At 32.3% G+C, this 288,358-nt stretch overlaps 5 protein-coding genes across 5 annotated transcripts; 3 read left to right on the top strand and 2 right to left on the bottom strand.

Annotated features, from left to right (window-relative positions):
- Positions 1-50,220: 50,220 nt before the first annotated feature.
- Positions 50,221-53,026, bottom strand: LOC143918665 (uncharacterized). Its single transcript, XM_077440615.1, has 3 exons — positions 52,864-53,026; positions 52,345-52,379; positions 50,221-52,277 (listed from the first exon to the last, which is right to left on the bottom strand). The coding sequence occupies exons 1-3, from the start codon at positions 52,914-52,916 to the stop codon at positions 50,254-50,256; spliced, it is 2,112 nt and encodes a 703-aa protein (XP_077296741.1). The 5' UTR covers positions 52,917-53,026; the 3' UTR covers positions 50,221-50,253.
- Positions 53,027-65,512: 12,486 nt separating this feature from the next.
- Positions 65,513-71,461, top strand: LOC143918804 (uncharacterized). The gene is made up of 3 exons (XM_077440873.1): positions 65,513-65,853; positions 66,399-66,433; positions 66,506-71,461. Exons 1-3 carry the CDS (start codon positions 65,804-65,806, stop codon positions 70,930-70,932), a joined length of 4,512 nt encoding a protein of 1,503 aa, XP_077296999.1. The 5' UTR covers positions 65,513-65,803; the 3' UTR covers positions 70,933-71,461.
- Positions 71,462-84,352: 12,891 nt separating this feature from the next.
- LOC143919224 (uncharacterized) lies at positions 84,353-281,220 on the bottom strand. The gene is made up of 3 exons (XM_077441436.1): positions 280,703-281,220; positions 85,379-85,698; positions 84,353-85,110 (listed from the first exon to the last, which is right to left on the bottom strand). The coding sequence occupies exon 1, from the start codon at positions 281,218-281,220 to the stop codon at positions 280,756-280,758; it is 465 nt and encodes a 154-aa protein (XP_077297562.1). The 3' UTR covers positions 84,353-85,110; positions 85,379-85,698; positions 280,703-280,755.
- Positions 95,130-100,397, top strand: LOC143918632 (uncharacterized). Its single transcript, XM_077440573.1, has 3 exons — positions 95,130-95,272; positions 95,805-95,839; positions 95,920-100,397. The coding sequence occupies exons 1-3, from the start codon at positions 95,220-95,222 to the stop codon at positions 100,395-100,397; spliced, it is 4,566 nt and encodes a 1,521-aa protein (XP_077296699.1). The 5' UTR covers positions 95,130-95,219.
- Positions 104,782-281,566, top strand: LOC143918630 (uncharacterized). The gene is made up of 8 exons (XM_077440572.1): positions 104,782-104,944; positions 105,429-105,463; positions 105,531-107,097; positions 251,448-251,637; positions 270,056-270,266; positions 272,009-272,136; positions 275,688-275,860; positions 281,353-281,566. Exons 1-8 carry the CDS (start codon positions 104,892-104,894, stop codon positions 281,564-281,566), a joined length of 2,571 nt encoding a protein of 856 aa, XP_077296698.1. The 5' UTR covers positions 104,782-104,891.
- The last annotated feature ends 6,792 nt before the right edge of the window (positions 281,567-288,358 follow it).

Below are 288,358 nucleotides of genomic sequence, written 5' to 3'. Positions count from 1 at the left end.
CTGTGAACGTGAGTGCGTGGGTTTGTAAAATAAAAAAATAAGTAAGCATGTTTTAAAACGTGCCTAAGTTGCGTATACATTTTCAATAACTTTGAAGTTTTGTTATCAATTTGTTTGGTTTCATTTTATTTGATGTATTTAATTCAGATATAATATTTGGACATCTATTGATTTTTTCTAAATTATAACCAAGAAAAATAAACTCTTTAAATAAAACCATCCCTTTGATGTACCGAAGGTACATCAAAGGGAAATACACTAGTTCTTATATATAAGTACATATATATACTTATAATTAGTATATATGATATTATATAAGTATATATGAGCCGTTATATTTGGAAGTGGTGGTAGTTCAATTTTCAATTCCAAAAAACTATTTCTGTTTGACTTCACAAATTTTTATCACCTATTTTAATTAGATGCCCTGAATATTTGACAAGCAGAATTAACGTATTACAAACCACCAGTATATTTAAATATTTTTAAACGCAAATAATATATTTAAAGCTTCCTAGATATTTCACTAAATGTACAAAAGTGTATTTATGGCAATTTTAATTATAACGGCTCATATCTATAAATACGATAATAATTTCGTAAAATCTTATTTGAAGAAAAAAAATCTAATTTTTATACACTTTAACCATAACCTGACTGCTATAGACGTCATGCTCGACATATCTCTAGCGGATACTGTGATTCACTATTTAAAAATTACTTCAGGTGTCAATTATAAATATTACTCTAATTGTCAATTATAAATAGAAAGCTCTATTTAAAAATTCACCGAAAAAGTGCCGCGTAAGTTTGCGTGGGTAAAAGGAACTTAAGATTTTTTCGCCAACTATCAGACATTTATAGTAGATATAATTATTTAATTTAAAAGCATTTTAAGTATTTTTAAAACTCATTTATGAATTATATATGTATTATTCCAAGAAAATAAGTATTAAACAACCCTCTTAATGACTTGTAAATAAACGCGTCGCATAATTTCACTTGATTAATTTCACTTGATCCTTTCAATACTAATTCCCAAAAATATTTTTATCTGCAGCGCGTTTATCGTATGTTTAACGGAGAGCTGAATGAGGTTGATCTGTTTGGTATTTCCCTACATCAATTCAGGTCTAACATCAAGAGAATCTTGACCGATTGATTCATTTTTTCTCCTATTCTATTTTTTCAATATTTCCATTATTTTTATACTTTAGTTTAGTTATGTAATGTGCTATTTAATCATATTATAGCTTTCATTCTTTTCCTTTTCATTTGTTTATTTTGTATTTACCTTTTTCATTTGTTTTTTATATTTGTAAATTTCAATTTCTTCTTATATTCTATCTTATAACCTTTTCCAAATATTTTAATACTATAGTTTAATTATGCAATGTACTACATATTTTGTCATGCCTTTATTCTTTACTTTTTAATTTGTTTTCCTTATATTTATCTTTTTCATTTTTGTAAAAATCTATTATTGGACTCGGATGTTACATATATTATTTATTTACTTTTTGTTTTTTTTTTATACCTATCTCTGTACATCCTGTCTGTTGATTTTTCAATTAATAAAATAAAAATAAATAAAATAAATAAATAACAATAAGTAAACAAACGCGTCGAGGAAGATGCAGTGAGCGGCCTGCTTTTTATAAGCAGGTACTTGCTGTGAAGCGACTTTGGTCATTTATTTGGATCCTCCACCCACCCCTACGAAACAATATATATGTTAGTATGGTAATTAGAGATTCTGTCATAGAATCTACTGGTTAGTTTGTAAGAAATGTCTGTAAAAATGAAATAATAACATGACATATAAGTAAATATAATATTTTGGGAAATTGAAAATCTCTCTAATGTCCACATATAGTTGTAGGGTTGGAATTTAATGAAATACTGATGTATGGGCTATGGCTGAGAAAGAGTATGTTACGACTGATTGTGAGAAGGGGATGAAAAGGGGCAGAGATATAACGGTTAGTCGCAGTTGGACCTGTGCTCTTCACCTCAACCTTCTTCTTCTTCACCTCAACCGCCTCATCCTAACCGTGGTCCTGAACAGTGTCATCTGTCAGGATTCCCTACCACATAATTATAATGTAAAATTATAAAATAATTTCAAATTAAAATTTTGATGATTTAAGTTGGTTTTTGAAAATCAATTCGGAACATGTATGTATGTATGTACGTACATAAGCAATTTTCCCATATTAAATCTGTCACTTACAGTTACGGCAAAAATCCAAAATATTAAATCAACCTTTCATCACTCAAAATGAATACTATCAGTTGAAATTTCAATTATAACTGAAAATGATTTTTAATTAATAAAAAGTCAAATGTAAATAATCATATATTTTTTACGCATAAATTACAGACAAATCGACCCATAATTTGTTTCTGCGAATTTTTATTCGTTTCATAAATTTGTTTTACATAAAGTTGTCGCACTTTTGCGCTCAAACAAAAAGCGATTTATTTACAAGTGTATCCGCATTTATATGTGTGTGTATATTTTTAAAATCACAGCGAACCTAATAAGGCCTTTTCAGATTGATGGAAAGCCGTTGCGAAAGCTTACAGGGAAAACTTTTTTCATAAAGACGTCTGGAGATGTTTTTTCCTTCTTTTTCTGGAACACGGGATCCACTCGACGAAGGAACCGATCAATCCAGAATATATAATACACATACATATGTACATACACACGCATATTTGTATGTATTTGTATACGTACATATGTATTTACTTTTCACAGCCCGTCGAAAGATCGCGTCCTCAAACTTGGTAAAAACAAATTTCTTCAACTTACCGACTAACTTTGGAATTTAGATACATATGCATACATTCCTCTTTATTATATGGTCTCCATATCAAGTTCGTTGCTCTCTGATGTTGGAACGAGTTCAAAGGAAATTCTTCAAATTTTTATATCTGAAGACATTTGGATTTTATCCATATCTGTTCCCTAGTGCCTTTGTTTTGGGATCTTTGGAGTTTAACTCCTTGGCAAAGAGAATAGATTTATTTCTTGGGAAACATTTCGTAAATATATTAAGAGGAGAGATTCACAATTCCGCTATCCTGGAGAAGCTTAAACTTTTGACCCCGGAATATCATAGGGTTTTTTCTGAAAGCATAATATCTTGTTGCCAATTAGGGCTAAAATAAACGTGCTCATGAACTCCCCCCTCTCGTGAGCTGTTCGAATCCCCAACTTACTGGCACATTCCTTGGATCTCTTCAATGCCAGTTATGTTGAGTTGGTTGAACACATCCTACATAGCACGATATAATTATCTTTATTATTTACTAGTGTTTTTACCCGGCTTCACTCGATATTTTTAATATAAACAGTTTTTTAACTAGCCTCTTCATACTTTACTTTCGATTTTGTCGTCTGACGAAATTTGGGTTCTTTTCCACACTCTTCCAATCGTTTTCAAACTTCGCCATTTTGCTCGGTTTAGTCATCAATATACATATATGGAAATCAAGTCCGTTTGGTTTTATCTGTCATATATATTGATGATTGGCGTATATCACAATTCAATTCGCTTGTGAGAAGTAAGCTATAGTATAATGCGGTTGTGTGGAATCCGCATGAAGCAAATTACTCTCTGATGATTGAGAAAGTGCAAAAAGCATTTCTTCGTTTCTTATATAGGAAAGAATATGGGTATTACCCATATCTCTACCCTACTCCTTTACTTTTGGGCATGCTTGGGTATAATTCCCTTGAACTTCGGAGAAACCTCTCATTAATTCGTTTCGTTCTCCAGCTCCTACGTGGTAATGCGTCATGACCATTGTTGCTGAAGCAGTTGGGACTTTATGTTCCTAATAACTATGTACGTGGTAGACATCATCATTTGATGGCTTTACCTCCTGCCCGCACAGTTATTTTTCGAATGGCTCCTATTCCATGACTTCTTAATGAAACCGTTGCTGCCGAGACTGAATGTGATATTTTCCACCTTAGTGAGTGTAAATTATCGGATATTTCTCTAACCCATTTATCTGGTAGTCTGCGCTCATCATTGTTTTCATGATTGATTGTGATTTATGAGTGGAATTTTGATTAACTCTCTTCCATTTGGGCCTCGCAGGGATGTTTTGTATTTGCAGTTGGTTCTTATTTATTGGAACTGGCTGTAGGTGCAAGGCATTCCTTATGTTATATTTTATATTTGATATTTTTACGTATCTGCTATTATAATTGCTATTGTTTTTTACATACCTCCTTTACGTTTCACATGGCTTTCGTGTCAGTGGTCATTTTTATCTCTTATCCGATCGTTTTCATACTTTGCCATATTGTTCATTTTGGTCATCAATACACGTTAATGTATCGTCTGCCATTACGTTGGAGATAAAATATCGTATACAACGCGTTTTAAACACGTGGAAAGTAAATCTTCTTGACGTTTAATAATCGTTCGTCCCGTATCTTCCAACCTGTTCGCCTTGATATGGCGATATAAGATTTTAATATTTTAAACGCCTATAATTCACTCTATATTTTATGAAATTTGCTCTATTCGTTCTCGTTATCTCTAATATATAAATATTTAAAGTTTTAACTTTCATATGTATATATAAATTTCAAATTTGGCGTGTAGCTTCTTGTAGGGTAATACACGATATATTTTGATTTTTGGCCAAATATGTCATTTTATGATTATGTATAAATGTATTTGAGTCTGTGTATATATATGTGTATATTTTTATATTTATTTTTCTTTCTCTTTTTTCTTTTATAAGACATTTCCTTCTTTGTCGTTTTTTATAATTTGTAATTATTATTATTATTAGTTGTTTGTATATATATATATATATATATATATATATATATATATATATATATATATATATATATATATTTATTTATTTATTTTTATTTATTTTTTATTTTTTTATTTAATTTACACCAAGAAGGCCTAACAGGTAAACCCAATGCACCTTCCTGGCCAAAGACAATTATATAAACATATATATACACCATCCATATATACACAAATTCTTACACGTATACACAAATACACATACATACATTCATAAATATAAAAATACACATATATACATATACATACATACACACCTACACACATATATATATATATATATATATATATATATATATATATATATATATATATATATATATATATATATATATATATATATATATATATATATATATATATATATTATATATATATATATATATATATATATATATATATATATATATATATATATATATATATATATATATATATATACACATACACATACATTACATACATCCATAAACATACAAACATTATACATGCATATACACATAAATAAAGATAAATTACTCATATATATATATATATATATATATATATATATATATATATATATATATATATATATATATATATATATATATATATATCATCATCATCATCATCATTTACAGCCATTCGCCATCCACTGCTGGATGAAGGCCTCTCCAACACGCTTCCACTCGTCTCTGTTTTGCGCAACACTCATCCATCTCATTCCGCACATTTTCCTAATTTCGTTCACCCATCTTCCTTGCGGTCTTCCTTTTACTCTTTTGCCTTCTCTCGGGTACCATTCAAACACTTCTTTTGTCCACCTTTCGTCCATCCTCCTAGCTACGTGAACCGCCCATTGCCATTTCAATCTCTTCACTCTATCCACTATGTCCACTACCCTTGTCATATTTCTCACCCACGTGTTCCGCTTCCTGTCTTTCCTCGTTATGCCAAGCATACAGCGTTCCATACTTCTTTGAGTGCATTGGATTTTATTTTGCATCTTGGCGTTCAGTGTCCAAGTTTCACATCCATACGTCATCACTGGCAAAACGCATTGATCAAAGATCCTTTTCTTCAGGCAGAGTGGCATTTTTGATTTAAAAACAGCATTCATCCGTCCAAATGCACTCCACCCTAATTTCATACGTCTCTTTATCTCTTCATTTTTACTACCAGACATGTCAATTATTTGACCTAAATATAAATAATTATTTACTACTTCTACTTGTTTATTAACTAAGGGGATGCTATCAGGCATGCAATAACTATTGAACATTAGTTTAGTCTTATCTACGTTAATTTTTAATCCTACTTTTCTACTTTCCCTGTCCAGCTGTGTTAGTCTGATAAGTAGGTCAGCTGAATCACGAGCTACTAAAACTATATCGTCTGCGAACCGAAGGTGACTCAAAAAGCGACCATTGATGCTTACTCCGCCTGTATCCCAATCCAATTTCCTGAAAACTCCCTCAAGCACCGCATTGAATAACTTGGGCGAGATTGTATCTCCTTGTCTTACTCCTTTTCCTATGCTAAATCTATCTGTACCTGAAAAAATTTTAACCGAAGCTGTGGCATTCTTATATATTGCAGCTAACAGTCCCACATAGGGTTCCGGCACTCCCTGTGTTTTTAGAGCGTTAAGTACTGCATTATGACTAACTGTATCGAAGGCTTTCTCATAATCGACGAAACCTAGGCACAATGGCCGTTGATATTCGTTGGCGCGCTCGATTAGTTCGCCAACTACTTGGAGGTGGTCCATTGTGCTGAAATTTGCCCTAAACCCTGCCTGCTCTATAGGTTGGTTCTCGTCGAGGATATTTTTCAGCCTTTCTGTAATAACCTTCGTGAAGAGCTTGTAGACCGCTGAAAGTAGACTAATGGGTCGGTAGTTCTTGATATCGCTTTTGTCGCCTTTTTTGTGTATTAAAATGATAGTTGCGTTATTCCATCCTTCTGGTATAGCTTGGTTCTGGATGCATTTGCTGAAAAGCCTAGCTAAGATATTAATTAGGGGGGGGCCGCCACATTTTAATAAGTCAATGGGAATATTATCTTCCCCTGGGGTTTTACCGTTCTTTGCAGTTTTTAGCGCGGCCTCTACTTCGCTAGGCAATACTGCAGGAACCCTTTGGCCGTGTGTCGATTCCAGAGCGGGGAATTGGCCGTTGTCGTTCTCGTATAGTTTTGCATAGAACGTGTAAACTCTGTCTATGATTTCTTCTCTATTCCTAATTATTACTCCGCTCTCTGACCTGATTGCGATCATTTGGTTTTTGCCTAAGAAAAGAACCTGTTTGCACTTTTTCAGGCTACGGTTATTCTTAATGGTATTTTCTATTAGCTTGCTGTTAAAATCCCTGACATCCCTGACTATTCTCTTTTTAATTTCCTTATTTACTAGATTGTATTCTTGCTTATTATTATCCCTATCTAAATTCCTTTTATGCTTAATTAGGTTTTTTGTTTCCGCTGAAATTTTGCTTAATTTAATCTGTTTCCTGAATCCACCTAATTTCTTACCTGTTGAGGTTAGAACCGAACTAATTACAGTGTTCAATTCCTCGATGTCTGCTTCTGGGTTTAATTTCCCGTATCGATTTCCAAGTTCGAGTTCGAATTCCTTTTTCCTAGACCTTAGTTGAGTGAAATCTGGAGAGTTACTGCATCCTTTTATTAATTTCCTACGTTCGCAATTTATATTAATGGCCATCTTGGCACGGACTAATCTGTGATCGCTACCTATATCTACTTTACTTAAAACACTAACGTCTTTAACGGAGTGCAGGGCATTTGTTAGGATGAAATCGATCTCGTTTCTGTCTCCTTTAGGACTCTCCCAAGTCCACTTATTGTTGGTGTTTTTCCTGAAAAATGAATTAGTGATAAAGAGCCTGTTGTGTTCTGCGAATTCTATGAGGCGATCGCCTCTGTCGTTTCTTTGGCCGGTACCAAAATTGCCTACTGCTCTTTCTGTATTTGCCTTTTGTCCTATTTTTGCGTTAAAGTCGCCCATGATTATTTTAAAGTGGTGACGGCTATTATCGTATGCGTCCTGTATTTTTTCGTAGAAGTCTTCTATTTCCTCGTCTGGGTGGCTAGATGTGGGGGCGTACACTTGGAAGATTTGACAAGTGTACCTGCTCGAGATTCTTAATACTATATAGCATATACGTTCCGATATGTCGCTTATTTCTATAATTTTTCTTTCTATTCTCTTATTGATAAGAAACCCTACTCCTCCTATTCTACCATTTGGTAGCCCTCTCCAGTAGAGACAGTTACCACTTTTTAGGATTATTTGCTTTTGCTGTTTTCGTCTTACTTCACTAAGTCCTACTATATCCCATTTGATATTTTCTAATTCATTCTCTAATGCAAGCACACTTCCTTCACTCGATAACGTTCTTACATTGTACGTGGCTAAATACAGGTTTCTATTAGCTAAGCTATCATCCATCGTCACTCTTACCTTGTTGGAGGTTTGGATATTATTTTTCTCGCATTTATCCAAGATGTGTTGAGAAAAAGGCGGTACTTGAGAGAGATTTCCATTCAAGGAGTGAGTTCTTACCGCCATAGACTCTTCTCTGTGGTCAGCTTTGACAGATAGTCATCCTAGGTATCACTTGGATCACTTATGAGTTATTACATGCCATTTAACAGGGTTACTTTGTAAGTGAAAGTAGTTAGTTATGATAATAATAGATTAGCAATTGTTATACTACTTTTTTATAGATCTTTATCGTGAGACGCCTCTTTGGAGACAACGGATTTATATATGTGAGTGCGGTTTGCAATTTAATATTTTAATAATAACTTTAGTAAAGAATATAAAATTACACGAATTACTTTAATATAATTTAAATATGAAAAAGAACTGATAGACAGTTGGGAAACACCGTTTCTGTTTGCTATTATTCTATTAAGTAAAGTTCGTTAAAGATTTTTGGCTGGAAGCAATTATGTGGAAGATTTATTGCTTCTGTGGGACCGACTGAAGGACCCTTTTTTGTATTCAGGTAAGGAGATGTATCTCGTTCGTATATGCTTTTGCTCAGATTTGACACAAAAATTAGCACAAAATTTTTATATATATATATATATATATATATATATATATATATATATATATATATATATATATATATATATATATATATATATATATATATATATAAATAAAAAATAGCATACATATATAAATAAAGATAAAACCAACATACATACACATTATGCTATATAATAAAATTACAAAATGAAAACAACATGTGTAAATATGTATGTAGCTAGAAGTCATTTAAAATATGCTGCCTGACAGAACTGTATGATGAAGTAAAAACATCAAGGCTCCCAGACAGCAGGTTAAATAGTCGAATGGCTCTTGAAAGGGGTGAGTCATCAAGCACATTAGTTCTGGCCCGAATAGGCAGGAATAGAGTTCTGGAGCGAGATTCTCTCAGTTTCTCAGGTACAGTTTAAGATTACACAGAACTTCAGGAAGATGACATTCACCCCTTAGAATTTTTAGAAAAAGCTTACCAAGATGATTGTTTCTACGTGAAGCTAAGGAGTCAAAGCCCAAGCAGCCCATGACAAACTTACTGGGAAATAAGTAGGGATAGCGCCCAAACTCTCTCATGTAGAGATAGCGAAAAAATTTTCTTTGCACCCTCTCTAACATTAGCGTGTACCTTAAATGATTAGGACTCCATATGGCCGAACCAGATTCAAGCAAACTGCGCACCAATGTAGTATACAGTAAACGCGTCACTCTGGTGCTATTAAAGGCGCGTGAGTTTCTGATGACGAAGCCTAAAGTTTTTGTAGCCCTATTGCACACATCTTGGATATGAGAATTAAAATTCCAGATATTTGAAAAAGTAATTCCCAAATCCTTGATATGTGTGTGAAGGGCAAGAATAGAGCCATCAATATTGTAACCAAATTCAATTGATGATCGAGATCTGGAAAAAGAGACAATGTGACACTTGTCAACGCTTATCGGAAGACAATTTGAGTGTGACCAAATAACGAGTGAATCTAAATCGCTCTGTAGCAGTAGAGCATCGGAAGAAGATTCAACGCACCTAAGAAGTTTTAGATCATCTGCATATAATAAGAAGTTGCAGTTGTGGAATACTTCCCTAATATCATTAACAAATAAAATGAATAGTAAGGGGCCGAGATTAGAACCCTGTGGAACACCAGAGCAGGTTGGGTATTCAACAGAAGAATAAATTCCATATTTTACAAACTGAAGTAAAACATATATTTATATACATATATATATATATATATATATATATATATATATATATATATATATATATATATATATATATATATATATATATATATATATATATATATATATATATATATATATATATATATATATATATATATATATATATATATATATATATATATATATATATATATATATGAGTTCGGTCTTTCGTGTCATGCGGGGAAGACGTGCTTCTGCGTTCTTCCCGCTATTACTCGCTTAAACCCGGCTATTGCACGAAATTTAATCTAAAAATTTAACCATCTAATCACTTATTTTACTAATTGCATCCTAGTATAATTTAAGTGTAAAAATAAACAGACGATCGGCCGTTAACAGCGTTTTTAATATCAGTGATTGCGAAAAATTTTGTGTTAATTTTGTGTCAGTTACAAAAGCGTATACGAACGAGATACATCTCCCTACCTGAATACAAAAAAAATAAGGGTCGCCAGTCAAAATTCGGTCCTACAGAAGCAATAAATCTTCCACATAATTGCTTTCAGACAAAAATTTTTAACGAACTTTACTTAATAGAATAATAGCAAACAGAAACGGTGTTTCCCAACTGTCTAATAGTTCTTTTTCATATTTAATTTATATTAAAGTAATTCGTGTAATTTTATATTCTTTACTAAATTTATTATTAAAATATTAAATTGCAAACCGCACTCACATATATAAATCCGTTGTCTCCAAAGAGGCGTCTCACGATAAAGATCTGTAAAAAAGTAGTATAACAATTGCTAATCTATTATTATCATAACTAACTACTTTCACTTACAAAGTAACCCTGTTAAATGGCATGTAATAACTCATAAGTGATCCAAGTGATACCTAGGATGACTATCTGTCAAAGCTGACCACAGAGAAGAGTCTATGGCGGTAAGAACTCACTCCTTGAATGGAAATCTCTCTCAAGTACCGCCTTTTTCTCAACACATCTTGGATAAATGCGAGAAAAATAATATCCAAACCTCCAACAAGGTAAGAGTGACGATGGATGATAGCTTAGCTAATAGAAACCTGTATTTAGCCACGTACAATGTAAGAACGTTATCGAGTGAAGGAAGTGTGCTTGCATTAGAGAATGAATTAGAAAATATCAAATGGGATATAATAGGACTTAGTGAAGTAAGACGAAAACAGCAAAACCAAATAATCCTAAAAAGTGGTAACTGTCTCTACTGGAGAGGGCTACCAAATGGTAGAATAGGAGGAGTAGGGTTTCTTATCAATAAGAGAATAGAAAGAAAAATTATAGAAATAAGCGACATATCGGAACGTATATGCTATATAGTATTAAGAATCTCGAGCAGGTACACTTGTCAAATCTTCCAAGTGTACGCCCCCACATCTAGCCACCCAGACGAGGAAATAGAAGACTTCTACGAAAAAATACAGGACGCATACGATAATAGCCGTCACCACTTTAAAATAATCATGGGCGACTTTAACGCAAAAATAGGACAAAAGGCAAATACTGAAAGAGCAGTAGGCAATTTTGGTACCGGCCAAAGAAACGACAGAGGCGATCGCCTCATAGAATTCGCAGAACACAACAGGCTCTTTATCACTAATTCATTTTTCAGGAAAAACACCAACAATAATTGGACTTGGGAGAGTCCTAAAGGAGACAGAAACGAGATCGATTTCATCCTAACAAATGCCCTGCACTCCGCTAAAGACGTTAGTGTTTTAAGTAAAGTAGATATAGGTAGCGATCACAGATTAGTCCGTGCCAAGATGGCCAATAATATAAATTGCGAACGTAGGAAATTAATAAAAGGATGCAGTAACTCTCCAGATTTCGCTCAACTAAGGTCTAGGAAAAAGGAATTCGAACTCGAACTTGGAAATCGATACGGGAAATTAAACCCAGAAGCAGACATCGAGGAATTGAACACTGTAATTAGTTCGGTTCTAACCTCAACAGGTAAGAAATTAGGTGGATTCAGGAAACAGATTAAATTAAGCAAAATTTCAGCGGAAACAAAAAACCTAATTAAGCATAAAAGGAATTTAGATAGGGATAATAATAAGCAAGAATACAATCTAGTAAATAAGGAAATTAAAAAGAGAATAGTCAGGGATGTCAGGGATTTTAACAGCAAGCTAATAGAAAATACCATTAAGAATAACCGTAGCCTGAAAAAGTGCAAACAGGATCTTTTCTTAGGCAAAAACCAAATGATCGCAATCAGATCAGAGAGCGGAGTAATAATTAGGAATAGAGAAGAAATCATAGACAGAGTTTACACGTTCTATGCAAAACTATACGAGAACGACAACGGCCAATTCCCCGCTCTGGAATCGACACACGGCCAAAGGGTTCCTGCAGTATTGCCTAGCGAAGTAGAGGCCGCGCTAAAAACTGCAAAGAACGGTAAATCCCCAGGGGAAGATAATATTCCCATTGACTTACTAAAATGTGGCGGCCCCCCCCTAATTAATATCTTAGCTAGGCTTTTCAGCAAATGCATCCTGAACCAAGCTATACCAGAAGGATGGAATAACGCAACTATCATTTTAATACACAAAAAAGGCGACAAAAGCGATATCAAGAACTACCGACCCATTAGTCTACTTTCAGCGGTCTACAAGCTCTTCACGAAGGTTATTACAGAAAGGCTGAAGAATATCCTCGACGAGAACCAACCTGTAGAGCAGGCAGGGTTTAGGGCAAATTTCAGCACAATGGACCACCTCCAAGTAGTTGGCGAACTAATCGAGCGCGCCAACGAATATCAACGGCCATTGTGCCTAGGTTTCGTCGATTATGAGAAAGCCTTCGATACAGTTAGTCATAATGCAGTACTTAACGCTCTAAAAACACAGGGAGTGCCGGAAACCTATGTGGGACTGTTAGCTGCAATATATAAGAATGCCACAGCTTCGGTTAAAATTTTTTCAGGTACAGATAGATTTAGCATAGGAAAAGGAGTAAGACATGGAGATACAATCTCGCCCAAGTTATTCAATGCGGTGCTTGAGGGAGTTTTCAGGAAATTGGATTGGGATACAGCCGGAGTAAGCATCAATGGTCGCTTTTTGAGTCACCTTCGGTTCGCAGACGATATAGTTTTAGTAGCTCGTGATTCAGCTGACCTACTTATCAGACTAACACAGCTGGACAGGGAAAGTAGAAAAGTAGGATTAAAAATTAACGTAGATAAGACTAAACTAATGTTCAATAGTTATTGCATGCCTGATAGCATCCCCTTAGATGATAAACCAGTAGAAGTAGTAAATAATTATTTATATTTAGGTCAAATAATTGACATGTCTGGTAGTAAAAATGAAGAGATAAAGAGACGTATGAAATTAGGGTGGAGTGCATTTGGACGGATGAATGCTGTTTTTAAATCAAAAATGCCACTCTGCCTGAAGAAAAGGATCTTTGATCAATGCGTTTTGCCAGTGATGACGTATGGATGTGAAACTTGGACACTGAACGCCAAGATGCAAAATAAAATCCAATGCACTCAAAGAAGTATGGAACGCTGTATGCTTGGCATAACGAGGAAAGACAGGAAGCGGAACACGTGGGTGAGAAATATGACAAGGGTAGTGGACATAGTGGATAGAGTGAAGAGATTGAAATGGCAATGGGCGGGTCACGTAGCTAGGAGGATGGACGAAAGGTGGACAAAAGAAGTGCTTGAATGGTACCCGAGAGAAGGCAAAAGAGTAAAAGGAAGACCGCAAGGAAGATGGGTGAACGAAATTAGGAAAATGTGCGGAATGAGATGGATGAGTGTTGCGCAAAACAGAGACGAGTGGAAGCGTGTTGGAGAGGCCTTCATCCAGCAGTGGATGGCGAATGGCTGTAAATGATGATGATGATGATATATATATATATATATATATATAGTTATATATATATATATTTTTTTTTTTTTTTTTGTTATGTCTAATTTCTTAGTTATTATTTTTAATGTTTTGTTTTTGTTATGTCTAATTTCTTTAGTTATTATTTTGTTTATTTTCGTTTCTGTTATATCTTTGACCTTTGTGGCGCATTAGGAATTCCTGTAATGATACAATGGTCCAAACTTTAAATAAATAAATTAATAAATAATAATAAATAACCTCTTAATATTGTCTTATTGAAATTTGGCGGTTGACGTCTCTTCGAATGGGGGTGAGTTTTAAGTTGTAAATAACTACTGTGTGGCCTGTACCGATCGATAATTATTAAATTTATTTGAATCGAAAAAAAAAGATAAATTAATAATAATATTCAACCATCGTCATATGAACTTTGATTTGTTTTTTAAACTCCCAACCAAACCTTATAACCTTACAAAGTCTCTTTCGAAATTATATATTAGATTTATTTTTCACTATACATATATGCTTTTAATTTTTTAAATATTTTTTTTATTCTTGTTTCATGTATACTTATATTTGTATCGCACATCAGAAGTTTATTTAACGCAAATTTTCACATCTCTTTCAAACATTTGCTTTGCAACTTTAACAGACGTTAAACTATGTACATCCTTAACTTTCAACACTACCTACCATACTTGCATCTTATGTAACGGCAAATGTTCCTACAAGTAGTACTTTGATCGTTATGCGATTTCGTTCTATTATTACATATTTACGTACAACATAATATAAGTTGCAACTTGCTCGCTACACAAAGAGTTAACGGCAATGCATTGTGTGGAACTTAAACCACTTTTCAACTTTGATAACAGCTCGCTTCGAAACTTTCTTGATTGACGAAGCAACACTGTAGCTACAGTACACGTGTTCCAACAACGTGTGCCAACTCCATAAATAGATCTTTAAGCACTACGAATATATTTTATAAATTGTGAATTTTGACTAGCGTATATCGGAAAAAAGTGAAGAGATTTGTCACCATTTTTTTTTTAAATTTAATATAATATAAAATATTTTTTTTTAATCTCGGAAGCGTGTGTGTGGGTAATAAAGTAAATTTTTTCCTCGACAGTAAAAATTTAATCTCCCGCTCATCCGGTCCCGTGCTTGAACGGAAGAGTAAGTAATATTACTCCGGTGAAGGAAGTAACCATATATGCGTAACGATGAATTTAATCTAAAATCTCATATCCTTCTTTTCAAAAGGAAATTAGTCATAGAAGCTTCCACCCCAGTTCGTTGAGATTTTTCCTATTTTTTGCAGCTCCTCTCTGAAGTCTGAAAAATTTACTTTATAATTAAAATTTTCATTTTCTCTCCTTCTTCAGTTAAACGCTGCAAGAGTTACAGAGCCATTTCGCAGGATTTAATAACTATTCCATTAGCATACATATAAACTTCATTAGAATTCTCATTAAATGCTCGAAAAATATAGTGACTGTAAATTTCAGGTGTCCAGTCAACACCGCTCGGTAAATAAGCGCCCGGATATAATCGCCCTGAAATTACCGCGCGCCGACAAAACCGCGCCAGATTATATGAAAAAATTAAAGTATCTATTTCGACTTCGATTTGATTAATATGACTAAAGCATAAGGGAGAAATCACACAGCGCGGTATGTGGGACGTTTTTTTTTAGATAGTTTTAAACATACAGAAAAAATATGGTGTACGTGGTCACATTCGTGGTATCATGTGGTACCGTGCATGGTACCGTCTTTTCAAAACGAAAATTGGAGCTGTTTCGTTGATATTCTATACTAGTGTTTATCAATGCTTGACAGTGATATATACCAAAACAACTCATTGGACCATTTTCGGTACCATGTATGGTACCACATGATACCACGTATGTGACCACGTACACCATATTTTTTCTGTATTTTTAAAACTATCTAAAAAAAAACGACCCACATACCGCGCTGTGTGATTTCGCCCTAATCTATTAATGAATTCTCGCTTTCAATGTCAACAATAGGGTTGAATTCATTACGTATGCAAACACAAATATGATTTTGGTATGTATGTATCAGTGGCGTGCGGTGGAAATTTTTCTTTATCTGTCGGACAATTCGTAGGATACAAGAGCATTTTTGCTGGGGCAGTTTCTCGCGGTTTTGTTGGGGGAAAACCGCGCAACAAACTAACATTATACTTATACTACTTGTGCTCTTTATTAGGTCTTTTCACATTCCCTTTTTTCGTGGGGATTTCAATTTGGGAATGGACATTTAGCCAAACGGATATTAGGCTGAGGGACGTTTGGCTGAACAGGTACTTGGCCGATTGTGTATCGCGATTACTCAAAACTCACTAAAACAGAGACATTATTCCGAATTAATCTCGGCTTCCAATTAAAATTTGATATTTTTGATAAATTTAAACAATTAAAAATGTCCATCTGCCTAGTGTCCGTCCAACTCATCTTATGTATTTCTTATCCATGTATTTTGCTTTATGCCTCTGTTCATTACAGCGAGGATACAAATTAAAAAAAATCAGAGTACATACATTGAAATTCATGTAACATTTTAGTTTTGAACATCTAAGTTTTACATTGATCAAAGACTTTCTTTTGCAGACAATGAAAGCAGCAAATACGGAATTTATTCTTTAAAGTTTGGTAGAATGCATTTTCTTAACTGCATACGATTGAAACTGCTTTAACTGCTTTTGAGGTTGAATTCGTCTGACTGACGACATACATTTGTATTTCCGAATAGATTGAGTACATAAGATACTTTTATTGGAATAATATATTTATAATATTGCACAGCACATAGAGCTTAAAATTATACCGGAAAATATCAGGCTAAAGTGAGTTTTATTATTTTCCTCTTCAATATCCATTAGTTTCGTTTATCAATATGACTTTTACTATCGATGTAATTTTTATTTATTTCGTTAATGATTTACATATCTTCTCTAGTTTCATGTCGGAGAAGTTACATAGCTTACTTCAATGTATGCTAACTCTCATATGTTGGTAAAATATCAAAGTGACCTAAAGAGTGGAATTCGTTCAAAATCAGATCACAATTTTTGACGGGGGGGAATTTCATTGAACTTTTACTCGAGTGAAGCTAAAAAAATAGCACTTTTTACATACCTCTTTTGCATTTCACATGGATTTCGTGTTAGTGGTCATTTTTTATATCTCTTATCTCTTATCCGACCGTTTTCATACTTTGCCATATTGCTCATTTTGGTCATCAATATACGTTAATGTATCGTCTGCCACTACGTTGGAGATAAAATATCGTATACAACGCGTTTTAAAAACGGGGCCCGTAAACCTTCCTGACTAACTGTTCGCCATGATACCATATCAGATTTTAATTGTTTGAACGCCTATAATTCACTCTATATTTTATAAAATTTGCCCTATAGGTTCTCGTTATCTCTAATATATAAATATTTATAGTTTTAACTCTCATATGTATATATAAATTTCAAATTTGGCGTGTGGCTTCTTGTAAAGTAATACACGATATATATTGATTTTTGGCCAAATATGTCAGATATGACATTTCACGACTAAAAGTATATCTCTTCACTGGGTTTTATCTGCGAGATAAGTATTCAATAAGAAGTTATGTTGTACCTCATTGTTAATATGATTTACAATAAGCATAAATTTAGTTTTTTACAATAAGCTTATTCTAAAACACAGCCAAGAAAAATTTGATGCAGATATATCTATAGAACCACTGATCCCAACATTTTAGACGATAACCACTGCTTAAGCGTCAAATTTCGGCTGTATTGAATACTAGTGGTTTTACCCGGCTTCACTCGGTATTTGTAATATAAACCGCTTAAACATGACAAATCTAATAGTAAACATTTTATTAAATTTATTTGAATAGTTTTATTTTATATAACTTTATTTGAATACTCATTTGCTTTTTATTAGATTGACTGTGACCAACAAAAAAACATATATACGGTCTCTTTCAAAATTATATGTATACCAGAATCCGGCATCTGCGCCCCCGGAGCCTTCGCCCCCGACGCCTTCGCCCCCGACGCCTTCGCCCCCGACGCCTTCGCCCCCGATGCCTTTGCCCCCGGCGCCTTCGCCCCCAGTGCCTGCGCTATCGGCACCTGCGCCCTCGGCGCCTTCGTCCCCGGGGACCTCGAATCCTTTGAATCGAAAAAAATTGAATCGGTGCCTAAGAATCGAAAAAGTCTCTTTCGAAATTATATATTAGACAAGGGCTCCACCCTCGGCGTCTGCGCCCCCTAGGGCTTCGAACTCGGCGCTTACGCCCCCGGGTACTTTGAATCCTTTGAATCGGAAAAAAGCGAATTATTTGTTCGATGGCGTCACGGATTTCTACAAACGAAGGATACATACCAGCAGTTTGGCTTAGTGGTAGCGTATATATTTAGCACCACTGAGGTGAAAGGTTCGAGTCCTCGCCACTGTTGGTTAGATTTGGGGGTTTTGTGACTCCAAATTGATCGTTTCTCTATCAGAGTTTGCCAATTTTATCTGATCATTGCTGAAACGGTTCCTGAAAATTGGTATTAGATCTAATCGTGTTGTCACAAAATCTGCCTGTGTATAATTTGTAATAATTATACACTAATCTGAAATCTCTATAATTTCGTATTTATTATGTATAAAAATTGTATACAAAAAAAAATCTAAAAACAATCCATAGATGTATGATAATTATTTCTGATTAATTGTTATATGCTATATATTCTGATTGTATATGTATGTATTACTGTATTTCTGATTGTTTATGTATTCTGTATTTCGTTAACGTACACCCGTCGCATTGGAGCAAATCTGTAATGGCGAGTGTATATTGATTTGTAACAATAAAATAAAATAAAATAAAATACATACGTACATACATACATACATGCATACATACATACATACGTACATATGTATATACAAAGTCTCTTTCCAAAATATATATTAGATTAAGGCACATTTTCCTATATTCGTGTGAGTGTGTTAACTAGATCCGCTGATTCTGAATCTCGAGTTTGCGCTTTGAGAGTGAAATCAGGATGTGAGGTATTTTTTACGCGTATCAAACGAAGGAATCGTCGTAAAAAACAGTCGGTTTGTTTCGTCCTTCGACGAAGGGTTCATCAATCAACAGACGCGTGGGCGTTAAGTGGGGGGTGGGCCAAAAGGAAGGAAGGGTGGCAATGGGGTTTGGCAAAACCGGCAGTCTAAGGGTTGAAGGGTTAATGCCTGAGGGCTATTAGCCGGGACTAACGAGCGATTATGCGTCTGTTTGTCCCGACTTCCTTATTTGCCATTCATGCGGCTCGGCGCCATAATGATGTCATTAACGCAATCTCGGGAGGCGGGGTATGTTACGCTGTTACCCCCGCGGTATGGGACTCTTTCTTATCGTAACACACGCATGCGAGATAGATACGACGTGTCGTAAAAGCACACACGACGACCATTGTTCGCACGCTGCGGACGAAATGTGAATTTATCGATGAAAATTCGCTCAGAGGGCTGTGGCTGCTAAAGGCCGTAAGCGGCTTGGGAAACACTTCCAGTCCTATCGGAGAAAGATTCAAAAATATTTTACATACATACATATATACCAGGAAGTCTCAATGCGCCTTGGTCAATTGGAAACGCCCTCAAATTACCATTATTAACCTATGCTTCACCTGTATGGAATAAAGCCTCGAATACTAATCTATGTAAGCTCCAAATAATGCAAAATAAATCCCTAAAAATAATTTATAACACACCCATATATACTAACTTGAAAGAACTGCATGCCATAAACAATATTCTGTTTGTCACAGACATTACTAACAAACTAACCAGTAGATTCTATGACAGAATCACTAATAACCATACTAACACACTTGTGAAGAGTCTCGGTGATTACAACAAAATGTCTATACCCATCAGGTATAAACACAGATAACTTAAACACAATCTGCTTTAGGTCATCGACTTTAGAGAGTCTTTAATCAATATTATGTATTAGATGTATTATGAGCATTTATAAGAATTGTAAATAGGTTTTTGAGCTGTTTTTCCTATTATACTTTACATTAACATTATAATTATATAATACTATGATTACTAACAAGATTAAATTAAAATTGTAAAATAGAAAATGATCAGTAGATCAAAAGCTATTAAAATATATATATATAAGATGTATTGTGGACATAGTTTAGTAATAATAAAAAGCATTTAAAAATCAAAAAATACCGGTTGTGCATTTTTTATACAAATTGAGCGCAAATTTATGGAAAGACAGAAGTTATATATACTTCCGGTTGTCGGATTTTGTTAGAAATTTTTTCATTACTAAAGATCACTATCAGTATTATACACAATAAATATCAAGAAGATTAAAATAATTTAAAAGCTCAAAATATAATAATGAAATGTTCTTTTAAAAAACAATACTACTTCCGGTTTACGAAGTCTGACCAAAACCTTATCAGGTCTAAGTTAGTTCATAAAAAATGCAAATATAAATTTTCAGCTTGATACGTTTAGGGGTTATGTTCCAAAGTATGTTAGTACTGTCATGTTCCAAAACGCAGTTTATATATTTTTTAAATTACTTGGTTAAAAAACCAAGATTTCCTTATTATCATTACTTTTATGTTATTGTTAGATATGTATATTTGAAAACTACAGATTAAATTATGGAACGATGATGAATTAAAAATGAGATATGTAGAACTTTGTTGAACCAATTAGCTTTGGTTCACATTATTCTGCTGCTGTGCTGAACGTCACTTGCGAGGTCGATATTAATGACTACCACTCTCGGAGTCTCGATGGTGATGACTACCACTCTCGGAGTCGATGGTGATGACTATTTTATGTGATCGAATCGTGATCTATATAAATGATGTTTATCTTTTGGGTTGGCCAAAGTCCGGCATTCCTGTCTTATCGGAGTATCCCTTTACAGGAATTACAATGGACTTGTTACTCACGTATATGAATTTTAGAAAGTGAATTCGATTATTGTGGGAACTAAATTGATAAGCGCGGTACATAACATTACATATGACAAGAAACTTATTTTTAATTATATACAAATAATGAAAATTTTATTTTTTATAAGAGGAGATACGCTTTATATTTGTAATTGAAAATCATTAAATGGTTATTCGAGGCATAGTATACAATGTTTCAAACTCTGCAACACGAAGAGGAAATGCAAAGGGGCGCCGAATTCGACCTTGATCCTTTTAGGTTTCGCAAATAAACAGCGACAATGTCTTTAGAATGCAAATTAAAATAGAAACAATGCTCGAATCTTAAGATGGCTGGGGCATTTTCCGATTCTGAGAGGCTTTTCCTCGGCAATTCGACGTTCGAATGTTGCCAGTGATGGCGAATGTTCGCTGACCCGCGTTCGAGTCGCGTGAAAAAGCTCCCCTCGTTCCCCGGTAATGAGACTGATTCAAGCGAGCTTTCAAAGCACGACCCCTCCGCAAAACCCACCCTCTATCCCCCACCAGCTACGAAAAAACTGATCAGGCGGAAATAGTTTGCAAAGAGGCTTTTATTCGTCGCCGCATTGACGAGGAAAAAAGCCCGCACGGGAAGGGGGAAAAACTCGAGATGTGAATTCGCAGGAGGGGGAGGGTGTCTTTTCAGTGGACCGTTCCCGCTTAATTCGCCGGGAAAATCGTACAGAGGGGATAAATCTGAAATTAGCCCGTGAAAGTGAACTGATTCGAGTGAAAAGAATTAGGTAACTATTCACGAATGAGATTGCGGGTTAAATCAATAACAACAATGATGTTTTAACAACACTTTATCAGTATATTTTATGAGCTTTTATATGCGATTCTTTGAACTTATAGACTGTATAATTGGATTTTAATACTAAGTCACAAGCCTCGTAAATATAAATGAATTTTTTTTGGAAAAATTTAAAACTATGTATTTTTATTTGAAACTAGTGATATTTTCCACTTCAGTAGGTCATGGGAGATTATTTTAACTTATTTGTTTGTTAGTCTGCGTTCATCATCATCATTATGAATAGAATTTTGATGTTCTCTCTTCCATTTGGGCCTCGCAGGGGTGTTTTGTATTTGCGGCTGGTTCTTATATATTGGTGCTGGCCATAGGTGCTAGACATTCTCTACTTTGTATTTTATTATTTGATATTTTTACTTTATTTGCTATTATTATAATGCTATTGTTTTTTGATGATTATGTGTAAATGTTTTTTTAGTCTGTGTATAAATGTACATATGTATATATTTTTATTTTTCTCATCTCTGTGTTTTTTCGACCGTTGTGGAGCATTAGGGACTCCTGTAAAGCCACAATGATCCAAACTTTAACTTAAATAAATAAATACAAATGTAGAAATGAAAACTGTTATATGGCCTTTAATCTTAAATAATATATTTTTTTTATTTTTGTACAGAGATGGATTTAAATAATTATTAAATATCATAAAAAGTTTTAAAATATAATGAAATTTATAATATATGTACATATATTTCTTATATATTTATAAAATGGCTAAAGTAAATTAAGTAGGATAACGACTTGCGATATTAACTTGATCTATGTTTTTATCTTAGGGGGTATTTCATCTATAAATTTTATATATAAATTAAAATTTTCATGTTTTTATTTAATAGTTATATAAATATAAATATAAAGTAAAGGTACAGGTTTAAAATTTTGGTAAAAGTTATTAAGTTTACTTGATTTAACTATAATACGACACGTAATGCAAGGATTTGAATGAGTGGTTTAATTTTATTTAATAATGTTTATATAAATACATTTATACATTTCTACGTTCCAAAGCATAATTTAAAGGCGGTAGCTTTAAGTCATGTTTTTGACTGTTCACTTGCATATTCTTGTTGATCGATGAATCAATGCAAGAAAAAAGAGACAGCTATATGTTTGGCACGTGGTATTGAGTCATGCAGTCGCCTGTTGGCCTTACCTATGCATTTGCGTGTTGATGCTTGTCGTTTTTCTTATACAAAAATAGTCAAAAGCACACTATAGGACTTTTTTATGTTGATGTATAAAATGATTAATAAGATATATATTGAACCCATTTGTATTGAGGAAAGCTGTATTTTGATTGAAAAATACTGGGTTTTTACTCGACCCCGGTTCAGGACATTCCTTCGATCTCGACGCCCTGTCCTTCAAAGGTTAATTTAAATTTAATTATAAAGGTATAATAAAATATTTTAAGTATTGCGTGAAAAATTGTTACAATAATATCAATCGTTTTTGATTTTTGGAAAATCGAAAAAAATGATTTCATCCAGAAAAAGTTGATAAGAAATCAGACATTTCCAGAATATATGTAAAACACAGGTGATCTTGGAAAATTTGAGTGAATATTTGAATTGATTATAAGGAAAACCCTGAAGAATTTATATAAAAAGAAACTACTAATTCCAAATAGATGAATATACAATTAAATTAACTAAACAAAAAGAAACGGATTTTTCCAAATTTTTTGAATTCTATATCATTTCTTTTTCTAGCTAGAAAATTATAAATAGCGTGTTATATGTATAATTAAATTACCCCGAAGCTATACATTATAATAACTTCGAACTGTAATAAATAATACAAAAACAAAAAAAACCGCCCACTTACATTTTAATTTAAGTGAAACTTTATGTATTTAGGTCGGATATATAATAATATTCGGGCTAATATTAATAACGCGTCTATTTCCAAGTAGAACGATACGTTACTTTCGACCTCAACTGTAATTAATCGCTTCTAATCACGACACTTTAAAATTCGACAAAATTATCGTGTTTCCAAGTTGTTTTTTTTGCACACACGCCACTGAATTACGTGCATTCTGACAAATGTTTTTATTATATGGATTTTGTTTTATGCGTGTGTGTATTTTATTTCATTATTTGAGAGGCAATCACGCACTCCCCCTCGAAACATAAATACGTAATTGGTTCTCGGTTACCGTTTAAACCTACAGTTATTATGTCGATTTAATACGGGCAATAACAATTTAGAAAATTAATCATTTTATCCGTGACCGTTTTACGCGGCACTTAGCGTGAATGAAACTTCGATCGTAAAATTAAACAATTTGTCGAAGCCCCTATTAAAAGTTAATTCAATTTTTTGATTGCTCTCAAACCCTTTGCGAGATTTATTTATGAGAAAAATTAAAAAAAATTGAATAGATTTATGACAGGTGTAAGCTTCTTTAAGCAAGGTAGGAAAAGCAAATGAAAATGAAAATAAATGTATGCAGAATTGACAATGTGTTCTATATATTTCAAAAACCGCTTTAAAGGTCAAAGAATGAGGCCACACCCTAACGAATGCAGGCTATATATACATTATACATACATATGTACATATGTACGTATATTTATTTTTAAATACAGATATGTTTATTTATTTATTTATTTATTTTAATATAAAAGTATACCACAGTGTCTTTACGGGTCACCCCATATACTAGCCAGCAGTATGGCTTAATGGAAGCGTGTATGTTTAGCACCAAGTGATCGGTGGGTTCGATCCGCCATACTGCTGGTAAGATTTGGGGGTATTTGTGCCTCCAAATCTTATCAGAGTTCTTCTTCTTATCAGAGTTCAATTTTATCTGATCATTATTGAAACGGTTCCTTAAAATTTGAAAAAAAAACATCTTTCCTTATTTATTATGTGTAATATTATGTGTATAATTTGTAAAAATTATGTACAAAATCTACATCCATAGATGTCTCAATGGATTAGTTTTGTAATTTATTAATTAATTCAATGTTCTTTCGTGTTCTTCAGCTTCTGGAAATGCAGTGATTTATATAATAATAAAATGCTGCATTGTTTGTAATTAATTGTCTAGGAAGGTGCATTGGGGTATTCCTGGTATATATCTATGTAAAAATAAAATAAAATACCAGGAAGGCCTAACAGGTAGACCCCAATGAATGCGCTTTTCTGCCTAATTACATATGTACATTGCAGCATTTTTTATTACATAAATTCGAGATGCCGAAAAACTCTGAATGCTGAAATTAACTATTAATCAATCCGTAGAGACATCTATGGATTTAAACTTGTGCATTTTCTTTTTTTTATTTTATTTTACCAGGATGGCCTAACAGGTAGACCCCAATGCGCTTTCTTAGACAATTTATTAAAAACATTGCGGATTTTTTTTATTTCGAGAGGCTAAAGAATACGAAACTAACATTTAATTAATTAATTAAATAATCCATAGAGCCATCTATGGATTTAGACTTGTACATAATTTTTTACATATTGGACATAAATCAAATTCAATTTGTGACATAGCGAGAAGGATGATTTTTGCCAATTTGATGGAGGAACCGTTTCAACAATGAAATCAGATAAATTGGCAAACTCTTATAGGAAACGATGGACTTGGAGTCACAAATATCCAAGTAAGACCAGCGGCATTAAAGATTGACACGGAATTGAACCCGGCAACCTCTTGGTGCAAATAAATAAATGCAATCACCGAGCCACACTGCTGAATTCTGCAGAGAAGTTCACACTTCAAAATTTCATATATAATATTGTAATAATCTTGACCATGTGTTGAGAAGCACTGCTACAACCAATTGTCTGCACGTTTTGTTTATAATTTCTCGCTAAAATAAAAATATTGTTATACAAGTAGGCAACCGTCCCGAGAAAAATGAAGCAAAAAAAAAAAAATGGAGTCGTTTAGGGCGCGAGGCGCGCGCTCTGGGGCCTTTGCCTTGCCGACCATTTATCACGACAGACGGTACAGATTTTTTATGAATCTAATACACATCCCCTGCCATACATCATAGTCGAGCGTTTTGAATGGGGTTGAAAAAAATCTCGCATTGTATCGCGAAGCACCTGGAAAATTCGGAAAATGCGAATCGAATTCCCCGCTGAAAGTGTATCACGACTCACGTTTAGATAAACAGCAGTCTATCAACATTAACTTTTCGACATGTTTTATTATTAAATTCGATAAAATACGTCAAATTGTATCCTTTTACATCAAATTTCACTCATTTCAAATATAAAATTCAATCCTTACAGGAAAAGATGATTTACAAGCAAATTGGCAGACCGTCAAGTATAATACATAAAGATTTACGTACATATGTACTATTACTTTAATATGTATAACATATGTACTTTTAGAAGCCTGTCATACATTCAATGATTGATTCTCAAACATTTGACCATTTATATTTTGAATTTGAACCGTATATTATTTTATATATTAAATGTCAAAGTTAGGCAGGCAGGTTGTTGCATATTGAGTACCTAATCGTATTTCGCTACCATACGATATGACAAAATGGATAATTTGGCTACTCATTAATTGAAATTAGGCCCGTATCTCTGTTTAAACATTTCCCAGCATACGATAATTTGTATTTAATATTTAAAGACGACCGTTGTGTTTGACCATAAATTCGTGTAAATATTGAAAAGCTGTCGCTTCATCCCCTTCATCTTTAATTACGCAGAAGCCCCGTCAAGAATTGGTACGACGGAGGGGTGGGTCTTAGGGGACGAATTTCATACCTAAAACTCGGTCTTACATTCGTATTTGCACAATAGACCTAACATTTGCATTTGAGATGAATTAACGCGTTTAGCACGCATAATGGAGCGCGCTAGTCGTTAAATTGACACAAACTGAACGGTGCGAGGAAAAAAACATTTAAATATATGTAAGTATATGTATTAGTTACTTACATATGTACGTATGTAGTTTCAAGTTCTTAATATTTAATAAAAAAAATGAGAGGCAATGATTCTAGGAATGATTTTACACTAGCGTTCCAATTAGGACTCAAATTTTATGTAGCGTGTATGTTTAGCACCGAGTGATCAGTGGGTTCGATCCGCCATACTGCTGGTTAGATTCGGGGGTATTTGTGACTCCAAATCAATCGTTTCTTATCAGAGTTTGTCAATTTTATCTGATCAGTGTTGAAACGGTACCTCAAAATTGGCAAAAAATCATCTTTCCTGTTGTCACAAATCTTCTGTATTTATTGTGTGTATAATTTGTAAAAATTATGTACAAAATCTAAATCCATATATGTCTCAATGGATTAATTCTGTAATTTATTAATTAATTGTTTTTTCATGTTCTTCAGCTTCTGGAAATACAGTGATTTATGTAATAATAAAATGCTGCATTGTTTGTAATTAATTAATTGTCCAGAAAGGCACAATGGGGTCTTCCTGTCAAGCCTTCCTGGTATATATCTATGTAAAAATAAATAAAATAAATTATTATTAGTTTTTAGTTTCCAAAACCATCTGTCAATACATCAACTGGCAAGAGACCAGTATGTATATTTATATTAAATACAATTTTAATATCTGTCGACCGCATTCTAGAACGCACTGCGGGCTACAAACTCGACGAGTGCCTGTACCGGAAGTGCAAACCAGTTTCCGGATATTCGGTACTTGTATCACTCGAGAACACCTCCAGCTACACGAATTGGCTCTCAGCTCACTTACAAGCGAAGTACATTTATGATTCTCTGCTTGTAATTCGAGCTTAAAAGCCACTCGAAAGCTCGCGCTCGATCGCATCGAAATTAGCAACAACACTATCGAACACAAAATGATATATTTACATACACATATACTCAAATATCGGAATACGTGTCTATGTAATTCCGTATGTTTCTCGGAAGATTAGAGACGATCACGTTTTGTGCATTTTCCGTGCCGTATTGCAGGCAAGCCGTTGCACTATTGGGAATATGCACATTTCGCGAGCGCATGCACGAAATGCGATTTCAGTTGGCGAGTGCAATGTTTGTGCATCTCGAATCGCACGTATGTATGCACGAAGGACACGAATGGATGCATTGTATGTGTGTACGTTGAATATTGTTGTTTTTAATTTATACACGGTTTTGTGAGCTTAACAGTGCTGAATATACATACATATATGCAGTGGTTTTGAAATTTCAATTTCAATTTTGGTACGGGAAAAATAGAGCAAACGAAAAATTAATGGATGTTTTATTAATGCTGTTCAGTGGTTTTCCATTAACTTCTATAGATAGTGAAGGGTTCAGTATCCTTTTTTGGTATTTTGTGATATATGTACAGTTCTTTATATAAATGTAATATATACAGGCGAGGCAAAAACAGATAAATTTTAATTTTTTTCTAAGAATTTATGAGGTTTCAAATATTTCAACGCTATTTGAGAACTCTGTTTTTATACTGAACCCAGATTATAAGCTCGTTATATCTTTAAGCTTATTATAAAGAGCTATCCGACTTCTCAATGAAATCGTTGCTGCTAAGCCTGAATTTGTTATTTTCCACCTCAGTGAGCGTAGGTTTTTGGATATTATTTTAACCAATTTTTCTGGTAGTCTGCGCTCATCATTATTGTCAAAATTGAATGTGGAATTGTGTATGAGTGGAATTTTGATCTCTTATCTTCCATTTGGGCCTCGCAGGGATGTTTTATATTTACGGCTGGTTCTTATAAATGGTTGCTAGCTGTAGAAGACATTCCTTACTTTGTATTTTATTATTTGATATTCTTACTTTATCTGCTATTATTATAATGCCATTGTTTTTTTATCATATTTTTTGTCTGTTTATACATATGTACATATATGTAGGTATTTTTTCGAATATTGTGGCGCGTTAGGGAACTTGAACTTAAATAAATAAATAATTTATTACATTATAAATAATTTTATATTATACATGTACATATATACATATGTACATATGTATATTGGTTTTATTTATGTAAGTCTTTCTGAATGTCACGATATTTTTATTTTAAATTCTCTTTTTGTAAATATGAATCATATTTACATGGTTTAGAACTACTAGTCTCTTTTATATAGGAAAGTCGATTTTTTGTATATACGAGTGTTTTTTTGTGGATTTTATTTACATGTTTATTTATATCGACAAATATTATATGTACATACATATGTAGGTGAAATGAAATTAATAAATGCTCAGAGGATGTAGGTTTAGTTTTTTTTCATCTTTATATGATAGCTTTAATAAAAAAAAATAATAAATCGAAAACACTCATCTGAAAGGTCACGCTCAGACTTTATAAAGAAAAATCTAACAGAAAATAAGAGATCTATTTTTTTAAAATAAGTTAAGAATTGATTTAATCAAATAGTAGTTTCTTTAACCATTTTAAAAACAAACTTAATGGGTTCCCGAAATCAATGGTTTTTATAGTTCTTCCCATGTTATTTCATTTTTTATTCATTGCTATTCATATTATTTATTTGTTTTAAATTTCATTGCTTTAAGTTTTCATTTCGTGATTCTTCAAGGCAAATCACTTAGGCTTTGTTGAATTGACTATTCCATCTCTCAAAGTATAAATAAATATTTCTGAATTTTAATAAGGTTAAAATGTATGTACGTATGTAGAAACTCATATCTTGGATACTAGAATATTGCTAGATACATTTAAATAGTTGACAAAAAATCGAATTTTTTATTTATTTTATTAATTTGTATACGAGATGAGCTCGGGAGTACTTACCTTCGTTAACTTATTTTACAAATCTAATTAAATCTTTATAATCAATATATACAAAAAGTATTTAAAACTTCACATACAAAAATTCATTATATAGAAATCGGCAAAATAAATTACATAGATATCAACAGTACACAATTTAATTGTCAATAGTCACTCTATTGTTATAATATAACAATATAATGGAACAAAATCACACCCAATTGAGTCAGACCGCTGAAATTCAGGTCGACGTAATAGACACGAGAGAGTCACGTTCGTTCTGAAAACCTCTCACTTTGGCTAGAAATAAAAAAAGATGAAAAAAGGTAGAAAAGGCATCTCGTCGAAGAATTTACACAGCCGATTGAGTCGCGCGCTAAAGCAGTCGAAAGATTTATGCGTATCCTCGCAAAATAAGACGGGAATAAACGAAAGTAGGGGAGGGGGAGGGGGAGAGATAGAGCGATGGGACGGGCAGGAAAAGTGGGTTGCCAGGAGCGATATCCCCTTTTTTCTTTAATTAAGAAGCGAGGATTTCCCGAGTAGCGGCGCGGGGGTAACCACGCGATGCGGGAAATTTACATAAAAGTGTAATATGGCCCGCGGTGAGGATTTTTCGCGGAACATTAGGACACAGCGGGGGGTGTGCGACGGGCGGGCGGGGAAAGGGGGTGGTGTCGGAAAAGCGGCTCTCGTCATATAACAATTTGCTCCCCGACATCGAAATTTCCTCTCCCGCCCACAATTTCAGACCTTTCAATTATTCATACCTCTCGTTCCGACGCGGCGGATGGCGTTACATGTACAATCTAACGATATCTGCTCGAACACTGTGCGGCCCAAAAAAGAATATATTAATATATAAATAATTTACGACATACTCCCCAATGTATGCGAGCGATATACATATGTATGTCTTCCGTATTCGCATAATAATAATAATTGTAGACGAGCGCACGCTTTGTATCTGATTTTCCCTTCCGCTTTACAAAATATGAAAAAACTAGTGTGTTGCCCGTTTATTTCAACGGGTGGCTTGGGAAAGGAATTTTTATTTTATTTTATTTTATAAAACATCAAATAATCTAGCACACTCGTCTAACAGATTGCTCCAAAGCCACGAGTGTGCTAAAAAGATTAAGAAAGGGTATATTAAATACAAGTAAAACATGAAATACAAGTAAAATAAATAGAAGAAAAAAAAAGAAAAATAAACAAATATGACATAAAAATTCTAAACTGACCAACTCAACAGTTCTAATTGGTCGCGGCCTCCGTAGCTTAGGAAGTGGTGCAGAGAATGACGAGAGATGTGACAAATGTCAATGGCACCATCTAGTGAATTTAAGAAACGGAGGCCACGAGGAATGGGAGAACTGCTATAAGCCATAGTTCTATCATATCAAACTCTCCGGAGCATGAAGGCCTTACTCAGTCAGGATAGACGGACAGGAGATAAAACCTCTAAATATGGAAAACAAGAACATGATGAAGGCAACACTCTTCCTGTGTTCAATAGAAGTTTAGCCGACCATACCCATGACGAATTGTGAAGGAAATAAATATGGGTAAATCCCATATTGCTCCTTATAAAGCAGCCGAAGAAGGCGTATTTGGATAAGTTCAAGTTTGATAGATGGATATTTGGTTGAAGGACTCCAAATCATAGAGGCGTATTCCAAGAAACTCCTAACTCGAGCATTGTACAGCAGCCACAGAACAGTGAGATTATGGAAGTGTCGAGAATTACGAAAAACAAACCCAAGCATTCTTGAGGCAAAGCAACACACAGAGTCAATATGATCAGAGAACTTTAGGTCACTCTGAAATGCAACCCCAAGATCAACAGTAGAATACGAATTAAAATAATTTTATATGTACTATATATACTACTATTATATACGTATATACTACTGTTGTGTGGGGGTGGGTAGAGGATCCAAATAAAAGGCCAAAGTCACTACACAGCATTTATTGGGTGATTAAGGAGATCCACCCACAGCCAGTGCTCCGTCCAGAATGCCTTAATATGGCCTAAGTACCTGCTTATAAAGGGAAGGTCGCTCAATGCATGTTCCTCGACGCGTTTGTTTACCTATTGTTATAGTCACGTACCAGATATGCAGTCCCACGGTCTCGGCATGCAGTCCCACGCTTTCGTGCTGTCAGTTCTGAGAAATCTAGCGGGATGTGGCCGAATGCCGTTACCGACCACTGAGTCAATTCAGGGGTCTCCATTGCACTTAAGCCTGGAGACAATCAATTAAAACGGCGGCTCCTTTTACCATATGCTACACTACTATACCATACTAGTGTTCCCGATATTTTAAAAATCCTATTCTATAACAATCTTTCTGTCAGGCGATGACTCACTGATGCTACATTATTTTTTAAGCTCCTAAATGGTTTCTTTGATTGTTCCGATTTACTAAGTAAGGTTGGTTTCAGGATCGTATTACCCAGTTAGGTATTCTAGACACGTTGTACTCTTTTCACTTAATCCTTTTAAATCCAATTCCCTAAAATATTCCTATCTACAGCGTGTTTAAGATTTAACGAGTTTATTGCTAACTTAAAGATTTCCTAGTCCACGCTGCTGGTTATATGAATTGTTTCACAAATTTTTCACTTCATGATCCTTTTCTTTATAGTACGCCATACTTAGTTCAATAAACTCCATCAAAACTGCTTATTTTTTAAAATATTTCTATCTATGTACAGCGTGGATTAGTTACAATTTTTATACCTGCTTTCTATTGGATTTCTAAATAACTCTAGTTGGAAATGCTCGCGAAATTTTCAACGTGAGACAAGACGCCAGCACTCAAAGGGATAATTTAAAGTTAAATACATAAAAAATAGTCAAAATAAAAGAAAATGGTAAAGATAACATGTTTTGATAAGTGAAGTAAAATATATTATGCATATATTAAATTTAACATCTCCATAATTGAATATCATATTATATGATAATGATATTTAATGGCTTTGGATATTTAACGAGATAATAATATCTGTGTTATTATAATATACATATGTAGGTATATATTAGGTATATATAATGTCACAGGTTAAAATAATAATAAGCGCACGGTTATTGATCCAAAACAGAATACAGCCTCAAATGATTCCATTTCCATTTTTACGATATATTTTTCTTTTCTATTTTTGTCATACCGTTGCTTAGATACCCTTTTTCCTTTCTTCTTACCGTTTAATATACATATAACTGTTTTATCATTTGAATTATTCATGAAATTTAGTTTGGTTCAATATACATATGTCAATAATAACTAAATGATATAACTTTCATATTCATAATGCTAATTTAAGCCAATACAGTGGAAACTTTGTGAAAAATATTATTAATAGAACAATTTTATTACAATGTAAATATATGATCATAATCTGGATAGTATTGACAGAGATTGTATTGGAAATATTTGTGAAAAGTTTTTATATAATAAATAGATCCCCGGTTTTATATTTACGATTTTCATATTTGCTACATTGTAATTTTTACTTTATCTATGTGCGTAGTAAATATATTTATCAGGCGAAGTACCTAGCGATTGGTTACAATCCATATTTATCCCGTTGCCCAAAAAGAGTAACGCGAGGACGTGTAGCGACTTCAGAATAATTAGCCTAATGAGTCACACATTGAAGATCCTACTAAAGATAATACAGGGCAGAATTTACTCACGGTGTGAAGAGGCGATTAGCAGAGAGCAGTTTGGGTTCAGACAAGGCTTGGGTACCCGAGAGGCCCTTTTCTGTATGAAAACAGTACTCCAAAGATGCAGAGAAGTCCGTAAACCTGTGTACATCTGCTTTATAGACTTTGAAAAGGCCTTTGACCGTGTCCAACACGCTCGCCTGATGGAAACATTAAAAAATATTGGCCTGGATGACAGAGATGTCAGATTGCTACGAAATATTTATTGGAATCAGACTGCAGTAGTACGTGTCGATGATCAATTCACTGATGAGATTCCTATAGAACGGGGCGTCAGGCAAGGATGCATCCTATCACCTACTCTTTTTAACACCTACACCGAATCCATCTTCCACGATGCTCTCCAAGAGGCGGAGGGCATCAAGGTGGGCGGCGAGACGATCACCAATATAAGATATGCTGATGACACGGCACTAGTCGCTGAAAATTTAGCAGACCTGCAAAGATCTCTAGACCATGTACATCAAGAAAACAATCGAAGAGGTCTGCGCATAAATCTAAAGAAGACAAAATTTATGATAGTAGATAGAATGCAAACAGACACCGGGAGTCTAACCTTCGATGGAGAGGTGATAGAAAGAGTAAAAAGATTCAAATACCTGGGTACCTGGCTGAATGAAGAGATGGACCCAGATGAAGATTTAAGAATCCGCATCGAGATGGCTAGAACAACATTTGTAAAAATGAAGGCGGCGCTTACAAACAAGCATCTCAATCTTCATACGCGGTTGAGATTTGCGAAGAGCTACGTCTGGACAGTATTACTACACGGATGTGAGACGTGGACTCTGAAAACCAAGATGATCAGCCGCATTGAAGCTTTTGAGATGTGGGTCTATAGGCGTATGCTAAAGATTCCGTGGACCAAAAAGATATCAAACGAAGCTGTCCTCGGCATGATGGGGAGAGGCAGGGAACTTGTTTCTGTCATCAAGCGGAGAAAGATGGAGTACCTCGGACACATGATACGGGGTCTAAAATACGAATTACTCCGTTTGATAACCATGGGGAAAATAGAAGGAAAAAAATGGATTGGCAGGAAAAAGTTATCTTGGCTTCGAAACATGCGCATGTGGACCGATATGAGCGCCGAAGATCTGTTCCGAGCCGCTGAAGACCGATGCGGATATAATCAAATAATCGACGAGGTGGTCGCCAACGTCCGGATGCGGACAAGGCATTAACAAGAAGAAGATGTGCGTAGTAGCAGATGAAGTGTAGTGATCATGCAAAAATTCGAGCTCGAGATTTTGACTGATAGAATCTATCACTGATCACGTTTTCATGATCCAGAAAAAATGTGTGTCATTCTATGTATGTGTCTGTGTATTTTGGGGATTTAATTAAACATGCTCAAGTATAGTTCAAGCAAAATTCAAGCATAGTTCTTGAATCAATGTGATAAAAAAAAAAACCACCAAATTTGATAAACCGGAAGTGGGATTTTTCCTCTTAGAAACGTCAAAAATGTTGTAGCCAAGATTCTGTCCACACCTCTAAGCCTATCAAGCTAAAATTTTATATGATTTTAAGTAATAAAAAATTGAACAAAATCCGACAACCGGAAGTAGAACTTTTTCTTGTGCAAGTTCCGTACATGCTCAATTTGTATCGAAAATGCTGTCATAGCTATTAGTATTTCACTTTGTTTACCAGTAGAGCTTCAAATTTTTCTCCGAGATGGGTATTGAATTACATATTTTTATATAATTTTTGGGATTCAAGAATAAAATAACATGAAAGCGAACTGCCAAAGAAAATCTCGGTACAATAATGGATACTAATAAGATAGGTGTAATAGATCTGGTGAGCTTTTCCGGGAACATTTGCGCGCTCGGCCAAAGCTCACCGCCCCGAGGCAGGAGGCTGTATGTGGGATTAAATAAATCCTTATCTGCTCGAACACACGATTCGGGCATAATATCCTCCGGATTCGATTACCATTTTGAGAGGATAGGAAAGGGATGGGTATCCTCTTTAAAGACGCAGTATTGTTAGGTTTCGCTCGAGCTATCTACGATTACTCGTAACATGATATGTGGATTTCAAATTCGACTCATTATACTTTCAAATTTTCAAGACGGAGCAGTTCCGAATTTCCAATGCAAGAAATACCCAGAGTTTTCAAAGATTTTAATTTAATAAAATGTAAGAAATTCTCTACATGTAATTATCATTTTCAGCCATTCATATTCCGATAAACTTATACACTTCGCTGAAATACGTAATCGATTTTGAGTGACTTTATGATATACGTATACTTTTACTACTATTATGTATTAGTCGTTACTTTGCAGTATAACTATTATTGAAATACACATACTTTCATACTATAACGCTGGATCATCAATCCCTAAAAATAATTTATAATACACCCATATATACTAAAAAAACTGCATGCCATATACATATAATATTCCGTTTGTTACAGACATTACCAACAAACTAACCAGTAGATTCTATGACAGAATCACTAATAACCACACTAACACACTTGTCAAGAGTCTCGGTGATTACAACAAAATGTCTATACCCTTCAGGTATAAACACAGATTACCCAATCAAAATCTGCTTTAGATCGTCGACTTTAGAGAATATTTAATAAATATTATGTATGAGATGTATTATGAGAATTTATAAGAACTGTAAATAGGTTTTTGAGCTCTCTTTCCTATTATGCTGTACATTAACATTAGACTCATATAATACTATGATTACTAACAAAATTAAATTAAATTTGTAAAATAGAAAATGATCAGTAGATCAGTAGCTATTAAAATAGATATAAGATGTATTGTGAACATATATTCAGTAATAATAAAAAGCATATAAAAATCAATTAATATTATATTCCTCACATTTTGCTCTAAAATGCTCTTCAATTACAGTATAAAATGCTTGTCGCAAATAAGCCACCACTCTCAATAAAGGGGATGCTCTGCAAGGAGAAGAAATGGTAGTTTCTTATAATAAAAATTCAATTAGTCCTAGTATTTTCTATGCTGTGCATACAATGGTCCGCGTTTATCATACAAACAGGCAAGATAGGAAGGAAATCGGAGATTTCACCAGATGAAAATCATAATATAGTACCACAGTAGTTATTCAACGCGTGTCCCGATTATAATTTCGGTCTCCAATTAGCTTCCAGATATTTTCCCGATTTAATTACAAACTAACGGGACACAACAGTCGACCAAGGGCCGGGTGCTGTGGTTACTCCAACTGTGAGAACTTAATTAAATTTTCCACCGTCGGCCAACGTTTAATATCACTGTTCGACAAATGACAACTTTTAAAATGTTACGGAGACGAGATATGACTTTTCTTATAGATCTATGCCCAGTGAACACGAATCTGGTAATAAAAAGTGTTGATTGGCTCGAGATTCGGAGATATATGTGTTTTTTAAATCGCGCGATTTTTCTATATCTTGGTGTTGTTCGGTCTATTTCTCAAAATCTGTTAATTTCCTGTTAAAAATGAATATTGGAATCTACAGTCGGGTATTTTATCTTTCATTTGTAGTACTTTTCAGCTTTCAAATCTCTCTAAGTAGTCGTCCAGTTCAAATCAAAAGTCAAAATTACGTATTTTCACTTGGGATTTTTTCCCACTGTTAATACTATATTATATTGAGTATTTTCTATTGAAACATGTTTATTGGGATAGTGTTCTGCCCACACTATTTTTTGATTTCGTTTAAAAGGATTAATTGGATGTGTGGTGAATTTTAAACCGGTAAAACTGTGAGGAAAAATTTCGTATTAGTAGAGCACAAATTTGTGTTGTGTGCGCTGTATCATTGTTCGCTGTATGTGCGTCATTGACATTGTATACAACGATATAGTGGTCACAAACTTTTTTCAATGTGTTTTTAAATAATTTTGTAATGAAATAATTAGAAGGATTTGAATTTAATAATATATTTATTGAATACGAATATGTATAACGTAAAAATAAGTATCAGTACATTTTAAGCACCCTAATAAAAATAAAAATAGACATGGAAAATAAAAACAAAAATCAAAATGAAATTAAATACGAAGATAATGAACATTTCAAAGATAAATAATTGTGAAAAAATAAAAATATATCTATATTAAAATAAAATATTATGTTATATATGTTCTGATATTGAAATATCAGAACATATATAGGAATAAAAACAAAAACAAATTTTAATATCACACACTCAAACAGTTCAAACAAAAAAAAAAAAAATTTTTTACGTAAATATACGTTTAAAAAAATTAAGTCTATAACTTCGATCCGTAAAATTCTATGGTTTTATCAACACCTTTCGAACTGAAAGACCTCTCGAAGGGAACTGAAGTACAATACGAATGTATAAACACATAAAAAGAGGTAAAAAGATCGCGAGCATAGTGAGTCATCGACCATCGTATAGCTCGTGCAGCTTCACGCTTCACAAGCTACATATATGTACAGCGCACGCAACACAAATATGTTCTCTACTAATACGAAATTTTTGCTCGAAAATTAACCGGTTTAAAATTCACCACACATCCAATAACCCCTTTTAAACGAAATCAAAAAATAGTGTGGCCAGAACACTATCCTAATAAACATGTTTCAATAGAAAATACTCAATATAATATAGTATTAACAGTGGGAAAAAATCCCAAGTGAAAATACGTAATTTTGACTTTTGATTTGAACTGGACGACTACTTAGAGAGATTTGAAAGCTGAAAAGTACTACAAATGAAAGATAAAATACCCGACTGTAGATTCCAATATTCATTTTTAACAGGAAATTAACAGATTTTGAGAAATAGACCGAACAACACCAAGATATAGAAAAATCGCGCGATTTAAAAAACACATATATCTCCGAATCTCGAGCCAATCAACACTTTTTATTACCAGATTCGTGTTCACTGGGCATAGATCTATAAGAAAAGTCATATCTCGTCTCCGTAACATTTTTCGTGTCGAACAGTGTATTTATTCATTTCGTGGAGCTACACGACCCAAGGTATAATCGGTGCAAATCGATCAATTACGCAACATGACCGCCCCTGACGCAACTTCTCCGGGTCTTGCGTAACAAACGCTACCGCAAAACAAACGTAGTTCGGCTAATTACGCAAGTTTTTCCCCCTTTTCCTCATTCGGTGAAAAGAGGTCGGTAGTTCTTGCACAATATACATAAATAAATAACGGTGTGAGTGAGCTACAGTTTTTCCGGTTGCCATCAATTATTCGGTCACATTCTACATTATCCAGTACTTCACGTAAGAATAATATACATGTCTCTTGTTTCTATCATTAGATAATTTTGATGGATAATTTATTTTCTTCTCGAGAAGAAAATTATGTGTGTCAGTTTTTGTATATTGTATTTATGTACATATAATAACGTCAAGGTCACGAAAAATAAGAATAAGCTTATTGTAAAAAACTAAATGTATGTAAGCTTATTGTAAATCATATTAACAATTAGATACAACATAACTTCTTATTGAATACTTATCTCGCAGATAAAACCGACTGAGGAGATATACAGTGAAATGTCAGATTTGACATATTTGGCCAAAAATCAATATATATCGTGTATTACATTACATGAAGCTAGACGCCAAATTTGAAATTTATATATACATATGAGAGTTAAAACTATAAATATTTAAATATTAGAGATAACGAGAACCTATAGAGCAAATTTTATAAAATATAGAGTGAATTATAGGCGTTTAAACAATTAAAATCTGAAATAGCATATCAAGGCGAAAAGGTTAAAGATAGATTATGGTAGCCTTACGTACCGTCATAAACGTCACCGTATCCGATATTCTGGATATTTGATACGCATTGTATACGATATTTTATCTCCAACGTAATGTCAGACGATACATTAACGTATATTGATGACCAAAATGAGCAATATGGCAAAGTATGAAAACGATCTGATAAGAGATAAGAGGTAAGTAAAAAGCAACGTTAGTTACATCGTAAATTGATATCTGAGTAAAATTTTAATCCAATTATGATTGATATTGAAATTTTATCATCATACATATTGTTATTTATGCTATCTTAAGATGCGAGCATTGTTTCTATTTTAATTTGCATTCTAAAGACATTGTCGCTGTTTATTTGCGAAACCTAAAAGGATCAAGGTCGAATTCGGCGCCCCTTTGCGTTTCCTCTTCGTTATGCAGAGTTTAAAACATTGTGTACTATGCCTCGAATAACCATTTAATGATTTTCAATTACAAATATAAAGATTCAGTGTGTCTCCTCTTATAAAAAATAAAATTTTCATTATTTGTATATAATTAAAAATAAGTTTCTTGTCATATGTACTTTTATGTACCACGTTTATCAATGTGGTTCCCACAATAATCAAATTCCCTTTCTCACATTCATATAAATACATACGTGAGTAAAAAGTCCATTGAAATTCCTATAAAGGGATAGTCAGATAAGAGAGGAGTGCCGGACTTTACCCAACTCAGGAATGCCGGACTTTGCCCAAGCCAAAAGATAAAAATCATTTCTATAGATCACGATTCGATCACTTAAGATAGTCATCACCATCGAATCCGAGAGTGGTAGTCATCACCATCGAGACTCCGAGAGTGGTAGTCATTAATATCGACCCCGCAAGTGACGGTCAGCACAGCAGCAGAACAAAGTGAAACAAAGTTCTACGTATCTCATTTTAAATTCATCGTCGTTCCATAATTAAATATGTAGTTTTCGAATATATCTACCAATTACATGTTAATTGTAACGTTTTTATAATAATAAAGAAATCTTGGTTTGTTAACCAAGTAATTTAAAAATATATATAAACTGCGTTTTGGAACATGACAATATTTATAAACATAAGATGAGTGTTTAAATAATTTATAAAAGGTTTGCTTTTATTTGAAATATATATGTAAATACATTTAATATATCCTAAAACATATGAAGATATTTAAGAAATATGTACTAAATATCTGTATATGTATGTATGTATGTATGCTTAAAAAATTAAAAATTAATTTACTAATTGAATGTACAATTAAAAAGGTTGTGTTTTTAATGTCATAATGTCAATTCTTCGAATGACAATTCTTCGCACGTCAATTCGAAATAAAAACAGATTTATCAAACAGGCTATTTATTTTATAACAATATAAACTTTGATAACACTGGTCATAAAATAGATAAAACTAAAGATTAAGCAAAATATCATATGCATTTAATCAAATAAAAATACATTTTTAAGTGTTATTCTACATGTTTTTATTTCACGTATACATACAATGTACATATACAAATCATATAAAATTGAAATTTGTAAACGTTTCATTAATAATTTATTTAATAAAAAATATGGTACATAAATCAAATAGCTTCGATTTTTGAAGAGTTGATTTTAAACATTTGCATTCAATTAATTTTCCAGATACCCAATCATTTTATTTGATTTTTTTTTTAATTCAACCATTTTCCAACGTATATACATAATATTACCTTGAAAGTAAAACACATATTTAAAACTATATATATTTTTTTGCATTCTAAAGATATTGTCGATATTTTATTTTAATAAACATATACCATATGTCTTTCCAGACATCCCTAATATGACACTGTGGCCAGATTACACATAAATAATACATATTTTATATAAACATACATTTCATTTTATTTCATAAAAATTCACATGCTACCCAAAATATTTATCTTTGTATAGCATCTTCGCAGCCTTATTGAAATATGGTTAGCAAACTTCCACCTACTTTCAATTAATGTAATGCCAAGGTCATTTCTGGTTAGTGTTCTACACAATATAGTTCCACCAAGGTTTCACTGTTACAAGATGGGATTAGAATAACGTGAAAAAGATATAAAATGGCATTTACTAACACTAAAAGGTAAATAATCATCAGTCGCCCAGCTCCACAAAGAGTTCAAATTACTCTGAATGACCTCATTCAGAATTATTTCTAATTTTCATGAACACTTTAAGGTCATCCGCATATATTAACCTTCCAGCGGGCGCGGGGAGTTATTTCCTTTAAGCGGTCGCTTGTCGTAAATTTTACGTCATCAAGTTTTCTCCATGTAAATGGTGTTTTATTTATGTAAATGGTGATTTCTATATTTAAATGTTAAATAAATGTTGTAAGGTTATGAAAAATTATAAATGACAATACTTTAAAAAATATATATTTTACTTTCTAAACAAAAAACCAAAACAACACTCTAAATATGCTAACATTTCAAAACAAAATATTTTATCGACCTATTCGATCATTAGTCAGAATTATTAATCAGAATCAATATAACTTATTAGTCAGAATTGAGATTTTCATCCTTACAATTATTACAAGCTACCTCAACTGCAGAATGCTTCTTGCATGTAAAGGACTCAACGGAACGCTCAACGGAAATTCTCAAATATCGATGACTCACAAAAACTTCTAAGCACGACCGATTCGCCTGCAGTTTCGGGAAACACTGACCTTCGAATAGCTCGAAGCTCGATGCTTATCACTAAGTGGTAAAAGTAGGAGATGCGATAAAGCGCATTTGTCGTAAATTTTACGACAGCGCGCCCGCTAGAAGGTTAAAAAAAATAATCCGAAATTACCGTGCCAATATTATTTATAAAAATTAAAAATAGCATTGTTGCCAGATTAGAGCCTTGAGGCACACCAGAATATGTGAGGAACTCATCAGAGTAATGCTCAAAATAAAAAAAACTGATGACGATTACTTAAATAAGAATTTAAAAAATCGGTGAGATTATTTAATATACCAAAATGGGCCAATTTCTGAATGAAAAATTGAATGATTAACTTTGTAAGTCGATTTTAATAGAATGTTATTTGAAATAAAATTATCTATCCTGTATACATATAAACCTATATACATATAAACAGCCAGCAGTATGCCTCAATGGTAGCGTATATGTTTAGTACCAAGTGATCAGTGGGTTCGATCCGCTATACTGCTGGTTAGATTTGGGGGTATTTGTGACTCCAAATCGATCGTTTCTTATCCGAGTTTGCCAATTTTATCTGATCATTGTTGAAACGGTTCCTCAAAATTGACAAAAACTCATCTTTCCTGTTGTCACAAATCTTCTGTATTTATTGTGTGTATAATTTGTAAAAAATAAGTACAAAATCTAAATCCATAGATGTCTCCATGTATTAATTATTTAATTAATTAATTAATTCATTGTTATTTCGTGGGCTTCAGCTTATGGAAATACAGTGATTTATTTAATAATAAAATGCTGCATTGTTTGTAATTAATTGTCCAAGAAGGCGCATTGGGGTCTTCCTGTCAAGCCTTTCTGGTTTATTTTATTTTCTTTATATATATTTTAGCTATCAAGCTAATTCAAAAATACATCTTAATTATTATACTTAACTCTAAAATTTATAATTAACTTATATGTACTGTCCCTCACATAGGTGTCTCTTCGCACCTCGCAGGAATGCATCCATGTTTTTAGCAGACCTGATGCACTCAGGGAGGGCATTATACATGAGCACACCCCTGTGAAAAACACCCCCAGCCATCTTATTCTTTCTTACTCTACTTACAACTAGTTTGTCCTTATTTCTAGTATAAAAACTATGTTAATCTCTATTCCTTATTATATAATCATCAAAATACTTAGGTAATAACTTATGATCTAACTTATAAACAAAAGACAATGTACTAATATTTAGACTAATTCTAATACTCATCCATCCTAATTCATCTAACATACTTCCAATACTTTTAAATCTACTCACATTCAAAATACCTTTCATAGCTTTATTCTGTATTTTTTGCATTTTTTCTAAATCTTGGCCACTAAACAAATTAAGCACAGTGGCACAATAAACCACATGTGGCAAGACAATTGAATTAAACACTAAAATTTTACTTTTTTTACTTAAAATATTTCTTTATCTACATAATACACCAACTTTTCTAGCCATTTTTTTTATTATATAGTCAGCGTGCATTTTAAAATTTAGTCCCGAGTCTATGTATACACCTGCGTATTTTATATTTTCAACTTTTTCAATTAACTTATCATCAATTCTAATTTCATTCAATATATTTTTATTTTTACCATTCAACCAAATCATTTTTGTTTAATTCACATTCAACTTTAATTTATTTTCACACAACCAGTCATTCACATAATTTAATTCTATATTTATGTACCTATATGTAAAAATAAAATAAAATATCTGTTACTAAGTGGATTATTATTCTTAAAATAATATACAAGTAATGAATTACAAATATTCGATCGCGTACACGCCTCCTTACGATTCTCATGTTTTAAACAGCAATAAAAGTAATATTCGATACCGCGACATCGGAAATATCGACACGCAGATAAAACGTCAACATTTCTCAAAGATATAGAGGGTGATTCAATTTATTTTCGCGTACGTAAAAACCGTCTGCATGTTTTATTAGACAACTTAAAACGGCGGAGGGACGGCGACCGTGCAAAAGAAGGAGAGAAAAAAAAAAAAGAAAGAGCGATTTCAGATAGTCGCAGAAGTAGAAATTTATGGGTAGTCGGCTTCCTTCTGACGCTGGTTCGATCTAATGCTATCTGTCTTCCTTTTTATTTGAGGAGAATACGATCGTCCATTTGGGGAGTGTCAAACTGGTGGAACAGGCAATTTCCAGCTATCGCCGTCGATTTAAAACGAAAGAAATTCGAAACTTGGTCGCGAAAAAGACACCTGAATCTAACGGGTTGTTTACAGGCGACGAATTTGGATAAATTAAATTTATTTCCGTTCAAGTTTAAGGTCTGTATCACTATTTTAAACTAGTGTTGTGCCCGTTTAAATTTAAACGGGTGGTTTCGGAAACAAATTAATACATGATTTAAAATAATGTTACAATACTTAATACTCACAATTACTTTCGAGTAACAATTAATTTGAATCGGAACTAAAACAGAAATCGGGAATCGGAACTGAAACACGGATTGGTATCCGGAACTGAAAATGGAGTCCGTATCCGAAACAAAAAGGAATCCAGAACTGGAAATGAATTATATTGATAGCCAAAATGAGCAATATGGCAAAGTATGAAAACGATCGGATAAGAGGCAAAACTTTTTTGAATTGTGATCGTATGTGAAACATGAAATAGGTTTGTAAAAAGGAGTCAGGATCCAGAACTAATAAAGGAATCAAGATCCGGAACTGAAACAGTAATCGGGATCTGGAACGGAAACAGGAAACCAGATCCGGAATTGAAGCAAAAGTCGGTAACCGGAACTGAAACAGGAATCGGGATCCGGAACTGAAACAGTTATCGAAGCTGCCGTACCGTAGGGGCGCTCCACTGGCCCCACACCACCCCTCGGCCGAAATCAAAATCGAAATCAAAATGGAAATCGCATTCGAAATCGATTATCTAATTACCAAAATAAATAAATAAATAATATAATTTCGAAAGAGACTTTATATATATGTATGTATGTAAGCTTCGTTGGTTGGTTCGTAGACGACACATTCGATTTTGTTTTTTTCTATTCAAAGGATGCAAAGTCTCCGGGGGCGAAGCTTCAGGTGGCGAAAGCTCCGGGGGCGCAGGCGCCGGATTCTGGTATACATATAATTTCGAAAGAGACAGCATATACAATGTTTGTTTGTCCGTGATAGTCAATTTAATAAAAAAAAACAAATGAGTGAATAAATAAATATAAATTTATATAAAATAAAACTATTTAATCAAATGTTTACTATTGGATTAGTCATGTTTAAGCGGTTTATATTACAAATACCGAGCGAAGCCGGGTAAAACCACTAGTATAATAATTAATAATGCATCCTAGCATACTAAAATTTGTTTTTTCGAAATCGAAAAACCTTTGATACATATACATAGTTACATTAAACCTTAAAAGGCTTATTCCAAAATTGCATATATGTATATAAGAAAATTACAAAACCTCTTCTGGAATTGCAACTGGATATTAAATTTTATTATATTATCTCGACGTACAACATATGCAAGCTCATTGTATCATAAAATTTGTTTTTTCGAAATCCACGTTCTGCCATATACATATATTAAATTTATATGCATACAAATATACAATGTACAACAAATATACAATTCAATAATATATACATAAAAATATACAATTTATATACATATTTACATCGCGTCTCTTTTTATGTATGTAGGTATATTATATTTTGCTTAAAAATAAACACATTAGATTACGTTACTATACAAGTAGTTATCTTGGAACTTTTAAACATTTCGAATACATTAAACTCTTTAGTGAGAGAGAGAGGCTATGCATCACTATTCCAACTATGAACCTGCATACTTTAATTCTGCTTTCTGTTATTGAAAAATTTGAATGATTTTCAAGAGACAATCTGGTAAAAGAGTCGACTCTTCTATCGTATGAGTTATTGTTTTCAAATTCAGTTTTTTTAACCCTTTGAATGCTGACCAACGCCGATCGGCGTTTTGCCAATAAGTCGTTTAGACTTAAATACGACAATAGGCGTTCTTTTTTGAGTTTGTAAAAATATTACCCTCTAAGCCTTTACAGATAGCATTGAAAAAAAATGCGTTGAACATAGGTCGTGTAATCCGTGTCAATGTTTATAAAGACTGGAATTTATGAATTACATAATAACCACTTCAGAATTTCTCGATGGAAATCCATAATTGAGTATTTTAGATTTTGGCTTTGCATTTAGATTTTAATCATTACATTTTAACAACAATGAAGAGGATGTAACTAATTTTGGAAAAATGCATTCATTAATAGACTTGTCTTGTTTATTTTATATTGTTGCAAGATATATTAGAGAGTCTAAACACACCTTTACAAAACTCGAAATCCTCGGCGGTAGTGATCTAGAGTTTGTTTAGATTAGCTACAATTTTTTTATACCTGCTTTCTATTGGATTTCTAAATAATTCAAGTTGGAAATGTTGGCGAAATTTTCAGCGTGGCGGGCTTTCAACAGAAAAAACGTCAGCACTCAAAGGGTTAAGCTATTATGACACATAAGGTACGTAGGTATTAACTCCACTTAGATAAGCTTTCAAATATTATATTGTGTATGCTATAAATAATCTCATACTACTACTATCTTTTCATACATAATTACTATTTTTTCCATTGAAGTAATAAGGTATAATTTAATTTGATATAAAATATATTCACTACGTAGGTAATATTGTTTTCTAATTTCCTATACATATGTACATATTTTAAAAGTTGAATGTTGGATAAAATGAAACAGAATTCATGATGCGATACAATATGATGTACGATGTGGGGAGTGAAATATGATACAAGAGAAAACTGCCACTTCCGGTCGAGTGAATTTGATGAAATTTTATCGCGTTTTTACCACTGCAAGAAATATCCACTTTTTAAATAAATATTCGTAGATGCAACTATCCAACTTGAAAAATTCAGAAATACTACATTTATATGTGTGTATATTTGTATGTATATGTGTTATTTTATATACATATACTAAATGTTTTAGCCTCGCCACCTGCGTTGTTAGGATAAAATAAACAAACAATTGAATAATTTCAAATGTATTTACCTACGTTTTTCCGAAAAATTATCATTGCTTTAATTTAATTTGATTATAAGGTATTAATTTGAAACTTCTGCTAGTATAATATAAAAATAAATATTAAAAATTTAATTTTTACTTTATCTACATATTAGAGTTTGCAATTTACCGTCAAATTTCAATAACCGGTAAACGGTAAATAATTTTTCCCATTACCGGTTTACCGGTTATTTACCGGTAAATGAAAAACAAATAAATAATAAAATAATATAACAATGTATTGGTTTTGTTGAGTTTATTAAAAAATGTTAAGAAATGGCAATAATTCTTCTCGAAGATAGTGAGTCAAAGCCTAGCATACCTCGTAAAAAGGCAGTGGGAAATAAATAGGGGTAATATTTATATATATTTCTTCATATAAAGGGATCTAAGAAAATTTTCGAACTCTTTTTATCAAGAGAGAGAGAATTTAATTTCAGTGGGACCTCAAATTACAGACCCAAACTTCAATATGCTCCGGACAAGCGAACAATAAAGTAACACCATTATACTTGGATTTTGAAAGTAGTGAGAATTTCTTTTGATAATAATTTATTATTAACGTCGATTGATTTATTAATGATAGTATTGATAATATTTAACGTTGAATTATTTCATATTTAATATTGAGTGTTGAATGGTTTAATATTTTAATGTTGAATTATTTCATAATTGATTATTTAATATTGAGTGTGAATTGATTAATATTTAATGTTGATAATTTAATATTTGATATTGGATACTTGTACTCAACGTTAACGTTATTGTTTGGTACTAATTTCATAAATATTATGATTGTGAATAAACTGTCAATATATGTAAATATATCATAAATGGAAACACACGTCCGTCCGCACGGAGTAATTACTAAGCTCAGAGCAGAGCTCCATGCAACCGCTCAGGCCCCCAAGTTGCAAATAGGGGAACGACTCTTGTAGTCAACTGCCATGGCGACATGGTGGTCCTGGACAAGGAGCGCTGAGATAAGAGTGGTGATGAGTGAATCCGTGGTAAGTTTCACTCTATAAAATGTCACACAACACAATGACGGTCTCAGGTCAGCGTCGAGTTAGTGCCGCCGCTTAACAAAAGCACAACCCGGTTTTGAAAGGTACCGTAACACCTTTCATAGAGAAGGAAACTCCATAAAAAAATTCCCTGGCATTGGGCAGCAGCTCTGTCAGTACCATCTACGGCGGAAGTATATGCAATATACTAAAACGGCAAAAGATGGAAGATTCAAAGCGACGTGGCAGCCACTCAATCGGTTTGAATTCTGCGGAGCAGAAGGTTTGGGGAAAACTACTGTGCTCTCATATCCCTATGTGAGGGTTTTATTATTGCCACATTATTGCCACAGTGGAAAAAACTTCTGATTTGAGACGATTTTGAATGCAACAATTGTGTCGCGGCTACTTGCTATTGCTTACTTTAGATTATTACAATTTGTATTACTTTAGATTATTTAAATATTTCTATATAAGATAAAGTATAAAGAATAAACTAGCAATCATTTAAAATTTTAACAAGTCAATTATGATGATTTTTGACTAATCAATGCTGACTTAAAGGCAACTTAAAAAGTATGTACATATGTATACTGTTCGACCAGCAAAATTTACATTTTTCAAAATATAGGTGCAATTATAATTTTTGATGTTTTTATATATGTTGATATTTAATCATTATCTTGTCAAAGATTAACCGATACTGAAACTAAAACTGGCAAAATAAGGCATTGGGATCCAAAAAAGCAAACTCAGATTTTTTTATTCATTCATATATTATAAAAAATAAAATTTGCTTATTATATACATATAAAATACTTCAAATAATTTAAATAACACTTTTTTTTTTTATTACAGTTATGCTATAGTGGCATTATAGCTATACTCTAGGGCGTCAATATAGCTAGGAATATATGTATACATGAAAAAACAATTAAAAGATACAAAAATAAAAATAAAATATCAAAATGTAAGCAAAAATAAAACAGGAAAAGATTGTAAAGGAAAAGGCAAAAATTATAATGAAAAAAAAACAAAAATAAAATATTAAATTAAATTTGAACAAATAATTGTGAGGACAAATTAAAGATCTCAAACTTAACATTAGATTGAAGAAATCATGTATATACATTCATATTATATACATATATATATATACATATAATATATACATATATATATATACATATAATATATACATATATATATATATACATATAATATAAATTTGTCATCACGTTTAATTCATATTTCATTTAATATTTTTATTTTGCATTTTTGTTGTATTTTCATTATCATTTTTGACCTTCACATTCTATTCATGTTTTATTTTTGCTTACATTTTGATATTTTATTTTATATCTTTTAATTGTTTTTTCATGTATACATATACATATATATATATATATATATATATATATATATATATATATATATATATATATATATATATATATATATATATATATATATATATATATATATATATATATATATATATATATATATATATATATATATATATATATATATATATTAAAATTTAATGATCTCATACATATAATACTTGAAATATTACATATATATATATATATATATATATATATATATATATATATATATATATATATATATATATATATATATATATATATATATATATATATATATATATATATATATATATATATATATATATATATATATATATATATATATATATATATATATATAATATTTCAAGTATTATATGTATGAGATCATTAAATTTTAATATATATATATATATATATATATATTTATTAAAATTTAATGATCTCATACATATAATACTTGAAATATTACTTTAATAACCACCATATAAGGCTTATCATTCTAACAATTACATTACAATATTACAATTATATTACAATCTATTTACAATGTATATGTTCATATATAAAATAAAATCTATTTAAGATTCTAAAATCTAATAAAAAAAATAATAAACCTCTCAGAACTGGCTTAATAGAAAAGTTCATGGAATAGCATGATAAGTTAATAAATTTGATAAGTTAAACTAATGTAATTAAATATATAACTATGAAGTTTAGGCCATATATCAGTAATTAATTACAGTAATTTAAGCCGGTATCATAATTTTGATTGAAATCCCATTCATTGAAATCTTTTTGATTGAAATCCTAATCATGAAATCCCACACATTTTATATATTTATAGATTATATGGTCGTACGTTTGTTGTTGAAATATTTTTAATTTGCGTTTTTATTTTATTTTATTATTTATTAATTTTGTCTAATTTTTGTTTTATAATTATTTTTTTACTACAGATTTTTTTATTTTATAATTATTGATTTCAGACAACAGACTCTGCAGCACAAATTTTATTATCAATCAACTCCGACACTTTCTCATCAGGTATTGGATCCAAGTCAATCTTTTTCACACCGAGCCATTCCGATTGTGAAGATGTAATGATTACAAATGGTATATTCGCATCATTGGTTTGTTTCGGCATGAAAGGATCAATCTCTTTTTGATTAGTCGTTCCGTCAAATACAAATAAACATTTTTTACCGTGAAATTTTCTATAAACTTCTATTACAATATGGTTCATCTCTTTTTTCATATTATCAGAAGTAATTGCAGATATTCCTAACTCTTCGCTTAGTTTCAGGAATGAGTTTTCTATGGAGTCAAGCGATTTCCCGTCGATCCAAATAATTCTATTTTCAAATCTGCGACTATGTTTCTCGATATATTTGCGAACAAACTCCGTCTTTCCAATTCCAGAATTCCCGCAGATTACATACGTCTGAGAATTTACCGTCGTTCCTCTTTGGATTTTTTTATGCAAAGCTTCCATTTCTCTATCTCTTTCCAAAAATGGCTTCACAGGCTGTTTAACGTTGAACTTAACCTCCTTCCAATTATTTTCCAAAAATATCCTGCCATCTTTGTCAGTCATGTACGTTTCCTTTCCATCTTTGTTATTTTTATTCCTGTCCACTTCGACATCAGTCCATTTGAAGACTTTGTCATAACAGTATTCGAAAATTTCCTCCACATATCTATGAATGTCATCTTTACTATAGAACAAGTCACCGCCGTATTTTTTCTCTTGATCTTTCAAAATTATTCCTTTAATAATTTCCTTCAATTCAGTCACGTTCGGTTGATTGACAGCTAATACAAATACATTCATAAAATCCATGATTTCTTTTGACTGTATAACGTTGTTAAATTCACATTCTACTAAATCATCTACCGGCCATGTGGGATAGTCATTGATTCCACTCATCATTTCACTCAAATTCGTAATTTCTATTTTAGGTGCCTTATCCTCAATCTTTTTGTCATCTTCTTTATTGATTTCTTTGGTGGATTTATCATTTTTGCCTGTTTTTTGAGAATTCTTATTTTTAACGTCAATTTCCTTCTGTAATTTTTCCTTGAACAAATAAATTTCTTTTGTCACACTTTTATTGCCTGATTTTTTATTTTCTAGCAATAAAAAATTTTGAAAACTGCTGTGAAATTTCTTTTCCTGAATATTCAAAACATTTTCTATCAAAAACTTCCAGTACGGTTTCATTATGTGCTCCACTTCATTAAAATTCTTCTTACCCATTAACCAATCAATCAATCCTAGTGCCAACCTTTTGATATTATATTCATTAGCTTTAGACTTCCACAAATACACTGATTTTTCATTCAATTTAAAACGTATTGGCTCATCTGGCTTCTCGTTAACTGACTTATTTTTTGAATTTTCCGCTATTTTATCGGTGGATTCAAAACCTTGTGGTTCCACTTTATCTACGATTACTGATTTATCGTCCGGTTTGCAACGTTGTAGACTCTTCTTATCCACATCAAGAATATGATCTTCGTCTTTGATGATATCCAACAATTGGTCCAGATTTTTGAACATATCATTGGATTTCTCTGTTTCAAATGGTTTCCATGAATCTGTCATTTTCATTTTATTTCCTATAATGCTTGATACATTTAACTGATAATTTGTATAAACGATGAGATCTTCCAGCGTGATACCATCAAAATAATTATCACCTATTAAATCCTTGAACGAGAAAAAATACTTTATGATACTAAAATCAGCCTGTTCAAGCGTCAACAAGTTCATCGAGTCGATCTTCTTTTTTCCAAGCGTGTGTTTAGCTTGAAGACATATGCAAAAATTCCCAATTTCTTTTTCATACATGAACAAGAGATCGTCGAATTTCCGAGCATGTCCTATTTCGACGCCCACTTTAAAGTTTTTCTTTTCACAGATAGTAGCTTTCAAGATGAAATACATAGCAATAAGTCCTTCATATTCACGACTGTTTCTAAATTGGTTTGACTTCTTTAATCCACCTTAAGAAAATAAAAAAATACAATAAATCCCTAATTAAGCTAAATATTTTTAATTAAAAAATCTTACCGTCGGCAACACTTTTAGACTCCTTTTTTTTATTTCTGTAATAAAAAAAATTGAATTAAATTATTGATATTGCTTATTTATATATGTTTTTATAACCCAAAATCTGATTTTAACGTCTTTTTTGTAATAAATAAGATGAGAAAAGATAAAAAGTTTTCATTTCGAAAAATTACGAATCGTCTGAAATGATAAAATTTTGCTTTAAAATAAATCACTATATTATACACACCTACTAACTATAAATCGCACCTTTTTAGAGTTGAAATTAAATTTTAGATTTACGTTTACTTTACATCCATAAATGATAAAATTTTACTTAGAAATTTTAGGTTCTTATTAAGTTAGTAACACATCATCGTAGTACATATGATATGACATAATAAAATAAGTAAATGTTTGTAAATAATGTAATAATGCTAAATAATTATAATTTAATTGTAAAAACCAACAAAAAACTCACTCTAAAATGAAAAATTGGCACTTTGAATGAACCATTGACATTAATTCATAAAAACTTACATATCGAGTGTGGTAGATGCTTTTGGATCATCATTTTCATCTTTCAATCCCATTTTACAGAATTTTTAATATTCAACACACATGAAAACTGATGATAAACATGCCTCTTATTTGGCCACAATTCAACTGAATGTTTAACTTCATAATCTTCTGACGATAGTGCAATTTTCTTATCATTGTTATCTTTTTGTTGCCTATATGTATATGTGCATATATCTGATAAAAATTTCATAAAATGAAATCGATTCGAATACTGACTGACTTAGGGCGAAAACACACACCGATGAACGGCACATCGTGTGCATGGTTCCCCGCTGTGGGTGGTTTCCTACATTTCTTCAAATATTGAATACACCGATACACTGTCAAGCAAGGATAAATACAAGGATACAATTTCAACGAGAACACCACAGAAGGTCATTTTAGGGCGGGGCGTGCTACGCGTTCCATGAAAATTTGCAAGGCACGGCCCATTTTTTTCGCGAGTTTAAAAGTATCTAAAAAAACCACGTGCCACGTGCACCGTTGTATATTTTCACCCTTACTAATATTTGTGACGTACTTTCAGTCCACCATGTGAAAGCAACAACTTTTCGGTTTTGTTTTCGACATATGTACATGTGTAGATATAAACATACATGCTCCTTCGTAGTTTACTTTTGATAATACTTACCTATGTTTGCAACCGCATCTCCCAATTTCTCTCAAGTCTCGGCAATATTCACATCTTGTTTATTTCGGTCGTTGGATGTCAAAAATTTTTCGTTTTTTCCTTGAATGCTTTTGTGTTAACGTTATTTAAGTCATCTGCTCAATATACCATTTTAGCACACCAATCATCGTTCTGAAGACATTTAACAAAATCATTCATAACTTCATTTCGGAAAAAGATTAACAATTCATTCTTAAGATCTTAATCGGGATAAAACTCTACCTCTAGATCTAGATTCAGTGTCAACAAACATTCATACTGAGCTTCCATAGCAACGCAAAGTTTTTTAATAACAAAATCGACAGTTATAAAAAAATATTTGACGGAATCCCACTAATTAGAGGTCCTTTTGAGTTTGAATTTTTTTTAAATAGAACCTTTAATAAGGGCTTGTATTTTTTGGGTTAGAATTTTAATCCGTTTTTGGTCAGAATTTATATAACATTGATAAGAATTTATATTAAATTGGTAAGAATTTATATTACATTGGTCAGAATTTATATTAAACGGCCAGAATACTAGAACTAGAATACATATTAAATGGTCAGAATTTATATTAAATGGTCAGAATTTCTATTGAATGGTCAGAATTTAAACTGGATTGGTCATATTTTGTATAAATGGTCAGAATTACGTTGACAAATTGTCAGATTCATTTTTGTCAGTTGGCACTAGTATCATTACTAGCGCGTGCATCGTTGAAGTGGTCAAGAGTAAAGCGCGGACCCAGAGCGCGCCGTCTATTGTTCAATTATTGTAAATGCTTTGTAAAAAAGGTTCGGCAAACCTTTAACAATGAACAATGAACGGCGCGCTCTGGGTCCGCTCTTTAGTCAAAAGGACAACAGCCAAACGTCAATCGAGTATCATTCGCGAACGCCCGCATCTCGACATTGACATTTCGCACGCAGTACGCGCTCACGCACTATCTACAACCCTCTTCAACAAAACATCTATCAGACCTTAGTTACCACCCACCACCCACGATTATCCACGCTCTTTGACTGAACTCACTAATAGACACGACTTTAGGCATTCTCATTCCGGACAAGATTATTTTCATTAACAGAGGAAGAACTAATCACCATGAAAGACTATTGTCTATAAAGACTATTGTTATTAAAGATTATTGTCGATTAGAAAAAAAAGTGTAAGATATAATGATCGATAAATAAAAAAATATAATACTCTTTATGTTTTTTTTGTTTTTCTTTTTTTGGGTAATATCAATTAATAATAATAATTAATTACAATATTGTCTATAGAGTTTTATTTTCTGCTGACTGACTACTTGCTATTTTTAAATATTCTGACTATTTATTATTTTTCGACATTCCAACCATTTAATGACCATTTATCATTTTTTTCGACATTCTGACCATTTATTAATTTTCACATTCTGACCAATTATTACTTTTTTCTGACCATTTTTCATTTTTATTCTGACCATGTATCATTTTTATCCTGACCATATACCATTTTTATTCTAACCATTTATTATTTATACTGGTTATTAGACCGTGGTGTTATTAAAATTCTGAACGAAATTTTTATTCTGACCCAAAAATGATTTAAATTCTGACCGTTTCATTTGTTGCCTTTAATAAGTATATTGTTCATATTGTAGTATTCGTCGTAAGAAAGTTTTGCTTCACGCTTCGAGAGCCCTTCAAATTTTTGCGCCGTTGATAAATGTCCTGTTGCCAATGCCTTGGTACGTTTCTGGCTGTAAATATTATACAATAATGTTAAAAAATATATATACATACTATATATAAAAAAAATGTTTTTTAAAAACTAACCTCTTTTTTTATAAAATTAAGACATATTAAGAAATCACCAATTCTTTCCGTAAACTTTGATCATGAGTATGGCAAAGTGCTCAATTTGCCATAGTAAGAGGAAGGCGAAAAGGGAAAAAACGATCAGAACACTGTGGACAAATGGGACAGTGTGGACGATAGACGTTATCGTGAACGAAGATGAAGTATTTTCAAACGTGTCTATTACGATTATTTTTCACCACGGTAATGGTGGACGTCATTTCCACTTATATTGATGACCAAACCGAGCCAAATAGCAAAGTTTGAAAACGATCGGATAAGAACCCAAACTTCGTCACATGACAAAATCGATTCTGAACTAAGAAGAGGTTAGTAAATAAAGCGTTACTTTTACTTAATTCAATTATGTGAGAATTATTGCCATAGTGGAAAAAACTTCTGATTTAAGACGATTTTCAATGCAACAATTGTGTCGCGGCTACTTGCAATTACTTATTATTACTTTAGATTATTTAAATATTTCGAAACAAGATAAAGTATAAAGAATAAACAAGTAACCATTTAAAATCTAAAAAAGTCAAGTATGATGATTTTTGACTAATCAATGCGGCCTTAAAGTCATCTTAAAAATACTTATATGTATGTATAGCCTAATGAGTCACACATTGAAGATCCTACTAAAGATAATACAGGGCAGAATTTACTCACGGTGTGAAAAGGCGATTAGCAGAGAGCAGTTTGGGTTCAGACAAGGCTTGGGTACCCGAGAGGCCCTTTTAAAAAATATTGGCCTGGATGACAGAGATGTCAGATTGCTACGAAATATTTATTGGAATCAGACAGCAGTAGTACGTGTCGATGATCAATTCACTGATGAGATTCCTATAGAACGGGGCGTCAGGCAAGGATGCATCCTATCACCTACTCTTTTTAACACCTACACCGAATCCATCTTCCACGATGCTCTCCAAGAGGCGGAGGGCATCAAGGTGGGCGGCGAGACGATCACCAATATAAGATATGCTGATGACACGGCACTAGTCGCTGAAAATTTAGCAGACCTGCAAAGATCTCTAGACCGTGTACATCAAGAAAGCAATCGAAGAGGTCTGCGCATAAATCTAAAGAAGACAAAATTTATGATAGTAGATAGAATGCAAACAGACACCAGGAATCTAACCTTGGATGGAGAGGTGATAGAAAGAGTAAAAAGATTCAAATACCTGGGTACCTGGCTGAATGAAGAGATGGACCCAGATGAAGATTTAAGAATCCGCACGGTTGAGATTCGCGAAGAGCAACGTCTGGACAGTATTACTACACGGATGTGAGACGGGGACTCTGAAAACCAAGATGATCAGCCGCATCGAAGCTTTTGAGATGTGGGTCTATAGGCGTATGCTGAAGATTCCGTGGATCAAAAAGATATCAAACGAAGCTGTCCTCGGCATGATGGGGAGAGGCAGGGAACTTGTTTCTGTCATCAAGCGGAGAAAGATGGAGTACCTCGGACACATGATAGAAGGAAAAAATGAAGGAAAAAATGGATTGGCAGGAAAAAGTTATCTTGGCTTCGAAACATGCGCATGTGGACCGATATGAGCGCCGAAGAGCTATTCCGAGCCGCTGAAGACCGATGCGGATATATTCAAATAATCGACGAGGTGGTCGCCAACGTCCGGATGCGGACAAGGCATTAACAAGAAGAAGAAGAGAATTGCGCAAAACAAATCCAAGCGTTTTGGTAGCCCTACAGCCCATATCAGAAACATGATTCGAAAATTTTAAGTCACTCCTAAACAGTATACCAAGATCAACAGTTAGTCAGTTCGCGTTTACTGATAGTTCCGAAGGCTAAAAGCGAACTCAATAAGGGAAAGAGACCCTGAGAAGGAAATAACATGGCATTTAGTCAAGCTGAATGGTAAATTATTATTTAAAAACCATTTAGATAGTAATTCTAATTCATCCTGCAATCCCACACAGGAATGACAACCGTATACATCAATGCGTTATGAATTATGCAATATTATGTATGTTTACAGTGAATCAAAATGTCATTGACGTGATTTAAAAACTAGTTTATGGTATCAAGAGTATTGATCAATTTAACATATATAACATTTAAGTTGATAATTTATATCTATATATAAAATCATTCGTTTATCATTATTTACAACGTGTAGATACGTACGTTTTAAAAATAAACAGATATAAACACTTATAACCACATATATTTTCCTGTACTGTGTGTGTTTTGAAACAAATTGTGTTTGGCTTTTAGTATGTGTATCTATATATCGAATACCATTAGTCCTATCTTTTTGTTTCTTTGGTTTTTGAAATGTTAATCGATACCATATTATTTTTTAAATTTATAACTTGACCGGAAATGGTACCTGTCCTTATAGGCGTCCTCTTTCTTTACTAGCCTCTTCTTACTTCGCTTTTTACATACCTCTTCTTAATTCGTCTGACCAAATTTGGGTTCTCATCCGATCGTTTTCAAACTTTGCCATTTTGCTTGGTTTTGTCATCAATATACATACCTACATGGAAATCAGATCCACCATTACGATGGTGAAAAATAATCGTAATCAACACATCGTAATGGCGGACGTCATTTCCACATATATTGATGACCAAACCGAGCAAAAAGGCAAAGTTTGAAAACGATCGGATAAGAACCCAAATTTCTTCCGACTACAAATCTTAAGTGAAAGTAAGACTCAGAGGTTAGTAAAAATACAATGATTTTCAGAAAACTATTTTGTTGAAGTTGAGTTGCTAAATTAAACCTCTTTGTGATATTTTGATTTAAATTTTTTTCAATGCAAAATAAATCGTTTAAATCCCTTTTATTGGTTTTAAAAATTGTCATTGCGATTAAAAACTTCAAAGGTATATCTTTAGATTATTATAAGTAGAAATGCTTAATAATATTAATAAAATGATTATAATAATCTATATATGTATATATACCTTTGATCAACGATTATAATACATAAGTATAAATATTATAATACTAGTAATAAAATGATTACAATAATCTATTTATATACAGTTGACATTTTAAGCATTCATCTATGCTGCTCATTACAATATAAATCCGCTAAATTTCTAAACTATCTTGATTAGTTTTAAACAATGGTATTATGATAAAAATTGTCAATTGTATGTATATCAATAGATTATTATAATCCTTAGATGAAAATACGTACTTTTGACATTTGATTTGAACTGGACGACTACTAAGAGAGATTTGAAAACTGAAAAGTACTACAAACGAAAGATAAAACACCCGATTATAAATTCCAATATTCATTTTGAACAGAAAATGACAATGAATTTTGAGACATCGACTGAACAACACCAAGATATAGAAAAATCATGCCATTTAAAAAACACATATATCTCCAAATCTCGAGCCAATCAACATTTTTTATTACCAGATTCGTGTTTACTGGGCATAGATCTATAAGATAAGTCATATCTTGTCTCTGAACCATTGTTCGTGTCGGACAGTGTAATTAATAATTCTTTATCTGTATGGCACACTCGTCAAGTAGGAGACATCTTTTAGACAAGTGTGAAAATAATGACTCAGTGATTGTCAAATAGATATATAGGGTCTGGTTGACAGGAGACATAGGCGGTAAAGTGAAATGATACTCGTTGAGTGGCTTAAAACATTGTACACCCAGCGCAAAACGAAGCTTATCAGTCACAAATTTTACCGGAATGGCCCATTTTTCGCCCAATTGGGTCTCACTTTCTGGCAATTTTGTTTTTATACTTTTACAGTTGTTTTCAGCATACCTCAACGTATTGTTGCCACAAACTTTTAAAGCCAGTTTCACCCAGACTTTCAAGTAGTGCGTGTCTTTTTTTAGTGTTGTGAGCGTTGAGCGCAAAATATGAATTTTTGTCGATCGCCGAGAAATCAAAAATTGTCACTTTCTGGTTGGAAAATTATTCTTTTGTGGAAATTTATCGACGAACGGGAACGTATTCTACCTACAATAACTATATTTTTTAAGAAGTATAAAAAAACAATGGACATAACACCTGTCGAAAGAGGAAAAATGGCAAAAAACTGATTTCTCGAGACGAACGGATTTTATAGAGAATTTTACTTTAAAATAGTTTCAAAACTGCGTCAAAAATTAGGTCTGAGTTCATTGAAGTTGGAAAAAACAGTAAGCCTTAGAACAGTTCAATATAAACTAAATGAACTTGGTCTATTTTAACGGGCCGTGCAAAAAAAAAACCCTCCTCACGAAGAAAATGAAGGATACTCGTCTTTGGTGGGCCAAAGAGAAGAAAAATTGGACAGTTCAAGATTGGGAGACAATTACTTTTTCAGATGAATCCAAATTCAACCTGATTGGATCAGATGGGATGGCGCTAGTACGACGAAAATCAGGCGAACGCTATAAAGAATCGTGCTAAGCGCTGACTGTTTAACATTCGCCATGGTATGGTATTGGGGGCCATCATACGGTATAGTGTTCGGTCAATCATTAAACTAGATGGGATAGTCAACTCATAGGAGTATAAAAAAATCATCGACAAAAGCGTTATTCCTACATTAGAAGTCTTACCGGAAATGGTTAAGGATCTTGTCTTTCACGATGATTCAGCACCGGCGCATCGTTCAAAATTTTAGAGTATTCAAATTGTTTTCACAATTATTTTAATTATTTTTAATGCATTGGTATATCACCATTTAGTTTTTTTTTAAATATCGATCAAGATAAAGATAGTTTAGGTATAAACTCCATTGAATGGCCAGGAAACAGCTCGGATCTAAATATAATCGAAAATATTTGAAGCAAAATAGGCAAAAAAATCAGAGATAAGAAACCAAAAACGATAAAATAATTAAAATACATTATTTATGATGTATGCTACAATGAAATTAGTGATGAATTATTAAAAAAATAATATGAATCACTACTTAAACGAATAAAACTATTTATTAAAAACAAAGGGGGTCCCATTAAATATTTAAATAAAAAAACATTTTTATTTGTATTCCCTACTATTATTTGAAGTCCCCTTGATATGTTGAAAAGCTTGAAAAAGAAAAAAAAATCCGTTTTTATCGATTTTTTGATTTATGAAATCTACTCCAGGTATAAAAAAAATGATCATTTTTACTCCAAATTTACAATGATTCCCCTCATAATGTTATCTATTGACGAAATCGCTTTTTTTTGCTGCATATTGATGAAGAATAGTTGTAGAAAATAATACAAAAACTGTTATTTTAAATTCCTTTCCTAGTATTTAAAAATATATCGTTATTTGCATGTGAAGCAACTGATAGGCTTCGTTTTGAGCTGGGTGTATGTATATATGTAACTCGGCGAAGTGCCGCAACGGTCTGAACTGTTCCGACACATTACATGTTACCAACTTTACCATTCATTCTACTCATGAATGCCAACTTGATTATTAGTACACGCATTCTTCTCGGTTATAAAACTAAATCCCATACACATATGGTATTAAAATCTAATATGAAAAATTCTTAGATCTTATTAGAAATATTTATCATTACGAGTCGCACAAAAAAAAATGGGTCAGATTTGTTCGAGTGATGCTAAATTAATTATTTATTTCCCCGACTTGACCCACATGCTATTTAAGACCTGGCAGGAATATCCAAGAGAAAGAGTAATCAAAGAAAAACACCGCAGCGTATCCTTTTTGATCGAATTAGCAACGAATCGATGATCGAGCGTTGCAAAAAGCATTGAAATAAACAATATTAATTTTGTATATGGTAATTAATGCAAAATTCGCAACACAGCAAAGCTCGCATTTTAATAACACTAAAATATTATACGGCGGTTTAATAAGCCCACCGCACCAAACTCAACCTGCATTCTCGTTATTTACATATGCATTTGTGGATATAAGCTCTTTGTGCAAATGTTGCACATTTAATTGCAAGCGTGTGTAATTGTTGCGCACACACTGTTTAATATGCAATCGAGATCGTTTATCTGCCGGCTAATTAGACGGTGTGTTCGTGAAATATTTCGGATATCAGGTCGCTTTTAGAAAAGGCGTGTATGTGATTTTTACACGTCTTATATTCCTCAAATATATGTACATATACGCAAAATTAGACACGCTTTAGTGTTTTTTTTTTTACTTTATCTATGTCTACTTAGTAGCAATAGATGAAGTTTTGTAATCATGCGAAAATTCAAACACGAGATTTTGACTGATTCGAACTCAGAATCGATCACGTTTTTACAAACCTCCTTTACGTTTCACTTACGATTACAATTCAGGAAAAAATTTGCCTCTCATCCGATCGTTTTCATACTTTGTCATATTGCTCATTTTGGTCATCAATATAAGTAAATGGATCCTCCGCCATTACGATAGAGATAAAATATCGTATAAAACGCGTTTGAAGTTTGCAAATTTGAAATCTGGGCGACGTATATGTAGTCTTTAGTTTTATACATAGATGGCGGTAGTAAAAAAACATAGATGGCGGTAGTGAAATAAAATTATTGGTATTTTTATTCAAAATATTAATTATATATACAAATTATAGAAGAGGTATGTGTTTAAAAACTTTTTTTTACAATTTATGATTTTTTCTTCTTATCTTTTTCTTTGTAATCAACGGCTTCATTATGATCTAGAAAAATGTGTGTGTGGCTGTATGTGTGTATGTCTCAGAAACCTTTTGGTTTATTGAGTTTATTTGAGCTCTTTTTCCTATTATGCTGTACATTAATATTAGAATGATATAATACTATGATTACTAACAAGATTAAATTAAAATTGCAAAATAGAAAATTATGAGTTGATCAGTAGCTATTAAAATAGATACAAGATGTATTGTGAACATAATTTAGTAATAATAAAAAGCATTTAAAATTCAAAATCATGCATGTATCGAAAATGCCCTCATAACCAGTATGAGTAGTTACGTACATATGTTTCATTATGGAATTTTGTTTTATTTACTTTTTATATTCCTGAAATACATATTTAGATATGTAGATTCGTGGGTTGGTCTCGTCTGATTTTTTTGCAATGTGGGCACTATCGATATTGCCAAAATTAAATTTCGATACACCGAAAGGTCCACACAATCTCTGAAATGCGATTGTGTGTCATTTCGATAGCGTATTAGGATTATTTGAGTCCTTAAATTTGACCCGTTCTCAAAACGGTACCGAATTAAATTGCACGCATCGATATTTGCGCACGATCGAATTCCATTCGCGGTCACACTTATGCCTATATTCCTTTGATTTGATCGCAGTTTCCCTAACTTTGAACCGAAATTTTATATGCCATATTTTTATTGAAATAAATCCTTTTCAATTCTTCCAAAAAGTTACAAATTTTCCACTTTTTATAAGGTTTTCATTATCTACTATTAATATTAGATTTTAGAAAAATTTTAGAATGCCAGGAGTATATGTATGTTGTGCCTAAAGATATTTAATAAAATAAATACACGCGAACAATGCGCACAGCCAATCAGCGTGAAGTGGACCATGTGGACTAACAAGTTTGACCAATTATGTAGAGCAACGACGATACATTCTGACCAATGGGTGACCATTTTAAGTGAGTGACGACCGATCCTGTCGGACAAGCGGGGAAGCGGGGTAGTAGATAAGTGGGGGGGGGGTGGAGCGTCTGAAATGTGCTCCTGATATTGAGCACCTGACTTAGAACGGGTGACGTCAGCGTAAGATGCGCTGCAAGAATGCATGCACTTAACTTTTTACGATGCGCTCCTATAAAATACCTTACATTATATTTATATAAAATAAAAAATATATTTATATCAATTCCTTTCCGAAACTAATCGTTGAAATCGTCGAGAAAAACACCAATATCATATAATAAAAATCGAAAATGGAAGGAACATAAATATATATGTATGTACATACATATGTACGTATGTATGTATATTTTAACAATCTTCGAGGTGCGAAGAGACACCTCTGTGAGGGACAGTACATATAAGATAATTATAAATTTTAGAGTTAAGTATAATAATTAAGATGTATTTTTAAATTGGCTTGAGAGCTGAAATATATATAAATAAATAAATAAATAAATAAAATAATAAGTGAATTCACTGTTTGCATAAAGACACGTTTAAACCGTGATTGTTTCATACTTGGGAGCCCTAGTCATTGAAATTTATATAATTTTACTTATAGTTATAATTTTAGTAATTTAAAAGAACCGCTGGATAATTGGGAAAATTCAAAATATCACTTAGAAAATTTTTTGGCGATAATAAAATGACAAAAAAAAAATTATTTTTGCTTTGAATTACTTTATTAACAATATATGTATAAGTACATAATCATTGAAAGCGGGGATTGTAGTTTTTACATTCAGTGAATCTGCCACTTTCTTAGAGATAAGATTGAATTTGTGAACCACATATTTTCGAGAACTTGAGCTTGAGGAGAAGGATTGTGTAAAAAGATACGACAACGGTTGAAAAAACAAAAACAAAATCCTCTATGTGAGTATTTAATATGATTTATTTAAAATTAAAAAATACATATCTCGTATACATATTGAATTATACTTTGAGTTTATGAAATAAAATTTAACAATTCCCTTAAACAGTCCCTTCCAATAAGTTATAAAAACAATAAATTTAAAAAGAAAGACGACGATTATCTATAAACTTATTTTATGTGTATTGTATTTATCAACAATAAATAACAAATTGTTATCAATGCTTACACGTGCTCAAATTTTGACAAGTTATCTGTCATCAGTTATTTATTGCTTTCAATAAATAACTGATGACAGATAACTGTATTTATAGACTGCAAATAAAACAAGCTGATAATCATATTTATAATGGCTTTAGTCATATTGTAAATTATCTTTTGCGATTAAATAGTAGATATCAAATTGAAATAAAAATTATAACATATTTTAATTTTATTCTCAGGAATATAAAAAATTCGGATGTGACCAACCTATGACTTTATCTATGTATTGGAGGAATATAAGAAGGTCACAAAATAAAATTCGATAATTAAACATACATACATACACGTTCACACATACCGGTTATGGAGCATTTTCGATACAAATTAAGCGCAAATGTAGGGAAACTTACACAAGACAAAATTTATACTTCCGGTTGTCGGATTTTGTTCGATTTTTTTTATTACTTGAAATCACTATAATTATTATAAGAATTAAATATCAATAAAATAAAAATAATTTAAAAGGTCAAAATAAAGTAATGAAATGTTGTTTTAAAAAAATAGTACTTTTACTCAAATTGAAAATTATCTTTTGGGATTAAGTAATAGATATCAAATTGAAGAAAATTATTAGTTTATCTATATATAGTATATATACTTGAAATTTAGTGATATTTACTTTATCTACGTACGTAGTAAAAATAGATGAAATTTTGTGATCATGGTAAAATTTGAACTCGAGATTTTAACTGATTCGAACTCAGAATCGATCCGATCACTGATCACGTTTTTATGATCTAGAAAAAATGTGTGTCTGTGTATTTTGACCCTTTTAAAATGTATGCTCTTCACAAAAAAATTCACGTGGTGTTCTTGTATCAATATGATGAAAATAAAAAAAAATCACAAAATTTTATAAAACGGAAGTGGGATTTTTTCCTCTTACAAAGGTCATAAATGTTGTGACCACGATTCTGTCCACACCCCTGAACGTATCAAGTTGAAAATTTATATTTGAATTCTTTATGTACTAACTTAGAGCTAATTAGGTTTTGGTCAGCATTCGTAAGCCGGAAGTAGTATTTTGTTTAAAAACAATATTTCATTATTTTATTTTGACCTTTTAAATAATTTTTATTTTCTTGATATATTTTATTTGATAATACATAGTACATATTTTTATTTTATTTGAAAATATATAAAGTGTGTAATGTATTTTTTTTAATTTATGACTTTTTTATGTTTGTCTAAATAACAAGGCATGAAAATGCTACAATGTTTTTGCTGATACTTGGTGGATTGAAAGTATGAATACGTTACAAATAATAAAAAGTCAATCACGAATTGTTTTCGTTATATAAAATTTTTATCAAAATATAGATGCAATAAAAAGATAAAGATAAGTAAATTGCACTATCGTCAGAAGAGAAATGTTAAACATTCAGTTGAATTGTGGCCACATTAGAGGCACGTTTATATTTCGTCAAATTGCATCAGTTTTCGTTTATATTTCGTGTGTTGTGTATAAAATCTTTTGGAAGTGTTTATTTCAGATTGCTTGATTTTTGTTATGATATCAGTTAAATTATAATTATTTGGCATTTTACATTACGTACAAACATTTACTTATTTTATTATGTCATATCATATTACTATTATGTGTAACTAACTAAATAAGAACCTAAAATTATTTTAATAAAAAAATCTGTAAAATGGTATTGAAAGAAGAAAATAATGAAAAAGCAGCTACCACAGTCGATATGTAAGTTTTTATGAATTAATGTCAATGGTTCATTCAAAATGCCAAGTTTTCATCTCAGAATGAGTTTTACAATTAAATTATAATGATTTAGCATTATTACATTATTTACAAACATTTACTTATTTTATTATGTCATATCATATTATGTACTACTATCATGTGTCACTACATAATTTAATAAGAACTATTTCTAATAATTTCTAAGTACATATTTATCATTTATGGATTTAAGGTAAATATAAATTTAAAATTCGGGCTAAAACGGAGCGATTTATAGTGGAAGCTTAAATTAAATATTTCATACGATTCATAATTTGATTTATCGATTTGCAGTCTTTGGAGATATAATCTAAATTTAAACGTTTAATTAACAAAATTTAATAATGCCATAATTTAATACATATTATACCTATGTATAGTCGAAATGAAAACCTTTTATCTTCTCTGATCTTATTTATTACGAAAATGACGTTGAAATCTGATTTTGGGTTATAAAAACATATATAAGCAATATCAATAATTTAATTCAATTGTTTTTATTACAGAAATCAAAAAAAGGAGTGTAAAAATTTTGCCGATGGTACGATTTTTATTTATTTTTTAATTTAAAATATTTAGCTTAATTTGAATTTTATTGTATTTTTTTTTTTAGGTGGATTAAAGTATTTAAGCCAATGTGCAAGCGGTCGTGAATATGAGGGATTCATTGCTATGTTTTTCATCTTGAAAGCTACTTTCTGCGAAAAGAAAAACTTTAAAGTAGGCGTCGAAATAGGACAAGCTCAGAAATTCGACGATCTCTTGTTCATGTATAAAAAAGAAACTGGGAATTTTTGCAGATGTCTTCAAGCCAAACACACAATTAAGAAAAAGAAGATAGACGCGATGAACTTATTGACGCTTGAAGAGAGTAACTTTTGTATCATCAAATATTTTTTCTCGTTCAAGGCTTTAATACGTGATAATTATTTTGATGGTATCACACTGGAAGATCTCATCGTTTATACAAATTGTCAGTTGGATGTCAGGAGCCCCTTAGGAAATAAAATGAATAAGTCCAATGATGGGATCAAAAATGTGAAACAATTGTTCGATATCATCGAAGACAAAGACGATATTCTTGATGTGGATAACGAGAGTCTACTACGTTTCAAACCGGATGATAAATCAGTAATCATAAATAAAGTGAAACTACAATCTATTGAATCCACCGATAAATTGATAATACATAAGTCAAAACATACGTCAGTAAATGAGAAGCCAGATGAGCCATTACGTTTTAAATTGAATGAAAAATCAGTGAATATGTGGAAGTCTAAAGCTAATGAATATAATATCACAAGGTTGGCACTAGGATTGATTGATTGGTTAATGGGTAAGAAGAATTTTAATGAAGTGGAGCACATAATGAAACCGTATTGGAAGTTTTTGATACAAAATATTTTGAATATTGAGGAAAAGAAATTTCACAGCGGTTTTCAAAATTTTTTATTATCAATCAATAAAAATGTGACAGAAGAAATTAAGTTGTTTACGAAAACCTTAAACGAGGTAATCAAATCTAAAAATGGGAAGCTTACTCAAAAAACAGCCAAAAAAACCAAAAATGATAAATCCGTCAAAGAAATTGATAATAAAGATGACAAAAAGATAGAGGATAATGCACCTAAAATAGAAATTATGAATTTGAGCGAAATGATGAGTGGAATAAATGACTATCCCACATGGCCGGTAAATGATTTAGTAGAATGTGAATTTAACAACGTTATACAGTCAAAAGAAATCAAAGATTTTATGAATATATTTGTATTAGCCGTCAGTCAACCGAACGTGACTGAATTGAAGGAAATTATTAAAGGAATAATTTTGAAAGATCAAGAGAAAAAATACGGTGGTGACATGTTCTATAGTAAAAATGACATTCATAGATATGTGGAGGAAATCTTCGATTACTGTCATGACAAAGTCTTCAAATGGACTGATGTCGAAGTGGACAGGAATAAAAAGAACAAAGATGGAAAGGAAACGTACATGACTGACAAAGATGGCAAAACATTTTTAGAAAATAATTGGAAGGAGGTTAAGTTCAACGTTAAACAGCCTGTGAAGTCATTTTTGGAAAGGGATAAAGAAATGGAAGCTTTGCACAAAAAAATCCAAAGAGGAACGACGGTAAATTCTCAGACGTATGTAATCTGCGGGAATTCTGGAATTGGAAAGACGGAGTTTGTTCGCAAATATATCGAGAAACATAGTCGCAGATTTGAAAATAGAGTTATTTGGATCGATGGAAAATCGCTTGACTCCATAGAAAACTCATTCCTGAAACTAAGCGAAGAGTTGGGAATATCTACAATTACTTCTGATAATAAGCAAGATGAGATGAAGAAAATTGTAACAGAAGTTTATCGAAAATTTCACGGTAAAAAATGTTTATTTGTATTTGACGGAGCGACTAATCAAAAAGAGATTGAGCCTTTCATGCCGAAACAAACCATTGATGGGAATATACCATTTGTAATCATTACTTCTTCGCAATCGGAATGGCTTGGTGTGAAAAAGATTGAATTGAAACCAATACCTGATGACAAAGTATCGAAGTTGATTAATAATAAAATTTGTGCTACAGAGTCTGTTGAAATCAAAAATGCTGAACAACTCATTATTTTTTTGAAGTACATCCTGCCCGCTGTCCACCTGGGATCTGTCTATATCGCAAAGGAATTTATGAATGATTCTAGCTTCCGAATCGCAGAATGCATTGTTAGGTTTTCTGAAAATCAAAAACAAATGGAAGAATTCAATTTACCCACAGGCATCGGAACTCACGTTCAAGTAACTATGATGATTTATAAAAGTATTATCGATTCAATGACAAAATCTCCAGGAATAGGACTAAAGGCTTTAGAAATGCTTAATATTATGTCATTTATGGCTCCAAATAATATTAACATGACGTGGTTTCCAGAACAATCCATCCAAGACAAGGGGAAAATATTTCAGCTATTAGAAGATTACTCGATTGTTGATTTGAATCATGGAAAGATCAGCATTGACAACTCTATACAGACGATTACCAGATTTGAATTGAAGGAGCAAAATAAAGAAGAAGTTTATGTTGATAAAACATTAAAAATATTTACCGATGTATATCAAAAAGGTGGTAGTACATATGATATGTCGACTTTACGTGAAATAGCTCCTCATTTGGAAGCTTATTCATCACATTTGGACACAGTTTGCCAGTCGTGGTCTAAAGACGAACGAACTGATTATCTTGAGGAGTCATTATGGATGTTAAACGATTCATATCGGGAGTTGAAAGATTCTAAGAAAATGCTCAAAACCGTAAATCGGCTCAAACCAATAACGACGAAGAAATACGGAGAGGAAAGTATTGCAAGTGCAGTTATCAGTATGGATTTGGGAATCATAGCATCGGACGAGGGTAATTGGAACAAATCAAAGCAATATTTTGAAAAAGCATTGAATATATGTTCGACGAAATATGGTGATAAAAATGTATTCCTTGTCGATATTCAAATGAAATTGGGTGACACAGAAACAAACTTGGGCAATATTGAAAAGTCACAAATTTACTATGCTAATGCTTTAAATATATGCTTAGATAATTGCGACGACAAAGATGATTTAGAATCCGTAGATATCGAAGTCAAATTGGGAGAAACAAAAGCAAAGATGGGTAATTTAGATGAGTCCAAATTCCACTTTGAAAAGGCATTAGATCTTTGTTCGCGAAATTGTGATGAGGAAAACATCAAGGCTGCCTATATTGAAGCGAAGCTGGGAGACGTAAAAACAAACTTGGGTAGCTACAATGAATCAAAATCACACTATGAAACAGCGCTTAAGATATACAGAAATAATTACGAAGAAGAAAACATGGACACTGCCAATATTGAAATGAAGTTGGGTGATATAGAAACAAACATGGGCAACTTTGAAGACTCCAAATTGCACTACGACAAAGCCTTAGCGGTGTATATGAACAATTCTGACAAAAAAAAACTAAGTACTGCTGTTATCGAAGTAAAACTAGGAGATGTCAAATCAAATCTAAAAAACTACGTTGAGTCAAAGCTGCACTTTGAAAAGGCACTCAATGTTTATTTGGAGAATTATGGCGAGAAACATATAAACACTGCCAATACCCAAATCAAATTGGGAGACGTGAAAATAAATCTAGGAAATTACGAAGAATCAAAATTGCACTTTAAAAAAGCACTATCGGTGTATACGAGTCGTTATGGAGAGCAGAAACTAAACATTGCCAACATCCGAGTGAAATTGGGAGACATAGAAGAAAACTTAGGCAACTATGAAAAATCGAAACCTCACTTTAAAGAAGCATTAGATGTGTATTTAACGAAATATGGAGATAACAATGTAAACACTGCTAATACTCGAATCAAACTGGGAGATGTAGAAACGCATCTGAAAAACTATAGTGAATCCAAAGCATACTATAGTGAAGGCCTAAAAGTGTATATGGATCATTACGGTGACAGTCATTTAAATACTGCAAATACTCTATTTAAATTGGGATCTGTTGAAATTGATCTTGAACAGTACGATGATTCGAAACTTCATCTCGAAAAGGCTTTGAATGTATTCAAGACTAAGCATTCTGAAGAAAATCTAAGCATAGCCAACGTTCAAATGAAATTAGGAGATGTAGAAAGACATCTGAAAAACTATAGTGAATCCAAAGCATACTATAGTGAAGCTTTGGCTGAGTATTTGAAGCATTACGGCGACAAATCTGAAAAGATTGTCAGCGTTTGCATTAACTTAGGAAACACGGAATACTATGCGGGCGATTTTGAAAAATCGAAAAGTTATCATGAAAAAGCTCTAGTTATTCGACGGACCATTTATGGCGAACACGATATTAGAACAGCTGATTCATATGTTAACTTGGGAGTTATCGAGTTTAAGTTAAATAATATCGAAGCTGCAAAATCTTATTATAATAAAGCGCTTTCGATTTATTTGAAGAAAAAGGATCATGTCAAAATTAAAATGATTGAAAATAGCTTATTAAAAATAAAAGGGTGAAATGCTATTCCATGAACTTTTCTATTAAGCCAGTTAGTTCGGAGAGGTTTATTTTTTTTTTTATTTGCTTTTAAGAATCTTAAATAGATTATATTTTATATATAAACATATACATTGTAAGTACTTTATAGCTATATATGTTAGAATGATAAGTGATAAACCTTACATATATGGTGGTTATTTAAGTAATATTTCAAGTCTGTATGAGATCATTAAATTTTAATAAATAAATATGAATGTACATAAATGATTTCTTCAATCCAAAATCTGTTAAGTTTGAGATCGTAAATTTGTCCTCACATTTAATTGTTCATATTTTATTTAATATTTTTATTTTTGTTTTTTTTTTCATTGTCAATTTTGACGTTTATATTCTTTTCATGTTTTATTTTTGCTTACATTTTGATTTTTTATTTTTGTATCTTTTATTTGTTTTTTCATGTATACATATATGCCAAGCTATATTGACACCCTGGAATAGATTAATAATGCCACTTTAACTTAGCTGTAATAAATTAATTAATTACTTTATGTTAAAAAAAAATCTAAAAATAATTTCAAAAGTTGAATCATATTTTTAGTAACAATCTTTATCTAATGACCAAATAACAAGATAATAAATGCATTATATCATGTTTTATACATTAATATAATCATTTCATCTTATCTCTATACTTAATGTTAAGAAGTCAATAACCAATCATTCAATCAATCAATGAATCATTTTTATATAATAAAATGTATCATTTTTTAAATTTCAATTGCGAAAATGTTTTTGAAATTATTTGAAGCATTGTATATATAATAAGCAAATTTTATTTTTATATAATATATGAATGAAAAAAAATCTGAGTTTATTTTTTGGATCCCAAAAACTTTGTCATCTTTTGCGAGTTTCTTTTTTTCAGTACCAGTTAATCTTTGACAAGATATTAAATATTTACATATAAATATTTATGCAAACATCAAAAATTAAAATTGTATCTAAATTTTGACTTTACTGGATGAAAAGTATACGTATGTACATACAGGTATATTTAAGTTGACTTTAAGGCCTCGGTGATTAGTCAAAAGTCATCATAATTTACTTTTTTAAATTTTAAATAGATACTTGTTTATATATGTAAAAAAAGTAAAAGTGACGCTTTTTTACTAACCTCTTCTTAGTTCAGAATTGATTTTGTCGTGTGATGAAGTTTGAATTCTTATCCGATCGTTTTCAAACTTTGCTATTTTGCTTGGTTTGATTTTCTCTAAAACTAAAACGTATGAAATAAAAAAATAGTAAAAAAATGGTTTTTAAAACTAGCCTCTTCTTTATTTTGTTTATAAAATTTAGCCAATATATAAAAAAATAAATGTATATAAAAAAACCTAATGTACTAAAATAATTTTAAAATAAAATAAAAAGGCAATTTAAACAATATTTCAATAACAAATGTACGAAAATATAAACTAATAAATATACAAAATGTGTGGGATTTCATGATTAGGATTTCATTCAAAAAGATTTCAATGATTGGGATTTCAATCAAAATTATGATCCCGCCTTTAACTAACGTAATTAAATATACTACTAAGAGGTTCGGGCCGCATTTATATCATTACATACGTAGTTACGCGGCTGATAAAAGCGGTGGCTTTTAAAAATTATAATAAATATGTCTGCTGATTTACAAAAAGTCCGTAGTATTGCATCAAAGTTGTACAAAAAATGTATGAAACTTTGAAAAAATTAACACACGAAATCATCAAAATTCAAAAATACAAAACAATTCTGACATAAATGAAAGCCAGGTAAATTTTTCAAAAGTCAAATCAACACAATAATTGCTGACGATTCGAGCGAATCTTCAAACTTACACGACGTGTGTTTATAATTTAAACACCAGCCTTTCGCAAACTCGTCGTAGTCGTCGTGTCGAAATCAAACGAAACGTTTCGCGAAATATACACACATCAAACATTCAGAGAGAAAGCGGCGAAAGGGTTAATTAGCAATCAAAACATACACACACGTCTACAAATATATGTAAGTATAGGATAGACAGGGCTTTGGCTCTTTATCGCGCACAACCGGGCCGTTAGCACAACGTGCGCGAAAATCGCACCGATTCATTATTATTTAGCGGTTGAATGGCCTTTGTTCTTGCGGCCTCGTAAAGCCGAATGTTAAGGTTATCGAATTTCGTAAACATTCCGTTTATAACCCGGTAATATAATCCTTATGATCCCCCTCCCCTTCAGCCCAAATGTGAAGGACCGTCTTGGGTTATTTACTCGAGACGATACACCGTACGTTGGGTTTTAAACGTTAACCTTTTAGTTAATGATGTGTGGGTCGTTCGAAATGAACGGTTGCTGAAAGGAGTGTTTCAAATTTTATTGAATTTATTTAAATTATATAATTGATTACATAATTCCAATGTCACATTGAGTTTGGTTATATGTAGATTGAAATATTTGTACATTGAGTTTGGTTATAGATTGAAATATTGGTGAAAATTGGATATTTTTTAGTGTTTCTACGATTTTTATGGTAGGTTTTGATTGTATTTGGTAAAAAAAATCGGTGGAAATTTTCAAGATGAAATCAGTTTCATTTATGATTGTTTATCTTTAGTCAAATTTAAGCCGTCTTACGTAATGGATCCAGAAATTTTTTGCAGAAAATGGGAAACAACTTTTCACAGTATAGATATAGAATAAGAACAGGATGTTTTTTTGCAATGAATACGATCTAAGTTTGAATTTTGTAGACTTTTAATCTTACTTGGCTGGATGCAAAGCACAATAAACTGAAATATCACTTATCAAATTACAAAATTTAGGTTCACAAAATCTAGAACCATTTCATTAGAAATTTCAGGTCAAAAATGAGAAAAATAAAATGTTTTACATATGTATACCTACAATATTAGCTCGCTTTCTATTTTTTTTGTGTGAAGTATAAAGTCTCAAGTATGAAGTAAAATTTAACAGTAATAGTAAATGCTTTCGTTTATGAAACATGAATTTGCATTGTGATTTAGTCATAATGGTTAGATCTAATAAGCGAAATTAAGTAATTTTATAAACTAAACAAAAATGAATCAATTATATATGTATAGTAGATATATTAAGATACAGATAACATAGCAATTTTTATGAATGATCCTATTGAATATTTTGTATTGAATCATTTTAAAAATTGTATTTTTATACAAACAGTATTTTTATATCATTTTATTTCAATCGAACATATACACTCGCCTCTACAGATCGTTTCAAAGTGACGAGTTTACAACTATGTACATATACAAACAATTAATACAACCATTTTTACATATCTCTTATCTCTTATCCGATCGTTTTCATACTTTGCCATATTGCTCATTTTGGTCATCAATATACGTTAATGTATCGTCTGCCATTACGTTGGAGATAAAATATTGTATACAATGCGTATCAAATATCCACAATTTTGTGTACGGTGACGTCTATGACGGTGACGGCAAGCTACTATAATCAATCTTCAACCTTTTCGCCGTGATATGGCCATATCAGATTTTAATTGTTTAAACGCCTATAATTCACTCTATATTTTATAAAATTTGCTCTATAGGTTCTCGTTATCTCTAATATATAAATATTTATAGTTTTAACTCTCATATGTATATATATATATATATATATATATATATATATATATATATATATATATATATATATATATATATATATATATATATATATAAATTTCAAATTTGGCGTCTGGCTTCATGTAATATAATACACGATATATACATATATTGATTTTTGGCCAAATATGTCAGATCTGACATTTCACTGCTAAAAGTGTATCTCTTCACTGAATTTTATCTGCGAGATAAGTATTCAATAAGAAGTTATGTTGTATCTAATTGTTAATATGATTTACAATAAGCTTACTTACATTTAGTTTTTTACAATAAGCTTATTATACAATGCTAATTCATACAAACATCATCCACATTGACAACTATGGAGACATTCTTACAGCATTTTATTACAGAAACTGGCAAACCTCAAGACACTGAATGACTTGCAAGAGAGATTGGATAGGAAATGTCAATTTAAAGGAATTTCAATGAAAATCAGATGAATTTGAAAGTTCTGAAAGGAAACGATCACAAACCAAGATCTGACTAACAGCTTCTAGTGGGAATCGAACCGTGACCACTCCTCTCGGAAGCATACTATGTTAATCACTAATCCAAGCTGCTGGTTATATACTATGTGTACTTATAATTTGGTCTAGAATTATTTATATATTATAATTTTTGTATGAGATTAATGCATTTATTTTGCAATGTCTCAATAGATGCCAAATTGAACGTAAAATCGGTTGAAAAAAAAAACAATTGAAGAGATTCAGGTCAGAGACATGGAGGCTGCAGATTCAACGTATATTCTTTTCGACAATTTCCTGCGATTCTCAAACCGCACATTATCCGACCAGGGGGTTGTAATAAGCCCATCAGTTTCGCGCGCGTAAACGCCGCTCGCAAATCCGACCGCGCCTATCGGGCTTTTCTCATTTCCCGGGTGGCTTTTCCGAGCGGTACAAAGAAATGAAAAATTATACAAATAAAAATAAACCGCAGTCAAGTTCTGGATATAACTTTTGGCGGCTGTTGCCTCCGGGCGGCGACAGACCGGTTCCCTCGGGATCCTCGCGATTTATTACCGCTTTCCCGGTTTTATATATTTTTTTTAAACTTTTTTTCATCGCACGTTGTACACAAATGTACATCCAAACATGTGTGTGTGTTTTTTTCAACTGTTCAACAAGTTAAATAAAACTTTCACCTTGTTCATATCCGATTTAAAACTCTGTAAGTTCACTCGTTTAGGCAAATCTATGTGGTTATCGGTGTTTATATCTGTTTATTTTTTTAAACGTACATATCTACACATTGCAAATAATGATAAACGTACATATCTACACATTGCAAATAATGATAAACGAATGATTTTATATATAGTTATAAATTATCAACATAAATGTTATATAAATTGATCAATACTCTTGATACCACACACTTGTTTTTAATCACATCAATAAAACTTTGATTTACTGTAAACGTAATATTGCATAATTTATAACGCATCTCTGAGTCATTGATGTACATATATATACAAAAAAAATGCCAGATACGTCTATAGCGATTTTTCGGTCATTCTTTTTGAATAATGAACTGTTTTTCAACGATGAGCAACTTGTCTATAGTACAAAAGACGATCAGTCTAGTAATCCTATCTTTAATTTTTGCTGTCTTTCAAGAGCTCAAAATATTATTTAATATGCAATGACAATGTTCAGTGTCTTTTTGGAAAGATTTTTTTGTTTAAAATAAATAATCTACGCGAAAAGATTGAGAGATGTCTGTTGATCTAATGATCTGTGTTGCAAAATTTGTCGTAGTGTCTCTAATTGCGAAAAATTTCGTAGCTGAGACTCAACAAGAAACTTGTATATATGTAGAAAAGTCTACATAGAATACTTAGAGTTGGCAACTTAATCATCAATATGTGTACATATATGTACATACATATACTCTTGTTGACTGTCATTTAATTTATTAAGTTTTTTTATGTATGTGTATATTTATAGTAAATAATAATATAAATCCTGTGATTATTCATAAGAAACATAAATGTGATAAATAAGCATCGGATAATTTTAAATAACAATACACCTTTGTAACACTGTTCAAAGCAAGACACCAAAAAGCTTTAAAAACGTTTTTTTTTACGAAAAAAACAATAGCCAAATCCTCTTCCCCGATCCCTAGTTTATGTTTAGTGACAAATTACTATACATTTTAAACTAAACTTAGCTCATTTAATTTTAAATTAATTAACTGGCCCTCTTTTCTTACACATATCATTAGTCATATTAACTGGTTATTAATAATAGTAGAAAAAAAGCACATTCGCCGTAACATAAACGTGTATGTGAAGTTGCGAATGCTAAAAATGCTCAAGTAGTTTTATTAAGAAAAAATACGTTCATTTATACAATGTGATTTATCTGAACATATGTATATGAATTTATAATACGGTTCTACATACAAATTTACAATACACTGATTTTGGAAAATGCTCGAGACTTGTGTAACGCAATTCCGTTAGAAGTGCTTGAATCGTATAGCAGAGTATTAATTAAAGCGGATCAAATTCACTCTCGGATACTTAATGAATGAATTCTTTGTATAATTTGAATCCGATACACATAAATTAGTATATTGAATTAATTAATGTGTGTGGGCGTTCGATTGATTATGTTGTTTTATTTTATTTTATTGCATTCTAATTAAATGAAAAAGCGAAATTATCTCTGTATGCTTTTCTCATTTGGCAATATTAACACAATTTAGACGCTTTGGGCTTCCTTTTTGGCGATGTTTCGTTATCGAATTATAGTAGTCACCCCAGTTAGAGATAACTCAATTTCCTGGCTCTCCAAAGAGTTCTAGGTACACTTTGTTCAATAGATTGTACCCACAGTATAAATGTACTACTATTTTTTTTACCTATGTATTATAGATATAACTTAGAGGAAGGGCCCAACTAAAATTTTGATTAAATATTATAATTTAACGTCATCGAATGTGCATATATTTATAATTATTAAAAATTTCAAGAAAAAAAAAATCAATTATTTGAAACTAAGTCTGAAACTCACTACAAAATTCAATCGGGAGCCGGAAATTTTGTATTCTCAAAGGTAAATTTGTTCCATAAACCAAGGTCTGGCCAGCAGCAACCAGTGGGAAAGCAGAACCTGTGGCCCTATGTTCGAAAAGCATATATACTATAGTCGACTCGATATAGTGTGAGACTTACAAGAATCGAGCATGCTGTCGCATTCGTCTAATGTGTTGTAACATTGTAAGGACGTAAAATAATTTCTTTATTTTGATTTAATTATTTATTTTTTAACTCTATAATTTTATTTTATTTTTTAAGTAGATATATACCAGGAAGGCTTGACAGGAAGACCCCAATGCGCCTCCCTGGACAATTAATTACAATTAAAAGGACTATAAATGAAATATAAAGCCGTCATATCACATGTTGGATCGTAACATTATTTTGGCACCTACAAATATATTCAAAGTCTTCAGTAAGCCACCTGTCTTGTTGATATTAGATGGGATGATTTTATCCATGTCGATGTTATCCATGCTTCTAGTTGAATCTACTAATTGGTCATGTGAACATAATCTAATAATATAATGGCCCTATGACCGGAGTTGAACTTTTCAATCATCTGATAACTAATTATAACTAAAAATAAAACTATTTTCAGGGCAAAATAGTATTTAAATATTATGAAGACGTCGAAATAAACCTGTATGAAGTAATCTGATTAAGTAACATTGTTACATATAAGTAACTTACATATAACCTGATTAAGTAATTAAAATGTTCATCAATGTGCGCCAGTTGTAATAAAGTAGTTGAATTATGACAGCTCTGATATTTTTACGAATGCTTTAGAATTCAAAGGTATTACTAATAAAGTTAATGAGTTGGTCTCGTTGTTATTGCAAAAAGTTCAAAATAAAAACGTGACTTTCCAACTCAATTTACTAGTCAAGTGACGTTTATCGAAAGTCTAACCTGGAACTGTTCAAGTCAAGTGACGAAACGCTTGGGCATAAGAGCGATATCGATCGACAACGATATCGATAAACATTCATTTTTAACACTGAGTGAACTAAAAATATATATGAGAAATAATGAGAACCTATAAAGCAAATTTTATAAAATATAGAGTGAAAAAAGAAAAAAGTGTAGGCGTTTAAACTATTAAAATCTGACAAGGCCAGAAATACGAGCAAGTATTTTCAAACGTGTCTAAACCGATATGTTTTCACCATCGTAATGGCGGATGACACTTCCACTTATATTGATGACCAAAATGAGCAAAATGGCAAAGTATTAAGACGATCGGATAAGAGCCAAAATTTTTGCTTAATAGTGATCGCAAGTGAAAGTAGGAAGAGGTTAGTAAAAAAACAAATTACTATTTATTGTTAGATTCGCCATGTTTAAGCTGTTTATATTACAAATATTGAGCGAAGCCGGGTAAAGCAACTAGTATAATATAAATATAATATAATTCAATGCTAGGTCTTTAATATTACTACCTACTGTAAGTTTTGCTGTCCATAACATGACGTTGACTTTTATCGTCTAAAAAATATGAAATTTCATTAATAAGACACATACGTATTTCACAAATAAATTAATAATATCAATAACTTACGTATTTTATATTAAAATTTTATTTATGTAAATATTTCAAAACACGAAGTCAAAATTTACATAAAATAAAAGTCAAATTATACCGACCGCTATACGCACGGTTATTACAATTTATAAATAATTAAATAAAATTCTGTAATACTAAAAATTAATGTATATAAAAAACCTAATGTACTAAAATATAAAATATAATTATTAAATAAAATAAAAATGTAATTTAAATAATATTTCAACATCAAATGTACAACAATATAATCTATAAATATATAAAATGTGTGGTATTTATTGATAAGAATTTCAATCAAAAAGATTTCAATGATTGGGATTTCAATCAAAATTATGATCCCGGCTTAAGCTAATGTAATTAAATATATGACTAAGAGGTTTGGTAATGATTAGAGACAAGTATTTTTGTCAATTTTAGCATTTTAGCGTTTTAGAGCATTAAAAATGTTCAATTTTAGCATCTTTTTTTATGAAGAGTTTAATTTTAATCAAATTTATATTAATATATACAATTTAAAGACAACTAAACAATTAAAAAATAATAGAAAAATTCAAAAATGTTTTGGAATTAAAATTACGATGAAAAAAACACAATATAAAAATACAAAGACAAAAAATATGAATATAAAAATATAATACCAATTAAAATTTATTAAAACTCATCATGGAGCATACTTCTACAGATTCTTTTTTGAGATTCGTGCAACGATCGGTAACAATTATGTATGTATATTGTATTTACTAAAATACCTTTCAGCATCCACACTATTGACGGGACACCAAATAGATTTTAGAACTGCACAACCAAACTCTTCATATTTCGTTTTTGTTGCCATCAATAATAGCAATATATCTGCGTGGATTCACTTTTTATATTCTTTATTAATTATCCAAAAAAGTGCTGATATCCTTCCAAACACTGAGCCTCTGTTAAGAGGGTTGGACACCAGCGCCTTGTCCATACAAACGTATTACACTTCTCCCTTCCGCAATTATGGCACTAGAGAAATTATTTTTTAATATGCTATGGATATCCACCATTGGGATGTATCTATCGTTTCATTTTTTTGATTAGTTATTTTTTATAGGAGCTAGGAGCCGCCAAACGTCTATAAAATCGCCTCTTTTTTTACACCCACGAAAAGAGTCCAGCGTGCTTATTTAACGGTACAGAAAATATCTTTCTCATACCGATGATAAATGTTTTTTAAAAATTGATCTAGTTTTGGAGGAGAAAATAGGAGAATAGGAAACCTCGATTTTGTCAATTTAAAATACGTATTATCTGGTCGAAGCGCAACTGTCGCATTCACTTAATATATATATATATATATATATATATATATATATATATATATATATATATATATATATATATATATATATATATATATATATATATATATATATATATATATATATATATATATATATATATATATATATATATATATATATATATATATATATATATATATATATATATATATATATATATATATATATATATATATATATATATATATATATATGAGTTCGGTCTATCGTGTCATGCGGGGAAGACGTGCTTCTGCGTTCTCCCTGCTACTACTCGCTTAAACCCGGCTATTGCACGAAATTAAATCTAAAAACTTAACCATCCACTCACTTATTTTACTAATTGCATCCTAGTATAATTTAAGTGTAAAAATAATCAGCAGATCGGTCGTAAAGCGTATTTATATCAGTGAATTCGTAAAATTTTGTCATATTAGGTTTTTTTTTGTGTCTAAAATCTGTGCAAAGTCAATACGGCCGGGGTATATTCGTAATATCTCCCTACCTGAATACAAAAAAAAATAAGGTCCTTTCCCGTCAGTCAATAGTTTGTCCCACAGAAGCAATAAATCTTCCACATAATTGCTTCCAGCAAAATTTTTAACGAACTTTATTTAATAACAAGCAGAAACAGTGTTTCCCAACTGTCTATCAGTTCTTTTTCATATTTAAATTATATCAAAGTAATTCGTGTAATTTTATATTCTTTACTAAATTTATTATTAAAATATTAAATTGCAAACCGCACTCACACATATATAAATCCGTTGTCTCCAAAGAGGCGTCTCACGATAAAGATCTGTAAAAAAGTAGTATAACAATTGCTAATCTATTATTATCATAACTAACTACTTTCACTTACAAAGAAACCCTGTTAAATGGCATGTAATAACCCATAAGTGATCCAAGTGATACCTAGGATGACTATCTGTCAAAGCTGACCACAGAGAAGAGTCTATGGCGGTAAGAACTCACTCCTCGAATGGAAATCTCTCTCAAGTACCGCCTTTTTCTCAACACATCTTGGATAAATGCGAGAAAAATAATATCCAAACCTCCAACAAGGTAAGAGTGACGATGGATGATAGCTTAGCTAATAGAAACCTGTATTTAGCCACGTACAATTTAAGAACGTTATCGAGTGAAGGAAGTGTGCTTGCATTAGAGAATGAATTAGAAAGTATCAAATGGGATTTAGTAGGACTTAGCGAAGTAAGACGAAAACAGGAAAACCAAATAATCCTAAAAAGTGGTAACTGTCTCTACTGGAGAGGGCTACCAAATGGTAGAATAGGAGGAGTAGGGTTTCTTATCAATAAGAGAATAGAAAGAAATATTATAGAAATAAACGACATATCGGAACGTATATGCTATGTGGTATTAAGAATCTCGAGCAGGTACACTTGTCAAATCTTCCAAGTGTACGCCCCCACATCTAGCCACCCAGACGAGGAAATAGAAGACTTCTACGAAAAACTACAGGGCGCATACGATAATAGCCGCCACCACTTTAAAATAATCATGGGCGACTTTAACGCAAAAATAGGACAAAAGGCAAACACAGAAAGAGCAGTAGGCAATTTTGGTACCGGCCAAAGAAACGACAGAGGCGATCGCCTCATAGAATTCGCAGAACACAACAGGCTCTTTATCACTAATTCATTTTTCAGGAAAAACACCAACAATAAGTGGACTTGGGAGAGTCCTAAAGGAGACAGAAACGAAATCGATTTCATCCTAACAAATGCCCTGCACTCCGTTAAAGACGTTAGTGTTTTAAGTAAAGTAGATATAGGTAGCGATCACAGATTAGTCCGTGCCAGGATGGCCATTAATACAAATTGCGAACGTAGGAAATTAATAAAAGGATGCAGTAACTCTCCAGATTTCGCTCAACTAAGGTCTAGGAAAAAGGAATTCGAACTCGAACTTGGAAATCGATACGGGAAATTAAACCCAGAAGCAGACATCGAGGAATTGAACACTGTAATAAGTTCGGTTCTAGCCTCAACAGGTAAGAAATTAGTTGGACTCAGGAAACAGATTAAGCTAAGTAAAATTTCAGATGAAACCAAAAATCTAATTAAGCATAAAAGGAAGTTAGATAGGGATAATAATAAGCAAGAATACAATCTAGTAAATAAGGAAATTAAGAAGAGAATAGTCAGGGATGTCAGGGATTTTAACAGCAAGCTAATAGAAAATACCATTAAGAATAACCGTAGCCTGAAAAAGTGCAAACAAGATCTTTTCTTAGGCAAAAACCAAATGATCGCAATCAGATCAGAGAGCGGAGTAATAATTAGGAATAGAGAAGAGATCATAGACAAAGTTTATACGTTCTATGCAAAACTTTACGAGAACAACAACGGTCAATTTCCCGCTCCGGAATCGACACACGGCCAAAGGGTTCCTGCAGTATTGCCTAGCGAAGTAGAGGCCGCGCTAAAAACTGCAAAAAACGGTAAAACCCCAGGGGAAGATAATATTCCCATTGACTTACTAAAATGTGGCGGCCCCCCCCTAATTAATATCCTCGACGAGAACCAACCTATAGAGCAGGCAGGGTTTAGGGCAAATTTCAGCACAATGGACCACCTCCAAGTAGTTGGCGAACTAATCGAGCGCGCCAACGAATATCAACGGCCATTGTGCCTAGGTTTCGTCGATTATGAGAAAGCCTTCGATACAGTTAGTCATAATGCAGTACTTAACGCTCTACAAACACAGGGAGTGCCGGAACCCTATGTGGGACTGTTAGCTGCAATATATAAGAATGCCACAGCTTCGGTTAAAATTTTCTCAGGTACAGATAGATTTAGCATAGGAAAAGGAGTAAGACAAGGAGATACAATCTCGCCCAAGTTATTCAATGCGGTGCTTGAGGGAGTTTTCAGGAACTTGGATTGGGATACAGCCGGAGTAAGCATCAATGGTCGCTTTTTGAGTCACCTTCGGTTCGCAGACGATATAGTTTTAGTAGCTCGTGATTCAGCTGACTTACTTATCAGACTAACACAGCTGGACAAGGAGAGTAGAAAAGTAGGATTAAAAATTAACGTAGATAAGACTAAACTGATGTTCAATAGTTATTGCATGCCTGATAGCATCCCCTTAGATGATAAACCAGTAGAAGTAGTAAATAATTATTTATATTTAGGTCAAATAATTGACATGTCTGGTAGTAAAAATGAAGAGATAAAGAGACGTATGAAATTAGGATGGAGTGCATTTGGACGGATGAATGCTGTTTTTAAATCAAAAATGCCACTCTGCCTGAAGAAAAAGATCTTTGATCAATGCGTTTTGCCAGTGATGACGTATGGATGTGAAACTTGGACACTGAACGCCAAGATGCTAAATAAAATCCAATGCACTCAAAGAAGTATGGAACGCTGTATGCTTGGCATAACGAGGAAAGACAGAAAGCGGAACACGTGGGTGAGAAATATGACAAGGGTAGTGGACATAGTGGATAGAGTGAGATTGAAATGGCAATGGGCGGGTCACGTAGCTAGGAGGATGGACGAAAGGTGGACAAAAGAAGTGCTTGAATGGTACCCGAGAGAAGGCAAAAGAGTAAAAGGAAGACCGCAAGGAAGATGGGTGAACGAAATTAGGAAAATGTGCGGAATGAGATGGATGAGTGTTGCGCAAAACAGAGACGAGTGGAAGCGTGTTGGAGAGGCCTTCATCCAGCAGTGGATGGCGAATGGCTGTAAATGATGATGATGATATATATATATATATATATATATAGGATCCGGATGTGAAGGATTCCAAGTGAAACGCGCAGATTAAGTCAGAACTATTTATTGTACACGCTCTTCGGGCTTGTCCTCCAACAAGTGACCATAACAACACGCATCCGGTCTTTCCCAGGCATACCACACACACTCTATCTCGGCTTGTTTAAAAATCAATTCTACATTCGGTCATTCCTGACTGTCATTCGCCCTCGGATGACATTCTTCGTCTTTTATATTTTTACAGCATTTCATCTCACATTCTTTTACATTTCATCTTCTACTCTATACAATGTATCATCTTACATTCTTTTAAAACATTTCCTCTATCATCCTCAACAATGTTTCATCTCACATTCTTTTACATTTCATTTTCCACTCTATACAATGTATCATCTTACATTCTTTTAAAACATTTCCTCTATCATCCTCAACAATGTTTAATCTTCCATTCCATAAAATCATCTTATATTCTTCTAAACATGCTTTCAATTGTCACAATTACAATTTAAATCACAATTACAATCATCATCACAACTACATTTCAATACACTTATACATCAATCATTTTACAATTTACATAACAATTACAATTATAACAAATTAATCGTTACACATTTCACTACAAATCAATTTTTCATTTCAACAAAATTCAATCTTCAATAAAGTTACACATAAATCATCACAATTAAAGTTACACATAAATCATCACAATTACAATTTTAAATTATTTCAAGCAATACAAAACAGAAAGGAATCACAATTACAATTTAAAGTTATTACAAGCAATACAAAACATTAAAATCAATACCTTTATAATGACAAGTTAAATTTTTACCCCGGAAACAATCACATTTTAAAACATTACTAGAATTAGTAATAAAACATTTAAAATCAATACCTTTACAATGACAAGTTAAATCTTTACATCGGAAACAATCACATTTTAAAACATTACTAGAATTAGCAATAAAACATTAAAATCAATACCTTTACAATGACAGGTTAAATCTTTACATCGGAAACAATCACATTTTAAAACATTACTAGAATTAGCAATGAAACATTAAAATCAATACCTTTACAATGACAGGTTAAATCTTTACACCAGAAACAATCACATTTTAAAACATTACTAGAATTACATTTCAATACAGTTATCTTATATTCTTCTAAGCATGTAACCAAATTAAAACATGATTCAATATACAAAGCACTTCCCAAAAATACTAGAATAAGCAATAAAACAATTAAGGCTTAACTAAAAACCCCTCCGTGTATTCCACTTCTATAGTTCACTAACGCACACTTCACTTCCCTCGGTACAACTTAAAACATAATCTTAAATAACATAAAACATTCTTCGTATCTCGGCCATACTTCAACTTATCTTATATCTCTAAAACTTATCTCTATATAACAGCTTCGAATTACATTTCTTTCGACCACGGCTTCATGTACTCAGCACAAGAGGAGGTGAGTTGCGGTCCATTGAATGTACCGACCTTCCGGACTCCATATCGTTCATGTGCTTTAACCCGAGCGACCTCATATGGGCCTAGGTAGTTTCTATATAGCTTCAATCCCGTTCCAAACTGGGTACTCTTGATCGCCACCAAGTCACCAACGGCGTATGTCCGCGCCTGTTTCCGTGTTCTATTGTAGGTTCTCCGGTTTTCATCCTGCACATGCAGCAATTGTCTTCTACCAGCGTCCCTTAGATGGTCTCGATTTTGAACAAATTCTTCGATCGCTTCTTCTTCCAACAGTTCTCGCAATCTCAATTCTTCTTTAGACTTCATCTGGACTCCAGTCATCAACTCGAAAGGAGTCATCCCGATGCTGCGATGAAGTGTGGAATTTAAAACCCTTTGTGCGGCGTCGACATGTTTATACCAGGCTTTTGGTGCCTCAATACTAACCTTGGATAAAATGGAAATAACAGTGCGGTGAACCCTCTCCACCTGACCATTTCCTCTTGGAACTCCAGTGGTGATAAGTGTATGTTCGATCCCTTCTTCGGTACAATAATTTTCAAAATCCTTTGACGTAAAAGCCGTTCCTCGGTCACTGATAATGCGCGATGGATTCCCGAACGTTCTCTGCTGTATCATTAATTTATCCAACACTTCTTTTGTCGTTGTCGTCTTAGTTGGATACAGCCACGTGAATTTAGTAAAACCGTCGATGATTGCTAGTATGTAATTATAGCTCTTTGCTGTCGACGGTAATGGCCCCAGATGATCAATGTGATATGTTCCCAAGGGACTTTCTCCCTTAGATATCGGATGTAGTAATCCCTCCTGCTTTCCCAACTTCTTGTTGGCCAGTATACATGGAACGCAATTTTTTATACAAGTTTCGATCTTGTCTTTCAATTTCGGGATATAAAATTCCCTTTGTATGACATCCTCTACTTTCTTCACTGCGAAATGACCGACATTATGTGCGTTCTTAATAATCTCCTTCTGCATGACTTCTGGTACGCAAATTAATTCTTTGCCATCGGCGTATTTGTATATAATGTCGTTCCTAAGAAAGTAAGACTCATGCGGCACGTTGCTTTCTTTGAGTATTTCTCGAATGGTCACGAGGTGTTCGTCCTCCTGCTGCGCCACTTTCAAACGTGCGGTGACTCCGTTATTTGTGATGCACAATACCGGGAATCGGCTCAGAGCATCTACATGTTTCATACGCTCTCCCGGTCTATGTTCCATTTCATAATCGTATTCTCCCAGCGCCATTGCCCACCTGGTGATGCGGGCTGATAAATCTCTTTTCTCCATCGTCATGGTAAAAGCTGAACAGTCAGTGACAATTTTAAATTTCATGCCCAATAAATAAATCCTGAACTTTGCCACAGCTCCGATGACAGCCAATACTTCTAATTCGTAGCTACTGTACTTTTCTTCGGCGGGAGACGTTTTCTTACTCCAAAAGTATACAGGGTGCAATTTTCCATCTCCGTCAGACTCCTGCAGTAGTACCGCTCCATACCCGATTTGACTTGCATCCGTGTGGAGCTCGATTCTACACCCCTGTTTAAATAAACGAAGAACTGGTTCGTTAGTCAAATGTTCCTTCAATGTTTTAAAAGCTTCCTCTTCTTTCTCCTCGAATTTGAAAATTACTCCTGTACGTAGCAAGTCACTGATGGGTTTAGCAACAGTAGAGTATTTCGGGATAAATTTTCTAAAATAGCCAGTCAATCCTAAAAAGCTCTGCACTTGTTTAGCCGTTGTTGGTACCGGAAACCTCCTTACAGCTGAGGTTTTCTCTGGCGAGGGTTTTATGGTTCCGTTTGTTATAATATAGCCTAGAAATTGTACCCGTCGCATAAGGAACTGACATTTCTTCCAATTGATCTCTAGCCCATATCTCTTAGCAGTATCAATTACCATCTCGAGCCTCTGCATTCCTTCTTGTTCATCAGGAGCCGGAATAATGATATCGTCCATGTAAGTTAGAGCAATGCCCCGACAAGTTAGCGATCGGAATATGCGGTTAATAAAGCGCTGGAATACTGATGGTGAGTTACATAGTCCAAATGGTACCTTTGTAAATTCATATTGCCCCTCGTGCGTTACGAATGATGTGTATTTCCGGCTGTCTTCTTCGATATCCACATGGAAAAATCCATTCTTTAGATCTATCGTACTAAACACTCTCGCATTTTGAAGTTGATCGAGCTGATCCTCAATCAGGGGCAGTGGATATCTATCCTTTATGATTTCACGGTTGAGTCGTCGATAATCTATGCAAACTCGAGCCGTGTTGTCCTTCTTCCGCACTAGTACTACGGGACTCGCAAAGTCCGAGCAGCTTGGTCTGACTATTCCTTGCTGAATCCATTTGTTCACCTGTCCTTCTACTTCTGCCCTTTCAGCGAACGGAAGTCGTCTTGGATGTTGGTATATCGGTTTTTCCGATTGTAAAACAATCGTCATCTTGATGTTTGTGGTTTCTGTCTTCTCAGGTTTGTACGTCTTGATCAGGTGTTCGATCCTGTCCTTGGCATCTCTGTCGCTCACATGTGCCAGATCCACTTCTGAGGTTGCGGCTATTTGCAGGTTTCTAAAACAATTACTAAATCTACAACGGGTGGTGCTATCAGGGTTCGGTTTTTTGAAGAATTTTACTTTGTTGCCATCAATGCACATAAGGACGGATTCTGTGATGGGGCTACCCAACAGGACGGCTCCCGGGATACTTTTATCGTCCATCACGTGGAATTCCGCCATGAATTTGACGTCATCAGCAATGATTTCGGCAGCGAACCTCCCTTTCGTCGAAGCCTCACCCCCGATACCGCTCACTTTTATGGCTAGTGTTTTGTTTATTCGGACTCCGAGTCGTCGAGCTGTGGAATCAGTAATAACATTTATTTGGCTACCAGTATCTATAATTGCAGTTAAAGGGACTTTGTTAATACTGACTTCCTTTTCGACGCTCGGGTTCCTATCCTCCTTCATAGTCAATACGGTCTTTGTTTTGGTACCTTTGCATTGAGCTGATAAGTGCCCAAACTCGTTGCAATTGAAACAGCGGGTTCCTCTTTTCTTGAATCTGCAGTCGGCTGATAAGTGTCCACGTCCTCCGCAATTGTAACATTGTGGTCTCTCTCTTTCTCGGTTTTCACGGTTTCTTACGGGCCCCGCCACCTTGGGTTCGTCGTCCTCTCTAATTTTCTCGCACTGCGTAACTCGCGTCTTCAGCTCCTTGATTGTACCGGCCCCGCTCAGCGTCATTTTTTCATACTTATCAAACCCAAGTCCACCAATTATGTACGCGATAATCGCCTCTTCCTCAATAAAACTACACTTGGCTGCAATCCCCTTCATCCTGTAAATATAGCTTAAACTGTCTTCCGCTTTTCCCTTTTTCTCTAACCTCAGTTCTCTGTGCACGTCCGCACTATTCAACTGATGGCCAAACTCTCTGGTCAATCGTTCTTTAAGAATCGCCCACGTGATTATGCCCGTTTCCGAGTCCAAGAAGTCCTTGGCAGTTCCTTCACACAGCATCCGCCCATACACCAACTGTTGTGTCTCCGTCCAGCCGAGGGTTTGCGTTTGCTCTTCAAGGCGCTCAATCCACGATGCGATAGGGCTATTTCTGCCGTTATATTTCGGCAGACCGAAGCCAACCTCCAGATCTCGGAAATTTACGTGTGTTGCTTCTCTCGTCATCGTCGTCGTCTTGTTCGTCGTTGGCGTCGTCGTCTTGTTCGTCGTTGGCGTCGTTGTCTTGTTCGTCGTTGGCGTCGTTGTCTTGTTCGTCGTTGGCGTCGTTGTCTTGTTCGTCGTCGTTGGCGTCGTCGGCGTCGCTTGTCGTGGTCGTGACGTCGCCCAGTTTGTCGACCGCCGCGTCCGCGCTCTTGATGTCATAGCGTGTCCTAACCTCAACTGTCAAAACTCCGCGTCGTCGCCTGACCGCTCCTGGCTGTCACTCGAAATGTCTTCAGGTATCCCGGACGAGCCCCCAAATATAGGATCCGGATGTGAAGGATTCCAAGTGAAACGCGCAGATTAAGTCAGAACTATTTATTGTACACGCTCTTCGGGCTTGTCCTCCAACAAGTGACCATAACAACACGCATCCGGTCTTTCCCAGGCATACCACACACACTCTATCTCGGCTCGTTTAAAAATCAATTCTACATATATATATATATATATATATATATATATATATATATATATATATATATATATATATATATATATATATATATATTGATATATATTGTCGCATTCATTCAATATATACATTGAACGGCAACAAAATTAAGATTTCAGGTGTACAGCCCTCTTAATACATTAAACAATGGCAGGTTTCTAAAAAACAAAACTGTTTCTTTAACATTAATATTAGATTTTGTACCTGCCATAGATGGATTGAATAGTTTACTCAATCTTTGGAGGAATAAATTTGTCTCATTTAGTATCGAGTGCGATTCTAGTTTTAAGACGCTTTTTTGAGCAACCTTTTGGATACACAGCTCCAACTGTCTTCTTTTGTTTACATTAGTAGACAAAAGCAGTTGCTTTGTTTCAACAGGAAAAAAACCGTCTATGGTAAACTGCAAGCTCTGTTTTATCCCCTCAATTTCTTCACATAATAAATGGGCAAAGTGATAGAAAGATTGTCTTTTAATTTTATAAATTTTATGCAAAATTCACTTTTGTTTGTTATTTTAGCATCTATTCGCATATTTTACAAATTTAGCATCTATTAGCATCTATTCCGAATTTTAGCATCAATTAAGCATTAATCGCAAAGAGCTCAAAATATGTGTCTCTAGTAATGATATAAAGGCGGTAAAAAAATTTTAAAGGTTTTTTACCATCTTTTTTTATTTTACAATTATTTTTATATTTTAGAACATTAAATTTTTTATATACATTTATTTTTAGTGTTACTTTTAAATACAATTTTTTTTAATTGAATTTTATTTAATTCATTATATATTGTAAAAATTTTATATACAAACTAGCTATGCGTTGCAACGCCACAATAACGCATGTAATTCCCGTTCCCGTTCCCGTTTTCGGCTTTTGACTTTTGGCTTTTCGACTTTTAGCCACAAGAGCGATATCGATCGTTATTTCGGTCAACAACGATATCGATAACATTAATTTTTACTAACCTCTTATACGTTTCACACGGTTTTCGTGTAAGCGGTCATTTTTTATATCCCTTATCTCTTATCCGATCGTTTTCATTACATACCTCTTTACGTTTCACTTACGATTACAATTCAGGAAAAAGTTTGCCTCTTATCCGATCGTTTTCATACTTTGCCATATTGCTCATTTTGGTCATCAACATAAGTAAATGGATCTTCCGCCATTACGATGGTGCAAAAATATCGTGTAAGACGCGTTTGATATCTGCCCGGCGAGATATTCGTTGACGTTTATCCATCGTTTGTTTTTTAGTTTTAAACATAGATGGCGGTAGTAAAATAAAATTATTGTTTTTATTCAAAATAATAATTTTATATACAAATTAAAGAAGAGGTATGTTTTTAAAAAACTTTTTTTTTAGCACTTTGAGTGAACTAAAAATATATATGAGAGATAATGAGAACCTATAAAGCAAATTTTATAAAATATAGAATGAAAAAAAAGGGCGTTTAAGCAATTAAAATCTGACATAGCTAGATGATGGCGAAAACGGATATACAGCAAGAAGAAGCCAAAGCGATCGCAGTAGGCGAACAATGCGACCGAACATTTTGGGCGATTAACCTCAGGCAGTTCTTGTCTGTATCATCTTATCTCGTGAGTATTTTCAAACGTGTCTAATACGATTTTTTTCACCATCGTAATGGCGGATGACACCTTTATTTATATTGATGACCAAAATGAGCAATATGGCAAAGTATGAAAACTATCGGATAAGAGGCAAAATTTTTATTTAATATGTCCGGCCAATTTAGACATTCAAAGATACATAAATTCACAGCAAGCTGAAAGTCAGTAAAATTGTTCAAAACATAATTATAAATGATATGTCAAAACTGATGTTCTGATACATGGAAAAAAATTTACCTGTGGTCAAAGGTCAAAAATATGGGTTTTTCGTGATTTTCAGCAAAACGGTAAGTTTTATCATAAAATTACTTCATATAAAAATTGTAGATCATAGAATTATCTATAAAAAATATATGAATACTTTTTTTTCTAAGAGCCACCGTTTCTGAGATATAACGATTCAAGAAATTGTAATTGTCATAATATGTACACGTTTCCACGCCACCTCATAGGTAGTGTACTTAGCGCATTTTTTTAACGTGGTTTCCCCAGTAGGCCTATTCCACAGGTCTGTTGTGATTCTAATTAGTTTGAAACTATTGAATAATAACATATATTAGCAAGGGTTGGAAATGATGAAAGCGATGGAAATTAAAAAAAAGTAGAGAAATTTATTCATCTGATTCATAATCTTCAAATACTTCTTCTTGTTCTTCTTCCTGATCTTCTTCTTGATCTTCCTCTTCTTCTTCTTCTTCTTCTTCATTCTGGGTGTAAGTAAATTGCACAAAAAGTGATGTATCGCATGTCTCCTCGTTGATATCAAACGAATCCTCTACTGTTGGTGATTCAACTTTAGAACACGACCAGCCTTGACAATTTGTACTTGCGAGAGAACAAAACAGTCCAAGTTTTTTGCAACCACATTTAGCACTGCAACCCCAGTCTTTTGGGTCTAGCTGATAACCAAGCCACACTTGAACTTGGTAATATACCCGAAAAATATGTTGATGAGCAGCAGCTGAGGTTGGAGGAAGACAAGCTAATTGCACTTGTTTTTTATTTCGAATGTTTTTAACGAAACATCCATATCGATACTTATCTAAGCAGGTAGTTTTTTTAGGAGCTCCGTACATAGAAAGAAGAAAGCGAATTTCGTTGGTGATAACTTCTTGTGGAGTTGAATTACTGTTTTTAAAAACTTCAGCATATTGAACTAAATCTTGTTTTTCAAACATTTTAAAAACTGTTGTTTTACCTCTCCTGTATAATGCAGATGTCGTATTTGCAAAAGTAGATAAACTTTTCGATGAATATATTTCCGATTTATGTTGAGCTTTTCCAGGTTTTAAAAAGAAAATAGTTTTTTCAGTTGGAGTTCCAGCAGTGAGTAATACGAGTAAGTCTACATCTTCACCAACAACAATAGTTGTATTTGTCAAATTGAATTGCTCTATTGCTGTTTCAATAATCAGTACATCTGCATCATTATTAGCTTGTTTTACCAATATATTTTCAGCATTAAACTTTTCTTTCAACATTGAAATGAACCGAGACTTTTTGTGAGAGCGATATTGAGCTAAAATTAGATCATCGTTGATGTTTTGAATTACAACAATGTTTTGAATTATGACGATACGCATTTACAACCAGAGAGATATTATAATTTATCTGCTTACGAGCGAAAAATAATCTTGTTATTATTTCTTAAAAGTCGTGCTATGTATTCTTCCGTCGATGATTGAAATCAATCAACAAAAAAACCGACGTCGGTGATTTGTCAAAGGGTCTTTTCTTCTTTCGTCGAAATAAAATTAATAATCACACATTATCCGATAAATTTTACCTCTGAGCTGATTTATTTATTTGATTTATTTCGACGAGAGAAACAACACAACACACCGGGTTAGCGACGATCGTTGGATCACCCATACTAATACATGATATATTCTCAGTAACTGTGCATTACGGGGAAGTAAAAATAATAATTCTTTTTTTTTTTTCGATCTTAGTGCGTATCTTCGTAAGTCAAAACATCTTAAGTCGAGGATTACCTGTATGTGATTGTTGATGATCTAATTTTAGGTCAATCTCGAAAATTTATTTAAATTGTGCATGTTCTGTTTTAACTTTCAATATTTAATTTTAATTTTAATATAATGATTATAATTTTATTTTTATATTTGAATTTAATTTTAATATAATGATTATAATTTTATTTTTATATTTGAATTTAATTTTAATATAACAATAATTTATTTATTTATTTATTTAATAGTTTTGGACCATTGTGGCATTACAGGAAGAACCTAATGCGCTACAATGGCCTACATTTGAAAAAGATATAAAAACAAGTATACTGTAAATAAAGGAAAAAAGCAAAAGCAGAAAACATGGTAAAATAAAATAATAAAACAAAGTAACAAAAGGAAAATAATACCTCATTCAGAGAGAAAAAAAAAAATAACAAAAGTGTAAAAATTAAAAATAAAATCCATAAATCCCATTCTTTGTTTACACTGAGCAAAATTAAAATAGTATATAAAAATGTACAAAAGAGAAAGAAAAAATAAAATAAAATAAAACAAAATATGAATAAAAAATAAAATCACAGCGAGGTCCAAATGGAAGAGAGTAGATTAAGATTCCACTCATTCATCACATTCAAATTAAGAAAGTAATGATGAGCGCAGGTTACCAGATAAATATGTTAAGATAATATCCGACAATCTACGCTCCCCAAGGTGGAAAATATCACATTCAGAGACAGCAGCAACGATTTCATTGAGAAGTCGAATAGCTCTTGGAATAGGAGCCATTCGAAAAAGAACTGTGCGAGCAGCAGGTACAACCATTAAATGATGATGTCTACCACGCACATAATTATTAGGGACATAAAGTCCCAACTGTCCCAATAATAGTTTTAATTTCAATTTTTAAATTTAATTTTTATTTCGATATTTTGTACGTTACTGGTTTAAAAAGTTGGCCCGAGGATCGTTCGTTGGTTTGGTTCGTACGCACCATTATCGAAACTAAACTACGAAGGAGCATGTATGTTTAAATGTACACATGTATGTCTATGATACAAAACCGTAAAGTTGTTGCTTTCACATGGTGGACTGAAAGTACGTCACAAATATTAATAAGGGTGAAAACATACAGCGGTGCACGTGTCACGTGGTTTTTTTTTATACTTTCTTTACAGTATACTTGTTTTATTCTTTTTAAAAAAATGGGCCGGCACATTTTCATGGAACACCCAGTACGTCCCGCCCTAAAATGACCCTCTGGGTTATTCTTGGGAAAATTGTATCCTTGTATTTATCCTTGCTTGACGGTGTATCGGTGTATCCCATATTTGAAGAAATGTAGGAAACCACCCACAGCGGGGAACCATGCACGTGATGTGCCGTTCATCGGTGTGTGTTTTCACCCTAAGTCAGTCAGTATTCATATCGTTTTCATTTAATGAAATTTTTATCAGATATATGTACATACATAGAAAGGCAACAAAAAGATAGCAACGATAAGAAAATTGCACTATCGTCAGAAAATTATGTAGTTAAACATTCAGTTGAATTGTAGCCAAATTAGAGGCATGTTTTCGTGTGTGTTGTCATCAGTTTTCGTGTGTGTTGAATATTAAAAATTCTGTATAATGGTATTGAAAGAAGAAACTGGTGTTCCAAAAGCAGATACCACTGTCGATACGTAAGTTTTCATTTCAGAATGAGTTTTTTTTTGGTTTTTACAATTAAATTATTATTATTTAGAATAATTAAATTACGTACAAACATTTACTTATTTTAATATGTCATATCATATGTATTTCTATCATGTGTTACTAACTTACATAATAAGAACCTAAAATTTCAAAGTACAATTTTACCATTTATGGATGTAAAGTAAACGTAAATTAAAAATTTTATTTCAACTCTAAAAAGGTGCCATTTATAGTTAAAGCTTAAATATAAGGCGATTTGTTTTAGAGCAGAAGAATATTTAACGTAAAGATAATGGTGAAATTCGAACGACAGTAATCTATAATAGTAGATGTGTTTAATATAGTGATTTATTTTAAAGCAAAATTTAATCATTTCAGATGATTCGTAATATTTCGAAATGAAAACTTTTTATCTTCTCTCATCTTATTTATTACGAAAATGACGTTAAAATCTGATTTTGGGTTATAAAAACACATATAAGCAATATCAATAATTTAATTCGATTGTTTTTATTACAGAAATAAAAAACAGGAGTGTAAAAGTGTTGCCGACGGTAAGATTTTGATGTATTTTTTAATTAAAAATATTTAGCTTAATTAGGGATTTATTGTATTTTTTTTAATTTTTCTTAAGGTGGAATAAAAAAGTCAACGTTAAACCAATGTGCAAGCGGTCGTAAATATGAGGGATTCATTGCTATGTTTTTCATCTTGAAAGCTACTATCTGTAAAAAGAAAAACTTTAAAGTGGGCGTCGAAATTGGACAAGCTCAGAAATTCGACGATCTCTTGTTCATGTATGAAAAAGAAATTGGGAATTTTTGCAGATGTCTTCAAGCCAAACACACGACAACTCAGAAAAAGAAGATAGACTCGATGAACTTGTTGACGCTTGAACAGAGTGATTTTAGTATCATAAAGTATTTTTTCTCGTTCAAGGATTTAATAGGTGATAATTATTTTGATGGTATCACGCTGGAAGATCTCATCGTTTATACAAATTATCAGTTGAATGTATCAAGCATTATAGGAAATAAAATGAAAACGACAGATTCATGGAAACATTTTGAAACAGAGAAATCCAATGATATGTTCAAAAATCTGGACCAATTGTTGGATATCATCAAAGACGAAGATCATATTCTTGATGTGGATAAGAAGAGTCTACAACGTTGCAAACCGGACGATAAATCAGTAATCGTAGATAAAGTGGAACCACAAGGTTTTGAATCCACCGATAAAATAGCGGAAAATTCAAAAAATAAGTCAGTTAACGAGAAGCCAGATGAGCCAATACGTTTTAAATTGAATGAAAAATCAGTGTATTTGTGGAAGTCTAAAGCTAATGAATATAATATCAATAGGTTGGCACGAGGATTGATTGATTGGTTATTGGGTAAGAAGAATTTTAATGAAGTGGAGCACATAATGAAACCGTATTGGAAGTTTTTGATACAAAATGTTTTGAATATTGAGGAAAAGAAATTTCACAGCAGTTTTCAAAATGTTTTATTGCTAGATAATAAAAAATCAGGCAATAAAAGTGTGACAAAAGAAATTTATTTGTTTAAGGAAAAATTACAGAAGGAAATTGACGTTAAAAATAAGAATTCTCAAAAAACAGGCAAAAATGATAAATCCACCAAAGAAATCAATAAAGAAGATAACAAAAAGATTGAAGATAAGGCACCTAAAATAGAAATTACGAATTTGAGTGAAATGATGAGTGGAATCAATGACTATCCCACATGGCCGGTAGATGATTCAGTAGAATGTGAATTTAACAACGTTATACAGTCAAAAGAAATCGAAGATTTTATGAATCTATTTGTATTAGCTGTCAGTCAACCGAGTGTGACTGAATTGCCGGAAATTATTAAAGGATTAATTTTGAAAGATCAAGAGAAAAAATACGGCGGTGACTTGTTCTATAGTAAAGATGACATTCATAGATATGTGGAGGAAATCTTCGATTACTGTCATGACAAAGTCTTCAAATGGACTGATGTCGAAGTGGACAGGAATAAAAAGAACAAAGATGGAAAGGAAACGTACATGACTGACAAAGATGGCAAGACATTTTTAGAAAATAATTGGAAGGAGGTTAAGTTCAACGTTAAACAGCCTGTGAAGTCATTTTTGGAAAGGGATAAAGAAATTGAAGCTTTGCACAAAAAAATCCAAAGAGGAACGACGGTAAATTCTCAGACGTATGTAATCTGCGGAAATTCTGGAATTGGAAAGACGGAGTTTGTTCGCAAATATATCGAGAGACATAGTCGCAGATTTGAAAATAGAATTATTTGGATCGACGGGCAATCGCTTGACTCCATAGAGAACTCATTCCTGAAACTAAGCGAAGAGTTGGGAATATCTGCAATTACTTCTGATAATAAGAAAAAAGAGATGAACAATATTGTAATAGAAGTTTATCGAAAATTTCACGGTAAAAAATGTTTATTTGTATTTGACGGAGCGACTAAACAAAAAGAGATTGACCCTTTCATGCCGAAACAAACCAATGATGCGAATATACCATTTGTCATCATTACGTCATCGCAATCAGAATGGCTCGGTGTGAAAAAGATTGAATTGAAACCAATACCTGATGAGAAAGTGTCGAAGTTGATTGATAGTAAAATTTGTACTGCAGAGTTTGTGGAAATCAAAAATGCAGAACAACTCACTAATTTTTTGAAGTACATCCTGTTCGCTGTCCAGCTGGGATCTGTCTATATCGTAAAGGAATTTATGAATGATTCTAACTTCCGAATCGCAGAATGCATGGTTAGGTTTACTGAAAATCAAAAACAAATGGAAGAATTCAATTTACCTGCAAGCATCGGAACTCACGTTCAAGTAACAATGATGATTTATAAAAGTATTATCGATTCAATGACAAAATCTCGAGGAAAAGGACTAAAGGCTTTAGAAATCCTTCGTATTATGTCATTTATGGCTCCAGATAATATTAACTTGACGTGGTTTCCAGAACAATCCATCCAAGAGAAGGGGGAAATATTTCAGCTATTAGAAGATTACTCGATTGTTGATTTGAATCATGGAAAAATCAGTATTGACAACTCTATACAGACGATTACCAGATTTGAATTGAAGAAGCAGAATATAGAAGAAGTTTATATTGATAAAACATTAAAAATATTTACCGATGTATATCAAAAAGGAGGTAGTACGTATGATATTTCGACTTTACGTGAAATAACTCCTCATTTGGAAGCTTATTCATCACATTTGGACACAATTCGCCAGTCGTCGTCTAAAGAAGAACAAACTGATTATCTTGAGGAGTCATTATGGATGTTAAGCGAATCTTATCGAGAGTTGAAAGATTCTAAGAAAATGCTCAAAACCATAAACCGGCTCAAACCAATAACGTCGAAGAAATACGGAGAGGAAAGTATTGCAAGTGCAGTTATCAATATGGATTTGGGAATCATAGCATCGGACGAGGGTAAATGGAACGAATCAAAGCAATATTTTAAAAAAGCATTGAATATATGTTCGACGAAATGTGATGATAAAAATGTATTCCTTGTCGATATTCAAATGAAATTGGGAGACACAGAAACAAACTTGGGCAATATTGAAAAGTCACAAATTTACTATGCTAATGCTTTAAATATATGCTTAGATAATTGTGACGACAAAGCTGATTTAGTATTCGTAGATATCGAAGTAAAATTGGGAGAAACAAAAGCAAAGATGGGTAATTTAAATGAGTCTAAAGCCCACTTTGAAAAGGCATTAGATCTGTGTTTGCTAAATTGTGAGGAAGAAAACATCAAGGCCGCCTATATTGAAGTAAAGCTGGGAGACGTAAAAACAAACTTGGGTAACTACAATGAATCAAAATCACACTACGAAACGGCGTTAAAGATATACACAAATAATTACAAAGAAGAAAACATGGACACTGCCAATATTGAAATGAAGTTGGGAGATATAGAAGCAAACATGGGCAACTTTGAAAACTCCAATATACACTACAACAAAGCCTTAGCGGTGTATATGAACAATTCTGACGAAACAAAACTAAGTACTGCAGATATAGAAGTAAAACTAGGAGATGTTAAATCAAATCTAAAAAACTACGATGAGTCAAAGCTACACTTTGAAAAGGCACTCAATGTTTATTTAGAGAATTATGGTGAGAAACATATTGTAAACATTGCCAATACCGAAGTCAAATTGGGAGACGTGAAAATAAATCTGGGAAATTATGAAGATTCAAAATTGCACTTTGAAAATGCATTATCGGTGTATACGAATTGTTTTAGAGAGCAGAAACTAAACATTGCCAACATCCAAGTGAAATTGGGAGACGTAGAAGAAAACTTAGGCAACTATGAAAAATCGAAACCTCACTTTAAAGAAGCATTAGATGTGTATTTAACGAAATATGGAGATAACAATTTAAACACTGCTAATACTCAAATCAAACTGGGAGATTTAGAAACGCATCTGAAAAACTATTGTGAATCCAAAGCATACTATAGTGAAGGCCTAAAAGTGTATATGGATCATTACGGTGACAGTCATTTGAATACTGCAAATACTCTATTTAAATTGGGATCTGTTGAAATTGATCTTGAACAGTACGATGATTCGAAACTTCATCTCGAAAAGGCTTTGAATGTTTTCAAGACTTCTGAAAAGCATTCTGAAGAAAATCTAAGCATAGCCACCATCCAAATGAAATTGGGATATGTAGGAATACATCTGTTAAAGTATAATGAATCCAAAGCATACTATAGTGATGCTTTAGCTGAGTGTATAAAACATTACGGCGACAAATCTGAAGAGACTATCAGCGTTTGCATTTACTTAGGAAACGCGCAATACTATACGAGCGATTTTGAAAAATCGAAAACTTATCAAGAAAAAGCTCTAGTTATTCGACAGGCCATTTATGGTGAACACGATATTAGAACAGCTGATTCATATTTAAACTTGGGAGTTATCGAGTTTCAGTTAAATAATATCGAAGCTGCAAAATCGTATTATAATAAAGCGTTTTCGATTTATTTGAAGGAAAAGGATCATGTCAAAACTAAGATGATTGAAGATTACTTATCAAAAATAACAGAGTAACATGCTATTCCATGAACTTTTCTATTAAGCCAGTTCTGAAAAGTTTATTATTTTTTTATTAGCTTTTTAGAAACTTAAATAGATTGTATTTTATATATGAACATATACATTGTAAGTACTTTATAGCTATGTTAGAATGATAAATGATTAACCTTATATGGTGGTTATTAAAGTAATATTTCAAGTCTGTATGAGATCAGTATTTTAGTAAATAAATAAACAAATATGAATGTACATACATGATTTCTTCAATCTAAAATCTGTTAAGCTTGAGATCGTAAATTTGTCATCACATTTAATTGTTCATATTTCATTTAATATTTTTATATTTGTTTTTATTTTCATTGTAATTTTTGCTAACATTTTGTAATTTTATTTTTGTATCTTCTAATTGTTTTTTCATGTATACATATGTAATATATATGCCTGGCTATATTGACACCCTAGAGTATATTAATAATGCCATTTTAACTTAGCTGTAATAAATAAATTAATTACTTTATGTTAAAAGAAATTTCAAAAATTTAATTATATTTTTAATAACAATTTTTATCTAATGACCAAATAAGTTAATAAATTCATTATATCATATTTTATACATTAATATAATCATTTCATCTTATTTAACCAATCATATCTTCAATTAATCAATGAATCATTTTTAAAATTTCAATTGCGAAAATGTTAATGAAATTATTTGAAGCATTGTATTTATAATAAGAAAATTTTATTTTTATATAATATATGAATGAATAAAAAAAAATCTTGAGATTAAAAAAGTTTTAGATTGTAAATTTGTCATCACGTTTAATTCATATTTCATTTAATATTTTTATTTTTCATTTTTGTTCTATTTTCATTATCATTTTTGACCTTCACATTCTATTCATGTTTTATTTTTCTTACATTTTGATATTTTATTTTTATATCTTTTAATTGTTTTTTCATGTATACATATGTATATGCCTAGCTATGTTTATTGATGCCCTGGAGTATATTTATAATGCCACTATAATTTAGCTGAAATTAATAAATTAATAAAATGCTTAAAATAATTCATATTTTGTTGAAAAAAAAAAGTTGAATCATATATTTAATCACAATTTTTATCTAATGACCAAATAACAAGATAATAAATGCATTATATCATATTTTATATATTAATACAATCATTTCACCTTATCTCTAAACTGTTACAAAGTCAATAACCAATCATACATATATTCAATGTATATAATTAGCAAATTTTATTTTTGATAATATATGAATGAATAAAAAAAACTGATTTTGTTTTTTTGGATCCCAACACCTATCCCTTATTTTGCCAGTTTATTTTTTTCAGTATCGGTTAATCTTTGAACAGATAATGATTAAATATTAACATATATAAAAACATCAAAAACAAAAATTGTACATATGTTTGTACATACATATAAGTATTTTTAAGATGACTTTAAGGCCGCATTGATTAGTGAAAAATCATCATACTTGACTTTTTTAAATTTTAAATGGTTACTTGTTTATTCTTTATACTTTATCTTGTTTCGAAATATTTAAATAATCTAAAGTAATAATAAGTAATTGCAAGTAGCCGCGACACAATTGTTGCATTGAAAATCGTCTTAAATCAGAAGTTTTTTCCACTATGGCAATAATTCTCACATAATTGAATAAGGTAAAAGTAACGCTTTTTATTTACTAACCTCTTCTTAGTTCAGAATCGATTTTGTCATGTGACGAAGTTTGGGTTCTTATCCGATCGTTTTCAAACTTTGCTATTTTGCTCGTTTTGGTAATCAATATAAGTGGAAATGACGTCCACCATTACCATGGTGAAAAATAAACGTAATATACATCTTCGTTCACGATAACGTCTATCGTCCACACTGTCCCATTTGTCCACACTGTTCTGATCGTTTTTTCCCTTTTCGCCTTCCTCTCGCTATGGCAGATTGAGCACTTTGCCATACTCATGATCAAAGTTTACGGAAAGAATTGGTGATTTCTTAATAAGGTTTTTTATATATGTATTGTCTCAATTTTATAAAAAAAGAGGTTAGTTATTTATATATTTTAACATTATTGTATAATATTTACAGCCAGAACCTTACCAAGGCATTGGCAACAGGACATTTATCAACGGCGCAAAAATTTGAAGGGCTCTCGAAGCGTGAAGCAAAACTTTCTTACGACGAATACTACAATATGAACAATATACTTATTAAAGGCAACAAATGAAACGGTCAGAATTTAAATCATTTTTGGGTCAGAATAAAAATTTCGGTCAGAATTTTAATAACACCACGGTCATAATTATATCATTCAGGGCCAGTATAAATAATCAATGGTTACAATAAAAATGGTATATGGTCAAGATAAAAATGATACATGGTCAGAATAAAAATGAAAAATGGTCAGAAAAAAGTAATAATTGGTCAGAATGTGAAAATTAATAAATGGTCAGAATGTCGAAAAAAATGATAAATGGTCATTAAATGGTTGGAATGTCGAAAAATAATAAATAGTCAGAATATTTAAAAATAGCAAGTAGTCAGTCAGCAGAAAACAAAACTCTATAGACAATATTGTAATTAATTATTATTATTAATTGATATTAACCAAAAAAAGAAAAACAAAAAAAACATAAAGAGTATTATATTTTTTTATTTATCGATCATTATATCTTACACTTTTTTTTCTAATCGACAATAATCTTTAATAACAATTGTCTCTATAGACAATAGTCTTTCATGGTGATTAGTTCTTCCTCTGTTAATGAAAATAATCTTGTCCGGAATGAGAATGCCTAAAGTCGTGTCTATTAGTGAGTTCAGTCAAAGAGCGTGGATAATCGTGGGTGGTGGGTGGTAGCTAAGATCTGATAGATGTTTTGTTGAAGAGGGTTGTAGATAGTGCGTGAGCGCGTACTGCGTGCGAAATGTCAATGTCGAGATGCGGGCGTTCGCGAATGATACTCGATTGACGTTTGGCTGTTGTCCTTTTGACTAAAGAGCGGACCCAGAGCGCGCCGTTCATTGTTCATTGTTAAAGGTTTGCCGAACCTTTTTTACAAAGCATTTACAATAATTGAACAATAGACGGCGCGCTCTGGGTCCGCGCTTTACTCTTGACCACTTCAACGATGCACGCGCTAGTAATGATACTAGTGCCAACTGACAAAAATGAATCTGACAATTTGTCAACGTAATTCTGACCATTTATACAAAATATAACCAATCCAGTTTAAATTCTGACCATTCAATATAAATTCTGACCATTTAGTATAAATTCTGACCATTTAATATTTATGCTAGTTCTAGTATTCTGACCGTTTAATATAAATTCTGACCAATGTAATATAAATTCTTACCAATTTAATATAAATTCTTATCAATGTAATATAAATTCTGACCAAAAACGGATTAAAATTCTAACCCAAAAAATACAAGCCCTTATTAAAGGTTCTATTTAAAAAAAATTCAAACTCAAAAGGACCTCTAATTAGTGGGATTCCGTCAAATATTTTTTTATAACTGTCGATTTTGTTATTAAAAAACTTTGCGTTGCTATGGAAGCTCAGTATGAATGTTCGTTGACACTGAATCTAGATCTAGAGGTAGAGTTTTATCCCGATTAAGATCTTAAGAATGAATTGTTAATCTTTTTCCGAAATGATGTTATGGATGATTTTGTAAAATGTCTTCAGAACGATTATTGGTGTGCTAAAATGGTATATTGAGCAGATGACTTAAATAACGTTAACACAAAAGCATTCAAGGGAAAAACGAAAAATTTTTGACATCCAACGACCGAAATAAACAATATGTGAATATTGCCGAGACTTGAGAGAAATTGGGAGATGCGGTTGCAAACATAGGTAAGTATTATCAAAAGTAAACTACGAAGGAGCATGTATGTTTATATCTACACATGTATGTCGAAAACAAAACCGAAAAGTTGTTGCTTTCACATGGTGGACTGAAAGTACGTCACAAATATTAATAAGGGTGAAAATATACAACGGTGCACGTGGCACGTGGTTTTTTTTAGATACTTTTAAACTCGCGAAAAAAATGGGCCGTGCCTTGCACATTTTCATGGAACGCGTAGCACGCCCCGCCCTAAAATGACCTTCTGGGGTGTTCTCGTTGAAATTGTATACTTGTATTTATCCTTGCTTGACAGTGTATCGGTGTATTCCATATTTGAAGAAATGTAGGAAACCACCCACAGCGGGGAACCATGCACACGATGTGCCGTTCATCGGTGTGTGTTTTCGCCCTAAGTCAGTCAGTATTCGAATCGATTTCATTTTATGAAATTTTTATCAGATATATGCACATATACATATAGGCAACAAAAAGATAACAATGATAAGAAAATTGCACTATCGTCAGAAGATTATGAAGTTAAACATTCAGTTGAATTGTGGCCAAATAAGAGGCATGTTTATCATCAGTTTTCATGTGTGTTGAATATTAAAAATTCTGTAAAATGGGATTGAAAGATGAAAATGATGATCCAAAAGCATCTACCACACTCGATATGTAAGTTTTTATGAATTAATGTCAATGGTTCATTCAAAGTGCCAATTTTTCATTTTAGAGTGAGTTTTTTGTTGGTTTTTACAATTAAATTATAATTATTTAGCATTATTACATTATTTACAAACATTTACTTATTTTATTATGTCATATCATATGTACTACGATGATGTGTTACTAACTTAATAAGAACCTAAAATTTCTAAGTAAAATTTTATCATTTATGGATGTAAAGTAAACGTAAATCTAAAATTTAATTTCAACTCTAAAAAGGTGCGATTTATAGTTAGTAGGTGTGTATAATATAGTGATTTATTTTAAAGCAAAATTTTATCATTTCAGACGATTCGTAATTTTTCGAAATGAAAACTTTTTATCTTTTCTCATCTTATTTATTACAAAAAAGACGTTAAAATCAGATTTTGGGTTATAAAAACATATATAAATAAGCAATATCAATAATTTAATTCAATTTTTTTTATTACAGAAATAAAAAAAAGGAGTCTAAAAGTGTTGCCGACGGTAAGATTTTTTAATTAAAAATATTTAGCTTAATTAGGGATTTATTGTATTTTTTTATTTTCTTAAGGTGGATTAAAGAAGTCAAACCAATTTAGAAACAGTCGTGAATATGAAGGACTTATTGCTATGTATTTCATCTTGAAAGCTACTATCTGTGAAAAGAAAAACTTTAAAGTGGGCGTCGAAATAGGACATGCTCGGAAATTCGACGATCTCTTGTTCATGTATGAAAAAGAAATTGGGAATTTTTGCATATGTCTTCAAGCTAAACACACGCTTGGAAAAAAGAAGATCGACTCGATGAACTTGTTGACGCTTGAACAGGCTGATTTTAGTATCATAAAGTATTTTTTCTCGTTCAAGGATTTAATAGGTGATAATTATTTTGATGGTATCACGCTGGAAGATCTCATCGTTTATACAAATTATCAGTTAAATGTATCAAGCATTATAGGAAATAAAATGAAAATGACAGATTCATGGAAACCATTTGAAACAGAGAAATCCAATGATATGTTCAAAAATCTGGACCAATTGTTGGATATCATCAAAGACGAAGATCATATTCTTGATGTGGATAAGAAGAGTCTACAACGTTGCAAACCGGACGATAAATCAGTAATCGTAGATAAAGTGGAACCACAAGGTTTTGAATCCACCGATAAAATAGCGGAAAATTCAAAAAATAAGTCAGTTAACGAGAAGCCAGATGAGCCAATACGTTTTAAATTGAATGAAAAATCAGTGTATTTGTGGAAGTCTAAAGCTAATGAATATAATATCAAAAGGTTGGCACTAGGATTGATTGATTGGTTAATGGGTAAGAAGAATTTTAATGAAGTGGAGCACATAATGAAACCGTACTGGAAGTTTTTGATAGAAAATGTTTTGAATATTCAGGAAAAGAAATTTCACAGCAGTTTTCAAAATTTTTTATTGCTAGAAAATAAAAAATCAGGCAATAAAAGTGTGACAAAAGAAATTTATTTGTTCAAGGAAAAATTACAGAAGGAAATTGACGTTAAAAATAAGAATTCTCAAAAAACAGGCAAAAATGATAAATCCACCAAAGAAATCAATAAAGAAGATGACAAAAAGATTGAGGATAAGGCACCTAAAATAGAAATTACGAATTTGAGTGAAATGATGAGTGGAATCAATGACTATCCCACATGGCCGGTAGATGATTTAGTAGAATGTGAATTTAACAACGTTATACAGTCAAAAGAAATCATGGATTTTATGAATGTATTTGTATTAGCTGTCAATCAACCGAACGTGACTGAATTGAAGGAAATTATTAAAGGAATAATTTTGAAAGATCAAGAGAAAAAATACGGCGGTGACTTGTTCTATAGTAAAGATGACATTCATAGATATGTGGAGGAAATTTTCGAATACTGTTATGACAAAGTCTTCAAATGGACTGATGTCGAAGTGGACAGGAATAAAAATAACAAAGATGGAAAGGAAACGTACATGACTGACAAAGATGGCAGGATATTTTTGGAAAATAATTGGAAGGAGGTTAAGTTCAACGTTAAACAGCCTGTGAAGCCATTTTTGGAAAGAGATAGAGAAATGGAAGCTTTGCATAAAAAAATCCAAAGAGGAACGACGGTAAATGCTCAGACGTATGTAATCTGCGGGAATTCTGGAATTGGAAAGACGGAGTTTGTTCGCAAATATATCGAGAAACATAGTCGCAGATTTGAAAATAGAATTATTTGGATCGACGGGCAATCGCTTGACTCCATAGAGAACTCATTCCTGAAACTAAGCGAAGAGTTAGGAATATCTGCAATTACTTCTGATAATAAGAAAAAAGAGATGAACAATATTGTAATAGAAGTTTATCGAAAATTTCACGGTAAAAAATGTTTATTTGTATTTGACGGAGCGACTAAACAAAAAGAGATTGACCCTTTCATGCCGAAACAAACCAATGATGCGAATATACCATTTGTCATCATTACGTCATCGCAATCAGAATGGCTCGGTGTGAAAAAGATTGAATTGAAACCAATACCTGATGAGAAAGTGTCGAAGTTGATTGATAGTAAAATTTGTGCAGCAGAGTCTGTTGTCTGAAATCAATAATTATAAAATAAAAAAATCTGTAGTAAAAAAATAATTATAAAACAAAAATTAGATAAAATTAATAAATAATAAAATAAAATAAAAACGCAATTTAAAAATATTTCAACAACAAACGTACGAACATATAATCTATAAATATATAAAATGTGTGGGATTTCATGATTAGGATTTCAATCAAAAAGATTTCAATGAATGGGATTTCAATCAAAATTATGATACCGGCTTAAATTACTGTAATTAATTACTGATATATGGCCTAAACTTCATAGTAATATATTTAATTACATTAGTTTAACTTATCAAATTTATTTACTTATCAAAAATAAAAGGGGACATGCTATTCCATGAACTTTTCTATTAAGCCAGTTCTGAGAGGTTTATTATTTTTTTTATTAGATTTTAGAATCTTAAATAGATTATATTTTATATATGAACATAAACATTGTAAATAGCTATGTTAGAATGATAAGTGATAAGCCTTATATGGTGGTTATTAAAGTAATATTTCAAGTATTATATGTATGAGATCATTAAATAAAAAAAAAAAAAAAAAATATATATATATATATATATATATATATATATATATATATATATATATATATATATATATATATATATATATATATATATATATATGTATATAATATGAATGTAAACACATGATTTCTTCAATCTAATGTTAAGTTTGAGATCGTTAATTTGTCTTCACAATTAATTGTTCAAATTTAATTTAATATATATATATATTTTTTTTCATTATAATTTTTGCCTTTTCCTATACATTCTTTTCGTGTTTTATTTTTGCTTACATTTTGATATTTTATTTTTATTTTTGTATCTTTTAATTGTTTTTTCATGTATACATATATTCCTAGCTATATTGACGCCCTAGAGTATAGCTGTAATGCCACTATAGCTTAACTGTAATAAAAAAATAAATAAATTGCTTTATGACAAAAAAAAATCTAAAAATAATTCCAAAAGTTGAATCATATTTTTTTACATTATCTTATGGCCAAAAATCAAGATAAAATAATGCATTATTTAATAAATATAATCATTTCATCTTATCTTTATACTGTTAAGAAGTCAATAACCAATCATATTTTTTGTAATAAAACGTATCATTTTTTTAATTTTAATTGCGAAAGTTTTATTGAAATTATTTGAAGTATTTTTTATGTATATAATAAGCAAATTTTATTTTTTATAATATATGAATGAATAAAAAAATCTGAGTTTGCTTTTTTGGATCCCAATAACTCTGCCTTATTTTGCCAGTTTTAGTTTCATTATCGGTTAATCTTTGAAAAGATAATGATTAAATATCAACATATATAAAAACATCAAAAATTATAATTGTACCTATATTTTGAAAAATGTAAATTTTGCTAGTCGAACAGTATACATATGTACATACTTTTTAAGTTGCCTTTAAGTCAGCATTGATTAGTCAAAAATCATCATAATTGACTTGTTAAAATTTTAAATGATTGCTAGTTTATTCTTTATACTTTATCTTATATAGAAATATTTAAATAATCTAAAGTAATACAAATTGTAATAATCTAAATTAAGCAATTGCAAGTAGCCGCGACACAATTGTTACATTCAAAATCGTCTTAAATCAGAAGTTTTTACCACTGTGGCAATAATTCTCACATTATTGAATATTACTAATCTCTTCTTAGTTCGGAAATAATTTTGTCGTGTGACGAAGCTTTTCAAACTTGCCATTTTGCTCGGTTTGGTCATCAATATAAGTGGAAATGACGTCCGCCATTACGATGGTGAAAAATAATCGTAATAGACATGTTTGGAAATATTGCATTTGTCCACACTTTTCCGATCGTTTTTTCCCGTTTCACCCCCCTCTCGCTATGGCAGATTGAGCATACTTATGATCAAAGTTTACGGAGAGAATTGGTGATTTCTCAATTTAGAGAACACTTCGTATTAATCCAACCAATAACAAAAAAAATTAAATAATTTGCATATAATAATTACATAATAATGTATTTCAAAATAAAATTCTCTAAAACTGAAATGGTTGTATTCTTATCATCTTTTGTGGGATCAGAACCAATCCATATGGTAAAGCGATATGATCGTAAAATAAGACAAATAATAAATATTCCCTGCCTATTTTAAAAAATCCATGAAACATAACGAATGCATGATGATGCATATATGAATCATCCACTTTTTTAATTAAAATATAAAAAATTAAAACATGATTTTTTGTATTATTTTTCCCATAATCTTAATATGATATCACACTTACCTATATTTTTTATTTTTAAAAATAAAAAAAATTATGCACTGTAGGGTTAAAGACTAGCCCGGGATCGAACCCAATAAACTCTTGGTGCTAAACATTAACCCAACCACTGATCTATATAATGCTGGCTAATATAATTTTTTTTTTTTTGATTCAATTAAATTTAATAAAAAAACAAATTAATATTTACTATTAGATTCGCCATGTTTAAGCTGTTTATATTACAAATACTGAGCGAAGCCGGATAAAACAACTAGTATAATGTAAATATAATATATGTAATTCAATGCAAGGTCTTTAAATTTATTACTGTAAGTCTTGCTGTCCATAACATGACGTTGACAATTACTTTTATCGTCTAAAAAATAGATTTCATTAATAAAAAATACATACGTATTCCACAAATAAATTAATAATATCAATAGCTTGCGTATTTTATATTAAAATTTATTTATGTAAATATTTAAAGACACGAAACACGAAGTAAAAATTTACATAAAATAAAAGTCAAATTCTACCTATGTACTGCTATACGCACGAACAGTATTGTATTTCTTGACCAAAATGCAATGCGAAACTGAAACCAAATGTAATTGAACCAGCCGCGTGGTCTGGTGGTGAGTGTTGTATTCTTTTGTGCAAGGTGTTTCGGGTTCGATTCCCACTAGAGTTTCGTTAGTGTCGAGGTCGATCGTTTCTTATCAGAATTTGCCAATTTTTCTGATTTACATTGAAACGGTTCCTGTTAAATTGGTTTTTCCTATCCAACTTACTATTGCAAACCTTGAATTATTGTTATATCTCGGGTTTCGCCAGATTTCTTGCCATAGATGTCTCTGTGGATGATTTTTGAATGTAAAAATTCGTATTGTTACATGAAAAATGTTATTAATCGTATTTTTTAAGATGTTTGTAATATCTGACCATAGATGTCAGGTGTTATGTGTATGTATTTAATGTATGTAATATATAATTACTCGAGTCTTAATCTGTATAGCACACTCGCCGCTTTGGAGCAACCTGTTAGGCGAGTGTGCATGATTAATTGAAATAAAATAAAAATAAAAATAAAATTAAAATTGGCCATCGCGGGTCGAATGGGGGGGGGGGGTGAATGCGATGACAAGTAAATTTTACGTAAGTCTCTTAGTAAGTAAGATTATACTGACATTTTTCTCGTAAATTAAAAAAGAATAACAAACATATTTTTTTTATTTTTATTTTATTTTATTTTATTATTTTATTAATTGAAAAATCAACAGACAGGATGTACATATGTAAGGATATATGTAAGGTAAGTAAAAGGTTCTTGACCCACCACACAAACGGAAAAGTTTAGCTATACAAAACCACATCAAAAAGAATGTAGTTTGATTCAGAGTCGAAATTAAACGCGCCATTAGACTTTCATTATAATATATGTACGTATGTATATGCAAATCAGTGGCGTGCCGTCCTTAATGCTGTGGATGCTGCGCATCCCTTAAAATATACATCAAAAATAATTTCATACTGTTTGTTTTCAGAATTTCTTAGTTTTATTTCTCTTTCATTTATTTTTAATTTAGTGATATTGCATATACGATCTTTTGTCAGATCCAAAATTGTCGAAAGGCCGTAGCCGTCTGCGCGACCGATCCTTGTTTCACATCAAGTTCGTATCGTCTTGAATGCTGAAGTTCTCTACAAATATTTTGCGCATGCGCACAAGTGAGCTGTCACTTTTGCTTATGCGCATGAGTGAGACGACTTTACAGCCGTCTTGCTCGCGTGACACTTGCTTTGGAAGCAAAATCTCCTTTGCGTATATATAAGACTTGATTCGCGTTTTATGTATGGACTTTCGCTTGATTCGTTGATTGATATTTCGTACGTTACGTTCTAAGTTATTTACTTTAATTATTTTATTGTAATTTATTACGTCTTAAATTATTATTTATTATGGCCCTAAATATAGATAGCCAAAGTAACAATGAAAGTGGATTTATTGCCGCTGTAAGTAATAATTGCAATTGTTTAATTAAAAATGTACTAAAACGGACATTTGCTTCTCTACTATATAATGAATAAACTTATTGTAAAAAACTAAATGAATGTAAGCTTATTGTAAAAAACTAAATGTATGTAAGCTTATTGTAAATCATATTAACAATTAGATACAACATAACTTCTTATTGAATACTTATCTCGCAGATAAAACCGACTGAGGAGATATACAGTGAAATGTCAGATTTGACATATTTGGCCAAAAATCAATATATATCGTGTATTACATTACATGAAGCTAGACGCCAAATTTGAAATTTATATATACATATGAGAGTTAAAACTATAAATATTTAAATATTAGAGATAACGAGAACCTTTAGAGCAAATTTTATAAAATATAGAGTGAATTATAGGCGTTTAAACAATTAAAATCTGAAATAGCATATCAAGGCGAAAAGGTTGAAGATAGATTATGGTAGCCTTACGTACCTTCATAAACGTCACCGTATCCGAGATTCTGGATATTTGTTACGCGTTGTATACGATATTTTATCTCCAACGTAATGGCAGACGATACATTTACGTATATTGATGACCAAAATGAGCAATATGGCAAAGTATGAAAACTATCGGATAAGAGATAAAAATGACCACTGGCACGAAAGCCATGTGAAACGTAAAGGAGGTATGTAAAAAGAGATTATTGTTAAGAGCCCGAAATCCACATCAATATTGAATATTCATTCAAAAACGAAAACGTATCAAAGACATTTTAATAAATATAAATATGACAATGTTTGGAAGAATAAAATAAAATTTAAAAAAATAAACTGATCGTGTTTTTATTTGGTTGAAAAGTCATCGCAAGCCACTGATGCACATATGTACATATATTTCGGATCGATCGTCCTTTGTCGAATGCACCCGATGCAATTAATTCATCATGGAAAACGCGGCCAGTGGTGCAGTCGCCGCCAGACTTGGCAATTATGACCGGTCGAGTAATAGACGTTGAAAGCACACCAACACACCTGACAGTACATCTGCACACCTGCACATCGATGCAACCATATTACTAACTCGGTTGACCATTCATCCCAGAACATGTCGGTTAATTGTCGGTGGCTTTATGAGCCACGTCCATTGTCGTCGACGATGCTTCATAACTTCCGAACTGCCACACACAGCATCTCTGCAGATACGCTCCATGCCAAAAGTTACCATCCCCCCCCCCTCCTCCCCATCCAACCCCCGGTCGGTTTCATCCACGTCAAAGCAATTTGTTTAATTAAATTTCACTTCGAGCTCCAAGTCTGCAACTAAAACTATACCGTTCCATTGCATCGCCCCCACCTTGACTCGTCTGTGTTTTTAATTTATTTTACATGAGTAGATGTTATGAGTATATTTAATATATAATTTCGAAAGAGACTTTGTATGTAAATATTATTGGTTGGAAAATGGTTGGGAACTTTGAAAACAAGTCAAAATCTCCATGACGACATGGGGACTAAATCCGGGGGGGAAAGGTGCCGGGGAAGCCGCCGGATTCTGGTATAATATATAATTTCGAAAGAGACTTTGTAAGTTTGTAACTATATTTGGTTAGAAATCGAAAACAAGTCATTTCCTATGATGATTCGATTGGTTGAATATTTTTTTAACTTTATCTATATATGTACGTTGTCACAATAGATGAAGTTTTGTGATCATGCGAAAATTCGAACTCGAGATTTTGACTGATTCGAACTGAGAATCGATTATGTGTATACCAGAATCCGGCGCCTGCGCCTCCGTGGCTGCGCCCCCTAGGGCTCCGCTGCCTAGGACTTCGCCCCTGGCGGCTGCGTTCCCTAGCGCGAAGGCGGCTTCGCCCTCGGTGCCTTTGCCCCCAGGGACTTCAAATCCTTTGAATCGAAAAAAATAAAATTATTTTTTCACCGAACGAACGAAGGTTACATACATACAAAGTCTCTTTCTAGACAATTAATTACAAACATTGTAGCATTTTTATTAAATAAATCGCTGGATTTTGAGAGGCTGAAGAACACTAAATTAGCAATTAATTAATCCATAGAGACATCTAACGATTTGGATTTGTGCATAAATATTTACATATTGCACATAAATCAAATTCAGAAATTTGTGAAATAGCGATGTAACTATTACTACTTAAGGGGCTGTAGGAAGCTGCTTTTGTATAGCAAGCTGTCATCGCTTCGATCTGACATAAGATTCGGATGTAATTTTTGTAACTTATCTTCTCTATTTTCATGTCTGAGACGTTAGCTTACTTAAATTTATGCTAACCCTCATACGTCGGTGAAATTATTAAATGTAATATAAAAAAAATGTATAATATGAAAATGTATGTACATATATAAAATAAAATAAAAAGACAATTTAAACATTTTTAAAATCTTTACATTTACATACATCATCATCATCATCATCATTTACAGCCATTCGCCATCCACTGCTGGATGAAGGCCTCTCCAACACGCTTCCACTCGTCTCTGTTTTGCGCAACACTCATCCATCTCATTCCGCACATTTTCCTAATTTCGTTCACCCATCTTCCTTGCGGTCTTCCTTTTACTCTTTTGCCTTCTCTCGGGTACCATTCAAGCACTTCTTTTGTCCACCTGTCGTCCATCCTCCTAGCTACGTGACCCGCCCATTGCCATTTCAATCTCTTCACTCTATTCACTATGTCCACTACCCTTGTCATATTTCTCACCCACGTGTTCCGCTTCCTGTCTTTCCTCGTTATGCCAAGCATACAGCGTTCCATACTTCTTTGAGTGCATTGGATTTTATTTTGCATCTTGGCGTTCAGTGTCCAAGTTTCACATCCATACGTCATCACTGGCAAAACGCATTGATCAAAGATCCTTTTCTTCAGGCAGAGTGGCATTTTTGATTTAAAAACAGCATTCATCCGTCCAAATGCACTCCACCCTAATTTCATACGTCTCTTCATTTTTACTACCAGACATGTCAATTATTTGACCTAAATATAAATAACTATTTACTACTTCTACTGGTTTATCATCTAAGGGGATGCTATCAGGCATGCAATAACTATTGAACATTAGTTTAGTCTTATCTACGTTAATTTTTAATCCTACTTTTCTACTTTCCCTATCCAGCTGTGTTAGTCTGATAAGTAGGTCAGCTGAATCACGAGCTACTAAAACTATATCGTCTGCGAACCGAAGGTGACTCAAAAAGCGACCATTGATGCTTACTCCGGCTGTATCCCAATCCAATTTCCTGAAAACTCCCTCAAGCACCGCATTGAATAACTTGGGCGAGATTGTATCTCCTTGTCTTACTCCTTTTCCTATGCTAAATCTATCTGTACCTAAAGTAACCGAAGCTGTGGCATTCTTATATATTGCAGCTAACAGTCCCACATAGGGTTCCGGCACTCCCTGTGTTTTTAGAGCGTTAAGTACTGCATTATGACTAACTGTATCGAAGGCTTTCTCATAATCGACGAAACCTAGGCACAATGGCCGTTGATATTCGTTGGCGCGCTCGATTAGTTCGCCAACTACTTGGAGGTGGTCCATTGTGCTGAAATTTGCCCTAAACCCTGCCTGCTCTATAGGTTGGTTCTCGTCGAGGATATTCTTCAGCCTTTCTGTAATAACCTTCGTGAAGAGCTTGTAGACCGCTGAAAGTAGACTAATGGGTCGGTAGTTCTTGATATCGCTTTTGTCGCCTTTTTTGTGTATTAAAATGATAGTTGCGTTATTCCATCCTTCTGGTATAGCTTGGTTCTGGATGCATTTGCTGAAAAGCCTAGCTAAGATATTAATTAGGGGGGGGCCGCCACATTTTAGTAAGTCAATGGGAATATTATCTTCCCCTGGGGTTTTACCATTCTTTGCAGTTTTTAGCGCGGCCTCTACTTCGCTAGGCAATACTGCAGGAACCCTTTGGCCGTGTGTCGATTCCAGAGTGGGGAATTGGCCGTTGTCGTTCTCGTATAGTTTTGCATAGAACGTGTAAACTCTGTCTATGATTTCTTCTCTATTCCTAATTATTACTCCGCTCTCTGATCTGATTGCGATCATTTGGTTTTTGCCTAAGAAAAGATCCTGTTTGCACTTTTTCAGGCTACGGTTATTCTTAATGGTATTTTCTATTAGCTTGCTATTAAAATCCCTGACATCCCTGACTATTCTCTTCTTAATTTCCTTATTTACTAGATTGTATTCTTGCTTATTATTATCCCTATCTAAATTCCTTTTATGCTTAATTAGGTTTTTTGTTTCCGCTGAAATTTTGCTTAATTTAATCTGTTTCCTGAATCCACCTAATTTCTTACCTGTTGAGGTTAGAACCGAACTAATTACAGTGTTCAATTTCTCGATGTCTGCTTCTGGGTTTAATTTCCCGTATCGATTTCCAAGTTCGAGTTCGAATTCCTTTTTCCTAGACCTTAGTTGAGCGAAATCTGGAGAGTTACTGCATCCTTTTATTAATTTCCTACGTTCGCAATTTATATTAATGGCCATCTTGGCACGGACTAATCTGTGATCGCTACCTATATCTACTTTACTTAAAACACTAACGTCTTTAACGGAGTGCAGGGCATTTGTTAGGATGAAATCGATCTCGTTTCTGTCTCCTTTAGGACTCTCCCAAGTCCACTTATTGTTGGTGTTTTTCCTGAAAAATGAATTAGTGATGAAGAGCCTGTTGTGTTCTGCGAATTCTATGAGGCGATCGCCTCTGTCGTTTCTTTGGCCGGTACCAAAATTGCCTACTGCTCTTTCTGTGTTTGCCTTTTGTCCTATTTTTGCGTTAAAGTCGCCCATGATTATTTTAAAGTGGTGGCGGCTATTATCGTATGCGCCCTGTAGTTTTTCGTAGAAGTCTTCTATTTCCTCGTCTGGGTGGCTAGATGTGGGGGCGTACACTTGGAAGATTTGACAAGTGTACCTGCTCGAGATTCTTAATACTACATAGCATATACGTTCCGATATGTCGTTTATTTCTATAATATTTCTTTCTATTCTCTTATTGATAAGAAACCCTACTCCTCCTATTCTACCATTTGGTAGCCCTCTCCAGTAGAGACAGTTACCACTTTTTAGGATTATTTGGTTTTCCTGTTTTCGTCTTACTTCGCTAAGTCCTACTAAATCCCATTTGATACTTTCTAGTTCATTCTCTAATGCAAGCACACTTCCTTCACTCGATAACGTTCTTACATTGTACGTGGCTAAATACAGGTTTCTATTAGCTAAGCTATCATCCATCGTCACTCTTACCTTGTTGGAGGTTTGGATATTATTTTTCTCGCATTTATCCAAGATGTGTTGAGAAAAAGGCGGTACTTGAGAGAGATTTCCATTCAAGGAGTGAGTTCTTACCGCCATAGACTCTTCTCTGTGGTCAGCTTTGACAGATAGTCATCCTAGGTATCACTTGGATCACTTATGAGTTATTACATGCCATTTAACAGGGTTACTTTGTAAGTGAAAGTAGTTAGTTATGATAATAATAGATTAGCAATTGTTATACTACTTTTTTACAGATCTTTTTTACAGATCTTTATCGTGAGACGCCTCTTTGGAGACAACGGATTTATATATGTGAGTGCGGTTTGCAATTTAATATTTTAATAATAACTTTAGTAAAGAATATAAAATTACACGAATTACTTTAATATAATTTAAATATGAAAAAGAACTGATAGACAGTTGGGAAACACCGTTTCTGTTTGCTATTATTCTATTAAGTAAAGTTCGTTAAAGATTTTTGGCTGGAAGCAATTATGTGGAAGATTTATTGCTTCTGTGGGACCGACTTGACTGGCGAAGGACCCTTTTTTTGTATTCAGGTAGGGAGATGTATCTCGTTTGACACCGATTTGACACAAAAATTAGCACAAAATTTTTCGAAATAACTGATATAAAACCGCTTTTTACGACCGATTTGCTGTTTATTTTTACACTTAAATTATACTAGGATGCAATTAGTAAAATAAGTGATTAGATGGTTAAGTTAAATTTCGTGCAATAGCCGGGTTTAAGCGAGTAATAGCGGGAAGAACGCAGAAGCACGTCTTCCCCGCATGACACGAAAGACCGAACTCCTTTACATACATATTTTAGCCTAAATTGATTTTATATGAAAAATAGTCTCCGACACATTTTTTTGTAGAATTTTATTATTTATTTATTTGTGTTTATTTAGTATGTTTGTTTATTGGTCATCCATGTAAATCTACGGTTTACAATCAACCACAAAATTCGGTGTATTATGTTTATCAGGTCATTTTTTTGTAGATCGGTTTTGAAATGCATTAGAGCCATATAAGGGTTGATTTATTACATACCTCTTATTTCAACTTTAATCCACTTGACCTACGCTGGGAAATTAAGCTTGACTTTTTTATATTTTTTAGGAAATTAATTATTTGCACATTAAGTAAGAAAATATGTGAAAAAAATACTCAAAACAATAATATTATATTTAATTAAATCAAAATAAAGCTAATATTAACAAAACTCTGTCCAATTTCATTGGTTTCAAAATTTTCTGATAAAAATTTTATTTATTGTATTTAATTTTTAAGCCATCCTAAGCACTCTCAATAGATTAACTACATATAAAAGCATAAATTATTGCTAGCAACTGGTGTCACATCTGGCGCAACGTACGCCACTGAATTAATTACGATTATTTTGCTTACATACTTGTGCTCAATTCCTTTACGGATTACAAGTTTGGGAAGCCCCGTGAAGTAATAAATTTCCCGTGGATTAATTTAACCGAACCTTCGTTAGAAAAATCCTCTTGCTCCAGTTTAACTGAATCGAATTTATTGAACGTGCAACTATTTAATCTTTTCACTTAGAAGTCGAAAAGTCTGATTTAATATAAATGTATTCACTTACATTGACAAACACTCAAACTTTCTATTGATTAATTAATTATTATTGCTATTTAATATTTAATATTATTATTTTATGTACATACATTTGTTTTAATTACACTGTTCGACAAATGACGATTTTTAAAATGTTTCAGAGACGGGATATGACTTTTCTTATAGATCTATGCCCAGTGAACACGGATTTTTATCGAGGTAAGCCAGTTATCAATAGAATTTTTGTTATTAATCCACAAGAATAGTCGAAATATGATTTTCCTAAGTGTTTTAATTCGTGTAAATACGAGTAAACACTAGTACGAGCTTTTTGCTCGCAATTTTACCGATTTAAAGTTCAGCACACTTCCAGTTAACCCTTTTAAACGAAAACAAAAAATAGTGTAGTCAGAACACTATCCTAATAAACATTTTTCAATAGAAAATACTCAATATAATATAGTATTAACAGTGGGAAAAAATCCCAAGTGAAAATACGTAATTTTGACTTTTGATTTAAACTGGACGACTACTTAGAAAGATTTGAAAGCTGAAAAGTACTACAAATTAAAGATAAAATACCCGACTGTAGATCCCAATATTCATTTTTAAAAGAAAATTAACAGATTTTGAGAAATCTACCGAACAACACCAAGATATAGAAAAATCGCGCGATTTATAAAACACATATATCTCCGAATCTCGAGCCAATCAACACTTTTTATTACCAGATTCGTGTTAACTGGGCATAGATCTATAAGAAAAGTCATATTTCGTCTCTGAAACATTTTTCGTGTCGAACAGTCTTATCATTATATTTTGATTATTTATTTTATTATTCAGTTGTATTGCCTATATATTATTTATATGGACGATACGGATTGTATTATTATTATTATCCCTATCGTCTGGAATAAAAAAAATTATTACAATTGCATAAAAATTTTAGTTGAAATTTCCTACAATAGGTTTAAAACCATCAGCAGGAATTAGCAGCAGTTTCTTGGATAATTAAGTTCATATGAGATGAGAGTAAACTATATAAGGTTACTTACCATAAATCGTCACGATGGTCAAAATTGTAGTATTTATGGTGTATTTTGACGATTATTTTTCACCATCATATTGGCGGTATTTTTTTTTATTACATATACATACATATACCAGGAAGGCCTAACAGGTAAACCCCGCGTCCCCCCCCCGGCCAATTACAAACAATGCAGCATTTTTATTACACAAATCGCTTAATTATGAGACACTGAAAACTCGAAATTAACGATATATCTATGAATTGTACATAAATTTTATTGTACATTAATCATACTCAAACAGTGGTGACATATTAGGTAGGACGGTTTTTAGCCAATTTAATTGGGAACCATTTCAACAATGAAATCAGAAAATTGGCAAACTCTGATAGGAAACGATCGACCTGGAATCACAAAAATCTAAGTCTGACCAGCAGCACTACAGATATACTCAGAAAAATTCTTTTCAATCGATGTAAGCTCATAAGATCGAATCCGACGCCTCTCGGTGATAGGCAGTAGCTTAACGACCGAGCTATGCTGCTGGTTGATGCAAAATGGAAAAGTTTCAAAACAAAATGGCAATGTAGGATATAATATTGTTGCGTAGGGGTGGGTGGAGGATCCAAGTAAAAGGCCAAAGTCGCTTCACACCATTTATTGGAGATACACGCACCGCCAGTGCTCCGTCCAGAATGCCTTGATATCGCCTAAGTACCTGTTTATAAAGGACCGGTCACTCCCTGCATCTTCTACGTCTGGTTACTTCCCTATTGTTTAGGCACGTACCCGAATATGCATTCCCACGGCACTCAGTCCCACGCCATCGCTGTCAGTTCTGAGAACGGAGCACCCGGTTACTAAGTCAATTCGGTGGTCATTGTTTAGCCTACTTGCACTTAGCCTGGAGATAATCCTCGAAAACCAATTATAACGGCGGCTCCTTTTAGCATATGCTACAATATAATATGTTGTCAGACCAATGAGCGAAGTGAAATATAGAAGAGCCTTGCAAAACGCTTGCATCAAATTCGTTTACTTGGTTACCGTTTTTATTTGATCAATCTGAGTACTTCATGAAACACTCTCCTCACATTTCAGATACCAATCAGACAAAACATCTTTCGGGTTAATTTACGATCTCAATCAGAACATTCGCAAGCACAATGGACCATCCGACCGTTAGATCCCAGGCTCGTGAATAAAATATGATACGGAATAAATATGTGGGTAACAGGATAAAGTCGTTCCCTGTACAACGACGGGAAAACTCGCATAGGAGGAGGGACGGGGAGGAGGGTAAGATGGATATTCGAAAGGATCTGGAGTTGAATCCCAACACTGAATAATACATGCGTCCTGTTGACAGAGCACTCAGCCACAGGGCGCCGGACCAATCAATCAACCCGCACTCACTGTGATGAAAACTCAAAAAGGAGGACGACTTATTTTACAAAAAAAGAATAAAACGGAGACGAGTTTGAGAAGCTTCGACTGGAAACTGTCGTAAATTTGGCGCGTGCACTTTCTTGCTCACGTTAATTCTTAGAAAGACGCGAGCCGTGGATCAAGTTCCGTAACTTCAAACTCAACTTCCGGACGGGTGAACTTTTTTGTTCGTTTCGCATTTTAAAAAGTTAAAATCAAACATATGCTGTAAGTATTTAGAGCTTAAAATTAATTGAAACTTGGCTAAGTAACTAAGTAGCTTTACGAAGACGAAATATTTTGATCAGTTGCGAAAGTTTAATTCCAGAATGAATTGTAAGCTTAATTTATGCAAAGCAACATGGACAAATATATTGGAATAATAAAATCAAATTTTCTATGATGACGATAAGATATGAATGAATATTTTTTTTTTTTTTGGTTCAAATAAATTTAATAAAAAAACAAATGAATATTTACTATTAGATTCGCCGTGTTTAAGCTGTTTATATTACGGGTCTGGTTTATTTATTTATTCAAATAGCAAAACTGCTAATACATCTAATACATATAATACAAAATAACAACGAAAAATTATAAATCATCTTCCACAAAGGTATCCATTAACACCCTTCAAGAAAGCAGCAATGTTATTAGAACTTCTAATGCCTTCAGGAAGGGCATTATACATTTGAACACCTCTGTGAAAAACACCTCCTGCAGTTTTAGCTTTCTTTACTCTAGCTATAATTAATTTATTCCTATTTCTCGTTTTATAATTATGTATATCTCTATTCCTAACTATATGAGGTTTATGGCATCGAAAGTCAAAAGATCGAAAAGTAAATATCGGAAAGCTAAGATCAATAAAAAAAAGTTTTTTTAAAACATACCTCTTCTATAATTTGTATATAAAATTATTATTTTGAATAAAAACACCAATAATTTTTTTTAATACCGCCATCTATGTATAAAATTAATGACTACCAAACGTCACCGAGATTAAAAATTTTCGGACTTGAAAAGCTTCTTAAACGATCTTTTATCTCTATCGTAATGGCGGAGGATCCATTTACTTATATTGATGACCAAAATGAGCAGTATGGCAAAGTATGAAAGCGATCGGATAAGAGGCAAACTTTTTCCTGAATTGTAAACGTAAGTGAAACGTATATATATATATATATATATATATATATATATATATATATATATATATATATATATATATATATATATATATATATGTATATATATATATATATATATATATATATATATATATATATATATATATATATATATATATATATATATATATGTATATATATATATATATATATATATATATATATATATATATATATATATATATATATATATATATATATATATATATATATATATATATATATATATATATATATATATATATATATATATATATATATATATATATATATATATATATATATATATATATAATATACATATATCAGTGGCGTGCGGTGAAATTCTCTCTCTTTTTGTCGTACAGCCTTGCTCAATGTGCGCAGGCAGGATACGGGAGGAAAAACCTTTATTTATGTGTATTTATGTGTTTATGTGTATATGCATGTATAATGTTTGTATGTATATGTATATATATATATATATATGTATATGTATGTATATGTGAATATATTTATGTGTAGGTGTGTATGTATGTATATGTATATATGTGTATTTTTATATTTATGTATGTATGTATGTGTATACATACGTGTAAGTATTTGTGTATATATGGATGGTGTACATATATGTTTATATAATTGTCTTTGGCCAGGAAGGCGCATTGGGTTTACCTGTTAGGCCTTCTTGGTGTAAATTAAATAAAAAAATAAAAAATAAAAATTTGATTATTAAGTATTAATTTGAAACTTTAACATTCACTTATCGCAACGTATCGAGAAACGGGAATTTCATGGGTAATTGTACGAAGGAACGATGGAACTTTCAGGATTTATTTTATGCATGTCCGGAAAGCTTTCTGTGAAAAAAAAATCGACCAAAAACAGGAACGAAAACGGGAATTACGGGAATGAGTGGCATTACAACGCAATAATATCAAATGTTTTCGCGTTGCGACATGCGTTGTTAGGGTAAAATAAACAAATAATCGAATAATTTCAAATGCGTTCGCTGCCTGCGTTTTTCCTACAAATGGGAACGAGAACGAGAACGTGAACGGGAACGGAAAAGAGAACGGGAATGGGAACGGGAATTGCATGCGTTATTGTGGCATTGCAAAGCATGCCAGGTTCAGCTAGTATGTAATAAAAAATGCAGCAATGTTTGTAATTAATTGTCTAGGAAGGCGCATTGGGGTTTACCTGTTAAGTTTTCCTGGTATATATCTATGTAAAATAAAATATATGTAGACACATATGTACTTTGAATCTGTATATATTATGTGAACTAATTGATATCGGATCATACCTGTGCCTAGAAAAGGTGGGGGCCGCACAGTTTTTCCGCTATGATGTAGTGCGCAACTTTGGGTCACGGATTTTCCCCAGGCTTTGTCATGCCGGGAAAATATATATTGAAACTTGTCGATACTTCTAACGAGCTTCGGCGGCCAGCTTCCGGACTGGTCTTCAAAAATCCAGTGATTTATTGTATATTCGGGTCCGGTGTCCCGCGTTGAATACAAACGGCCCAACTTTCGGTAGTAGTCGTCTCGGGAAGCCGGTAGGTACACCTCTAGGGGCCAGTTCGTCTTCGAGTTTTCTCCCGATTTTCCACACAAACACTCGAACGTGTGAAAAAACCTCGTTTCGATAGGTCTATATGGTGTTTTGCTCGGTGGAAATACACCCTTGGTGATGGGACTTTCTACGGCGGTTCCCCTTCCGAAAATGGCGGTGAAATACAGTGCGACTTGGATTGGATTAAACAAATAAAAGTTGAGTCTAAAATTTATATCAAAACATTTTGACTATTCCACCAAAGGTACGTGGTTAAGTTTCTGATTGAAGTTTTGGGTCCATAGCGTATGCGTATATAATATTGTCTACGTGAGCAAACGATCGAAAAGCGCCAGACAGATTGAACCACAGATAACTGGATGGCTGCTTTAAACGCAATTCTCGACTTCACGAATGATAGATTGCACATCAGATGACGAGTAACCTTTCGATGTGCACAGATGAAATTATTAAAATGGTAATTATTAAAATTGAGTTGGATCTTTCTGGCGAGTTTTTAATAATTTAATAAGGAAAAATTCGGAACTAAAGTATCAGAAGCACAGAACGTATACAGGGTAGGTATTTCGGGACTTCAGGTAGATTTCGCTTAGTGTAAGTGCGAGCAGTGCGCACGCATAAGGTACACGTGTCGTTAATCTGTGGTTCAGTCTGTCCCGATACTTCGTAATTGATCCTGTTAATTCGTTTATGGTTTAATGATCTTAATTCACGACGGGCAACATTTTCTTAAACGTCAAAACTTAGCAAATAGTTGATCTTTGTCTTGAACAGTTTGTTAACCAAGTAATTTAAAATATATATAAACTGTGTTTTGGAACATGACAGTATGTATGTTAGTTCAGCACTTCATATATAGAGTGGTCCTTCTAAGCTAACGTTACCATTCACCATCAAATCCCAATATTTTACAATTGTTGATTAAATTGAAAATAAAAAAACTGAAAATTCCATCTTTAACTTCAAACCATTAAAAAATATATAAACTGTAGATTTTTTATTTGATTTTCAAACGGGTAAACATTGAATGAGAAAGTAGCTGGTAAGAGTAATCGGACTTCAAAGAAGTGCAAATCATTCCAAATGTAAATTCATTGAATTTCATTAGAAAAATTTGATTAAATTATATAATCAACATTAAACTTTCGATATACAAACACATTAACTACTTCAACACAATTTGTCTGCTTACAAATACAAACTCAAACTTAAACCAACTTGAAAGTTCATCCGTCAAACTTATGATATAAGACACGATCTTTGATGTTTGAAGACATGCATACATACATACATTATCAGAAATACGATAAATAATTCAATATATACCTTATAAATATATGTAATAACATATTGACAAGATAAAATGATACGTTGACCGTACAAGTTTTTCATTTAGTACATGTCGAATTTACGACCGCTTAAAAGGGGGACACGAGAGCACATGCTAGCTCATTAATAAGCACTTAAAAGCGGCAAGGGGTTAAACTAGGATATGTGAAAAGTTTCAGGCTTCGCCTATAAATTTAATAAATATGTATATATGTAATCGGGTATACGTAGCGAAGACGTTTTTGATTTGTTAGCTGTTTGTCGACTCCATCAAATTATTGTCTATTTTTAATGCATTAAACAAAGGGGGTGGTTAAAAGGGGCACAAAAAACAGAACGTACGACTCGAATACATGAATGTGAAATGAGTTCACGTCTCGTCTGGCAATAAATATGTTTTTAATCAACTTCGCACCGCACCCTGTGTATTCAAATTTCGAAAATTGGAAAATGGAAAAGCTCACACGCGCATCCTTATGAATGTAGAAAATAAACTGAGCGTTGTAATCGAGCTTGCGCCAAATTATGTCTGATGTAATTTTAAAAATGTAAAAGCCAATTTTTGATGGATCGTCAGTTCTGCCTTTTTGCTATTCAAATTTTTAATTATAATAGAATATTGAAGTTCAAGTTTCTTCTTTGTAATAACGACTATATATATGTACATATGTATAAATTCTATAGAATATTGAAGCCTAAAGGTAGGCATTGACCTAGTTAATACCCGGAAAAGTCTCTTGTATCTTGTATCACTGGTTACGAATTTTGTCGTATACTTAAATATAAAGAAAAATCTAGAGAAGATTTTATTCACTATGTACACAATATTCGTATCTAAAATAAAAAATCGTCAAATTATTAAATTTGTGATATCCTCAAAAGACAGCGATGAACAGACAATTGCATATTCTATTGCTAGAGACTTTTAAAGACTGAAAAATTGATAAAAATCCTGTCTGCAGAAAAATCCTTATGTCAATACCTAACTTTGGAATTGAAAAATACTAAAAAAGTTATGTGATGCTGAACTTTAAATATATTAAAGTTGACTCACTCATATGAAAGTTCGTGTTCTTGGGAGTGGAATTTTTGTTTGATAGGAGACACATTGGAATGAAAAATAGCAAGGAAACGAGAAGTTTTATAATTAAAAAGTCTATAATATAAAATAATAGGAATCGGATAACAAAATAATCATCTATAAGATGAGATACAGATCAATCAATTTATCATTTTATTTTACATAGATATATGTATATCAGGAAGGCTTGACAAGAAGACCCCAATGCGCCTTCCTGGACAATTAATTACGAACAAAGCAGCATTTTATTATTACATAAATCACTGTATTTCCAGAAGCTAAAGAACACTAAATAACAATTAATTAATTAATTAATTACATAATTAATCCATTGAGACATCTATGGATTTAGATTTTGTACATAGTTTTTACAAATTATACACACAATAAAAACAGAAGATTTGTGACAGCAGGAAAGATGATTTTTTGTCAATTTTGAGGAACCGTCTCAACAATGATCATATAAAATTGGCAAAATCTGATGAGAAACGATCGATTTGTAGTCACAAATACCCCCAAATCTAACCAGCAGTATGGCGGATCGAACCCACTGATCACTTGGTGCTAAACATAAACGCTACCATTAAGCCATACTGCTGGGTTAAATTTGACTGATTATGTCAGTTATAAGAATTATTAGGCGATAAAAAATGCTCAATTATACTTGCTGGGGCTCAAATTTAAACTTCATGAAGAAACGGAATCCCATTGTAGAATCAATTGGTAAAAGTAAAATAAGATAAATCTTCAGAGGGTGTTCAAAGAAACACATATGTAAATTGCACAATCATATACATATGTATGTACACAAATCCATCGAAATTGAAGCTGAGCATAAGCTGAAATCGAAAATATAACCCATATAACAGATGAAGACAATCCATACAAAGGTTATATTTTGGGAAATTTATTAAGACTCAATCTTGAATGAATAATGTGAAGGTCAAGTTGCGCGATAGTATGAAAATAGGCGGATACTTATTTGTATTAAAATTTTGTAAGCAACGGTTATATCTTGAAAAAGTTTAAGCCCAAAAGCAACAACAGACAGTATATAGTGTTGTTAATTTATTTATAGTGAAAGCTCCCCGAGCATTTATTATGCTATGGGCCGGTTTATGATTCAAATGGAAAACGCAAATCCTCGAAAGCAATTTATTCCGGCACAAAGAGGTTTTCGGTTGCTCGAGATTTAATTTATCCGCGATTGAGGCTTTTTATATTTACCTCGTTTCTTCCGTCATGCCCGAAGATGTTGCGTTGATGTGGAGACGCTCGCCCCCCACATCCCAACCCCCTATCTCGCCATTGTCCCTTTTTTATTACTCGTAAATTTACTTTATAAGTACTAGAGCGTATCTATTCACTCGTTCAGGACTTTATATCTTTATCCGCGAACGCTTAGATTAATTTTATCGCGAGATACGCCGTGTGACCGACTGTAAAGGGGAGAGAATTTTGCTGTTTAAAGTTGAAAGTAAATACCTGTACATACATACATACATAAAAATCAATTGAATTTATTTGTTAACTTTGCTTAAGAATGTATGCGTTTTCAATGTAATCGATTTGAATAGTTTCATACGTTTGTTTCGTTATTTATATATGTACATATTTCATGCCAATCTGCGAGCTATAAAACTATATAGCGCTTGTGACGAAAGATCAATTACTAAGATGTTATCATTTTCATGTTTCATGTTAGAGAATTGAATGTTGAATTTAAACTAGTTTTATTTAAATCAGGGCTGGCTCAACGTTGCAGCAGACTAGGCATGCGCCCAAGGCGCTACAGACAAGGGGCGCTGCGAGGCGCCCCTATTTTTATTTTTTTGATTGTTAAATTGAAAAAAAAATTATTTGAGTTTCTTTGAACTTATAATTTTATTTTATTTATTTTATTTATTTGGAAAATTTACAGTTTACAGTTTATTAGATTGATAGTAAAAAAAATATAATTATGTTAAGTAAACCATTAATAATTTTCACATATAGGTAAAAAAAGAAAAGCTCAAACATTTAAAATAAGAAACAAAAATGATAATAGAGTAAGATAGTTAAAGAAAACAAAAAAAGAAAAAAAATAGAAATAACAGTATAATAAAAATATCAGAATAATAAGAATAATAATATGATAAAAATTATGAAATAATATAAAAAATATAATATATAACAAAAAACAAAAAGACAAAATAAATACATCAAAATAAAAATTCATAATCATAATCATAAACTTTCATTAAAATTAATCATCGAAAAACAAATTTGCAATAATTACTCTAGCTTGTATAGCATTAATATTAAATAAGTCAAACATAGAAATTGTTAAGATTAGTGTGTTGACGGTGGAGCTTGCACGCCAGATGAATGAGCTTCTTCCATAATTAGAAAAAGTATTAGGTATGTAAAGGAGCTCATTACATCTAGTCATTCTATTTGGTACACGCAATGATAGTCTGCTCAATAATTGAGGACAGTCAATCGAGCCGTTAAGGATGTTCAAAATTGTTGAGATGTCAGCTATCTCCCTTCTTTTGACAAGAGGAAGTAGATGCTGACACCTACAAGCATCTTCATAGGAAGTATAGGTTAATCCAAAACGGCTACTGACGTACCTCAGGAATCTCTTCTGAATGCGCTCCAATCTGTCTCTTGCACCAGAGTAATCTGGGTTCCAAACTTGGGATGCAAACTCAACAATACTTCTTACGTATGCACAATATAGTATTTTGTATGATTTTATAGAAGTAAAGCATTTGGAGGACCGGATGACGAACCCGAGGGCCTTCGACGCTCGAGCTACAACATTGTCAATATGTTTACTAAAGGATAGATCAGAGTTTAAAAAGACTCCCAAATCCCTAATTTCCGATACCCTTGTGAGTCTATGTCCGTTAATTGAATAAGGAAAGTCAACTGGACATAGTTTTCTGGTGAAGGTTATGCAGGAGCATTTTGTTACATTAATTTCCAACTTATTTATGCTGCAATAAGCCTCTAGTCTGAACAAATCATCTTGTAGGGCCAAAGCATCATTTCGGTTGTCTATTCTCTTGAAAATCTTCATATCATCAGCAAATAATAGTACATTTGAATTCTGAAAACATTTTTCAATATCGAAGATGAAAATATTGAATAATAGAGGTCCCAAGAGGGAGCCTTGTGGAACACCAGAAGGAATATTCATCCATTTCGATATAAATCCATTTAATGAGACAGCCTGTGATCGACGCGTAATGTATGAGGTGAACCATCTATAGAGATCACCATGAATACCGATCTGTAAAAGTTTTTCAAGGAGAATATCGTGATCAATCTTGTCAAATGCCTTACTATAATCTGTATATATAGTATCAACCTGAGACCGATCGTTCATGGCATTAGTAACGAAATCATTAAATAGTAGTAAATTTGTTGTAACTGAGCGTCCTTTCTGAAAACCATGTTGTTGCATACTAAGAGATTGCGAGATAGCTGGAAAAAGTTGGTCGTACACTAATTTTTCTAATATCTTAGCAAATATACATAGCTTTGATATAGGCCTGTAATTGGAAATTTCGTTTTTTTTTCCTTTCTTATGTACAGGAGATATGAATGCTGATTTCCAGATACAAGGTACAAGGCCCTCACTAATAGATCTTTTATAGATAATGGTTAGTGGTAAAGTTAGGCTTTCAGCACATTTTGAGATAAAAATTGGAGAAATTAAATCTGGGCCTGCTGTTTTATGAATATCAGTTGATTTCAAAATATTTAATACTTTTTCACTTCGAATTTCAATTGATCCAATTTCAGAGGAAGATGTGACAGAACAGACGTTGGTTGGTAAGGGATAAGAGGAAGTCGATTGATTAGAGACCGGTTTAAGGAACGTCGAGTAAAAGAAGGAAGAAAACAAATTACAAATGTCCACCCCCGTATCAGCAGTAATGTCACCATGATACAGAATATGAGGTAGGACGTTGTTTTTGTTCCTTAATTTAATGTAGGACCAGAATGCTTTGGGATTCAAGGAAATGTCGTTTTCTACTAAAGTCATATAATTTTTGAAACATTCTTTCTCTAAAGTTTTTGCCCGATTGCGTAATAGTACAAAGGTATGATGGTCAGCCAGGTTGTTATAATTTTTGAATTTCTTAAAAAATTTGTACTTTTCCTTCAGGACTTTTTTTAGGGGTGCAGTATACCAAGCGGGAAATTTTCTACTTTGAACATGTTTCTGTGGGATATATTTATCCCTTAAATTATATATAAGATTATAAAATGAATTTACAGCATCATCAAGAGAAACAGTATGTAAATAAGACCAAGAAACAGAGTTTAATTCATTTTGAATCTCGTTATAGTTACCAAGATCAAAAAGGAATCTAGTATAAGGTTTAGATTTAAGTGATCGATAAAAAGTTAGATCAGCAGTAATTAACAGAGATTTATGATAAGGATCCTCAGGAACGAGAGGATCTAAACAGGCATCTACTACCAAATGTTCATTTGATAAAACTAGATCAAGAATACGGCCGAATAAGTTAAGTACTCCATTATATTGTTTAAAATTACAAAAATGTAATGCATCAATAAGAGTCATTTCGGTGCTTCTTAACGAATTGATAGGTATAAGTCCTCCTCTGGAGATATCCTGGGACCATTGGATGTTACTTAGATTGAAATCTCCAACAATTAAAAATCTATCATCCGGGTAGTTAGTTGAAATAGTAGACATGTTTTCAAGAAAATTAGTAAGTTGAGTATTAAAAGAATTACCTATGTTCTCAGAACATAAATACAATACACATATATGAAATTTGAGAAGGTTGCGATGATTAGTGGTGCTGCGTAAAGTGAGAGATATCCAGATATCCTCCGCAGAAGAGTGCCACTCTGGACGTGAAACAACTCCAAGTTCACGCTTAGTTGCCACAAGGCAACCACCACCACGTATTTGGTTTAAGCTAACATAATTACGATCTCTTCGCCACACTATATATCTTTCATCAAAGAGTTCCTGATCACTTATAGTGTCCATCAACCAAGTTTCAGTAAGCAAAATAATATCATAATTGGACATGTTTATATTTCGTAAAAAAATATCAGTTTTTGTACGGAGACCACGTACATTTTGATAATATAAATTAATAGAATCCATTAAGTGGTCTCAGAAAAATAATAAAAAGGTACTCACACACATATATATATGTGCATATACAAATGCATATAAACACATACACACATATGTACATACAATTATACACGAAAATACACATGTCAATATGTATGCAAACATAAAAATGAAACGTATTAATAGAGTAGGAAAATAAAGCACATGGAAATAAGGAACATGGAAAGTACACAGAATAAAATATAGCAATGTAATAAAAATAAGATAAATTGTAAAACGTAAATAGAATTGGCAATTGATGAGTACGTAGTGATAGACGTGTAGATATCTAGAAGCATAAATATCAGCAGTTATGTATATATGAATATAAATATACACATACATACTTGCATCCATAGAAGCGATACGGAATTACCGAGCAAACCATCACTCGTGATACCAATTGAGTTAAAATAAAATTAATAAAGCGAATTATATAGTTTTTTGGCAAGTATTTGTTCATAATATAATAATAAACAATGATTTAGATGACAATTGATGATAGAATTGAAAATAAAGTGCGTTCAGAAATATAAGAAAGAACCAATAATTAATAAAGAAAACAAAAACCATAATATATGGGTAGAATTGATAGAGTGCATAAAGATAGACGTATAAGCCTACATGCGTAGGTAAGCATAGACATATGTATACAAATGAGCATGCATCAATAATTATAAACAAAGATATAGAACTATTGTTCAAATAATAATCATTGATGGTAGTAAATGAATCTGAACATATATTAACAAAGTGAAAAATGGAATTAACCAGTTTATATTCTTTAACAATAATATTAATATTAAGACAATAATCAATAATAGAAGTGAAACTATAGTTATAAATAGAGCAAAAAGTATGGAAGAAATTACAGTAAAAAATGTAATTGCATGTACAAGTATATGTAATTATAAATGAAGATATAGAATCAATTATCAAACAACAATTATTGATGATAGCAATTGAATTGAAATAAGTATAAGCAAAATAAAATATGGAATTAGTTAGTGTATATTCTTTGATAATAATATTTATATTCAAATAATTATTATTAATAAAAGTGAAAATATAGTAAAAAATATGGTGGAAAATACAGTAAAAAATAAAGTAAGAAATGTAGATATAAAATATAGAGAAGAGAATAACAGGATCGGTAAATATAATTGTCACATAAAAGAGAAGGTAAGAAAAATATAAATAAAAAATTAGAATTGATTGCTTATTCATTGAAAAAATATTTATATAATCTTTTTTAGATCGTCCAAAGTCTTTATGTGTAGAATCTTTGAAGTGGAGTTTTTTCTTAAAAGTATGTTTGAATTTCTTACCCAGACGTATTGAAACCCCTTATCTTTAGCATAGGATTTTGTTTTGGTCAAAAGTTGCTTATTGGCAATGGTTAATTGATCATTTATGTAGATTTTGGTATTATCAACACCAACACCTATATCATTAACTGTGAGATTCTTGTGTTTACGGGTAGTCGCAACAAAGTCTTCTTTAATATATCTATTGATGAAGCTCACTATAAGTAGTTTATCCGAAGTGCGGGTGGGAACTCTAGTGATATAATTAATTTCTGATTTTGGAATATTGCAATTTACAGTTTTGGAGATCGAGTCAAAAATATTAAAGACGTTTTCATTATTTTTACAAGGGATTCCTTTTATTTCAACATTGTTGAGCCTTAATCTCTGTTCATTGCTTGCGATTTTATTTTGTAATACATCAACAATATTCTTAAGTGACTCGATGTCTTTAACTTTATCCTCTACTGCACTTATCCTATTTTCGGCCTCAATAATCTTTGAACTGTTAAATTCACAAGTAGCTTTGAGGTCGCTAATATCAGTTTTTATCGTTTTTATGTCCTCCGCAAGCGACGGCAGGCATGATATGTTGCGTTTGATATCCAGGATCTCCGTAAGTAGTGTACCCAATGACGGCGAAGGTGACTCGGTCAAAGACTGAGGACTTTGTGGATTACGGCATCGTGGACACTTCCATGTAGCCCTTTTAGTAGCTCCCAATTTATTGTAGCCGCCTTCAGTAATTTTGGCACAATTAAAATCGTAATGCCTCTTACAATTAGCACATTGAACTCCATTAGAAAATTGCGTTTCACAAGATGCACAACACTGCATGATTGCCAAATTGAATTGAACTAAAGGTTGACAATCTATGAAATTCACTCTGCGAACGAGAATATATGGACTACCCACTTGAAACTTGAATTTATATTTTTTGAAATTATTATGAATATATTTTATAAGTACGAATTAAAAATAGCACAACAGGAACAAACTTTGATTGACAGATCTTTTTATTTTTTTTATTTTTTTGTGTTTTTTAGACCGTTTAGGTACTTTAATTAAATATTATTTATGGAAGAGCTAATATCGGTGCGAATGCGTCATCGATCGACAACGAACGACGGCGAACTGATAATACATAATATATTCAAATTAATTTTTCTACTCCAAGTAAAAATACTGATTGTAAAATATTATAATTTACAAGGAACGCAGGTAGTTGACTGTCAAATATCAACGATTCACGAATAAAACAGCAAACTGTCGTTGGTAAAAATGGTAATTTGGGATTGTATTTTATATAAAATACCGCTGAAACATATACATATGTATATGTATATATATGTACATATGTATATTGTATCAGGGATGGATTTGCTTCACGAAATTAAATATATAAACCAATCATATTCGAAAGAAGAAATATCACTCTATAAAACTCTTCAATTCATTTTTGATTCTAAATTAATGTCCACATTACCGAATTTATTCAAACTTATTCGTATTTTATTTCATTTTATTAATTTTTATACATAAAACGTGCCTATTTTAAATAAAAAAATTTAATTTAATTTTTTGTTTTCAATACCACAAACACTTGAATGGTAGCCCCAAAGCGTCACTGTGGTTATAATACAAATATAAAATATATACATAAATCAAGAATAACAAAAATCATAAAAAATAATAAAAAAGCACGTAAGAAAATAAGTAAAGTAAAAAACAAATAAATAAGATTGAAAATTATATCGTGCTATGTAAGATGTGTTCGACCAATTCAACATAACTGGCATTGAAGAGGTCCAAGGAATGTGCCAGTAAGTTAAGGAGTCGAACATCTTTCGAGAGGTGGGAGTTAATGAGCACGTTTGTTTTAGCCCTAATTGGAAACAAGATATCATGCTTTCGCAACACCCTATGATTTTCCGGGGCCAAAAATTTAAGCTTCTCCAGGATAGTGGGATTGTGAATCTCTCCTCTTTTTACTACTATACGTAGTACTTTTACGAAATGTTTCCCAAGAAATGAATCTCTTCTCTTTGTCAGGGATTTGAAACCCAAAGATCCCAAGACAAAGGCACTAGGAAACAAATATGGATAAAATCCAAATGTCTTCCGATTCAAAAATCTAAGGAATTTTCTTTGGACTCGTTCCAAATATATTTTTCTTCAACATAAAATTTCAAGACCTTTTATTGTTTAAAAATATAAGGAGGGGGCGTTGAAACCCATCTTCCTAGGAGCGCCATATACCCTCGTACCAGGCCTCATTTAAACTACACTTAACCAAATTCAATGACAGATTCGATTCCAAAAACATTTAAAAATCGTAAAATAACAGCATAAACCCTAACTAATAAGAAATTGAATCGTCAATTTTTAATACATCCAATACCCACATATATGTATGTATATGTATGTTTACGACTTTGAACAAATACCCACTTCGGAAAAGCTGCACGGATCGTATAAATTTCCCAGTGGATGAAAAACAATATCTCGAGAGAACATACATACATATATGTATACATGCAGTCGTAGCAGGGTTGAGTATGTCGGTAAACATGACCGTCGTACGTTTTATAACCCCGGTCTGTGATTAATGCAGTGTGGCACGCTCCACTCTCGTATGCCACAAGTTGTCCTATTTAGTTTCTAATTGGCAGACGTCGTGTTGGGTCTAGCGCCCCTTTGATAGGGGCTGTTGTCCCTATTTGACTTTGGTGAGGTCAAAAACACGCAGCCTCCCATACGTATTCATGTGAAGCGTCGATAAATCGACAAATGTTCCGTATGAATATTCATAGTGGGTATTATTATAAATTTAATTTAACTTTGTACATACAAACAAACATATAAATGTTAAACCAAACTCACCAGTAAAACAAAATAAAAACATATATATTTGTCGAAATGTCATTTGATGCAGGAAGTGATAAAGGTCTACGTACCAGATGGAAAGATTCCATCTTCGGGAAGAAGATTCAATCGAACCAGATTGAAATCTTTCCAGTCAAGAGGGTGGTTTTGTTAGATACGCTGGCTTGCATCGTTTCGAGAATGGAGAATTTTACGAAGTGATTTTTTTTTATTATTACGAAATTATGTTCACAATACAACTTATATCTATTTTAATAGCAACTGATCTACTGATCATTTTCTATTTTGCAATTTTAATGTAATTTTGTTAGTAATCATAGTATTATATTATTCTAATGTTAATGTACAGCATAATAGGATAAATAGCTCAAAAACCTATTTACAATTCTTATAAATGCTCATAATACATCTAATACATACATACTATTAATTGAAGACTCTCTAAAGTCGATGACCTAAAGCAGATTGTGTTTAGGTAATCTGTGTTTATACCTGAAGGCTATAACCATTTTGTAATCACCTAGACTCTTCACAAGTGTGTATGTATGTATGGTTATTAGTGACTCTGTCATAGAATCTACTGGTTAGTTTGTTAGTAATGTCTGTAACAAACGGAATATTATATATGGCATGCAGTTTTTTCAAGTTAGTATATATATGGGTGTATTATAAATTATTTTTAGGGATTTATTTTGTATTACTTGGAGCTTGAAAAGTTTAGTATTCGAGGCGTTATTCCATTCAGGTGAAGCATAGGTTAATAATGGTAATATGAGCGCGCAATATAATTTTGTTTTATTTTGAGTTGATAAAGAACTATGGCGATTATTACATATTACATATAGATACATATTGTTATGTACATCGCTTATCAACGACAGGAGTGCCGGACTTTGCCCAACCCCGTGTTTTGTACATACATACCTCGCTTATCAATGTAGTTGACTAACCAGTAGGGATAAGACGCACCATTGATTTGTGACACACCTAAATTAATAAGTAGTACCATTGATTAGTGGCACACCTAATTTACCGACTAACCAAAATTGTACGACAAGTAGCTTCAACACTTTATTGTTTTGAAGAAGAGTATATAAACTCATTACTGTTGGAATTTAAGTCAGCCATTACCATCGACTCCGAGAGTGATAGTCATCACAATCGACCCCGCAAGTGACGGTCTCCACATCAGCAGCAGAACAAAGTTAAATAGTGAACCAAATTTAAATTCTCCGTTCCATAATTTAATCATTCTTTTTTTGAATATATTTAAATATAACGTAAATATAATGTAATAATAACGTTATAATTGATAAATATAACGTAATAATAATAATAAGGAAATCTTGGTTAGTTAAACAAGTATGTAGTTTTAAAAATTTATTAAAACTTGGTCAAAAACTTGGCTTCTAACTTTAAATGTTAAGAAATGCTCTGTTCTCCACCTAGGAAAAAATAACCCAAATCTTTCCTACAAAATAAACAGCCTTTTCCTCAATTGCGTCCAATACCAATTAGACCTAGGTATCATCACCACTTGCGACCTAAAATGGTCCGCACATATAAATCATATTGTCAACAAAACTTACTCATTTTTTGTATGTTATAAAGCGGGTATTCAATTTTCTAAATTTAACTATTTTAACAAAAATATATAAAACTTTCATCAGACCTAGACTTGAATACGCTTTTAACATATGGAATCCGCATTTTAAAAAGGATATTACATGTATTGAAAGTGTTCAAAGGAGAATTTCAAAGATTCCTTCTGAACTCAAATCACTTACTTATAATGAAAGATTGAAAATAATAAATCGAGAAGAGAAAGACGAGAAGAACTAGAGGTGACTTAATCGAAGTCTATAAAATTCTTAATAATCACTATAATTGTCATATGTCTAATGTTATTTCATTCAACACAAACACTCACCTCAGAGGTCACTCGCTTAGACTCCAAAAAGATAAATCTAATAAATTGATCAGAGATACATTCTTTTCTAACAGAGTGGTTTCAGTTTGGAATAGTCTTCCCAACGATTTAGTAACCTCTATTAATATTAATATTTTTAAGAATAAACTTGATACTTTTTTTTAAACCAAAGGATTTTTGTGATTCTTCTTTCCCGTAATCATATTTCTGTATTTTTATCTTTTTTGTTTATATATTTTTTTTCTTCTCTTATTTTATTTTATTTTAACATTGTTTTTTTTTTAATGTATTTTAATTTTTCTCATTTTTTTATTGCATATATGTATAATTTGTAAAATTTGTTTATTCAAACCCCTTGGGCCTATCGGCTTTGCCGCTTCCCTCAAGTATATTAAATAAATAAATAATCTTTCATTGAAACGCTGCAGTGGTAATTTTGGTGGCAGCGGTGGAATGAGTTAACTAAAATTTATTAATCTTTCATTGGAACGTGACAATATATGTATACAAAATATGTTGTGCCTAGAAATATTTAATAAAATATATACACGCGAACAAGGCGCACAATCAATCGGAGTGTAGTGGTTCACGTGGGCTAAAACCTTTGAACAATTAGAGGAACGTATCCTCATTCTGACCAATGGATGCATTTTGAGCATCCGCTATAGGGATGTGGCGTGCGATTGTGTCGAGGAGACGCGGGGAAGCGGGGTAGCGGGCAAGTGGGTCCTGAGCGTCTGACGTGTGCTCCTGATATTGAGCACCTGACTTGGAATGGGTGAGGTCACCAACAGATGCGCTGCGCGGGAGCGTACACACATACATACATCCAAGAAGACACACATCATGGAAATGTGTTCAAGGAAATGTGTAGTCAAGGAAATGTGTTCGTTGGCAACCACGTTACCAGTTGGTTTATGACGACACGGCGTTGAAGAGACGTTAGTTGAGTTAGTTAGCTCCAACCATCACTTGAAACGGGAACGGTAACGGGAACGCAACGGGAACGGGAATTGCATGCCTTATTCTGGCATTGCAACGCATGCCGAGTTCAGCTTTATTTAAAAAAAATTGCATTATAGGCTCTCTTTATCTTTCTTATATATTTTAACATCACTCGCAGGTTATTACTTAAGCCAGCGGTATGGCTTAATGGTAGCGTGTATGTTTAGCACCAAGTAATCAGTGGGTTTGATCCACCATACTGCTGGTTAGATTTGGAGGTATTTGTGACTCCAAATCAATCGTTTCTTATCAGAGTTTGTCAATATTATCTGATCATTGTTGAAACGGTTCCTTAAAATTGGCAAAAAATCATCTTTCCTGTTGTCACAAATCTTCTGTATTTATTGTGTGTATAATTTGTAAAAATTATGTAAAAATCAAAAATCCATAGATGTCTCAATAGATTAATTTTGTAATTTATTAATTGTTATTTCGTGTTATTCAGCTTCTGGAAATATAGTGATTATGTAATGATAAAATGCTGCATTGTTTGTAATTAATTGTCCAAGAAAGCAAATTGGGGACTTCCTGTCAAGGCTTCCTGGTATATATCTACATATGTAAAAAATAAAATTACATGCTCAAAATGGGTCTACGTGACGGGACAGAATGTTAAATTACAGAAAACACAAATATCGGAAGGCAAAGATCGAAAATCGAAAGATCTTAAGTCGAAAGATCAAAAAAAATGGTGCATGGTAAACGGTACGTACTCACGTACATACTCACTTAATTTGCGCGAACAGGATACAACAGGAACAAGAGGAACATTCTTTTTCTCCCGTATTCTGCGCGCGCACATTAATACGGGAGGAAAAGCCTGCTCCTCTTGTTTCTGTTGTATCCTGCTCGCGCAAATGAAGTGAGTATGTACCGTTTACCATGCACCATTTTTTTTTGATCTTTCGACTTAAGATCTTTCGATTTTCGGTCCATGCCTTCCAATATTTGCGTTTTCTGTCGTTTAACATTCTGTCTCGTCACGGAGACCGGCTCAAAATACAACGCCTATCGGCGTATTTCATGGCTCATGAACTTGTCGGCAAAACACCGATCGGCGTTGGTCAGCATTCAAAAGGTTAATATAACATACTGATGCTGTCTACCACGCACATATTTTAAAACTATACGTATGTACATATGCATGTTTTGTTAGTGCAGATGACGTAAGCAATTTTGGATTCGGTTTGGTTCGGTGGAGTGGTTTTCCGTTGACGGTTAGCAGCCGGCCAAAGTCCAAAGCCCGTAATGAAATTACCCCTTTAGCGTGGAACGGCACCGCGTGCTTCGCCATAAGCCCCTGGGTAATTAATTACTCACTCCGACGCTGCTGGCCGCGCGCTTTCCCTCCGGAAAGCTCGCTCAAAGCCGCGCCGCGCCGCGCCGACTTGGATTTCCGCGACGGAAACGCCGCGAAAAACGGGCCAAAACACTTTTAAACTGTCCAAATTTGCGGCACTTTTAAACACCAGCTTAATCACCCTCTTTTCACCAACCAAACCCCCCCCCTTATTTTGACTTTCTTACTTCCGGGAAATCCGGAATCATTTATTTAAAAATAAATCCGAGAGGATATCCACTGTCAGAACGTTTCAGAATCGGTGTTGAAAAATATCATTGTATTTTTATAAGCCTCTTCTATACTTCACTTCGCAATCGATTCAGTATATTTTCCTACAGTCTTCCGATCGTTTCGATATTTTTCCATTTTGTGTGGTCTGGTCAACGATGGAAATTTGAATCCTTTCTGATAGTTCGATGGTGAAAAATAATCGTAATAACCACGTCCAAATTAAAGAAAATTTTGATCACGGTGACGTTTCGTTTTGATTTTTAAATGCTTTTTATTATTACGAAATTATGTTCACAATACATCTTATATCTATTTTAATAGCTACTGATCTACTGATCATTTTCTATTTTACAATTTAATTTAATTTGGTTAGTTATCATAGTATTATATTATTCTAATGTTAATCTACAGCATAATAGGAAAAAGAGCTCAAAAACCTATTTACAATCCTTATAAATGTTCATAATACATCTAATACATAATATTAATTAAAGACTCTCTAAAGTCGATGATCTAAAGTAGATTGTGTTTAGGTTATCTGTATTTATACCTGAAGGGTATAGATATTTTGTTGTAATCACCGAGACTCTTCACAAGTGTGTTAGTATGGTATTTTATGTTCATATAGTATATGTACATACATGAGTATGACTTTGTTTGATGAGTACCAATAAGCAAAAGATACACGCATTGTATTCAATCAAACCGTTCGATTTACGATGCAGTATCGCATAGGCTTTTATTTTTTTCTGTGAAAAAAATAATATTTGAAAATAACTTATTTTGTGCTTTTGTGAGTGTTTACATTTATTTACTAAGTGTATTCTTCATATCATATTTTTTTCTAATTACTGTTTTATTATTTTTTTGATTTGATCATTATAGCACAATTAAGTTAAATACTAATCCACAACGGTCTTAGCTTATACAATACATAAATTAAATGCAAAGTTGTCGTGTATCAATTTTTTGATTTTTAAATGCTTTTTACTATTACTAAATTACATATGTTCACATTACATCTTATATCTATTTTAATAGCTACTGATCTACTGATCATTTTCAATTTTACAATTTTAATTTAATTTTGTTAGTAATCATAGTATCATATTATTCTATTGTTAATGTGCAGCATAATAGGAAAAAAGAGCTCAAAAACCTATTTACAATCCTTGTTCATAATACATCTAATACATAATATTAATTAAAGACTCTCTAAAGTCGATGACTAAAAGCAGATTGTGTTTAGGTAATCTGTGTTTATACCTGAAGGGTAAAGACATTTTGTTGTAATCACCGAGACTCTTCACAAGTGTGTTAGTATGGTTATTAGTGATTCTGTCATAGAATCTACTGGTTAGTTTGTTAGTAATGTCTGTAACAAACGGAATATTATATATGGCATGCAGTTTTTTCAAGTTAGTATATATGGGTGTATTATAAATTATTTTTAGGGATTTATTTTGAATTACTTGGAGCTTGGAACGATTAGCATTCGAGGCGTTATTCCATACAGGTGAAGCATAGGTTAATAATGGTAATATGAGCGCGCGATATAATTTTGTTTTATTTTGAGTTGATAAAGAACTATGGCGATTAAATATTGGATATATTGAGGATATACCCCGCATCGCTTTGCATTTCGCTGCCTCAATGTGAGGTGCCCATCTGATTCTTTTATCAAACGTTACTCCTTAATATTTTATTACTGTCTGCCATTTCAGACTTTCTCCAGAGGGGATTTTCAGATCTAAACTTGGCTTATGCTTTCTAACACTAAAGAATATGGCGTCTGTTTTGGTTTGATTAATTTGAATTTTCCACTTAGTGAAGTGTTCAGTCATTGTTGTAATTGCAAATTCAAGATTTTTAAGAATAGTGTCTGGTTTTTTGCTACTTGTGAAGCAAGCGGTATCATCTGCATGTATGTGACAGTTTTTTGGAATAGGTATGTCATACGGTGACGTTTAATAGGTAGTTGCCGTATAGGCTTTTCGCCTTTAACCCTTCCTCACCGGTGATGTAAACAAAGTCGTCATTTACCTGAAGTCACAAACTAAGGTTTGGCCAACAGCTACTAGTAGGAATCGAACCGTGACCACATTGATTGAAAACATAATATGCTAACCACTAGTACACGCTATTGGTTTATATATTTACCGGAAACTGTACGTATGTATCGTTATGTACCTCGCTTGTCAATTTAGTTCCCACAATAATCAAATTTACTTTCTCACATTCATATTGTACGTGAGTAACAAGTTCATTAAAAATCCTGTAAAGGGATAGTCACATAAGACAGGAGTGCCGGACTTTGCCCCACCCAAAAGATAAAAATCATTTATATAGATCACGATTCGATCACATAAGTTAGTCATCACCATCGAGACTCCTAGAGTGGTAGTCATTAATATAGAGCCCGCAAGTGACGGTCTGCACAACAGCAGAACAAAGTGAACCAAATATAATTAGTGAAAAAAAGTTCTACGTACAAATCTCATTTTAAATTCATCATCGTTCCATAATTAAATCTGCAGTTTTCGAATATATCTACCAATAATATAAATGTAACGTTATTATGATAATAAAGAAATCTTGATTTGTTAAGCAAGACTTTAGAGTGAAACATTCAACTGAAACCGCTATCCAATTGGTGGTTTCTGATTGGATGAAGGCGATGTATGAATCTAGCATGGTTAATGGAGCAGTTTTTCTAGATTTTAAACGAGCGTTTGAGACAGTAGATAGGAATATTTTATTACAAAAATTATATAAGTTAGGAATAAATGATATAGTATTAAAGTGGCTTCAATCATACTTAAATAATAGACGGCAAATGGTAAAAATTGATAAGGTGTTATCCTCTGAATTTGTAACACCTCATGGAGTGCCGCAAGGGTCCAAATTGGGACCCTTATTATTTATATTATTTATAAACGATATTGTTAAGGTAATTAAGAAGTGTAAAATACATTTTTTTGCAGATGATACATTGATATATATAATTGGAAAGAATGTTGATGTAATATCTGAGATTTTAAATATAGAATTAAATTATGTGAATGACTGGTTGTGTGAAAATAAATTAAAGCTGAATGTGAATAAAACAAAAATGATGTAGTTGAATGGTAAAAATAAAAATATATTGAATGAAATTAGAATTGATGATAAGTTAATTGAAAAAGTTGAAAATATAAAATACTTATAGTATACATAGACTCAGGACTAAGTTTAAAATGCACGCTGACTATATAATAAAAAAAATGGCTAGAAAAGTTGGTAAATTGTGTAGATTAAGAAATATTTTAAGTAAAAAAAGTAAAATTTTAGTGTTTAATTCAATTGTCTTGCCATATGTGGTTTATTGTGCCACTGTGCTTAATTTGCTTAGTGGCCAAGATTTAGAAAAAATGCAAAAAATACAGAATAAAGCTATGAGAGGTATTTTGAATGTGAGTAGATTTAAGAGTATTGGAATTATGTTTGATGAATTAGGATGGATGAGTATTAGAATTAGTCTAAATATTAGTACATTGTCTTTTGTTTATAAGTTAGATCATAAGTTATTACCTAAGTATTTTGATGATTATATAATAAGGAATAGAGATAAACATTTTATTTATTATAGAGATATAAATTTTTATACTAGAAATAAGGACAAACTAGTTGTCAGTAGAGTAAGAAAGAATAAGACGGCTGGGGGTGTTTTTCACAGGGGTGTGCTCATGTATAATGCCCTCCCTGGGTGCATCAGGTCTGCTAAAAACATGGATGCATTCCTGCGAGGTGCGTAGAGACACCTCTGTGAGGGATATAAGTTAATTATAAATTTTAGAGTTAAGTATAATAATTAAGATGTATGTTTAAATTAGCTTGATAGCTAAAATATATATAAATAAATAAAATAAGTAATTTAAAAAAGATATAAACTGTGTTTTGGAACATGACAGTATGTATGTACGATTCACAATGTTAGTTCAGCACTACATACCTATGTAGAGAGGTCCTTCAACTATGCAACCTATTAAAATTCAATATCAAAAATGAGCATTTGGCCAAAATTAAATTTCGCCCGCTTATTATAAAACTTCACAACCTTTGTTGTCGAACACTAGTGGCAATTTACCAAATCGCTTGCACCGACTGCTGGCAACCGATTTCGCTTTGAACGCACATCCCCTTCTCAGCTTCCCACACACCCCTACCCACCCTATTCCGACACTCTCCCTTCGTGTTTACCGTTAAACTTCCGCGATTTCCCTGTGTGCTGCGTCCGGTCGGGGGTCACTCTCAAGCCACCCTTTGATGTCCCTTTTGGCCGAAAACGTGCATTGTACCAAAATAGACCGAATTGAGCGTTGCGTGATAATCCGATGACCTGTGCAGTGACCAATCGGACGATGGACCTCAACCGGATGTTACAATTCAATGATCAGACGTTCAGCCAATGTGTGTGTGTGTGTATGTGTACGATAAAACTGTAACTTTTGAGTTGTAAACATAAATAAAATATAGAGTGAAAAATTAAAAGTAATAGGCGTTTAAACAATTAAAATCTGACATAGCGAGATGGCGGCGAAAAGGGATATATGTAAAGTAAGAAGAGGCTAAAACATTGATGTATAATACATTAGATGGGCCCTGACGTGTGATTTTGGTCGGAGATCTTGTCTTCACTAACTGAGGGGTGCGGGGGGTTTCACTAGCGGGGAAGTTGGGAAAAAAAAGGTTTTTTTCCCTACGACGCAGCGGTACCTACCTACCTACTGAGAGAAACTGTGCATGCGCCATGTATTTGGCATACGCCAAAAGGGAGACCAATATAAAGCGTGAGGGTGGATCTATGTGCATTATATATCTATGGGCTAAAACGAATAAACTGGACGAACAGTGTGAACGATCAATTCGGATGATATACGTCTAGAAGAAATATGATCGAGTATTTTCAAACGTGTCTATTACGATTTTTTATCGCCATCGTAATGGCGGACGTCATTTCCACTTATATTGATGACCAAACCGAGCAAAATGGCAAACTATGAAAACGATAGGATAAGAGCCCAATTTTTTTTGACTAGTGATTGTAAGTGAAAGTAAGAAGAGGTTTATAAAAATAGGTTTTGTATACATAGTGTTATTTATTATTATTATTTATTTTTTACATATATACCAGGAAGGCCTTACAGGTAACCTCAATGCTCCTTCCTGGCTAATCACAAACAATGCAGCATTTTTTTTATTATACAAGTCGCTGAATTACGAGACACTGAAAAACTCACAAATTAACAAGACATCTATGAATTTTACATAAATTTTATTGTACATTAATCAATCTCAAATAGTGGTGACATAGTAGGTAGGAAGGGTATTTAGCCAATTTTACCGGGAACTGTTTCAACAATGAAATCAGAAAAATTGGCAAACTCTGATAGAAAACGATCAACCTGGAGCCACAAATTTTTATTTTTATTTTATTTTATTTTAATTTTATTTTATTTTTATTTTATTTTATTTTTATTTTATTTTACAAAATCAATTTATCAAGCACACTCGTCTAACAGATTGCTCCAAAGCGACGAGTGTGCTAAAAAGATTAAGAAGTACAAAAGGAAAAAATACAAGTTAAATAAACAAATTATATATACAAATATGCAAATTAAATAAGGAAAGGATAACTAAATAAAACATGAAATCATAATTAAAAACACTAACTCAACCTATATAAATGGTCGTGACCTCTATAACTTAGGAAGTGGTGCAGAGAATGAAGAGAGACGTGACAAATGTCAATGGCACTATCCAGTGAATTTAAGAAACAGAGGCCGCGTGGAATGGGAGAATAACTAAATGCCACAGGAGGTGAAGGCCCAACTCTGCCAGGATAGACGGACAGGAGATACAGCCTCTAAATATGGAAAACAAGACTTGATGAGGGCAACACTCCTCCTGTGGTCAAGAGAAGTGAGGCTGACCATACCCATGACAAATTTTGAAGGAAATAAGTATGGGTAAATCCCATATTTCTCCTTATAAAGCAGTCTGAGAAATCGTCTTTGGACAAGTTCAAGCTTCACAGATACAGACTTAGTGTAAGGATTCCAGATCATAGAGGCGTATTCCAAGATACTCCTAACTACAGCATTGTACAACAATCTCAAAACAGCGGGATTATGGTAGTGTCGAGAATTATGAAAGATAAACCCAAGCATTCGTGAGGCAGAGCAACACACAGAGTCGATATGAACAGAGAAATTTAGGTCACTCTGGAATGCAACCCCAAGATCAACAGTTGAATCGATCCAGTTCAATAAAAAGTTACCAACAAGATATGGAAAGGTACGATCGGGGGTGGATCTGGATCTGGAGTAACACATAACCTTGCACTTGGAGACATTAAGAGGCAAACAGTTGGTTAACGACCAATCATGAAGAGCATTAAGATCATCTTGTAAAAGCTCACAAGAACGTTCAGAATCGAGACTCAAATAGAGCTTTGAATCATCAGCGTGTAGTGAGAAACGACAATTGACCAGTTTATTACTAATATCATTTACAAATAAATTGAATAACAAGGGTCAGGTCTGACCAGTAGCACTACAGATATAAATTATTTTCAATCGAAGTCAGCTCATGGGATCGAACCCGGCGCCTCTCGACGCTAAGCACAAGCTGAACGACCGAGCTATGCTGCTGGCTATGATAATCATGTGTTGTCATCCAATCTTTCACGCTTCACTTTCGGTTGAATTCCCTGCCGTCGGCAAAAAGGTTCATTAAAATTTTGAACATCGAAATGCATGTATTTTCGCGTGTGTGTTTGTGTGGGATATAAATAAATAAAAACGAACGAGCTCGTACGTGCTCGAGAGTAGAAAGCTAGCTCGGCATCGTACGTATATAAACCAGAATGAATTATAGAGAGTGTTTCTTATTTTTCTCTGCGTTTTATTTTTATTTAAAAAATACATAAATTTACCGGCCGAGAAAAATTATTTGTGTGAAAAAGATTGAGCGACTAAAGCCGTGCGCGCCGCAAAAAGAACGAAAAAATGAAAATATAAAAAAAATAACGGGAGACGCTCTAGCGTATGGGTGTTAACCCTGCTTCCAATACTCACAACTGGGGGTATTCTAGACCCAGGTGAGGGTTAAGTCCTACCGGATATTAGCCAATCCCCAAACTAGAAGTATACCAGGACGAAGACCGATTTTATCCAATAAAAATCTCATTATTTCTAAATTACTCCATTTTAAAGCATGACGGAATTGATTTATATTTAAATTTGAATAAATGTTTCAATGTGAATAGTCGTAATATCAAAAAAAACTGTTGCTGATTAAATAAGCTTGAATTTGATTATATACATAGGTAGTATATTGTAGACATGCACCCAAACTGAAATATATTGAGAGGTCAAATTCGTCGAAATAAATAAGTGTGCAATATATCTAAATACGTTCTAAATGTTGGTTCAAATGTGTAAATTAAAGAACAAATGTGTGCAATTGAATGAAAATTAAACTGAAATTCTGATTATTTTGTTTCAATTTGGTAAAATATCTGTAGACTGATGAAATGTAGTTGTATCGTTAACTAAAATAATTGCTCAAATAATATTTAACCTTTGAAGGACGGAGCGTCGAGATTGAACGAGTGTCCCGAATCAGGGTCGAGTAAGACCCCACAATTTTTTAATCAAAATACAGCTTTACTCAATACAAATGAGTTCAATATATATCATATTCATCATTTTATACATCAACATGAAAAATTTTTAGTCCTATAGCATGTTTTTGACTATTTTTGTATTAAAAAATAATAACAAGCATCGACATGCAAACGCATATAGGTAAGGCCAACAGGTGACTGCATGACTCAATAGCCACGTGCCAAAAGTGACGAAAACAATAGCTTACGAAAATATAGCTGTCTCTTTCTCTCGCATTGATTCATCGATCAACAAGAATATGCAAGCGAACAGTCAAAAACATGGCTAATCATACTTTGGAACGTAGAAATGTATAAATGTATTTTTTTACGATGTACCCCTTTTCTAAATCATACAAAATCTATTAAAATAAATTTTTATGGTTCATTCTAGGAATATAAGAAATATAGGGTGTATAGCTTTGAAAACCACATAGTTATTATGAAAAACGTAAAAATTGGGGCACTTGCATACCCCACTTCGGTGAGGGAGGGTTAATAAGTGATTCAGAAATAGCAGAAAAGGTCAACAAATATTGAAAAGAGACAATCGTTTCAATACGACAGTAACCATCGTCCATAACATCTATTTTACATTAGATATATGAGTCGTTATATTTGAAAGTGGCGGAAGTCCAATTTCCAGTTCCAAAAACACTCTGTTCTCTTTGACTAAAATCTCAAATAGTCATCACTTCTTTTAATTCGATATCCAGATTCTCGCAAAAGCAGAATAAAGATATTACAGGCCACCAGTATTTTTAAGTATTGTTAAATGCATAACATTATATTTAATATTTTGCGAAATATTTCTCGAAATGAAGAAAAATGGACTTTTACCAATTTAAAATACATACAACGGCTAATATTATAATATATGTCAAGTTATTTATAGCACATCTAATGATCGATGAATTTATAATACATGTTAACTATAAATAGTGTCCATTTTGAATAATTTTAGCTTGGGTTACGCCAGGATCCTTTTCAAATATGTGCTCAAAACATTCGATTGATATAATATACATATAATCAAAAGCCTAAAATACTCCATCCCTGGACAAACATACTAGCAAAACATTATGTTTATCAATTATGCAATAAAAACTGTTGGGTTATAATTGCGGGATGATATTTCCATTTAATACAAAACCATGTATATAAATTCAATTATTTGAAAATTAAATTATCATAATATTTTTTTATATTTATAATATTTGTATACAAACAGTTATTGAAAAGACTGCACAATGTGATGTTTGCTTAAAATCTTTCCAGGATCATGACGAATCTACATATGTATATAAATATGTCTGTATTATCAAGACTTAAAATGAATTTTATTTTATTTTATTTATTGAAAAATCAATAGACAACAAGATATATATATGTAACATCCGAGTCCAATTACAGATTTTTACAAAGATAATTAAATAAAAAGATAAATACAATATAAACAAATGAAAATGATAAACAAACAATTGCACTATAAATTTTATACAAAACAATTAAAATATAAATCCACAGCGTTGCTCGGGCAAGTTACGACCAGATAAATAAAGAGTAAGTTTAACTACTACTTTAGATAACCACTTTATACATGTAGTTTATAAACTCTTCATATTTAATTTTTGTTGCCATCAATAATAGCAATATATCCAGCGTGGATTCACTTTTTATATTCTCTATTAATTGTCTAAAAAAGTGCTGATATCCTTCCAAACATTGAGCCTCTGTTAATGCATTAAACAATGGCAGGTTTCTAAAAAACAAAACTGTTTCTTTAACATTAATATTAGATTTTGTACCTGCCACAGATGGATTGAATAGTTTACTCAATATTTGGAGGAATAGATTTGTCTCAGTTAGTCTTGAGTTTTTGGATACACAGCTCCAACTGTCTTCTTTTGTTTACAGTAGTAGACAAAAGCAGTTGCTTGGTTTCGACAGGAAAAACACCGTATGGTAAACTGCAAGCTCTGTTTTATCCCCTCGATTTCTTCACACAATAAATCGGCAAAAGGATAGAAAGACTATTCTAAATTATCTATGAATTGTATGCAAATTTCATTTTTGTTTGTTATTTTAGCATCTATTCGAATATTTTACGAATTTAGCATCTATTCCGAATTTTAGTTCAAGTTAAATGTCCAAAATACGTGTCTCTAATAATAATGAATCAAATTTTCTGATGATGTCTTAACTTGACAACTGAATTGACAGGAGTTACTCGTCTAAATTGGAGTTGAAAAAAAATAAGCTTGTTCAAAAATTTTTTAGTCAACCATCTTTGTACATAAGATAGAGAATAATGAGATCGGATACAAAATTTCGTGGTTTTGAGTTAAAAACTGTGGTTTTGCATAAATAATAAACAAATATTAAATTTTTTATACATGTAGTAAATGCATATATTATTTTTTTTGATTTTTAAATGCTTTTTATTATTACGAAATTATGTTCACAATACATCTTATATCTATTTTAATAGCTACTGATCTACTGATCATTTTCTATTTTACAATTTAATTTAATTTGGTAAGTAATCATAGTATTATATTATTCTAATGTTAATCTACAGCATAATAGGAAAAATAGTTCAAAAACCTATTTACAATCCTTATAAATGTTCATAATACATCTAATACATAATATTAATTAAAGACTCTCTAAAGTCGATGATCTAAAGCAGATTGTGTTTAGGTAATCTGTGTGTTATACCTGAAGGCTATAGACATTTTGTTGTAATCACCGAGACTCTTCACAAGTGTGTTAGTATGGTATTTTATGTACATATATTATATGTATGTACATACATGAGTATGACTTTGTTTGATGAGTACCAACAAGCAAAAGATACACGCATTGTATTCAATCAAACCGTTCGATTTACGATGCAGTATCGCATAGGCTTTTATTTTTTTCTGTGAAAAAAATGGCGTCAAAACGTTACAAAAGCCGGAAAAAAAACCGGCTAAAAATCCGCAACACATAAACGCGTGTGCATTGTGAACGGCCGGTTTTACGGTTTCGCCATAAACGTTCGTTCGGTCGACGTGAAAAATCCCAGTTTTAAGTGGCGAGAGGAGAGGCTGCGAACAACGCAGGGGTGCAAAACCATTAAACCCCGAGTGCCACTAGGCCTCGTCTAAGTAGTTTTCCGGGGAGGCAGTTAACACTCGGCCCTCTCGGCACCTAAACACACAAGAAACTCTCGACCGGAAGTCGGCCCACCCTCCCCTTTTCCCTCTGCACCCCCATTGATACCCCGCGGGAATTTTCCATCCCCGCCCCACCCCTTCCTTGCCTCGTCGGTGGCGTGCAAGATTGGAAAAGTTTTCCCAGGGCTCGAGTATGTTTAACGCCTCAAATAATCGTGTGACGTATGTCGACAGGCGCCCGATTAATTCTGACCGAAATTTGTCCGGTGAAAATGCGACCATTTTCCGGCCAAGGACGCACACGGAATCATAAACATGGTGAAAACTTTATTTTCAATATCATCAAGAACCAAATAAAGCGCAACTGATACATTTAAACTTTATATTATAATGGATTTTAGATAAAACTGTTTTTTAAAAAATTTCACCGCTATTTTGGTGATATTAAATATGCTTAAAAATATTAAAAATTATATGTCAATCTCAATCGTAAGAACCACTCTACTGAATTTCCATTTTTTATTTCACAGAAAATGAACACTCGCCTTTACAGATCACTCCAAAATGATGAGTGCACTTATACAGATACAATACAATCCATATACATTTTATACAATACGAATTCATACAAACATCTAAAGTGACATATTTAGCCAGCAGTTTGGCTTAATGGTAGCGTATATATTTAGCACCACTGAGATCGATGGTTCGACTCGTCAAACTGCTGGTTAGATTTGGGGATTTCGTGACTCCAAATCGATTGTTTCTCTACCAGAGTTTGCCAATTTTATCTGATCATTGTTGAAACGGTTCCTGAAAATTGGTAATAGATCATTTCCTGTTGTCACAAAAATCTGTGTGTATAATTTGTAGAAATTATGCATAGAAATCTGAAATCTATAGATGTCTCTATAATTTCGTGTTTATTATGTGTATAAAAATTGTAATAATAATTGTGCACAAAATCTTAAAATAATCCATAAAATGTCTTTATGATTATTATTTCTGTATTGTATTGTATTGTATTCGATGTTTATTAAACGTACTGTATTCGTAGTTTGACCGTTCTCGTACACTCGTCGCATTGGAGCGATCTGTAATGACGAGTGTACATTGATTGTAATAAAAATAATAAAAAAAAATACATGGAGAAATGCAGCATTTTATAATCAAATTGACCAGCCTCAAGACGCTGAATAACTTGAGTCTAGCAAGACAAATAGGAAAGGAGATGCCAATTTTACAGGAACCGGCAAAATCTCATAAGAAAAGATCAACACGGAGTCGCAAACCTAGATCTAGCCAGCAGCGGGACTCAAGTGGGCCTCGAACCCGTGAACACTCTGTTCGAATTCATAATATCTTTACTACAAGTCAACGCCACTTGTAAATAATATCCAACAATTTTATTTAAACCATCCAATTTGCAGGATTTTTCTAACGTTTATATACAAGACTGTTATTTACAGTTCACTTGTTTTTATATCATGTTTTTATATCTTTTTCAAATGTAGGCCATTGTGGCGCATTAGGTTCTTCCTGTAATGCCACAATGGTCCAAAACTATTAAATAAATAAATAAATAATATTTTGAAATATTTCGCAAGACACTAAATATAATATTTTGCGTTTAACCATATTTAAAAATACTGATCGCCTGTATATAATACGTTTATTCTGCTTTTTCGAGATTCTGGACAAATAGAATTAAAATAAGTGATAACTATTTATGAATAAGTCAAACCGAAACACTGAATTTTCCATCTAACAACTGAACTTCCATCACTTTCAAATGTATCGACTAGTCATACATTTGAATATTCAATAACTTGTTGAATAGTCATTATATGTAAATATGTACCAATATTATACATCATTTGATTTTGAAAAAAAAAATTTTTTACAAGGCATATTCTCAATTTACGGCGTGCTTTGTTCAAAAGAGTGATACATATAAAATGTTTTATAATATTCGTCTTTCGAACTTAACTAGAGTACCACGAGACACATAGTAGATAAAATTCAGTGTTTCTAAATTTAAAAGTGGATAATAGCATAGTGGAAAAGCAAACAAACATTAATCATTATACTTTAGTAGAGAGCTGAACGCCTAGTGTTGCTCGAGCGAATGAAAATAAGTAATAGATTTAAAAAATTGCAATCTCTGTTTTAAGCTAGAACACTATAATGATGTGTGCCTATTTTGGCAGATCGAAAAATTTGAAAAGAGGACAAAGAGCATTTATCCTCCCTTACATCTAATATATAATTTGGAAAGAGACTTTGTATGTATGTAACCTTCGTTCGATGGGTTGTAAATCCGTGACGTCTCGAACAAATAATTCGATTTTTTTCGATTCAAAGGATTCAAAGTCCTCCGGGGCAAAGGCGTTGAGGACGAAGCTGCCTTCACACTGGGGGCGAAGCCCTAGGGGGCGCAGATGCCGGGGGCGAAGCCCTAGGGTGCGCAGCCTCGGGAGCGAAGGCGCCGGATTCTGGTATACATATAATTTTTTATAATAGACTTACTATATATGTTTGTTTGTTCGTGACAGTCAATTTAATAAAAAAAACAAATGATTATTCAAATAAATTTAATAAAATGTTTACTATTAAATTAGTCATGCTTAAGCGGTTTATATTACAAATACCGAGCGAAGCCGGGTAATACAGCTAGTATACTTTATAATCATAAAAACTAAGAATTATTATTAATTAGATTTTATTGACACTTTTTTAACAATAAAAAATAACCAATATGGCGCGGAGTGGAAAAATATAACAATTTATTATTACGCATTTTTTGCCACCCGCCAGATGTTATCAATGCGAAAACTTTCACAAATAATTTCATTCGATATCTGCAACAAAAACCTTGCAATAAAAAACGCGGCTACTTACCAAATGAAAGTAAAAAAAACTGGCACATCTCAATAAAAAATACGCTTTCCATAAAGAATTTTCCATTTTGAAATTCAAATCAGCTGTAGCTATCCGTAATGGTATTTCAGAAGCTCTATCCATCTTACATATAATGTTGAAAGTTTGACGAAAAAAAAAAACTACGAACAAACCCGTCGAAAAACTATTTGCGATCGCTTAAATAGTACACGGAAAGATCTCGAGATATTCAACTGTGTGTGGAAAGTCGATACTAATATTCACTTTTACGCTTAACCATTCTTTCGTACACACAAATGAATCGATAACAGCAGAAGTACATTAAAAGTAGATCAACCGTTGGAAAATATCCAAGCGCACGGCTCGTTTCGGGAAAATGTAGTTGATTTTCCTCGTAGATTTCCACGCACGATAACAGAGACGTGGAACGGGGAATGTTTAATCTTATTTCTCGGTTTCCGAGCAACAAATCAACATCAATCGATGAGAATAAACGTCTTGGCGGACCAACAATGATTTAAATTCACCGGATTTCACCCCCCTCTATTCTTCCATCCCCCGTTTCGGCATTTATCGTGCCCTACGAAATGTGGGTTTATATTTTATTTCTATTTGTATAATATTATTTATACACGTCTCAGTACGATTTTTTTTATTCTCTGCAAATAATAAATTCCGAGAACACACTTTCTGGAAGTGTTTCTTTGAAATATACACGGCGATATTGTTTGCATAAAAATACTTGTAATTAATTTTTCCAACGTATTTCGTGATTAAATGTTTAATTAGAAAATCTGATTTACGTTTTTATTCTCATACATTTTAACTAGTAAATGGAATTGTTTTTATATTATTTTTATGTGCGTCATAAATTAATGGAGCACAATTTAAAACTTTATTTATATTCAGTCAACTAATTTTTATTGTATGAAACAAAATTTGTATATTAATAGTAACACGAAATGTTACAATTCATTATTTTTTTATATTAATCATTTTAAAGTTCTTTGTTATTATTTTATTTTGAATGCTTTTAAATGTTAATTTATTTAAACATCATGCTGATTACAAAAAAAAATAATTAATTTATACAGAATTTTTTTATACAATTTTTGTACATAAATTAAATTTTAAAAATAGAAATTATGAATTGAAAATCAATCTTTGTCCTACTCTATGAAAATTTTCATTCTTTGAAGTTTCACTGTAAATTTTTTTATTAATTTCTCACATTGAGAATTTCTTAATTAATTTTCCCGCTTTGTATGAATTGTAATTAAAATAATTTAATACAATAATAAAAATAATAATTTCTTGATAAGTATTAAATTGTTTCTATAACACGGCTTATAAAAATATATTAATCTATATTATTATATAACTAGTGTTAAACCCAATGAAATATCATCGCTTGGGTTCTGGTATATTGAGATATTTATTAAAAAAAAAATTAAAAGAAATGTGTCGGTCCTGTGTTCAATCCGCCGCGCTCATATTTATTTCAAATACCTTTTTAATACATTTAATTTAATATGAAAAAATAAATGGTAAAAATTACATATGAAAAATATAAAATACCAATAGAAAAATGAATTAATTAAATAAATTTTCAATAGATGCTCAGAGATAATTGCCTAGAGAATACATTGATAGCAAACAGTATATACATATATATGTATATAAAAGTTTTTTCTTTTGTTATTAAATTCGTATTATATTTGTACATTTTGTTGCTAGTGTTTTCGCTGTTACGTACATACCGTATGTCGAATCAAAACGACATTATTAAACGACGAGCGTTATCTTACACAGGCACACACGCAGACACACGGAATAGCGCTATTATATTGAAGTATATGCGAAAAGGAGCCGCCGTTTTAATTGGTTTTCGAGGATTATCTCCAGGCTTAAGTGCAGTCGGCTAACAATGGAGACCCCCGAATTGACTTAGTGGTCAGTAACGGCATTCAGTCACTTCCCACTAGAGTTCTCAGAACTGGGACTGTTTATCTGGTACGTGACTATAACAATAGGTAAATAAACGCGTCGAAGAAGATGAAGTGAGCGACCTGCCCTTTATAAGCAGGTACTTAGGCCATTTGAAGGCATTCTGGACGGAGCACTGGCCGTGCGTGGATCTCCTTTATCACCGAATAAATGCTGTGAAGCGAATTTGGCCTTTTATTTGGATCGTCCAACTACCCCTACGCAACAATATATATACTGTGGTTTTTTTTGAGAAAATTGTATTTCGAGCAATTGATGTTCTATCAATCAATTTTCGAATAATTTTAACAATTTTACAACTTCCAATTTTTACGCTGTTTGTTTTCCTACATTATCATTGCGTTTTATGTAGAGCTACATCTAATATACATGTTTTTGTATAATTCTAGTTCCCGTGAATCCATAGTCGAGACGTTAATGTTAATACGAAAATTTCACTGACAACAAATCGAATCAATTTGATGAAAATGCGATTCATTTGGTGTCGAATCCGGAGGGAAATCGTCGCCTAAGCAGAATCCCGTTACACAGTGGCGGCACCTCAGCCTTTTGTCAAACATAAAGGCCCTCAGGATTTAATAAAACACAAAGGGATCGTTCATATCGAGTCCCCGACAAACACGATTGATTCAGAGGCTGCCTTTGGCTCAATATTTATATTCTTTTTACGATTTCCCCCCCATTCGAGTGCGCCCTTTGCGCGGCCCTGGCGTGCGTGCCCGACATACGACCGTTGGGTTTAATATGTGCCGATCTAAAGTTGATTTCAACCCCGATCCAAAGTATTTAAGGTGGAAAAATATATACGTTCGCGAATATACCGATACTTCACGACGATCGTTTTGGGGTTGATTGAATGAGACACGGGGGGGGGGTTGGGTGTTGGGTGGAAAAAAAAGGTGTTCTCGAGTACAGCGCGTACATTTGTCGACAATCCGTAACACTTAAGCGAATGAAAGCGAAGCAGAGAAGGCCTTAAAATACTCGACATGATTGCATTAGACAAATTAAAAGAGGAGAAAGAGAGACAGGTTCAACAGTCCCCCGGTTGAAAGCGAGAGCGAACCGAAAGTAAATAAGAGGCTGTAAGAGGGGTCGAATGCTATATTTTAATGTCGTAAACTTGGCAAAATGAAACGCAATGTTTTAATCATAAGGAAACTTCGGTTATAAGGTCTCGTATTTAAGCGAATTTGTAGAAATGTGTAGGATAAATTTTACTGTTGAATTTTTTCAAGAAGAATTCAGTATTTTTGTTTATTTGTTTGAATATTTTAAAAACTAACATTAATTGCATGTACATCTAGTATATATCTAGTTCAATGCTATTTTGTTTGTTTATTTATTCGATAGAGGAATTTATAATTTTAAATACTGTAAGTATGTATGTAGAATCGTAGGCGATTTTTTAAAGCTCGGGACTAAGTCTCTATATAACTTCTAAAAATCTTTTTTCCCGAGAAACTCCAGGCTTTTTTTATAATTAAACACGGAAAGCTTGATACGTAAATATATATGTATTGTTATATTTATATTTATAACGATAAATATATATTAAAGCTAAAAATTAACAACTACTTCAATGTTACTTTTATAAAAGAGCTTCAACTAATCATAATAAATGGTAATTTTGATTCATCCATTCATATTGAAACGATCGTTATATGTACTGTACATCTTTTACGATTATTAATAATTTCTATTAGCTTTCAAATTGATATTACAGTTGAAGGCTTTCATATAATCAAAATAAAAAAAATGAGTTTAATTGAAAAACAGATTATATTCAAAATAACTTTTCTAATAATAATTTGTCAATTCAATTTGGCTCAATTTTTAATATAACATGTAGATGAAAACTGCCAAAAGAAAGTTCTCATCTACAACACACATTACTCATTACTTTTCTATATAAAGTAATAGAAGTCCTTTCAGAAAATTATAATAAATATAACTCTTCTCGTAGATTTGTACAAACTCATTGAGCGCTAGTTTAAATGAAAATGTATTATAAAAATGTGTTACATATAATGTATATAAGAATTTGATTGCATTCAGATATAATATTTGTATGAAAAATAATTTTAATTTTATCACTAAATTTAATCAAAACATTATATTTATACAAGAGTAAAAATACACTGTTTATCATCTATTGAAATGTGACAAATGTGAGTACTAACAAAAGCAGTGTGTTTTCAGTTAAATTAGGTATTTGGCTTTACCTGAAAATTCCTTAATATTTTCAGTTTGTTTTGTTGCTCTCATATATAAATATGTACATAGATATGTGAAAATGAAATTAAATTGATCATAATAAGAAAATTATTTATTTACCGATTACGTCGTAATAAAAGTTTATTTGTTTGAGAAGGATACAAAATTTCGCGTCGAAGTTTGCGAAAAAAATCGTAATCGGAAAAAGCGAACGGTCGCGAGAAAAACCAGCGTTCACTTCTACACACGAGCGCGGAAAAACTAGGGAAAACATCGGACGCGAAAGTCCGCGCCGTATTCCGCACACAAAAAGGGAAAACCGACAGTCGGGGGAGGGTTGAGAGAAAAAAACCCTAATTCGACCGGACGGACAGAGTGCAAAAGATCGTGTCTTTTTTTGCTCTACCAGACGAAAATTCGCAATGAAAGGACGTTTGACACGGTCGTTATATGAGCGTTGTTGTGAGCCCACGTTTTTCTTTTTCCACCACCCCCACCCTTTTCGAGTGTTAATTTTTTTCCCAGAGTGCGGGAATTTCCCGGCAAAAGTGTGTCAAATGAAAAGTTAGCGAAAGGGGGTCAATTTTTAGCATTGATCAAACATTTTCACCCTTTGAGGGTGGATGGGTGGGTCGGCCAATTAGGGGACTCCTTGGTTTGGCGACAAAATTTGCCTGCGGGGGTGCGAGATTAGGGGGTGGGAGGGTGGCAAATTAAATTGTAATATATTCATGCTTACACAGTTAATTGGCGTGTAAAAGGCAGGGACGATTACCCCGTTTAGAACGGGGTTGATAACGCGGGGGATGAATCGATTAAAACATTTTTGCTAACGGGCGCCAGTGTAATTTGTAAAACGCGTCCCAATACACCGAGCGGGTTAATACGTACGATAAATTATAAAAGAAAAATATAGGTGGTAATATAAATATATGACATATGAAAAAATTTAGAAATGAAACATGTTCTCATACATATATCAACTCATTTAGTGAAAATTTTAATGATACTACAATGAAAATCTGTTGAATTAGTGAAATAACTGAAGAAAAATCGATACACATACATATGTACATTTAGGTATTTATAAATATATGTATATGTATATATTTTTATTTCTAACTAAGACCGAGTTTTATATACCGAAAAATTACTATTTTTTTTTTTGATGAAAATGATTGTAAAATATTAGCTCGTTTTGTAATACATATAATAGGATAAAATGTATCATAAAAGCTGTCCTAAATTTAGAATTTGGTTAAAAAATTTCATAGTCTAATTTAACATAATGTAAACGCTTTTTGTTGTTAATCGAGTTGTCTTTTTAAAAGAAAAAGGATTAAAAAATGTTTTACTTATTTTTAAAGCTAATACTAATATTCTTTTCAGTATTTTAATTTTGTTTAAATAACTAATTTATAAAATTATTCTTGAGTAATAATGTTAATTTTTGGAGAAATATAAGTATGAAAGTTGTATAAATTTAAGAATAATTTTTGTTTTTAATATACAATTTTAAAATACGTATGTATGTATATTGTAAACTTTCAATTGAAAATAACGTTTCATTTATTCATAAGATGCTTACTAATTGAAGATAAGCAAGTTGGAAAATCATGGAACATACCAAGCTAAACTTGGACTATCTATTTTTGATATTATATATTGCCTTATTAATTAGATCAAAGATTGAGTAACCTTTTACATATGTACATATATACATATATATGTACATCATTCCAAAAATATATAAATTTGAATGTATTCGAATTTACATTACATGTTATTTCACTCGCATATCTACTGCTAATTTAGAAACAACATATTATAAAAAAATAAAGATAATAACCACACGAAATATATATTCACGATATTTTGAGTTCCCTTTCACGCAGAGCACAAAAAGGAAAATCAAGAGAAAACGTTGAACCGGCAACCTATTCAGATTGAGAATAGAATAAGGGAATGCTTATTTTGCATTATTCACATCCGTCTTACATTTTTTTTCATTCATTTTTCACACACACACACACATGAAAAACTTGCGACATGTTCCTAACAAAAATATGAAATTTAATTTGAAAAGACTCGAACGCGAACGCGAATAATTCAACGCCAAACCGACGAGAGATTAAACCGGTTAACCGCAAGACAATGAAGCGGTTAACAGCTAATATACGACACTTACACCACTATTAAATTCATAGCGTGGTTTCGCAGTGAGATTACGACGTTTGGCGTATCTTACGCTACGGGAAGATCAATCATAAAACGGCACAGATTGAGACCAAGTGTTGAACATAAATCTATAGTGCAGTGGTGCTCAAATCAAAATATCGTGATCATCGATTGTATTTTTGAAAGTGACCTACTTTTTCTTAAATAAAACATACACAAGACTATGTAGAATGACCTGCTGAATCGTATATCTATGCGCTCGAACGAGTTTCCCGAACCGGGGTCGAGTAAGACCCCAGTATTTTTTAATCAAAATACAGCTTTACTCAATACAATGGGTTCAATATATATCTTATTAATCATTTCATCCATCAACATAAAAAAGTTAAAGTCCTATAGTGTGCTTTTGACTATTTTTGTATAAAAAAAACGACAAGCATCAACACGCAAATGCATAGTTAAGGCCAACAGGCGACTGCATGACTCAATACCACGCGCCAAAAGTGATGAAAACAATAGCTTACGAAAATACAGCTGTCTCTTTCTCTCGCATTGATTCATCGATCAACAAGAATATGCAAGCGAACAGTCAAAAACATGACTTATCGCTGCCGCCTTTAAATTATACTTTGGAACGAAGAAATGTATAAATGTATTTTTATAAACATTATTAAATAAAATTAAACCACTCATACAAATCCTTGCATTACGTGTCGTATTATAGATAAATCAAGTAAACTTAATAACTTTTACCAAAATTTTAAGCCCGTACCTTTACTTTATATCTATATTTATACTACTGAACCCGGCATGCGCTGCAATACCACAATAACGCTTTTTAAAAAAGTTTTAGTCCTATAGCATGTTTTTGACTATTTTTGTATTAAAAAATAACGACAAGCATCAACTCGCAAACGCACATAGGTAAGGCCAACAGGCGACTGCATGATTCAATAGCCACGCGCCAAAAGCGACGAAAACAATAGCTTACGAAAATACAGCTGTCTCTTTCTCTCGCATTGATTCATCTATCAACAAGAATATGCAAGCGAACAGTCAATACATGACTTATCGCTACCGCCTTTAAATCATACTTTGGAACGTAGAAATGTAAAAATGTATTTTTTTACGATGTACCCCTTTTCTAAATCATACAAAATGTAATAAAATAAATTTCTTATAGTTAATTTTAGGAATACAAGAAATATAGGGTGTATAGTTTTGAAAACCACATAGTTATTACGAAAAACGTAAAAATTGGGGCACTTGCATACCCCACTTCGGTGAGGGAGGTAAACGGACGTTAAGTAAACGGACAAAAAATAGGTTGGTAAGCGCTGGTGTGGTGCATGCTAAATTTGGTCGGTAAATCGCATCGTAAATAGTGTATCTGACTAGTTTTTGTGTTTCGGTTAGAGGCGAATCGATCGTTTGGAGTCGACAGTGTCGTAAATCAACGACGATAAGGTAGCATATAAAATTCGAAGCTACGAGCTCTCTTTACGAGTGCGGTTGGCATTAAGCGAAATTATAATTTAAACCGGAAACGCTTGGATGGGACGGGGAATTTATTGTGCGCAAATTATGTCGAAATAAATGTCTGGCGTCGTAAAGCGGATTCGCAATTAAAAGTTGTCGAATTGTTGCGAAAGGATACCGCGCTGTGAACGGGGCCTAACGTTTCGTTCCGTATATGTATTTATATGTGTATGCAAAATGGTATTTTGCCCGTTGATATTTCAACGTGTCCTAGATTTCGAAAGGATTTAGACGCGTCTAAAACCATTGTTGCATACACGAGTCTCTAATGCGCCACAATGTTCGAAAAAATACAGAGAGATATTAAATATATATATATATATATATATATATATATATATATATATATATATATATATATATATATATATATATATATATATATATATATCAGGATTGTGTTAGGGATCCAATATGATGAAATGAAATGCTTGCTCATCTCTTCGTCTTACATTTATTTGTAATTTAAAAATACTGTTACGTATACTAAATAAAAAAGAGCCGCCGAGTAATTGAAAATGGATTAGGACAGGTAGCATCCCAGAGACTGTGCGATCGTGATAATTGGTTTCAAGGATTATATCTAGACTCTAAGTGCATGTAGGCTAAACAATGACCGTTATTAGTCCCTTCTCAGAACCGGTACCGTGAAACCGAATGTCATGGGAATACATATCCGAATACGTGACTATACCATAGGTAAACAGATTAGACGTCCTGAGAGATCTACCCCTTATAAGGCGGTACGTAGGCGATATCATGTCATTCTGGACTGAGCACTGCCAGTGGGTGTATCTCCTTAATCATCAATAAATGCTGTCAAACGACTTTGGCCTTTTACTTGGATCCTCCACCCACCCCTACGCAACAATACACTTTCCTTTGTTGCTCCATAAGGTGCGTGCCGACGACTGTTGTGCGTATGAGTGGGTCTCGAGTGACTACTTCCACGTGTCTATGCTTCCAAACTGCTCAGTGATGTGAATAGTTCGTCTAAGAGGAGTGTCTCGGTTGACCACCTCTACGTGTCTATGTTGATCACCTCCACGTGTCTGTCTGACTGTGCGTGAGCATTGCACCTTATAGAGCATTCGACTGAATGGAGGGGGGAAATGGGTCGTAACAGCTATGAGTGCAAGTCTGTCCAATATACATATGTACTGTTATGTATCTCGCTTATCAATGTAGTTTCCAAAATAAAAAAAATTCACTTTCTCACATTTATATTCATATGTACGTTAGTAACAAGTCCATTAAAATTACCGTAAAGGGAAAGTCAGATAAGATAGGAGTGACGGACTTGGCCCAACCCAAGAAATAAATAAATCATTTATATATATTGCGATTCGATCACATTAGTCAGTCAGTTACTATCCGACTCAACCTGTAAAAGGATAGTCACACAATATAGGAATGCTGGACTTTGCCCAACCCAAGAGATAAAGAAATCATTTATATAGATCATGATTCGATCAAATTAGGTAGTCATCACCATCGAGACTCCGAGAGTAGCAGTCAATAATCAGCAGAATAGACCTAAATAGTGCAAGTTAAAGTGAAACAGTTCTGCACGCCTCATATATGTATATTAAAGTTCACGTTCTATGATTTAATTTTCGATTATACACTGGCGGTCACATAAATTGTATCACTTTGAATTTTACGATTTTCGGGTCGTAAAAGCTCTACCCCATTCTGGGTTCGAACTTTTCTTTAGGATTTTATTTAAATAGACCCTCCTCGATATTTTGAACTCATTTTCAAGTGTGATTTCGAAGTGGAAGCAGCGTTGTTCTTAATCTACAAATAGTAGTGTCAAAACGCCATCAAACAACTTCGGAGAACAATGTGAAAATTTTAACTTTTTTCGAAATGTGGACTTTTAACAAGAGACTTTTCAAGTCAGTTGGGATATTCTTAATCAAAAATTTCAAAAATACTGAAGAAACAACAAGAAACTGGCAGTGGGACAGTGTGTAAAGGCACCGGACTGACTCGGAAGATAAATTCACGGGAAGATCGTTTGCTGACACGCCAATTTATTGAATATCTTTTCAAAACTGCTTTAAATTTAAGAAGATACATTTTAAAAGATTTTTCAATTAATATTAGTGTGGAAACTTTGCGGAGAAGACTGAGAGAAGGTGGCTTTTACGCTCGGAGACATGCAAAAAAGCCATTTCTCTCATTTAAATTGAAGGAGACACGTCTTCAATGGGTCAAAACTTATGAAAACTGGACATTTTTGTATTGACAGAAAGTGATACTCTCGGATGAGTCCAAGTTCAAGCTCTTCGGATCGGAAGGATTACAGTATGTTCGATGCAAAAGTGGAGAACGATACAACGAAAAGTATACTGTGAAAACAGTAAAGCACCCTCACAGCCAAATTGTTTGGGGGTATATTTCATACTACAGGATTGAAGAACTATGTTTTAATAATGGTTTTGTGAATAAAGAAATGATCAAATCAATATTGGAGGAAAGTTTTGTCCCATCGATGGAAGAACATGTTTCATAATGCGGTGAAGGAATATTCCAAGACGTATCCGCACCATGCAAGTGATCAAAAACGGTAAATAAATATGTTATTTTATGCTTATGTATGTTATTAATAAAATTTAATAATAAGAAATAAAAAAAATTATATGTTTTTTTATAGGTAAAAAAAAATATACAGAAAATGGGAGTTACGACGTTACCATGGCCTGGAAAAAGCCCCGATATGAACCCGATAGAATATTTGTGGATGATTATAAAACGCCGATTAAGTAAAGTGAACATCTACACTGCATAAAAATTAAAAAATTAAATTTATAATGAGTGGTACAATGAAATGCCGCGATGCATTATAGAAGAACTGATAAATTCCATGCCTGCTAAGATTAAGGAAGTCATAAACGAAAAAGGAGGGTCCACTAAATATTAAGTTTTATTTTTAAATGTGTAAAATATGATTGAAAATGACATAAAAATGAAAAAGTACGAAAAACAAATAAATTATTGTTTCAATTATCTCATGTATGACGATCCTTATCCCTCATAAAACCATGCATTTTAAAATTGGGTCCCAAAAAATTTTAACATCTTTTTTTTTGTTTAACTGTTATGGTAGGGTTTCACAGGGATATATATGATCCACCTTCTAAATCGATTTGAGTGGGAATTATAAACATTTTTATTTTTTTTTGGTGCCATCTTATCGATTTCCGATAAATCATCACTAGCGATATCGTTGCTCTTCAGATCATGTACGGGCACTACGGAATTATAAACATAAGGAGCCCGAAATGCGAAAAAAACACGTTTTTTCAAAGTGATGCAATTTATGTGACCGCCAGTGTATAAATCACAAGATGAACAAGTGTCACATTTAAAGTTTAAATAAAGAAATCTTGGTTGATAGTTGTCGAAATCGTCATCCTCCTAATCAAGTAGTTTCTAAAAAGAAAATCTTTCATTGGAACGTGACAGTACATATACATATATGTATACACAGAAAAAAATACATATGTTACATAATCATAAAAAAACAATAGCATTATAATAATAGCAGATTAAGCAAAAATATCAAATAATAAAATACACAGTATGGAATGTCTTGTATCTATAGCCAGCATCAATATATAAGAACCAGCCGCAAATACAAAACATCCCTACAAGGCTCAAATGGAAGAGAGAAGATCAAAATTCCACTCACATATCACATTGAATTACGAAAATAATGATAAGCATATGCTACCAGACAAATATATACATACATAGGTTAAAATATTCTCCGATTACCTACTCTCACCGAGGTGGAAAATATCACATTCAGGCTTAGCAGCAACGATTTCATTGAGAAGTCGGATAGCTCTTGGAATAGAAATAGAATAGAATTACAAAAATATGTACATATGTATATATGTATGTATGTACGTACAATCGAGGCGAACGACCCGGCATTACTCGAGAGAGTTTGCCACAAAATAAAAATAAAATTGGCAAAAAAAGATATAATTGAAATTATTTTAGATAGCTTGTTAGTCTACGTACATATGTATGTACATAGAATGGGCTCGTTACTGAATACCGGACTGTTTCTATCTAAAATGAAAACTGTAGCTTTGCATCGTGGACAAACAAACAAATCCATATTTCCAGGAAAAGTCTAATTTAAGTCGAAGTAAAGTTAATCTGAAAAGTGTTAAGGCTAAGGATAAATTGTATATGTTTACTATATATATAAAAATAATATTACATCATAAATGGTTGAATAGATATGTTCTATATACGTTTTAATGCGTGAAATTTAAGCTCAAAAATGAAGAACAATGCTTAGAAAATTAAACGCAAAGGTCGTTTCAAAAAGTCTTTTTGTTAGAATAGCCTTTAAAGTTTGTTTCAATAATTGTTTAATCCTTTATTCGAGATTAAATTTGTAATATGAAAAACCGAAATTCTATTGTAGAACGGCCTCTATTGTTCAAGTAAAAAAGGAAATAATACAATGAAATCAAACACAAAAATACTACACGGAAATTTTAATTTATTATTAAATGATTAATAATATTACATTGGTAATCTTTGAGACACAAAAAAATTGAGAAATACATAAATCATATGTACATTCGTGAGCATAGAAAATTTTAAAATTTTACTTTTTTAGAAAATGAGTGTTTTATTTATTTTTTTAGATTATTCGAGACCATTACTTATATTTTGGCCAACGAATAATCGTATCTTGTATTAAGGTCTCTTTTTTTTAACCAAAATTTCAAACGTATGTGAAATGTTTTTATCACACATGTATCGAGAATGTTCTCAGGGCACAACAGTACATATTTGCATGTTTTTAGCCAAACTGAGCGATTAATAAAATGACATAAATCATATTTTCGTGAGCTGATCATGTTTTAATACTTTTTTTGGGAAATTAGTGTTTAATTTGTTTGTTTTTTAATTAATCGAGACCATTACTCATATTTTGGTCAACGAGAAATCGTATTTTGGCTTTAGGTCTCTTCTTTTGAACGAAAATTGCAAAGTATGTGAAAATTTTTTATCACACATTTATCGAGAATGTTCTCAGAGTCACTACAGTATATACATATGTACATACATACATGTGTGTTATTAAGAAAATTGAGCTATTAATACTAATATAGATTGCTGCCAACTTATAATGACTGACTTTCTTTTTTCAAGATCGCTAGTTTGTTTCATCGCAGAAGGGTTTCTGATTTGTTACTATTATACAAGATTGCTAATGGTATCCTTGACACATCTGTTTTGCTCGAAATTAATTTTAACGTGAATGCCCGATTCACCAGATGTAGACATCTGTTCTATACACCAATTTGTCATAACAACGCTTCATTTAATAATATAATATATATCATCTTTACGAAAGTATGGATGATTGCTCCGACCTTTCTGCTGACTCTTTCAGCGTTTTTAAGGCTAACGTGAAGAAGCAAATCAATTAAACACAATCTGCTTTAGGTCATCGACTTTAGAGAGTCTTTAATTAATATTATGTATGAGATGTATTATGAACATTTATAAGGATTGTAAATAGGTTTTTGAGCTCTTTTTCCTATAATGCTGTAGATTAACATTAGAATAATATAATACTGTGATTACTAACCAAATTAAATTAAATTGTAAAATAGAAAATGATCAGTAGTTCAGTAGCTATTAAAATAGATATAAGATGTATTGTGAACATAATTCCGTAATAATAAAAAGCATTTAAAAAAAAAAAATCAATCTGTGGTTGATTTGCTTCTTCACCTTCATTGTCATTCATTTTTTTAATATGTTTTTGTAAGTTTTCTTTTTTGTTTGCTTTATATTACCATGTGTTGCTCAATGTACATAAATAGTTGCTCAATGTACATAATATTTTCATTTTTATTTATTCTTTTATTATTTTTATTTTTTACATAGATATATACCAGGAAGGCTTGACAGGAAGACCCCAAAACGCCTTCCTGGACAATTAATTACAAACAATGCAGCATTTTATTATTACATAAATCACTGTATTTCCAGAAGCTGAAGAACACGAAATAACAATTAATTACAGAATTAATCCATTGAGACATCTTATGGATTTAGATTTTGTACATAATTTTTACAAATTATACACACAATAAATATAGAAGATTTTTGACAACAGGAAAGATGATTTTTTGCAAATTTTGAGGAACCGTTTCAACAATGATCAGATAAAATTGGCAAACTCCGATAAGAAACGATCGATTTGGAGTCACAAATACCCCCAAATCTAACCAGCAGTATGGCGGATCGAACCTACTGATCACTTGGTGCTAAACAGACACACTACCATTAAGCCATACTGCTGGCTTTATTTGTATATACTAAGTCACACTGTACTGCTTCTTTTTTTTGTACGCTATTCTGTATGTGTGCCGATTTAAATAAAATAATATGAAGCCATGGATATTTTTCTCCGCATAGTAATGATGTGGAGTTTTATCCTTGAACTATTCTTTCGATCCTTTTTCCTAATATATGAATCCAGTCAAATTTCGGGCTTTCCAATTCTCGAAATTTTCCGCACCATGGACGGCCAAAGGAAAACCTTATGGGAAATTATAATATTACGACGTGTTGTGTTGTGATGGAGACCGCACGTGGTCCACGGATATGGCCAGGGGGGGCGCTCGTGAGAGGGGTTTGCGGAGTCGCCGGGGGCGCAGGGGCGCCGGCGCGGTCTCCTCCCCTCCCCCCGCACGGCGCCCCCCCCGCCGCCCCCTCACCAGTGTGCTTCCGGCCGTCGGAGCCGGCAGATGTTTTCCGAGCGGGGCTTCGCGGTCGAAACGCCCCTTCGAGACGTGCCCCCATCGCAAAAACCAACTTTTCCGACTCTTTAAAAAACACAACCGATTAAAAATTCAATAAAGAGAGCAAAAAAATAAAAATAATTAAATAAAACGCGCCGTGTCGTTGTTCGTGTGCCGGAAAAGTGTCGCGAAAGAACCACTGTGACGTTTTTGATTTGTATGCTTTATTCTGTTCGACGCTGATGCGTGTGCAAAGTTTCGTACGACGGCGGAAATATTTTTGAATGTGATTTTCAAGGTAAATATGTTGAACAATTGTCGTGTTTTTTTTATTGGTACAGCATGTTAAACGTACGTAGATTTTAGCAAAATTATGCCGCGTTGATCGAACGGATGAAAGTTGAAAAAAATATATAAATAGAAAAATCTACGATCTATGTAAGTAAGACTACCATACTACCATAGTGTTCTACATATTGTGTTACTCAATTGAAAAATGTAGTTATTCATAGCAAAAAAACAAATAATCATTTATAAATAGTAGTAAGCCGTATTTGATGGCATTGTTAGGTTAAAATAAAATCAAAGATAAAGTAAAATAAAATAGCAGTTTTCAGAAAATTTAACAATGTCTACCCTCTACTTATGTTAGTTAGATTACCGTTTGATAGCGGACTAAAAAGAAAACTATAGATTTACATATCGAACAGTTAAAAAAGTAAAAAAGTGTAACTTTTTACAGAAAATTTAAATTTTAGTTTATAAAATAGTATACTAAATCATCTCATTCTTAAATTAAAATTGAAGAATTTCTTATTCATATACATATTAGTTATTATAATTGTCGTTAGCGTTGCCGATGGTGTTACTGTGATGTTTTAAAAATAAAAATGAATGTTACTTTTCAGAAAATTTCATCGTCTTCGATTTTATTTAGAACATTATAAAACTGTACATTTATTTACACAGCGAAGGAACAGAACAAATATGGCTCTTACGTTTTTACAAATAAAAAGTCGAATTAAGCATCTTCGATGACTCACATTTAATACATGTAAATTTCACCACTATGATGTCATCTAAAACATATTAAAATGATTGTATCATTACATAAAAAACATCTAATCGATTTCCAACATTAATATGCATGAATTTTTTGCTGCCAACCTTCGAGAACTTTTCCCCAAACTTTCCCTTGATTATTCAAAGAATTTTACAACACCATAATAAACCCAAATGCGAAACATTTCGTCCGCATTCTTCAAGTATATTTTTTACCGATCATCAATTACTTACGCGCCGTAAGTACACACATACAAATATAATCAGATCAACGTCAAAAACACACTCTCCAATACAAATCACGATGATAAATAGCAACGACAGAATAAGACGGATGAAAAAGTCCACTCGAATCGATTCATCAAATAAACAAAGAGTGATTTTCAGTACGAGCACTACACAATGGAAGCGCATTCGTTTGATAGGAAATTAAATTTCCAGGTGTATTATTTCAAAATTAAACACGAGATTTCATTCAAATGCATGCCGGGATGCTGTTAATTGTTCACGAAGTGCATTTCCGGGTATGCGACACAATTTGCAATTTCCGGGTTGCTTAATTCAGTGAAAAACACTTGCACGGGCGCCAATTATTGCAATTGCAATAGACAGATTAATTTTCAACATGAATCTATGTATCTGAAAATGCATCGCGTGCTTTATTTCAAATCCCGAGAATTAAATCATCTATTATTATCCTACTTTGGTTTCGGAACATTCACATTTAAAAATGTAATCCCATCAAAACGCCTTTGATATATTTAACAATGGACAACCATATTTTATTATAATCAAACTTTTTCACAGCAAAAACATTGAGATTTTAAATAATGGAATGCTAATATGCAGACATTGATATTTAACATATCAATGTAGACATTAATGGGTTTCAAGTTATAACTCAATTGGGCCTAAATTGGTCTTTGAAATTAAATTGCAGACATTATATGATACGCGAAATGGTATTCGCTTTGTCCCTCAACACTGTTATTATAATTAAATTGATATATTATATAACAATGATCTAATATAATTTAGTTAATCGTATTATATTTGATTCTATTTGTCGAATAGCTTCACGTACTTGATTCATATAAAATTATATTTACATATTCAATGTCATTTTTAAATTTGCACTATTTTATAATAAGAAAAACGAAATAAATAAAGCTTTTAAAGCATTTGTTCTGTAAATGGAAATCGGATTTTCTTTCAAGTGCAATGAATTTTTCAACGTCCGTGCGCTTTAAGCGTTTTCCTTTTTTTTCAGCAGCAAAAAATCTACAATGAGTTTATATTACATTCTGCAAATTTGACGAATGCTTTTGACGGCAACACTATTTAACTCATTCCTAAAACGCTAACTTTCTTTGTTTTAAATTTTTCGATTTAATCAGTGTCAAAACTGAAAATTAAGGAGAAGAAAGAAAATTGCGTCAGTAAATATTCAACTTTATGTTACACATGAATTTTCCATACTTAATATAATATAAAATTATATGGAGATGACGGGGAAAAAACAGGGAAAACTCGGTAAAATTTTAATGGACTATCAACCGGTTATTACGTTGAAATGCCGCCATGAAAACCGGAAAGGAAATTTTTTCGCACAAAACGGCGACGTTTTGCTAAATTGACAGCGAGAAGAGTCATCAATAATTCTATCCATCTTAATTTACGGTCTCCAGGGAGTATAAAAAAGCGTCTTCATGCAAAGTTCAAGTGTCGCCAAAAGCTCTATTCCAACTTATACCAACGTGATCCTAATTAACCCAACTTTAAACCGTTTATTATAGTCGGTTTCATTGTGTATAAGTTTGATACGAGTACCAGAGACTAACACTATTCCGTACCAACTTGGATTTTACCACTTAAGTCGGTTTCATTGAAAGCCGAAACAAAAACATATAATTAAATTTCATTCCTTGTATGTATTATATATCCTTAATTACTTTAAGTTGATATTTACACTACAAATCAAGAGTAAAGTTCATATCAATTTTATATACACGGGTACATCAATACAATCGAATATCAAACAGTATAACAATTTAAACACGCATATTTATGGATTATTTTTTTGAGGTATTTATCTTTTCAAATCTACCTAATACAAACTTTATCAAATTATTTCTCATTTAAGCAATATATGTACATACCTTTATATACTAATATTTTTATATAACCATAGTTAATTCCTCAATGAGATAAGTGCGAGTTTATTTCTTGACTAATTTATTGGTTTAATATATTATATAACATATTGGCATATTATATTTACATATAGAGATGCAAAAACATTGTCATAAGTATAAATTATTAAAGTCATAATAGTCGGTTCAATTGAAAATGAAATGGAACCGGTTAAATTAATAACGTACAAATTGATTGAATCATTATAAGTGACTCACAGCTCTAGCTGGATTTAAAATTTATTAATTATTAATTAAAGATATGACAGTACATACTTAATATCATCATTATTATCATAATTCATTATTGAATTGCTATGAGCTGAAGAAGTTTATTTATGAACAGATTTTTATCCCGAAAATAATTAGGCAAATTGGATTAAATTTCATTATAATATAGCTATATACATACGTATAACGATTGGATTGAATTTCAAACTATTGAAAGAATTATTAAATCGTTCATTTGGATCTTATGGCGAATAAAAGTCGAGAGGGTTCAAATTCAAACTTGAAAATATATTGCTAATGCGATTTGCATAATTTAAATGATAACAAACATTTAGATTAGACGTCTCCTGTCAATATTTCATTTGACTTGATACCAGAAAGAGAATAATTCAAATACATACCAAACGAAAATTGAAACTGAAACCTCAAACTCTATCTATATACTATATTAAAAACCTTAATAGTTTTAGCTTTTTTTCTAGATCTTAAGGTACTATGAATTTTTAGTATTCATTTATCAACTACCATAGCCTATTCTTTGTCATGTGGTTCAAATTATATCATCATTCACTAGACAAATTTTTATTATCGTTGATATTTATGTATTATGAATCACCGAGACACCGAGAGGCACCGGGTTCGATCCCATGAGCTGACCTCGATTAAAAAATAATTTTTGTGAGTATATTTGTAGTGCTGCTGGGGAGATCTGGGTATTTGTGAGTCCGGGTCGATAATTTCCTATCAGAGTTTGCCAATTTTCTCTGATTTCATTGTTGAAACGGTTCCCGATTAAAAATGGCTAAAATCCTTCCTATCTACTATGTCACCACTATGTGAGTATGATTAATTTACAATAAAATTTATGTACAATTCATAGATGTCTCGTTTATTTGCGAGTTTTCAATGTCTCGTAATTCAGCGACTTGTATAATAAAAATGCTGTATTGTTTGTAATTGGGCAAGAAGGCGCATTGGGGTTTACCTTTAATGCCTTCCTGGTATATAAATGTAATAAAATAACATAAATATAAATCTTTATATTCCCATTAATTCCTTCAATCATTATAAATCAACATTTTGGTTTAATTTTTTTTAATTGTGATAAGAAGATGCTGGAAATAAAACCCGCCTCACGGATAGCCCTCTTCGGTCACGTACTTAAGATCCCATTGGAAAGTTTGCCCGATTCCCCGACAAAACGAGGCAATATAACAGATATCAAACTGCGGCACATTTAAATTGTTCCGAAATAGTTTCGCGGACAATTTTGAAGCGATTAACGACCCGTCGCTTAAATGCGCGCTTATTTGCGGGACATTAATTCGGCCGCCCCGCGTTTTATCCCCGCCGGTGATTAATGCTGGAAAAGCGACCGTCGAGGAAAAATAACTTTTCAGTTTTTCCCCGAGAATGTTTCGTTTCGTTTTGTACACGTTTCGGCCCGCGGGACGAAAACGACTGGATTTAACGGCGTCCGCGTCGGCCCAAACCAGACTACGGGTTATTTACGGTCTTGCAGATGCTGAAAAGGATCCCCCCCCTCCCATATCCTCCTCCCCGATTTTCCACACTCCGGGGCTTTTCCGACCCCGCTTTTCCACCATCCACCCTTAAACAAACAGAACAACACCGCGACGCAGGGCTTGTATGGGGTTTTGCATCCTTTACTCGTGACGTGTTTGCTTTTGTGGACACGATGTCTTCTCTATCACAATGTCTACATATACATACATACATACACAAATACATATAAACGTATGTATATAAAACTATAATTTAATAAATGTGGTTATGAATTTATAAAGCAAACTATTCTGAAACGTAACGTTCCCAAGTATAATGTGAAAAGTGGGTGAACAAACTCGTTCGTTTCACTTAACGTGTAAGTACATACATATATCCATATATTTATGTATTATATAGGTACATAAAATGTATAATAGAACAAATCTACTTATACGGTAAATAATGCTATAATATATTAAATTATGTATTATTTTTCAAATATTATATACAATTGGCAGTTTACCGTTGTTATTTTCACATGAATAGTTTAGTTGAAAAATAACTATTTTATTGAAAATGTTTGTCAAAGAATACCTATAAAAATTGAAATAATGTTAAAATGACAAGGAAAACTTAATAATTAACATTATATTTTTTCTGGCATCTTCCTTTATAAATTTTAAAGTCTCATAAATACTTTAAGCTAATGAAAAAAAATTCCCCATTTGATTTTGGGATTGCAATTTACCGTCGAATTTCATAAACCGGTAGAAGGTTAATGATTTTTCCTACTACCGGTATACCGGTATTAGCCGATAATTAAAAAAAAAATCGTGTACAAGATAACTGTATGTGATTACTTTTCCTAAGAACGATACCCCAGTTGAATCGTAAACAATTTAAAATAAATCATAATAATCAGGTGAATAATGTCATATATATTTTTTTGATATTTAAATTCTTTTTATCATTACTAAATTATGTTCAAAATACATTTTATATCTATTTTAATAGCTTCTGATCTACTGATCGTTTTCTATTTTACAATTTTAATTTAATTTTGATAGTATTATATTATTCTAATGTTAATGTTCAGCATAATAGGAAAAAGAGCTCAAAAACCTATTTACAATTCTTATTAATGTCATATAAATACATACATTAAAGTAAATTCGAATAATAAATACATTTAATTTTTTATTTTTAACCAATTACATTTATTTTTTTAAACTGTGTACCATTTACAAATTTGAATCATAATTGAAACAACCATCTAATTGCATTTATTTCTATTTGGTTGATCTGCAGTGTTACCAGTGAATTGATCAATTTGAAATTACCTTATTTAATACTGAAAATAAACAAATTCCAGAAACCTAATCCACATTATTCAATAATATGTCTGTATATGTACTTAAATTCGCGATAAACTAATAACCTGTAAATTTAAAAAATTACGTATTTCAATCCCTTATTGGAATGCTCTGTAATGTCATTTACATGGCATACATATGTAAAATCTGTAGTTAATTTGATAAAATTTAATTTCACATGTACATATGTATATCTATTTCATATATTATTTAATATAATTTTATTTTGAATTAAATGAATGGCTTTCATTACATACTAAACGTAATTCAGAATAATATTATTTAAAAATTTAATGAATAAGCTTTTGCTTCGTCAAACAACAAAAATCTGAATATGAATTCATGGAATTCTATTTAAAACTAGATAATTAAAATTTACTTGAAAGTTATCCATTTCCATTTGATTTTCACAACAAATAACGTCTTCTATGTAAATAGATAGCAGTAGTCGTAAATCATTCTGTGCTCAGGAATAGTTTCACAAAGTATTTCAAACCAAACTAGAATCGTTTCAATCAACTCTAAGTACGTTTAGTTAATACATTAACTTAAGCAATTAATTTAAGACATAATTTTTATTACGAAAATGTTGAATAAACCTATTCAGATAATTATTTTTGACTAATTACTTGAAATTTAGGCTTACATACGATGTTTTTGCTATAGGATTTGTGTATCTAAAAGTACATATGTGTACGTGTGTATGAATTTTGGTATAAAACAATTAAATCGCTTCGTAAAAGGGTTTTCGAAAGGCCCGAAAACCCTGACTCATTGTTTACCCGTCGATAATATATACGAGGAAATTGGATGAATTTCTATATGGGATTTTCACCCCTATAAATATTTGTTTTCTCGAAAATGAATTTCACATATCATCCAAAAACTCGTATAAAATGTATTATATCATAATATGCGTACACATTTTTCTCCATAAAAGCCGTTTAAATTTATCCACATTATTTTTATAGGCCTTATAAAATTTCAAGCGAAATTCAAACTCACTCTTATTTGTACAGATATCACAAACAAAACTTGATCGTATATATTTTTAATTCTGTTGTATATTTTATTACTGCTATTTAAAGATAACTGAAATACAATTTGTTTGTTTAATCATAAAGTAATGGAAGCGATAAACTGACTTCAACATCAACATTTAACAAGTAATGTGGAGCATATCAGCTTTGATGATTCTACTTTGATATTTAAAACTGTAGGTTTCATCAATTTGTTCTACCAATATATACGTACATACATATTTATGTACGTTCTACATATTGCGTTGACAAATACCCAACGAAATTTAATATGAAGATATTATAAATACCAATAAAACCCTGACATGTATTAAATGAGGAAATTTCAAAGAACATGTAGGTTAATATACATATTATATATGACGTGATTGTTTCAACTTGATAGACAAAATTCCGATGAGAACCAATTATGACATCATACCAGGTGTATTTACAAAGACAACACAAAGGTCAAACTATTTCAACGCGATCACAATACTTCGCCTTATTTAGAATATAATAACAAGACAAAGGAGAAATCTCCAACAATACGCCTTTCGTAATAAGTTTTTCGTGAAAGTTACACGAGATAACGTTAACCGTGCGAGACGTGTAAAGAAAAACACATACACACACGTTCAATATATGTATCTATGTTTTCCTCATTTTCCAAGTCGCACACACTGTGTTTCAGAGTTTCCAGAGTTTCTCAACCGGAGTGGCGTATATTTTAAAACAGTCTTACAGTTTTACAGCTATAAAAATGATTAAAAAAGCAATTAGTAAATGAATATGAAAATATGACCACTGTTATTAGCAATGAAGTATAAAATAACGCATTTCCGTCTATATTGAGTATTTAAAGCTGATTCTTTAACCTATGATTTACCTGTATGGAATAACACCTCAAATACTAACCTTTCCAAGCTCAAAATAATACAAAATAAATCCCTGAAAATAATTTATAATACAACCATATATACTAACTTGAAAAAACTGCATGCCATAAATAATATTCCGTTTGTTATAGACATTACTAACAAAATAACCAGTAGATTCTATGACAAAATCACTTATAACTATACTAAAACACTTGTGAAGAGTCTCGGTGATTACAACAAAATTTCTATACCCTTCAGGTATAAACACAGATTACCTAAACACAATCTGCTTTAAGTCATCGACTTTAGCCAGTCTTGAATTGATATTATGTATTAGATGTATTACGAGCATTTATAAGAATTGTAAATAGGTTTTTGAGCTCTATTTCCTATTATGCTGTACATTAGCATTAGAAAAATATAATACTACGATTACTAACAAAATTAAATTAAAATTGTAAAATAGAAAATAATCAGTACATAGATCAGTAGCTATTAAAATAGACATAAGATGTACTGTGAACATAATTTAGTAATAACAAAAAGTATTTAAAAATAAAAAAAACGTATTCATGAGAATTTGTAAGCTGCATATTAACCGTTATATTTGAAAGTCCAATTTTCAGTTCCAAAAACACTATTTCTGTTTGATTTTTAATTTACAAATTGTTATCACTTCTTTTAATTCGATACGCCCCGAATCTAGGAAGTGCAGAATAATCATATTACAGGCCACCAGTATTTTTAAATATTGTTATATAATACGCAAAACATTATATTTAATGTTTCGCGAGATATGTCTCGAAATCAGGAATAGTGGACTTATGCCACTTTGAATTATAATGACTAAAATGTAGAATTGGTATTGTTATTAATACTCAAGTTATATTTCGGCTCTCAGCTGTTTACAATAGGGATAAAATTACTCGGTTTCTATTGATCAGGTATAATGTTTCAATATTGCTCAGGTGCACACTTTCATATACATAACTATTTAATGCTCAAATATTTCATGTATCAGATTCATAGTTACATACTGGTGGCCGAATTTTTATAATAAACGTATAGTATATGGTATAATACGACGGGACAGCCTCATCCACCTTAAAGGAGTAAGTTACCTATTAATAATACATACGCATTGAAGATTAATAATACTTTAAATTCAGTAACAGTGCAATATCTGTGCAGTGTCGGTTTGAATCCTTAGTTATAATACTTATAATTATTGTATTAAAAAATAACGACAAGCATCATAAGCAAACGCACATAGGTAAGGCCAACAGGCGACTACATGACTCAATAGCCACGCGCCCAAAATATAAATGTCTCTTTCTATCGAATTGATTCATCAATCAACAAGAATATGCAAGCGAACAGTATAGTTTGAACAATCATAGTTTGGAACGTAGAAATGTATAAATATATTTTTTTACGATGTACCCCTTTTCTAAATCATACAAAATCTATTGAAATAAGGTTATTGTACATAAATACATATCGATTAACCTTTGAAGGACGGAGCGTCAAGATCAAACGAGTGTCCCAAACCGGGGTCGAGTAAGACCCCACTATTTTTTAATCAAAATACAGCTTTTCTCAACTATGCAATATATATCTTATTAATCATTTTATACATCAACATGAAAAAGTTTTAGTCCTATAGCATGTTTTTGACTATTTTTGTATTAAAAAATAACGGAAGGAACAACATGCAAACGCGCATAGGTAAGGCCAACAGGCGACTGCATGACTCAATAGCCACGCACCAAAAGCAACGAAAACAATAGCTTAAGAAAATATAGCTGTCTGTTTCTCTCGCATTGATTTATCGATCAACAAAAATATGTTAGTGAACCGTCAAAAACATGACTTATCGCTACTGCCTTTAAATCATACTTTGGAACGTAGAAATGTATTTTTTCCGATGTATTTCTTTTCTAAATCATAAAAAAATTATTGAAATAAAGTTATTGTAGTTCATTCTAGTAATACAAGAAATATAGGGTGTATAGCTTTGAAAACCACATAGTTATTACGAAAAACGAAAAAATTGGGCCACTTGTATACCTCACTTCGGTGAGGGAGGGTTAATTTCAATAAAAGTATCTACCGACCAGGCTGTTAAAATAACTGTCTGGTCGGTAGATACTTCTAAATAGTCGGTAGATACGGTAGATACTTCTGTTAAAATAACCAAATTCATTTTGAGTTACTGATAATTTGGTTTAAAAGTTAATGAACAACCGACTAAAAATAAAAGTTTCCCGTGGAAAATCTGTTATTTGTTGATATATAATATTCAAAAGAGGACCGAATTCAAGAAAAGTTGAAAGCCTACATCCTACACAGCCTTGTCAAATGCTTAGAGGAAAATTGGAAGCGATTTTTCCCACCCTTGTAGGCGAATAGCAGAATCAACGCGGATTTGGTCGATATCAATAGCCCAAAGTAAACTCGGGCCGTATTGTGTATATTTTTCTAATTGTCCCTCTTTCACTCGTTCGTGTTTGTTCGGACTTTTTCCCCTCCTGTGGGATGAGACGGGATCCCTTTTATTTTACACTCTGCTTTGTGTCCCTTTCGCGGTTCCGATTCCGGCACTGCACAAACGTCTGTCCTTTATGGTTCTCGTTCCCGCGACGAGAAAAGGTAAATGGTGGCGTATTTTTTTTATACTCTCCTCTTTTTTTTTTTTGCAAATTTACGCCTGTAAAACAATGGTGTTTTTCTTTGTACAACACAAAAGAACAAAAGATTCAATTAAATGTAATTTAACGTGAGCTTAACCCTGGTGCGCGCAGACGTTCTTTGTTCCCGGGAAATATTCTTTAACGAATTTCATCGTGCGAATTTTTCACAACACAGTCAAAACTAATCATCGGAAAAATAATACATACCCAAATTTAGCATCGACATGACGTAAATCTAATTTGTTCTTTGTATCGGCCGAAAATTGGGATGCTGTTTGCACTGCAATGAAAATTTTCCAACGAATCTATCGTTTGTATAAAGTAATCATCCCGGAAATATTTACCACGTATTTTTGATTGAATCGAAAGCAATAAACCTATCCACATATTGACGGTGATTGATGTTTAATTATTCACGATATTATGTAGCTTTAAATCGGTCATGCAAATAATGCATGTATGAAAACAAATGTTCATAATTTTTGTGAAAAATATACAGTGAAAGTTCAACAATTTATTTTCATTTTTCGCTCATTGAACAAACCATATTATGTGTAATCGTCATTAACTATAAACACAGTTAATACAATACAAATTTTGTATTGCATAAAAGAATCTTCTATATGTACAAAATATACGGTCAAAGTTAGATTACCATAACATTAAATTTTGAATACCAAATTTGTTAAATTGAAATTGAAAGCTGTGAGTTTTCATACAAATCAAAATAACAAACTTTATGTACAAATTGTAAATTGCTAGTTGTTGCAAGGGCAAGTGAAAGTTGGAAAAGTACAGAAAAAATAGAATTTAGATCAAGGTTTGTTTATTCAATTTGGTGTATATTTATTTTAAACTGTAGATTTGCATAAAGAACCAAAAAAACATCAATGAAAAACATACATATTTATATAAAATAATAATAAATTCGTTTATAATATATAAATAGGTATTTGGAGACCTTTTTATTTAGCATATTTTTCTATTAGACATAATTTATAAAATAAAGCTGAATTTTGATACTGAAATACATTTAATTTACAGCTTATATTATATTAGTGTTTTACCCGGCTTCGCTCGGTATTTGTAATGTAAACCGCTTAAACATGGCCAATCTAAAAGTAAAAATTTTATTAAATTTATTTGAATAGTCTTATTTTATTTAAATTTCTTTAAATATTCATTTGTTCGATGAGGTCACGGATTTACGAACCAACATTACATAATTACAACGTCTCTTTCAAAATTATATATTAGATAATAAATAGAAAACATAATTAAATAGTAATGACAAGAAACAGTGATGTAAGAAAATATGCTACGAAATGAAAAAAAAACCACAAATTAGCTCATTATATATTGTGAATGTTGCAAAATGCTTAAAATATGTATCTCTACGTAAGTATTGCTATTCAAAGTCAAAGTTTTTAAAATATTTGTCGTTTACTAAAATGAACAAGTTTTTACTTGAAAATATTTTTTTGCAAAATTTTGAAAATTTAATGAAGTCTTCTTCAGCATGTGAACACTTTCAGTGAGGAAGGAATTTTCACGAGGCAAAACAAGGCACATTTTCTAAATTCTGAAACACGACAATTTTCCATATCTTTCACACGAAACAACTTTCGCAACAGATTTTTCCGACCGCCTCGTGGAATTCTAATTTTTCCGAGTACCTTTTTCCACCGGGACTGTGTTCTTTTTACTGTGAAAGAAAAAACAACGTGATATAAGCATAGATTTTTGCTTCACAATCACAACAGAAAAAAAAAGTATCATACACTCGCTGTTAAAATTCAAAATACATATGTACTTACATACATTCTGACAAAGAATACAACAGCGTGTATGTACTTAAATTTTTACTTTATTATTAAACAACGAAAAAGCTTGTAGCGCCTACAAAAAAATCATGTTTTTAAATGTTCTTACATTAATATATACATTTATTAAAAAATACCAACGAAATATATTAATATAAAAACTGTAATTTGCTTTTTTATTTAAAAAAAAATATGTCTGGAACATTCCAATTATTTTAATAATAATAATGAAATTTGTTTGTTGAAAATCTGAAAAATGTATTTCACATCCAACTAACTATTCACCGTTTCTTTGTTTCGTATTCAAATAATATGCGATACATTTAATGCTAAAATGAACGCAAAAATTGGCCTTATTTAGGAAAACAATTTGTGAAATTTTCTACAAGCTTGAAAATTGAAAACTCAATTAACAGCAAGCGTTATAAAATATTTTAAATTTCGAAAATATTCTCCCTCTTTCGTTTATTCAAATCGTAACGGGATTGTGATTACATATAATTTTTTTACAAGATTGACTTCACTGAGACTTAATTTAACCTTTGACCTCTACAATTGCCTTCGCAGTTATGAAATTTTGCAAGCAGCATATTAGCAAGTCTAATTGTGAGAATTTTTGCATTTATATTTAAATAATAAGAGGCACACATATCTATATGGTTAAAATTTTCTAGGAAATTTCTAACATACGTACATATTTTCGACTTCAAATAATAAGAAGTGATAATTAGCATTAAATTAATATTATAAATTTAAACGCTTTTCATGTTATGTATATGTGGATGTATGTATGTACTTTGACTTGCCCAGAAAATCAGAGATATTTTCAAAACATTCATAAATTATACAAAATTAATATAATATAAACCTGGTTTTTAAAAAACGAAATCAAAACATCTTAGAGCATCTTGCTTTGTACAAAATTGCTTTGCCTTTGGTGATATATTATAGATGAATCTAAGGAAGTTATTTTGTTAAGATATGATACGATATAAAAACGACCAATATGATATTAAATCAGAAAGAGAAACGTGAAACTACAATCGCGCATCTTGGCCAAAGAAAAAAAAGAACAAACACAAAAACAAAGAACAAACACAAACAAAACTAATAGGCTATATATTATACATTATATAACCTATTAGTGAAGTTTAAATTTATCGATGCGGTGCAAACGATTGACAAGCGCCAGACAGACTGAACCACAGATTAACGACACGTGTACCTTATGCGTGCGCACTGCTCGCACTTACACTAAGCGAAATCTACCCAAAGTCCCGACATACACCTACTCTGTATACGTTCTGTGCTTCTGATACTTTAGTTCCGAATTTTGCCTTATTAAACTTGCCAGAAAGATCCAACTCAATTTTAATAATTACCATTTTAATAATTGCATCTGTGCACATTGAAAGGTTACTCGTCATCTGATGTCCAATCTATCATTCGTGAAGTCGAGAATTGCGTTTAAAGCAGCCATCCAGTTAATCTGTGGATCAGTCTGTCTGGTGCTTGTCGATCGTTTGCACCAAACCCTAAATTTATATGTGAGACAATGAGAGCCTATAATGCAACTTTTATAAGGTTATAGTGTTAAAAAGTTATAGTTATAGGCTTTTTAACAATGAAAGTCTGACAAAATGAGTGGGGAATATTTTAAGACTGATTGGCAAAGTGGACCTAATACAAACCATGTAAAAACCTGTAAATAAAACTAAAACACTGTGGTTGTATATTATTTTTTCTTCGATTCAAATAAATATATACTATTAGATTCGCCATGTTTAAGCTATTTATAATACAAATACTGAGCGAAACCGGGTAAAACAACTATTATATTGTATAATAGCTAAACTTCTGTATGCATTAAATTAAAAATTGGAATACAGCGGCTTTACAGTTGTCTTCGACCTAAAACATTAATTATTCGGCGAAGTTTTGAACCATTTTCATTTCCATATTTTAAAGGAATTTGAAAAAAATTACAACGACGATAGAAAAAAATGAACACATTTCTCGACTGTGCTCGATCGTTTCCGGTTCCAGATTCATGTTGCATTTCCGCATCTCGATTACGATTTCACTTCTGAATTTTCATTCCTTTTTCAGTTATGGTTCCGGATTCCTATTTCAATTCCGATCCCCGATACCATTTTCCGATTTCGATTTCAGTTCCGGTTTCCGATTTTGATTTGTATTCCGGCTACTTTTAACCAATTAATCACCACGCGTTTGTAGAAACCGATTCGATTATTTTACTATGTGCTTAGTGCCAACCTTTGACACTACCTCTCGTATATATCACAAACTAACGAAAATATTGACTTTTTTCAATTTCATTAGTACCACAGAATATTTTTAGATGTCACTGTGAAGAAACCAAAAGTAATTTCGAGTCATAGCCTTAAATACGAAGGAGCGAGCACCGGTGCGCTTATATGGCGATGAAGTGGTTAATATTATTTTTTACAAACCTCCTTTACGTTTCACTTACGATTACAATTCAGTAAAAAATTTGCCTCTTATCCGATCGTTTTCATACTTTGCCATATTGCTCATTTTGGTCATCAATATAAGTAAATGGATCCTCCGCCATTACGAAAGAGATAAAATATCGTTTAAGATGCGTTTGAAGTTTCCAAATTAGAAATCTGGGCGACGTCTATGTAGTCTTTAGTTTTATACATAGATGGCGGTAGTAAAATAAAATTATTATTGAATAATTTTATATGCCATAATAATTTTACGCACATGCGATGATATTCCATCGGACTAATCACTAGTATATTATGAGAGCAAACGAATTGGAACAAATATTTCAAAAGGAAGAACGAGCAAATATTTTTAAAAAATTCTTCCACTCGAGTACGAAAATAAATAGAAAAAAACGAGAAAAAATTTTACCTTCCGCCAAGGTTACGGATAATTTATGCTCGCTTTGCGAAAAACACGGGAAATTGTTTCCCTTTCGAACGAACGTATTTCCCTCACCTCGCCTCCCCCCCCTCACCCACACCCCATCGACTTTTCCGATTTTTCGTCGTCTCGAAAGCAGGCATTCGCTTCTTATTACAGGGCCTTCTCGCGACCGGCCGTTTTAACAAATCACTTCATTAAAAGTTGAGCCAAGAACATGAATAATGTATTTGATAAAGCGTCCACTTCTGCGTACATCCTCCATTTCCATCCCCGATCTCTGCACCCCTCTTGCACACCTCTACTTGCCACCCCCCACCCCCTCCCCTTCCGTTCAGTGAGAGTATTTCGTTAAATTTTCAACAGATAATCTGCAGCACGAATTTAATTACTTTTTTTAATGGAACACCCATGAACGACCGTTCCCATCGCGTCGCGCTATCAAAACCGGGAAATATTGCTACGCTAAAGTTCGTGATTGTCAATTCGGCAGATACCACTCGACCTGACTGGGAAATGGCTTATCTCCAAACGAATGTGACCCGTTAAAATAGCCCCGATCAAACCATATAGAATAGCCCCATATTAAAAAAGTAAATACTAACCGAAAAGGTGACGTCATGTCATATGCCATTTTTTCTGGGCTTTTTTATTCTCTTCTGACCACTAGATTTTTTACGGCTGTTTAAATTCTAAAGGAGCTATTCAGAAGGAAATTTTTGTGTTTTTCGAAACTGTTTTTTGGGGCTATTTTAATTGCGCTTTTTTGTGACACTAATTTTTGTTTCGGGCTATTTTACGTTCTAATTACGTCTAAAAGATATTTTAGTGGAAATTATTTCGTGTTGTGTGCCGGTATATTTTACGAAGTTATCTTATTTGGGGCTATTTTATGTACGGATTCTTTTGATGGGACTGTTGAATCAGAACTCGTCAGTATTATTCTCTTGATTTTATACGAAGTTTTTTTTTTTTTGGGCTATTTATGTGTTTGTCAATAGTCTTTGCTGTAATCGTAAACGCTTCATATTGATTACTATTAGTCAAAAAAATGTTGTCATGAACGTTTAATTTATTCATTTACATATTTTTGCCACAATGACATAACAGAATACTCTATACATATAAGCATAATACAAATACAATATATAAAAAATAGCGAGACATCTATGTTATAGATAATACATTTTCGAAATCATATTCAAATAGTGGTAGGAAGTTTGTTGCCAATTTGATGAAGGAACCGCTTTAACGACAGAATCAGATAAATTGGCAAACTCTGATAGGACACGATTGACTTGGAGTCACAAATATCCAAGTCTGATCAGCAGCATTAAAGATTATACTCTTATTCTAAAATTATTTTCAATCGAGGTCAGCTGACGGGATCGAACCCAGTGACATATATACTGGTTTAAAATATATGAACTTTGAAATACGCTATTCTTTAGCAGTCTGAACATCTTAGCTGAGCAATATAAATCGCGCATATTCTTTCTTTGTATATTTCATTCTGCAAATAACCATGAAATGAGTTATAATTATACATGTATGTAGGTGTATATATATGTACATACAACTGTTCACGAAATACTCTTTTTGTCTAACTAGCATTTTACTCAATGACATTCAACAGGCGTTTTAGAAAAGATCAATCGATTATAAACCACCACAATAGTTTTGACCGCAAATATTACTACACAATCAACTGTTTCACTAATTGAAATGTTCACTTTCGACACAATCACACTCGAATGCATTCCCAAAACCAGGTATACGTCGCTAGGGTAGGAGGGGGGGTGATTAAAATAAGCAATTTTCACTTATATGCTTAATATAATCCAGCAAACGGCAATGTTGTAATAATAACTGGCGAAAATTTATTCAGAAGCGCGCGCGTTGGGTTTATGTGCATGCGGCTTGCGTTACATATTCATTTGTCGGTCTCGTGTTTATTTGTCCCTTAACGGGTTTGAGGGGAGGGTTTTAAGGGGAGGGGGGCAGGAACTGAAAGTCCTTCTACACGAGTGCCCTTATTTATTTATTAGGTCTCAGCAATCGAGGGGCCTCTTTATGGAGATTTGCATTATCATCTTTTTGACTTTTGGACGGGAGCAGTTTTCGCGAGTGGAGGTGGGCCAAAAATAATCACCTGATTTGGAAATGGTTTCAATTTTTGTTTATTAATTTTTTTAAATATTTTTTAATTCAACATATACATATACACATACAAATTTATTATGGTATAAATAAAAATGCACATAGTACTAAAAATTTATATTTTTACTATAATTTTGTAAATGTGTTGTATATTATATTTAAATTTGTATCTTTGTATATAATGATTAAATTTTTACCCGTAGTAAAATGTACTTATGTACTTACAATACTATACCAATAGCATATACAATGTCAATGATCATAGGAAAAATTTTATCTTAGGTAAATAAATATCCAAACCAATTTTTTTTTTTACTTATTACGAATATTGTGTTCTTGGGAAATGTTGTCACTATTTGTATCCAGTATCTTTTGATTTAATTTCTCCGTATACGTGAATGAAAAATTACATGTTGAAGACAACTAAATACAGTACATGTGGAAAAGTACCATGAAAAATATTTACAAGAAAAACGATATGCAATAAAATATAGAAATACTGCTCAAGAGAACGTACGAGGAAGTTATGACAAAAATGCACCGCACTGGAAAAAAAATGAAAAACGCTTGGTATTCAAAGTATTTACACGCGGGTAGGTAAAAGCCTCACAATGATTCATAAATATATACATACATAGCTAGGATATTCAAATAATAATAAGAAGTCCAAAGCCACACTTTCGACTTGCATATGTGATTGTTCCGTGTTTGTTTTATTTTATTCCTTGCTATGACAAAAAACTCGATTAATATTATTTATTTATATAAAAATATGTACACAAAAAGAAAATAAAGAGGGATTATGAATTCTACCCATCCAAATCGTTAAAGGGGATGTTTCAACAGAAATGAGCATATTTAAAAGAAACGAGAGTGTTGAATCCCAATGAACCTAATACAAAAACATTTAGGATATAAATACGGGAAGTATCCATGCTCTCTTAAGTACAAGTTAATTTCAAAATGGTGCTTTGTATTTACTGTAATAGCAATGGCAATTGGAAGATTATGCGCTTCTTTTATCGAAGGCTTTTAACTGATCACTTTATATAATATGTATGTAAGTACATATTTGGAAGTCAGGTTTTCAGCATCGATAAAAAGATATCCTAGATAGAAAAATAGAAGAAAAAAGTCACATTCGAATTTGAACAATTGCGCATCCCAATGAAAAGTAATTCATTGGTAAATAGGAAATCAAATTCAAGTTTCAGACTAAAATTCTAGAAATTGATCCACTTTATATATGTATTGATGCATGTCAAAATATATGTAAAACGACTGTCGAAAATGATTTCGACTCCTCAGTACTGGAACTTTATGTTGTAACCGAAGATAAACAGAATAGACTAGTGGTTATCATATAATGCTTTGAACAGAGTTGTCACGGGTTCAAATCCCACTGGTTTCTGCAGGTCAGACCTTGGATTTGTGACCCAGATCGATCGTTTCCTATCAAAGTTTGCTAATTCATCAGATTTTCATTGAAATGGTTCCAACAGATTGGCAACCTTACCCATTTTCTCGCAAAATCTCGAGTTTTCAGCAATCTCGAATTTTGCTGACTTGTATAAAATGCTGCAAATTTACGAATTTGACCATAGATGTGTCGGTGGATACTTATTCTCCCTCACCGAAGTGGGGTATGCAAGTGTCCCAATTTTTACGCTATTCGTAATAACTATGTGGTTTTCAAAGCTATACACCCTATATTTCTTGTATTCTTAGAATGAACTACATTAAATTTATTTAAATAGATTTTTTATGATTTAGAAAAGAAATACATCGAAAAAAAATACATTAATACATTTCTACGTTCCAAAGTATGATTTAAAGGCAGCAGCGATAAGTCATGTTTTTGACTGTTCGCTTGCACATTCTTGTTGATCAATAAATTAATGCGAGAGAAACAGACAGCTTTATTTTCGTTAGCTATTATTTTCGTCGCTTTTGGCGCGTGGCTATCGAGTCATGCAGTCGCCTGTTGGCCTTACCTATGTGCGTTTGCATGTTGATGCTTGTCGTTATTATTTAATACAAAAATAGTCAAAAACATGCTATAGGACTAAAACTTTTTCATGTTGATGTATAAAATGATTAATAATATATATATTGAACCCATTTGTATTGAGTAAAGCTGAATTTTGATTAAAAAATACTGGGGTCTTACTCGACCCCGGTTTGGGACACTCGTTTGATCTTGACGCTCCATCCTTCAAAGGTTAATCGATATATATTTATGTACTTTGTATAATACTAATAATATTTGTTTCAAATGTATAATATTTCTGGCCAGGAAGGCGCATTGGTTCGCCCTTCCTGGTATAAATTATAAGATAAAATAAATAAATATATATATACGATCTGAAAGAATCTGATAAGGTCATATCTAATATTAAACAAAGTGATTGAAGAAGCATAGGGTGAATATATATTTAACATAATAGATAAGATTGTGGTTTATTAAATATAATCCATTCTAGAAGCATATGGAAATGACGTTTCAAAAGTATTATACAAAGAGACTTATTTCAGCGTACCAAATACGACAACACACTTTGTATTATTAATCAGTGGAGCCAAAAGCACACCGAATGTGTGTGTATATTCTCGTATTGAAACCATACACGTTCAACAAGGCATCCTCAGCTGATATCCTAAAACCAGTCGAAACTTCCCCGAAACACAACATACATACATGTAATATATACATAACGTATATAAAACAATACATGCACACATTCGACGGCGATAACATCCAAACTCCGGGACACCCGTTTTCGGGATCCGAGGACAAAGTTCCAATTAAGTATTATCTCCGCAACCACCGCTCCGAGTGTAACGCAATTAAATAACGATATAATCGTTCGACCCATTTATCTCGAACGCAACGATAACTTTGTTTTCCCGCACCCCCGAGGAAAAGCGATGGTGAAATTCGCTCGTGAAAAGCCTCTTCCTCTCCCCCCCCCCTAATAAGGTAAACTCATAAATTGCACCGCCACCCCCCGCGACCCCGCTTCCCCCAGCCCTTCTCGCCTCTTCGTAAAGGGATGTTGGCAGCTAGATAATGAGGATGCTGCGAAGAATGGAACAAATTGGTTGTTGCAAGGGATGGTAGGCGCGATTTAATGGTCGGTGACACTTTTAGCACGCGGAAAATATAGGCGCTTTTAAAAAAAGTCCCAGAGGCGGATTGTATTGGAAAATGTATACAGTAGATTTTTGTTTATTTTGTATATTTAAACAGAGATTTAGATGATTGCGTAGTGCATTTCCTAACGAAAAATAATCTACCTACTCAATATACATAGCCATAAACGCAGCAAGTTGATTATTCATAAATATTCCAAATACATTTATTGGTTATATTTTGTGTGGTATTAAACATGGTTAACCAAAAAATGCGTTGAAAAATACAATATGTAACAATATTGGGAATTACGCCATGGCGTTTTAAACATTATTAACATCTGGCGATATTGGTTGAAAATACGACATATATAAATCTATTCCACCAATTGTTGATGACCAAAAATTAGGTCAGATGCCAAAGTTATTGGTATAATAAAAAAGGTATTGTTCTAGTTTTAATCTTAATAACGCTTTATATACATACATATACATATGTAAGTTTAATTGACTTGCACGTAGCTGATAATAAGTAACACAACATGAGCTAAATTTGGCTTTGAAAATAGTACAAATTGAAAACGTGGGAACATACATATATATCTTTTCACAAACCAAAATTAAGATCACTTTTATGATCAAAACAAAACAGAGCGAAACGGACCATTCTTTCAATTATATAATTACGTCACTGAAGTTGGTCATTTTTGTGATACTTTATGGTAATTACAGTGTTCAATTTTTGGAAGGTAATGTTATGTTTGGAGTAGATTAATTTATTTTCGCTAATTAGGTTTGTGTAATTTCCGTGTAAAAAAATAAATTGCATCAAAATTGCTCAAACACAAATAATGCAACGAAGTAAAAAAAAAATAGATCGTAGCTTAGATGTTATATTAATGGATCGATGATTCGAGAAAATAATATATGTATGTACATGCATATATTAAAATCATTTTTCAAAATTGCATGATTTTGCAACTTTAAATGCACTTATTTTACATACTGCCCGCATTCAAATTACAATGTAATTATTAATTGTGTGAACATTTCAGAAGATAAATTAAAAAAAAATATTACATCATATGTTAACTATCATTTAGATAATTTGAATAATAATAAGATGTAAGTAAAAAAATCAAACAAAATGTAAATAGAAATTAAAGCGTTGTATCTTAGAAGACTTTCGAATTTTTTCAAAGCATTTATCTTATATGTATATGTATACATATATTCACAAATGAGCCTATTTACATACATGTGTTGTTTAAAAACAAAATAAAGTTTCACCGAAACTTATCATTTTAAAATATATAAAGTACATTTTAAGCTATGTACATGAACGTATTATTCATAATCAAGTTGGTCCATTGCTAACAACTACGGTTCTCTAAGCACACTTTTCGAAAAAATATATTCCGTAGCGAAAGTTTTTCCGCGATTAAAAAAGTCTATCGGCACTCAGGCCAAATTTTCCCTGTAGTCAACATTTCCAGCGACGCTTTCAACATTAATATAATGAAGTTTCGCCCCCTGTGATTTTTCTAAGTTGGTCATTTCATGTAAAGGTTCCCACCGTCCACTGGCAGCACTTTAAAGCTCGACGAATCAAGCTGAATAGCGATTTTGGACTAAATGTTCCGCGTCCGGCTGAAAGCTGGCCAATAAAAAGGGCAACACGTCAGTCGAATCCCATTCGATTCGAGACTTAAGTTCGACTCGAAAATAAATACGATAAAATCCAAAATCTCCCTCGATTCATTCGCTGAAAGCTCACTCAAAGAAGTATCGAACCGAGGGGAGGGGGGAGGGGATGAAACGAATGGGATGTTGAGGGGGTAGGAGGGGAGCTTTCGAAGAGAATGGCCGTACGGAAAACGAACGACAGACCGATTCAATTAGTGAGAGCCTAACTTGAAAATCAAAGAAATCCCCGCGAGCGAAAATCTCAAAAGAAAACCATTTTCCGGAAAATAATATATAAACATGTCAACATCTGAAAGCAACTCATTATCTTAAGAAATAATTTCGGTCCCACTCCCCATCCCACCGCCACTCAGTCGAAGTCAAAAAGCTTTCCGCTTTGTGAAAGCTCAAAAGGTTCGATACACATTTTTCTCCCGCTCTCCTCTCCTGAATCGCTTTCTATATTCTTTTTCATATAAAATAACTCCGCCTGTCAGCGAAGCATTGTATAATGCTTATTATTTCTTACAGATTGTCTGCATATTCGACATCTTTTTTTTTTTTGATTATTTTAATTTAACTTCAAAAACTCAACACAAAATATCTTCATAATTAAAATCTTATTTATATTCTTATTAAAACGAAAAATGTTTAGAAATTTAATTAAATCAATGCTTTTTGTTCATATTACAAAAGTAAAATAAAGTATCAAGCCACTTGTCAAATTACACAACCGTTGCTCGTAAATAAAAAATAAACGTTTTCAAACTCTTCTTTTGCTTTAGGTCATCGACTTTAGAGAGTCTTTAATTAATATTATGTATTAGATGTATTATGAGCATTTATAAGAATTGTAAATAGGTTTTTGATCTCTTTTTCCTATTATGCTGTACATTAACATTTAAATAATATAATACTCTAGCTGAACTTTGCAGGCGTTGCAATGCCACAATAACGCATGCAATTCCCGTTCCCGTTCTCGTTCTCGTTCCCGTTCCCTTCCCCGTTCTCGTTCCCGTTCCCGTTCCCGTTCCCAATTTTCGGAACAACGCATACAGCGAACACCCTGGTTGCGACGCGAAAACATTTGAAATTATAGCGAATGACACTCATTTTCACTCAGCGTTTTTCCCGTTTCCGTTCCCGTTTTTTCCCGTTTTTTTTTCACAGTAATCTTCCCGAACATGCATACAACAAATCCTGAAAGTTCCATCGTAATCGCTTTAGTGGCTTAGGAGCCTATTCGAGACACACACACAGACATTCATTTTTTATATATATATAGATGATTACCAACAAAATTAAATTAAAATTGTAAAAGAGAAAATGATCAGTAGATCAGTAGCTATTAAAATATATATAAAATTAATCGTGAACATAATTTAGTAATAATAAAAAGCATTTAAAAATCAAGAAAACTCTTCTTCAAACCATATTTGATCTAATTATATATAGGTAATAACAAAAGATCGTACCGAATTTGGTTATTCTCTATTGAAAATTGTATTGTTTGAATAACGGACTAAATTTGCAAACAAACATTATTTTTTCCTACTATATAAGTAGATAAGAGTAGGAAAAATATACTGCCATCAAGTTTTAAAAGTAAAAAAATTTAAGAATGTCTAAAAACTATTAATAATGATAAGGTTTATTATGTGAAATTTCATTCAATTAAATCTGTGTTCGAATCGTCTTTTAAAGCTTGACCGTTCGTTGATGTCTCTCACTTTTTTTGTTTGAACTCTGGATGCAAACAATTATAGATTTTCGTTCGTCTATTATGATTAAAATAATAAATAATAATTAATCAAATGAATTTGTAAGTACGCATTTTAAGGAATTAGCCGATTACATTTCAAAATCGCAACGTTTTAAAATTTCAGTTCCTTTTTTTTGTATCATCGCATTAAACACCCATAATTGTAAATACACTTTATGCAAATTCGGTGGAAGCTACAGACAGTTATAAAATGAACTCCATGGTATAAAATATTCAAAAATAATGGCAAAAATATTACATACATTCTTTCTTTTTTCACAATCGGATTGGATTTCCAGCTCTTACGCTGTAGTAGTCTCCTCCGGGAGAACTTGAAATGCTCTTGAATATCAATAAAGAGATCTTCAACTTTTCCTCGGTCTTAATCAAATTTTTCTTTAAACCTTTCACTTGTCCTAATACACCATTTGAAAATACACAGTTGTATATTCAAAACAAATGAATATTACTAACGAAAATGGTTTCCGTACTATTCAAAGAGAAAATTGACTTTAGAACTAAATCGTGCACATATTATAAGTAACTTTTTATATGTTTCACTTCACAAATCACTGCCAAATACTAAATTGATGATCTAAATGAAAAAACACGAATATTTTTAGTTTTATCACTGAATTTAATACGATCAAATACGACAATTATACAATAGAGAACCACTTGTTTGGACGTTGCTAAACAACTGAAGTACACGTTTTATTTATTTAAAATATAATGTTGCCAGTGAATATAATCAAAAATACATGTACATATATATACATACATAGATATGTGATTAATATATTAAAAATATGAAGCATAAAATTTACATATATACATATGTATGTATTAAAGCGAATTAGCGTATTTTTTTATAAACATATAATATGTATGTACATATTATATGTAACGAATATAGTAACGAATTTTGTTTTACAAATATTTATTTACTTATTTATTCAATCGATCATGTATAGAGTGTATTAAAACAGATCAAAAAACACTAAATTATATATAAATTCATAATTATTATTATATATGTATATTTTTACATTAGATACGATACCTAACATTGCAAAGTAGCATTGCAAGCAGGACGACCAATAAAAGCATTTAAAAAATACGAATTTTATACGAACATCATCCGCAGAGACATCCATGGATACATTTTTGCGGGATTTTATTATTCAAACCGGCGAACCTCAAGACGCTGAATAACTTGAGATTTGCAATAGAGATACCAATTTTGCAGGAACCGTTTCAACAAAAATCAGAAAAATTGGCGAATTCTGATAGGAAACGATCAACCTAGAGTCATAAACCAATGTCTGGCCAGCAGCCACCAGTGGGACTCAAACCCGTGACCACTCTGCTCGAAAGCATTGTTTATTTTGACGCTGCTGGTTTATTTTAATGTCTTTACATTTGCTTTGATTTAAATATTGGCACTAAACAAGCTTTAGTCATTTCAATTCATTTGCAAGACTTAACATAAAATTGCATACATTTTGACTGTTAATCTGTAGAAAGATTTTCACGCATTTATTTAGAAAGGGTTATTTTTATTTATTTTTAATTTATACAAGGAAGGCCTTACATTGTACACTTGATACAAGTATTATTAAATATTTATGAATTAACACACACAGAGACATCTACATATGGTGAAATTTTTAAATTTGCAGTCTTTTTTTAAACAATTCATCGAAATTCAGTAAATACATATCAATTAAAATCCACAAACACATTTTATGGACAAAGTATGATTAATCCAATTTACATTTTTATTACAGAACTTCATACATATATGTATATTATAGATCAATTTTTTTATATCGATTACTACAATCACCGTGAATTTATCGAGTTCTTGCATAACTTTGATCTAATACTAGTTAGGAATAGAGATATACATAATCATAAAACTAGAAATAGGAATAAATTAATTACATATAGATAGAGTTAAAAAAGCAAAAACTGCAAGAGGTGTTTTCAACAGTGGTGTTCAAATATAAAATGCCCTTCCTGAGAGCATTAGAAATGCTTTAGAGTTAACATTCGTGCTTTCTTGAGGGGTGTTAATGGATACCTCTGTGGAAGATGACATAATTATATATGTAAGTTTAATAAAATGCTATGTTTGGAATTATATTATATTATTTTAGGATTACTAATTATATTTTTGTTAATTTTGTTAACTATGCTATTTAATTGTGTATTAATTCATTAGCAATTTGCTATTTAATAATAATTAAATAAATGAATACTAATACAAATCGAATGTACATACATGAGTCACCTACTATTTTGTTTGCAAATGAAGTAGTATTTTGACAAAATTAGAATAAGTAATCTAATTGTTGTTGTATTTGATACAATTTTGAACGTGCGTATATTTTTCACACTACGAATTTCCCTCACACACACACACACAAACACCTGAAAACTCGCGCTTGAAAAGCGAAAAGAAAATGTTCGCTCGTTTACTTTCTCCTCGAGTTGAGATCGAACCGGTAAAGGTAAAATGTGTATCATCCGTCGTCGGATTCTGGCAAGATATTGAATTAGAGTTAGAGCCCGTCGGCTAAAAAGGGACCGGGACGAAGGGAATGGGCAGAATACGCCCCCTCGATAACGCAATCATCACAGGCGCCTTATATACACACACATATATATGTATATATATACATATATACACATACAACCTTTGTGGAAAATCCTTCCACGAAGAGGAGGGTCGTCTTCGGGAAGGATTCGCTTTGTTGCTCACGGTGATCCAATCAATCATGTTCGTACGAGCCGATGGATGCCAAAACAAACTCGAACACCTAAAATGCCAATATTTCAAGCATATAGATACGCATCAATAATATAAGATAATTGATACTAAGACTGCCAATCTGTATATAAAAGAAAGCTTTTAATATTTTTTGATATGAATAACGCCTCGAATACTTACCTTTCCAAGCTCCAAATAATACAAAATAAATCCTTAAAAATAATTTATTATACACCCATATATACTAACTTGAAAAAACTGCATGCTATACATAATATTCCGTTTTTTACAGACATTACTAACAAACTAACCAGTAGATTGTATGACAGAATCACTAATAACCATACAAACACAATTGTGAAGAGTCTCGGTGATTACAACAATATGTCTATACCCTTCAGATATAAACACAGATTACCTAAACAAAATCTGCATTAGGTTATCGACTTTAGAGAGTCTTTAATTAATATTATGTATTAGATGTATTATGAGCATTTATAATAATTGTAAATAGGTTTTTGAGCTTTTTTCCGATTATGCTGTAGATAACATTATAATAATATAATACTATGATTACTAACAAACTTAAATTAAAATTGTAAAATAGAAAATTATCAGTAGATTAGTAGCTATTAAAATATATATGAGATGTAAATAATAAAAAGCATTTAAAAATCAAAAATCAAATATTTTTTTATTTAGAGCTATTACACATACATATATACATTCCATTACTGTCTATTCTTTGTTATGTACATACAAATATACATAAATGTATATATACGTATACGTATGCTATTTTATATTTGTATAAAGTTCAGTAATGAGTGAATGAAACCATTCTTATTCTAAACTTATGTGACGCAAACATACAATATTTATTTATTTATTTATAAAGGTAAAAACCCATTTAAGCAAATTAAATAATAAAAACATATAATGAAATCATATGTTTTTATATAAAATTATAATATAATATAAAATTAACAATAAAAGAAAATCAGAAAAGATAGTAAAAAAATACACAAATTTTTTCTAGATCATGAAAACGTGATCAGTAATCGATTCTGAGTTTGAATCAGTCAAAATCTCGAGTTCGAATTTTCGCATGGTCACAAAACTTCATCTATTGTTATTACGTACATAGATAAAGTAAAAATTAAGGAAACACAATATTCTGAATGGATCCTATAAAACGACCAAAAGTAATACTAAATATGTCAATGTCCGTCTGATCAGCTAAATGGTTAAAAAGCCCTTTGGGTGTGCATATATGTAGGAGTATTTAGAAGAATGTTAGTTTTCGCTATAATTGGCGAAAACAGAACACTTTTGCGTATTCTAAAATAGTGCATAGAAAGTGAATTCGCTAAGAATTGGTGGATTATAAATATTTCCAGGAAGAACAAGGAACATGTGTCGTAATAATAAAATACGACGACGAGCTTCAAGACTAACTAAGCCCGACATCCAAATTATATGTAATATATGATAGTAGTGATATAAATTAATCAATTAAATTAATAAAGTATTTTTATTTTTGCAAGAAAGCTTAAATTACGTTGTACGTACATAGTTTTTTGTAGAAATATAGCGATCTTTGGTCTCAGAATTATTATTTACTAATTAATACTCGAATATTTTGAGAAGGGTATGTTATGTATACGAATAACTGATTTGAAATTAAATCTCGTCAGTTTTAGACTTGAATTTAAACCCTATTCATTTGCTTTGCCTTTGCTGACACCGAAAAATAGATCTACTGTGTAATTGGACTCGTAGCATAAATGGAATACAACCAATTGATAGTTGATATATAAGTTAATAACTCGTAAGTCTTATTAAATAAAGTGATTGTTTTAAGCCTGGAAATAATAAACTGGTCCAAATATTGTAAATGGAATTCTTTACTCGGGGAATTTTCATAGATTCAATTCAAACTTTCATATAAAAAACCGAGATCGTAGTAGCAATTTTACAATAAAAAATTGAAATAGGTTTATAGTTACATTTATTTGCTTTTGTTAGATAAAATTGTATTTTATATTAAGAAATTTTTTCGGAGGCAAATAACATCAACAACTTAAATCGATAAGGGTTCTTTTGAAGGTCTATTCTCATGGGAAATACTGTACAAGTTGGAAAATTTTCCTAGAACGTTTCCAAACCTTAAATCCCCCATAAAAAAAACATGAAATGAAAGTGTTCAATATATAAATTGTTTGCATTTAAAAAAAACAATAATTTGCCCATAAAATTATAAGATACAGTTCACATTGTTGTTGAGTTTTATATTGTACTTCAAATTAAAATAATTAATTAATATTTATCATATTGGAGGCAAGAACTTGTACGGGAAAATTTTGAAGGTTTTTCGAGTTTCGAATTTTCCCAGTACCGGTCGATTGCCTTGAAGCTTGATCCTCTTCGTCTATTTTTGATCTCCATTAATATCTCGTCTAAGCGTTAAGCATTACCACGAACGCCAACCCCTCGCCTTTGTTAGAGATTTTCTTCGGAAAATTCATCTCAAATATAGTCTCGTTTTCTCTCCCTCCCCATCCCTTCGCCTTCGTCTTCCCCCATTGACAAACGCTCCAGAGATAAGCCCAAGGCCTCCGTGTCTCGGATTATTATCTTTTGGTTATTGCGAGGACTGTCACAGTTTAACTGCTCGAAAAGTGCTGCATTGTCACAGTTGTGACATCAAAGACTCGGGGTAATAAACGGTGTAGGGAGGTGCTATTTACTGTTATTTCCCCCACCCTACCCATCATAATATCCCATTTAAAGATTGTCGGGGATGCAACGATCGTTTTAAACTTTTTTGACTTCATACACACTCAAGAAGGTATAATTTCTTTTATTATTATCAAGTCTTTCTTCTTAATTAAGCGGCACACTTAATTTTGAGGGTTTCCTTTTCACTTTCTTAGTAGACATAATATTAATATCTTAGAAGAGTGTGATTCCATCAAATACTCTTAATTATAGATAAAATTGTATTGAAAATCCAAGTGCCAATGAATTATTTACTCACTCTATTTAAACTTTCATTTCTTTGAATTATTTAATACATCCAATAGCTTTGAGGCTTTGCTTTGCTTTTTTTGAAATCTTTAAGCATATTCATGTTGTTAGTAGTTGGTGTTTTATTAAAACTATCATTGATTTATTACAAACCTATTTATTCAATGGTTTACTTCGCAAAAAAATGATCTAAAACTCCTACAGACTTCAAATCGTTTTGAAACTTTGCCATTTTTGCAAGCCTCATATCAGGTTGCTTTCGATTTTTCGTCTGACGAAATTTGGGTGTTTATTCACACACTTCCGATCGTTTTCAAACTTTGCCATTTTGCTCGGTTTGGTTATCAATATATGTGGAAATTACGACACGTTTAAAAAAATACACAATTTCGATATTATTGTCGTCTAATGGTAAGTTGGCGTATGTTTCTATGTCACCTATGACCTTTCGTTATGTCAGGTTTTAATTGTTTAAACGGCTATAACTTTTTATTTTTCACTCTTTATTTTTAATATTGATAACTACAATTTATAAAAAAAATAGTACATATATAAGTAATTATGATAAATGTAACATTTTGGCGGACTGAAGATCAATCAAAAAATTTGTATTTACATATATAGACAAAATATATTAAAAAGTAATTTACGAAATTTCCTATAACCTTTTTCCATGGATCAGGCATTTTGCAAACGTTTATAAAATCCGAAACCAACTAATAGACTTAAAAAAACTTTAATGTTTCTTTAAAATTGGTATGGCTATGAAAGATGGTTATAAAAAAATAATGGAAAATACTTTTTAAAGCAAATCATAAAATTTTTTGGCATACATAAGAAATTTTTGATTACTTTCAAGCCCACTGAAATGATTAAATGTCTTAGACTATTGTCATTATGACGTACCGATATTATGCAAATAAGTGGCTATTAAATCCAAAATTACAGTCTCTTCAAGGCAAATTGAAAACTTATTGAATTATTCTTTTAACTTTCATAGCGCTTTTATATACTCTTAGCAGTAACGGTTTGAAAACTATTACACAAAAATGGAAATTAAATAGTTCTATAATATACATATGTATAGGTAATATAAAAATTCAATATGACTAAATTGTACGACCTCATACTGTATATTGCGCTACAGTGCTCAATCTATTTAGTGGATTGTGCATTGATAAACTGCAGAATGTGCAGAATAGAGCAATGCGTGCAATTTTGATTGTGAGGAAACGTAAGAATATTAGAAGTATGTATGTTAGATGAATTGAAATGGTTGGATATTAGAAATAGTCTTAAATCAAGCACTTTAAATTTTGTATATAAGCTAGATAAGAATCTATTACCCAAATATTTTAATAATCATATAGTTAGGAATAGATTTATACATAATTATAAAACTAGAAATAGGGATAAATTAATTATAGCTAGAGTTAAGAAAGCAAAAACTGCAAGAGGTGTTTTCCACAGAGGTGTTCAAATATACAATGCCCTTCTTGAGGGCATTAGAGAAGCTTTAGAGGTAGCATTAGTGCTTTCTTGAGGGGTATTAATGGATACCTCTGTGGAAGATGACGTAATTATATGTATATGTAAGTTTAATAAAATGTTTGGAATTATATTATATTATTTTAGGGTTACTAATTATATTTTTGTTACTTTTGTTAATTATGTTATATTATTGTTGTTAGTTTTAGTTTGAAACTGTTTATTGTGAAATAATTCATTAGCAATTTGCTATTTAATAATATTAAATAAATAAAACTAGAATTATGAGGCATTAAAGTCCAACGTCAATAGCATATTTTTTTATTATTATCGTATAATATTTTGCTTCTTTGTTATATTTCACGTATAAATTTATAATATATTCGACACGCATTATACGCCCCGGTTAAGTGAAGTGGTTCGTTCGGTTCAGCAAACATATCGGAAGTAAATCGAGTGATTTATGCGGCACCACTGAAAACACTGGATAAAGTTGACCTATCCTTAAGTGTAACAAAGCCTACGTTTTATCTCGATATATGTACTTGCAAAGAAAGAGAAAACGTACACTTGCGCACATATGTATAATATAACATAATCGGGTTTACGAGAACGTGTCCGAACGGGGAGTATACAATACGTTCCAATAAATAGCGTCAGTCTAATCCGTACCGGGTGTATGTACATATATGGTGGGTATAGTCGGTTCGAGGAGAGTTGGCATTTCGTTTTTGTACCTTCACTTTGAATAACCATTTCGTGCAATTGTATAATTTCGCAAGTTTGGCACACAATCTGCCGTTCTGGACGGCGTATCCTGCCCATTACCGCTTCTGAACCATTACTCTCTTTATGACATCGTTGACTTTGACGACGAAAGCTTTCAGTTTTAGTTTCAGATTTGCGTCTTTATTATATGCCATTTGCTTGAGTGATTTCTTAAGTTTTCGTTTGATTTTAAACGGAATTAATAATTTAAAATTTAAAATTTATATGAATTTTTCACCACATATTACATAACTTTTTCTAACCACTATACTATGAAGAAGGCGATGTGATATGAATTTCATATTAAATGATTATTAATAAGCAGACGAATTTCGTTAGCAATTTCATATATAGATATATTCATATTTGAATTTCAATTTGTAATTTAAAATAAAATAATGTTCAAAAGTAATCAAATGGAAACTATTAATATTTGAAACGAACTTTTAATGAGTCTGTCCTGCGTTTGTTATAATTATAATTAAAAATTGTAATATCGCAAAGCTAAAACCCGTCTGGAACATGGATTATATAAAAAGTGTGATTATTACTTTTTGAAATAATTTCAATATGTATATTTTAACGATAATTCAGATTTATTAATTTTGAAAATCATTTCTGTGAAGAGTTTTTATTTAAAAAGTATAGAATATATCTTCAGAATTAATTACTATTATGATTTAAATACAAAAAATGTATAAACTTATTAATTAATTAATCCAAATATTACTATGTTCAAACTTTCTCAAAACATTGATTTTTGACTTAAAGCTTTTTGCCAGTATACCAGCAATCTATTGTAATATTAAAATATAAAATCGCCTTGTTTTTACATAAATTTATATCCAATAGTACAAAGTTAAATAAAAAAAACATAATTCATTGTGATATTAAGTTACTTTATGATATTTTTTAATACCCAAAGATTCTATCTTTTGTATAAAAGTGCTATTTAACAACAAGAATCTTCTCTCTATTATTATATTACATTTAATCAAATAAAATACACGTGCCGTTCAATTGTAAATGTAAAATTAAATAAAAAATATATTATTATTATTTATATGTATATAAATAGATGTGATTCATCAAAATGTATAATTAGATTTGTCACTTTTAAAAAAGTGTAAATGTAAATCAATCAAATAGGAATTGTTAATCCGATCAAAGTATATACAAAAAGTAGTAGCAGTAAATTGAACTCGTCTGATGGAGTGATTAAATTCAATTTTGATTCAATTTAAATGAAGCTTCTCTTAAAATATAGGCGATGAAAGTTTCGATGATTTCGTCGGAAAATTTCCATAGATTTTCCGCAGCCTTCGACAATACATCAACGTCTTTCACGGATTGCAGCGGCTTCGTATCAATCACGACCAGTCAATATGAATTGGTGGATAACTTTGATTAAACATCGTCGACCGAAGTTGTGAAAGCCGTAAAAAATGAATCTTGCGAGTCCCAATAAAAATAACGGGTCAAGGCCCATCGAATTTTGATGCTTTTTGAGGCTCAATCAATCTTCTTCCGAATACGCGCGTCGGCATCTTGACGTACTAAATTATGCACAAAACAAAAAGAAAATAAGTTTCTACGGCGAGACTCCATTTTCTATAGAGTTATTTTATTTATTTAACATGTTGGAAAAACATTTTCGAGAAATATAATTTCAAAATAAATATAAAAAAGCAATAAGACGAAAAAAAAAACAAACAAAATCCATATAAAAAGTTAATTGACTTTCAGAGTATGCGTTTTCCTATACGCAAGTGTTTCTACCCTTGCAGAGTTAATTCGGCAATAGTAAGTCGAGCCGCGTTCAGAGATTGGATACTTACGCTTTATTTCCCGGGGTCCCGAGATCAAATTCGCATTGTAAAAACGGTCGTTTAGGGTTAGGGGATGGGGACAATGGTGGGAGTGTTGTTTCCCAGTTTCGCATTTAAAGGGTTATCATTGCGAAGTTTCCGGACCGCGCGAATGTATGGAAAGCTTCAGACCCGGGGAAAATCACCGGGAAATGTACCGGGTGTACTTAAACGATGAAAATGAACCATCCCATACTTTTCCCCCATCCTTCTGAAAATCTCCCAACTTTCTTAAAGTTTTCCTTACATTTTTAACGCGAACGGGCGTTAGGTGTCGTTTTGACTCTATTGTGTGATCGGTATGAATATTTTAAACATTTTATTTATATACTACGGAAAATTTATGTATGCTGTCAAACTGATATATTATTGTATATTGCGGGTGAAATTCTTTAGGGGTATTTAATTTTCCACAAGACAGTTACGAAAAGTACCCTTTCAGCCCTCTTGGACTACAACCTCTTTATTTCCCATACCTTTAATATCCTATTATTTTATAAATTTGAATTCAACTCATGGATAACCGTCTTGTTCTCTGATCAAAGTTAATTTCAGACTGTGTTCAGTGTGAAAGAGGGGTGGCCTCATGTTGAGGGTTTTTTACGTTGACTTAATTGACATTAAAAACGACTTGAATAATAACTGATTTGATCTTCCATGATTTTTTTTTAATTCAATCGAAAATGTGCGACGTGTGTTCTAATACAGATACAATACAATAATACAATTAATACAAGAATTTTTATACAATGCGAATTCATACAAAAATCATCCACAGTGACATCTATGGAGAAATTTTCGCAGCATTTTACTATAGAAATTGGCGAACCTTAAGACACTGAATAACTTGCAAGAGACATTTGAAAATAAATGCTAATTTACAATAACCGTTTCAATGAAATGAGAAAAATTGGAAAACTCTGTAAGGAAACGATTGACCTGGAGTCACAAACCAAGGTCTGGCCAACAGCTACTAGTGGGAATAGAACTGTGACCACATTGAATACTTATCTCGCAGATAAAACTCCGTGAAGAGATATACTTTTAGCCGTGAAATGTCAGATCTGACATATTTGGCCAAAAATCAATATATATCGTGTATTACATTACATGAAGCTAGACGCCAAATTTGAAATTTATATATACATATGAGAGTTAAAACTATAAATATTTAAATATTAAAGATAACGAGAACCTATAGAGCAAATTTTATAAAATATAGAGTGAATTATAGGCGTTTAAACAATTAAAATCTGAAATGGCCATATCAAGGCGAAAAGGTTGAAGATAGATTATGGTAGCTTGCCGTACCGTCATAGACGTCACCGTACCCGAGATTCTGGATATTTGATACGCATTGTATACGATATTTTATCTCCAACGTAATGGCAGACGATACATTAACGTATATTGATGACCAAAATGAGCAATATGGCAAAGTATGAAAACGATCGGATAAGAGATAAGAGATATAAAAAATGACCACTAACACGAAAACCATGTGAACTTAATAAGAGGTAAGTAATAAAAAGAGGTCAAAAACCTATATCTAACCTATTTCCTCAAGTTTGTAATTACGATTATTTTTCACCATGGTATTAGCGGTAGCAATTTAAATTTCAATCGGTAACCAAACCGCGCAAAATGGCAAAGTTTCAAACCGATCAGAAGAATGTAGGAAATAGTATCAGGCCAATAGGAAAGAAGTAAAAAATAAAAAAGCTTTGTACAAATTTAAAGATTTGGGTTCAAATTTGAACCAACGACAATAAAGCAGACCATTTTAAAGTAGCACATTTTCTTACACAACATTAGTCACTTTTATTTCGTTTATATTATTTAAAATAAAAATACGGATACAGCTTGTAGGTTTTATTGCGTGCCTTCAAATTTATTAACCCGCATAAATTCCAATATTAATACGCATTAATAATGGGACGAGAAAAAAAAAGAAAACAAAAGCGACCAATAAAAACGCATCATAAACGTAATATGAGACACCGGAAAATGGAAAAATCGATACGACACACAGATTCTACAGTATACAATATATATATATAATACTCACCCACTCGCTCCTTGTCGCACACTCTGACGGGGAGTGAGTGAGTCAGAGGGAGAAGAGCGATTCTTTTCGCGCATATTTAATATTCAGCACACGCGTAAAGGGAAAGTTGAGTGTTATATATCACACATCGTATGAAATACACGAGTCGTAACATTAAGTTTATTTATCGGCGGGTCGTTATGCCATCTGCAACGTGGCGTTTTATCGCCTAGAATTGTTTTCTCCGACTAATTGAATATATACAAGTGGCGCAGTTCGAGTGTTCGCATTGCGAAACGACTTACTTGCTCTCTGAAAGGGGAGTGGAAAAAAATGTTCTGACTTCTAGTTGAAAATAATATATGATGCAGTTCTGTGTAGCAATATTTTCTTTGTGTATTTATTACATCTTGGCTGAGGAGTCGGTTAAAAATTTACCGACTCCGACTCCAAATCTGCCCCCGTTTAAATGCTCTGACTCCGACTCCACAGCCCTGAATTATTTATTATTTTTTTTATTCAATCAATCATGCACATTCGTCTAACATATTGCTTCAACGTGAAAATGTGGTATACAGCTACAGAATAGTGTAATTATTAATTACACTGTTCGACAAATGACGACTTTTTTTTTGGTTCAGAGACAAGATATGATTTTTCTTATAGATATATACCCAGTAAACACGAATCTTGTAATAAAAAATGTTGATTGGCTCGAGATTTGGAGATATACATATGTGTTATTTAAAACGTGCAATTTTTCTATATCTTGGTGTTGTTCGGTCGATGTCTTAAAATCTGTCAATTTTCTGTTCAATATGAATATTGGAATCTATAGTCGGGTATTTTATCTTCCATTTGTAGTACTTTTCGGCTTTCAAATCTCTCTAAGTAGTCATCCAGTTCAAATCAAAAGTCAAAAGTACATATTTTCACTTGGGATTTTTTCCCACTGTTAATACTATTTTATATTGAGTTTTTTTTTATTGAAACATGTTTATTGAGATAGTGTTCTGACCACACTATTTTTTGTTTTCGTTTAAAAGGGTTAATTGGAAGTGTACTGGACTTTAAATCGGTAAAATTGCGAGCAAAAAGGTCGTACTAGTGTTTACTCGTATTTATACGAATCTGAATTGAATTAATAGGGATAATATATTAAATTATCTTTATATGAGAATTAAATAAAATTCAACTTAGAAAAATCATATTTCGACTATTCTTGTGGATCTATATAACAAAAATTCTATTAAAAACTGGCTTACCTCGACAAAATAAACGAATTAAATTAAATATATTTAAAAAAAAATTGACCACGTGCGGATCAAACACAAGACCGACACATTTCTTTTATTTTTTTTTAATTTAATAACTCAATATGCCAACACCCATGTGATCATATTTCATCGGGTACAACACTAGAGTATAATATTTGTCAAGGATTTGAAGCTGGGATAAAATCGATCTAGCTATTTGTAAGTTATATTTACGGCTTCATGACCTCAAATAAGAGAAATTGCGGTTCATATATGTACATATGTATGTACAATGTGCTTCATACTTTGTTCAAAATATTTATTATTCACTAGAGAACCTCCCAAAGGCCATTAAATGATACCATTTTTGAGACCATTGTCGAGATAAATTATAGTGCGCAGTCTCCTTAACGAGTGTGCAATTTAATAAACATCAAAATACAATTATAACACGCGTGTCGAGAATTCGGAACGGGAATTCGTTTAACGTATCGCTCTCATCAATAACGAGAGCGGAGGGTCGACCCAATAGTTCTTCTTTCGACGACAAATACACATGTGTACTTATCGGTTTTTGGAATGTGACAGTTTGAATGTAATAAAGGTGGAGTTTGACTCGTGTATCGATCCCTATCCGCTTTTGCACTATCGCTCTCGACATTCGCACTCATCACTTTCGGAGTCAATGGAGTCAATCACGCGTCAGTGCGATTGTGGCGCCCCCATGGGCGTTGTCGATGTGAGCAAAGCAGACTTTCGCAGATCAAACATAATTGTTTGCCTCGCAACAATGGTCTGTTTGATGTCAATGTTTGCGCAGAAATTTCCAGAATAATGGACATCCAAACTCCCCCCCCCCCACCCTGTCCCTCATCGTCGATTTTCCACAAACTTCCCTCTCTTCTCTGTTCTCGGTGAGAAAAGGCGATAATATTGAGCAGTGATTTTTAACCCGTGCTCGCCAAGTATTTATAACAGATGTTCTTATACGAAAAAGGTCACACACGATAGATTCACACACATACCTGTTCCCGATATTTTAAAAATCCTATCCTTTAACAATCTTTCTGTCAGGCGACCACTCACTGGTGCTACATTTTTGTTAAGCTCCTAAATGGTTTCCTTGATTGTTCCGATCTACTGAGTAAGGTTGGTTTCAGGATCCCAGTTAGGTATTCTAGACACGTTGCACTCTTTTCACTTATGCCGTTCAAAACCAATTCCCTTAAATATTTATTATCTTATGCTTAACGGGGAGCTGAATGAGGTTGATCTATTTGGAATTTTCTTACATCAATTCAGGACTGCCGTCATGGAAGTCTTGATTGATTGATCCATTTCTATTTCTGATAGGAAACGATCGACCTGTAGTCACAAATCCAAGGTCTGGCCAACAGAAACCAGTGGGATTTAAACCCGTGACCACTCTGTTAAAAGCATTACATGCTAACCACTAGTCAATTCTGCTGGTTCATTCCATTACTCCATTTTGTAACTCCGTTTCGTTACTTTATTTCACTAATCAACATATCGTTACTCCATTTTGCTACTCCATTTCGCTATTTCATCGTTACTTCATTTCATTCCATTCTGCTGGTTCATTTCGTTACTCCATTTTGTTATTGCGTCTCATTACTCTTTTCATTACTCCACTTCGTTACTTCATTTCATTGCTTCATTTCCTTACTTCATTTTGTTATTCCATTTCGTTACTTTATTCCGTTACTCCATTTCGTTATTCCGTTTCATTACTCCTTTCGTGACCTTACTTCATTACTTCACTTCGTTACTTCATTTCGTTGCTCCATTTCCTTGCTCCATTTTGTTACTTCATTTCGTTACTCTATTTCATAAATCCTTTCACGACTACAAATTGTAACACTATTTCTTAACTTTGTAACACCGCTTCCGTAGCACAGCTTCCGTAACACAACTATCGTAAAATCACCTACTCGTCGTTATAAAAAAGTATACACTTCAAAAATATTGGATGTGCATAAAGCCATGTACGATAAAAATGAAACTACGATAGTAAAAGGTGCCGAGGAGGGAGGGGGGGGGGGGTGAAACCACAAAATTTGGTTGAAATTTTGAGTAGATATCGGTAGTTGGGCTAGGGTGGGGTTTGGTTGTTGATACGAGGTGAGATTGGGGGTGTGCGCCTTAAATCCGTAAAAAAATACTTTGAACTCTGTTCTTCGAATGTTCCGGAAATATTTCATATTAAAATATGCTCGCAAAAAGGTTCAGAGCCACTGAATGTTGAGTTTGAGATGAAAGTGAGGGAGGCAAACCGGTGAGATTTTCAATTAAAATAAATATTGGTTTTGAACGAACTCGGTTACGGCGAGTTAACGGCCGCCTTTAGTAACGAATTTCAAAATTAAAATTACTCGGACGCCACTGACGGGCGGAAAAATGAGAGTATTCGACTTAATTTTCAGCGAGAGATCGAGTTTTCATATTACATAACGCTTTCGTGCGAAATTGTGTGATTTTATTCTATGGCGTTGGTTTTAATATGCAAATAATGCTTTTTTGCATTGCCCTTTTTCATATATTTATTATAAACACATTTTCAAAGATTAATTGGAACACATTGATATTATTTAGTAACCCGTCATGCTTTTTTTCAATTGCATATATGTACATATATGTAATTTCACTTATATTATAATTAATTGAAACACCTGGTTATATTGTATTATATAAAAGAAGGTTAAATATATTTTTATTCTTTATCATCGAAACAAAAGTATTTGTGATATTAAACAATTTACAATATATGTATGTATTATATACGCAAAATATTTTATGTATGATGATAATTATAACGATTTATTTAATATTGTTATCGTTAGTTCTCAATTAGTATAAATAATCATTTGAACCGGAAAATTAATTTACATTTTAAATGTAAACATAATCGCAAAAATTTGCATAAAACAGATTTGTAAAAAAATATGAACGTTATTAAGAATGAATTTATGAATCTATCTCTGTAATAATTAATGAATAAAAATGTGAACATTCGTCTAATATACTTTTATATTTATTACACAGTAAAATGTAACTGAATTCAGTAAATAAAATAAAATTTTTAATGAAATATAAACCGGAGTTGTAAAAGGCTTTTATGCGGTCGAGGAATAAAATTCACCGCTGCATAAATAAAATGGTTGTTTAAGGAATATTTAGATACGTTATGTAATGTAAATAATAAAGCAATTTTGCTTGTATTAAAATAAAAATAAAAAATATCAAAATGGAAAAATTTATATTTACATAAGATATTATGTTTATATAAAAAAAATAATTGAACTCATTAATGAACTCGTATGTAAAATATAATATTTCAGTATCATAATGAACTCTATTATAAATTTAAACATACTTCATTCGCGAACTTAAATAAAAACGATGAGAAAATATTTGAAGAGCTACTAGAATAGACAAAACAAAATTGATATTGTTGATCAAATATTGGCACGATCTTCCAGTCTCGAATCCACTTTGTAATATCAAAAACTATCACGCGAAATTTTCCCGTGGAAAATTCGAACTCTCGTCCCGGAAAATCATTACGTGCAGCTAAACGCTCGTAAAAATCCATTAGTCCGGATTTTAATTTAAGTTTTATGAAAGCTGTCTACCACAGACGTCTCTCAGATTTTCATTTGCAAAATGCATCAAAAGCCATTCAGTTTTAGCAATCAATTGAACTTCTTTCAATTAGCTTTAGTATACATAAATATATAAAGGAAACCTTTATTGTTGAGTTCATTTTTGTGCGGTGCTTTGTTTGTCATATATGTATTTACATTGATTAAAGTTTCATGTTTTATATTCAAAAGTGAATAATTACTTGTTCTTTTAAATGAAACCCCAATTTTTTACCTTAAACTGCTGTCAAAACCGCAATCAAAATATAATAAATTTAATTAATTTTCATATTAAAAATGAACAATTTGAGAGATGATTTGAATTCCAAACAGTGTTACAAATGGACTGGGTATCTAATGTTACCCAATTGAGACAATAGACGGGTTTGAGAAAGGTTGAAGATATTTTACGGATTTTTTTCTAACTTATATCCTCCTAAGGAACGGTGGACTTTAAATGAATTTAAATGAGATACGTAGAACTATTTGCTTCACTATTTAAATTTGCTCTGCAGCTAATGTGTTGACTGCTACTCTCGGAGTCTCGATGGTATCGACTACCACTCTCGGAGTCTTGATGGTGATGACTATCACTCTCTGAGACGATGGTGATAACTAACTTAAATTCTAACAGTAATGGTTTTATATACTCTTCTTTAAAACAATGAAGAGTTGAAGACACTTGTCGTACAATTTTGGTTAGTCGGTGTTTAAGGTGTGATATAAATCAATGGTGCTACTTATTAAATTAGGTGTGCCACAAATCAATAGTGCTACTTATTAAATTAGGTGTGCCACAAATCAATAGTGCTACTTATTAAATTAGGTTTGCCACAAATCAATAGTGCTACTTATTAAATTAGGTGTGCCACAAATCAATAGTGCTACTTATTAAATTAGGTTTGCCACAAATCAATAGTGCTACTTATTAAATTAGGTGTGCCACAAATCAATAGTGCTACTTATTATATTAGGTGTGCCACAAATCAATAGTGCTACTTATTAAATTAGGTGTGCTTAAAATCAATGGTGTATTTTATTCCTACTGGCTAGTTGACTTCATTGATAAGCGAGGTACGTAATAGTACGTAGTAACAATAGAGGAAGGTTTTTTCAATACAATTTTCAACTGTGGTATTCCTATACATACTGTGTCGCCGCACTCTAATATAGACTCTAAATGGGCTTTGAAAGGCTTGGCGCTCAGAATAGAAGGGCTCTCATGCAAAAAATGCTTGGAAAAGTATATTTCACCGATATGCAATTCCACACATTTCAATATAAAACGAAATGTTTCTTTTTTATATACAGTTGAAAATTTCTTTATTTTGACGGCCATTCAAATCTACAGTTGGTTGTTTATAATCATCAAATTTGTGTACCATCTCTCGATATTCACGATTTCAATCTATAAACTGTGGACCGGTTATAAAAGGTTGAAGCCCTTTGAATGTTTTTTCCAACTTTCACTCGCCCGGCTAAAGCCGTGTAAATTCCCGAATTTTTTTTCCGGGCAACACCAGCTAGTGATATAAGGTATAAAATCTGAAAAAAATGAGTACTGTATAGAATACTGTTTGGCTTTCGTTGGTCGATTTTTCCACGAACATCATTCGCTTTGTATATTATGCAATAAAGCGACAGCGTTACGCGTGCGTGCTATGAGAAAATTCGACCAGGTTTTCCCGGATTTTCCGAGCGTCTCCGCGGAACATCTGCCTGCGAATTTTATTCTCCCTCACCTCGACTGAGCGCTACAGATAAATTCGCTTTATATTTTATAGCGTCAAAACACGTAAGTAATAAAAAGCGGCAGTAAAATTTCGTCTTTCCTGCACACACACACTCACACACACTTTGAACGTTATTTTTTATGTCAAAGATATTTCCTTTTGCATATTATTTATTTTTTTGGTCGTTGTCTGTTGCAGATACGTGCCTAATGGATTGACGTGCCGCCACTCTCTGAATTGTCGCAGTCTCCGTTCACGTCCTCGTGTCGTTTTTATTTAATCATATATAAATATATAAACTGCATCGGTGCATTCGGATATTGAGATGCAAATGTGATGGTACCAGAGGGTCTGCAGTTGGTCGTAGCGGCCCTGGCGCTGCTCTTCTGTGCCTGTGGTGAGTACATATTTTAATTTTCATGTTTTTTCGTGTTTATTTATAAAAAACCTTCTTTATGCACGGTTGAGTAATTCGTATGTGTTACAAAACGTTGCACCCCCATTGCTGTACACCGTTGAGTTGGGGTGGATATACTAAGAAGGCACCATCCCCTTTTTCCTTTCTTCACAATAATCTTATATATGTACATACATGTATAATTTCGAAACAGACTTTGTAACAGTGACGGTTTGGAGTTTTCGTTCGTACTTATTTCGTTCGTAAATTCTTGATGAAATCGAAAGAATCCAATTTTCCATGTCGACGATATTTTCTATGACAACGAAAATATTGTCGATTCGATTTGATTTTTATAATACGTACATATTTTTCACATACATATATACAAATATACCAGGAAGGCTTAACAGGTAAACCCCAAATGCGCCTTCCTGGTCCACATAATTATTACATAGATACATGTAAATCTAAATATCTGACATCTATGGTTAGTATACATATATTACAAACATCGTATTAATACGATAAATAACGATGAATAACTTTCATGTAACAATACGAATTTTATATTCGATAAACAACCACAGAGACATCTATGGTGAGCAATATGGCGAAACCTAAGATATAACAATAACTTAAGGTTCGCAACAGAAAATTGGGAAGGAAACGCCAATTTTACAGGAATCGTTTCAATGAAAATCAGAAAAATTGGCAAATTCTGATAAGAAACGATCGACCTAGACAAATCAAGGTCTGGGCAACAGCGAGACTTAGCGGTGAATCGAACTCGTAACATCAAGTACGAAATGATTCAACATTCACCACTAGACCACGCTGCTGGTTAAATTTTAAATTTTTTAAATTCCGATTCCCGGTTTGGATTTTATTTCCAGTTTCCAGTTCAAATTCAGTTCCGATTCCCAATTACGATTTCAATTCCGATTCCCGATTCCGTTTTCCAGTTCCAATTGCTGTTCCAATCCCAGATTCTGATTTTAGTTCCGATTCCGGTTTCGATTCTAATTTCGATTTCTATTTCAGTTACAATTTACAATTCCTAATTTATTTCAAATTCCCGATTCCCATGTTAGTTCCAATTCCCGATTCTTATTTCAGTTCCGGTTCCAATTCCAAATTCATATTCTAGTTGCGGTTCCAATTCCGATCCCCATTTTAGTTCCAATTCCCGATTCCTATTACAGTTCCAGTTCCGATTCCGATTCTTATTTTGGTTCCGAGATCCGATAGCAACGTCGGTTCCGATTTTAGTTACGATTAGAAATACGAGTAAAAATATCAACGGGCACAACACTTACCGAAATTTAATCAAATATTCAACCCCTTCATAAATTCCAATTTATTAATCTTATTATAACTTAAACATGAAAATGCCAAATTAAATTTTAATAGCCAAATATTTCATTGTTTTATTTAATTAATTACACAATTGTAATAATTTATAAGTTAACAATTATAAAAAATCGGATTTCAATTATTTAAATACGATTATATAAAAATGATTCGGAATTGATTAAAGCTGTCGTGAATTGTAATCTGTTGAAGATTAATTTTATTATTTAATTAATTAATCGTCCTATTCCTCATTTAAATTTCCGAAATGAATTTGAATTTAATTCGTTATAATATAGGGTTATCTCTGGCCATTTGTAAAGCTCAACCTACTGTAAAAAAAATCGTGAAACCTTTGAAGAATTCAATTTTCATAAAGGTTACGCACAAAAAGCTTCGATCAGTTAAAATTTAGGTTTCGCTCCCAACTCCGATCCAAAGATCCCACGAACAGATATTGTAATGTGACTGCGGAAAATCCTTTGTAGGTCTTCCCGTAAATTTTCCCGCAATAGTTCGTTGGGAAAGCCGTCTCCACACCTACTACCTTTATACATATGTAGCATGTGGATTGTAATTCAATCCAAAAAACTAGGAAGTATGCAGAAAAATACGCAATTACTAATAGTTGGAAATACTCAAACCTGCATATAATAGAACTCATACATGGATACTCAAAAAATAAATATAAGCTCATTGAAAATTATGGACAATGCAATTATGTACAATGAGTATCGCACACAATCAAAAATAACTTTAGATATTCCTTTAACCAGTATAGATTTGGTATTTTTCCACCTATTGCCTTGTTATATTGAATAAATCATAAGTATAAGTATAGTGCGATATTGTTTCACATGTCGGTTTTCGGGCTGCGTGCGTTCGTAATCACAGGTACGGCAATTTTCCGGTTGGAAAATGAAAAAATAATAATACCGGTGTGACTCGGCGTAATAACCCCGTTCATCCGGAACGCTATTAAGCCTCGGTCGCAGAAAATTATTCGCGATCTAAATTGAAACGAATTTTCCGACGGTTAGTTGTTCCGTTCGACTACTGTGTACTTACGGCGGATTTAATTGTAAAAATCTATGTAAATAAAGGGCGCGAAATGAGGGGGGGTGAGCGTGAGAGCTGCATAATTTGTGCGAAACCCGAAAACAGAATTAATGAAGGGTCGAATGAATAAATTTCGGCGTGTAAAATGTGACCGTTCAGAATGAAACGCGATGTTCAATTTGTACAAAGGTTATATTGCAAATTGAACATGGGGAAAAATTAATACGATTTAGTATTCATGACAGGGAAATGGGCATCTTTGCTTTGTAATATTTCATATTGTCTGTCACGTGATTGGTTTTCAAGTATTTAAAATCAAATGCAATTTCGTATAATTTGCCAGAGAGTTTTCAATTTGAACTTTATCTATGTACATGTGTAGTAACAATAGATGAAGTTTTGTGAGCATGTGAAAATTTGAACTATAGATTTTGACTGTTTCGAACTCGAAAGAGAATCGATCACTGATCACATTATCATGATCTAGAAAATATGTCTGTGGGTCTTTGTATTTTGTGGATTTTTAAACACTGTTAGTTCGACAGAACTGAAACTTAGTATCGGATACTGAAATTTCTATGCAGACGATGTAAATTTTTCTCAAATTTTTAAGTCGACCAAAATTGTACTTCCCCTTATATGTACATATGTACATAGTAGTCCCCTTTTTTAAGTTTTTGAATTAAATTATCTCCCAAACCGCTAACTGAATCGGACTGAAATTTGTTACATAATAATATACATTATAATTGTTATAACCTAATATTTTTTTAATTTTGAACCGGAAGTAGTACTTATTCTCAAGATAATCGAGGTTTCTTATGTTTTTAGTTTATTGAATTGAAATTTCATATCTAGAAGTTTAACCTTAATACCTAGTTATATATAAAATTTGGAGAGCATCCTTCAACCGAAAGTTACAGTTTATTCTTATTCCATTTTTCTTCCACTATTTTTTTCGACCCCTTAAACAATTGTGCTCTTCACGACAAAATTCAAGTATAATTATTGTATCAATGTGATGAAAATAAAAAAAATATTACTAAATTTAATAAACTGTAAATGTCATAAATGTGGTGACCACACGATTTTTTCCGCACCCCTGGATGTATCAAACTGAAAATTTATATTTATATTCTCTATGTACTAACTTTCTTTATGTACTAACTATGTTTTTCAACTCTTTAAATATGTGAGCTCATCACGAGAAAATTAAAGTCCTTGTATTTATGTGATGAAAATAAAAACAAATCATGAAATTTAATAAATCGGATTCATCATGTACTAACTTAGAATTAATTAGGTTTTGATTAGAATTCTTAAACCGGAAGAAGTAATTTTTTTTAAAACAATATTTCATTAATTCATTTTAAGCTTTTAAATTATTTCTATCTTCTTGATATTTTATGTGTATAATAAATGTAGTGATTTTAAGTAACAAAAAAAATTGAACAATATCCGACAGCCGGAAGTAGAGCAGTCTTGTTTAAGTTCCCAACAGTAGATTAGTCTAGTATATGTAAGTTTCTCTACATTTGCACTCAATTTATATCGAAAATGTTCTCATAGCCAGTATGTGTAAACGTGTACGTATATTTCATTAACGAATTTTGGATTTTACCTCTATTATGTTCCCCAAATACATAGATAAAGTCGTAGGTAGGTCACATCCGAATTTTTTTATGCATGCCTGACATGAAATTTTGGTCTTCATAATATATATATATTTTTAAAAGGAAACCGAGAGATAAAACAGAGCCAATATTTGAAACGTCTCTTGAATCAACTCTAAAGATTCTCAATATCCGAAGTGACCCAGCAAAATTGCATCGCATTTTATATCAGCAATTTGAATTCGAATGTACTGCCATTTCATTTCGACATTCTCTATTCGTCCTATTGATGACAGGCGTATGTTACACTAAACAAACGCCATAAATTGTTCGAAGGTACATGCATCTGACCCACATACTACACACACACACACATCGGTGCATCCAAACTGCACTTTGAGAGAGAGATAAGAGCGATGAAATGCATCAACTTGACGGCCGCCATGCTGATAAACGTTACCCATTTCGCACAGAGCACCGCTTTATCGGAGGATAGTGCAATTTCCTGTCGGCTGGGAAAAAGTGTGTGCTTTTGATACGAAGGCCTTTTGCAGGAAACTTCCAATTAGAGGCTTTTGTCGGCCCGGCAGAAAGCTTTCCGGACTTTGGATTTCCCGGGATGGTAACGCGATACTTTTCCACGAGCGTGTACTCTGTCTGTGTTATGTTGTGACGAAGGTTTCGCTCATCCGGGGCGACGCTCTCGATTTTTCCTTTTCCACTATTTTTTTCCCTATCTATCCGTACCCCTACATTTTCCTTCTATCCGTTTTGAATGAAAACAACGTCAATACCAATATGAACGGTGACGAGAAGCGCGCGCGGAGAAAACAAACGAAATGGATACGTAATCCAATCGACGAGATGAAGAATCCTTGTGTTGGGAAAGCGTAAAAAGTGGAAAGAGAGAAAACTGTCGATTTCGTTTTATGCAGATGATCCTTTCCTTTTGCTCCGATCGATACGAGTTCACGTCCAATTATGGGCTTTGTAATAATTTTCCGAGCTACGTACTGCTACGTATTCTTGTTGGTATAAAGCGCTTCGATTTTATTTTGAAGAAATACAAGAATCGTATGCATATATTATATTGTATTCTATTCTACATAGATATATATACCAGGAAGGCTATACAGGAAGACCCCAATACACCTTCCATTTAATCATTACATAAATCACTGTATTTCAAAGAAGCTGAAGAACACGAAATAACAATTAATTAATTAATTAAATAATTAATCCATTGAGACATCTATGGATTTAGATTTGTACATAATTTTTACAAATTATACACACAATAAATACAGAAGATTTGTGACAACAGGAAAGATGATTTTTTACCAATTTTGAGGAACCGTTTCAACAATGATCAGATAAAATTGGAAAGCTCTGATAAGAAACGATCGATTTGGAGTCACAAATACCCCCAAATCTAAGCAGTAGTATACCGGATCGAACCCACTGATCACTTGGTGCTAAACATACACGCTTCCATTGAGCCATACTGCTGGCTGATATAGAAATAAAATATATATATATATATATATATATATATATATATATATATATATATATATATATATATATATATATATATACATATATAAACGATAAGTTAAACTAATCGCTATAAGACAAACATTGACATCATCAGATTCGCTATACAAACCGTACCTGGAGTACGAGAGTCAGTCATAACATCCGATTGAACGAGTCAATACATCGATTTAATCAGCATCAATATGAGGTCTAAATAGTCAGTACAGTACAAGCGAAAGCTCTTAATAAAAAGTCCTACGCTTCTCTCAAGTTCATCGTTCCAATATTAAGTTCGACTTTCAAGATCATGCTCAAAATGCTTTTCGAATATACCAGAGATGGTAAAAGTGTGCTTTGTAAAAAATAAAGCATTTGAAAGAATATCTTTCGTTATAACTTGTATGAGGATTTAATTAAATAAAAAAAAATTACAAATATTGATTAAGATGTTGACTGATTCGTCATAGTCTAAATAAACTTTTAAAAAACTTTAACAACCGCTGAAACGTGACAATACATACATATGTACATTCCACAAAGATTATACGTAGTTACACATGTATATACATTCAAATAAATGCATAATGATTTAGTATTTTTTTTATGTATATATTTGCAATGTACATATATGTGTATGCAATCAACAATAAAAGTTTATATTCATCAAATCTTCGCGGTGAATATTTTATATTCACCGCGAAGATTTGATAAATATAAATTATTCGGATGTGACAAACTCATTACTTTATCTGTATTTGAGCAATTTAAGAAGTATAAAAAATTAGATTTGATAATGAAATATACGTACATATATACACACTCGCACATACCGGCTATGAGAACGCTTTCGATACAATGAGCGCAAATGTAGGGAAACTCACACAAGATAAAAGTTCTAATTGCGACTGTCGGATTTCATTCAAAATTTTTTTGTTACTTAAGATTATTATATAAATTATAAGCATGAAATATCAAGAAGATGAAAATAGTTTAAAAGCTCAAAATAAAATAATGAAATATTGTTTTAAAAAAAAATACTACTTCCGGCTTACGAATTCTAAACAAAACCTTATCAGCTTTAAGTTAGTATATAAAGAATCCAATTATAAATTTTCAATATCATTTTTCTTTTCTAAGAGGAAAAAAATCCCACTTCTGGTTTATTAAATTTCATCATTTGTTTTTATTTTCATCACATAAATACAAGGACTTTACTTTAATTTTCTCGTGAAGAGCACACATATTTAAATAGTTGAAAAACATAGTGGAAGAAAAATTGAACAAGAGTAAACTGCTACTTCCGGTTGATGAAAGTTCATTAATTTTTATATATAACTTGGTACAATGCTAAAACTTCTAGACATAAAATTTTAGTCCAATATCATAAAAAATTTCGGATAAAAACATAAAAAACCTCGATTCCCTGGAGTAAAAGTACTTCTTCCGGTTGAGGTGAAAATATTTAAAAAGTAATAATGTCTGAAATTAATAATTTCTAGTACATGCAAAAAAATATCATTCTGATCCATTGAGCAAGTTGGAAGATAGTTGAATTCAAAAACATTAAAAAAGAAGACACATATAATATAAAAGGGTATCATTTCCAACTTTAAAATTTGAAAAAAAATTACATCATATTGCTAAGCATTTTAGAAACCAATATTAAGTTTCAGTTTGATGATCACAAAATTTCATCTATTGTTACTACGTAAGCAGATTTAGATAAATTTAAGTAAAAATGAGTTTTAATTCAAAGTAAATTGTATGAAACGATTTAAAATAAACAAGAAATCAAATGTGAAAGCTAATATAATTCATTGGCTATATGTTATCATTTTCACTGAATAATTTCACATTTAATTAGCAACGACAACAAAGTCAAACGTTCAACTTTAGACTCGGCCAACTTTTATAGAAAATTGTGCACCCGTGTGTAAAAATCCTTATTTTTATTTTTAAAATGCACAACAAAGCTTTGTGGTGATTTGTGTCGGGAAGCTTTATTTCAATGGAGGCACGTGCGCTACTGCAGTTCTTGTGTTGCATAATAATTGCAACGTTCCCACGCCCACGGGAAATAACTTTTGAGAAGCAGCGAAGCCTTTTTTTACGACCACACAGTTGGGGGGGGGGAGGGGTATGCTGGAGGCACAAAATGCACAACAATTTTTATGGAGCATAAAAATCGTCCGGTTCATCCCGGTAATCCCTTTTTTCCAATGAATACTGTGAAAATGCGAAAGCCTTTGGATAATGTAGGATATATTCAAAATTTTACGTCGCTTTACTATGTTTCGGGAACTTATTTATGGCGTTGAACTTTTCATATACCATAACTTCAAATGTGACGCTTTGGATATACCAAGACTTGAATATTGTATCTAGGTCACTAAATATTCAATATTTTTATAGTCTATATATAGCCATTTGATAAGTTCATACATTACATATATTTAAAAAAAATAAAAATGACATTCAAAATAAAAAGATTTTTATATTAATTTCGTATATTAAAAAGTAGAAAAGTTAATTCAACAAGATCAGTTTTATGAATATATAAGAGGAGTTGAATATATAATTAGTTTTTAAACGAAACTTCTTTACGGACGGTGGTGAATAGCTTTGATGGTGACGTCATCATCATTTTATTTTCAATTAATCATGCACACTCGCCTAACAGATTGCACCAAAGTGGCGAGTGTGCTAAATAGATTAAGACTCGAGAAATTATATATCACATATATTAAATACATAATTATTACATACATGTACATGTAAATCAAAACAATACCTGACATCTATGGTCAGATATTACAAACATCGTATACAATACGATCAATAACATTTACATTCGTAACAATACGAATTTTTACATTCAATAAACATCCACAGAGACATCTATGGAGAGAGAAATCTGGCGAAACCTGAAATATAACAATAAATCAAGGTTTTGCAATAGAAAATTGGAGAGGAAAAGCCAATTTTACAGGAACCGTTTCAATGAAAATCAGAAAAATTGGCCAATTCTGATAAGAAACCATTTACCTCGACAAACCAAGATTTGGCCAACAACGAGACACTAGTGGGAATCGAATTCGTGACACAACGAATACAACACTCACCACTAGACCACGCTGCTAGTCATTGAAACATTGCACGAAACTTACATGCCTCTCCCCATGTTCTTAGCAAATAGATATGCAGACTATACATATATTCTCTAATATTAAATGAGCTTATCTTGTATAATTATATGTATGTTTTATTTTATTTCAATCGAACATGTACATTCGCCCTTATAAATCACTACAAAGCGACCAGTGTACTAATACGGATACAATACGATCAATACAATGCGAATTCATACAAACATCATCCAAAGTGACATTTATGGAGAAAATTTTGCAGAATTTTATTATAGAAATTGGCAAACCCCAAGACGCTTAATAAATTGATATTTCCAATTGGAAAGTAAATGCCAATTTACAGGAACCGTTTCAATGAAAATCAGAAAAATTGGCAAAATCTAAAAGGAAACGATCGACCTGGAGACATAAACCAAGGTCTGACCAACAGCTACCATGTAGTTAGAATCGAACCGTGAACACTCCAGTTGAAAGCATAATATCCTAACCACAAGTCCACGTTACTGGTTATATACGAGTACATATAAATGTACATATAAATGATCCTATGCCCAAAAGGAACTGCGATCATCCCTGAGGACCTATATCATGATGCATTACAAATTGAGCTTCTGTTTTTGTCTTCTGTGAGACCTGTTTCAGCTTGTTCATCTGTTGGGATTCCTTCATCACGGTGGAATTTTGCTCGCGTTGATTCTGAATTGGTTTATAATGAGGTTCGTACTATGGACTGGCGCCAAATGTACCTCATGAATACTGGTGATGCTGTTGAATTTTTGTATAACACACTATATAATATTTTTGACAGTTATGTTCCTCGGTTCATCAGTTATCCTAATTTAGAACTACATCGTCGGGTTTTTCCACCGTGGTTTGGGTCCAAACTTATAACTGATGTTCGTGCAAAATGGTTGTCTCATAGAAGTTGGAAACGTAGCCAATCATTTCGTGACTATGAGAAATTTCGGATTCTTAGGAAGATCGTGAAACGTGGTGTGAGTGAGCGTTATACCCTCTATCTCAAAGAGATGGAGAGTGCTATCGCTAGTAATCCTCACCACTTTTTCAGATTTATTAAGAGTAAGCATATTTCACATGGCCTTGAGCATTCGTTCTCATTTAATAATAAAAGTTGTGTCGGTCCTGAGATCGCTAAAGCTTTTGCTAGTTTTTTTAGCTCTGTATTTGATCAGAGATCACCATCCCTTGATGCTAATTTGGCTTCCCAAATTGGTACTGAAGGTGTTATTATAGACATTCCGCGGGTCTCGCTTGGAGATGTTAGGATAGCAATTTTGAAGCTGAAAGGGTCTGTTGGGCCTGACGGTGTGCCCCCTGACGTATTAAAGGCATGCTGTAATTCGTTCTTAGAGCCTCTTCAGTTTATTTTTAACCTTATTCTGGATTCTGGTAATTATCCTGAAAAATGGAAATTATCTAGAGTCATTCCCATTCATAAAAGTGGCTCTAAAAATGAGGTTGAAAATTACAGACCTATTGCTATCATCTCGGCTATTCCCAAAATTTTCGATAATATCCTTCACCGTTTGATTCTTTTGCAGTTCAAAAGATTGTTGTGTGATGAGCAGCATGGTTTTTCACCATGTCGTTCCACTACCACTAATCTTGCCTGCTTTTCATATTATACCATGTCTAAAGTTGACCGTGGACAACAAGTTGATGTAGCCTACTTTGACTTTCGAAAAGCATTTGATCTTGTCAACAATGACGCTCTTATGATCAGATTAGCTGAAGTGGGCTTTTCTCCACGTCTTCTTAAACTCTTTGCTTCTTATCTTAGTGATAGGAAGCAATTTGTTAGATATGGTATTTATGAATCTCCTTCATTTTTTACGCGATCTGGTGTAACTCAGGGGTCCACCTTAGGCCCTTTACTATTTACAATAGTCATTAATAACCTCCCAAAAGTACTACGCAATGCTTCATGTCTCTTGTTTGCTGACGACGTTAAACTATTCTTTGCTGTTAAGGATGAGAGGCAAGCCTCTCTCCTTCAAGCTGATATTAACGCTGTTTTAGAGTTCAGTTCCAGTTTAGGGCTTGAACTGAATACTAGTAAATGTGCTATTATGAGTTATGGACGTGCGAATTCGCTCTATTGTCACGGATATTCCATTGGATCCGTATTGTTGAAGCGCGTGGAATCAATGGTCGACTTGGGTATCACTTTTGATCCTCAATTCACCTTTCACAACCACATCAAGACAATCGCTGACGTTTCCTTTCGTCGACTTGGATTTGTCTTGAGATATGCTAGATTATTCTCCAACCCCTTGTCTTCTCGCTTGCTTTTCAACTCGCTTGTTAGAAGTAAGCTAGAGTATAATGCAATTGTGTGGAATCCGCACGAAGCAAACTACTCTCTTATTATAGAAAAAGTGCAAAAAGCATTTCTTCGTTTTCTTTATAAGAAAGAGTATGGGTACTACCCATATCTCTATCCTACTCCTTTCCTTTTGGGCATGCTTGGGTATAATTCCCTTGAACTTCGGAGAAACTTCTCGTTAATTCGTTTCGTTCTCCAGCTATTGCGTGGTAATACGTCATGCCCGTTGTTGCTGGAACAGTTGGGACTTTATGTCCCTAATAATTATGTGCGTGGTAGACATCATCATTTAATGGTTGTACCTGCTGCTCGCACAGTTCTTTTTCGAATGGCTCCTATTCCAAGAGCTATTCGACTTCTCAATGAAATCGTTGCTGCTGTCCCTGAATGTGATATTTTCCACCTTGGGGAGCGTAGATTGTCGGATATTATCTTAACATATTTATCTGGTAACCTGCGCTCATCATTACTTTCTTAATTTGAATGTGATGAATGAGTGGAATCTTAATCTACTCTCTTCCATTTGGGCCTCGCTGTGATTTTATTTTTTATTCATATTTTGTTTTATTTTATTTTATTTTTTCTTTCTCTTTTGTACATTTTTATATACTATTTTAATTTTGATCAGTGTAAACAAAGAATGGGATTTATGGATTTTATTTTTAATTTTTACACTTTTGTTATTTTTTTTTTCTCTCTGAATGATGTATTATTTTCCTTTTGTTACTTTTTTTTGTAATTTTATTTTACCATGTTTTCTGCTTTTGCTTTTTTCCTTTATTTACAGTTTACTTGTTTTTATATCATGTTTTTATATATTTTTCAAATGTAGGCCATTGTGGCGCATTAGGTTCTTCCTGTAATGCCACAATGGTCCAAAACTATTAAATAAATAAATAAATAAATAAATAAATAATTATGCTTTCGAGCTAAGTGTCATGGGTTCAATTCCCACTAGAGTCCTGCTACACACCAGACCTTGGTTTGTGACTCCAGGTTGATCGTTTCTTACCAGAGTTTGCGAATTTTTATAATTTTCATTGAAACGGTTCCTGTAAAATCCTTTCCTATCTCTCTTACTAATCTCAAGCTATTGAGCGTCTTGAGGTTCCCCAATTTGATTATAAAATGCGGCAAAAATGTATCCATATATGTATGTCACTTTGGATGTTTGTATAAATTCATAGTGTATAAAACTCTTATACATACATATATTGTATTGATTGATTGATGTATTTATCTGTTTAAAGTGTAAACGGCGTAAACTATCTGTAAAAGGTGAATGTTCATGTTCTATGAAATAAAATAAAATATGTGCATACATATATATTTTTTCTTATATACAAGGTTTGTTTTTAAAATAAAAAAAAAATAAATTTAATTTTGCATAAATAACCTATTATATCTAAAGACTTTCAATCTTTGTAAATTCCCCATTTCTGGTCTAAGAATCCCAATAAAATGAGTATTGACTTTGGGAAGACAGAAATGGGTCTTCTAAATACCTAAATGGGTCTTCTTCAAAATCTAAAAGGCAACGATCGAGTCACAAACCAACGTCTGTCCAGCAGCTACTAGTTAGACTAGAACTCCGCTCGAAAGCATAATATGCTAACGACTAGGCCACGCTGCTGGTTATATACATAGATACATATAATTTTTTTTCTCAAAAGACTTTCAATCTTTGAAAATCTCCCAATTTTGTTCTAAAAATCCCTATAAAATTTGTAACTGGTTTAATTTCTATATTTTGCATCATGCTTGCACATACGCAGGTGAATCGTTACAGTATCATATTATAACATTCGGACAAGTAGACAGGTCTAGACGTGTCGAAAATTATCCGGACGTTTCGAGATAATAGTAATGCAATTGTTATTTTTCGCCCACTCTAAAAAGTATATATATTGCAAATAAGCCATCCTGTCCACTGCACTGCTTTTACGTACCTCACATGGCTTTCGTGTTAGTGGTCATTTTTATCTCTTATCCGATCGTTTTCATACTTTGCCATATTGCTCATTTTGGTCATCAATATAAGTAAATGGAGCCTCCGCCATTACGATGGTGCAAATATATCGTTTCGGACGCGTTTGTAATTTGCCCGCCGACATTCTATTTGACGTTTACGGTTGACGTTTGTTTGTTAGTTTTAAACATAGATGGCGATAGTTAAAAATAATTATTGGTGTTTTTATTCAAAATAATAATTTTATATACAAAATATTTTGTTAATTTCATTTGCATGATGTGGGTGTAGCATATAAATAACAATGTTTCATAGATACTGATATTAAACGATTCGAATTTCCCACGCTATTTTTCCTGTATCCGAATCGACACAAAAACACATTAATATCTTTCACAAATTTCTCATGCAAATATGTTTGCACTAAAGCCAACTATTACCCCAAGTTTACGACCTAACAAAACTGAGCTATTATCCGACGTGAGGCAATTACTTTTAAGTGGTCTTTATCGCGCGACCTGCATATTTCACACGCCCATAATATTGTTATATCCTGATTCCTTCGTTTAATAATCTTTTAATATTAAAATTAATGTTCGTACGCTTATATGTATATGTATGTATGTATGCTCTATATGCAAATTCAAAGTTATCAATTTAGAACTATCAAATTAGGCACCAAAACTGGAGGTTAAGCGGATTTCTTAGGGGTGGATGTCTTTTTAAATGGTTTTTTCTAGATTTTCACGTTCATTACCGGGCAACGCCAAGCAAGTATGAAATGACCAATCGTGCTTTAAAGATTTCGACTCTATTGAAGGTTTTTGAAGTAAAACTTCTTATGGACGGTATAAATAATTGCTTTGATGGTGATGTCAGCATCACGAAACATTGCAATGCAGAAACGATTGTATATATGAAATCAAAATGAGATGAAGAAAAACCCACCTTAAACCTCCCTTCTCCTTCCTTCTATTCTATCCCTTCTCCTTTTCCTTCTTGAGGTTCAAGTTAACAGCATCTCAAATTTGCTGATTCATAAATTGCTGCAAATTTGTCCATATATGGCTCTATGATTGTTAATCGATGTTTGTAATTGACCTTGAATAATACTTACAATTTTAATTTTATTTTATTTCAATCAAACATGTACAGTTGCCTTTACAAATCGTTCCAAAAGCGACGAGTGTACTAATACAGATGCAATACGATCGAAACAATCAATACAAGCATTTATGCATTGCGAATTCATACAAACATCATCTAAAGTGACATATATTGATAAAATTTTGCAGCATTTCATTATACCAATCGGCGAACCTCAAGAAGTTGAATAACTTGAGATTTGCACGAGAGATTGGAAAGAAAATGCCAATTTACAGGAACCATTTTAATGACAATCAGAAAAATTGGCAAACTCTGATAGGAAACGAACGACCTGGAGTCATAAAGGAATCGAACCGTGACCATTCTGCTTATAAGCATAATTTTATTTTATTATATTTATAGGCCTGACAGGTAGACCCCAATGCGCCTTCCTAGAAAATTAATTACAAACATTACAGCGTTTTTATTGCATAAATCACGGTATTTCGAGAGGCTGGAGAACATGAAACTAACAATTAATTAATCCATTGAGACATCTATGGATTTAGACTTGTACATAATTTTTTACATATTGTACATTAATCAAATTCAGATATTTGTAACAGCAGGTAGGATAATTTTTACCAATTTGAAGGAATGTTTCAACAATGAAAATCAGATAAATTAGCAAACTATGATAAGAAACGATCGACTTGGAGTCACAAATATCCAAGTCTAACCAGCAGTTTTAAAGATTAGCGCAGGATCGAACCCAGTAATCTCTCGGTGCTTAACATAAACGCAACCACAACTAGTCCACGCTTCTGGTCGTACAATGTTTGACCATAGATGTTGGGTAAAATAAAATAAAAAAAAGCTTGTTTAAATAAATAAATAAATATGTAAGTCAGATTTAAGTACTGATAATTGTAATATTTATTTTTTTAAATCACCACTCTTTTTTTATTTCAACACAAAAACATACAAGGGTAGGTAAGATTTCCAGGTTTTAAGTGCATCCCTTATAACAGTGTCCATCGCCTTAGGGGGGTTTTGGGTGAGATTTAAGCTCCACGTTGCGGTATCTTTGCACGGTATCTCCCGAAATGGATGCGGGCGATAAGTCCGCTGCACTATGCAAATTGCATTGCGGTCTTGAACACCTTTCAACGCGATAATGTGCATCTCCCACCCCAACACCCCCCCGCCAGGCGAAGGGACAGAAAAAGGGTGGCAGTGAGGATAATGGAGCGTGCATCAGCACATTATATCCGAGCTTCCTACCTCGTTATGCATGACTCCTTGTGAAATATGCTCACCTAGATAACGGATCGTTGTACATTCACTTGTAGCCACTTCGCTATAAGACTGGATAAGTACGGGTGACGATATACACAGCAAATACTCTTATCAAAAAAAACTTGTAGTGTACATATTATATTAACTTGAAATCATTTTCGCACACTCCAAGATTTAATATTTCATTGGATCCGTCTTGTTGAAGAGTGTGAATCTATGGTCAATTTGGGAATCACTTTTGATCCTCAACTCACCTTTCACAATCACATTAAGACAGTCGCTGACGTTTCTTTTTGTTGACTCGGATTTTTGTCTTGAGTTATGCTAGGCTATTTTCAAACATACATATATTTGCCGAAATGACATAACAGATTAGATCCTTATGTACTTAAATTACTTTATTTTTCCTTTGTAAGGTCTCTGGTCACCTTTTTATTTATCTATTATCCAATTATCTGGTCACCTTTTTATTTATCCCATATTAATTGTATTGAGAAAGTTCAACTTAAATTTATTAAATCCTTACGTTACCTTTTTCCTACCTATACACCCATTCTACTGTTTCCGACATTTTAAAAATCCTTTCTTTTAACAATCTTTCTGTCAGGCGACGACATACTGATGCTATATTCTTCTTTAAGCTCATAAATGGTTTCCTTGATTGTTCTGATTTACTGAATAAGGTTAATTTCAGAATCCCAGTTCGGTACTTTAGACGCGTTGCACTCTTTTCACTTGATCCTTTCAATACTAATTCCCAAAAATATTTTTATCTGCAGCGCGTTTATCGTATGTTTAACGGAGAGCTGAATGAGGTTGATCTATTTGGTATTTCCCTACATCAATTCAGGTCTAACATCAAGAGAATCTTGACCGATTGATTAATTTCTTCTCCTATTCTATTTTATAACCTTTTTCCAATATTTTTATACTTTAGTTTAGTTATGTAATGTGCTATTTAATCATATTATAGCTTTCATTATTTTCCTTTTCATTTGTTTATTTTGTATTTACGTTTTTCATTTGTTTTATATTTGTAAATTTCAATTTCTTCTTATATTCTATTTTATAACCTTTTTCCAATATTTTAATACTATAGTTTAATTATGCAATGTTCTACATATTTTGTCATGTAATAGCCTTTATTCTTTTCTTTTTTATTTGTTTTCCTTATATTTATCTTTTTCATTTTTTTTTATAATTTTTGTAAAAATCTGTAATTGACTCGGATGTTACATATATTATATATTTACTATTTGTTTTTTTATACATATCTATGTACATCCCGTTGTCTGTTGATTTTTCTATAAATAAAATAAAATAAAATAAATTAACAGAATACTTTTAACGCGTCATTGTGACCAGACATATGTATAAGCATAATGTAAACACTATATATAAGAATACAGACATATAAGCATAATTGTATATTCTATTTATTTACCTAATTTTTTATTGAAAAATCAACAGGCCTCAGATGTAGAACTTCATAAAAACAAAGAATAAATATAACAAAATAACATCTGAGCCCAATTATAGATTTTCACAAAATACATAATAAACAATCTAGTACATATAGACAAACAAATGAAAAAGAAAAGAATAAAAACTAACAGATGACTAAATAGAACAATGCATAATTAAACATAAGGTGATATAGTATAATTGGATAAACATAAAGTGAGAATACAAATACTATGTATAAGAATTAGGGAGACATTTATGTTATAAATATAAATGAAATAAATTTTTGAAATCATATTCAAATAGTGGTGACATAGTGGGTAGGATGGTTTTTGACAATTTGATGGAGGAACCGCTTCAAGAATTAAATCAGATAAATTGAAATGAGATAAATTGGAAATGATCGATTTAGAGTCACAAATATCCAAATCTGACCAGCAGCATTTAAGATTACTCAGAATTAATTCATTGTTCTTATATTGATTGGGTGATGTTACATAATAACTAGACATATGTATATACGATGATATATGCCGCATTATAAATTCGAAATAATATTGTAGTTAAATAAAATAATAATTGTCCTGGTGTTTAATTTCTGAATATATATTTTTTATTTTCGCACACAATTAAGCATTGTTACATATTTTTGGTTAATGCGAAGCACGACGTCTTTCCACAGTTTCTTAGTCTTGTAACGTTGTTTTAAAGCAATTCGTTTCAGCTACTTGATCCTTAAAGTGTCGTCCGATAAGGCTTATTATCGCCTGCCTGCCGTTTCGAATACATAAATGAAACTATGACTTTTATTACGGTCGTTACACTGTTCAGATTAATATTTTGCATTGTACGTTACAAATACGTCTCGAGCATTAAAACTACAATTGAATACAAAAGCTTATGTACTTGAATACGGTCGTTTTCTGGATCTTGATATGAATTTGCACCGAGCGACTTTTGGGTTTTTTGAATTTTAAATCACCAATTTTGTTATACAATCTCTTAACATATCGTAGACTATTTTGGTGGCTTTTCTTTCCAACGTCGGGCAATTCGTTTATTGCGAAATAAAACAGATAAGCCGGAAGTGGAAACTCCATTGCTAAATACGTAGTATGATAGCATTTTACCTTAACATATCGCTTTGGTGTTAATTTAACGGAATTAATCACTCTTAGTCAGAGCGATAGGTGAGGCGTCGGATAAAAAAGCGTTTGCGGTCACTTTAGTCGAGATATGTATAGGTATATAGGTATATATATAGACTTGGCCGTAATGTCCGGCTCTGGATTAAATACCGATAAGGGCGGATTAAGACTTACGAGGTTAAACGTCCGACAATCACCACCCTTAATGGTGATATACGTCCGGCAATATAGCCCCTGAGAGATCGGATCGCCTCGAAAAAAAAAATACCCAGACAAGAATAAAACTATAAGTTATTCACGAGGGGTCAAAATGGAAGTCGTATCGGAGAGTGGGAAATTAGCGCGGAAAAGCCGCATTGGAAGAAAAAAGTGGAAGAAAAGTTTTCGGGCCTCTTCTTTTCCGCGTGCAAAGTTCGAAAAAATATTGTATTATAACGTCGTTAGCCCGAAGAAATATTATTATCTCGGACGGAGTTTAAAAAGGAATAAAAGTTAAGCTTTCGCATTTTGAGAAGGACCGTTTTGTTATTATTTCCCAATTGCAAGTGACAGGCAATCACAAACTTTTATCGTCGGTGATTTGTTTTTCTTTGATTCTGAAACAAAAATAAAATTTAAAATCATACTATTTTTGATCTTCGTATATATGCACATACATACATATATTTTTTCAAATTTACATTGAATTATTAGCTAGAGGAACAATGCAATTATTTAAATGTGATTAATTTGTTTTACAATCTTAGAAAGCTACGTATGTATGTATATCTTTTTTTGATTTGATTTTTAAATGCTTTTTATCATTACTAAATTATATTCAAAATACATTTTATATCTATTTTAATAGCTAATGATCTACTGATCGTTTTCTATTTAACAATTTTAATTTAATTTAGTTAGAAATCATAGTATTATATTATTCTAATGTTAATGTACAGCATAATAGGAAAAAGAGCTCAAAAACTTATTTAAAATTCTTTATACATCTAATACATAAAATTAATTAAAGATTCTGTAAATTAGATGATCTAAAGCAGATTGTGTTTAGGTAATCTGTGTTTATACCTGAAGGGTATAGACATTTTGTTGTAATCACAATATTGTATGTCTTTAAGTTGTGTCATTTTGATTAAAAAATTTTTTTAAACCATATCATGATATTTTTATATACATATGTTGATACATATAAAACCACCAATCTAGTTTGGTGTTTCCATTCAAGCCCTGGGTTGAAGAGAATTCATTCGGAATACTTCTGCAGTGCTGCTGTTCAGACTTGGATATTTGAAAAGAGCTTGTCAATTTACGAAACTGTTCCTCATCAAATTGGAAAAACCATCCCACCTACTATTTTCCACCACTATTTGAATATGATATAAAGTTTATATTTAATAAATTTATATATTTAATAGCTTAGTACCATAAGTATCGCTCAGGGATAAGACCTGTAATGGCATAATGATGAAACATAAATTTAATAAAACCAATTGAAAAAAACGTATAACCCTTTATTTTTTGGCTTCGTTAAAAAGGCAATTATTTTTAATAGCTTCATTTGTTTATAAGATGGGGTTCGACCTTTAGCGAATTGATTTTTAACCACTTTTACGAATTCCTTGATTTTGATTTTTAAATGCTTTTTATTTTTACTAGCCTCTTCTTAATTGATTACTTAATTATGTACACAATACATCTTATATATATATATTTTAACAGCTACTGATCTACAGATCATTTTCTATTTTGCACATTAATTTTTATATTAGTAATTATATGCATGTAGTATTATATTATTTTAATGTTAATGTACAGCATAATTAGGAACAAGAGCTCAAAAGCCTATTTACAATTCTTATAAATGCCCACAATACATTTTATACCTATGTACATAATATTAACTAAAGACTTTCTAAAGTCGACGATCTCAAGCAGATTGTGTTTAGGTAATCTGTTTTTATACCTGAAGGGTACATACATTTTGTTGTAATCACCGAGACTATTCACCAATGTATTAGTATGTTTATAAGTGATTCTGTCGTAGAATATACTGGTTAGTTTGTTATTAATATTAATTTCAACATCTTGGATATTTTACCGACTTACGAGAGCTTACAATCAATAAAATTAGCAAATATCCCTGACATGACGCTATAGGAATTTATTCATTAAAAAATACCTCGGAATCATCTGTCAGATCAACATGATGACAGCTCGCTAATCTGTTGGCAGGTAGTTTAACAGTTATAACTAGACATTGGATAGGATTGGTAAAGGGTTTTGCTATTTTCAACTTCGCAGAAAAACCATTATTTAATCTCTTGCTTTGAACTATTTTGAAGCAGCTTACTTTTTTCACACTCATATAAACGTCACATTACAAGCCGTAACATTTTCTCATATAAATTTTCACTTAACTTTCTCATATTCATTTTCGCTAATTTTCTCTCAAATAGAAATTCATTATCAAAACAGATCTTTATTTTTATATGGTGATGAAATGACGTTGGAGTTGTTTTATTACACACGTTCGTTTTATATTACAATTTCCTTGTATTTTTGCACATTTTCTATGTGAAATATTTTTACTAAGAGATCATCTCAGACTAGATTGATTTTAAAGTCGACACACTTTGATTTTGCAACTTCCCGCTAATATATTCGTTCACAAATAGATGTAGCTCTACGTCAAATAAAAAATAATTCATTTTAATACATTCAACCACGGGTAAATGAACTTCTAAGGCCACGTCTCTCCAATCGGAAAAAGTTCCCAGATCGAATCTCTTATCCGTCACTCGGGTCGGAATCACGCTTTTTACTAATCCGTCACGACCCAGAAGTCGACTGTGATAAAACACGTCACCGACGAATGTACATGCTCCAAAACCTAACCCCTTTGGAGTCAAATCCCAACCCCCTAGATTCGGTAATCCCACCAATGCCTTAATTGAGTTTCACCGTCGAAATTTGGCTCGAGACGCCTCGATTAGTTTTGAGGAAAATCTTTCATTAAAACTTGTAATCGTGGCAATTAGGCGAGCAGGAAAAAAGGTCCGCCTCCCCTGGCCTAAGAAGGACACAATAAAGTTTTAATTACAGTGACGGACTCAGGTGCAATTAGTGCCGGGACTAACGACTTTCGCGCCACGTGAAATAAGACGGAGAGCAGGGACGTTATTAGGCTGCCTGGAGCGAATTTTTCCGCAGGAAATGACCTCAAAAGCCTCCCAGAAGGTGCCGTCCTACTTTCTAGATTAGTTTATTTTCACTGTGCCAAAGTTTACGGCGGATTTTCACGGTAATTCGCAACGTTGCCGGTGTACTTATCGGGGGTTGGCGATTGTTCAAAGTCGAATTAGAGCAAGTCGGCGCACTGGGTATATTGAAAGTTGATTGTTTCCGACTGTTTTAACTTCAACAGTGGTGATTTGAATGTATTAACGAGAATATGTTTCGTAGAAAAAATTAAAATAACCATTGTTCTATTGAAAAAAAATCGATATTGAATCGTACAAAAACATTCACACATACCGGCAGCATTATGAAATACTAATAGCCATGACAGCATTTTCGATACAAATTGAGCGCAAATGTATGGAACTTGCACAAGACAAAAGTTCTACTTCCGGTTTTTGGATTTTGTTCAAATATCAAGAAAATAAAAATAATTTAAAAGGTCAAAATAAAATAATGAAATATTGTTTTAAAAAAAAATACTAGTTCCGGCTTACAAATTCTGACCAAAACCTTATCAGCTCTAGGTTAGTATATAAAGAATACAAATATAAATTTTCAGCTTGATGCGTGGTATGGACAGAACAGTGGCCACAATATTTTTTACCTTTCTAAGAGAAAAAAATCCACCTTCCGGTTTATTAAATTTAGTTTTTTTTTTATTTTCATCACATTGATACAAGAATTATACTTGAATTTTTTTGTGAAGAGCACACATGTTAAGCTGCCACTTCCAGTTGAGTAAACTGAGTAAACTGCCACTTCCAGTTGACGGATACTTACCAAATTTTGTACATAACTTGGTATTAAGCTTTTAGATATGAAATTTCAGTTCAATAAACTAAAAGGTTTCTGAGAAAAACCTCAATTCTCTAGAGTAAATGTACTACTTCCGGTTCACATAAAAATATTCAAAAACTATTAAGTAATAAAATTTACAATATCTATTGCATGTAAAAATATCAGTCTGATTAGTTTAGCGGTTTGGGAGATAATTGAATTAAAAAAATTTCCATTTTCGGTTAACTTAAAAATTTCAAACAAATTTACATTGTGTCGATAAGAATTTCAGTAACCGATACTAAGTTTCAGTTCGATAAGACTAACGGTGTTCAAAAAATCCCCAATATACACAGACATACACACATTTTTTCTATGTAGATCATGAAAACGTGATCAGTAATCGATTCCGAGTTAGAATCAGTCAGAATCTCGAGTTTGAATTTTCGCACGATCACAAAACTTCATCTATTGTTACTACGTATATATGTATGTATATAGATAAAGTAAAAAGCACTGTTCATATATACTTATCACATGTACATATGTACATATGACGAGTTCTAAATATCATTTCACATAAATATATATTTGAATTGACCTATGACATTTCATATATTTGAATTGAACTATGACATTTCAATATTGAACATTTCATTATATTAATTTCTACCGAACGTGAACACAATGAAAATAAGAGCGTATTTAAAATATACACGCGATATTCTTATAACGAAACGGGACTTGCGTCATGCGCGTCCCGGGTGCGATTTCTCGTCTAATTTGATAAAATAATATTCCAGCATCGGGTTAATAATGAGATAGTACACGCCTCGAGGGCCTTCGTCGAGCTTATATTACAAATATGGTCCCTGTGGGCAGCAAGAAGGTTAAATAATATCCGCTTCTTAGCGACGACGACGACGGACCAAAATATGCGTACATCCGGAACGGGACGAGTGCGTCTACCGATTTCTCGGAACCTCTTCACTTTGGAATTACTTAATCAACTGTGGGTCGCGTCAAGGGTTATTAGGATCTGAAGATGGGAAGGGAGGTTTTTGGTTATCAAATCCGAGTCAAAGATAACACATTTTAATCTTCACCCTTTTGTCTATACTGTATTCATTGAGCCCAATGATGATGGGTCGATTATATGTACATAATTGTTCGGGGAAGCGTTTTAACTATTGAATTATATTTGGTTCAAAAATCCTCTTTATCTGTAAACTTTGAGGTTGTGTACATACATCAACTCTGAAGAAACAAATTCTATGATTATAACTAAAAAAAAACCGGACTGTCTTAAAAAACCATCGTATTTGATGATATTGTTGCCTAGGGGTGGGTGAAGGATCCAAAGAAAAGGCCAAAGCCACTTCACAGAATTTATTAGGTGATTTTAAAAACAGACGCAATGTATTTGTGTGGGTATGTAGGTGGGTATATGGCGGACGTGTTAAAAAAAACAAATTTTATAATACTGTTGCGTAGGGGTGGGTGGAGGATCCAAATAAAAGGCGCTTCGCAGCATTTATTGGATGATTAAGGAGATCCATGCACTGCCAGTGCTCCGTCCAGAATGCCTTTATATGGCCTAAGTACCTGCTTATAAAGGGCAGGTACTTAGCGTTTGTTTACCTATTGTTATAGTCATGTACCAGATACGCAGTTCCACGCTTTCACGCTGTCAGTTCTGAGAACTCTAGCGGGAAGCGACCAAATGCCGTTACCGACTACTGAGTCAATTAGGGGGTCTCCATTGTTAGCCGACTGCACTTAATCTTGGAGATAATCCTCAAAAACCAATTAAAACGGTGGCTCCTATTAGCATATGCTACAATACCAAGAGTATACGTTATGAATAGGGATTTAGCGTGCAATCCCATGCTTTCGCGCTGTCAGTTCTGAGAAGTCTAGCGGGAAGTGACCGAATGCCGTTACCGATCACTAAGTCTATTCGGGGGTCTCCATTGTAAGCTGACAGCACTTAAGCCTAGAGATAATCCTTGAAAAACAATTATAACGGCGGCTCCTTTTAGCATATGCTACAATATGTAATTTAGTATGACTATATGTACCAAACTCTGATAGGAAAGGATCTAATTGGAATCACAAATATCCAAGTCTATATGTAAAGTATGCCAAAAAAGGCACGAAAAGTAATCAATATGCTCTCTTAAAATACGAAAACAGGAACAAAACTATACTTTGATCGATTTTATGTTTGTATTATAGTTTGTTTTTGAGGTGGATTAAGTTTATATTTTTACTATAAATACATATATTAAAATATACACAAGTTTAAATAAACAAAAAAAATATATGCATACGTATATAAATGTTTTTTTTTTAATATTATTATATTATATTACAAACTGCTAAGAAAATTAATGTCATGAATTTAATGTCAGAGGTCAGGTCCTGAATTTAATTATTTTTTTATCCATTCTTATGTATACTTCAGAATAAAATTTACATCATAATTCAAATTCATCACAAATACCCATATTAAATATGATAATGCCTCTTTTATACGAAACCATACAATTACATTATATTGTTAACAAACTAACTATTTACATTGTACATACGTAAATATATATATTAAACTATATTTCATTAGAATAATTAATTAAATGAAGTACAGAATCCAATTTTGTTAATTAATTTATTCACATGCTGACGTAGCACAAGTATGTGTATGTATTCAAACATAGTAACCTCTCATACCACTTATTAAGTACTGTTCAAATCCATAATTTACATTTTATAATTGTATTCGTTTCATTGAAAAGAATGTTTGTTTATTTATCAATTATCTTTCAATACATTTCAAGATTTCAAACGGAATCAATTCAAAGAAAATGTACGTATGTATCTCTACCAGCGACCCAGATGTATAAAATGCAAATATAAATTATTTATTTTTAATTTTCAATACAAATTTTAAAGCTTTGGTTCTCGGGCTTTATATATCATATTATATATTATATATGTATATAATATCGCTATTATGTGTGTCTGTTTGTGTGCGTGTTTATTTAATATAACGCTCGCCGAACTATAATAGACGTTTTGATTCAACATACATATGTACATATGTACATATGTATGTACGTCACAGATAAAACACTTGCAACATAACGTACGAATATAATAACAGATCAACAAAAAACTTCTAAATATACAGTTTGCTACTAATGTTTCCTCTAAGCAAATTAGTCTCTAAGCATTTAGCGCCATCTATTGAAAATGTATTTAATTAATTAATTAATATTTCTATTGGTGTTTTATATTGTTTATATGTAGGCAGGTAGGTATTTTTTTTACCTTTTTTTCATATCAAACAAAATATAAATATAAAATTAAATATATTTAAAATATATTTGAAAAAAATACGACCACATGCGGATCGAACACAGCACCGACACATTTCTTTTAATTTTTTTTTATTTAGTAACGTAATATGCCATAACCCATGCGATGATAATTCATCGAGAACAGCACTAGTAAACTAATAACAATGCTAAAAGTCATATGTAGTGGGAGAAATCGGTTTATCTGAAAATGGTACAGATTTCAGCTAAGTATTTCAATATTTTCTGATAATTTAAGTTCAACGTTCATATTTTATGCACTACAACACGAATCACTTCAACCCAAGATGGCGGGGACCTACACTTTTCGACAAAAGATCAAAATAAAACATTTGGAACGTAATAACAATAAAATAAATCATATAATGTGATATCAGGACATTTCTTCCAGATGCTAATTGATTTTGATTTTTAAATGCTTTTTATTATTACTTAATTATGTTCACAAGACATCTTATATCTATTTTAATAGCTACTGATCTACTGATCATTTTCTATTTTACAATTTTTATTTTATTTTATTAGTAATCATAGTATTATATTATCCTAATGCTAATGTATAGCATAATAGGAAAAAGAGCTCAAAAACATATTTACAATTCTTATAAATGCTCATAATACATCTAATACATTATATTAATTAAAGACTCTCTAAAGTCGACGACATAAAGCAGATTGTGTTTAGGTAATCTGTGTTTATACTTGAAGGGTATAGGCATTTTGTTGTAATCACCGAGATTCTTCACCAGTGTGTTAGTATGGTTATTAGTGATTCTGTCATAGAATCTACTGGTTAGTTTGTTAGTAATGATTGTAATAAACGGAATATTATTTATGGCATGCAGTTTTTCAAGTTAGTATACATATATGGGTGTATTATAAATTATTTTTAGGAATTTATTTTGTATTATTTGGAGCTTGGAAAGGTTAGTATTTGAGGCGTTATTCCATGCAGGTGAAGCATAGGTTAATAATGGTAATATAAGCGCGCGATATAATTTTATTTTATTTTGAGTTGATAAAGAACTATGGCGATTAAATATTGGGTATATTGAGGATATACCCCGCATCGCCTTGCACTTCGCTCCCTCAATGTGAGGTGCCCATCTCATTCTTTTATCGAACTTTAATCCTAAATATTTTATTACTGACTGCCATTTCAGACTTTCTCCAGAGGGGATTTTCAGATCTGAATTTGGCTTATGCTTTCTAACACTAAAGAATATATTTTGGTTTGATTAAATTGAATTTTCTACTTAATTACAATAAAATAAATTATAATATATGATAGCACGACATTTCGTCCAGATGCTAATTAAAAATTTAATATTGCTAGAAAATCTTCTGAATAAATTATATTTGATATTCGCCTGCAAAATTTTCCAAGACCTACTGTAGGAGACTGGTATAGTTGCCTAAGCTCATTTTCAGCAGGCTTCATTTGTATGAAACACATTCAAATTAAAATGTGTTACACTTCCTGTATTCCAGAGCCAATTTGGAATTACACCTTTCGACACGGTCTGAATTTGTATAATTTTAATTGTAAAACCGCACACCCGTCTGGTTACGTATAACACGTCGTCACACCTGACATCCGTCATACGCGACGTTCGCTTTTAATTAACGACGCGACAATTTTAATTGGATACTCGGCGAGAAAATAATTAAGAGTGAAAATATATATATATATATATATATTTATATTTTAAATATACACATGTGTAATAATCCGGCGTTCGAGTGCGGGTTCGTTCCGCGGTGTCCCCCGAGAGAGGGACCTTAAAGGGGTCCCAGACTAAGGGTCCCCACACACGCTCGCGTGTATCTCGGGACAATATGGGAAAAGGGGATGCTGTGGTGCGTGGTCTGGAAGGGCCCCATGATTTACGAGCGAGCCTGTACCCCCCGAATCCCGGGGCCTTGGTGGCTTTCTACGGCGCCTCTACGGCTTATGTTAAGCGGTTTACTCTAACATGTTTTTCCATTATTCCTTTTAGCGTTTTGTGGATGGCCACACACTCCTGCACCTGATTACGATGTATTTTTTACGTCTATATATTCCAATTGTATGTGATTCGCGGGATTTTATATAATATACAAGGACGAGGCAGTTTTCATATGTATGTATATGCCATAGCTCCATGACAGGTGACTCTAAATAAACACTATGGCAAACTATCCAAACACATTATGCAGTGTAAGCATACAAATACTGATTACAAACCACAAGTATATACACTGCTTGCATCAATCAACATATTAGAGAGAGGGAGGGGAATAGATGACCCAGAAGACGCCTCACCCACTTGTCACGTTGCCCAGTTGTCGCGTCGTCCATTACCCACCAGACCTGATTTTTTCTAAAGCATCACAATCATTGAGATATTTTTATATTTAATCGTTGTTCATATTTTTCGTGTTGTTGATTATTTTATTTTATTTATTTTTACATAGATATATATCAGGAAGGCTTGACAGGAAGACCCCAATGCGTCTTCCTGGACAATTAATTACATACAATGCAGCATTTTGTTATTATAAAAATCACTGTATTTCCAGAAGCTGAAGAACACGAAATAATAATTAATTACAGAATTAATCCATTGAGACATCTATGGAATTAGATTTTATACATAATTTTTACAAATTGTACATAAAATAAATACAGAAGATTTGTGACAACAGGAAATATGTTTTGCCAGTTTTGAGGAACTGTTTCAACAATGATCAGATAAAATTGGCAAAGTCTGATAAGCAACGATCGATTTGGAGTCACAAACACCCCCAAATCTAACCAGCAGTATAGCGGATCGAACCCACTGATCACTTGGTGCTAAATATACTCGCTACCATTAAGCCACACTGCTGGATTTTTTTATTAATACAACTAACAAAAAAAATCATATAATCATACGATTATTGTCTTTTGAATTCAAAAACTCAAAAAAGAGGACATCTATAAGGGAAGGTACCAATCTCAGTAACCGATTCTAAGTTTCAGTTCGATAGGACTAACGGTGATTAAAAAATCCCCAAAATACACAGAAACACATACATTTTTTCTAGATCATGAAAACGTGATCAGTGATCGATTCTAAGTTTGAATCAGTCAAAAACTTGAGTTTGAATTTTTGCATGATATACAAAACTTCACCTATTGCTACTACGTACATAGATACAGTAATAATCATACGATTATTGTCTTTTTATTTTTTATTTATACGAAACACTTGTCATTAAACAAAATTTTCATATTGGAAATTGAAAATTCTGTGGTGAATATGTAATTAATAATAATCAGCATAATAATGAACAGCAGTGGTATATAGAATGACACCAGTTAATTTTATGTAAATAAATCACAATAAAATGTCCAACATCGCCATTTCGGCACAATTAAAATAATTACGAAAAAGTCACACTTGAAAGCATACGCGAAAATTTGTCAAGTCACCCTAATAAAAATGTGAGTTTGCATAAAATTCGTGTTATTCGTTAATTTCTCTCGGTAAACGGAGTACAATATACATCTGTATTATTTAGTTAAACGAAATATAGCGTGATGATATGTCGAGCGAGCCGGCGAATAGATTCTATCGCCAACATTTCTAAAAAACCATTTCAGAGTGGAATAGTTACGAATACAGAGCTGAAAACGAACCAAAAAAAAAAATAAACAGAAACGGTACAAATAATTGTACAAATACAAAGAACGACTTTTATGCATCGGAAACATGCGACCGTTTTAGATGATTTGATGATTCATATCGTTTGGTAGAATTTCACCTCTCATTGTCGGCGAGCGTGTCCTCTTGTATCTAATAAGATACAATTTCGTCGGGAAAATTGTTTGGAAACGTCGCAAAATTACATTTACATATTGTAATTATGTTCTCGTATACGGCAACCTCGACATTCATCAAACGCATATTCAGAAACTTAATTCGATCTCGGAAAATCAACTTTTCTTTTTATAAACGCGACATTGTTCTTTGCAAATTTACAGCATTGTTTTATTTTCCGTTGGATTATATCATAAAAAATGCTATTTTGTATCACAAACATACATTATTTACTTTATATAATAGTATGTATGTACATGTACATTAAATAAGCCTGTTGTTATTTGGTCAGTAAATATAGTTAGATGATCATTAAGATTAGTGGGTGCTTAACTATTGTTCGTTTATCAAAAAATACTAAAAACAATAAGCGACTAACTGATCGTTCGTTTATATAGTTCACTTTTATCCAACTTACTCACCAATCGTTGAAAAAAACTGACAATTTAAATTGTTGGCCTCAATAAATATTTCTCCTAACTTACCTACATGACTTATGTAATATGATTATTGTGACATATATATTATGTAACTGTGACATTGATAAGTCAACTTGAGATATGGAAAATAAACAGTCAAAAGTTTAAATCAAAAGACATCAACAATTTTGGTCAAACATTACATAAACATACATTGATTAGTAATTTTTAAATAAACAGTGATTTCATTTATTTTAAAATTAATAAAATAGTAAAATAGAATACTAAAAACACCACTTGTGTTTTCGATTTCAAAGAATCAATTCATTATACATAAAATACAAACATACAAGATATGAACCAACTGTCGAAGTAAAATAGATTTAAATTTGAATTCTTGACTGAAATTAAAATTATTTAAAATAAATTATAATTATTAATCACTCCGTCTATAGCCCCGTATGAAAAACCATCTGTTACATTTACTGACCGTTTATCAAAATAATTTTAGTCAAGTTATTGACCAATTGAACACAAACATTTGAAAAATATTATTCGACAAATTCATTATTATATGTAGATATGTAATATATAAAGATTATGTTTGAAATAGTAAAATATCAAACAATAGGTCTCGCTTTCATATTTTTAAGCTAAATTGACACTATTTATCAACCTTTACAGCTCGACGTCACATGATAGAGATAACGAATATATCATAGTGTGATAAATATACATGATGTTTGCAAAAAATGATACACAAATTTATAGGGCAAAAATTAGGTCAAGTGAGATTAAAAAATCATATACATATATGTAGGTATTCAGACAATACAAAATGTAGTATATATTATTACATAATTAACACCTTCAGTATATAACTTAACAATAATTTCGATTATTTTAACATGTTCTCGAAATTGCATTTGACAGATTGCATTCTCAGAATGGAAGCTTAAATATTTGTTTATTTATATGAATCTTATAGATACATAGATTCTGTCAGAGCATCTCTAGCTACAACTAATTTCGTAGGCAAAAACCCTATTTCTCTTTTGATAAATCTCAGGCCAAATGTTTATTCTATTTTTACAATATATACAGACATGATCTTGAATTAAAATCAATTTTAATTTAATTAACATAGGTATTACAGCTACGAATATACGTAATTCTGCGTCAAAAATATATATAAATAAATCGATCGACTCGGCGCGGAAGAAATTCAAGCACAAAATTGGAAACGGGGGTGTGCAAAAAATACCCCAATGCCAGACAATTAGCATTCATTTGGTGTGTGTAGGGTTTAATCTGCCCTCGTTTGTCGCAGCATTAGTCCGACAGGATGTGTGCAACGTGCATTGGACTGCAGCCAGACACTGCACTGCATTGCACTGCATCACATGCACCGTATACACCACTGAACTTATATATATCTGTGCTTTTTTTTATTCTTTTACTTTTTGGACGTCCCTAATCTTCACCAGAATGCTATCTCGTTTCCTATCCCACTCGGAACTTTCCGAAAGCGCATGAAAAAGCGATGCACTTGCACTCTGTAGACTTATCGTGTTAGATTTTTGTTAAAGCTTTAGTAGGCTTATACATTATATTAAATGAGGATTTTGATTTGAAGAAATGCATTTGATTTATTTTAAAAGTACAAATGTATGTACAAATATACATACATATGTATGTATGTATGTATGTAAATAAAATAAAAAAACAGAACTGTTGTAGCTTCAAATAAACATGTCCTTTATTAATTCGTCCCTGTCGACATATTACGCAAGTTGTGACCCCATCGATCCCATTGCAGACTCTATCGCATTTTTCCGAATTTCCACGGCTTTTCCGGTGAAAAACTACGAGGCGACGATACACGAGGCGAGAGGTGAACGCGTTGGCTGAGTGGCTCGGTGGATTCACACCGCAACATCAATATTCATGAGCGGTTGAAGCCTCCGTCTGAACCACCCCCAAACACCCCAAAACCACCCTCAAAACCACCCTAGGCTCGACGAAGGGCTGCCGCTAACCTCTGGCATACGAGCCTCGAAGCGATTCCGTTTCTCGACGAGATGAAAAAAAAACGAATCAAAGCTGTAGGAGTCTTCTGCTTTTGGCTCGCTTGCGAAACCCACTTGAGTTGGCGTGACCAATAATAGAACTTCGTCTTTATGTTCCTGGAAATTTAGTCTATGTATTTTATAAATTGCCTATGTGTTTGAGAGAGTTTCATGAATTGAAATGCCGTTTAAATTGTATGAATTATTCATAATTATGTACTAGGTATCTCTTTTTATTTGATTATATCTACTATAAATACACACGTATTTTATGTTACAAAGGGTACATTGATAACGGTTCGGTGATTATTAGTCACAAAGTCACTAAAATCTCTATAACGGAACATCTGGTAGCCGAAAAGTCCAACATACTAAAGATATATCATACAAACGAGAACTTGAGTGCCAAAAAAAGCGTATTCGCGATTTGAATGGCAAAAATTTTCTTTGTGACCACCGAAATGTGACTAATAATCCAATTTACATTGATAACAGCAAATTTTTAAATTTTTAAAACAAGTTATAAAAACTTTCTAGATTGTAATAAATTCATAAAAAAATAGTGAAAAACAAATAACTGCTAATAGCTGATCAAAGTTGATAAAAATCATAAAAATGATCAATTAACATCGGTTTTCAGTTCATTTATAGCTCTGATCTCTGAGTTTAAATTTTTAAATCTATATTATCGTATTAACGATATAATATAAAATGAAAAAAAATTACATTGGATGCTATTTTATCGTCTTAACAGACATTGAAAAATTATCGATCTTTAGCTTGCTTCTCAAACTCCAGTATAAACGCATTTCTAATTTAATTTTATGGGATTTATTTTATGTATGTTCAGAATTCATTAAATATATTGGGTTTGTGTTGATTTTCTGAAATGAAAATCGACAACTTGCAATGTATAATAATATTTTTCATTTAAGTTCCAATAAAAATTTTCATTTGCTCAAACAACGACAAGAATTTCGGCTAGTAGCTTATATGATATTTAAGTATGTATGATAGTTTTTATTTTATATATACATACATATGAAGGATATAATCTTAAAAATCATAACTTTGACGTTATAATTAGAACATTTCTTATACATTTCAATTCAATTGTTAAGTCAGTCGTAAATTAAGTGCCAAAAGTCACTACTTTTTGATTGCTGTTCTGTTCTAGGACACGCACAATGTACTTGGTGTTGAATATTGATTTATTAACTCCAACTATACAGTTCACTAGTGAGTAATATTGAAATAAATTCTGCACGCAATTTTCTTCGCGAAAAACCCACACACACACACACATTTGTCGGCATTCGAGAACGACATGGCACAATTATGTCGGCGACATAAATCATTTTTATTATGGAAAAAATAACAAAACACGCAAAAAATCCAAAAGGGGGAGGGGTCCGTACACTCAGCGTGAGAAGGATACGCAGACAGTGAAAAATCCTTTTAAATTGCCTCGGTAATATCCTGTCTGAAACGCGGCGAGCGCTATTTATGGAATTATGACTTTTTTTTCCAGCACGGCTATGTATATGCATCGGAAAAACAAAATTTTCCACATTGTATCAGGTGAGGGCGCAAATGTTAATCTCGTGTAATGTTTGCGCACGGGTGTGTAATTTTCGAGTGAAAAAAATCGCACCAGAAGAAAAACGTATTCGTTTTCACATGGGGTGTTTTTAATTACGGTGAATTAGCTAATTGAACGGACTGGCTAAGGTGATACTATCTGTCTCTGTGGCATTTGTAAATTAAATGTAACCGTAGTGATTTATGCTATGAATTAAAGTAGAGCGAACTTATATATGTGTAATTAGTTTTAGAAGGTGCGATATTAATTTTCCATTTGAATTTTGTTCGAAATTGGATTGACTGATATATACTATTTACAATGAATATATGTATATAGAACATGTTGGACTATTTGCTTATGATAGTATCGGTTACACTTTACTTTTTATATGCCTATAGTAGTATCATAATATTGAAATTTCGTTAGAGCCTTACAATATGTAGAGTGAGCAGAAGCACAGCCTCATTCTATATTCATAACACTTTATGTCCCTCAGGTTTTTATGTATCGACTCCCCTGGAAAATAACTCCTTTTCAGAATGAAAAAAAAGGAATACGAGGGGATGCGAAAATGTGAAAGTTTCTCTGAGTCAAGGTTGGCCTGTCAAATATGGAGAACAGTATCTTTCTCTGTCTTTCAACAATTTTCTTTTGCTGCCGCATGTAAAATATTAGTATCGTAAAGTGAAGAAGGCTTTCTATCGCAGACTTGGCCATGTCGCTCTATATTTTTTTCAGATTATTTCAGACTATTTTCAGGCTCAATTTGGCGTCAGTTTTACGTCAGTGATTATTCACGTCTGCCATTGAATGTGACACAATATCACATTAGGGGGAAAACGCACGCAAGAATTTCCCCTCACGAATTATTCTCGTCCACTTTTCCCACGCTTGTTTTTATATATTTTTATTAATCTAGAACGCTTTCTCTTTCTCTTGATTAGTTCGCATCTCGAGACTTGACCTTAGCCAAGGAGATAAATTGTATCTTACACATGTCATATATACGGATGTCTCTCATACAATACGTATTGATACGATTACGTTGAATATAATGGATTAATATCATATATTTCGTCACAATTATTCAATTAAAAGCTACCTTATTTGGTATTTTAGCTGACGATAAGCAAAACTTTTATCGAAACTGGCATTTTTTTTTTAATATCTTTTCCAACTGTGCAATTCGTTTTTACATTCACACATATACATACGATATACTTCATTTGAGACATAAGCCGATATTCTAAACACATACAATATATGTATATATACAATTCTATGCCTATGTACATTCTCCCGAACCTACCGGATGTTTACCTGAGAAATGATAAGTAAACGTAGGCGTGCGAAGTGGGAAAGCGTTGGAAAGCGGGTGGTTTGAATTTTCCGCGTGCGAATTGTGTGTTTCTGGGCGACAAAGACCTACACATGTGGGAATGTATAATATATACTGAATATAATACATATATGTGAACTTATGAAGTTGTCGCCTTCTCCAACACTCAGAACCCAATACCCAAGTTTCGAGTGTAAACATGAGACTTCCACTCGAAAGCCCCAACTGCTCATATCGCCGAGCGGCTTTTGTGGCCTCCGAACACAAATAAAAGAATCGTCCTCAAAAAGACTCTCTTTTGACCCACCCTGTAGTAATAATGTGCAGCTGTAGTAATAAAGTTTTAGAGTTACAATGCCGAATAAGTATAAGTATTGCTATTATCTATTCGCAATATCTACACATATGCATGGAATGTATGAATGAATATGTTAATATTAAGAAGAAAATTGGTGAGTAGAAAATTAATAGTAGGCATTTATGTATATATTGTTTTTTATTTTACCGCTTGTGATAAACAGATATGAAATAATCTGCTTGTAACTTGTTTTTAATGTTTGCGCATAAATCTGTTGCGAGTCTTTCGCAGGCGTCGTCAGCGACAATTTTCCAGCATCAGGAAAAACTCGACGGCTAAATAAAGCGAACTTTATGAAAGCTTTCAAGAGGGTAGGTGGGGAAAGAATTGAAATAAAATCTTATTAAGGATAATTCCACCCAATTATTTAAAACGTGCTTTTTATCGTGATGCATAAACGATCGCCGGTTAATCTTTCAGAAATATAATTTTGAATGAAACAAATACATATTTTCTTGTTTTTATTTTAGGTAAATATATAAAATTGGTTTAATTATAGTCAATAAATCGGATGAGCACTTTTTCTATAAAAAATAAACATAGATATATATTACATCTTTGAAAATATTGAAGGAAAATTTGAAAAATACCCTTCCAAATGAATATTTCCGGCTTACAAACATCTTTTGCATAATGAAACTCAATATTTCTTTGTTTTATAAATGTAAACCTTACATAGCGGCTTAAAATCATAAAACATAAACTCGAAAATCAAACTTCGATTGTATTATACACGCAAAATAAATTCCTTAATTTCAAAAACCATAATTAACTTCTAAAATTTGAATCAATCATTAAAAGCAGTCATAAAATTAACTCGAATTCATATTAAATCATTAAACCTACGTACAAACGTATACTAGGTACTTGAAATCATTATTTAAACATGTTATATATGAACATACTTACATATACATACATAAGTGTGTACATAAATTTTTATATAAAAGTCCATTTTAAAACCCATATAAAAAGTTTATGATTATTATAACGTATCGAAATCGTGTCGTATTTCATTTTTATATTGCCATTTATTTCAATAGAATTCAACCTATTTTTTTTATATGAAAATTTAAATAAATGAATACTTTTTTATTTCACATTCATTTATTTCCTGAATACATCTAATCAGGTATTCTGTTTACAGATTATTCCACATCTGTGCATATTTTTTTGATTATCAAGGTATGATTTTGTATTCTATAGACTCTTACATAACATATATATTCACCTCAATTCATTCTCCCACACCCTTTCTGATTTATCGAATTGAATTCGTTGACTATTTGTCGTCCGTTATGCAAATGGAGTGTTCACTCGACCGTTTTTAAATATGTATGTTCGAATTATTCAGTTTTCCCAACAAAAGTGTGGTGAACGGTTTCGGTATCAAACGAAATACATTTCACGGGCAAATTTACTCAGCCTCTCGGGCTTATTTGGTCGTTTCGGTGTATAGTTTTGCATAATTGCTTTTCGATTACCGGAAATTTAATTACAACCAGTGTTAGTTTACAATTATAAAGCAAGTTCGCTGCGACCTGCCGGCATTTTAGGCATTACGTTACATTACAAATACATAAAGTGCTGTCATACAATATAATGCGTGGAATCGATATATAAGGATGGTATCTATAGTTTCTATATTCAAACGTATATGTTTGAATTGTACATGATGATTATCTTTATATTTTACAACACGATTCTGAATTTCTAATTATTTTGTATTAGGAAATGTAGGCAGTTGTACAAATTAACGCTCTCATATCATCCTTTGAAGGACGGAGAGTTGAGATTGAACGAGTGTTCAGTATTTTTAAATCAAAATACAGCTTTTTTAAATACAAATGGGTTCAATATATATCTTATTAATCATTCTATACATCAACGTAAAAAATTTTTAGTCGTATAGCATGTTTTTGACTATTTTTGTATTAAAAAATAACGACAAGCATCAACATGCAAACGCACATAGATAAAACCAACAGGCGACTGTATGACTCAATAGCCACGCGTCAAAAGTGACGAAAAAAATAGCTATCAAAAATATAGCTGTCTCTTTCTCTCGCATTGATTCATCGATCAACAAGAATATGCAAGCGAACAGTCAAAAACATGACTTATCGCTACCGCCTTTAAATCAGTTTTGAAAATCACATAGTTATTACGAAAAACGTAAAAATTGGGGCACTTGCATACCCAACTTCGGTAAGGGAGGGTTAATACACTTCATACGTGTATAAAAATTACAACTAAAGCAAATTAGTTGTTCTTTAAGTATACTTTTATTAGTCAAAAAAAAAAAAAAATGACTTTTTCCATCAAAATCCCCTCTCGAAAGTTTATTTACACACTACTGGCAAAAGTGACTCGATTTTAATTCTGGGATTTCATTAAAGTATATTCAAATTGAAGATATAAATCCGGCGTTTTCCGCACGATAGTTTTCCCGTGCTCTATCCGCTTTTCCGAGCACGCTGTTAGAAACTCGGTACGTTCGATATTAGCCTTTTTCCCGGTAGTCCCACGAATTTTTAAACTTTTCAAGCGAGTGCTCGTCGACGGCCAATGTCGGCTTAATCAAGACCCGGAGCCAACTTTGCCCGAGTTGGTCAAATTGAGTTGGCCACCGAATTTCGAGGTCCACACGCTTCGAAGGACCAAATCCAATTTAGAAAGAATTAAAATAAAAACAGCGAAGCCACGTAAAATATGACTGCGAATTTTCCGAGGCGTCAAACAGCAAACGAGATTTAAAGGGTGCTGCCACATTGTTAGCTTTTACAAATATACATAAGTATAACTTATTATTGCGCAACTTAAGTATTGCGAATATTCTAATGTTGTTCATTATATTTCAACAAATGATGAAATAATGGGCACAGACGTGATATTTGTTTGTTTAAAATGATTCCGATCAAAATTTAATTGTGCTGATTCAGCATTTAATTTAACAACAACCTGTCAGTGACACGATTCTAATATCAATGAATGCCTTATACATATGTAAAATTCACTTTATCTATTTATCTATTAATGATAAGGAATGCTCGCGATGAAAATCATATTCTGAATGCGCAAAATTGAGCATGGAATATTTTACGTTATAAACACCGAAATCCTCACGGGCAAAATCGTGTTACGTTTTTAATTTCTCACATTTTTGGATTGTTTCGAAACATGAATTGAATTCGTTCAAATTTGAATGTAATACGAGAAAGAATATGGTGCGTGTGAAATTAAACGCATAAATCTTCTTCGGGTGTGAATTCAATAAAATTAATTTCGCCTTTCGAAGTTTCGAACATTTTTAACTTTAAACATATGATGTTTAATACCACATTGTGAAATTGTACGTCTTTAGTTCAAAAATATAGTAAATAGTACATTTTTAATTTTAAAAATGCGCACAAAGAGTTGAAGTAAAATGATTTGTAGAACATGTAACAATAACTTGAAGAGAAAAGCCTAAATTCATATTTATTTGATATATACCAAAAAAAAACTTTAAAATTAAACTGATTTATCCAGATGAACGTTCATTTCCCACGCATTGAGCGTATTGCGTTATAATTTGGCCGATTTTTAACTAATCTTTCCATCAAAATGGTCATAAATTAAGCCAACTTCAAACCCAACGTGACAAAAATTGGATAAAATGCAGTTTTAAATCATTTAGAAAACGCTGCGTCTCACAAAGGGAAGGGACAGTTAATTTCCCGACGTGCGGTTTCAAACATCCGGGAATTGCGGTTTAGCAATGTCACCTCTTGTTACTCAACCGGAAAAATACTATCCTCCAGATCTGGACTCTCTCTTTCCTCCCTTGTCTATTTCTATCTCTCTTTTATCCTATACCCTACCAAGTAAAAGGCTCATAAATCAAGCGTCGCCTTATCCGATTATCTTTCGCATGCTCGCGACTTCGAGAGTACTTCAAGATGAAATCTGAACAACGCATGTCGGGTAAAAACTTCACAAGGATAATCTACATACGGGGAAAACCCAAACAAAAATAAATATTGAAAGTGAACTACGAACGCCCTAGTTCAGGGTTTTTTGCTCGTCTAAATAATAACTATTCATATTTTATCCACTCAAACTTTTTTGGAGTGTGAACTTCTATAGTTTCGCAACAGCAAATTCAATGTGTATTTCAATTGAAGCGTTGTATGTTTATTTTTATTTATTAATAATTGAATTTATAATAACAAGCGTATTTTAATTATTTTCCAGTGTGTGACAGTGGAGGAGGAAGTGGTGCTGGAAATACGAGCGGAAGTGCTTCTAGACGCTTCCTGACCGAGTTTCTTCAAGAACAACCTGCAGTGGGTACTTCACCTTACTTTGACCTAGGAGTACCTACAAATTTAACCGGTTTGGTTGGACAACCGGTTCGGCTGCTGTGCAGAGTTCGAGGATTGGGAAATCGAACTGTGAGTACAAAATATATGAGTAAACTTTTCTAGGAAGCTTTTTTTTGCTTGAAAACGCATGCCAGTCGAATCTACAGAAAATTGCGAATATATATCAAGAGTATTCAGAAAATGTAATAATATTCAACGTTTTTGTTTATATATGTATATCATTATCATGTACATACATAAATATATCTAAAAAAGTATATGAATATTACAAAGCTATCCTGCAATATTAAAAGTCCATGTGAATTTATAAATGAAAGCGATACAAATAGAGACAGGAATTCAATTATTATGAAAAATGTACAGAACAAAACGTTTCATGAAATGTTCAAATTACATTTTTTATTATATTATATTTCATTCTGCAAAATCGCTCGTTATCATCGAAATTCGCAATACTCCGATTCAAAACGTATTCAATCTATAAAACCCTTTGAAATGGACTCGTTGCAATTTATTCTCGCGCCATATGTGCGTCAGCACGTGACAGGTGACAAATTCCACCAATATTGGACAAATAAAAATAAATACAAAGCTACAGTTAACAAGAGTCATGTTGAAATTGGACATGTTGTGCGGAAAAATTAATTCGTATCACTTTTACGACGAGCGATAGCAGTTTTTTTTTAGAAAACATGTAACCAACTTGTATTCATATTCAAGTCAATGGAAAGCAATAGTATTTCACAATTGCAACATCGCAAATATTTGTACGCGGCTTACGAGCACCTTAAGAGGATTAATGTCGTTTAAGAGGATATATTGTCGTTTAATTTTAACCAGGATTAATATTGCGGTGTTTTCGCCGGATTATAATATCATTGATCAATTATTGTGCTTAAGGATGCTGTCATGTTTACACGCTTAAAACATTCGATGAAATTGAAATAAATTGACGTATTTAAATTGAATTTATATCCAATTATAAATAAATTCGTTAAGTGTATTTAATCTTTTGATATGAGGAATGTAACAAAATGATTTTATTTCTTTAAATTATGTATTGCGCTTCAGGATGCTGTCATGTTTACACGGTTAAAACATTCGTCGATATTGAAATAAATGTACGTTTAGTTGTGTTTAAATTAAATTTATATCCAATTATAAATAAATTCGTATAGTATAGTTAATCTTTTGATATGGGAAATGTAAAAAAATGATCATATTTATTTAAATAATTATGCTTAAGGATGCTGTCATGTTTACACGCTTAAAACATTCGATGAAATTGAAATAAATTTACGATTAGTTCTTTTTAAATTAAATTTATATCCAATTATAAATAAATTCGTTTAGTGTATTTAATCTTTTGATATGAGGAATGTAAAAAAATGATTTTATTTATTTAAATTATAGCGCTTAAGGATGCTGTCATGTTTACATGCTTAAAACAATCGATGAACTTGAAATAAATTTACGTTTAGTTGTGTTTAAATTAAATTTATATCCAGTTATAAATAAATTCGTATAGTATATTTAATCTTTTGATATGAGAAATGTAAAAAAATGATTTTATTTCAAATAATAACATTTGCCAAAATTGACACTCTCCGCTTGGCTGGAGTTTGGCGAGCAATGGACTTCCGTTCCAGTGTCGTTTGAAACGTCCGTAGTTGCGAAACAAACTCTCGCAGTCCTAATAATAAAACATAATCCGCTTAAGGGCCGCTTTGGTTATTCGTAAAACCTTAGAAAATTTGAAACCTAAAAAGGATTGCCTTGTTTCCGGGTTACGGGGTTTCGCACGCGAACGCTTTCATATTCACGACGCACTTCCGCGTTTCATTTCTATTAATGAGATTTATCCACATAGATGCGATCCAATTAATCCATCCGCATGTGTTATATTTATGTGCGTCGAAATTTCAACTAATTATGGCCTACTATTATGTTCGAGGAGCGCTCGAATGTCGATAATGACTTGATTGTATTTATTTAGCTAGCGAGCGCACGCCCGCCATTTTGTATTATTGAAGAAAATCAAGCCGCCATTATTGTACATAGTGAGTTGCGAAATTGGAATTTGAATATTTAATTTGACAAATGGAACTAATTACGTTTCATTATTAAATCTTGTGCGGGTAATGAAATTAGTTTTCTTTGACGCACTGTTTTACTATACATATTGTAACTATATGTACATATGTGTGTATATAGAGGCACGTCGAAAGTTTCACCCCGAAATTGAAAACTTGTACATCAGTGCAAGTACATGGGTAGTTGGCAACCTTTTCCGTCGCCTTCCCTTTCTATTTTTGCCTCTAAAGTTTTCGAACCCTTGTAATGTTTTGTGACATCTTGAGGAATCGCAACTTTTGCAAATATATATATATATATATATATATATATATATATATATATATATATATATATATATATATATATATATATGCGTGTTCATACATATGTACATATAAAAAAAATGACAAATTTTGATCCGATTCAAACATTTTTCTTATATTACTAGATCTTTTATATTTCAAAACAATAAAATAAATAATTATCATGTATATAAACAACTTCTGCATTATAATACAAACATGTACAATCTACATTATATTCATTAAATAAAAGAAACAACGTACATAACATACATAATATGGATACCAAAAAAGGTATCTATCAAAACAAAATAAAGACAAAGAAGAAAAGCATTGAATAGTGGTAGATATGGGATATACAATGTACATCTGTGATACATATAAGACGAATGAATAATTAATAGATAATTTAATGAGGCGAAATATTGTAAATATAATAAAATATTATAAATAAGAAATCGCCAAAAATGGTGAAGATTGTAGGAAAAATATTCAAAAGTCGATCTTTTCAATAACATACGAGTCATTACATATATATATATAAATATATATATATATATATATATATATATATATATATATATATATATATATATATATATATATATATATATATATATATATATATATATATATATATATATATATATATATATATATATATATATATATATATATATATATATATATATATATATATTTGAAAGTGGCGGAAGTCTAATTTTCAGTTCCAAAAACTCTATTTCTTTTTGATATAAATCACAAATTGTTATTAATTATTTTAATTCGATATGTCCAGAATTTCTGAAATGCAGAATAAAAGTATTACAAGCCATCAGTATTTTTTAATATTGTTAAATGCAAAACATCATGTTTAATGTTTTGCGAGATTTTTCTCGAAATGAAGAAAAGTGGACTTCGCCAATTTCAAATATAACATTCAGGTTCTTTCACAAAAAAAAACAGGTTTGTTTAAAAAATAAATAAACCACTATTTTAATGTCCAAATCATACAGAGTAAATGTTTAATTTAATTAATTTTTAACTACACGAATATTCAAACATTAAGTAAATCTGATATGTCAATGTATGTTAATGTAACTTGTTTTTTTTTGAGGACAAAACAAATTTTAAGCCATAGTGAAAAAATTTTGACTTGTAAAAGGGATTTAATTAATTTTGTTTTTTAAAAGCAAGGAAATATTTTAGTAGTATACATACAAATGATTGAACAAGATGGTATTTAAAAAAAATCCTACTTTAAATTTTAATATGATATTATAAAACGTATATATGTATGTACATACATATACATAGTTTAAGACCTACATATATAGATATCTTAAAAAATGAAAATGTGAATTCACGAAGTGTGTCCACTGTATTAAGTTAGTTTTTTGTTATTTTGTCTGCTAGTCTGCTATATAAATTTTAAATTTGGAACCACCCAATTTGATATATTTTCTAATGGTATCCTAACTTAGAGCTTTAAAAATTCAGAAAAAATAACTTTTTTTTCAACTTTCATCCACCCGAGTAATGCTTAGTATCAAATAAATTAATAAAACACACTATGCAGTTTCCACTGAATTCTTCACAAACTTTAATTAAAGAAAATGGCTGTCTGGAAGCCTACTGTGTATACATATATCTACATATATGTAATTCCATAAAAACTTTTCCAAATAGCGGCACTAAAAATTTATCAGCATTCACTTAGGTATCAGTTTCTCATATTTAATAACGAACAGTAAAAAAAAGACGGGTTTTTAACTATCAAAGTTGGGGTCGTATGTTACGGTGATTTGCTGACCGGATTCCGGAAAACAATAAAAATCAATCATTCCGGAACTTCGCCCGAGCTAATATATAATATTTACGACGCGATTATCGACAGAACTTTCTTCCTCGTATAAATAATGAAAATTCGCCTTTAATTTTCTTTCACTTTCTACATTTTAGTTCGGTTGCGTCAATGCAGATATGATAGCGCGTGAGCGAAATCGATTTTTGTGATTGAAAATTTGACAGCGAGCCTACTTTGATACGCGCCTTTTTATTCTTTTTCGATAAAAGTTATTTCTCTCGGTTTTCGGGGGGCGTCTATTTTTATTTTTTTTAAGGCACGTCTCATATATTACGATCGAAAAGCGAGGGAAAAGGGAGAAAAGGCGGGAAACAAAAGGGAAAACGAACGAGTCGTATTACACGTTCGTTCCTCTGTTATGACGCTCGTGTCGAATAATTCCAAAACGCATTACTGAATAAATATTTCCGGACTGTTAAGTGTAAAAAAATTGCACGCTAATTACGGATGCATTCTTTTCGCATTAGAAATGTATACGATGCCGTTAAATAGGCGTGTTAAATATTAAATTGGCGTGTTTCGTGCGTACAAATTGCGGCATCGATTTATGTTTAGCTTTCTTTTATTGCAATGGAATCATTTTTTTAATGAGATTTTGATATTCTGATGCTAAAAATAGACTTTAGGAAAGGGAATTAGAACGAACTGTCCAATTCAATACGTTTAAATTGTCATTATATCTATGAAAACATATTTCTAATTCTCGTTTGATTGAAATACAATAATTTGTTAGTAGAAATATCCCAATTGTTGGAGTGATCTGTCAAGCTTTTATAAATTTTAAAAACTACTGCATATATAAATATATGCACATATACACGAAACAGTTGAGAATATAAATATCAAAGAAGGGTTTATTAATTAAAGCCAACTCGCTGAAAGGCTTGTCCTGTAGCGGTTGGCCTGAAACGTGTTCCTTTAATGCCCAGAATGTGTTCGTAAGCTACAAAGCAATATATCCATTCTGAAGTCCTTGAGGATGTTTATTTTTTGCGACTTTTGTTATACGATTCGACCTAAAGATGAGGATTTCCGACCGATCCTAACCGCGCGAAGGGAAATAAATATAAAACAAAATGGCGCATTGTAAAAATCTCTACGCTGCATCTATTATTTAAATTACACATGTAAAAAGTACAAAGTACACATGTGTGTGTGTGTGACTAGGATTAAAAAAGAGAGAATTTTATTTTGCAAATAATGTACACCATTCGCGTTCGTGCAAAATTCAAATGCGACTTCTAACTTAAACGAACGCTATCCGATATCCAGTGCAATATTTCCATAGGGAATTTGAATTTTTTCCGTTTTAATGCTTTCCGCGTAAATTCGAGCGTCTTTTCACTGCGTATTTTGTATTATATATCCATTCCGAAAATTCGATATTTATTTGCGCAGTGTTAGTGATAATAAATAATACAAATATTAGAGCGCTTTCTGGAAAGTGTGAATCTAAGGTGATTTCATTATGTTAACCTTTGAAGGATGGAGCGTCAAGATCGAACGAGTATCCCGAACCGGGGTCAAATAAGACCCCAGTATTTTTTAATCAAAATACAGCTTTTCTCAATACAAATGGGTTCAATATATATCTTATTAATCATTTGATACATCAACATAAAAAAGTTTTAGTCCTATAGCATGGTTTTAACTATTTTTGTATTTAAAAATAATGACAAGCATCAAAAGGCAAACGAACATAAGTAAGGCCAACAGGCGACTGCATAACTCAATAGCCACGCGCCAAAAGTGACGAAAACAATAGCTTACGAAAATAAAGCTGTCTCTTTCTCTCACATTGATTCATCGATCAACAAGAATATGCAAGCGAACAGTCAAAAACATGACTTATCGCTTCCGCCTTTAAATCATGCTTTGGAACGTAGAAATGTATACATGTATTTTTTGACGATGTACTCTTTTTATAAATCATAGAAAATCTATTAAAATAAATTTCTTCTAGTTCATTCTAGGAATACAAGAAATATAGGGTGTATAGCTTTGAAAAGCACATAGTTATTACGAAAAACGTAAAAATTAGCCCACTTCGGTGAAAGAGGGTTAAATACATACGTGTTAGTTTGCTTTCAGATGAAATTAATTTTTATTTTTCTTACATATGTACATAAAGAGATGTATGTTTATCCTCAAACGAATAATATAAAACTATGAAACTTTCATGGAGAGTTTTTTTTCTTATTGGGAGACTGAAACAAATTGAATAGTTAGAAATGAGGGCTATTTTAAGGGTGTTCATTGAAAAGACTATCGTTAGATCTCTATCTACAAATTAGAGAAAAATATATTTTACGTTCAATTTTCCTCTATAGAAATACTGTTAATAATCTTAGAATCCCTTTATACTTATATTGATTAATTAATTCTATAGAAATACTGTTAATTATCTTAGAATCCTTTGTTGCTATCATTCAATTTGACAAAAGTGATTAACTTTAAATATTATATTTTATAAAATCCTGTTCGTTATTAAACAATATTTTGATACCTTGAATAATGACCTTTAATCTTTATAAATGCTGTGAAAGAGTTATAAACAAAAGCCAAATCTGTTGATGCGCAAGTTAATATTAATTTAGAAACAAACATTTCAAAAAAATCTTTGAATTATTAACATTAGGATTTAGACCAAATTTTCCGAGGAATTCCACTTTTTTTTGTTGTGAATTCTCGAAAGGTTCTACAAAATTTCCACGAATTTCAATATCGTTTTTCTGATGTTATCCTAACAAACTTTAATAAACATGAGGGAAGCAATTCGAAACATTAAACAGCGTGAATTATTCAAACTGAACAGTCTCTATTCCGAGAGTCAAATATTAATACAAACGTACAATTTTGCTTGCAAATTAATTCTTGAAATTGATTTCGATTGTCAAAATTTGATATGCACACGTATAATCGATATTCGGGGAAAATTTCAGCCTCTATTAAACACAATTCACTTTGTTTTGACGTATTTGTGACCTGATTTCTCACAATTGACCCTAATTTCAAGATTTGATCCCGCAAGCTTCTAGATGTGACCGTTCTGAGCTTCAACGGCACAAACAGACGATATCGTCTGTCACGTTTATCGCCAAATATACGTCACGGGTCAAATTGATACTATCATAATTAATTGTCGTATATCTAAACCACGCAAATTATGCTATAAAATAATAGTGACGAATAATAAAACGTTGCGAGATAGAATGGATTTTAATCACCCGTTAATGTGCCGCACCTTTCATACAACAGCATAGCTGTTTTTGAACAACGCTTCAAGCGCTCTAGAATATTATTTTATTAATTAAATTTTAAATACAAGTTATTAAGATGTTTTATTTGATTTTTTTTATGTACTACATTTTTAATCCTTATAAAAGTGTCAAAATATAAAATTTTTTAATATAATAATAGATATGCAAATTTTAAAATCACCCGTTTATTTGCTGCACTACGTATTACATATTACATACATTCAGTTTGGATATTATTTGAACACATACTATATGTAAAGAAATAAAAATATTTACCTTTTGTAAAATACATTGTTTTTAAATAAATAAACTACAATATAAAATATAATTTATTAATATCTGTCCACATGTACGTGTAAGTCAAAAGTTTGAAAACTCTTACGTGTTCGTCTAATATTTATAGCACAGTTTTATTGTGAATATATAAAATAAATACAATCAATTTACTATCTCAAATATATACAATAAAAAGACTATGTAAGTATGTATGTATGTATGCTAAAATTAATCTTTTATTTTTTATACAAACTTTTGGATCTACAACTATTTTTTCTGCGAATCGTGCGTACAATATGTGCCATTGTGACCCACGAATCACCCGCATAATATAATGCGTACATAAATTGATTTTTACGACTATCCACAAAATATATTACACATATGTACATAAATATGTAAATATTGAAAAACCACTATTCCATTATATCTATATATTTTTTATAAATCGTCGAACTATTGCTTTCCATCAATCAATCATTAAACTCACATGTGCGTACGTTAATGAAGCACATTCATCACTCTTGTACCCTTTCGATGGCGTATGCTACCCCCTATTTCCCCCCCCCCTCCCTTAAAACTGATTAATTACAAGGGAAACTTGCATTTAAGTTAATCTGAAAGCGTCACTCCATTCGTTTGCAATATCCGTCGACCCTCAGATACTTGTATAATGATGAATGTTGCCTTTATCTACATAGAACAGGGGAGGTCAACTTTTTGTGTACTTTTAATTGTGGTTAAGAATTAGATATGTCTTGTTAACATAAATTTTGATATGAAATCAAAATAAGCCTTTATATTAATTTCAGTTTAATTCGACTCTCAATGTTTTATTCATTATCATAATGAAATGTTTGATAGTTTAACAGATGAAATTATTATTAAATTTTAACTATGTACATGTTTAGCTTCTGAGAAATTGTTGATAAAGGAAATTTAATGTCTGCGTAAAATAAATTTGGCAATTATTTTCGCATTTTCTGGTGAAAAGTTTATAATAAGAAAGAAGAAAATATTAATTTCATATTAATTTTTACACGTTTTTATATATATATATATGTATTTATATAAAATTTAATTGGCTGTTTTGACTTATATACAGGTTTAATATAAACAGGTTTCCAATTAATTATTGAGAGAAAAATAAGAAGAAGAAAATATAAAATTGTGTTTTTTATAAAATTTAGTTTAATTTAAATAAATATTGAAAATTTCGACATCAGAAAATTTGATTTTTGATGACAATTAGATCTATTTTAATTGAAGGCTTAAAAAATCAATATTTTCAAAATCAAACGATGTTTTTAATTATCTGTCGTTTAATATGAACCAAACTTCATAGACAAATTTCAATTTCATCAATTTTTTTTTAATTAATAGTCAGCATATTTTACTTTAATAGTCTGCATATTAACCTTTGAAGGACGGAGTGTCGAGATCGAACCAGGGTCAAGTAAGACACCAGTATTTTTTAATCAAAATACAACTGTTCTCAATACAAATGGGTTCAATATATATCTTATTAATCATTTTATACATCAACATAAAAAAGTTTTAGTTCTATAGCATGTTTTTGACTATTTTTGTATTAAAAAATAACGATAACCACCGATATGCAAACGCACGTAGGTAAGGCCAACAGGCGACTGCATGACTCAATAGCCACGCGGCAAAAGCGATGAAAACAATATATTACGAAAATATAGCTGTCTCTTTCTCTCGCATTGATTCATCGATCAACAAGAATATGCAAGCGAACAGTCAAAAACATGACTTATCGCTACCGCCTTTAAACCATACTTTGGAACGTAGAAATGTATAAATGTATTTTTTTACGATGTACCCCCTTTTCTAAATCATACAAAATCTAATAAAATAAATTTCTTGTAGTTCATTCTAGGAATACAAGAAATATAGGGTGTATAGCTGTGAAAACCACATATGTAGTTATACGAAGAACGTAAACATTGGGGCACTTGCATACCCCACTTCGGTGAGGGAGCGTTAAGATAAATTATTTAATACCAAATAAGCTATCTATTCATTAAGAAAACTTAGCAGTATATAAATTCATTAAAAAAATTCAATATTTTATATATAATATGTAAATTTCGTACTTACATTTACAGCCAGCAGTTTGGCTTAGTGGTAGCGTATATATTTAGCACCACTGAGGTCAAAGGTTCGTGTCCTCGCCACTGCTGGTTAGATTTGGGGGTTTTGTGACTCCAAATCGATCGTTTCTCTCTCAATCAGAGTTTGCCAATTTTATCTGATCATTGCTGAAACGGTTCCTGAAGATTGGTATTATATCTAATCCTGTTGTCACAAAATCTGCCTGTGTATAATTTGAAATAATTATACACAGTCATCTGAAATCTATAGATATCTCTATAGACATCTCTATAATTTCGTATTTATTATATGTATAAAAATTGTATCCAAAAAAAAATGTAAAAATAATCCATAGATGTCTCTATGATTATTATTTCTGATTAATTGCTATATATTCTGATTGTATATGTATGTATTACTGTATTTCTGATTTCTGATTGTTTATGTATTCTGTATTTCGTTAACGTACACCCATCGCATTGGAGCAAATCCGTAATGGCGAGTGTAACAATAAAATAAAATAAAATAAAATAAAAAAATATAAAAATCGAATAAAAACTAGAAATCATTGAAACGCGATCAATACTCAGTATAATCAGTTTGATGTCAGATTTTTTCACTATCATAAAACTTCATCTATTGATACTTCGTATACAGATACAGTAATGGTACTAAGAAAAAGTGTCCAACTTAAATAGAGTGGTTGAATAAAATAGATTGTTGACAATCACTGTCTTAAACGGAGTTAATATCCCGCAATATATAGAGGGGGCAGTTCTCGGGAAATTCCTCTCGCTTTTTAATTTAGCTCTTATTGACCGGACGAGACGAATTAAATAAAAGAAGAGCTTTATCCGAGCCATTAAATCAAAAGCTCTCCCCAGGCGTCTCCACGTTTCCCACCGAGCTTCTTTTTATCGTATTTAACAATTTCCCGCGAGTCGATTTTGTCCGTCCACTTGTGCCGGGTGACGATTTTCCCTCTCGCTTTTTCCTTTCTTTCGAACTCATGCAAATTCACGAGGGCGACGATTTTCGCGGAAAAGTCGGTCAAAGTGACACGCACACAACACGAAAGGGGAAGAAGTGGAAAAAAAATTACTCTGGCTCAGATAAATCGCCGTTTAAGTGGTCGGATAAAGTCGTACAAACTTTCAACACACTTCAAACGATAAAATAAAGCAGTTCTACGGCAAAAAAAATAAAGCCATTTCATTATCGTTACGCACATTGTGTCTATTCGCTTTGAATGAGCCGTTGACCTATATAATAGAATTTATTTCTAACATTCTTGTGAATTGATGTTAGGATTTTTTCTTATTCATCAAATTCTATCTCTTAGAATCTCTTGTGTCTACATATTTTTCACCAGTCAACGCAACCTAGCAAATGCGAGCATTTTAGATCTTTACATCAGTTTCCCGGATGTTTTTATATGGGAGACCTTCGATTCCAAACTCCAAGCCCAACTGAAATCATTTTATTTTATTTTAATTGCCTTTATAGATCACTCCAAAGCAACGAGTGTACTTTTACAGAAACAATAAAATAATACAAGCATTTTTACAAGCACCTTAACGGACTTTGGTAGGGGTGGGTGTCTTTTTAAAGGGTTTTTTTTCTAGATTTTGACTTTCATTACCGGGCAACGCCGAGCAAGTATGAAATGACCAATCGTGCTTTAAAGATTTGGACTCCATTGAAGGTTTTTGAAGTAAAACTTCTTTATGGATGATATAAAAATAGCTTTGATGGTGATGTCAGCATCACGAAACATTGCAATGCAGAAACGATTATAAGATAAAAAAATCCCACCTCCCACCTCTCTCCTCCTTCCTTCTATTCTATCCCTTCTCCTTTTCCTTGTTGATTCAAGCTAACAGCATCTTAAATTTGCTGATTTATAAAATGCTACATATATATCCATATATGCAGCATTCATGCATTCATGCATGCAGCATAATTCTTATTTTATTTCAATCAAACATGTAAATTTGCCTTTACAGATCGCTTCAAAGCGACTAGTGTATTAATACAGATACAATACGATCGATACAATCAATATAAGCATTTACACAATGCGAATTCATACAAACATCATCCACAGTGACATATATGAGGAAAATTTTGCAGGATTTTATTATGGAAATTGGCAAACCTCTAGACGCTGAATAACTTGATATATTCAAGAGAGAACTGTTTTAGTGAAAATCAGAAAAATTGGCAAACTGACACAAAACGATCAACCTGGAGTCACAAACCAAGGTCTGGCCAACAGCTACTAGTGGGAATCGAACTGTGACCACTCCGCTCGAAAGCATAACATGTTAACTACTAATCCACGCTGCTGGTTACATACGACTAATTAGCATTTTTTGTAGTTCAAATTAGATTAGCAGACAAGCAATCAAACAGAGAGGTTAATTTTCTTATATATTTCCATATACGTTATGATTTGATAGCATAAAAAACGGAAGTTTATGATTTTATTAATGGTTACCTAACAACGTGCCAGTGTGGTTTGATATAATTGAAAAGTCCATCCAGAATCCAGTAAGCCAATATTACTGTAATATTAATTAAAAAAAATTCAATTAAAATGTTGTGTATACAAATAAAAACAAACTCTGTTGAAATAATATTCATTCGGCGAAATTGAATTACAATCCGACCCATTAGATAGCGAGTGGTTTGTTTACAATTTGAGAGGAGCGAGGTGGAGCATTAAATGGATAATAGGATTAAAAACACAAAAAAAAACGAATTTATTATTAATAATCACTTTGTTAAGCACTCTTGCTCTCCCCATACCCTCCCCCCGTTTCTCTCTCCCTTTCCCTATAAAACCCACTTCTTTAGTATTAATTTTTGTTTTTACGAGCCTCCTACTTTGTACTTGGTGAAAAGCCTCCTTCGAAAGGAATAAATTGGAATTACAATGAAATTTACATGAAAACGAGGAAAACCTAATCTGAATCGCTGACCTCATAATCAATTTACATTTTAGTTACAAGCGCTCTGCATGTAATCGCATCCTTTGACTTTATTCAAATTACATAAATTAAACATCCTCAAATATAAAACAATATATATATATATATATGTATATATATATATATATATATATACACCAGCAGTCACATAAAACGGAACGCTTGTGAATTTTACGACTTCGAGGCCATTTAAGGATTATCCCTTTATGTGTAGGGTTTTTAACGACCAAATATTCTAAATATGATTGTTTTCTAAGATTTGAGTTCAGTATAGTGTGGGTTTTCGAGGAGAAAGCATCAAATTCGAATTTTAACACGTCAACATGAAAAAACGAGCTCAGTTATCATTGCAGAAGAGTGTAAAAATCGCGACATTGGCGAGTTCAGGATTATTCTTTCGGTCAATTTCCAAGAAAATGGGATGTTTGTTATCGACTGTTTCGAGAATACTGATAAAAAAAAAGAGAATCTGGAAGTTTTGACCGTAAGAAGGGGACCGGACTGAAAATATGCACATCGGAGAGGCAAGACCGTGTAATAACCAGATTATCTTTACAGCAGCGATTCAAAACTGCTGTAGAAATAAGAACAGATGTATCTTCACAATTTTCCATGGAAATCAGCGACTCAACAGTAAGAAGGCGACTCAGAGAAGCTGGACTGTACGGTCGGAAAGCTGCAAAAAAACCACTACTAACCAAGAGAATGTAAAACAATCGATTGGAATGGGCGAAAGCACATGAAAATTGGAGTCCATCAGATTGGCAACGAGTGATACTTTCCGACGAATCAAAGTTTAACCTCTATAGTCCTGATGGTTTTCCGTATGTCCGAAGGAAAGTTGGCGAAAGGTATAGTGAAAATTGTACCCTTAAAACTGTTAAGGATCCTCCAAGTCAAATGGTCTGGGGATGCTTTTCGTATCATAACATTGGACAATTGGAGTTTCTACAAGGTGCCATCGATGGAAAAAAATATAAAAAAATTTTAGAAGAAAGCTTTGTCCCATCGATGGAAAACCACCTTTCATATTCCGATGATATAGTTTTTCAAGATGACTCTGCCCCTTGTCATCGAGCTAAATTGGTGAGTATTCATTTTATTTGATAGCATTGAATATAAATTATAAAATTTCAATCAAAAAACTGAATTTTTTTTTTTACTTTTTTTTAGGTTCGGGACTATTTACAAGAAATGGGTGTAAAGACACTACCATGGCCTGGCAATAGTCCCGATTTAAATCCAATCGAAAATTTATGGATGTGTATCAAGTACAGGTTAAGGAAGAACAATGTTACTACTCTTAAATCGTTGAAAGAAATAATAGAAAAGATATGGTACGAAGACTTCCCAATCGAAAATTTAAAAACTTTAGTAGATTCTATGCCAAACCGAATAAAATAAGTTATAAAATCGAAAGGAGCCGCTACAAAATATTAATTTATTTTTTATAAGATGTAAATAATAATATGTGACTGTAAAAAAATTAAAAATGTATATGTATAGTGTTATTTTCATTTCAAATTTCATTTAACTGTGAAGTCAACGCACGGTCGTAAAATCTGCCCTCCATTAAATTTCTCCCCAACTCATTTTTATCACCTTTTTTTTCACGTTTGGTGTTACACGAATGCACTATGATACAACCTATCATTTAAATGACTTTCGGTTTTGGTTTTATATAAGATTACCGAAATTTCACGCAAAAACATGTTTCGCTTAAGCGTTCCGTTTTATGTGACTGCTGCCGTATATATATATATATAAAACAGTTTTATTAAAAATAAATTACTCGCGCCCTCAATCTCAAACGATTAATTGAATTCCGTATAATAAATAATGTAATAAGCCTTATACTTTGCGTCTAGATTGATTCGAGCTTTGTTGATTTTGATTTATGTACATATACAAAAAAGAACATGATTTTAAGATTCGACGCTTTATGAATAAACTTTAAAAATGAGTACTTCGATAGACCTTTTTGAGGTAAACGACAGATGAATGACATTTCCTTGGTGAAATTTCACATTTTTGGAAAATATTTGACGTGATTGAACATTTTAAGACAAAAGCTTTTCATTTATGAAATTTTCGATTTTGAAATTGTATTGATCCATGTAAACATTATTTAGAATTCAATATTATATTTCTCCAAACAATTGTTTTGTCAATACATGTTTTTTCACTTTTGGTTTAATTGAAACCTATTATATTTTGTTTAATTTTTATTGTTTTTTTATTTTCTTCTTTATTTTTTGTTTCTTTAAATATTTTGTTTAAGTAGTTTGTTAAGTGAAATGAAACGTTTTTTATATATATTTTATATAATATGTATATACATATTTATATGTTATATAAACAGTTTGATCATTGATCATTGTTGAAACGGTTCCTCAAAATTGGCAAAAAATCATCTTTCCTGTTGTCATAAATCTTCTGTATTAATAATTTGTAAAAAATATGTACAAAGTCTAAATTCATAGATGTCTCAATAGATTAATTCTGTAATAAATTAATTAATTAATTGTTATTTCGTCTTCTTCAACTTCTGGAAATACAGTGATTTATTTAATAATAAAATGCTGCATTTTTTGTAATTAATTGTCCAGGAAGGCGCTTTGAGTCTTCCTGTCAATCCTATCAATGTAAAAATTAAAATAATACGTATGATTATATAAAATATGCATTATACTTATATATTTTTTCTATGTATGTATGTATATGTTCCAGTGAAACTGTAATTGTCATTGAAATTATAATTTCACTACTGAGATTATAATTTCACTGACTCAAACAGTGAGTACTGATATAACAATAGAATTACAAATTCTTTTTTCAATGTCAGTGAATTTTTGTAATTCGAACTACAACGTACTGCCAACCCTAACAAACTAATCTTATACAAATGAAACCAACCCTAACTTAACGTTACCGAACCTAAACTTAAATAAATAAGTGTCGGCTGCTAATTTCACAGAACTAAACCCAGTGAAAATTATTATTGATATACTGGTTATTATTTTACTGAAACAACAGTGAAATGATATTTTCACTGTGACATATACATACATATATTATCTGACCACAGTGTCATATTGGGGTAAGGTGTAAAGACACTGTGGCATATTTTTATTAAAATAATATAAAATATCACTAATCAGTCATATGTATGTACATTTGTCCCGTGATGTCCCTAATTTACTTAAATATTTAAACTAATCAAAGAGTATTAATAATAATTCTGTATTATTTTTAATCAACGTGGAAAAGTTGTACTTTCTAAAACCACTTTTATTCATATAATATTAATTTGAACGACATCAATTCCTGCGAAGTGAAACTTTATATAAACCGACCGCGAGCTTTTGTCGGAACTTTCTTCGAAAAATATTTTCGTTCGCCGCCCAAAAACTTCCGAGAACAAAGTGGCGGTTTAAATTATTAAAAAATATATATACTTTTATAGCTTTTATCGTCGGGAGCGTCTCGATTGTGGAATATTATTTTTGCGACACTTCAAAGGCCAGAAGTGTGCGGGGAAATGTGAAAACGGAGCCGTGAGTGATTAATGGGCGAATTATTATGTGCGTAATGATAAAACCGAGGAAAGCCTTTTCGCAAACGATTAATTCCGAAGGTAAATCGTCATGCCATTTGATATTATTTAAGCTCTCCTGATAATAATAATTTTGAATTTACATTTCGCTTTGAAACCGAACGCGTACAACGGACGGCGAACGTCGAAAGAACATCCAAAACATTTTCAACAATAAATTTCCACACGATATACAATTTCAAAACAGCAAAAAAAAAAAAACAATCGCCCGAATTCTAAAATATTTTTATCTCCAATATAAAGAGGGGTATTTAATATCAAACGCTGACCGCCACAATTGATACATTCGATATTTTTTCCATTCATGTTTCCAAGCAAAAATTCGTTTTGTTATATGTATGTACATAGCTAGTGTTGATTTCAATGGGTGGTTTCGGAAAGGAATTGATACGCGAATTAAAACAAAGTTATGTGTTATATATAAATACGCACGCATATAATAAAAAGTGCGCGTATTACACGCTCACCAATCCAGCCCGTTCAAAATGATGAATGAATGTGTGTGTGTGTGTATGTGTCACCCGTCACTCGACCTGACGTCACACATGCCTGTCGTCGCTCGGCCTGACGTCACATGACGCTCCTCAACCCTCCCCCCTCCTTCCCCGAGTACCAAGCTCCACTTCCCCTCTACCACGCTTCCCCAAGTCTCCTCGATTACTTGACTCTGATTGACAGTGTCCACGGTCTGGCACATACCCACATACATCACGTCCGTTTTTATATATATTATTACTAGTGTTGTGCCGGTTGATTTCAATGGGTGGTTTCTAAAATGAATTGAAGCACGAATAAAAATAAAGTTATATGTAGTATAATGTATAATGTAAGGTAATTTATAGGCGCACGTAATATTAATCGTAATAAAAGTAGCACTTAGCAATCCAACCCGTTCGAAATGACGAATGAATGTGTGTGTGTGTGTGCCCTATGGATTTCGCCTCCCCCCTCCGCGTTCTGACTCCTCCAGTGGCCTCTTAATTACTCGGTTGTGATTGGTTCCCTAAACTGGTTGACCGTCCAAAACATACAAACATATTTATATGTTTATATATATCTATGTTTATTTATTCTAAACAGACATTTGTGGCATAACAGGAATTCCTAAAGCGCCACAATGGTCAAAAAATACAACACAAAAAAAAACAAAATAACAATTAAACATAAATTAATACACAACGTAAATAATATACTAATCAATTATACATAAAAAAAATACATTTGAACATAAACATAAATACAACCATACTTAAACATAAAAAATAGCATTTAATAATAACAGATAAAGTAAAAATATAAAATAAAAAATATAGCATAAGGAATGCCTTGCACCTACATACAGCCAGTTCCAATAAATATGTAAGAAACAACTACAAATACAAAAAATCCCTGTAAGGCCCAAATGGAAGAGAGTTAATCAAAATTTCACTCATAAATCACAATCAATCATGAAAACAATGATGAGCGCAGACTACCAGATAAATGGGTTAGAGTAATTTCCGACAATTTACGCTCACTAAGGTGGAAAATATCACATTCAGTCTCGGCAGCAACGATTTCATTAAGAAGTCGAATAGCTCTTGGCAAAGGAGTCATTCGAAAAAGAACTGTGCGGGCAGGAGGTACAGCCATCAAATGATGATGTCTACCACGCACATTTATAAATATATATGTGTATATACATATGTTTATATGTATTTTTCTTTCTCTTTTTTATTTTATAAGACATTCCCTTCTTTGTTGTTTTTTTATAATTTGTAATTATTATTATTATTAGTTGTTTGTGTATATGTTTTTTTTGTTATGTCTAATTTCTTTGGTTATTATTTTGTTTCTTTTATTTTCTGTAATATTTTTGACCATTGTGGCACATTAGGAATTCCTGTAATGCTACAATGGTCCAAACTTTAAATAAATAAATAAATATTTAGCGACAGTCGGTTTTTATATATATTATTGAAATTTTAATTTTATTTCAGGTATCTTGGGTTCGTCACAGAGACATTCACCTGTTGACTGTGGGTCGTTACACATACACGAGTGATCAGAGATTTGAAGCACTTCACAGTCCTCATTCTGAAGATTGGGCTTTGCGCATTAGACCTGCCCAAAAGAAGGACTCTGGGGCTTACGAGTGTCAAGTGAGCACCACACCACCGATCGGACACCACGTGTATTTGAGTGTAGTCGGTGAGTACTTTCAAACCTTTAATCAAATTTTCTATTGAAATTTAACCTTTGTAATGATACGATCGGTGTTTGAGACACATTTTTGAACGCAAATAAGCAATCGTGTGGTTAATATAACACGCACAAGTGAAGTTATCGTTCGTATGTCAGTGGTGTTGACTTTCGTGTCAGATTTGTTGGCTGATTTCGGGTCGAGCCGAAAATTTATATTCGTGTCAAGTATTATAACTCTCAAATAAAATTGTTTGAGCTGAATAAAATTTGAAATCAATCATATTTGATGGCTGAAAATGCGTCATTAAGTTTTGAGTGCGTATGTCATATACATATGTACATATGTGGTTGGGTTACTAATCTATTAGTTGCTTTGGCTCAATGTAATATGTAAATTCTTAATTTGTTAACCGATTATATTTACATTTATTCGAATTCAATCTATAAAAAATATAAACTATACAAGTATTCAAAAAGTTAGCGTTCATTTTATAAATCGAATATTTTATTGAAAAACAATTCAGTTAAATGAATGTTTTATACAAAAAAAGCCTCTACTTAACTGGTCTGTTATTATATGAAAAAGTCAATAAATGAAATATTTAATTATTAAATTCGGAGGACTAGATAATCGGTTAGTATTTATAATATTATAAATGTTTAGTTACATATATAGATTGGTCAGTATTTTATATCTAATGATCGGTAGAGCTACATAGTAGTTTGATTCGTAGTTTGACATTTTTAGTTCCATAATGAGTGATGAAATTATCTTTTGAATACCAAAACACGTGAGATATTTCTTTTTTTTTTTGAAAAAGTTTTGAGGAATCTAATTGGAATGTTTACTTATCAAATTTTTGAATAACTGATTAACTGTAATTAACAATTGACTAAAATCTTTGTTGCCGTATTTGGCATAGTCTCTATAACAGCATTTCCGAATCAAAATTTAAAAAAAAATATGGAAAACAGTTTAAATTTATAGTAATTCCCTTTAAAAATGTAAAATTTCAGGCTCGGAAATAAAATTATAATTAATTTCGTATACATTGATTATGAGTTTAAAATAAAATGTAAAGATTCTGATGTTTTTTTTATTATAATATACATATGTATTTACATTAAAAATGTACGCCATTGTGTTTTAAATCGATAAAATTTGCTATTGAAAATATAATGCGTAATAAAAGACAAAATTTTAAAATTCATTTTATAAATTTTCATCTGAAAAACGACTTTAAAACAAAGCTGATTTTATTCATATCCCGAAAGCGAAATACAATGTTCATGAATAATTTTCGATATTATTTAATATTAATTAACTCAAAATTCATATCGGTATAAGTGAGTTGAGTAATCCCTCAATTATATATCAGTCAGTATTGAGATGAGATTTTGAGTGTAATTAATATTATTTCGGCGACCCGTTCAAAGGTCGCGCGTTATTAGCGCTCAGACCGAAATTAATCGGGGTACGGCATTTAAGAGGATTTTCCGATATCGTTTTCGTACTTGTCAATTTTTCCGCAATTTTCATTGTCAATCTCGCGACCTTTGAGCCCTTTCAATGTGTCCAATCTGTCAAAGTGCTCTCTGGGCGTATCTTAATTAATTACGTCTCCGAAGTTCCGGAGGGAGAGAGCGAGACCCACCGTTGCCGACAACAGGTTCAATCGAGCCGAAAATTGTCAGTGAATCGAATATTCAAATTGACAGCATAATCAATGCGATTTTTTGTTGTCAAGAACCAGAAACGGAGATTTTGGGCGGACCCGAGCTATTTATCAACCTTGGATCGACAATCAACCTCACCTGCCTAGTGAGACATGCCCCAGAACCACCGCCTTCGATTACATGGTCCCACGGCGATCAGGTGAGTTTCAATCCATTATAAATAGCTTTATACAACTCTGACAACTTGAGCCATCATCGTTTGCAGCCATTCCGTAAAATAAATAGAGATGATGGATGAGTATCGCTCAGGACAAAAAATAATAGATATGTATTGGAGTGGCCATCATTCAGCAGTGAATGGTAAATAATTGCATATGTCGATGATGATGAATTCAAATACATATATCTATGTATGTATATGTTGAGATTTGACAGTTCTGAAGTTTTAACGAATGCTTTAGAATTAAAAGATGTGTTAATCTTAGCGTCATTACGAATAAAGATAATGAGTACCGTATAAAGATAGCTCTAAGAATGTGTTCAAGACAAAAATTTTACTTTCCAACTCCATTTACTAAACAATTGACGTTTTCATGAAAACCTAATTTCTCCATCTAACCTGGTATCAACTTATAATTAAACTGTAATTTCAGTTGTAATATATTTTGACCAGTTGGAATGTAATTCGCCATATGAATCAACTTATATAGGATACACGGAATATATTCCAATTAGTCAAAATATACTACAACTGGAAGATACACTTCAACCGTAACTTTCACATATAAGTTCCGGTTGAAGTGTATCTTCCAGTTGTAATATATTTTGATTAGTTAGAATACATTCCCTCTAACATACGTAAGTTGATTCTTTGATTTTATTCGTAATAACGTTAAGATTAACACATTATTAAATACTAAAGCATTCGTAAAAACTTCAGAGCTTGCCAAAACTCAACTGTTATATTACAACTAGCGCACACTGTTGAAAGTGTATTTGCGCTTGTAGAGATGTAATTTACTAGTTGAATTGTATTCGAATATTAATGGCCTAAAACGTCAGTTGGAATGTATTACAACTGAAAATACACTTGGACTGTAACATAAAAAAGCTCAAAAACATAATTGAAGTTATTAAAAATGTACATTTTATACATATGTATGTATGTACATACCTGTACATTATTTGTTACGAAAGATTATTTAAATTCAAAGATGTAAAGCAAATTGTTTTTAGGTTTACACAAAAATGATAAATATCCTCTGTCAACTAAGTTTTATTATTTTATAACAAAATATTTATCCATAGTGACTTTCTGACACATCTAGTCGTTTGAATTAATTTCTAAAAATCAGCTTACTGATTTTTATTTATTAATTTCTAAACTTAATATACACTTCGACTCTAGCATATGCATATTCTTACTATTTTTTTATCAGTAAAGAAGTTGTGTGTTCAAATCTGATAATGATTAAATTTATAGCTGTACAAGTAAATTTATCAATGTAAAATTATAATATGTTTTTTCTATTAAGCAACTGTTGAGACATTATTGTAGAAAAATAATAATAAAAATATGTAAAATTAAAAGTGATATTCATGTGTACATAAGCCTTCATAGTAGGTTTTGATTATAAATAATAGCATTAGTTTTATTTATAAGCAATAATTTCATAGTCTAAACGTTTCCACATAAATAAAACATAATTTGGCGAAAAGAGAGGCAATAATTTGTAAGGAATTTCATTTTTATTTTACGATGGTGAAAAATTTCGTCAAATTCTTCGACGTCCGCGCGCAAAATATTACGCCTTGATGTATAATTTATCGGTCGTACAAGAAACATGGCGAGCTTTTTACCGTTAAATTTTTCATAACCGTCCATTTCAATTTTCGCTTTGTCGGACTAATGGCGACGCTTGAAAATAAAAAAAAATACTGAAAAAAGCTTGGGGGAGGGAAAAAAAAACACGCCATTATATCCGCGTAATTTTCATCCTGGAGTAATCAGTCAAGAGTCGAGGACCCACTTTCAGAATTCGCAGCGCAAACGCTTCAAAGAAGAACACTTCGGTTAAAAAGCCAACTATTCAAAAGCCTTACCCCACCCACTTGCTCTCCCGTCGAGCATTCATTCATTTTTTCATCTGAAAAAAATACCCCGCCCGCCGAACAATTCCGGTCTTTCTTCCGGTACACAAAAAAGCAATCCTTTAACTCTTAAATCACTTAAAATTTACTGCGCTAATTTCGCTCCTTTATTGCCATTTTTTTTTTTTGCTTTCGGACGTTGGGGTATTATTGCATTTTTTTCCAGCGTTGCGAAGGCTTTTTTAATTGTCGATGGAGGGTTGTTCTGTCCGTATTGTCTTTAAGCCGTTTTAATCCCCTCGGGGTAACAAATCTGCAACAACTGAAACGGGTTTAGGTTTTATTTTTCACTGAAACAAATACAAAATACATTTGAAATATATTTGTTTAGAGCTTAAAAACATGTATTTGTACTAATTAAAAAAAAAACGCGACTCCGACTTCGATATTTTTCCTTAATCTGACTTCGACTCCAATTTTAAAAGGTCTTTGGCTTATTAAAACAGAGTCACGTATATATACATGGGCTGTATTTGTTGGGACAGTAACTTTGTTTGATATGATCAGTAAGAAGATGAAAAGTAAGTAATTTACCGTCAAATTTCATAAACCGGTAAACGGTAATTGATTTTTCCAACTACCAGTATACCGGTATTTTTTTTTTTTTCGTCAATTATATAACTATTGGTACATATGGTTACTTTTCCCAAAAACCTAAACCTATGTACGTAGATTGAATCGTAAATAATCAAAAATAAATCTCAGGTGAATAATGTCGTGTATGTAAATACATTTTAGTAAATTCGTTATAATAAATAAACTTTGTTTTTTTGTTTTTATTTAATGTTTGAACCATTTGCAAGTTTCGATCATAATTGAAACAAACGTCTGATCGCATTTATTGCGATTTGGTTGGTCTGCGCTGTCAGTAAATTCATCAATTTGAGATTGCCACAGAAAATAAATAAATCCAGACAACCTAATCCACAATACGCACGGTTTGCGTCATTTTTACTTACCTCTTATACAGTTCACATGGTTTTCGTGTAAGGGGTCATTTTTTATATCTCTTATCCGATCGTTTTCATACTTTGCAATATTGCTCATTTTGGTCATCAATATACGTCAATGTATCGTCTGCCATTACGTTGGAGATAAAATATCGTATACAACGCGTTTTAAAAACGGAGCCCGTAGACTCTCCTGACGTCTCTTTAACATCAACAAGCGTTTCCACTTGTCTTGTAACCTGTTCGCCTTGATATAGGCATATCAGATTTCAATTGCTTAAACGCCTATAATTCACTCTATATTTTATAAAATTTGTTCTATAGGTTCTCATTATCTCTCTTATTTAATGTAATGTTATGCAATAGTATTCCTGTATATGTATAAAGTTGAAACTTTTTTCCGGACAACAAATTGCTTTTCATTGTCAACATCGGTTTTTCGCACATTCAATGGATTGTCTTCATACTATACATATTATTACTAGACCTAGTATTTTGAATATGAGATAATCTTATGAAAGTTTAGCATATGTAGATATGTAGAGTGAATCCAGCCAAATGTCCCAATTGGAGGAGAGTCACGTAGAACTCTCGCGATATTGATCCTTCTCGAACCGATAGTACATTTACGATGTTTTGACACTTGCAGGTGATAAATTTCGACTCGGCTCGTGGTGGCATAAGCTTGGTGACCGAAAAGGGGGCAGCCAGTTCCAGCAGACTTCTGGTGCAACGGGCCAGAGCTTCCGATTCCGGAAGTTACACGTGTGCACCGTCGAATGCACCACCGGCGTACGTGCGAGTGCACATACTCAACGGTCAGTATACCTACATTTATATGTATAATCCAGTATTACTATTTTCATTCCCTGGAAAATAAAGTGTAAAATTGTCATATGTATATATTGTTGGACAATGACGTCAATGACCGATGGCAAAAATTTGTTTGGCATCGGTCATCGACTGACCACCATTGACGTAAGAATGCTTCATTGGTTTAATGCAGATTTCAAAATTGATGGTAATCATTATTGAAAATTACATTATATGACGAAATTACTACAAATTTAACGGTTATATAACTTGATTTAACTTTAGACGCATGTTTTTGCTTTATCTATGTACATAGTGACAATAAATGAAGTTTTGTGATCATGCGAAAATTTGAACTCAGAATTGATCACTGATCATGTTTTCATGATCTAGAAAAAAATGTGTGTCTGTGTATTTTGGGGATTTTTTGAACACCGTTAGTCCTATCGAACTAAACCTTATAGGATCGGTTACTGAAATTCTTATCAATACGACGTAATTTTTTTAAAATTTTTAAGTTTTTGAATTCAATTATCTCCCAAACCGCTAACTGAATCAGACAAATTTGCTTACATGTAATATAAATTATAAAGTTTATAACTTAATGTTTTTTGAATATTTTTACCTGAACCAGAAGTGGTATTTTAACTCTAGACAATTGAGGTTTTTCTCAGAAACCTATTGGTTTATTGAATTGAAATTTCATATCTAAAAGTTTACGCTTAATACCCAGTTATGTATAAAATTTACTAAGCATCCGTCAACCGGAAGTAGCAGTTTATTTCTCATAAGATGGCCAAACATATCGTAACGTGGGAACACGGGAGAAACTCATAGCATCATTGATTTTAAAGAAAAGTGGATAGAATACTCCAGGGGTAGTAAATTAAAAAGTTAAAACATTCTCATTATAATTTTTTCAACATTTTTAAAAAAGGCTTATAAAAATATTAAAACTTTATCATTAATCTAATACAGCTTTTTCTCTATATATGTACATATGTATTTATATATGTATGCTTATGAATGTAATCGACTAACCAGTAGGAATAAAATACACCATTGATTTGTGGCACACCTAATTTAATAAGTAACACCATTGATTTATAGCACACCTTAAATACTGACAAACCAAAGTTGTACCTCATTGTTTTAAAGAAGAGTATATAAATTCATTACTGGTAGAATTTAAGTTAGTCATCACCGTCGAGACTCCAAGAGTGGTAGTCATCACCATCGAGACTCCGAGAGAAGCAGTCAACACATCAGCAGCAGAACAAAGCTAAATAGTGAAGCAAAGTTGAAGTGAAACAGTTCTACGTATCTCATTTAAATTCTCCGTTCCATAATTAAATTCTACCAATAAGATAAACGTAACGCTATAAAAATAATAAAGAAATGTTGGTCAGTTAACCAAGTAGTTTAATAATTGTATGTATGTAAGCTTATTGTAAAAAACTAAATGTATGTAAGCTTATTGTAAATCATATTAACAATTAGATACAACATAACTTCTTATTGAATACTTATCTCGCAGATAAAACTCCGTGAAGAGATATACTTTTAGCCGTGAAATGTCAGATTTGACATATTTGGCCATAAATCAATATATATCGTGTATTACCCTACAAGAAGCTACACGCCAAATTTGAAATTTATATATATGTACATATGATAGTTAAAACTATAAATATTTATATATTAGAGATAACGAGAACCAATAGAGCAAATTTCATAAATTATAGAGTGAAATATAGGCGTTTAAACAATTAAAATCTTATATCGCCATATCAAGGCGAACAGGTTGGAAGATACGGGACGAACGCTTATTAAACGTCAGGGAGATTTACTTTCCGCGTGTTTAAAACGCGTTGTATACGATATTTCGTCTCCAACGTAATGGCAGACGATACATTAACGTGCATTGATGACCAAAATTAGCAATATGGCAAAGTATGAAAACGATCGGATAAGAGATAAAAATGACCACTGACACCATGTGAAACGTAAAGGAGGTATGTAAAAAAGAAAAATTATTTACTCTTTCAATGGAACGTGACAGTATAAATAATAGATTCATGAAAATTTATACTTGTTATAAAGAGGATCTTTTTCAGTAAAAGCGAAAGTGCCTTAAATTGTCTATCCTTTACAAACCTTGTACTTAATCTAAACTAAGGGCTCTCAAGTGTGGCCACTAGAAGATTTTCCTACGGTCATCAACCCTTGAAAATAGTGTAAAAGTGGGGGGGGGAGGGTTTCACATTAAAACCAATCACACAGAGACTGTTGAGTGCAAAATGTAAAAAAAAGCCTAACAATGAACAGCATACATGCGTCTTTCAGAACAATCCATAGTCTGAAAGCCAAGATTACTTTCGAGAATTTGAAAAGTGCCGATCTGAACGATCCCGATCGTACGTTCACATCTGAAATAATGCAGCATTATATATGTATATGTACGTATGTATGTATGCAAAGTCAATAGTACAACACTGTTGAATAAAATACGCGCCACATACAATTTATCAACGTCAAATCAGTCAACATGGCGGCAAACAGACAGCGAAAAAAAAAGTAGGCGCGCACTCGCCTAAAGGCGGATGTTTAGCTGATTTATATGCAGATGAATTGTTTGGCAAGCCGAGCGACTCGGCTCAAATACGACCTGAAGGATAGATATTTACATACATACAAATATACGCATGTATACATTCGTATACTCCGTCTTAGCGGGGTTAAAGTTAACCCACTTGCGTGTGCGAGGGTAGAACGCGGAAATTGTACGAATTGTTCAGCGAGTATGCGAATCCATTAGCGGCTTAGTACCTATCGCGTTCTTGGAACCCAAAGGTACTAACTTTATAAAATTTAATTTTTTTTTTGTTATTACATTTTATACCAGGAAGGCCTTACAGGTAAACCCGAATGCGCCTTCCTGGCCAATTACAAACAATACAGCATTTTTATTACACAAGTCACTGAATTACGAGACACTGAAAACTCGCAAATTAACGAGACATCTATGAATTGTACATAAATTTTATTGTACATTAACCATACTCAAATAGTGGTGACATAGTAGGTAGGGAGGTTTTTAGACAATTTTTAATCGGGAACCGTTTCAACAATGAAATCAGGGAAAATTGGCAAACTCTGATGGGAAACGATCGACTTGGAGTCGACTTGGACCAACAGCACTACAGATATACTCAGAAAAATTCTTTTCAATCGAGGTCAGCTCGTGGGATCGAACCCGGCGCCTCTCGGTGTTTGTCAGAAGCTTAACGACTGAGCTATGCTGCTGGCTAAAGCTTGCAATAGATCTGGAGTCAATAATTTTTCATAATTTGCTACATTTGATTTAAATTGTTGTATTCTTCTACTACGGGTTCGGTTAGGTTAGGTTGGGTTAGGTATAAATTTTCATATTTTGCTCCATTTGATTCCATTTATTGTATTCTTCTTCTATGGTTTCGGTTAGATTTGTCCGTTTTAAAATAAAAACCGTAGCTTTGCATAAATGTGCGGTATTTGTATGGGAGTCCTTTGATCCAGGGCTACAGTCCCTTTCAAAATCTGCTAAGGTTCTAAGTTATGGAACCATGATATACTATGTACATTAAATTTATTTAACCCAGCAGACTAGACTAGTGGTTAACATATAATGCTTTGAACAGAGTGGTCACGGTTCAAATTCCACTGGTTTCTGCTGGCCAGACCTTGGATTTGTGCTCCAGGTCGATCGTTTCCTATCAGAGTTTACCAATTTATCTGATTTTCATTGAAACGGTTCCAAAAAAGTTGAAACCTTACCCGTTGTATAAAATACTGCTTATTTACAAATCTGACCATTAATGTTTGTGTGATTGTGATTGATATGTATATAGGATCCGGATGTGAAGGATTCCAAGTGAAACGCAGATTAAGTCAGAACTATGTATTTATTAACACATGTCTTCGGGCCTGTTCTCTAACAAGTGACCATAACAGCACGCATCCGGTCTTTCCCATGCATACCACACACACTTTATCCCAGCTTGACCAACCATACCTACGGCTCGTTTAAAAATCAATTCTGCATTCGGTCATTCCTGACTGTCATTCTCCCTCGGATGACATTCTTCGTCTTTTATATTTTTACAGCATTTCATCTCACATTCTTTTAAATTTCATCTTCTACTCTTTACAATGTATCATCTTACATTCTTTTAAAACATTTCCTCTATCATCCTCAACAATGTTTCATCTCACATTCTTTTACATTTCATCTTCCACTCTATACAATGTATCATCTTACATTCTTTTAAAACATTTCCTCTATCATCCTCAACAATGTTTAATCTTCCATTCCATAAAATCATCTTATATTCTTCTAAACATGCTTTCAATTGTCACAATTACAATTTAAATCACAATTAAAATCATCATCACAATTACATTTCAATACACTTATACATCAATCATTTTACAATTTACACAACAATTACAATTATAACAAATTAGTCGTTACACATTTCACTACAAATCAATTTTTACATTTCAACATAATTCAATCTTCAATAAAGTTACACATCACAATTAAAGTTACACATAAATCATCACAATTACAATTTAAAATTATGTCAAGCAATACAAAACAGAAAGGTATCACAATTACAATTTAAAGTTATTACTAGAATTACATTTCAATACAGTTATCTTATATTCTTCTAAGCATGTAACCAAATTAAAACATTATTCAATGTACCAAGCACTTCCCAAAAATACTAGAATAAGCAATAAAACATTACACTTTTCAATCATCAAATTACAAGTAAGGCTTAACTAAAAACCCTCCAGGTATTTCACTTATTCTCTAATTCACAAACGCACACTTCACTTCTATCGGTACAACTTAAATACTATCCAATGCCCGTGGCGATTCTTCGTGACCGTTCGACGAATCCGCCGTCGCCACACAGATTTTCTGCTAGTAATTTACCATAAATGAAGTCAACACATATTGGTTCTGGCTCACTGATACATCCAGTAAGTCTTTTCTCAATCCACGGTCCTATTTTCTTTTCCATTGAATTAACATCAATCCGACTACGACCGAGCTTGAAAGTGAATACAGTGTCTTTTGGTGTTGAAATTTTGACTGGGTCCCTTAATCCTTCTTGTGATTTAGCCATATCTTTGTCTTTGTCTTTATGTTTCTCCTTTTCTTTATTCTCATCTTCAGAATTCTTCAAATGACTATAATCCTTAGATCCTTTTCCAAATTGATCATCGGGTGGTTCATCTGTATTTGAAAATGATATGTCTCCGTAATCCAAAAGTCTTTTTCTGTGCAAACCATCACTGTTCACACTTACATCAGCCATGTTCGCATCGTCCTCTTCATTATTGGAAACAATGAGTTCTCTTTGAGCAGACATCTCTCGTGAAGCCCGTTGCTGCAAAGGTCTTTTTCTGTGCAAACCATCACTGTTCACACTTACATCGGCCATGTTTACATCTCCATCAGCCATGTTCGCATCGTCCTCTTGTGTTGGAATACTGACTGGTTCTCTTATTTCTTCTTGTAATTTAGTCATATCTTTTTCACTCGTGTCCACACCGTCCTCTTGTGTTGGAATACTGACTGGTTCTCCTATTTCTTCTTGTGATTTAGTCATATCTGTTTCACCCGTGTCTAGTCGCACTGAAGAAGCGTCTAAAGTAGTTTGAGACGGCGATGCTGCAGGCTGTGTACCATTTGACATCTTTGGTGTTTCACCGGCCCCGCTTGAATCGGAGTCAATGGGCTCTGCTTGAGCAAGCATTTCTCGTTCTTCAAAGACGAGCTCTTCGTCATCCCACTGGAACTCTTCTATCAGCTTCTGCTTAAGGATAGTCCATGATATAATTATCCCTTCTGAATCCAGGAACATTCTCGCTGTTCCTACGCAATATACTCTCCCGTAGACCAGTTGCTGCAGGGGCGTCCAGTGGAAGAACTTCGCAAATTCTTCCATGTGCTCAATCCACTGGCTGATTGGCACACCGCCGATCCCCTTAAACCGTGGCGCGTAAGTCTCGAATTTGTCTCTGTCAAAATATGGCACTTCGTCTTCTTCTTCCTCTTCATCGTCGTCGTCATCATCTTCGTCTAAGTCCGCGAACCTCTGCATCTCCACGACAGTTAGCCGACGTACAACTGACGCTGACAATGGCGTTATCGTCTTGGATATCATCATCGTCGTGTGGCGTGTTCGCTGACGTGACGTCACCGACGTCACGGGCTTCCGCGTTCTCGTCATCGCGCGCGCGTCCTAACCTCAACTGTCAAAACTCCGCGTCGTCGTCTGACCGCTCCTGGCTGTCACTCGAAATGTCTTCAGGCATCCCGGACAAAGCCCCCAAATATAGGATCCGGATGTGAAGGATTCCAAGTGAAACGCAGATTAAGTCAGAACTATGTATTTATTAACACATGTCTTCGGGCCTGTTCTCTAACAAGTGACCATAACAACACGCATCCGGTCTTTCCCATGCATACCACACACACTTTATCCCAGCTTGACCAACCATACCTACGGCTCGTTTAAAAATCAATTCTACATGTATTTACTGAATTTCACTGAATTGTTTAAAAATGTTGCAAATTTACAAATTTGACCATAAATGCCTCTGTGGGTGTTAATTTATATGTATTTACTTTGTATAATACTTGTATCAAAATTTAAAATGTCTCTGGCCAGGGAGACGCTTTGAGGTTACCTGTTAGGCTTTCCTGGTATAGATTAAAAAAAAAAAAAAAAAAATTAAAAATGTAGCCAGCAGTATGGCTCAGTGGTTGCGTTTATGTTTAGCACAGAGGGGTTAACAGGTTTGATCCCGTGCTAATCTTCAATTCTGCTGGTCAGACTTGGATACTCGTGACTCCAAGTCGACCGTTTCCTATCAGAGTTTGCCAATTTCTTCATCAAATTGGCAAAAACCATCCTTTCCGCTATGTCACAAATATCTTAATTTGATTTATGTGCAATATGTAAAAATTTATGTACAAGTCTAAATCGATAGATGTCTCTATGAATTAATTAATTGTTAATTTTGTGTTCTTCGGCTTCTCGAAATACAGCGATTTATCTAATAAAAAATGCTGCAATGTTTGTAATTGTCTAGGAAGGTGCATTAGTGTTAACCTGTTAGGCCTTCTTGGTATATATCTATGTAAAATAATATAAAATAAAATTTAGAATACTATCCATCAGTAAGTTAAATAAGTTGTCAGTAATATATTTATTTATTTATTTATTCTAAATAGACCACAGGAATTCCTAATGCGCCACAATGGTCAAAAAATATAACACAAAAAAACAAAATAACAATTAAACATAAATTAATACATTACGAAAATAATATACTAATCAATTATACATAAGAAAAACATTCATAAATACATCCATACATAAACATAAGTAAATATGTATATATGTATGTATGTAAAATGTCAGTAAGTTTTATGCATAAATAGTCAGTATATATATGTATGTTTATAAATAAGATTTTAAAGCTTCGTCAGAAAAACTATGTGATGAAAAATATTGTTAATCAAATAAAGTTTCGATATCCGTCGATTTTCCGGACAGTTTTCCTGTTATAGTACAAAAAATATAGGGTTTATGACTAAATTGCTTTCGCAAGTTTCTATCACGTAAAGTTATTTTAGCCGAAATTTAAATTCAAATATTATGCCTGGATATATCCACTTAATGATACTATCATGATTTATGGTTATAAATCTATTGATATTTCATTCCGAAGGATAAACTGAAATTCAATTTAAAATTTTCGTGCATTTTAGTTCTGGGGTGGGGGTTAACTTTGAAATTTAATTCCGAGAGAGTCGAGACAAACTTTAATTAGAAATTTATATATCTGCCCAAATCCTTCTTTAATCTTAAACTTTTTCTACTTCTCTGCCTATAAAATACAAAACTTTGTTACGCTCACAATATAAATCCTGTCCGTATATACATACTTATGTATTTATGAATGTCTTTGTATAATATTTGAAATGCGGAATTAAGTTTACTGTCGAGTTTCCTTCCTTTTTATATGTGTCTTTAGATTATCATCAAGTAACATTCTTAATGGTAAAATCAGTCATAATTGCAATTATAAGTGCAGTTTTAGAACAGTATAAGAAAGACGTACAAAATATTCGAGAAAAATGCAAATAAAGAGTCAAGAAGTTGGATTGAAAACTTTGTTCATTAATTACAAAAATAACTTTTTCGCATTCCAGTGGTATGTGGTAAATTAATCGGATGCAATTGCTCGATATCAATTGCTCGAAATTCAATTGCTTAAACGTCATGTTGCTCGAAAAATAAGTTCTTCGAATGTCAATAGATTTAAATACAATTTGATCGATAAAAAATTATTAATGATTTTTATTTATAATTCATGTTAAAAATTTGAATATTATTCGTGAAACAACTTAAATTTCCATTTTATAATAGGCATATTTTGGCTTAAACTAATGTAATTAAATATATTACCGAGAGGTTTGGGCCGCCTTTATATCATCACATACGTACTTACGCAGCCAAAACTTCTTAGTAATATATTTAATTACATTAGTTTTAGCCGGGATCATAATTTTGATTGAAATTCTAATCATGAAATACCACACATTTTATATAATTTAAAGAGTATATTGTCGTACATTTGTTGTTGACATATTGTTTAAATTGTTTTTTTTATTTTATTTTATAATTATTCTTTATATTAAGTACATTAGGTTTTTTATATTCATTTATATTTAGTGTTACAAAATTTTATATTTATATACAATTTTATTTAATTATTTATAAACTGTCATTTTATTTTGTTTATTATTTTTATTTGTTTATTAATAGTTTTGGACCATTGTGGCATTGCAGGAAGAACCTAATGCGCCACAATGGCCTACATTTAACAAAGATATAAATACAAGTAAAATTAGTAAAAAACAGAAAAATTAGAAAGCATAAAACATGGTAAAATAAAATAATAATAAAAAAGTAACAAAAGAAAAATAATAATACAATTAAAATAGTACATAAAAATGTACAAACGAGAAAGAAAAAGTAAAATAAATCAAACAAAATATGAATAAAATATAAAATCACAGCGAGGCCCAAATGGAAGAGAGTAGATTAAGATTCCACTCATACATCACATTCAAATTAAGAAAGTAATGATGAGCGTAGGTTCCCAGATAAATATGTTAAAATAACATCCAATTTTATATGCAAATTATAGAAAAGGCTTGTTTTAAAAAAAATATATATATGGAATATATATGTACATATATGAATTAACCTCTTCACCGCAGATATTAAAAACATTTCGAGGACGGTTGACGTGTTGAAAAGCGTTTTTCGACACATCGACCCATTTTCGCAACAAGGTCGTGTACACTTTTATTACATTCGTGCCACTATAGTGATGCTGAAAACAGGCGTATACAAGAGTCATATTTCATGGATATGAGCACTTTATTGCCAGACAGTAAAACTCGTAGCCGAAACGTATCATCTCGAAAATTTCATAGCCGCAAGTATGAGTTTCCTTTTCTTCTGTTCTTCCTCTTTTTTTTCCCTCCTCCGCCTCTTTTCTTTTCTCGTTTTTTTTTTTTGCTCAGGCTCGGTTGTCTCTCTCAAGATGCCGTAAATCAATAAAGACTTTTGTTTCGAAAGTCGCGTTTCGAGAGGTTGTACTACGCTGTGGCAATGGGGTTATAACAATTTTCGCATCCGTAAAAACACGTGATACCCGTTCGCTTAAAAGCTTTTGCACCCGTTCGCACGACGTATTATTATTTTTTTTACGACGTATCAAATTCGCAATAGTACAATGTACGATTGTGAGATATACCTGAGAACGATCGGAAATGTCTAATATTTTTTTTTTGAGCGGCATGAAACTTTCGTATTATAAAAATATATCTGATACATTAAATGTGCATTTATGTATAAGTAAATAACGCAAAATATGTTCAATTGGATCATATACATACATAACTGTATTTTTATTTTTATTTACCTATCAAAATATATTTTGTTGTATGTTGCTTATAATATATTTAAAAACGGACGCGATGTATGTGTCTGGGTGGTGGATGTGGTGGATGTGTTCAAAAAACCAAATTTTATAATACTGTTGCCTAGGGGTGGGTGAAGGGTCCAAATAATGGGCCGAAGTCACTTCACAGCATTTATTGGGTGATTAGGGAGATCTACGCACCGCCAGTGCTCCGTCCAGAATGCCTTCATTTGGCTTAAGCACCTGCTTATAAAGGGCAGGTCACTCACTGCATCTTCCTCGATGCGTTTGTTTACCTATTGTTATAGTCATGTGCCAGATACGCAGTACCACGCTTTCACGCTGTCAGTTCTGAGAACTCTAGCGGGAAGGGACCGAATGCCGTTACCGACTACTGAGTCAATTCGGGGGTCTCCATTGTTAGCCGACTGCACTTAATTTTGGAGATAATCCTCGAAAGCCAATTAAACCGGTGGCTCCTATTAGCATATGCTACAATATTACGAGTATACGTTATGAATAGGGATTTAGCGTGACGTGTCGAGAAGACGCGGGGAAGTGGGGAAGCGTGGTAGCGAGGGGGAGTGGGACTTGGGTATCTGACATGTGCTCCTGATATTGAGCACTTACGTCGAAATGGGTTGAAATCAACGGGCACAACACTACTATAAAATAATGCAAACGAGAAATCCTTGTATTTTAGTCAATTCAATCTTTAAAACAGACTGAAAATTTGATGAAATTATACAAAACTGCTCCGTTTGGGTCCAAAAAGTAGGTTTCGTGTTTGAAATAATTCATTCAAAAAGTAAAACTAGTAGATTCAACCATCTATATATTTTTTAGTCATTGTACAGTGCAAATGTATGTATATAAACAAAAGCTCTAGCATTAAATATTTCTAAATGAATGTTCCATATCCTAATATTTTTGAAATATGCAATAATAATAATCAATTTAAAATATATTAAATCTTAAATGGATGAAAAGTTTTTTTGTTTGTTATTTAAATGCTTTTTAAAGAGAAAAAAAACACTCTTTAAAGTTGAAACGTAACCCTTCACTTTTTTAAAAGAAAATAGATTTTCATCACTTTGCAGACTTTCAGAAAGTCTACAAAGTGATGAAAACACTGATATATCAATTACTTTAATCTTAGACAGAACTAATTGATGCTGAAAACTAATGACGTTATAATTAATGCAACTCAACAAAAAAAAACAATAATTTTTGTAGCAGTAATACATATTGACAGAAGGCACATATACAAAATCGTACGGCACGGCATGCCTAGATAGACTCCAGCTGTAAATGGGCGTATTTTATGTCAATGTTAATTCGTACGATCTTTTCAATTTCGACCAATTTCTTCAAATATGGGAATCACCGTTATCGATCTATTAAACCTATGTATGTCAATACAAGGAAAATATATCACCGAAAACGCTACGAGGGGTGAGTTTTTCTTTGGGATATATTAGACGTGCTATTATTTTTTTATATGTGCAAAACTATCTTTAAAAAAAAACACGTGCCACGTACCACTCTGTGTCTGCGCCTTTAAAAAGATTTTGTCTACCCAACCTATTTTCAAAAATAGATACATACTTATGTATGCATATTAATAAATATGAGTTTGAATGTAAAACAATACATATTTAAAAATTAAAAAAAATGTATTTTCATTCAAAAACGACTCTGTTTATATTACGTACTGAATCTACCTATTTAAGATTCTGCTACTAAGATACAATTTTTTCTACAAAAATAAATGCAAAATTTATATAATAGATTACTATTTTATATGTATGGAAGTCAAAATCGATGATTTTTTTAGATCAACTTAACCAATTTCAATTAATTTTAGGTTTTTTTTGTTTCACAGGTGAACATCCTGCTGCAATGCATGGCGAAGCTGCAAGAACTGCATCCTGCTCCTTGTTGCAGGCCTGCCTTGCACTTCAGTTCCTACTATTATACTCAATTTGGACTTACAGACCATCGAGACTGCCCTTCATATCCGACATAGTCGGATCAGAGCCCGGATGACGCAAAATTGCGTCAACGTGAATGCGGAATCATCAAAAGTAAACGCACACGTGTACATAATTTGTAAATATAATTCGTTGTATCGGTGAGTTTAACACAAAAAAGTATATAGAAAATAATAAAAAGGAATAATAATAATAATAATAATAATGACGATACAATTGCTGTGTGTTCAGTGATAATATAATATATTAATAATATATATATCCATCATTAAATGTATTTGAATGAAAACCTCATCGAAAATGTGATTATATAAATATACATATATGTAATATTAATGAAAATCATTATCATACAAATAAAATACTAAAAAAAAAAAATGTTCTTAGTTTGTATACATAAATGTTTATTTCGTTATTTTATATGAAATAACGTTTTATTATTATTATTATT

Source organism: Arctopsyche grandis, chromosome 11 (genome assembly GCF_051622035.1).
Source record: "Arctopsyche grandis isolate Sample6627 chromosome 11, ASM5162203v2, whole genome shotgun sequence".
Classification (NCBI taxonomy): domain Eukaryota; kingdom Metazoa; phylum Arthropoda; class Insecta; order Trichoptera; family Hydropsychidae; genus Arctopsyche; species Arctopsyche grandis.
This window is presented reverse-complemented; position numbering and strand designations above follow the sequence as displayed.

Excerpts from the sequence above, each read along its gene's own strand:
- LOC143918665 (XM_077440615.1), bottom strand. The coding sequence starts at position 52,916 with ATGGGATTGAAAGATGAAAATGATGATCCAAAAGCATCTACCACACTC. Across the intron at positions 52,380-52,863 it reads GCATCTACCACACTCGATAT|AAATAAAAAAAAGGAGTCTA; the intron begins GTAAGTTTTTAT and ends TTTTTATTACAG. Across the intron at positions 52,278-52,344 it reads GTCTAAAAGTGTTGCCGACG|GTGGATTAAAGAAGTCAAAC; the intron begins GTAAGATTTTTT and ends TATTTTCTTAAG.
- LOC143918804 (XM_077440873.1), top strand. The coding sequence starts at position 65,804 with ATGGTATTGAAAGAAGAAAATAATGAAAAAGCAGCTACCACAGTCGAT. Across the intron at positions 65,854-66,398 it reads GCAGCTACCACAGTCGATAT|AAATCAAAAAAAGGAGTGTA; the intron begins GTAAGTTTTTAT and ends TTTTTATTACAG. Across the intron at positions 66,434-66,505 it reads GTGTAAAAATTTTGCCGATG|GTGGATTAAAGTATTTAAGC; the intron begins GTACGATTTTTA and ends TTTTTTTTTTAG.
- LOC143918632 (XM_077440573.1), top strand. The coding sequence starts at position 95,220 with ATGGTATTGAAAGAAGAAACTGGTGTTCCAAAAGCAGATACCACTGTC. Across the intron at positions 95,273-95,804 it reads GCAGATACCACTGTCGATAC|AAATAAAAAACAGGAGTGTA; the intron begins GTAAGTTTTCAT and ends TTTTTATTACAG. Across the intron at positions 95,840-95,919 it reads GTGTAAAAGTGTTGCCGACG|GTGGAATAAAAAAGTCAACG; the intron begins GTAAGATTTTGA and ends ATTTTTCTTAAG.
- LOC143918630 (XM_077440572.1), top strand. The coding sequence starts at position 104,892 with ATGGGATTGAAAGATGAAAATGATGATCCAAAAGCATCTACCACACTC. Across the intron at positions 251,638-270,055 it reads GAGGATTGGGAAATCGAACT|GTATCTTGGGTTCGTCACAG; the intron begins GTGAGTACAAAA and ends ATTTTATTTCAG. Across the intron at positions 275,861-281,352 it reads GTGCACATACTCAACGGTCA|ATCTCCATCAGCCATGTTCG; the intron begins GTATACCTACAT and ends GGCCATGTTTAC.
- LOC143919224 (XM_077441436.1), bottom strand. The coding sequence starts at position 281,220 with ATGGCTGATGTAAGTGTGAACAGTGATGGTTTGCACAGAAAAAGACTT.